This window comes from Spermophilus citellus, assembly GCF_964194105.1.
Source record: "Spermophilus citellus genome assembly, chromosome: 13".
NCBI lineage: Eukaryota > Metazoa > Chordata > Mammalia > Rodentia > Sciuridae > Spermophilus > Spermophilus citellus.
In genome coordinates this window covers 96779795-97049537 of record NC_138193.1, presented here as the reverse complement: position 1 = coordinate 97049537, position 269743 = coordinate 96779795, and the positions used below count along the sequence as shown (strand labels likewise).

Genomic DNA, 269743 nt, shown 5'->3' with positions numbered 1-269743 from the left:
CCCTCCATAACCATCATTCACTGTGCACCTGCATTGGGCCCCCTCCAGGCACTCACCATCCCACCTGCTGGGGCTACTGGAGATGGGTGTCCAAGGCCCTCACTGCCAAAGCTGATTCTACTTTTCTGTTGTCATCATGTAACACCCCCTCACCTACCAACTTTGCCCTTTTTAGTGTTAAGAAAGAGCTAGTTTTGAAGAACACACAACTACTCTTTCATCTAAGAGAGCTAGTTTTCCTTCAGGAAGCCCCCCAAGTGTTTCCAGGTCTCCACCTGCCCCCCACCCCCAACCCCCAGGCCCCAAGACCTGAGACCCAGGCAATTGAATTGCCCTGGTCTTTTTCATGTCACATCCTCTGAAGTGACCACTCCAGGCTACTGATGCTAGGCTCTGCTCTCCATGATCTCCACCAGGCCAGTTCCAGAGACTCATAATGCTCTGTGAGGTTAAGGACCACATCTCTCATCTCTGTAGCCCAGCATCTGATGCATAGTAGGTCCTTAGTATACCTTGGTTGAATGACTATGTGAACTGCAGGTTTCTTTTCTTCATGGCTCTCTATATCCGATTGGGCATCCACATACTACATGGTGCTTCCAACTTGGCTAAAGGGGAGGGCATTTTAGGGAAATGATTGACATGCCTCTGTACTTTGTCAAGGGCTCATATAACAGTGCCCCCAAAGAGTAACAGCCACTTACTGTTTACCAAGTGCCAGCCATCTGACATGGCACTTTCCCCTTAGTCATCACTACCCTTTCAGGTAGTTTGAATTGTCCTCACTCTCCAGTGAAAGAATTGAGCTTGGGGCTGGGGGCTGTGGCTCAGTGGTAGAGCACTTGTCTAACATGTGCAAACCCTAGGTTCAATATCCAGCACAGAAAAGAGAGAGAAGTGGCAGAATCAGGATTCAAAGCAAGGTTCGTCTGACTCTGAAATCACTACACCACAACACAACCACATCTTTAACACATTATAGTTGCTTTTATCAAACTGAAATTCTCAGTACCAAGATGGGCAAATGCTTGTTACTATTATTAGGATTATTTATGATGACATCATTGGGAACCTTAGATGTGTGTGACTTTGGGTGTCTGTGTTGCTGGGGTCCAGGTGGCAAGGTGAGGGAGTTTGTGTCCAATAAGAAGCAAATGTGGCAACAGGTTTGTTCAGACCCTGGCCCTGCTATCTTTAGTCCCAAGAGGAAGCATATCGGTGCCAGCTAGCCCTCCTCACTGCACATCACCCTGAGTTCAGCTCAAATTGGATTAATGTTTAGGCTCCTACACCCCCCACCACTTGTATCTGTCCATCTGTGGACTTGCCAGAATGGTCAGTTCTAGATACTGTGGGGTGAAGGGTAGTGGCAGTCTAGATAGACTAGGTTATCCTGCAGTAAGAACTCCAAATGTTACTGACTTAAAACCCACAAAATTCCTATGGAAAATAGTATAGTGGTTCCTCAGAAAAATTAAACAGAACTGCCATATGACCCAGCAATCTTTGGGGTATTTATCCAAAAGAATTGACAACAGACTCAAACAGATATTTGAGCACCAATGTTCATAGCAACACTGTTCACAATAGCCAATAGAAACAACCTGAATGTCCATCAACAGATGAATGGATAAATAAAATGTAGTGTATACACTGAAATATTATTCAGCCTTAAAAAGAAAGGAGATTCTGACATATGCTACAACCTAAATGAACCTTGAAGATGTGCCAAGTAAAATAATCTACCCTCAGAAGGACAAATGATGTAGGATTTCACATACACGAGGTACCAAGAATAATTAACCTCAGGGAGACACAGTGGAATAATGGTTACCAGGAACTGGAGGGAGACAGGGATGGGGAGTTAGTGTTTAATGGGCACAGAGTTCCATTTTGGAAAGATGAAAAAACTCTGGAAATAGATGACAAAGACATTTGCATGATGATGTGATTTTATTGAATGCCACCAAACTGAAAAATGGTGAAAATGGTAAATTTTGTGTTATGTATATTTTACCAAAATAAAACAAACAGAGCACTGGGCATGGTGGTTCATGCCTGTAATCTCAGCAGCTCAGGAGGCTGAGGCAGGAGGATCACGGGTTCAAAGACAGCCTCAGCAACCCTGTCTCAAAAAAGAGGCTGGGAATGTGGCTCAGTGGTTAGTCACTCTTGAGTTCAATCTCTGGCCCAGTGGTTAAGTGCTGTTGGGTTTAATCTCTGGTACCTAAATAAATAAATAAGAATAAACACACACCAGAGCATAGTGCAACTGTAAATTTATTATGATAATCAGTAGGACCGGCATATGACTCAGTGGGCGAGGGCTTGCCTGCCATGCTTGAGACCCTAGGTTGATTCCTAGCACTAGGAAAAAAAAAATCTATACGTTTCTTGTTCAATTCACATGTATCCTGCATATCTGCAGTGGGGTGGAGGTAGGAGGCTGGGTCCACTGAATATTCAGGGACCTGAGCAGTAGATAAGCTACCTTCTCATGGAGAGATCTGGAGGGTATCACTTAGAAAATAGACATTTGTCACTTGGTGACTAGAACCAGTCATTTGGTTCCATTTAACTCCAAAGATCCAGGAAGTAAATGCCACCATTGGCCTCAAAGATCCAGATATATTTACATCAGTGACCATCAGAGGCATCCTTCCAAACCTCTTGCTGACTTTGCCATCCTCCTCCCTGACTTCCAGACCTGGCTTACCTACCCAACCCTCCTGGTGACATCAATCTCACAGTGACTCACCACTTCAGTCATCTCAATGTCCTCTTCAGGTCCCTCCTGGGACAGCTACATCCATTGTTAGTGCAAGTTCTTCATCTGAACCTACAAATGGTGATACATCTATCTTCCTTCCAGGGAAAATTGTTAAGCTAGTCAAGACTGTTGCAGGAGACAGCGTCCCAGCCTGGGCCATCTTACACAAAGGGACTAAGTTGCTTAGAGTTTAGACAACTGGGATCCCAGGTTGGGTTTTCAAGAGTAGGAAAATCCAGGAGTTTTAATGGCACTTCCAGAGGGTGTGCTCATTTTCAAGATATCTCCCCCACCCTCCACTCATATCTGCTTCCCACTGGGTCCACATCTACATCTACTACTTCAAACAAACCCCACAAAGCTTTGGAAGATGGTGGCAGCCAGCAGGCTCAGGTTCCCCCAGCTCAGGGTTCTGTGGTAACAAACCACTTTCTTTTCCTTCAGGAAGCCCCCTGATGTCTCCAGGACATGAAGCTCCCAGTTCTTTAACATCCTCACAACCCTGAGCTTTAAGGTCTGAAACACACAATGTCCTTATTTTGTTTTTTGTTTCTTAGTCAGTGTTGCCTTCACTCCTGAGGCCATCCCTACCAGAAAAATCCCAAGAATTACTTCAGTTTTTTCTGGCTTTGGTCAAAAGCCCACCCTGAACCAAGTTCTATGGCCAGTGGGATGACATGGATCACATACCCATCCCTGTAAGTGGATAAAAGACATGGCATTGAGATGTACAGAACCAGTCAGCACCCTATGAATTAGGGGTGGAGTTGTTCCCCAAAGTGGCAGCTTATCCTTCTTCAAATGTACTTTCAAAAATGATTCTGCTACTTGACAGTGAGTGGCTGCACAACAATGTGACTGTACTAAATGCTACTGAATTGCACACTTTAAAATGGTTAATGTTATGTGAATTTCATCTCAATAAAAAGATATTATTTGGGCTGGGATTGTGGCTCAGTGGCAAAGTGCTAGTCCAGCAGTATGAGGCCCTGGGTTCAATCCTCAGCATCACATAAAGATAAATAAATAAAATAAAAGTATTGTGTCCAACTACAACTAAAAAATAAATATTAGGGCTGGGGATGTGGCTCATGCGGTAGCGCGCTCGCCTCGCATGCGTGCGGCCCGGGTTCGATCCTCAGCACCACATACCAACAAAGATGTTGTGTCCGCTGAGAACTAAAAAAAAATAAGTATTAAAAATTCTCTCTCTCTCTCTCTCTCTCTCACTCTCTCTCCTCTCTCACTCTCTCTTTTAAAAAAAATAAAATAAAAAAAAATAAATATTAAAAATATGTGATTAGTAATGCTCCTGCTGATATAAAGAACCCACCCCATCTGCAACCTCTTTCCCAGAAAAGGCTAATCCAATCCCGACCGACTCTAAGATCAAGATCTCTTGAGTAATGTGCATTCTTATCCATGAGGTCTCCATGTGGCTTCTTGTCACCCTGTACCCTGTGGTTAAATTATCAATTCAACCACCCCCAAAACACCAAATATACAATGGTGTGAAGGAAATAGATTATCCAAATGAGGACAGACTTTGGAAAAGAGAAGATAGGAAAGAAGGCGCAGGGCTGCTGTCCCCTGGCCGGCACCATACCTGCTGGCACGGTGGGCGGGGCTCCTCTTGGCAGTGGAGCCAGGTCCTGTGTGACTTCCTAGCGGTATCTCTCTGGTTCATGGTCTGTGGCTGCACCTGGGGGCTGACGGGAAGAATTCCCTTTAGGGAGTTCCTGCTCACTCCTCCTGGGGATTCCTTCAGAGGCTGAGTGTCCCTGGGGCTGGAGACCACCACGTCCTTCAAACCCTATCCAAATGCTAGTCAGCCCATTTCCTGGGAAGTTGTGTTAGTCGGCTTTCTATCACTGTGACAAAATATCTAAGATATACAATTTAAAGGAAAAAAAGGTTTATTTCGGCTCACAGTTTCAGAGGTCAGTTCCTGGTTGCTTGACCCTATTGCTTTGGGTCTGTGGCAAAGCAGAATATGAGAGTGGACAGCACATGGTAGAGTGAAGCTGCTCACCTCATGGTGGCCAGGAAGCAGAGAGAGACCAGGAGCTGGGGTCCCAATATACCCTTCCAGGGCATCCCCCAGTGACCTAACTCCTTCCAACTATGTCCCGCCTCCTAAAGTCTCCTCATCCTCCCAATAGCACCACCAGCTGGGGACCAAGGCTTCAACGTTTGGTTCCCAGCTTTTTTGTGGGGTGGGGTGGGGTGGGGTACAGGTACTGGGGATTGAACCCAGGGGCACTCAACCACTGAGCCACACCCCCAGCCCTGTTTTGTATTTTATTTAGAGACAGGGACTCACTGAGTGGCTCAGCTTAATGCCTGGCTTTTGCTGAGGCTGGCTTTGAACTCATGATCCTCCTGCTTCCCGAGACGCTGGGATTACAGGCGTGTGCCACCACACCTGGCTTGGTTCCCAGCTTTGGGGGGACATTTTGACACAAATCATAATAGAAGTCCACAGACTAGTAACTATAGTTTTCCAAAGACTCAAAGACACCAAGTTAATTACTCGGCATGCACCAATGTTGGGAGAATTAAAACAAGGAGTCAGTATGGAAGTGCTTTGTCCCCCATAAAATGCCATATTGTCGTTCACAGAGGAAATCATAAAGACACAAATTCATTCCATATGGTTTTATATGTGAATGTACAAAGTCCTTCTCTTCAATTATTTTTATCCTCTTTATTGCGTTTCTCACAGCAGCTTCAATAAATGTTCCCTCACTTCTAAGCTGTTGGTTCAGCCCCTTGCCCAACAGATACCTCAGCCCCTGCCTCTCAGCCAAGTAGGAGCCTTCATCCTGTAAGAAAAATAGAGGTGGAGCTGGGGGCAGGTCTCAGTGGTAGAGCACTTGGCTAGCTAGATTAGTGAATAGAGGTAAAATGTGATGTGATATATATGCACACACATGCATTTGTGTGTATATCTCTCCACATACATGTATATGTGTATGTGGGTATATGTTCCCTTGTTGTCCCCGAGAAGGCTTGAAATCAATGAAATCTCAATAGCAATGAGCACACCTCTTATCCAGATCTTGGTTTCTAAATACCATTCTTTACTTAAAAAAAAAAAAAAACTGAGTCAGGTAAGGAACAACCTGAGCTCAGAATATGTCACATGTAAAAGTTAAGAAGTAGTCAAACAATGATGGGATACAGAAGGGGCTCCCACTGGTGGAGCACCAAAATAAATAACAAGAATATCAGATTCGAACCCACAGAGCCAGGTGCCATGGCACAGACCTATAATCCCAGCAATTCGGGAGGCTGAGACAGGAGGATTGCAAATTCAAGGCCAACATGGGTAACTTAGCAAGACCCTGTCTCAAAATAAAAAATAAAAAGAACTGGGGATGTAGGTCAGTGGTAGAGCACCCCATGTTCTATCTCCAGTGCATGCACGTGCGCGCGCACACACACACACAGATGCACAGATTCCATACAGACAGCAATAACTGTAGTAGTATGTTGTTTAATGAAAGAGACATGTTCTGAGAAATGCATCATTAGGCATTTTTTTGTGGGGGGCACACTTTTTTATTGATTTCTTTTTATATATGACAGCGGAATGCATGACAATTCATATTACACATATAGAGTACATTTCATTAGGCAATTTTGTTGTTGTGCAAACATTGCCAAGTGCACTTATATAAACTAAGATGGCTATAATATAATCTGGGTGATATAAACTTATGGAACTACTGTCATATATGTGTCATATATGTCATGTGCTATTGACTGATTTGTGGCCTACGACTGTAATGAACAAGACTACAGGTTTAATGAGGAATGCAATATTCATGTAGTCTCAAAGTACTTCCCCACAAAATGCATTTTAATTACAAAGAGGAAGAAAGTAACTTTACAATGGAAAAGATGGGAACATATCACTTTAATCAAGTGATCAAAATCAAAGTTAATGTCATCGGTCAGGTCATCATCAAAGTGGTGCACCAGGGGCTGGAGTTGTAGCTCAGTGGTAAAGCGCTTGCCTTGCACGCAGGAGGTCCTGGGTTCGGTCCCCAGCACCACACAGAAATAAGCAAAAATAAAGATATTGTGTCCCTCTACAACTAAAAAATATATATATTTTTTAAAAATTGTGCACCAGCCAACAGGATACCATAACGACACAGCAGCATTTCTGTGATTTGCCACCACAGGCGTATCTGAATCTGATCTTGAGGAGACATCAGACCAACCTAAGATGAGGGCTATTCTACAAATGAGCTGACTTGCACCTTTCAAAAGCGTCAAGGTCAAGAACATCAAAGAAAGGTTGAGAAACTCTTCAATACTGAAGGAAGCTAAAGACGCATGAAAACAAAAAGTGCAAAAAATAAATGAAAAATAAAAGATAACAAAGTATGATCTTTTTGTTATAAAGGACATTATCTGAACTACTAGAGAACACAAATGGGCTCAAGAGTTAGATAGTAATAATGGACCAATGTTACTTTCCTGATTTTGATGTTTGTACTATAGCTATGAAAGAGAAAGTCCTATTCGCAAGAAAAATATGCTAAAATTTTTTTTTGGGGGGGGATGCTGGAGTATCTGGTTAACAACTTGTTGACAAATGATTCAGAAACAAATAGTACTTTGTACCATATCTGCAACTTTTTTGTAAGTTTGAGATTGTTTTGCCATAAAATATTTTCAAAATAATAGGGATTATAGCATTTTGCCTTTCCACCAGGAATATATATGAGTCTTACTAGCTGAGTATGCTGTCACACTCCTGGAGGTTTGCCCGTGTAACAGGTGAGCAGTGCTCTCTTGCTGTACATTTTCATTTGCATTTTTCTTATTATGAGGCAGTTGAACATGTTTTCATATGGCTAAGGGCCATTTGCATTTATAAACAGAACGATCCGTTTATATCTTTGGACCGTTTTTTCCTATCAGATTGTTGGGCTCCTTCTCCTTGATTTTTCGGATCACTTTATAAACTGAGGCGGCTCTTCCTGGACTGAGACGAGGCCACAATCGTTGTTGCACTTTTGTATTCTGGGCCCAGCATTGTGCCAAGGAAGTTGGTAGGTTGGTCTTTGCCAGGGGGACTGTTAAACTCCATCCAGAGAAATGTTAGCCATTTTCCCTGAGAGCTGAGTCGTGGTGCTCTGGAGAGTGGTCTTGGTTGCACTGAAAGAGGAAACGGATCTGAGCTGGGTCTGAAGCTGCTTGGTTTTGACAGCCGAGGGTATTGAGGATACAGAACAAGGAGGCGGGCGGAGCGAGGGCACGGCAGGGCATGCCTGCGGCCACCCCTTTCCCCTCTCTCCCTCTACTGCCTGCCCCACCCTGGGCTCGGTTGCCCTGTTGGACAGAACTCCCCCTGTCCAACTTGCCCTGTGCCCACCCTCCCACTTCCCACTGCTCCTGCACAGGGAAGGAGGACGCCTGCTGCCTCCGGAACCCCATCTCATTGAATCTGCGCCAAGCAGCAGTGCCAGGGGCTCATGGCTGGCAATCTCACTGTCACCTCACTTTCTCTGGGGTGTGTGTCTTCATGGCAAAATAAAAGATTAGAAAGCTGCCATTGTGCTCCTACTTTTCAGGTATACACAGTGCCTTGGGGGAACGCAGTGGAGTTTTTTCCCCCCATGGTATTCTTCTGGTAGGCAGTGTGTGCCTCCTGCGCTCTAAATTGAGTTTCATGTAATTCAATCAGGGGGGTGTCATTTTTTAAAAAATAAACGTTTTATTTTGAGATAATGTTGTATTCCTGTGCAGTTATAAGAAACACTGCAGAAGCCAGCATGGTGGCACTGAATACCTCTAATCTCAGTGACTCGGGAAGCTGAGGCAGAAAGAGCGCAAGTTCAAGACTAGCATCAGCAATTTAGTGAGGGTCTGTATCAAAAATGGGGGGCTGGGGGGTGGGGCTGTGGCTCAGCGGTAGAGCACCCGCCTCTCAAGTGCAAGGCCCTGGGTTTGATCCTCAGCACCACGTAAAAATAAATAAATGAGATAAAGGTATTGTGTGTAACTACAACTGGGTTGGATCCTCAGCACCACATACAAATAAATAAAATAAAGGTATTGTTTCTACCTACAACTAAAAAAAATTTCTTAAAAGAAAAATAGGGGTGGGGATCAGTGGTAGAGGGCCTCTGGGTTCAACCCCCAGTTTCACAAAGGAAAAGAAAGGAAGGAAAGAAGGAAGGGAGGGAGGGAGGAAATACTACAGGGAGATCCACATACCCTTACCCAATTTCCCCTCGATTATGAGACCTCAAAAAACTTACGTGTAACATCACAACCAAGAGTTGACATTGAAATGAAGATTTACATCAACGCAAGATTCCTGATGTGGCCCTTATAGAGATGCCCTCCTGTGTTTCCCATAACCCTGAGCAACTACTAATCTGTTCTCTGTTTCTGTAATGTCATCATTTCAACAACATTATATAAGTGGAGTCATATAGTGTATGGCCTTTTTGGAATGGAATTTTTCACTCAGCACAATTCTCTGGAGATTCATCCAAATGATTAGTTGTGTCAATAGTTCACCCCCACCCCTTTTGGTGTGTGTGGTCCTAGAGATGGAGCCCAGGGGCATTCTACCACTAAACCCATCCCTCAGCCCTTTTATGTTTTATTTTGAGATAGGGTCCTGCTAAGTTGCTGGGGCTGGCCCTGAACTTGTAATTGCCTGCCTCAACCTCCCAAGTTCTGGAATTACAAGTGTGTGCCATGGTGCCATTCATTTACTAAAGGATATTGGAGTGTTTCCAGGTTTTAGCTGTTTTTCAGTTTTCATGGTTTCTAGGGTTAGAAATCTGAGACCAGGGAAGTGGACCAACTTGCATCAAAGGCCACAGGCCCCAGGCAGGATGGTGCACACCTATAATCCTAGTGGCTTAGGAAAGCACCTTGGCAACTTAGCGAGGCCCTAAGCAACTTAGTGAGACCTGTCTCAGATTTAAAAAGAGCTGGGGATGTGGCTCAGTGGTTCAATCCCTGGTATCAAAAAGAGGGGTGGGGGACAGGGCCACAGGCAGAACTGGCATTCAAAGCCAGGCTCATTTGCTGCAGTCACATGGGGCCCTGGGTGGGAAACAGACCAGGCAGGCTCAGTGGGAAATATGGAGACCTGAGAGTAATTCACAATCTGATGGCTTAGGGCTGGGGTTGTGGCTCAGCAGTAGAGCTCTCACCTCTCAAGTGCAAGGCCCTGGGTTTGATCCTCAGCACCACATAAAAATAAATAAATAAGATAAAGGTATTGTGTAACGACAACTAAAAATTGATTTTTTTTTTAAATCTGATGACTTAAAAGTCATGTAAGAAAGGTGAGTTGGAATAGGAGGGAGGCCAGGAGATCTGTGGCCAGCATTGACCAGGGATTTGGGGAAGTTGTCAATCTCCTTCCAAAGGGAACATCTATTGTTAATGGGAAACAGAAATGAGAAGGAGGGACCTAGTGACTGATTTGGGTTGTTTGGATAACATTCAGATGAAATGTATATTCGGGGGCCAGAGGAGAAATGGAGCCGGATGCAGATAAGCTGATGCAATGGAGGAAACTTCTAGAGAAACGTCACCATAGACATAGCCATCACTGAGCCATGAATGGATGGATGTCTAGGGGAGTGTGGAGACCAGAGATGCTGGGAAGGACCGGAACTCTCTCCCAGCATGGTGGCAAAGAAGAAAGAAGGAGGCTTAGGGAGGCAAAGAGGCAAAGGAAGAGCCAGATGAGTGAACAGAGGCGACAGAGGACAAGGATTGCCAAGGATCGGGGTCCAGGAAGGGGAGCATGTTTGTTGGCAATTGCTGCATGAAAAATTGACCCAAATCTTGGTGGTTTAAGCAACAATTATTGTCTCACTGTTTCTGTGTGTCAGGTATCTGTGGGTAGCTTAGCAGTGTCCTCTGGCTCCGGGTCTCTCACAGGTGGCAGTCAAGGTGTCTGGCTGTCACCCTCTCGGGGTCATCTTTTCGGGTGGGGAAGGGTCTGTTTCCGAGTCATCCACAGAGCAGATGTTGACGGGACTGAGTTCCACAGAGGTTGTTGGTCCAGGGGCTTCAGTTTAACACTGGCTGTTGGCCAGAGGCTGCCCTCAGTCCCTCGTCAGATGGGTCTTTTCACAGCGTGGCTCACAAAATAGCAGCTGGCTTCATCAGAGTGAGGGAGCAGGGCAGAACCAGAGAGAGCGTGGCGAGGCGGGAAGGACAAGTCTTTTATAACAGATCTCAGAAACTTTTGCCCTAATTTTCTCCACTAACAGCAAGTCACTGGGACCAGCCCACACTGGAGGGGAGGGGATTATACAGGAAGCTCCTGGGGAGTGAAGGCAGCCTAGCTGGATGTGACCTAAGACTGTTCCAAGGTGGCCCACGACCAGACAGTGCCAGGAGAGTATGAGGGGACAGAGGACAGGGTGGCATGCAGTGAAGTGGTGATTCCAAGTCCCAGCTGCCCTTAGCACCTCAGAGACCCCACTGGTTCCCAGAAGACCCCAGCTCAGTCACCTGCCTCAGTTCCTTCTCCCCACCCCCTCCTCCGGCTCCACCAGCAGAACCAGGAATAAAAAAATAATAAATAGCCAGGACCAGGCTGTGGCTTGTGGTAGAGCATGTACCTGGCATGCCTGAGGCCCTGGGTGCAATCCCAGCACCATTAAAAATAAATAAATAGCTGCAAAAATGCCCTCCCAGTAGCCACAGGAGCACACACCTGACTTGCCATCTCTGTTCCCCCTTCCACCAGCGAAAACCTCTTGAGGGCACAGGAAGAGGGCACCGACTCCATGGACGTTTCCATGTGCCAGGATTGGCATCCTCTCAGCTGCTCGGCCATCAGTCCCCTGTCCCTTCAGGGCGGGGAGAGTCCCCCTTCCCTGGAAGCTCTCTCTCCACAGAGCCTGGGCATATTTCCTTGTCACCCTGAAGCTGTATGGGTAGGAATGACAGACGACATGGGAGACGCTGAGAAGGTGGCACTGAGGTCCTCCTACGAAGGAGCTAGCACCACCCTTGTCTGGGATGCTCAGGGGGCAGGAATGAGGGGGAACCCTCAAGGGCTGAGATGAGGCTGGACAGAGACTTTTTGAGGAGGTCACAGAAGAGAGTAGCAGGTACAAAGTCCCATCTGCAGGTCAGGTGCAAGATGTAACCATTTGCAGAAGTCCCCTTGTGACAAGGGGCACAGGGAGGAAGACCCTCCAAGTCCTCCACGTCCTAATTGCTGGACCCTGTGAACATGTTAGGTCACATGTCAAGGGGAATTAAGGTTGCAGCTGAGTGAAGGTCACTCCTCAGTGACCCAGAGATGGGGTGACGGCCCTCAATTATCTGAGTGGGTCCTCACCAAGAGAAGAGGAGGCAGAGAAGTTGGGTCAGAGCCACACTGGGCAAGAAGGACTCCACCCGCTGTGGCTGGCTGGGAAGACACAGGACGGGGCCAGGGCGGAGGAGTGTGGGCAGCCCCTCAAAGCTGGCCACAGAGGGGCTGCCCACAGCCAGGAAATGCATCCCCAGCAGAGCTGTGAGGAAGGCTCCCACACGCCCTCCCTTTTCTCCAGCTCCAAGCCGGGGCCTGAGCCCAGGGAGCTGGGCTAAAAGTTGGGAGACCTGGATTCCAACCCTGGCCCTCCTTCTAACTTGCTCTTTGACCCTGAGAAGTCATTTTTCTTCCTCTGGCTCAAGTTTTTCTGAAACATGACCTTGGTGACCACCCCCTGCCACCCTCCTGCGGCACCCCATGCTGGGGGAGGCTCCCAGCCTGGGTGAAAATCCCAACACCCACTTTCAGGGCCAGGTCCTCCCACTCCGGGTCTGACTCCCCATTTGCATTTTTATTCCTCCTCTAACTCAGCACAGGATTGGAACCAGGGATAATAAAAATGGCTCCCAGTGGATGAATGGATAAAGAAACCGTGGTATAGACACACCATAGGATGTTACTCGGCATTGAAAGAAAATAAAATCAAGGCATTTGCAGGTAAATGGATGGAGCTGAAGAATATCATGCTAAGTGAAGTAAGCCAATCCCCCAAAACCAAAAACCAATGTCTTCTCTGATCAGTGGATTCATAATGGGAGTGGGGGGAGCATGGGAGGAAGGGAGGAACTTTGGATAAGGCAAAGGGGAGGGAGGGGAAAGGAGGGGGTAGGGGGGAAGGAAGAATGTGGAATGAGATGGCCATCATTACCCTAGGTTCATGTATGAAGACAGAAATGGTGTGACTCTACTTTGTGTGCAACCAGAGACATGAAAAATTGTGCTCCCTTTGTGTGCTATGAATCGAAATACATTCTGCTGTCATGTATAACAAATTAGAACAAATGAACAAATTAATTAATTAAAAGAAAACAATGGAATAACACCTTTAATATGCTGTAAATAACTACAGGTCCATAATATTACACACAGCAAAGATATCCTCAAGGAGTGAAGGCAAAAATGAAGATGTTTTCAGACAAATAAAAATAAAAAATAAAAATGAATCCCGGAGGACAAACTCCTTGTTCAAAGAGGACATGGAAGACCAGAGAAGTCAAGTAAATTTTCCAAGTCCACACAGCAAATTGGGGCAGTAGTAAACTCAGGTCAGACTTCCAACTAGGTTATTTTCCCCACACTAGGGTGTCTCCTTCAGGGAAACTTTTGTCCCAGAACAGTGTTGGGGTCAAGGGCAGGGGCTTGCTGAAGGCAGTTGTGGATTTGCATGCTGGGCCTTCACCACCAGAGGTTGTAAGCTTATGTTGATTTGGAAGCCATGGACATGTCTAATTCACAGGGTTATTTGGAAAATTAAATGAAATAGTGCTCAATGGCATGTAGCAAGCACTCCACACACGTCAGCTAACAGTACCGTTACTGACTGCCAGTGACTCAGGAAGCTGAGACAGGAGGATCTCAAGTTTGAGCCAGCCTGGACAACTTAGTGAGACTCTGTCTCAAAAATTAAAAAAGTAAAAAGGGGTGGGGATGTAGCTCAGTGGTAAAGTGTCCCCAGGTCCAAGGTTTATCCCTCAGCAGGTGTGTGCGTACACACACACACACACACACACACACACACACACACAAAATGAGCTCTTATTAAATCCTAAAAATCCCAACCACAAACCTGAAAGTGAACAAACTTGTGATTGTTATGTCCATTTTAATAATGAGGCCACTGAGGCCCAGAGAGGTCTCTTGGAGGCAAGTCTGCAGCAGAGTGAGGATTTGCACCCTGCCTGTTGCCCACACAGATTTTTCCAGAGGGGCCAGTGTTCTTTTGTGCATACGAGAATGGCTGAGAAGCAGCCAGCTCTCTGCCCACCTGCTGCTGCAGGTACTGCGTGTGGAGTTTGGGGCTTGCTTCTCTGTCCCTAAGCAATCTAACCCGGCCTCCCCTTGCAGTATGCACCTGTCCCCATGGTGTGCCAGGTCCCTGTATTCAACAAACACCTGGAAAACCTGCCTGTCCCCAGACATCTGGTGTCTCTCCTGGAGACCAAGCCTTTCATTCCACGTTGAAGGACTCGCAGGAGCTAATGAGCCCTGCAGCCCTGGGGAGATGGGGAACCATGAGCAGGGCAGGAGAGCTGTGGAGATGGGAAGAGAGGCTGTGGAGAGGAGGGAACCCGGGTCATGGGCACTCATGTTCTTGAGCAAAATGGTTTAGTGTGTGCCTGGGGTCAGGGAACTGGATGGGAGACGGAGGCCAGGTGTTAAGGCTACACTGGAACAGGGAAGGAAAGGGTGGCCTCCGGTACTTCTCAGTGGCAGCCTCAGTGTCTCCCTAGCACAGGCCACAGTGAGCCAGGGTTGGGCCTTCTGGCCCAGGAAGTGGCAGGGAAGGCCTGTCTTACGTCCAGGGTGCCTGCCTTCTCTGCCAGGGCTAACTTGGATGCCCAGGAAGTCCTCTCTGCAAGCCCCAAGGCCATCTGCAGGGGTTTTGCAGTGTATGACTCCCCACTGTCCTCTTGAGCCCCAACTCAGCAGATTTCCTAGCTAACATGGATCCTCTGTTCCCAAAAGCCAGCCCTGAGCGAGGCCCATGGGTTGCCCTGTGCATTGCCCCCTTGGCAAGGCAAATCACCCTGGAATTTCCACAGCAAGGTTTTTCCTTGCCCACCAGGGTGCTGCTCTCATAATCCCCCTGGTGCTACTCAGATCAGACTTCCTCCCACACCTCAGCCTTTCGGTCCTCCACATCCTGGTCGCCATTCCCCTCCACCGTTTCTTTTTCTGGTCATAAAATAGGGAAGCAGAGTCAAGTAATTTTGTACTGGGGATTGAATCCAGGGGTGCTTTATCACTGAGCTAATTCCCCAGACCTTTTTATTTTATTTTATTTTTTGTTTTGAGACAGGGTCTCACTAAACTGCTTAGGTCTTGCTAAGTTGCTGAAGGGAGTCTTGAACTTGTAATCCTCCTGTCTCAGCCTCCTGAGTCGCTGGGATTACAGATGTGTGCCACTCTGCTGGGGGATACATTAATATATTTTTAAAACCAGATTTCTTGAAACTTTGTGAGGAGGATCCTGTCCATGTCAGAGATCTGTGACAGTGGCGTACAGTGGGTGCTCACCCCCACTCCTACTGGGGAGGAAGTCCCCAGACTTCCTATACTTTCCAAAGTACAGGGGCCTGAGGCTAGGGGACAGAGACAGTCTACCCTCCTGAGAGCTCTCAGACTTTATTAAAAAAGAAAAAAAAATGAAATTAGGATTGTTGTTAAAGACTCAACACACCCAGGAACATGCCAGAAAAAAATGTATCAGGACACATACACACACACACATGCAAGGAGCCTGAGATGAGCAATGGTTAATTTTAGTAGCACCCTGTGCAGGTGAAGAGGTGCGGGCCATTTGCCACCCCACTCAGTCAGAGCCTGAGGTCTGGGTGCAGCTCGGGAGGTCAGAGGCATCTCTGGGCCACTAGCTGGGGGGCTGGGAGTGAGAGCAGCCCTGCCTCATGGATTGGGAGCCAAGAGAAAAGGTGCCAGCCCCACCTTGGGCATCTGCTGTGTTTGATGGGCAACGTCCCCCAAAATGCTACAACATTTAAAACCTCTGTTGTGCCACTTTTCTGAGCCGTTTTTCCTTATCAAATCCATTCTTTTGGCCAAGTAGGGCTAATATGCCTCACAGACGGGGAAAGCGATTTGGGCCCAGAGGTTAAAATGGGTGTTGGCAGCTCCCGGAGGCCCCCCCGCCAAAGCCCTGGGTCCGGCTGCGGCGGGGGCGACCTCTCCGCCCGCACCGCACCTGCGCTCTTCAACCTCCAGATGGCGCTGGAGAGGCCGCTCACTGTCACTCATGGGGGGGGGTGGGAGCTCAGAAATACTGACTTCTGATTGGCTGAGTACAGTCTTGGTTTCTTTTCGCGTTCCAGCGGGTCTCGGGGAGGGCACCGGGGCACCCGAGGCTGAGCTGCGCGGTGCAAGTGTGTGTGTGTGTGTGTGTGTGTGTGTGTGTGCGCGCGTGCGCGCGCGCGAGCACGCTGTACCTTTTTTTCTGGCATGTCCTCTGGGTGTATTCAGTCCTTAAGGGCAATCCTAATTTTATTTTTTTCTTTTTTTAAAGACATTTTGCTAAGTGTCTAATTAATTGATTTCCCCATTTTCATACACTTACAAGACATTTCATAAACTTACCCACCAGGGAAAATCCTTGGTGGGACCTGTTGATAATAAGGACATGGTTTCTTCATCAGGCAGCTGAGGTTCAGGGTCTCCCAGGCCTTCCCTCTTCACCTTTCCCTTAGTCTTTGACTGTACGTGCATTACCAATAGAATTGTATTTGTGGTTGTGTTTTGTTTGCACGTTGGACAGTGTTTGTCAAGCTTCCACTATTTGGTGACACTGGGTAAGGCTGCTTAGGGTCAGGAATGGAGCAGATATGGGCCCTGCCTGGCCTGGAGGAGCTTACAGACCACAGCACAATGGACACACACACACACATTAAATACTTTAGAACCCTGCTAAAAGGAGGGGTGTGGTGGTGCATCCTGGGATCCCAGCAACTGGGAGGCTGAGGCAGGAGGATCCTACATTTTTAAGTCCAGCCTCAGCAACTTAGTGAGATCCTGTCTCAAAAGGACCGGAGATATATGGTTCAGTGGTAGAGCACCCCTGGGTTCAATCTCCAGTATGGAGAAAAAAATAATAACCCCCCTGCTGAGGGCCCTAAAGGAGAAGTGGTGCGAGAGCAGCAGGGTTCTGAGGAAGGGCTGTGGTAAGTGCCGCCACAGGTGGAGAGCAGCTCTGCAGTTAGACTGACCTTAGAGCAGAGGGCCCAGGGGCTTCTTTGGGGAGTTCCAGGCTGTGGGGCAGACCAAGGGAGAGGCTGTCGGGGGTGCCCATGGCAGCTGCGGGGGGGCTACTTGCCTTGTGCCTGGTCAGTACAGAGAAAAGCATTGGACCCTGTGTAACTTCCAGAATATTCCTTTCTTCCTCCTGATAGAAAGCCATGTTTGGGACTGGATGTGATTGGGGACTGAAAACCGGAAAGGTTGTCAAAGGAGGACTGGCAAGACTACCAAAGACTCCAGGTGAAACAAAGGCCTGGAATCCAGAACATGGTGGAGTCCAGAGGGCAGGAGAGAGGCAGGATGGTATTGGCCGGAGAGTGGATTAGCCGCTTGGAGAGTCTGGTGCAAGTGGCTGGCGGGGGTGGACCAAGGCCCGGAGAGTCATACACTGTCCTGGATTGGAGACCTACCAGAAGAATTTCCTGCCAAGTAAAATTGTGTGTTTCTCTTTGCTCACCTAAAAAAGTTGCCAGTTACTACAGAGGAGGGGCAGAGACCATGACCATCAAGAGCTCACACACCGTTGCCCCCTCCACTGCCCCCCACTCCAGGCCCATGACTCAACTCTCAAACTTCCACATGCTTTTCCCCAGAGCCCTTCCCACCTCCTAGCTTTACACAACTGCTTATTGTCTATCTCTTGTATGGGAACGAAAGCTTCCTGAGGGCAGATGCCTGTCATTATTCTTTGCTGTTTTCCTAGGGCCTAGAATATGGCCGGCACATAGTAGCTGCTCAAGGAAATACTCTTGAATGACTGAATGAAGCAGATGCTTCCTGGTCTGCAGCGAAGACCTAGTGTAGGGTGCACAGAGCACATGATCCCTGGCAAAGACAGGGCTGTCCTTAGTTTGGGGGAAACTAGCCCATTTGTCACAAACTAGCGAAAAAGATTAAGATAGGACTTGTGCTTCAGAGTCTGGAAATAGTAGACCCCAACCCCCAGTGAGGAGCAGCCAGGCCAGGGAGAGCTACATGTGTACGTGGTGATGGGGCTGAGTTCTGGAAGGTGGCCCTCCTGGCCCTAACCTGGTACTCCTGGACCAGCCCCAGGGGTGTTTTTTCCGTTGTCTGAAGACGGTAGCTGGGGCAGAAGTGTGGCTCAGTGCTCTGGGCCCCTCCGTCCCCTGAAGGTGGTCCTTCTGTGTCTGTAGGGGAGATGAAGTGGTGCCTGAGCCTGAGCACCCTCACCAGTCTGGGGAGACCCCACTGGGGTGGCTGAGCCACTTGGGACTGGGCCCGGGGCTCAGTCCCCAGCAGCACCAGGAGCCTGCATGACATCAGTGCAGCGTGGCCTTTGAGTCATGAGGCCTGGCCAGTGTGGCTTGGCGTGGCCTGACCTGAACTGCAAGCCGGAGGGGGAGGCAGACACGAGTCAGAGGAAGGAACTGGAGTAGCAGGGACAGAGCTGAGCATTTGCTGTGTGCCCAGCCTGGTGCCTAACAACTGTCTAGAGTGGAATGATCTTTGTTTTATAGATGCAGAGAGGAAGGCTGTGCCCTGAGGTCACACTCTTGAGAGGAGCAGCAGCGTCAGGATTTAAAGGCAGGCCTGACTGTCCCCAGAGCCCAAGCTGGTCCACTGAAACCCACAGCTGGGTAGGAAGCTCAGGGAAGTCCCCAGCTCCCGATAAGGAGGCCGCCGGCCTCTGAGAGAGCAGAGGCAGAGGCACAGCCATCCTGGCGAGGCAGAGAGGGCAGTCTTAGCAGGGGCCCTGCAGCTGCAGGCTCACAGGAAGAGGAGCAGAGAAGGTCCAAAAGGATGAACCAAGGCGTGAGGTGGCAAAGATTGGCCAGGCTCAAGGTGGCCTGAGGTGGATGACTTGGGGACCAAAGCTGGAGCAGGGTCACACAAGAGTAAATACCCCCAGGAGTTGGACAGGTCACATCCCAGGGCAGGTGAGGAGGGGGGCAGGAGCAGACAGAGGGACAAGCAGGAGGCTGGAACCGAGAGGCTGAGCAGGGCCCGGAGCCCACAAGCCCAGGCCCAGGGCACGCTGCCAGGACCCTATCTTTCTAGGCAGCTGGGGAGGGGTGTGTTGGGGACACCAGACGGTCATAGGCCCTGGGCTCAGGCACTGGCTCCCGTGTGGATACCATGTGATCTTTTGCCTCCTCAGCCTCTTGGAGCTCCTCCTGCAGATGGGCATCCCTCTGCACCATCCTAAACCACACACCATTAGCCGCACTGGAAAGCAGCTTGGACCAGTCCGTATGGTCATTAGGTTCTGCGTCTCATTTCCAGGCCAGCGCACCCCCTGGCGTTGGCTCACTCAGGATTGTCCAACACGACCTTCCAGTTCCTTCCTCCATGTTTCACTCCGTGGGCACATCTGGGCACAGGTATAGCTCTTTGGGGTGTTCCCAAGTGAGAAGATCCTCCATGGTCACAGCCACAGAATGTAAAATTTCTTCTGGGGACCACGGTGATTGGCCCACCTCCCGCCCACCCAGCCAGGGCCTCACGGAGCCTGAGGTGATGGCTCCTTGCTCGGGTGTACAGCTCCAGTGCCTCAGCACTGGGCAGAGTGAGTGGGGTGTCACTCAGGAAACCAGGTGTTGGCAGGTGGATTCTTCTCTTTTAAAAAAGCAGTGAAATACTATTATTATTTGTAAACTTTGTTCAGACACTATGGTAGCTTTCACAAGTGTTAACAGACAGAAATTTAATCTACTCTATGTGTATCTATATTTAATGAACGATTTTGCTTATAAGCACTCATTTTAGTCCCCAGGGAGCTTAGAGAACATAGTATTCCATGTTGTGAGGACACCTGAAGACTGTCACGACCCCTGCCCTGGGGAGCTTGCAGGAAGCTCAGGGAGCGAGAGGAACACCAGGGCCTAGCTCAGTGGGGATGAAGCTCAATGGCAGGACACAGGCCTACCACACTCGAGGTCCTTCATTCCATCCAGAACCAAAACCCAAAAAACAACTCCAGGGCCCAAGTCCTACGTGAGGGAGTGCTCAGTGACATGAATGGAGAATAGTGTTTCAAGGAGGTGACAGGTGGGGCTGTGTACAGGCTAAACTCACAACTGTGACCATGCAGAGGGTGTCTTCACCTCATGCTCTTCCTCGATTGCCCGTTTCTCTAAAACCACCTCTCCTTTCTTGCTTTGAACACAGGGTCACCCTGGACAGTCATTACGAAGCCTGCTGTCACTATGGGGTAGCCCAAGGACACATCTTCCAGGAACACCATCCTTCGGCATTTACCTATGCAAATGTTACATTGAGCAAAGTAGCACAGTCCGCATGTAGATTGGGGTGTGGGGCTTTTGCCTCTGGAGTTCCCCCGGTTTGAGTGATGGCAGCAGAAGGATCCAGTGAGCAGGTGCCAGGAGCAGCTGACGGGGACCAGAGGAGCTCTGACTCAACAGCGAGGCTCTCCTGGTCGCATGCAGAAGCAGCACAGTAAGGGGGGTGGGGGGCAGAACAGTAAGGGTGTGGAGGTTCCCCCAGAAGTTTGGTTGTCTCAGCTGAGTTCTCCTCAGAGCCCGAGGGCGGCTGCCTGGGAAAGGCCAGGGGTTTTCTCAGGTGTGGCCTAGAAAGATGCAGTGAGGGCCACAGGGAGGCAGCCCTAGAACACAGGGCGGCAGGCAGCAAGGCAGGTGGGCATCTGAGGGACTGCAGAGGGCTCCCAGCTGACCTGTGGGAACTGTGGGAGCAACAGAGCTAACTTTTCCAGGGATCCTGTAGGGCTGGATCTTGCTGTGAAATTTTCTGCTGTCTCACCATTTCCAACCATTAAATTGTTTATAAAACCCCTTTGAGGCCAACAAGTTAAGACTTCGGACCACACTCCAACGGACGCCCCAGGCAGCAAGCAGCACCTGCTTCCCTAGCCTGCTCACAACCCAGCTCCCAGGGTGGCGGACCCTAGGCACTCCCTCCCCAGAGGGCAAAGCTGGCAAATGACTTGGGACAGAAGCCAGTGCATGGGGTCACCTGCATACCCTCAACCCCGGGAGATTTCAGCTTTACCCTTCCCAGCCTTTGCCACCAACTTCTTTTGTGGCTAGACACCCTTCCCAGCCTGGTGTCCACGGTGGCCAGGATGAGGGGCAGGCGAAGTAATCCCTTTGCATTAGGCCACCCCAATCCTGGGCCCACATTGCCACAGGAAGGAGCCCAGTCTTAAGCCTCCCAAGGCCTGGCTCTGGTTTGGAGAGTTGAAATAGAGCCCTGTCCTTCTCCCCCAGTGAGACTGTGGGCTGCGTCCTGAGCAGCCCTCTGCGTCTTGCTTTGCCTTTGTCATTTTTAAGGTAAATCCACGAAGAGATGTATTTATTTGCTTTGCGTGTGCTGTGGTTGAGTTGATTTTGTTTTGACACATTGGTTCAAAATAAGACTGACCCTTTGGAAAATCAACTTGTTAAAGCCATTTACTCAGCTTCAGCTCGAGGGGCTTAATTGAAAACAGCTGAGGCACACTGACATCACCACAGGCCTCCAGACTGAAAGGGACCTCAGAGTTGTGTGGGCTTGAGAGTGACAGCGCAGCTTCAAAGGCAAGAGCCAGCAAGGCGAAGTTGTATCCCGGGAGGAAGGTTTCCCTTCAAAAATAGTTCCTTTGGTGTATTTTTTTTTTTAATAAAGATACTAAAGGAGCTGACAAGGCATATTTAAGACCATGCAAGAAGAGCAGGAAACAGGAAAAGAACTCACTGGAACTAACAGCAGCCTTGGCAGGGCTGTGGGTGAGTTCATATAACTGGACAGCATGGTTTCTGCTATTTCATATTTTGCTACAATTTGATTTGCTTCCACTTGGATTCTTCCTCCCTTGGCACTTTTCTGTGCCCTGTGCTTGGTAATTAGCAAGCATCACTTGCATGATTGCCTTTTACACCCACACCACTGCAGGCTGCAGGCCCCAGAGGGCGTGGCAGCCACCACTGACTGGGGTCCAGGATCTAGTGCTCTTGGTGTGGAGGCCAAGAACACTCTCATTTCAGTGCAAGTGCCTGCTTACCCCACCAACTTTGCAGAGGTTCCCCTCTGTTTGGCCAGATTAGTCCAGACCAGTCACTGGATGGCACACTTCTGGGAGGTTGAATGCCACGTGTATGGGGGGCATGTGACATGAACGTCACAGTCAGGTATGGGGAAAGTCAGGTAAGTAGAAGCAGCACCACTATCAGTTAATGAGGATGATGGGAGTGGAGGGGAGTGGGCAAATGCTCATTTAGCTGGAGGCCAGGATACAGTGTGCCATCTAGCATTTTCTCCTGAACCTGTGAAGGTTCAGGGTGATCCCAAGTAGCAGGACCGGTTCCCTAGATACACGTTGGCAACAGGAAGCCTGGGAAGCCTGAAGGAGCTCCTCTGCCCCTCCCTGGTGGCCTTGGCCCCTCCGACTGCCTTGGAGTCAGCTCCCTGGGCTGTCCAGATGGTTCCTTCACCCTCTCACATCCTACGACTCCGCTTGTTCTAACCCTGGAGAGGCTGGGGAAATGTCACAGCCTCTCTGGGGCTAATGATTACATTCCTATTCTCCCCTCACAGGTGTGGGGTGGGGTGTTGGTAGAGCCAGCAAGTGTGAAGCCTTGATTAGGGCTGAGAGATCCCTCAGAGGGTAAGGAACCCCAAGACCTTCCATTCCTGCAAAGCAGTTGAGGACCCTGGACGTTAGCATTGGTCCCTGTGAGTGGCTTCCTGAGGCACAGTGGGCCTGGTGAAAGACCACCTTGCTGAGTGGGAGGCTGACAACCTCCCCACCTTCCCCCTTCCTACTGAAGGGAGTTAATATGCAGAAAGAACTAAGGACAGTGCCAGGCCCAGAAATCCTGCTCAATCAATGTCTACTGGCCATGGAGACGCACTGTGGTTTAAATATGGAAACTCACGTTGAAATGTGGTCCCCAGTGTAACATGTTGAGAGATGGTGGGATCTTTAAGGTGATTAGACTGCTAAGAGGGATTAATGCCGCTTTCATAGGGCTGGATTAGGTGCAGCAGGAGCAGGCTAGCAGACAGCAGGGCTGCCCCAATGAGTGTTTATACATACTCCTGGCCCTTCTGTTCTTCCCCCATATTAGGCTGCAGCAGGAGGCCCTTGCTAGATGTGGCTGTCTGATCTTGGACTTCCAGCCTTCAGGACCATGGGATAAATCTTTCCTTTATGAATTACCCAGTCTAGGTATTCTGTTATAGCAACTGAAAATGCACTAAGATAAGGCAGTATTTCCCAGTGGTCAGACACCTGTGGTGACAGCCTGTCTGGATTCAAACCAATTCCTGAGTCCCTCATTTCAGTTGCCTAATCTGGTCATAGGGGACTCAGGCGAGGTCGAAACAGTGTTGGCATATGTAAGTGCCACCTGGGTCCTCCGGGGCTATCATTTCTACCTTCTCATAGCATTTGTTTTCCTAGAACCCATATTTTGGGAAAAACAAAGTCAAAATAAAGTCAATTGGCTGACATGTACAGGTTGGGTTGCACAGAAGAAGGGTAGGCCTGAAGGTGGAGGTGGTGTTGGGAATTAGAGACATTATCTTGGTTAAGATTTAAGAAGTACATCAGTGGTGTTCCTCCACCATTGTGGCCTTCAAGATGGAAAACCAGGCTCCACTAAACCAACTGGCTGCACACTGCACTCTTTACCTAAGCCGTCTCCCTGCTCTTCCCCCAAATTGGAATATTCTTTTTCCTTGAAATTTTGCAGAAATTCGACTACATTAGCAGTTGGAGGTCGTGAGACATGGGAACATCAGAGTCAAGCAGACAGGTGCAGCTGTGTCATCTTAGGGAAGGCACCTATCTCTCAGAGTCTTGTTCCCTTGGGAATTGATAAGCCTACATCTAGCTTTGTGAAGCAGATGACATTAAATGACACCTGGCACACAGCAGGCACTTAGCATATGCTCATTTCCTTCCCGTTGCAGCAAAAGCCTTTGAAGAAGCCCTCTTGTTCTGGTCAGCTAGCAATACTCAGCAAACCCGAGGCACACATATCTCACAGGACAATTGTGTGAGAGTCTCTCTCTCTCTCTTTTTTTTCCCCCCTTTGGCACTGGGAGATTGAATCCAGGGGTGCTTTACTATTGAGCTACATGCCCAGCCCTTTTTATTTTTAAATTCTGAGAAGGGGTTTTCTGAGTTGCTGAGACTGGACAGTGCTCTCTGGCTTGGGGCCTTGGTACTGGTGGTAGTTTCTGAGCCTCTAAGTTCCCGTCCAGGGTGTGCCCAGGTGTGCTGGGAGGGAAAGCCTTTTCTGATGGGAGTGTGTGCACAATGTGGCTAGAATGACCTTGTCCCAGGGAGCTATCACCCCTCCACAGGACAAGCAGGGGAATAAAGATCCAAGCTGCATCATAAAATGTGAAGAGGAAAAGGCCAGTGAGGAGCCAGGCGGGGGCCATGGGCAGGTTAGGGTGGGGGCTTCGGTAAATAGGAACGTTAAACAAGGGCCCCTCGCAGCTCCACCTTAGCTTATCCTGCACGGTGTGCTGTGCAAAGTTTGGCTCCAGAGGCCTCTCAGTGACCCCAATCTAATTCTCCCCACTCTCCCGCAATGGCTGAAGGCAGCAAGATAAGCGGCCTCCTTGAACGAGGCAACCTGCAGGAAATCCCGTCAGCCCCCTGAGGGTGCAGCTGAGTGCGGACGGCTGAGCGAGGGTGGGTGTGGCGAGGAGGGAGGGGCCGGGCAGATAAGAGCCTTCAGGGGGAGGAGGCGTGGGGGGCAGGCCTGCCCTAGGAGTCCGAGAAGGGGTACCCAGGCCTAGATAATGAAGCCCCTGGTGGAAAGCAAGTGGGGATATAATTAGGGTAAAATCCAGAGCTAATGAGCTGTGGCAGCAACAGGACAAAGGAATTAATTGTGCCGAGCCCAGGGTGCAGCATGACGGAATGTGCCCGACCCTGCCTCCCCTCGCGGGTCCTCCCGGTGCAGGCCGGCGGACACCCTTCTTCTGTCTTCAGCTCATCCCTTTGCCTTCTCTCCTTCCTGCTCCCCTGTTTTGCCCGTGTCCCTCCTTTCACCCTGCTGTTCCCTTCCTCCCAGCTGGACTCTGGGCTCCCAGGGTGGGCTGGGTGGTGAAGGGTGAAACTAGGATGGTTGCCTAGGCAATGAGAAAAATAGGGCAAACACCAAGCAGAGACCAGCGGGAAAAGAGGGACCAGAGGAGGGCAGGCGTCCCACCAGCTCCCTCCCAGCCAACACCGGCCGGCTCCTGCTCCTGGGCCCAGAGCCGTCCTCCTCCTTCTCGGTGCACCCTCCTCCTCCCTTGGTGCATGGCCTCCTCCTCAGCAGATCCAGAGCGTTTTTTCTTTTAGGAGACCACCCTGGCACGGAGTCCTGAGGCGGCAACACTTAGCAAGGCCAGCGACCACGGAGGTCGCTTGTCCCCTAGGCGCAGCTCTCCGACTTCACAACTAATTGTTGCCAGGTTTTGTGGAGAAGGGACAGCTGTAGGGCCTACTCTGGGGGGTGGGGAGCACACCAGGTCTGGGTGTGGAGGCTGCAGACCCAGGACCCAGACAGGATGTGCTCTCTGTTAGGGGGTGGGTGCCTGGTATGCAGGATGCCTTTTTTGGAGGGGAGGGCAAGAGACTAATAAGGTCTTGGGACCAGGTCATGGTGGTGGGGACAGTGATTCATGAGCCTGTCGGGCTAGATACTCTGTTCAATTCCAAGGGTCAGGTCCTGGGTCTAAAGCTTTGCTCACCTCAGACAAAACTGCAACTGCCGGCCTACGCCGGCCTACACTGCCCAAGCCAGAGGGCCTTATGGGCCTCACCCAAACTGGGTGGGCCGTAACTGCCCTGCCATCCCCATAGGCCCACAAGCTCTGAGAGCTTGGCAACGGCTGGAAGGCCGGCTTGCTTTTGGGCAGGTTTTTCTGTTACCTAGTTAAGGACTCTGGTTGGGCTGAAGCAGATCCAGGCTATCATTGGTTATGAATGGTAATTAACTCGCTACTAGTGAGCAGCAAGCAGAGGTCCGGGGGCCACGGAGTCTCTGTCAGCCATGACTCCTAAACTCTCAGGACCTCACTCTGCCCAGGCTCCCCTCCTTTCATAAGCCCAAAGACCAACACTTGTAAGTGACTGGAACAGACTTAGTAGTGACCGTGTTCACCTCCTCCTTTGAGTGGCCTCATTTTGCCCCTACTGTCCTGAGTCTGAGGTCAGGGCGCAGTCCCAGCTCCTCCAAGTTCACCCCTCATCTCAGTTACATATTCAGACAGGGCTTCAACCTTAATCTCCAATACCCTGGACTCGGTGAGGCCTGAAGACTTGAGGAAAGGCTTTGCACTGAGCACACAGTTTGTGCTCATTAGTATCCTTGTGGGCAGATGCCAGCCCTGCTTCCTCTTTTAGTAGTGACAGGCCTCATTCACTATGAAGACAGCTATCTGGTGTTGGCCTCTTCAAAGGCTCCAGGACCCTGGCAAGTCTTGGCTCCCTGAATTTCAAAATGAAAGAACCCATCATCCATCCAAACTTTCAAACTGGTAAACTAATTCTGCTTTCTAGAGCTGGTACCCACTCCTTGTATGCCTCAGTCCTACCCTGGTTGGCTGTCCCCTTCGAGTAGGTGGAAGAGAGATGGCGCCAGTAAACTCCCCGTTTGCAGATATGCCCATGCAGGGGACACTCCAAGCCCACCACCCACAAAGACTTGCTTTCCCAGGCTTGGCTTAGTATGCAGAAAAGGCATCAGATCCCTGGGCCTGCTGCTATTCCTAAGTGGGCGGATTTGTAGCATATAGCTTAGCTTCTCTAGAAATCATTCTCTCCCAGCTCATGACCAGGGGAGATGGAGTCCAAATGATTTTTTTTTTAGTGTGAAAGATAGTATTTTATTCTGGGGAAGGCATTGTGGGGTAGAAGCTCTAATTGTGAGGGGTAGGCACCTACACACCCTCTCTGTTATCCCTCCTATGCCAGGCATCCATTAACATGCCCCATGCTGAGACTGCAGACTCACAAATGACCTGCCTGTCACTGGACATCTGTGATGGCGTTCTCTGCAACTTAAAGGCTTTGCCTTCATGCTGCCCCCATCCTCTTTCATGACTGAGAAGGTATTATTGATTATTGGAGACCAATAACAGAGTCTGAGGGCCACCAGGATCAGAACACATTCCCCCAGGGCCCTAAGCCAAGAAATGGGACTTACTCTTTTTCTTCTTCTAGAATAGACAACTGACCCTGGCCTTCTGCTTGACTGGCGATGGCTTCTGCACAAATGTGATCTTTTTATTTATTTATTTTGTCCTCCTAAAAATGTCGTGCAGTGGTCCTCTCACTGTGCTCTTTTAGATCAACAACACAACATCACTTGGTAACTTGCTAGAACTGAAAATTCTTTGGTTTCAGCCCAGAGATACAGAATCAGAAATTCTGGAGGCATGACCAAACTGTCTCTGTTTCAGCCCCCCCCCCCCCCCAGGGGATTCTGATGCATGCTCAAGTTTTAGCACATTGCCTAAGAGCTCCAGGTAGAAAAACTTATTTCATTTCTGATCCACACAGAGACCTTGTCCAGGGCTGTGTGGTTTGTAGCCACGGTGTCTTCCCAAGTCAGGCAGGCCACCTACCAAGCTTCTGACCCCTTAGAGTGCAGAGACCATAAGCCAGACATGAAGAGTGACTCTTCACGAGCCCTTGTCTTCCAGGAGGTGCAGCTGAAGTCAGATGTCTCTAGGCATTGCCATGGCAACTTCACCTTTCTGAAACTGTGGGCACCAGGAACAGGAATTAAGCAGTGTGGGAGAAGAGAGTCTGCCATTGGATAAAGCATAATCAGCAGATGAGGTGTGACAATAAATAGAAGCTCAGGATGGCTGGGACTTATGGTCCAGGGTTTGCCAGGGGGTCGTGCTTCCTCAAGGGCCAGGATCCATCTGGTTCCTCTCCAGGGTCTTCACAGTCACAAAACAGCACCAACCCCCAGTGCTGCAGGACAGCCTGACTCCCCCAGGGTTCATGGAGATGCTGACAGTAAATGCCTCTCAAAAGATATCAACCTGGGTTAAATTGGGCTCCTAAATGGCCATGGAGCAATTAAGAAGAAAAGTGCTGCTACATCAGAATGACCACCTGTGTTCCGAGTCAGGGCTGAGGAAAGGAAAGCAGCTTCAAACTTCCAATGTGGATCTTGGCCTGAAAGCAGATGCCAAGAAGCCATGAGGCACCTCAGGGGCGTTAGACAATAGTGGATATTCTAACTAAAAGAAATCAACTGTGACGGAGAATTTATACAACAATGGCATGTTCAATATCCAAAATACTGGCATCAAGGTATCCTCAACCCCATCATTATCCTCTCATTACCCTCCAGGGCTGGTCAGCAGTAAGTGCTTAGGAGATCTGAGCTTCTCCTACAGGCAAACACTGCTCCTTCCCAGAGACAGGAAGAGAGCAAGAGAACCTGCAGACTGGTCATTGGCCCGGAGGGGCCCAGGGGATGCTGCCTATGCACCACACACACCTCAGCTGGCCTGAGCACTCAGCTGCTCTGGAGACACTAGTGTTTTGAGTCTGAGTGTTCCTTTTAACTCTTTCTGCTCTGGAAGAAGGAAGCAGCTCACATGAGGAATCAGGAGATGGGATTCAACCCTGTTCTCAGGGGAAAGGTATATAGTGTGAGATGTCAGGATCATAGGGGGGAAGCAGTCCCTCAAGAGTGTCCTCTCAGAGACTGTCATATCTTCATGCATAACCTCACACTGGTGGGCACTGAGTGTCCCCAGAACTTTCCATGTGTTTGTGTTCACCCTTCCCCCCTGTGGCCTTCCAGGCAAGTTAGGATGCCTTTCCCCTTTTTCCTGAAAGTGTGGAAACCTTTTTACCTTTTTCCTTTTCTTTACCCAAGCCCCTGCCGGCTCTTCAGGCCCTCAGTTTGGCTTGCCCACCCAGTGTGGGTGAGGCAGGCTTCCTACTGGGGCTTGGAGGAAAGGTGTCTTTTTCACAGATGAGCAGGAGCCATCTCCTGTCTCCTTTTCCTCTATGCCCTCAAATAGCTGCAGCACCCATGCCCCTCATACCTAGTAGTAGGACACCAAGAACCTGGGCCCAGCAAGGCACCCCACTTCCACATCTCCAGCCTCGACCTCTGTTGGAAATGGGAATAACTGAGGCAAAGACAGGTGAGAGGCTGCGAGTTAACATCCACCCTTTGTTCTATCCCAACGGGTCCTTTACGCGGTGCTCTTGGGACTCTATCCATGTGTGGTCACAAGTCCAGCCCAGTGGCTCTGCACATACCTCAAAGCCAGGGCAGGGGTCTGCAGAGGTGGTGGTGGGGGCAGCCAGTTGTAGGGCCTCTCGCTCCATTCCAGTCACTGCCCTTTATAAATATTTATAGCAACTCCTCTATTAAAAATAACATTCTGGAGCCCAGGGAGCAGAAAAATATAAATGAAAATCACCGGGAATTGGACTTGATCACGTGTGCCTGAGCCGCACGGAGCCCCAGGGAGAGGCTGCGCCTCTGGCAGCGCGCCCCCTGGCGGCCGACCCCCGCGCTGGGCTCTCCGCCCCGCCTCCTGGCTGCAGAGCCCCAGCATCTCGCTCGGCGGGGCGGAAGCCTCAGCAGTGCGAGAAAGGAAGGCGGCTATTTATAGCACTACCATTGCGGCCAGGGTGTGCACGTCTACAGCGCTGAGCAAGGCCTGCAGCTTTCTTTTGCAAAGACGGAAGAGAACCTGTTGGTTTTTAAAGGTCAAAGGTAAGGAGGAAACTTGTGCCTCCACTCTAGGGCGCGTACCACGTGTTGGCCAGACGCCAGATCCATCAGGTCACACACACACACACACAAGGGCTTAGAGCTTTTCTTTTCTCTTTTCAACCTCCGGGAAAATTCCTGATGCAGAGATGAGACCATGCCCGGAGGGGAGTAATGAAGATGCTAGTACATGCAGGGCTGCGCAGGGGAAGGCCCACCAGCTGCGGCTTTGCTCCAGGCAGGCCCTCCCCACTTCCCACCGGTTTGGCTCCCCTCTCCCTGGCGATGGAGTGACGTCTGACAGCCTGCAAGCCGGGTCCAGGTGTGCAGCAGAAAGATGGATAGGAATGTGCCTCTGGGGGAAGACCGTGCCTTGGTAGTGTTGGTGCCAGCTTGCCACGTCCTCTGTGCCTGTGCAAGACAGACTCACCATTAGTCACCCGCACCACTTTGGCCTGGGGCAAACACTGCTAACAGCTGCTCTGAACAAGCTCATCTGCAGAGAGGGGCTGTGGGGCTCTAGGGGTGAAGTGGATTCTCTGAGATGGGGCCTAGGGTCTTCTGCAATCATTGCTTATGTCACAGGGTCAGGCAACGTTTCCATGGAAGAACTGGGTTCGCAATGACAGGTTTGGAGTGCGGTTGATTCTTGGGAAGAATTATGGCTGAGCAAAGTAGAGAGGATGCCAAAGCACCTATTAATACTGACAGGAGGGAAGGCTTAGCCTCGGTCCAGTAGAGAGCAGAACTGGTAGCCTTTTCATCTCACTCTAAGTCGGTTTTTCAAAACTCCTGATGTGGGGTCAAAGAGGACAGTGGCACTGAGCTCCTTGGTGTAGGCCTTGGTTTCCTCTTCTGTATCAAGAGAGGGTAGGCCAGGCGTCGAGAGCACACGTCCCTTCTACTCCAGTTCCTCTGCCCCAGGGAGAGGGGCTCTGGCAGGCTCCTGCAGGCCAGTCAGTTCCTGACTTCCCCAGGGAGCTGTGGTGCCCGGGCTTGTTTTGGAAGGGCCTCACCTGCATGTGCATGGCAAGTTCAGGGAGAAGCTGCTCTGCTCTCCAAGACCCTGTGGCTGCAGATGCTTGGGGGACTGGCACGTGCAGCATGCACCAGCTGACCCACGCAGGCTGAAACTGCAGGGAGGTGTGTGTGCTGAACGCAGCCCTTGGGGACCTGGTCTGGGTGGGAGGGAGAGGTTGGGTCTGGCCTGGAGGCAGTTCCAGGGTGATACTACTTGGAAAGGTCTTAAGGAAAACTTCTGGATCCTGGGACTGAGGCCCTGGCTTTTTTGCCCTGAAGACATGTAACTGAAGATGATGTCTAATTTAAAAAAAAAGGGGGGGGGGAGAGAGGGCAGAAAAGAGCTCAACAGTAGACAGCAGTTTCATGGCTGCTCCACTTGAATCGATTCTTCTCCTGAACTGATGGCTGGCCTTCCTTTCGATCCCCCTGCCTTTCTTTGGGTGGGGTGGTGTGGTGGTGGTGGTTCTGGGGATTGAACCAGGGGTGCTCTACCACTGAACTACATCCCCAGCCCTTCTTATTATTTGAGTCAGGGTCTCACTAGGTTGCTGAGGTTGGCACTGACCTTCATAAGCCTCCTGGATGGCTCTTCCCCTCCTTTTAGAGAACAAACCCAGAAGCAGCAATATCTTGGAGTTGGGACCACAGTGAGTTGTGGTCTCAAGATGGAAAAATGGGAGACTCATTCCTTAAGGCAGTGGGTGTACTTTGATTCATTTGTTCTTTGGGGAAGTGGGAAGGTACAGCTTGGCCAGGCTGCATGGGAAGTCGGTTGGTCTGCTCTGTAGTCAGTGTGATCTGCATGGCTCCAACATGTGCCTGGGGTCAGGGCTAGGCCAGGGGATAGTGCAGGGTGATAGGATCCCAGGGGTGCTCTGGCTGTCGTGTGGTATCTGTGGGAAACAGGAGCACTGGAGGCAGCCCAGGTGAGTGCCTGCTTCAGCCAGCAGCATTGGTGACACCAGACCTGTCTGGGGGCCAGGCCACACGGAAAACACGGCCTGGGCAAAACAGGGAAAAGTGGGCTCACTGGCAGGGCTGGGGGAAGAGGGAAAGGTACACCTGGGCTCTTTCAAGAAAATCCTGATTGTAGCTTGGCTTGTTAAGATTGCTTTGGCTTGGGACCCACAACTGAAGAAAGAGGAAATGAAGTTGCTAAACAAGGAGGGGGAGGGGCTGCGGGAAGGTGGAGGCTGCGCTGGCTGCAGGCTCCCTACTCACCTGAGCGTCCTCTGTGCCTGGCTCCTTGGCTAACCTGGGGAAGCATGGGCAGAAACAACATCAAGGTCACACCCAGACTCTTCTCAGCCCCTGGATCCTCCCCAGGGGGCTTTCCTGACCCATCCTTCCCAGGGGCTTCTGGATTGCCTCTCCCATGTTACCTTTTCCTGACCAGGGCCTGATAATGGAGAGACTGACCATCTAGAGTCAGCAACCACATCTGACACAAGACCGAGTGAGGACAAATATTTCACAGAAGGAAAACAGTAATATGGAGGCCACCTTAAACCTAGGGGCAGATACACTGCGGGGCAAAGCCCATCTGGTTCTGGAAGTGAGCAAGGTGGAAATTAACACCTTTGATCGGGGCAGTATTTCCCTCTTGCAGATGCCTCTGTGTTAGACTGTCCAATCACGCTCCTGCTCCTACTGGGAAGGAAAACACGACCAGGGCCCTAAAGGGCCTGTGTCTAACCTCATAGAGGGCCACTGCTGTCCAGACATTCACCAGGGTTCCTTTGGTGTGCAAATTGGATTGATAGCCACCAACCCTGGGAAGGCAGTTCCCGGGAGAGGGGATTCTGAAGGACACAGGAGCATAAAATGAGGCTCTGGAGTGGCTGAGATGAAGTAGGCTACTGACATAATAGGGGAGAAGCGACGTCAGTCTATGCCTCATCTATGTGGTCTTGGTTATACAGAGTGAGGGGACCCACAATAGGAAGGGCACCCCAGCAGAGCAGAAGCATTCTCCAGAGCGTCACCAGAGAGCCAGGCAGAAACATGAACTAGGAGTCGATGTGGCTGGAAGTCTGGCTTGGTCTGAATTCTTCACAGGTGCCCATTTGGCTCTCACGGCTTTTGTATGCCTCACAGGGTGCTGACCAAATTGGACTTAGATTATCAGTATGATTTCAACCCAAAGAAAGGAAATAATTCTCCCTCTTCCCTTTATGGTGGGTACTGACCTTTAATAGCCTGATGACTACAGTTGGTGCTGTCAGCCTACAATAAAACCCCAGGCCTTAATCATGGCAGAGAATGGGAGGTCCACCCAGAAAAACCCACAGAAAAGCTACTTGTAGCTACAGGGACATATCCTAGGGCCAATGCAAGATTAAGAATCAAACATTTTAAAAAACTCTACCCATCTTTCACCCCAACTCTTAACACTCTTGCTGTCAGGGATGACATGTAAAAACCACAGAAATAGAAACGCAGGCATTTTCATGAGAAGAGCTCACAGACGTACAGAAACTCTAGTATGAGCATCGAAAGAGACTGTGAACAAGAGGCAAAGAAAAAGAGGTGTTGACAGGGTAAGTCAGGTGCAAAGACAGAAAGTCCCCGAGTCAGGAAGTCCGGGCTCATGAAGCTGTCCCCAATTCCTATGGGAGATGTGGCCCACATTCAGGCCTGAACCAGAACTCTGGGCTGGGGTCACAGTCAGCGCAAGGCCTCAGTGGCTGGGGCATAGCTCTGGGTTTACTTTAGGGAATTGGAGGAAAGCTAGGGAGAGGCCTGGACAAAGTTCCTGGGGCAGGCCAAGGTCACAGCTGTTATGCCTTCAGCCAAGAACATTCCAGAGGAATGCTGGGATTTGATTGGTGTGTGTGTGTCTGGGATCGGGAGTGGAAATTTCCCTCTGTAGCTCCCCTTCTCTCCTGCCTGGTTCCTCTTAGCAGGGGACGTAGGTCTCATCTGGACGTCTGAATTGCGGCTATCCTGCTGACCACGGTGCGGCCCCATGCCATTGGCACCAACTCATCCTGCTAACATCCCTTGCTCCCAGGCCTGCCCTGGCTCCTGGATGGTTTCAGCACCTGTACTCTATTTCTCCCAGTTGCTCCCATGGCAATTTCAGTTTCTTCAGTGGCAAATTCCTTGCTCTGAGTCTTCCAAGACCTCTTCTCTCATCATGCTCACCCCCATGGGCGCATGCTCCCAACCCACTGTCCAGGAGCTGCCCTCCAGCCATGGCTTCCTTAGTGTGGCTCCCACTTCACTGCTGCTTGCCCTTCCTGCAACTTCCCAACTTCAATACCTGTTCTGCTCAGGTAAAAGCCTGGAGGTTGGAGGTGGAGATTCCTGGGATCAATCCAGCTCTGCCACCCTCTACCTGTCCAGTTACTGCACCCCTCTGAACCTTGTCTAGAATTCCTCCTTGTGGGACTGTGAAGCCGGGTGAGAAGGAGGAGTTATAATGGGCGCAGCACCTAGTAGGCACCTGGGAGTCAGTGCTGGCCCTTTCTCATCTTCCCTTCCCCACTATCTTGGTCTCCTAAGGGCGGCTGACCACTTTTGTTCTCTCCCCTGATCAGGTCCTCTCTATTACATCCTATTTACTGCTACAGACTGATCATTTACTGACATCCTGCTAAGTGCCAGGTGCTGTTCTAGGCACAGGGAAAATAATACCAACAAAGTCTGTGCTTCAGGGGGCTTGTGTTTTGGAGGAATCCAGCAATAGACAGGTTACTATAGGACATAAATAAAAGGTAACCCTCATATGTCCCAAGAGAATTTTGTTTTCTGATTAGCATAACATTGAAGGATGAAGAGTAAGTTTGGAATTAGAAGGACCCAATTCAAGCCCAGTGCTGCCATTCCATGGCTATGTGAACAAAATCTCCAGAGCCCATTTCCTCACTACTAAAATGGGGCTGTTATTATATACATATTTCACATGTTAAGGATTAAATGAGATTATATATGAAAATCATTTAGCACAGCTCTTTTCCCAGATAACAAGTTATCAAATAAGTTTTATGGATAACAAAATTAGGAAGGCATTACTGTCCTTTACTGACACTGTTTGTTCCTGGCTTCTATTTTTTCCAATAAGCCCCAAAACTTTTCGCTATTCCAGCCTACAATGATCTCTTCCTTTCCAGAAATGCTTATTGTATGTTCAAATTTTGTGATGAACTTTCTGTTGCTTGTCTGGTCTCCTATTTAGTCTCCATATCTTAGGACTTGCTTTACTAACCTGATTACCAACTCCTCAGGGCAAGGGATCATGCTCTCTGTATTGCTGTATCTATTTCCTGTATCCCACCCATCTACCACAGTAGCAGGAAACCATGAAGCTCTGTCAGTCAGTTCACATGACTACCTGTAGGTAAAGCCTGACTGTCAGGTGGGAAGCAGTAAGAGGAACTGTGGGGCTGGAGGCTTTGGGAAAGGAGGGCAGAAACAGAGGGGAGATGCTGACGTTCATCAGTGCTACATCTCAGGTGCCCTGTTAAGCCAGGGCTCCTGCAGAGCTGCCGTTACCTCTGTCTTTCCCATTCTGCATCTTCTCTTCCTCTTCCTCTGCACCTTCCTCTGCTGTGAAAACAAGTCCAAGGAGGCCAGTGACCCTTCCGCACAGCACAAGCACGGAAAGGCAGGTGAGCAGAATAACTTAGGAGTCTTGGGAAGAACTCTGGCTAAAGGCTCACAGTGTAGACCTCCAAGTCTGATGTCACCCACCCTGCTGCTGGCTTCTTTGGGATGGGGAGTGCCTGTTTTTCCTAAGGTGATAACATCTGCCAGAGATACACCTAATATCTCGCGTTTGGGTTCAGGTTTAAGAAAGCGACAATGTAAGTGCATAGTGGAGGAACACCTAGGTTAACACGGGCTTCTATAAAACAAAATCAATGAACAACTAGAAGTTTTAACTAACAGCAAACTTACAATGACTTCACAGTGTAAACTGACCCCGTGGAACAAAGCTAATGTCACCTAATGTTGCTCTCCCAGGTGCCCCCTGTAGAATAGTCACAGATCCCCTATGCTTTGTAGGGACAGTCCCCCTATGATATGGAGCAGTGTGCTCAGCCCTGGGTGTTCACTTGAATTGGGGCTTTGGAAAACTGAACCACAGGACAGTAAAGTGAAGATCATGTTACATTCAGGTAGGTGAGGGAACGGGGTAGAGTTGTTTAGAGAAGAGAAAGCAAGGGAGAAGCCACGTTATCTGCCACCAGACACGTGGGAGGTGACCTGCAAAGGAGGGACTGAACTGATTCTGGGTACCATTAGAGAGAGAACAAGCATAAATCAGCTACAGAAAGGCATATTCTGGTTCCCCAATAAGAACTCTCCAGTGACTAGAGTTGATCATGAAAAAGTTCACTGGGAACCTGCAAATAGAGGACTTTTATATTGGGCAGAAGTTGGATTAAATATCCTCTCAGAACCCTTTGAATTCTAGCATTCCACTATTTATTAAACTGTTCTTAAAAGATGAGGAGGACAAGCTATGGATATCTGCAGAACAGATATGTGCACTGTATACAGTATGTGAAAAAGATAATCTGAATATCTACTGTGATCCTAATAAACCCCTGTGAAATCAAGATCAAGGAGAGGTAAAAAATGTGATGGTGCTGGGCAAGCCTCTTCATTCATTGAGAAACTGTCACCTTTGCATGTAAAGGGAGTTTACTTCTGCATTTTTAAGGGACACACTGTGCCACATGAATTTAGTCCACATCTACAGGCTTAAGTGCTGGGGAGAAAAATGGGTATTCGGGGAACCCTGAGTTTGATGCCTGGCTTTGGGTGAGGCAAGAACACTGGCTTCATATTCTACAGACCTGAGTTCTTGGACCAGCTTTGTCCCTTCAAGCTCCACAACTTTAGGCAAACCACTTCTCTTTTTCTTTTTTGCAGTAATTGGGATTGAAACCAAGAGTGCTCTAGCACTGAGCTATATCCTCAGCCTTTTTTATTTTATTCTGATACAGGGTCTCCTTGGGTTTCCCAGGCTGACCTGGAACTAGTGATCCTCCTGCCTGCCGAGTCACTGGAATTATAGGCTTGTGCCACCGTGCCTGGCAGCAAATCACTTCTTTTGATAATCACTCACCACATTTCTAAAATAAGGGTACTGAACTATATGATCTCTGAGGTACCTTCTAAATGACACTGCATAATCATGTTGAAATCATCCTTTGCTATTATAAGAGATGAATAACTATCCCTGTAAACACCTCATCTCTGTGACACTATTTGGTCTCTGGGTGCTTTATGTTTACTGATGTCCAATTACCCTCAGTTAATCGCACTCTCATCCTAGTGGATGAGTGCAAGAGCAACTTATTTTGCATAAATCTTAACAAGAAGCCCCAAGGAACAAATATAGTTCATCTCCATGGCTGAAATTCCCTCTATAAGTGGGATTTCTGGCCACTGTTGGAACTATATTAAGGAAGGGATCTTCTAATCAGCTCTGAAGTCATCTCTGAAGGCCACCACCTCCCCTGCTTATGAGTGTGTGTGCAGGGGGTTTTGTTTCACTAGGCATGAGAGACAGGACTAGATGGGGACAGGGGCACCATAAAGTTCCCTTGCCAAGGCCTGGGAAACACCCTGGGCTTGCCTCCCCTACAGGGTCTGAATAGTCCATGGAGGAACTCCTTCCTATTTTTATTTAATAACGCTGCTAAATTACTGCTAGGTACTTACAAGCACTACGTTAGATGAAAAGGGACAGAGGAAGGCCCTCGTCGTGAGGGACCCCCAGCCCTCAGGAAGGGAGCCCACTTGCTTAACATGACACATAGGGATCCCACCGCTGGAAAATTCACAAGTGTCGGGCGGCTACGTCACTGATGGAGTCGAGGGGACACTTGGAGGTATGATGATACGTGAGAAGCCTTTTATTTTCTCTTTCTTTCCTGGGTTTTATGTAAGGGGAAAGCCATGAGGCAGAGGTCTCTGGAAAGTCACCGCAGTGGCCGGGTGATGAAGAGACGGAGAAAGAAGTCAGAAAAGACCAAACATGAGGAGCAGAGGAAGCAGCAGGTCTCGAACTTTAGGTGAAATCACAGCCTGGTCACGGACGAAAGGAGAGGAAAGGGTTTCAAAATCAAGTAAGAGAGCAGAAAGGCAGCTGGAGGGCCCAGCGCTAGTGGCTGCCTTGGCTGCCGACATCAGGACAGGTTCAGGAGGAGCTGGCGACAGGGCCTAGGGAAAGAGCTGCTGTGGACAAAGGTGCACGTAGGAGAGCGGTGGGGTGGGGTGGGGGGCTGGCTGCACTAAGAGCTGAATTTCTTTAAATTGAGAACTACATTTGCTTCACCAGGTATCTTAGGATAAACCTAAACGTGTAACTGTCCCACTGTGACCACGTGTGGGAGGGAGGTGCGCTGGGTGAAGATTCTGCACGTTCCTAGAAGGCAAAACCAAGTGGTGAAACCAGGGGGGTGTGAGTGGTGACCTTCTGTGGCGAGGCAGTGTGGGGGGGCAGAGGGTGGGAGTGGCGGGAGCTCTGGGTTTCACCTGAATGGAGCTCCTTCACCAGGGATGACATGGTGTTGGTGATGGAGTCAGCAGCCACCAGCAGGTCATTGCGGAGGTTTCTCCTCGTACCTGAGGAGAGTCAGAGCAGATGGCAATGCCAGGGTGGTGGGCATGGAGATGCCTGAGTCTGCAGGCCCTAGGACACAGGTACAGAATAGCTAAGGGGAGATGGGGCCACAGCCGCTCCACTTCCTCCCAGTGCGTCGGGAGTCTGCTGTTCCCACTCCCTGTCCTCTCTACCTGGAAGTCAGGATCTGGTCAAGTCCATGCTTCAGACACCATACAGTGAGAAAAGTCAGGTTCCCAACAAGGTGCTCAGCCTCAGAGGCGGCTCTACTCCACAACAACCCCCTCCCAACTCCTAGCCCCAGCTCCCTCAAGACTTCCTTCTCAACCACTGGAAACTGTGGGTCCCTGGATCCTCAGATGGTTGTGGCAATTCCATGCTCACTGTGCCGTTAACCAGGTTCCCTTTAGAGAACTACACTTCCCGTGTTTGCCAGTCCTAATGACCTTCTGGGCCAACCGTATGACTGTGGATTATTCCATCTAATTCCTCTGAAGAAGGCACAGCCCGGAGAGTGCAGTACCTTCTCAACCCAGAACAAGAACACAGAACCCAAGGGGCCTGTTCTGCACACACCTGAAGGCAGACAGGGCTCCCGCAGAAGACTGGCTCATCTCCTAAGAAGGGGCCAGCATGCACCTGATTATTTATACTGTCAATCTGATATCTACAGCTAAGACAGCAAGAGCACAAAAGGAAAGTAACTGGAAAAATCTCAGCAGGAATCTTATACATGCTCCCAACCCCTTCAGCTCCCCATTACACTTGGGCCTGGAAACTCACCTTGGGCGAAGGCCTCCTGCACGTCTCCCCCAACCCCGCTCAGAGAGTCCTGTGGGCCATGGGTGGGGGTGGACCCGGCAGATGCAGAACGGACAGGCATGGGCATGGGACGGCTGCCTGCGTGAGTGGGCGATGTATGTGGCGATCCTGTGGCCTGAGCCTGGGAGATCAGAGATAAAATATGTCATCTCAAGGGTCCAACTTCTTTGAGGAAGGGGGAAGCACTCAGTCTGAGCCAGCCAACAGTCTGCTGGGGCATGATCCTATTTGAATGGATGGAGTCACGCTGCCTCCGTGACGAGGGAGACGAGGGAAAGGAAAGGCAACAAGGAAGAAAGGGAGATTGCAGTAAGAACGGACTGAGAATGTTGGGGGAAAGGCCAGCAGGGACAGACAGGAGCCTTCAGGTGGACAGGCTGGGCAGGGCAGCGGGGTCAAGGATCTGGGAGGGGTTGACAACACCAGGAAGAAACAACACACAGATATCCTCTTGTTTGCAAACACATCCATATACTCGTTCTCGCCGGATTCTCCAACAACTCATGGGTAGAATGACATCTGTTTATATCAACTTTTAGATGCAAAGAGTGTGAGGCTGCACAGCTGGGCAGAGGCAGAAGTCAGAATAAGCTCCTGGACTCCAGGGGCCCCAACCCCACACCCCAGGTCTGAAAGAATGGACACATAATGCAGAGAACAGATGCATGTTAAGCAGGTGGGCTTTATGTGTCATAGTTTTAGAGGGAGCTTGGAGCAATGGGGTAAAACAAATGAAAAGAGCAAAGGACGAATTCAAATCAGCTCAATGACCCTTGGGAGCCAGGAGACTGGGTGTGGCAGGTCGACTGTAGAAGCAGGACTGGGAAAATACAAGCTGAATGTGAGAATGAGTTCAAATAGAGACCACTGTCCTGGGAGTCCAGCTCAGAAGCCCCATATCACCACAGATCACTGAGGCTGACCGGCTGCCAGGACGGCACCTCCCAGCACAGCAGAGAGTGGGCACTGAACTGAAGCCATGTCTTATTCTCTACTGTTCTTAATTTGAATCATTTGTGTGTGTGTGTGTGTGTTTTATTTTGAGAAATACAAATGAATAATTGTTAATGTTGTGTCAAATTTGTTTCAACCTAAAAATAGTTCAGATAAATCTCAAGACTCCTTTTACTATCATTTTTTTCCAAGCCTAGTTCCTTCCTCTTATCCCTACAGAGGTGACTATTTTTTCCCCCAGAAGTGACTATTACCAGAAATTCTGCTGTGAAATTTTTACCTATGTGCACACATGTAACTATGAAGAATATACAATATCTTCATGATTTAAAATTTTTATGAATGGTATTGTACTGAAAATATCACTTTGAAAGTTGCTTTTATCACTTAGTTTACTCTGAGATCTACCCATGATATAAATAAATAAACTTAGACCCAACCTCAGGCCAGATTAAAAAAAAAATAAAACAGAACACAGTATCTGTAAGAGTGAAAAGTACAAAATTTCTCAAACACAATATAAGAAAAATCTTATGACCTAGGGTTAAGGCAAAGATTTCTTAGATATGATACCAAAACCATGATATGTAAAAGAATAAATAGATAGGAGCTGGGCAGGCAGCAAGTGGTAGAGCACTTGCCAAACATGCAAGAAGTGCTGGGTTCAATCCCTAGCACTGGGTGGTGGGTCCAGGGGAGGTGTTTATCAAGAATCCAAAACTATTTTCTTTTTTGATGGAGCTGAGGATTAAAACCAGGGCCTCATGCACACTAGGCAAGCGCTATAATCACTGCGCTTCATCCTCAGCTCAAAAATCTATTTTTTTTTCCTGCCAAAATAGCAGGAAGAGAGGATTTTAAATGTTATCTTTACAAAGAAATGAAAAATGTTTTTGATGATGGATATCCTGAGTTGATCAACACACAATGTATAAATGTACCCAAATATCACACTGTGCCTCATAAAAATGTTACAATTATGATCTTTTAATAATTTAAAAAGTATTTTATTCTTTAAAAAACATCATGAAGTACCATATGGACAAGTCAACTCAAAAATGGATCAACAACCTATATGTGAGATGCAAGAGCTAAAACTAAAACTTAGAAGATAACGTGGGTGAAAACTTTATGACGCTGGATTAGGCAATGACTTTTTATATATGACAGTAAAAGCACAGCCACAAAAAAACAAAACAAAACAAAAAAAATTATCAACACTGAACATCATAACATTACTTTTGTGCTTCAAAGGATCATCAAGAAAATGAAAGGACAATTCACAAAAAGAGAAGAAAAGTTTTGCAAATTATATATCTGATAATGGACTTCTATCTATCATATATAAAGAACACTTACAACTAAATAATAGAGAAAAATAGTCTAATTTAAAAATGGTCAAAGCAGGGGCTGGGGATATAGCTCAGTTGGTAGAGTGCTTGCCTCACATGCACAAAGCCATGGGTTCAATCCCCAGCACCAAAAATAAAATAAAATAAAATAAATATGGTCAAAGCATCTAAACTGGTATCTCCATAGAAGATACATAAATGTCCAATAGGCATGCAAAAAGATGCTCAACATTATTAGACATTAGGGAAATGTCTGATAATTATAATAATTATAGCCACCGACTAAGATGACTATATTAAAATGACAGATAATAACAAGTATTGGCAAAGATATGGAGAAATTGGACTCCTCATACAATGACAGTAGAAATGTAAAACTGTGCAGTTCCTCAAGAGGTTAATCACTGAATACCACCTGACCCAGTAAGTCTACTCCCAGGTATATACCCAAGATAAATGAAAACATGTTTGCATAAAAATCTTCGTCCAAAGGTTCACACCAGCATTATTCAGGGTAGTCAAAAAAAGTAGAAACAACTCAAATATTCATGAACTGATGAATGATTTCAATAAAATGTGCTACATCCATACAAAGGAACATTATTTAATAATAAAAATGATTGAAGTACTGATACATGCTGCAACATGGATGAACCTTGAAAGCATTTTGCTAAGTGGAAGAAACCAGTCATAAAAGGCTATATATGGTGTGATTCTATTTATGTGCAATAGGTAATCCATAGGGATAGAAAGCAGATTAGTGGTCATCTAGGCTGGGGTTGGGGATTTGGAAAGGATGAGGAATGATTGCTAATGGGCATGAGGTTTCTCTTTGGAATTGATGGCGTGTGTTGATAATGATGGTGGCTGCATACATCTGTGAATGTATTATAAAATGCTGAATTTTATACTTTAAAACAGTGAATCAGGGCTGGGGTTGTGGCTCAGTGGTAGAGCCCTCACCTAGCATGGGCGAGGCCCTGGGTTTGATCCTTAGCACCACATAAAAATAAATAAATTAAAATAACGGTACTGTGTCCAACTATAACAAAAAATAAATATTAAAAAAACCTAGTGAATTTTATGGAATGTGAATTATATTTCAATGAAATAATAAAAAAAGGACACCATTAAGAAAAATAAAAAGACACAGATTGTGGAAATATTTGTAAATTATATCAAAAAACAAAACAAAACAAAACCCTTCTATCCAGAACATATAAAGAACTCCTACAACTCATTAAGAAGACAAACTACCCATGTTACAAAAGAGGCAAAAATTCAAACGGATATTTCACCAAAGAAGATGTGCAAACAGGCTGATGATCACATGAGAAATGTGCAGCCAAGAGAAATCATGAGGGAAATAGAAATTTAAGTCACAATGCAACACCACTTAATGCCCACCAAAATAGCTACAACCCAAAAGAGTGACAGGGAGGCTGACACCCTGGACCCTGTCAATGAGACTGTAAAGGGTGTGTCTACTGTGGAAAACTTCTCAGCAGTTTCCTAACCCAGCAAATTCTGCTCCTGAGTATTCCCCAAGAGAAATGAGAATGGGTCCACTGAAAATAGAACCAAATATTTATTTGCAACAATTTAATAGCCAAAAAGGAGAAACAACTCCAATGTCCATTAACTCATGAATGGATTAACAATGCCATGGGATATTATGGAATCTCTTTTTTTTGCTATGTCAAGTATTTTACTATTAACTTTTATAATCATTTTCCACTGACAATTATTCTCTTCTATTTTTATCAGTGGTTCTAAAACATTTTTACGACTTTATCAGGTTATGTTATCTTTTCTTAAAAAGTGGTTCACAAATCCTGTTTAGCCAGTTAATATTATCATATACTAATCACTTCCTCTACCTTTTATCCTATGATCACCATCACCCCCTATTTTGGGGCTATTTTTATAGGAGATGGGGCAAATAATAACAAAATTCATGACTCTAAGATTTAAAGGTGCTGCCCTCTGGGCATAAGACAGAGCTGGGAAGTGCATACAGCCAGACCTGGCAGGTTCAGCCCCAGTCCGCACTGAGTGAGGGAGGGCGGGAAGAGCATCTGTACAGAAGGCAACCAAGTTTGACGTAGAGAGTTGTGAGCTGGCAGTTGGGGATGGGAGAGAATGGGTGGACACTGGCAGAGCTCCACTCCAGGGTCCCAGGCTCCCTAGCTCTGGTGGTTTTCCCACAGGCTAACAAAAAGTTGGTGGTAACTGTGTAGATGGTGAGCCTAGTGATCTCTTACCTCAGAGAAGGATTAGACCCTTGAAGTGGCCACTTGTGGACTGTGGGAGCCGGGGAGCCTGGGAGTTCAAATGTATTGTCACAGAGCTCCTAGTACTGCCTGAGAGAATTAGACCTCCCTGCAACCAAGGACATGACCCAACCACCCATGGTCCAGGTCTTAGCACCCATCAAGTTGAAAACGCTGACGTCTCTCCGCTGAGGTCACAGCACCACAGTTTAAGTCCCTGAGGCTCAGCATCACTCTTAGGTGCAGGGGTGGGGGATGAGCATCTCTGAGGGACTGGCTTCATGAAGAGCTAGCCTGGAAATGCCTGGATTAAGTGTCCAGTTCAGACAGAACGAGAACTTGAGATGGAAATTAGACCCAGTTAAAGAAAAAATTGGTCTGTGAAATTCAAACTCACTTTGCTATATGACAGTTATATGTGGTCCCCTCAGAGGGCTAACCCAGCATGAAGCATATGGTAAGTCCTTATAAATCTCCCCCATATGTTTTGGGCCAGACGTTGGACCTGAGGCCCCAGTGTCAGAGTCACAAGCCCCAAGATGGACATACTGCTTCTTTTTGGTAACATGAAACTCAACCTCTGCAAATATTTTCATATGAGAGTGATGACAGGGAATGGGACAAGAGGTGGGCAGCAACATGTGGTTAGGACTCTTGGTCCAGGAAGTAACATCTACTGTCTCTTTTCAGTGTGAACATCATCAGACCTTTTTCTGGGATTACTGCCTAGCATGTGCCTTCTGAAGCCGAGAAAAACCAGACCCTTGAAGTTGTCTTTGTTCAGAGCAGTTGACAGAGCAAAGCTAAGGATACTGAAAAACATTTCCCGTAGGTCTCGCAACCCCAGCCACTGGCTTTAGGATCTTACTGGAATAAAACATTGCCAGGACAGAGCTGCTAGGGGACCATGCAGATGATGGTTTAGGCAGAGTAAAGCCACTTCAGTATCCTGGGGGAGTCAAAGAGACAAGGTCCCGTCCACCAATATGTACCTGTTCTGGCCAGGTCCAAAGCTGAGGGTCAGGAAGCCTAGAGGCGAAGTTGGTCCTGGATGAGGAATACATAGGTGCAGGGGTGCCAATGGACTCTGTTACTAGCTGATTTTGATAAAAAAGCTAGACACTTCTTTCAACCTGTTGAAAGGGCTGTGCCCTTTCTCTTGCTCTCAGGCCCTTACTTGAGTTCTCTGCCAGGAGCACTATTCAGCTTGGCACTGACCTGCTCCAGATGGTCCTCCAAGAGGCAGTGAGGCTGCCCCCTCCTCTAGGAGGAGGTTGCATCTGTCTGAGGTGCTCCTACTGCGCCCTGCGCTTCTGTCCCAGCCCTATCTCGCTTCTTAAATTTCATTCTTGGCATCATTGTTCTCAGCACAAGTAAACGCTTAATAAATACTTGTTAAGTGACAATGAGGAGCATCAAGTTTCTGACCCTTTTTCTTCTGTAATGGAAAGTGGGAAAGTAGCCAGAGTAGGCAATAATCTCCAGGAAGTAATAAATCTATAGCCACCAGTAAATCCTTATATGAAATACTAACTAGATAACGAAATGTGGTAGCCAGACATCTGATGGCCCCAAATGATCCCCTCCATTCACATCCTGATCTAATTCCCTCTCCTGGAGTGTGGGCTGGACTTAGTGACTTGCTTCTAATGAATCAGACAAAGGGGATGCCACTTCTGAGATGAGGTTATAAATGAATGTGACTGTATTGCTCACTTTCTCCTGCTTGCTTGCTCTGGTGAGGTCAGCTGCCATCCTGTGAGTGACCCCATGGAGAAGCACTGAGGGTGGCTTCTGTCCATCAGCCATTACTGAATGGAGGCCTTCACTTCAACAAACCATGACAAACTGAACCTGCCAGCAACCACATGAGCTGTTGAGCCTTGAACTGACTACAGCCTTGGCCCACACGCTAACTGCAGCCTTGTGAGAGGGTCTGAGCTGAAGGACCAGGAAATTGCACCTGGGTTCCTGGCCCACAGAAGCTGTGCCATAAACAGCATTTGTTTTTCGAAGACTCTAGGTTTTGGGGTAATTTTTTATGTAGCAATAGATAATGTATACACTAGCTGGGAGTTATGGCAGATGTCTAGAATCCCAGCCACTTGGGAGGTTGACGCAGGAGGACTACAAGTTCAAAGCCAGTCTCAGGGACTTAGCAACATCCTGTGTCAAAAATAAAAATAAAAAATAAAAAAAAAGAGGGGCTGGGGATGTGGCTCAAGCGGTAGTGGGCTCGCCTGGCATATGTGCAGCCCAGGTTCGATCCTCAGCACCACATACAAACAAAGATGTTGTGTCTGCTGAGAACTAAAAAATAAATATTAAAAAAAAATTCTCCCTCCCTCCCTCCCTCCCTCTCTTTAAAATAAATAAACAAGCAAACAAACAAATAAATAAATAAAATAAAAAAAGAGTGGGGATGTAGCTCAGTGGTAAACTGCCGTTGGATTGAAACCCCAGTACCAAAAGAAAAAAAAGAAAAAACAAGGTAATACATGCACTAGGGTTGATTAGAAAAAAACATCAGCAGATCAGTCGTATGTGATGGACATTTGATTGATAGCAAGAGAAAGGAGAGATGCAGGGATGTGAGACCAGGACCAGAGGCCCTCATGACAGGCCAAAGACCCCAAGAAAGATGCCTACAGATGAGGAGAGAGGCAGAGATTGATAATCAGGAAAACATTTTCCTAATGAGAATAAGCTAGGGATCTGAATATGTTAGTCTGTCCTGACACTGAAGGTCTCAACCTCTTTACTTTGTCAATAATTACCAGGACCTAGGGGCATTTCTCTGCTTTCCAAAGAAGAGGGGGAATTGCAGGCTCTAAGGGACAAGCCTAGATGTTCCCACTGCCTTAGATGAATGTTGAGGGAGGAAGAACGCTTCAACAACAAAGGCATGGACCAGAACCCTGGCTTCTTTTCTTTACTGTGTAGCAAATATACCTTACCATTCCTGGGGCTCAATCTGCTGGTTTGTAAACTGAGGGAGATCAGCTAACTGACTCTTGAGGTCTTTTTCAGACAGAACATTCCTTGACCTATCATCTTCACCAAGTTATATCATCTCAGAAATGCCAAAGGAGCTCTGCTTTTGGCTTCAGCTGGAATCACTCTGTAAGTGAAGGACATGCTTTTGAGTGCTCCACAGCCATTTCATGGTCACATGATGACATATTCTACTTGCAACCTATACCTTCCTCATGAAAGGAATCAATACCAGAGATGCTACTCACTGAGGCCTCTTGCAAATGCAGTGGATAAGAAGGTGCAGGGAGCAGGCATTATGCAGAAAAGGGACCATCTCTCTCCACAAGACAGTATGAGACAGGTCCTTCTAATTACATAAGTACAAGCTGGAGCGTATGGCACACAGTTTGACACAGCGCCTGCAGTGCAGAGCAGCCCCCGCAACATGCTGACCCTCACCCAGGAATCTGGTAGGTCTGTTAACTCTCTGCCCACCCAAAAGGCATGGGCCAGACACTAAAACACAAACCACAATGTGCAACTGCACCTTTGCCTCAGAAGCACAAACGGGTTTTTAGCTAGAGAGGCAGGCCTTCTCCATGGAGACTGCCAAGCGCTCAGCTCAAGGCAAAGGAACCCAGAATAAGTGGCAGAGTGGGAGGCCGGGTTGTGCACTCCACCGTAGGCACTGAGATTATGGGAAACCTGAAAATCACACAGAAATCTGTATGGTGGAGGAATGAGTCAGGTGGCTCAAGGGAATGGTAGGCATGAAAGCACTGAGTGATTCTGGGTTGCAGCTGTCAAGAGGGGGCATCAGCCTGGTGAAGCAGGGAAGCGCTGCAGCACGCCACTCAGGGTTTTAAGATTTCCTGACACAGGACACTGGAATCTTGTTGTAATGCTATCTATAACTAAGGCCTGAGTACACACAGGGTAGTTCTTCAGAGAACTTGAGTTACAGGACGCTATTGTGTTTAGTTCTAAGACTAAACACAATACACGTCCTGTAACTCAGGTTCTCTGAATACAGAGGTCCCTTAGAGTGGAAAATAACTGCTGGGAAAGTAGAGCCAGAGATGCACTGCAATCTCTATAACTCCCTGAGCTGCTGGCTCTTCACTTTTCAAATCAGCAAAGACTCTGAGAACCTGAGAAAGGTGTGGATCACATTCCAAAACCAGTACTTAGAAATTATGCTTTCAATTTTAGAGGTTCATGACCACAGGAAAATAGCCTGTCTTAGGTAGATGTTCATTTTTTATTTGAGGAGACTGAGACTTAGAGAGTGACAAGGTCACAAACAAATCAGTAGAAAGACTAAGTGGGTGCACAGATCTTCTAATGACCTCAACTGCTAGGAGAAACCTAAGCACACAGGTCACAGTCCCACCTTCCTTCCCACCCCCCTCTCAGTACTGGGGATGGAAACCAGGGTGTTTTACTTCTGAGCTACATATTCAGCCCTTTTGATTTTGAGACAGAGTCTTACTATGATGCTGGGATTATAGGCCTGGGCCACCATGCCAGACACAGCACCAGGTTTCTCAGGCCAGAAGGAATATGAACCAACCAAGACTTCTTACTGCTGAAGCCAACTATGATTTTCTTTCTTTTTTGTGGGGGATGCTGGGGGAGGGTACCGGGGATTTAACTCAGTGGTATCTAATCACTAAGCCAGATCCCCAGCCCTGTTTTGTAATTTATTTAGAGACAGGGTGTCACTGAGTTGCTTAGCACCTCATTTTTGCTGGCTTTGAACTCTCGATCCTCTGCCTTAGCCTCCTGGGCTGCTAGGATTACAGGTGTGTGCCACAGTGCCCAGCTGAAGCTGGCCATGATTTTATAAGTCAATTTCATTTCTAGAGCTGAGCTTGGTAGCACACGCCTATAATTCTAGTGACATGAGAGGCTGAGGCAGGAGAATCCTAAGTACAAGGCCAGCCTCAGCACCTTAGCAAGGCTTTAATCAACTTAGCGAAACCCTTTCTCAAAATAAAAAATAAAAAAATGGCTGGGGACTTAGCTCAGTGGCAAAGCACCCCTGAGTTTAATTCCTAGTACAATAAACAAACAAACAAACAAACAAATTCCCAGTAAGAGCAAGACATGTGAAAGGAGAATATAGGGACTATGACTTACACCTTTATCTAGAACACAGATCTAACAGTGGAGCCAAAACAGGTACAAAGAATGCCAGAGAAGGTGAGCTGAGGACACAGTGTTGCCTCCCTAGCCCTCATCTGAGCACAAAGAGGGACTCACCTGCTGAGGCAGAAAGAGTTGGCCAGAAGGCCAGATGCACGCAGAGAAGGTGCTATCTTTAGCAGGAAAATGATATGGCACAGCTCTTGGCCTGGCACATAGTAGGGGCCCCATAAATAGAACTTCCTTTCCTTCTTCTCCCTCATAGAACAGGTAAGAATTTTGTCTCCTTGGTACACATTATACTCAAGTGACCAATCCCAGACAAGAGGCTGTGGCAAAAGCCTGCCGTTGAGAGTTAAGTTCTCTGTGGGGCAGCATCAAAAACTCTCAGCCTGGCTGTTATCGTGGCAACAGGACGGAGGACATGTCAGTCTCCATCTCTCTCTCTGACACATGGATACCTGCCAGGGAGCAGATGGCCTGTGTGGACAATTACCTCCATTTTGCTGCAGTGTATTTAAATTAAACAAACTGGCTTCTGTATCACCTATTTTTAGAGGTCCTCTCAGAAAAGCAAAAAATGATGTTGGGAGAAAGAAGTCGCAAGTCTGAAGTTTAGGCAAAGCAACCACGACCCTACGAAGAACTGAGATGGATAAGGAACAGACTTTGAACAGGAAGAGGTGAGAGCACCACACACTGTTGCCAGCCATGCTGGCGGTGAGCTGTATCTTGGGGGATCCAGCTGCCTCGTCAGCTGTGGGAGGAACAGGAGCAAGGGGACAGGTTATCTGCTGCCGCACTGTATGTCCTGCTGCAAGATGAGAAATAATTGCCTCACCTGACAAGAGTTCAGACTGCTGGGAGTAAGGGCTGGAGACAGGAGCCACAGACAATAGGAGGCAACAAGAAAGACAGCCATGGGCAGCAAGTGAAGTGTAGGCTGTGGTTCCCTCTGGGCTGGATCAGATGCAGGGAAAGAAGGCACCTGCAGAGCTGTCTTAGCAAGGCGTCACCTGTGAGCTTGTGTCAGCAGAGTCTGTGGAAGATGAACCTGGCTCCTAAACATCCCAGATGGGGCTGAAGAGAGCCTCACGTCTCTGAGCTCTCACCACTGTCAATGCACAGGTGTCTGTTAGAAGGGTGAGGTCCCTCTGCAGAGGGCTGCTGCCGGCTTTTCCTGTATCACATCAGGAAACTCAGAGCTCACACATGACCTCACTCTCTGTGGTGGCTTGCTGGTGTCCCAGGACTGACAGTGTTGGCAATGACAGAAGGTGATGGTTCTTAACCCACGACTGTTATCTGCTGAAGCCACACCAAATTATATAGAAGAGTGAGCCTACTCTGGGATCAGTTCTTGGCCAAATGATCAGGGACTTCACCAAGAGAAAAATCTCTATAAAAGGAATATCAAACACTAAGATTCCATATTATAAAAGGGGTGGGAGGTAAGGTGTTCACTTAACTTTCTTAGTGAAGAGAGATGGCATACTGAATTTCTGGGACAAAGAACAACCTATTAAAATTTGCCGTAAGCCCAAAGATCAAAAGGAAGTTTAAATTTGAACTTTCAGCTAGGGAAGCTCATAAATCCCAACGCTAGCATTACTCTTTCTACTTGTTTCTCTGGGATGCCCAGTACTATTTGGATTTGGTCTCCCTATTAGTCCTTACTGCAGTATTTCAAAGCCAGTTCTCAGCCAAATGATCAGGGACTTCACCAAGAGAAAAATCTCTAAAAATGAATATCAAACACGAAGACTCCATATTATAAACAAATACTAACATAGGCTCCAGGAATGTGTGGTCCTCATTCAACGCTAATCAGTTACCAGACCAGCAGCTGTGGTGTTTTAAAATTCGGTGAGTTAGTGGTGGGTCCTTCTAGGGGGTGACATTCAGCAGGTCTTTTGGGGCAATGGACCTTCTGCCCTAGGACCATGGCCCAGTTTGTGTGTAACCACTCAGAGAAGTCCCTCGCACTGGTGAATGCTGGCGTGACTTACTCAAACCCTCAACTGGCTGTATTTTGGCATTTTGCCAAGGTTGAGCTCTTCCTCCAACCCCTGCTGAGATCCCTAAGACTACTCAAGAGCCTGAAAAAACAAAAACCACCACCACCACCACCAACAAAAAAAACTCAGACAACAGTGCTCAAACTGGTAGCTTCAAACAGCTCACAGTTAAGGAAGCTGTGCTGGATGGTTTGGTGGCTACTGAAGTGTGGATGTGGTTTTATATTGGAGAGAGCACAGCCAAGCATGACATCATTGGCTATAAGGTTTGAAGACTAATCCGTAACATCTGATTTTATTTGATTTATTGTTTGGGTTTTCTTGGACCATGTATGATTAGACTGCTATCTGAATAAAATCAGATGTGTCAGAAAAAAAAATTCAGTGAGTCAAATTTAACTGTGTCTTACAAAACCTATGTGGTGGAGTATGGCATCTTCTCCAACAACACTCCACTCTTTGTTGAGTGCCTGTTTATATAATGTGGTGGTTGCCATCCAGGCTTTGCCATTAGGTGGACCTAGTCTGGATTCCAATTACTAGCTGTGTGCCCTTGGGTAACTGACTTAACCTCTCAGCACCCCAGATGCTTCATCTCACAATGGGGATGATATCTACTTCACAGGCTGATGAGGATGATTATGAAATACCCCACACAAATGGACAGTGGAGTGACCTGTGGGGAAGGAGACCAAAAATCTCTTCATATTCATGCCAAACCCAAATATCAGAATGGGGATTCTGAGTGTGTCAGAGGCTCATGGGAGGATCACAGAGAGATGCTCTGAGTTCAGTGCAGGGCTTCTTAACTGGGGCAGTTTAACCAGCTGAGGGCCTGAGGTGGGGGCATTTAGTGGGTGAGTTTAAGGTTGCTGCTAAACATCCTGCCATGCCCAGGACAGCTCCTCACAAAAGAGTTATCTGGCCCCAGAGTTATGGTCAGCCATGCCAAGGAGAAAAACCTGCCTGGAGATGACTCAGAGTCATGCCGTCCGTCCACCAGAAGCTGATCCAAACAGTTGTTGTGCTGTGTTGTTGTTGTGTTGCCCAGGATCAGGCCCAGGCCTTGCCCATGCCAGGCCCTGAATTACACCCCCAGCCCTGTCCTGGGCTTTCCTTCTAGGCAGTGAGCTGCTGTGGAAGGAAGGGAAACTACCAGTAGTCTCAGATTTAGTTAGAACCTTCAAGGCCAAGGATAGACTCCTGCACATTTGTCAGATGTGGCCACAGGTCTGAGAGAATTCTAGATTCTCTCTTAGTTTCCTGTTAAACTAGGAGATAAAGTTAATAGTTTCCTGGCTAAAGGCATGAGCTAAATTTTGAAGTGAGGAGGCAATTAATAAATAGCAAATTTTCTATCATTTTAAGTTACTAATAATATATAATGATAAAGGTACTGACGGACTCAGCCATCTCTACAGAGCAGGAGTGCACAGCGTGCACTCTTACTAAGGGCACCACTTCAGCGGCAACTAACTGCCTCTCTGCACTGTCTGACATCCTTCTACTTTTTCTTTTTTTAAACATAGGTCATTTATATTGCAGTCCCAAATGAGAGTTAATTTATTTGCCAAATGATAATTAGCAGTAAATACAGAATAGTAGAAAAGAGTCTCCTGCATCCTTTGTGAAATGCTTCTTTTAGTGGAATTGAGCAGATATTCTTTTGGCTATGGACTCTAGGCCAGGAAGTACTACACCTTGGCATTATTGCTGCATGAACATCAGAACAGCCTGAGGTTCAACCATAAAACCTGCTACCCTAGAGATTGACACAGCCCCCTGAATTGAGGAAATTCCTATAGAAGCTCTCAGAGTGAAAGGTTATAGTTGGGCATGTGGCAAATGCCTGAAATCCCAGAGACTTGGGAGGGTCAGGCAGGAGGATTGCAAGTTAGAGGACGTCCTCAGAAACTTAGCAAGATCCTAAGCAATTTAGCAAGACCCTGCCTCAAAATAAAAAATAAAAAGGGCTAGGGATATGACTCAGTGGTAAAGTGCTGCTGGGTTCAGCTTTGGCCCACTGCCGAGAGAGAGAAAGGGGGGGGGGGAGAGGGAGAGAGAGAAAGTAAGAAAGTAAGTAAGTTACAGAAACAACCCATACTGAGAGAAGATGTGGTCAAACAGAGAAGAAGAAGGCTAGGGAATCCTAGGGAATCCTGTTCTATTGGAGACATGGCCAAGTAGCACAGAGATGAGCCAAGGGAGAAGGGTGCCAGCACCTTTCTTAGGGTGCTTCCTTTTGTCTGGAAAAGTTGGAAGTAGGAGGTTGACATGAATAAACCCCAGGGAAGGTGTTGGTTATTCAAAGAAAGCCCAGTTAATGAAGTGAAGCCAGGCAGTTTCAAAGTCACAAGAGGAAAAACCAGTAAAATGAACTCAGATGGATTTCTATAGACCCTCCTTGATTTATAACCATTCCTTAATATACTGATTGGTGTCAGTCACAAAAAATCAAAGTACTGTGGAGCTGGACATTTACAGATAAGGAAACTGAGGTTTGCAAAAGTTATGTACTTATCAAATGAGAAAGAAATTAGATCTTATTTATTTATTTATTTAGGTACGGGGATTGAACTCAGGGGCACTGAACCACTGAGCCACACCCCAGCCCTATTTTGTATTTTATTTAGAGACAGCATCTTACTGAGTTGCTTTGTGCCTTGTGTTGCTGAGGCTGGCTTTGAACTCACGATCCTCCTGTCTCAGCCTCCCAAGCTGCTGGGATTATAGGCATGCACCACTGTACCCAGCAAGAAATGATATTTTGCTAACAAGGTTCCATTAGTCAGAAAGGCTACCTATTCACAGGTGATGCAACAAGCGGATGTGAGCTTTCCAGGGGCAGGGTAGTAGCAGTGAGACAAAGCCTGTTTTTCAAAGCTCTTTGTATTCTACTACTCTACTGAAGTTTTCTTTTTAGTTGCTGACAAGTCCAATATTGTCAAATCCAAGGGCTCCCCAATCTTATTTACCATCTCCTTCTTGAAGTGCTCTGGAATTCCAAGAGAACCCCTGATCCTTTATGTCCCACCTCCTCTCACTGCTTCCTCTTTCTTTTTGTCTACTCTGGGTTCTCCCAAAGGCGCATGTTTATGGTTTGCATGTTTAATGTCCCCCTGAAAAGCTCATGTTAGGCAACACGTGAAATGTACTGAGGAGAAATGATTAGATTATCACAGCTATAACCTCATCAGTGGATTAATAATTTGAATAGTACTAGGGGTAACTGCAGATAGGTGAGTTGTGGCCAGAGGAAGTTGGTTGCTGGGGATATGTGGCCTTGGACTATATCTTGTTCCTGGCTCCTTTTCTATTTCCTGGCTGCTATGAGCTTTATACCACTATAATGTTCTGCCATGATGTTTCTGCCTCACCTTAAGTCCAGAAAAATGGAGTTGGCACACCATGAACTGAACCACTCAAACTGAGTCCGAAATAAACTTTTCCTCCTCTAAATTGTTCTTGTCACAGAAATGATTTCAAATCTGATTTTATGTCAAAAGATTCCAAATCTATATGGTCAGCCCTATTTTCCCATTAGAGTTTCAGTTGCACATCTCCAAGAATCTAGCAGACCTTTCTGTTCGACCGCCTGTCTATTCTACATAACCTAATATGCCTCAAGTCAGATCAACCTCTCCTTCCTAATCCGGATCATATCCCTCCCCCTTTTCTAATGGACACAATACCTCTATTTTTATTTGGTGCCAGACAGGAAACACTGCCTTGGCACTCTACCACTGAGCCAGCCCCTGTCCTCCTATCCCCCCTTTACTTCTTCAGCCAATGGTACCCTTCATTTTTCCAGGTTCTCAGGCTCCAAACAGAGATGGCATCTTTCACTCATCTTTTTCTGTTAACCCTTAGGTGAGATTCAGACTGAGGGAGTTTGTGTGTTCTAGAAGTTCAATATTCTTCCATGGAAAGAGAATTTCTCTAGCTGGGTGTGGATAGAATTTTCCTGGAGACCTTGGAGCACAATTTTCATATTTTGTGTGCATTCTGGTTAAGGGAGGGAAAGTTAGGAATGTAATACAGAAGGGAAATAAAAAGTAGGTGCGAGGGGCAGGAGGGGAAGCTCAGAGGTAAATCACTTGCCTAGAGTATGTGAGGCCCTGGGGTTCCATCCTTAACACTGGGGGAAAAAAGTAAATGAGAAACCTTTTAGGGCTGGGGTTAAGGCTCAGCGGTAGAACACTTGCCTAGCAAGTACAAGGCCCTGGGTTTGATCCTCAGCACCACATAAAAATAAATAAAATAAAGATATTGTGTCCAACTGTAACTAAAAAAAAAAAAAAAAAAAAAAGAAACCTTTTAGCTCGTCTTTGATGAGAGTGATGATAAACACCGTACAGATGCCAAGTACATTTCCCCTTGTATCTTCATACTGCAAACTCCTCATAGATATTCAGGAAGTTTTGGGGGTGAGATAGACATGGTAGTGCACACCTGTAATCCCAGCACTTGGGAGGCTGAGGAAGGGGGATTGCAAGTTTGAGGCCAGCCTCAGCAATTTAGTGAGACCCTGCCTTAAAGTGATAAGGCCTGGGACTATAACTCAGTGGTGGAGTGCACCTGGGTTCAATCCCTAGTTCCCCACAAAAAAAAGTTGAGGGAAAAAGTTGGGGGAGTGACATACAGATACCTATTTTTGATATTGTAAATAGTATTTCCTTTTTTTGGAAAACAAAAACAAACAACAAAAAAAAAAAAAAACAAAAAGGAACTGAAGATGCCTACAGTAAGCACAGGTGCCAAAGAATGAACACACATGGCAGACAGAAGCCTCGGTGGGCAATTGGTCTTCTGGACATATGTACATATCCTGGGACTGGGACCCAGACTAAAGGTTTGTGGGACAGTCATGTAAGACAGTACACTTACCAAAGAACATCCATGCACTGCAAACACAGGAGGGCAGCAGTGGTGCAGAAGGCTCAGGAAAACATGAGCAGGCTTGAGTTACTACATTTAGGGCACCGTGTCAGCTGCAAAATTACTTTCATACTATTTGAGGGTGATATTATCCTTTCATCCTCTGAAAGCCCAAGCTTGTTGCCTTGAGCACATGTGGTAAAACACTGCTGGATAAACAAAGGAATGGTAACTCTTTACCTCTCAGGAAGAAACAGAGCCTCTTAGCAGCCCACAAAGGTTCCGCTAATTACATCATTTTCAGGGTGACAGCTACATTACCCCACTACTAACCTGGGTTACGGTCACTTCTGTGGCAGCCTCCTCTATCCTTAAATAACTTCTACTATCTAAAGTTGCCATCTTTGAGCCTCGTGTTCCCATGGATATGCCATGCAGAATGATCTGTCTAAGGAAACACAAACTTCATGAATGAGCTCAATCCCTTGCCTTGTACAGCTCATTTCATTGGCTGCAAGAGATCCAGAAATGAAGTTTGATGATGTACTGAGTTACTGGGAAAAATGGAGCCCTGAGACATTCCTAGAGTGAATATGAACAAATTAAATTGGGAAGTTGTTTGATCTAGACTCAGGAGAGCCAGGATTCCAGTGCACACACCAACAGTCATGTACATCACTGCCAGTAGGGTCCTCTTCAGCATGCTGTTGCATTAGTGTGTCCTTTGTAACATGCTGGCATTGAGCAATGATTAGAATATTCCCAAATGACACAAATGACTATAGATATCCTGCTCTTTATAGATTATCTGTGTTGGGAAAAAAGAGGGCAATTTTATTCTACATAATCATTATCTGTTCTTTAGGCAATAATAATAGAGCTAATAATACTAATATTTTACCTTGATGTTCCTATTTGTTTAGTAACACTGAATTTTGTTTTCCTAATTCCTTTATATATTTCTGAACTATAGTTTAGTTTCCTGAAAGGATCTACCTATCATGTGAGAGTATCTTGAGCAAAATCATAGTTATAGGTACTTAAAACCAGTTTTGTTCCTTACAATTAATACAATTATTAATTCATACAGCTTTTGGTTATTACTGGTTATCATTTAACAAATATTTATTGAGTATCTACTATGGGACAGGATGGGCTAGTGACTGGGGATACAACAGCAAAGAAAGCAAAGTCCTTTAATTGTATCCTATGATGATCTTGAGCCTGACTGACCCTATCCCATCTGACACAGTCTAATCCCCAGCCTCTTAAACCACAGAGTGGGCTGGATACTCAGTGGAGTCTTATCTGACATAGGCCATTCTGCCCTTCATCATGACCCTTAGATCTAAGAAGGGAAAGGGAAGGAAAAAGGCAAGAGAATCACCAGTCCTGATGACACTCAGAGCACTTGGCTGAGGCTGAATGTAAAACTCTAGCAACAAAGCTTTCTTAAATTTGATTTATTTTTTAAAATTTGTTTTTGAGTGCTGGAAATTGAAGCCAAGGCTCTATGCTGAGCTATGCCCCGACCATTGGCCTCAAAGTTCTTAAAGTAACAGTCATTCCCAATATTCTCAAGTTCCCCAAAGCCAAAGCAATCTGTGATTCTGTGAGACAGTAAGTATGCATTTGATCTTCTATTAGGACTTAGATTTGAAGGAGGTATCCCCAAAAAGCTCATGTGTGAGACAATGCAAGAAAGTTGAGAGATGAAATGATTAGGTTATTAAGGCCTTAACCTAATCAGCGTATTAATCTGCTGATAGTTGTTGTTGTTGTTTGCCAGGGTACCAGGGATTGAACTCAGGGCATTCAACCACTGAGCCACATCCCAGCCCTATTTTTATTCTACTTACAGACAGGGTCTCACTGAGTTGCTCAGCTCTTCGCTTTTGCTGAGGTTGGCTCCCGTCTCAGCCACCCGAGCCGCTGGGGTTACAAGAATGCACCACTGTGCCTGGCTGCTGATAGCTATTAACTGGGTGGTGACTGTAGGCAGGTAGGGTGTGGCTGCAGGAGGTAGACCACTGTGAGCATGACTTTGGGGTTTATATTTGACTAAATATAAACTCTAGTGAGCAGAGTCTCTCTGCTTCCTGACTGTCATGTCCTGAGCTGCTTTCTCTGCCATGCCCCTCTGCCATGATATTCTGCCTCATCTTGGGCTCAGGGCAACCAATTTGGTCATCTATGGACTGAGACCTCTGAAACGGTGAGCACCACATAAATTTTTCCTCTTTTACATTGTTGCTTTCAGATGTTTTTGTCACAGCAATGAAAAAGCGGACTAAAACATCTCTCCTCTCAGATTCTTAGCAGAAGAGCTTCTAAAAAACCCTTGAAATCTCCAGGGTAAAGGGGGGTCCTTTACATTCTAATCAGATGGCTGGTGGTCAGGGCCCCTTAGACAGCTCAACATGGGAGTTGGCTGCCAGAAAGACCACAGCATGATTAGAAAGCTGGAACCTTCAAACCTCACCAGACTTCTGAGGAGGGGAGAAGGGGCTGGAGATGGAGTTGGTCACCAAGAGCCAATGACTTACTCAATCCTGCTCATCTAACAGAACCTCCATAAACCCTCAACAAAGAGGCTCTGGGATTAGTGAAGGCATTCACAGCCCAGGAGGCAGAGAACTACAACACCACTGGGATAGAAGCCCCCGTGCTTCTGGACCCTTCTGGACCTTGCCCTCTTCATCTGGCTGTTTATCTGTATAATATCCTTTATAATAAATCTGTTAATAGCAAGTGAAGTGTTCCCCAAGTTCCAGGAGCCATTAGAGCAAATTATTGAACTTGAGGAAGGGGTCATGATTTTCAGTTAAATCAGACATAAGTGTGTGCTACTTATAGTTGGTGACGGAAGTAGGGGTCAATCTTGTGAGATGAGTCCTTAACCTATGGGTTCTGGGTAAACTCCAGGTAGTGTCAGAATTGAATTAAATTGCAGGACTAACAGTTGGTGTCTGCAGTGAACTAGAGATTGTGTGGCATGAAACCCCCATAAAATATATGTTGGAAATGTTCTGTAAACAGGATCATGGTAGTAATAGTAAATCTCTGGGAAGAGGAGAAGAAGGTGGGCTATCTTAAAAGTTCACTATAATGTATTTATAGAGCCTGTTTTTGGAAGCATGTCTAGAAAATTCATTTAAAAAGTCTTTTATAGCTAAGCGTGGTGGTATGCACCTATAATTTTCAGGAGGCTGAGGCAGGAGGATCTCAAGTTCAAGGCCAGTCTGGATACCTTAGTGAGACCTGTCTCAGAAAATAAAAAGAACTGGGGATGTAGTTCCTTGGTAGAATGCCTCTGGGTTCAATACCCAGTCCTGAAAAAAACAGGTTTTCTACAATTGCTTTATTACCTATTTAAGATAATATATTTTGATAGAAAAAAAATCAAACTATGCTAGCCAGAGTCTGGGATAGAATGGGTTACATCTTAGCCCTGTGTTTAATACTCTTACTTTTTTCTTCTCTCACTCTACAATGATGTGGGTTAAAACAAAATAGCAAGGATATCTTCCCCCCGTAGTGGGGAGTGAACTCAGGGGTACTCTACCACTGACCTACATCTCAGCCCTTTTTATTTTTATTTTTGAGACAGGGTCTTGCTAAGTTGCTGAGGTTGGCCTCAAACCTGTGATTCTCCTTCCTCAGCCTACTGAGAAGCTGGGATTACAGGTAGGAGCTTCCATGCCTGGCTTATTCTAAAGCTTTATAGTCTTTTCAGCCATACAAGTGAAAAACTGCACTAAATTATGTAAAATTAGTCATTTAGTCCAAATTAGAGCCTCAGGGCTGAGCCTTAGGTGGGTCCAGTTTAAGCCTGTGAGGTGGACAGACAGGGATTTCTGCCTAGATCAACAGTGCAGCATCCCCTACCTCATACCATGGTGGCGAAAGCCATCTATAGTGAGGACAAAACTATCTGTATCCATTGGTGTTACGAACAGACTTAGGAGACTGGGATGACTATGACATGGCTCAGGAACCTGTCTGTGGAGAATTCATAAGACCACACACAAGAGGCTTATGAGTGGCAGTCTGCAGCAATCCGTTTCCCATTTTGCCAACTTTAAGAGAATGATGATCTCATGCAGAATGAAAGGTCACTGAAATGAGTGTGCTTAATTTAATTCTCTCTCTGCTCAAGGTTACTGTTGTTGTTATTATTAATGTGGGGCTGGGGATTGAATCCAGGGCTTTATACATGCTAGGCAAGTACCCTTTCACTGAACTATGACCCCAGCCCTCAGTGTTAGCTTTAACTTGGCCTAAGAAACACCCACAATGATGCATTCTTAGATTACATGTTATTCCATAAAATTTGAAAAAAACATACTGTAGGGAAGCTCTACTACTACTGTTAAAATAAATATTCATGATGTCTACCCTCTTTGAAAGAGAGGTCTCAGATAATGGAAGAGCATTTCCAATTCTTTCACAGAGTGAAATCAGGAGATGCTAGTCTGGAAGACTGTTGGAAGTAGATTCCTAGCAAGTAGCTTTAGCTGTAAAGTGCATCTCTGGTGCAACTGTTGGGGGAGTGACACTTCAGGATCAGCAGGAAGACCATACTGCACAAGTGGGGATGAGACTACTAGGAAAATGGGAGGGGAAAAGGAGAGGAAGGATCAGTGGCCTGCTTCCTTCCCTCCACCCAGCTCAAGTCATTCTCCTACTTGGGAGGGAGAGGGGCTTTAAACTTCTGCTCTCTCCTATTTTTAAGCACACTTGAAAACTATACCTCCCTGCCCCCTTCCATGAAGGTAAGTGTGGTCATGTGACTTGCTCTGAACAAGGAAATGGAGGGGAAGTGATGCATACCACTTCCTGGTAGAAGCACAGGAAGCCTGGGATTGAGCCTCTGCTTTGTAAATGTATATTTGTAAATGGAAGTGCCAAAAGATGGAAGAGATAAAACTTTGTGTGAATCAGGGAAACAGCAAAACCAATTCCAGGCAAGAACAAAACCAAACCAGTTTTTGTTACATTAAAGCTGTTGGGTTGGTGGCTCCCCGGCTCCAGCCAGGGCCTCCTTCTTCTCCCTGACTTGCTGTCCGTTTTCACCCCCCTTTCCTGCCCCTCCCTCATCACCTGGCTCTTCCTTTCCTTTCCTCTACTCTGTGCTGATTCCACTGCTCTCCTAACTGGAAAAAAATGAGCATGTTTTATATTCTCATTCTTAATCTAAAACAAGGACAAGTTTGTGTTTTTATTAAAAAAGTGGGTGGTTTTTAAAGTAAACATTTATATTTCTTGAGTTTTAGTTTTCCTGAGGTAAACTGAGCTTTAGCTTATGTAAAAACGTATGCATTGAAAACTTGACTATTTTATATAAACAAATTAAGTTACTCCTGTGTATAGACCCTCCGTTGGTTTTCTTGTGTGGCTATCAGGAAAAAGAAGAACATCCACCCTCCCTGAACATCATGCAGTGACAGCCACATAACTCAGAAACCCCAAGGTCCCCCTGCAGCTGCTCTGAGCGGCAAACCACTTTCTGTGCAGTTGTCCTCAGTAATTTTGTTAAAAGGGCTGGAGGAGCAGGAGTGTCCAGCAGCTTATTCAAGATTGTCAGACACCTTGGGTTACCTGAAGAACTAATCATTTCCATGCACATTCATTCATGCCATAGCACTTAGACCCGAGGTCACCCCCACCACCCGGAAAGTTGGTTCAAGCAATTAAAGTCCCTCTAGACATAAAAGAGCAGAACAGGAAAGGGCAGGAAAATGCAATGATAGCCTGGCTAATCATGCATATTTAAATAAACACAGCAGATGTGCACTTAAAAAAATTTAAACGAGCTCTGGTTTCAAGTAAGAACATGCTCTACTAGGTAAACAACACCAGGACTTTTAGGCCATTTTAGACACCATGGAGGAAACTACTGAGGGTTTTACACATGACCAATTCCTCAGAGATGATGTGGTGCAGGAAGGGGAGAGGGAAGGAGGCAACATTTATATTAGGAACAGAAGAACATGCACAGGAGCGAGAGTCCTGAGGAGAATTCTGAAGTGCACTTACTGCCTGCTTTTGCTCTTCTTCCTAGAAGTGATGAACAAAAACAAGGCAGAGGAGAAAAGGAGAGAAATTAATGCCATCACCACAATGTTGGGAAGAAATGAGGCAAACCAAGCCAGATCCTGGGTTCTGAGATCAAAGGGCCTGTCCAGTAGAAGAGCATCAATGGGACAGAGCGAATGGCAGGCCTCTGCCCAACCAGTTAATTCAATGCTAACTTATAGAACTGAAAGGAAAGAATCTTAGAAACCATCTAGTCCAACTTCCTAATTTACAGATATCAGAGGCCAAGAGAGCCTCACTTTCTAAGGTCACATAACCATTTAGGGTAAACTGATAGAAGAAATTCACTCATGGCTTAAGATCCTAACCATCATTCTATGTCACCATTCATAATTTACAAGTGATTTGCTACACTTATCTAGTTCCAAGGTGTGGAATACAAGCCAACAGCATCAGCATCCCCTGGTAACTTACCAGAGATACAAATTTGGCCAGACCCACTGAATGAAAGCTCTAGAATGGGGCACAGCAGTGTGTTCCAAGAGTCTTTCATTCGAGTTTGAGAACCATTGCTCTCTAAGTTTCCAGTGAGCAGTTCCATCCATTCTTGGTCTGCTTCTTTTCTAGTTCCCTCTCCCCAATAAACATGTTGGAACTGCACCCGCTTCCATTTTTTTTTTTTTTCAGGGAAGCACATGCCCACTTCTCCCAATAAACCGCAGATTGCTTCAGAAGGCCTTTCAAAACAGAATTCTCAGTCTGACTCAGGTCTGACTTTTAGAACCTTTTAGTGATGGCCCTTGCTAACCCCAGCTGACTGACAAAATGAATGCACCATCAGACACTGCAGAGGAAGTTCAAAGATGAGATAAACACTTTCGAGTTTCTTTCTCCTCGGTCCTTTGCTCTTTGGCTACCCTATTCTGTCTTTTAGTGGATTTCTTCTTCCTCTTTCTGTGCCTCATGGTGGGTGTCTGTGGTCAGGGTGCATCTGCTTTTTGCTCCAGTATGTAAATATTAAAGTGGCTGCAATGGCTCTACTTAAGTTGGATCCACATGTGCAGGCCATCTCCACTGAACACAAGTCTGGGAGTCTTAGCAATGGATATGTATTCCTGCTGTCACAAAGTGTGCAGGTCTAGGTGTGACAGCAGAGTGATTTTAGTTAAGCAAAGGAATTGCGAAAGGGAGAGAGGGTAAGTAAAAACTTGGGAGACAATATTTTTTACTTGTGCAACGGCCAGACACGAACTAGAAATTAAATGAACAGCAAGAAATTCCTTGAGGCAGTTCTGGTTCTGCCCAGGGAGGTGTTTTTCTTATTAGAAGTCAGCTGCCAGGTACTGACCAAATCTAACACCCAGGGAACCCAGACAGGTGGCCCTGAGCACCAGCTCATTCACCTTAAGAAGGCGGAGGCTTCCTGCCTGTGCATGTGCACATAGGGCTCTAGTCCCAGGGGAGTTTTTCATTTGGGAAGTTATCTCCCTTTGCAGCCAGGCTTCCCGATGGTGCTGGACAATGCTTACATTCAGCAGGCAAGGCAAACAGCCATACAAGAGTTATTAAACAATCTTAAAACATGTTTTTTTATTGCTGCTACCAAGTATTGAAATGGAAATTGGGATGGTAGGGGAGAAATGGGGCAATTCTCACAGCCTGAAATCCTTTCTCAGGTCAAAAGACCAGTTTGTAATTTCTTAGAACTACTTCTCAGATACCTCCCAATTGTCACTGTTTTTCCAGCAATGTTTTATGCTTGCCCATGTGGTGACTCTGCTATATATGTTTGTTCAAAGACATGAAACCATTATGACTGGCAGTACACACATGTGTCACATTAGGACGGGGTTGGTGGACAGGCTATCATCCTCAGGACTTCAAGGTCCCCATGTGGACTTGTGGACTTTGGCAAACTGTTACCTAGGATGGAGCTGTATAACTTAAAACACACACAGTTATTCAGATAAAGTCTTTAAGGCTCTGTCAACACTGAAAAAAGTCTAGATATAAGGTCTTAGAACTTTTTGTTATCAATTAATCAGCAGGAATCAGTAAACATTGACTGATGACAACGGACAGAGCCCAATCTTGATTTAAAGGGGTCATAATACCTTAATTTTAAAGTGCAAATCCTAGAACTGCTTATGATATCTAAAAATTTGAATTTCTTCCACATGGGGTAAGGTCTGGCCCGGTGGCAAAAGTAATGGCATAGTTTCTGGGATCATCTATACAAAAATATACATTCTAGCTAGATAAACATTTGCAAATGAGGTTGAAATTCAAAACATCAGTATTTATTTGTATATATATTTATTTATCTGCATATTATATATTTATCTGTATATAAGTGTATTTCAAAAGCAATATTGGAACTATGAGCTGGCACAGTGGTGCACACCTTGCAACTCCATCTACTCAAGAGACTGAAGCAGGGGCTGGGGTTGTGGCTCAGCGGTAGAGCCCTTACCTAGCACGCGTGAGACAATGGGTTCGATCCTCAGCACTACATAAAAATAAGTAAATAAAATAAAGGCATTCTGTCCATCTACTACTACTAGAGAGAGAGAGAGAGAGAGAGAGAGAGAGAGAGAGAGAGAGAGAGAGAGAGTGTGTGTGTGTGTGTGTGTGTGTGTGTGTGTGTGAGGGAGGGACGGGGGCAATCTGAAGCAGGGCAATCTCAAGTTTGAGTCCAGCCTGGCCCCTTGCAAGACCCTGTCTCAAAATAAAATATATAAAGAGTTTGGGATGTAGCTCAGTGGTAGGGTAACTCTGGGTTCAATCCTCAGTAACACACACCCACACACATACAGAAAAACAAGAAAGCATGCATTAGAAACAGAAATACCAGCACACTTTCTAGATTAAATAAGAAATTTGAGCACAGGTTATTGATATACTCACTAATCAAGAAAAAATGTAGGGAAAAGATATGTAGAGAAACATGGGTATTTGAAAATCAGTGTATATTATATCATCAAAAGAAAAAACAACTGAGAAGAAAGTCCTTGATACTCCTTGGTGATGGGGATTGAGTCTCTTCACCATTACTTACCAAATACCTAGCATGACATTTAGGAACTCAACACATTTTTGTAAAATAAACATGTAGTTAGTTTTTACCCTGCCTTGTTCCCCAAAAAGAATATTTGAGAAAAATTTTTATTGACTGAATTAATAAACAATGGTGCAACTTTTTATATATACTTACTTACATGATCACTTTTTCAGATAAAAAAATGAAGTACAAAATATTTTACTGACGCTATGGAGTGAAAGAACTGCCTGTGAAATGGAAATTCACTGTGTGATATATGTATGTTAATTTATGAGCCTCCCAGACCATGTGGTTTAACTGTCCATTTGACTAACTGCTTACAGCTGTTTTATGATCGAATTAAATACTAACAGACTGAACATCAATGAAAGGAGGACAGTCATTTGAAATTAAAATTAGGAGTCCAAAGGGTGTTTTTATTATGGGTTGGTATAATTTTTTTAATAGTAGGAAAACATCTTTGAGATTTTAATAGAAGCCACTAACTTCTATATATGACCTTTTGGGAATGTATATAATACACAAATTAAGATTGTGCTGTAATTCCTTCAGGAATCTGGACATTACTAAAGACATCAGATTTTCAACTGTGAATTGTGTTCCATGGATAAAAAGAGAACGTTTCTAGGCTTGTGTTTACAAATTCATCTAGTCTGAGTGGCCTCAGCCCTGTCAGGTGGGTAAATGATAAGGCATTTAAATCTGGTAGGGGATCCTATAAGATGGGGTGGCAGGGTCCTGTTTGTTTTGCTGAAATTATAAGACAAAAGTTAGAAAGAAATTTGGGATTTGGGGTTAGGGAAAAAAAAAAAGAGGAAAGGCAAACTTGCTCTCTCTTCTGGAATTGGGGCATTCATCTCTTCCTGCCCTTGGACACAGGAGCTCCTCTGACTCTCAGGCCTTAGGACACCAGGACTTACGCCAGTGATCTAATACCCACTCCTCCAACACACTCTCTAGTCTGGGGGCTACACCATCATATCCCCGGGTTCTTAGGCCTTGGGACCCATGCTGGATTATACCACTGTGTACACAGAGAGCATACCATGGGACTTCTTTGCCTCCATAATTGACTGAGCCAATTCCTATAATAAACCCCCTCTTCTATAAGTCTTTATTTCCTGTTGGTTTTGTTTCTCTAAAATCACTCTGATACAGTTTGCTTCCATACTACTTATACTACTTATTAAAATGGACATGACATTCATTAAGTATTTAGGTGGAATATCTGAAAAAATATCTTAAAAGAAACTTCAGTTGAGAAATATTCCTTTATACATAGCTAATATCCTATTTATAAACATCCTTATTTGTTTGTAAAAGCAACTATTCAAGAACATTACCCTATTTCCAGTTACTAAATTTTTTTCATTATTTTTTCATTGTTGATGAACCTTTATTTTATTCATTTATTTATATGTAGTGCTGAGAATCAAACCCAGTGCCTCACAGATGCAAGGAAGTGCTCTACCACTGAGCCACAACCCCAGCCTTTTTTCTTTTTCTTTTATAGTGCTGGGGATTAAACCCGGGGCCTCATGCATGCTCTGCAAGAGCTCCACCACTGAATCACACCTTCAGACTTTTTATTTATTTTTTATTTTGAGAAAGGTTGAATTTGAGACTTAGTAAGTTGTCCAGGCTGGCCTCCCACTTGAGATGCTCATCTCAGCCTCCCAAGCAGCTAGGATTATAATTTCTGATTTCTCCACCGGGAACAAAACTCTGTTGTATTAACCTAGCTGAGAATTGGCAGTTCCTGGATTTATATACATTGATCAAAATGCCCGGCCGCTCCAGTTATTAACATTTTATAATCAGGCTTTGTACCAATTTTGATAACTTTTATACCTAATTTGTGGAGATTTGCCTGAACACTGGTTCCAGGTCTAGCAGCCAAGCCTTTCAGCCTCCATGCTATTCTGACACCAAGGGCGGTCGCAGCTGAGACTGTGGTGGGAGGTGAAGCCGAAGACTGGTAGGAGGAGAAGCCCAGAGAGGCCCCTCTACTTACCTTCAGCAGCTTCATCAACCCCTCCAGCTGGACCATGAGCTCCCGCCTGCTTTCCTGTAGTGCCGACATCCTCTGCTCCAGCTCGTCTTTCCTTTGCCTGCATTAAGAGGAAGAATCCACCGGGAACAAAACTGTTGTATTAGCCTAGCTGAGAATTGGCAGTTCCTGGATTTATATACATTGATCAGAATCCAAAGGATGTCAAATATTAACAAATTAAAACTGCCCTTTATGTGTCTTCCAGTAAATTAAAGTTCTCAATATTATTGTTGATGAATTTACCAATTTCATGGTTAGTAATTCTGAGAGATTATTTTCTATACCAAAATCCTAAAGAAATTCCAAGTGTTCTGGTGGTTTCAAAGTTGTGCCTTTGTGTTCACTCTGTTGGTGTTGGTTTCTGTGTCCGGTGGAGGCCCAGTGTCTTCTGAACACTACCCAAGTGTCCTCCCTTCTTCATGATACAGAAGCACCTTTCAAAGTCAAACATTCCTGATTTCTCAAGCTTGAAAATCCCTTTGGACTTACATAAATTCCTGCTTCTTGCTGCCTTATGGACACTCCTGGACTCAGCCAACCAAATGCACATTTTTCAGATCCTTCCAGCTTAGCACTGAACACTTTAATAATAATAATCCCATTTCCAGCAACAGTTAGATGCCAGGAGGACAGTTTTTGCTTTTCTATATATAGAAATAGTTACTTGTGCCTGAACTGAACTAGGGAAGGAAAAAGATGTATTTTACATATTATATAATTCTCTGCTGGAGTCAACATTCATCTCCCCATCCTTCCCAGTATCACTCAAATCTCATTAATATCCCAAATATGGCACAGTGAACACAGAGCAACCAAAATTTCTACCCGACTACATTTAGAAACAAAAATGAATTTTTACCAGATGGAACTCTATATACCTCTAATGATTTTCACCTGCATAGTTTCAATTCTATATTACTAATTATTGAGGGAACAAATTTTAACAATAGGATACCTATGGAAAAACAATAATCTCTATTCTCTAGGAGAAGAAATCATGGTTAAGAGGCTAAGTGACCAAAACCAAAGGAAGAATTAAAAAAAAAAAAAAAAAGGTATTCAGCTACACAGAATCCTAGATGACGAAACATTAGAAATTGATTGTGGAATGTCAATGCTACAACCTAACAGAAAAGAACTGCTATTTGGGAATTGAGAGTTCGAGTGGGAATCAATGGTTCCTCTAAAGTCTCTACTCACAGGAGGGTACACACTGTTTCTAAGGTAGAAAGGAAACAAGATCCTAGGTCACGTTCTTCTGAGAAGATTCTTCATTCCCTCCAAAAGAGCATCAAACTCGAAGCTGACCTTGCTCTCTGCTCCCATGCTGATCCTATGTCTAGCTTCTTAATCTTAAGAGACACTGTACATTTTTGTAGAAGTGAGAAGGTACCATACATAGTCAAGGTAGAAGGGAGGCTCCTGTGGTTTCACATCTCCGCTGAGGTGCATTGGAAGCATCCTTTTCCTGCTCTATGAAGAGCCAGGAGAATTACTCACAGGAAAGCGGGATGCCCAGCCAGAGTCTCTAAAGCCAGACAACTCAGCAAGAAAAGAGGAGGATGGCAGTATAACTGTCATTTTAAAATAATCCCAAAGGACAGACACTGCCCAGCTTGTCCTGGGAATTTAAGGAGATAAACTGGTATTTACCAGTTCTGTATTGATGGCTGAATTCTCAGCATGATTAATAATGGACCTCCTGAGCAGGTTTTTCTAACGGGACTGCCTACCTACATGGCAAGAGATTCTAATTCACTAGTTTGTTTCCACTGTAGATTATAGTGTGGGGACAAAAGAGCAGTCTCACTACCTACCTCAGCAACCGCAGCTCAGCCAGCAACGTGGGGTTCTGCTGGGCCTTCTCAGGAGTGGGCTGTGAAGCCTGCTCGTGCTCCAGACGGAGACGCTGGATCTCTTGCAGGATCTCTCTAGAGAGGAGGATGAAAGAAAGACAGCTGCCTGGTGCTTCTCAGCTCTCCTTCACTTTTTCCTGTTAGAACTTTTAACCCTTACAGTGTCTTATTCTGATTGCTTCCACATGACCAAAATGTGAAACAGACTCCTCCTCAATGCTCTTTCACCTGACAATTCCTCAATGAAACAATCCTTTGTGACGGAAAGGTCAGAAAAACACTTCTTCCCAATAACTTGCAAAATCTCCAGGGAAGGGAAATGACAACCAGAATGCTTTATTTACCCTGCTCCTCCCTGGGGGAAGGAAAAAGACTCCTTGTAACCTCTCATGCAGGTCCCTATGCAGGTTTTCAGGTCTCCAGCCCCTGACCCTTCTCTCCTGAAGCCATGCATGGGACTCTAGGTCCAGTCTCTGCCCTGGTTTCTACCAGTCAGTGCACAGCAGCCTGCTGTCAGGTCTTTATGCCTTTGAAGCGTTTTTCCTAACCCAGAGACCAGTCACATGCAGTGCAATGGGCCAGGACAAGATGACCACACAGAGCAAAATGCTGAAGGGAAGCAGAGTGGAGAAAGGAATCCAGGAAGGGGTCACACTGGTGCTGGAGGGGATCCGGAGAAAGAATTCAGGGAGCACAGGAGAGAAGCACTTTGTACAGCCAGAATCAACAGCATGCAGATGCACACCAGGGCCCAGGGCACTCCTTGGGCTTCAGCCAGCCTCTGTGCACTGGGGTAGGACCTTCCTGTGTGGTCGGAAGCCATCTAATCTGTGAGGAAGATGAGAACCAGATACACATGTGCTAATCCTGGACTTGAGAAATGGGCTTGATTTACGCATCTTACCTGTTCTTGTTTTCCAGTTCTGCAATAAGTTGTCTCTGCTGTTTGTTGGCATCAAAGTTAAAGCTCACATCAGCAGGAGGACGAGTCTAGAGGAGGTAGAGAGTTGTTTTTTCCTGATTCAAATGTACCTAGGGTCTGAGACTGACTTGATTTCTTAGAAACTGTTTTTTTTTTTTTTAATTATTTTTTAGTTGTAGTTGGACATAATACCTTTATTTTAACGTGGTGCTGAGGATAGAACCCAGTCTTGCACATGCTAGGCAAACACTCTACCACAATTTACATACCATAAAATCCACCCATTTTAAGTATACAATTCAATGAATCTTAGTAAATTCAAATGGTTTTGCAGCCAACAACCACAGTCCAGTTTTAGAACATTTTCCATCACCACAAAATATTCCTTCATGGTAGTCTTCAACCACCACTCCCACCCCAACCACAGGCAGCCACTGATGAGCTTTCTGGCTGGTTTTGCCTTTTCTAGAAAATTCATATAAATGGAACCATACAACATGTAGGTTTTAATTCTAGTTTTCACTTAACATGAGCTTTTTTTTCCCTATACCTTTATTTATTTTTATGTGGTGCTGAGGATTGAACCCCAGTGCCTCATATGTGCTATGCAAACACTCTACCACAGAGCTACAACCCCAGCCCCAACATGAGTTTTTTAAAATGATTAAATTATTGCTTATTTTCTTAGGTGTGTCAATGACATTTTGAATACACAGGAAAATATTTCTATTCTTAGGCAATGTATGCTGAAGTATTCAGGACATATAATTAGGACATACGCAACTTATATTGAAGTGGTCAAGTAAAAAACATGGTAAAATACTAACAATCATGTAATTTAGGCTGAAAGTATGAAAAAATTCACCATACTACTCTTTGAGCCTTTTTGAATGTTTTAAAACTTTTATAATAAAAGTAAGAAAAATGAGAAGGGCAAGCAACCTGGTAGAAAAATGGGTAAAAGATATACTCAGACATTTCACAGATGAGAAACTATTCTCAGCCATTGTTCATAATCAGGAAAATGTAAATTAAAACCACAAATGGCATTTCACATCTATTAGAGTAGTTAAAAAGAATGAAAATATCAACTGTTACTAAAGACAAAGAATAATGGGGTATATGCTGCTGGTACGAGATGAACTGGCTTAAAGACACCATAACTTCCATGCAACGGTAATGCCTGTTCTGTGGAAATACCTTGGAAAAACTGTGAGCATCAGTTACTGGTACATAGATTTATGTAATCCTTGAAGTTTTCTACCCATTTTTTGGAGGGTAGGGGATGCTAGGGATTGAACCCAGGGATTTGTGTATGAAAGGCAAGCACTCTGTCAATTGAGCTATATCACCAGCCCTATCCTTTAAGTTTTATTGTAGCAGCACGTTTACCAGGGGGCTGCATTTTCCTATCTAAAAGATACCATATTTTAGCAAAAGTGGCCTATAGCTGGGGTGCCCTAGAGGAACTAGATGTTTCCCCACTGGCAGCGCCAGCCATCCTTCTTTAACCAATAACATGTTTGTTTCTTTTTTTTTAATTATTGGTTGTTCACAACATTACAAAGCTCTTGACATATCATATTTCATACATTAGATTGAAGTGGGTTATGAACTCCCAATTTTACCCCAAATGCAGATTGCAGAATCACGTCGGTTACACATCCACAATTTTACATAATGCCCTATTAGTAACTGTTGTATTCTGCTACCTTTCCTATCCCCTACTATCCCCCCTCCCCTTCCCTCACATCTTCTCTCTCTACCCCACCTACTGTAATTCATTTCTCTCCTTGTTAATTTTCCCATTCCCCTCACAACCTCTTATATGTAATTTTGTATAGCAATGAGGGTCTCCCTTCATTTCCATGCAATTTCCCTTTTCTCTCTCTTTCCCTCCCATCTCATGTCTCTGTTTAAAGTTAATCTTTTCTTCCTGCTCTTCCTCCCTACTCTGTTCATAGTTGCTCTCATTATATCAAGGAAGACATTTGATATTTGTTTTTTAGGGATTGGCTAGCTTCACTAAGCATAATCTGCTCTAGTGCCATCCATTTCCCTGCAAATTCCATGATTTTTGTCATTTTTTATTGCTGCATAGTACTCCATAGTATATAGATGCCACATTTTTTTTATCCATTCATCTATTGAAGGGCATCTGGGTTGGTTCCACAGTCTAGCTATTGTGAATTGTGCTGCTATGAACATCGATGTGGCAGTATCCCTGTAGCATGCTCTTTTAAGGTATTCAGGGAATAGTCCGAGAAGGGCAATAGCAGGGTCAAATGGTGGTTCCATTCCCAGCTTTCCCAGGAATCTCCAAACTGCTTTCCAAATTGGCCACATGTTTGTTTCTTTCCTTTTTTATTTGGTGGAGGAGGGTGGTGGGCAGGGTTTGAACCCAGGGTTGCTTTACCACTGAGCCACCTCCTCAGCCCTTTTTATTTTTGTTTTGAGACAGGGTGTCAGCTAAGTTGCTGAGACTGGTCTTGAAGTTGGGGTCCTCCTGCCTCAGCCTCCCAAGTTGTTGGGATCACAAGCATGTGCCACTGTGTCTAGCTAACATGGGGTTTTTGAAGTTCATCTGTATTGCTTCATGAACCAGTAGTTCCTTCTTTATTATTCTTTTTGTTTCTGAATAGTATTCCACTGTTTCCAGCTTTGGCTATTACAAAGGAAGCTATATGAGCTTTCATTTACAACTCTATATCAATGTTTCCATTTCTCTTGAATAAATGCGAATAAATGCATTGTTGTGAATTGCTGAGGTATATGTCTCTCTCTTTTTTTTTTTTTTTTTTTTTTTTTTTGTGGTGCTGGGGATTGAACCTAGGGCCTTGTGCATGCGAGGCAAGCACTCTACCAACTGAGCTATATCACCAGCCCCACTGAGTTATAAGGTAAAGGTATACTTCAAAATATTTGAGAACCGTCAACTGTTTTCCAAAGTGGATGCATTATGGTACAGTCCCAATGATAATGATTGGGGGTTCCAATTTCTCTCACCTGTACCAACACTTGGTATTGTCCTTTTGATTTTAATCATCCTAGTGGATGTGAAATTCCCAATTGTGAGTTTTTGTTTTTTTTTTAAACTGAGATACAATTTACATTCTACAAAATCTACTCTTTTAAAGTGTACAATGCAGCGGTTTTTAGTGAATTTATGACTTGTGTAAAACCGTTTCACAAACCTAAGTCCCCAAAAGAAACTCTGTGCTCGTTAGTAGCCATTCCCTATTCCTCCCGTTCCCAACAGACACCATTCTGCTTTCTGTCTCTTTGGATTTATTTATTCTAATTATTTCGTATATATCTGGCTTCTTTCATTTAACAGAAATTTTCAAGGTTCATCCATGTTCTACCATGTATCAGTACTCTATTCCTTTTCTTCTTTTTTTTTTTTTTAAATATTTTTTTAGTTGAAGATGGACACAATACCTTTATTTATTTGTTTTTAGTGTGGTGCTAGGGATAGAACCCAGTGCCACACACATCTAGGCATGTGCTACCACTGAGCCACACTCCCAGTTTCACTTCATTACTTTCCATGGCTGAAAAATATAAGTAACTTATAGATGTTTTATCTATTCAACAGCTGATGAACTTTTGAGTTGTTTCCTCTTTTTGGCTGTTTTGAACAATGCTGCTATGAATATCTGTGTACAAATTAAGTTTTCTTTCTCTTGAGTAATATAGAGGAGTGGAATTGCGGGTCATATGGTAATTGCCTTTTGGGAAACTGCCAAACTGTTTTCCAAACTGGCCACATTGTTTATTCGCACCAGCAGTGTATGACATTTCCATTTTTTTCAAAATCCTTGCCAACAGGGGGTACTGTCTACCGTTTTGACTAGTCACCCTATGGGTGTGGAGTAGGTCTATGGAGTCGCTCTGCATTTCCTTAATGACTATAGCCTGAGCATACTTTTTTGGTGTGTGCTTATTAGCCATCTGTGTATCTGCTTTGGAGAACTCATGTGGGTTTAATTTGCATGTCGACTGATGTTTCTGACCCTTGTTACGGTCTTGGAGAATACAGTAGCCAATTATCAAGAAAGGGGAAAAGGGACAAGGACGTGAGGTTTCCCTTTTACTGAGCAGATGCCCTCACTGAGAGCCCTGTGGTGGCCAGGCCTCACTCCCACTCTTTTTTTTTTTTTTTTTTTTTTTAGAGAGAGAGAGAGAGAGAGAGAGAGAGAGAGAATTTTTAATTCACTCCCACTCTTGACTCTGCCTGAAACATGGCCTACAGCAGCAGAAACCTTGTTACTTTGTTCCTACCTAGAGTTAAAGGATTTAATAAGTAACTCTTTTCATACTGTGTTTTCTAAATACACACCAAAACAGTAGAGCAAATCTGGGTGGGAGAATTTTGACCAAATTACAAAAGAATTTTCTTTTTTAAAAGATGATCCTTCTTCTTCCAAAGAAACATGGACCAGCAGCCAGCTGAGTAAATTTTCCATATTGTAATCAATCTTGTGACAGCCCAAGCTGACCCTCAGAAAAATGCCTTGTTTTGAGACTGAATCTAGCAATAAATAATAGGATTGCAATTTCCTTCCTTCCTTCCTTCCTTTCTTCCTTCCTTCCTTCCTCCCTCTCTCCCTTGCTCCCTTCCTTCTCTTCCTTCTTTCTTTCTAATTATAATTTCTGAAAACAAGAGTTACAGGGTACATATAGTTGAGGAAGTCAGCGCTAAAGGAATTTGCTTCTTATGAAGACAACAACAAATTACTAAAGAACCCTTCCAGTTCTGAGTGTCCGACAGTGAAGCTGAGGCGTCTTCCACAATGGAGGGTTAGCATGGGAATCTAGTCATTATCTATAGAGATTGCTAATTAGGTACATTCTTTGCCTCCAGAAAGTACTACTACTAAAAAATATGAAGAAACAGGGTGTAGGGCTGGGCTCCTCCATCTGAGTGCACCAATAGGGAGAAATCCCTCACCCCATTTTCAGAATCTAACAAGGGCTTATTTTAATCAGTGAAAATGTAAACAAGCCAGGCTGCCATGGTGTGAACATCCCCACGCTTCCTAAGTTGAAATTTCATCCCCACACTGAGGTGCTGAAGGGGTGGAAACTGTTCATGGGACCTTTGGGAGGTGACTAGGACTAGGTATGGTCCTTGTGGTAGAGCCCCTGTAACCTGGTGATCTGGCAAGTTGTAATCCAGTGGTGTGCATTTCTGCAGACTCCTAAAAGTGACAAAGGCTCTCATCTTTATGAAACTGTCAGGATGAGTCCTAAAGAAACCTTTTAGATTGTCTTTACACTGCACGGCAGTCTGCCCACCATTCCAAACTCACAGAGACTAACTGAAGGGCTGCAGATTATTAATAGCTCTCAAAAACCCAATAATGTTGTTTAAGACAGTGGTTACAGCTAACTGTTAATCAGAAGACTGGAACTTGACTCTTCTTCCTTCTTTTCGATAAAGATCGATGAGCCCTAATCCTAGAGGTTCTCATTCAGTAAGTGTGAGGCAAAGCCAAGGATCTCTATATTTATTAAATGTTTCATATACAAATGTAATATGTAGCCACGGTTGACAATGCCTATTTTTAAAATGTGTGCAAAACACTGCATGGATACTGTTAATCTCTAATTCTAAGAAGCCATGAGGATGTTCCCAAGATGGTATGTGCCTGCAGCAGCTCAGATAGTGGGGCTATGAAGGCTGGGATACCGGAAAAGCCTAGCACAGATGTTTTAAATGAGCAGGGTGTGGTAGTGCATGCCTGTAATCCGAGTAGTTTGGGAGGCTAAAGCAGGAGGATCACAAGTTCTAGGCCAGTCTCAACATTTAGCAAGGCTCTAAGCAATTTAGCAAGAACCTGTATCAAAAAATTAAAAAAATAAAAAATAAAAAAATAGGGCTGGTAGAGTCCCTGCCTTGCATGCACAAGGGCCTGTGTTTAATCCCCAGCACCACAAAATCATAAATAAATGAAATAAAATGGGCTGGGGATGTAGCTCAGTGGTAAAGTGCCCCTGGGTTCAATCTTTAGTACCAAAAATAAATGAATGAATGAATGAATGAAAGAAGAATAAATAAAAGTTTTAAATGTGAGGGAGTATGACAATGGGTGATGGTTTATCCTTCCTGTCAATTTCCTCCTAAATTTCCCACAGTGAGTTTTAATTAACACTTTCCAAAAAGGGGGTTGTAATCCAGTGGTGCTGGGGATTGAACTCAGGGCCTTATGCATGCAAGGCAAGCACTCTACCAACTGAGCTATATCCCCAGCCCCAAGGTAAACAAAATATATGATTTAAATCTAACTCTGGTGACCTTTGTGAGGAAACTTGGAGAATCTGCTGTTATTACTATGATTTATTGCACATTACAGTTTTTTTTTAAAGATGGACACAATATCTTTATTTTATTTATTTTTATGTGGTGATGGGGATTGAACACAGTGCCTCACATGTGTGAGGCAAGTGCTCTTCTGCTAAGCTGTAACCCCAGTCGCCACATTACAGTTTTTTGTTTTGTTTTCCAACTTTGTTAAAAAGGAATTTAATATTTGAGAAAAAAGAAAAATGAGCTCTCCTGGTTCATCTAAGCAGCCTAAAATGTCTTTCTTCAAGGGTCGGTCAGCCTGAGTGGGCCTGTTGGGCGTTTGGGGAGAAGTCCCTGGGCTGATAGGGAGGCACTCCACAGGGTGCTTTGCTGGCTGCTCAAATGATCTAACTGGCTCTCTTTGTAGAAGAAGGTCTTTGAAAAAAATCAATACAAAGCTTATCTGGCAGGCTATAAATAAATTCTTTTGAGCAGTACACCCACTTTATGCAAAGCACTTGTATAGTTGTTGAGATTAGAGGATTAGGAGTCTTCTGTTTAACAGAAATCCAGTCAGGAGGAATCCTTCCTGAGAGGTCCAATACTTGTGAGATCACTCACTGCACATGGCAAAACAAACACAGGGAAAGGCACCAGAGGCAGTACTCACCCTCCCCATCCTAACAACCATTTCACAAGAATTAGAGAACTGGTATCAGGAACTACCAGGTGTAAACAGCCTTATCTTGGTTCAAAGTTAAGGAGTACAGGGATCTCAGGGTCAAACGGCTTTGCAGTTTTTATTTACCAACACTTTAAAAGCACTATGTGAGGTCAACAAGGCTATTTAACAGCATTACAGATACTAAATTATTAAAATTCAATCGGTGCAGCCCATATCAACAAATTTATCTATATATTTTTAATTTCCAAACTAGTGGTTGGGAATGATTGAAGACAGGTGTAAGGTTTAACTTACCTCACTGTACTTTTCTTTTTCCCCAGACTTTTTTCTATTTAGTTCTGTTTCACTAACCTTTCATGTTTAGAGTCAGACATGCAACATGTTTCTAGCTTCTTGGGAAGAGGATTTGGAAATCTTTGGAAGAGGAAATTTGAAAGATTTGGAAGAGGAAATTTTGAAATTACTTCCTTGGGGAGAAACAAATCAAGAATTTCCATCTGCAGCTTTTGCAACTCTATTTTCCTATGAAAGCATAAAGTGGCACACCTTGCTATACCTGATAGACTGTGTTTGTATGACCTGCTCCTGGGTGAGCTGTCCTGCCTGGCTTCATTCCAGTGCTGTTCCTGCACTCTGGTCCTGCAGCCTCAAACTTCAGGACTTAACATTCGTTTAAACACTCCACTGGGCCATATTCCATCCCCTTCACCTGGTTAACACTTAGAAAGTCTGTGGTTTGGGTTTCAGATCGTCCCTCCTATCATCTCCTTCTTTGCTTCTAGGTTTAATTCCCTTCCTCCTGGATTACCATTTCAACTATGCAACATGGGTAGTTTCTTTATCTCTCTCAGGCTTAGTTTCCTCACAAGATTATTCTGAATAATAAATTAGCTAAGACATATGCAAAACACTGAGAATAATAACTGGCACATAATAAATATTCAATAAGTGTTAACTATTTGTACTATTCTTTTAGCATGTTACGGTGACCTTTCCAGTCCTTGACAGAAAGCATCTATTTCTCATGTTGACAGCTAAGCTTGTTTCTTTCAGTGTGTTCAAGATATTCAATGGTCTTTTATTCGTGGAGAAAATTCGTAAAAGTTTTATCACAAACATCTTGCAGCAGCACTGGATGTAATCAGATATTTTATTTGAAAATAAGGGTTTTTGGCCAGTTGTGGTGGTGCAGGCCTATAATCCAGCATCTTGGGAGGCTAAGGCAGGAGAATTGCAAGTTTGAGGCCAGCCTCAGGAACTTAGTGAAGCCCTAAGCAACTCAGTAAGACTCTGTCTCAAGATAAAAAATAAAAAAGGGCTGGGGATGTGGCTCAGTGGTTAGGTGCCCCTGGGTTCAATCCTCAGTACCAAAACAAACAAACAAAAAAATAAGTCTTCTTTTCTTTTATAAAGAAATTGTTCTATTATTGCCGTAGAAAAACTAATTGCCAATACTTTGCAGGAGGAAATTTAGAGATTTTCTCATCTCTGTGCTGGCATAAAGCTATCTTTTATACCATTCCTTCTCCGAGGAAACGGTGCTTCAGTGGGCCAGGCTCAATATAAATTTGCATTCCCAGGGTGGATCTCACTTGATCATGGAGTATTATCCTTTATACATCTTCCTGGATTCAATTTGCTAATATTTTGTTAATGATTTTTTGCACTGTGTTTATGAGAGAATTTAGTCAGCAGTTTTCTTTTCTTGTAATGGCCTTACATTGTTTTGGTATCAGTGGCCTGACAGAATGACCTGGAAAGTCTTCCTTCCTGCCTTCAGACAGAGGATGCACTAAGCTAATCTTATTTCTTCTTTTAGCATGATAGCAGTGCACAGTTAAGCCATCAGGGCTGGGGATTTTCTTGGTGGAAAGTTAATTATAAATTCAATTTCTTGGGCTGGGGATGTGGCTCAAGCGGTAGCGTGCTCACTTGGCATGCATGCGGCCCGGTTCGATCCTCAGCACCACATACAAACAAAGATGTTGTGTCCGACGAAAACTAAAAAATAAATATTAAAAAAAAAATTCTCTCTCTCTCTAAAAAAAAAAAAAAAAAAAAAACTCTAAATAAATAAATAAATTTAATTTCTTTAACAGAGCTATTTGGTTTTGTCTGTCTTTTAAGAAGTTTGTCTATTTCACATAAATTGTCGATTTTATTGGCAAAAGTTGTTCATAATTTTCTTTATCACCATTTTAGTGTAAGATCTGTAGTGATAATCCTTCTTTCATTCCTGAGACTGGTCATTTGTGTTTTTGCTTAATCAGTATTGTTGAGTTTATTGATTTTATTGATCTTTTTAAAGAACTCAACTTTGATTTTCTCTTCGTGGTTCCTTTTTATTTTTTTAAAGAAAGAGAACACTGTAGATGATATTATAGGTTTCTTCAATCTCCCCCCAAACATCCTCCCTGCTTCTGTCCCTGGGGTAATTTCTCTCTTGTTTCACATTTACATTCCCCTACACAATGTGTACATTAATCAATGCTAATTTCTACCACACTGCTGGGTGGTAGAAATTACTCACCGTGTTTCCTGCTTCTGCAGCCAGTCGGGCAGCATAGCGGGCTATGAGTCGGTGCTCCTCATCCAGCCGGCTAGGACTTTCCAGGACACTGCCAAGGAGATAAAAATTCAACAGGTGTCTATTAAGCACCCCCAACTGTTGTTCCATCCTTAAAAAGAAGACACAGGAGAAAAGCTTATAATTCAGAATAATAACAAAAGAAATGCAGGCCTGGATCAAAGGCAATAATGGTCTCCTGAGACAAAAGGGGACTCAGAGATGTGAAGCTGCATGTGTCATTCTTCCCCAGCATACAAAGCACTCTCCCGCACCAGCAAAGGGGCACTTCATTTTGAATGAAGGGCTAAAACAGGGTACTCACAAGTTCTGAGTTAGGGATTTCTAACCAAATGTTGGGAAAGATCCATGACTTCTTAGACCTAGATCTTGAATTCAAAAAGACCAAGAGAAAACTAGAATATTATGAAAAAAGAAAGAACTGAGAAAAAGTATACTTGACATGGCTGAGCAAAAGTGGGGAACCCTGGCTGGAGCCAACCAAACTACTATAAAGCAGGAGAAGAATCCATGGTATTCAACATTCCCTTTTAATACCTCTCTCTTATTTTACTATGCTTATTCTACAACTTTACCCCTTAGTTTAGGCAACTAAATGAAAGAAGGGTTCTTGAGTAGGTTAGTCCTATGTAAATGGTTGACTTTTTTATTTTAGTAAGCTGTTGTTTACTCATACCAGCACAGTCCTAGATTAACAGGGACTCTGTCAGGCATGGTGGTACACACCTGTAAAGCCAGCAACTTGGGAGGTTGAGGCAGGAGGATTGAAAGTACAAGGCCAGCCTCAGCAATTTAACAAAACCCCATCTCCAAATAAAAAAATAAAAATAAACAAACAGGAACTGTATCCACATAATTATCTTTAAGACTGGAAGAAGCTTTAGGACAAAAGTGACAATGATGACTGACCAGTGAAGGTTGCTGTGGCTTGTCTCTACTTTGGCCCTAGTTTCATGAAGTTTCCAAACCTTTTGATCAGAATTTGGTGGCATGAAAAGTAATATTTAAGAATTTAAAGATATGAGTTCAACACTCCCCCAACCTTGTTACAATGACTGTGGGGATGCTGGGAAGGTCCAGGTTAAATCAATAAAGAAAGCCCTGACTTTTTCTTGCATAGAAGCAACTGCATTTTTTCTATTTAAAAAAAAAAAAAAACTTCCTATGTTTCTATTTCTGTGGCCAATTTAACCTTAACTTAGTCTTTCCTCTAGGATAGATTTTTTTTTTTTTTTTATAAAAACATGCTTTAAGTCTTCTGGCTATAACCCCTATCAATGTTTTATAAAGTTTTAGGTGCGTGAATGTTCATGTTACTCAGTTGGCTGTAATATTTCAGGGTCAAGACCCCATAGTCTGAGTTGAACTACCATATTTGTGCCTTAAAGGTGTTTTGTCAGAAACAAGAGAGCTGTGTGTTTTATTTATTGATTTATTGCAATATTGTGGAATGAACTCAGCAGTGCTCTCCCACTGAGCTACATCCTCAGCCCTCACTTTTTCAAAAAATATTTTATTTTGAAAAAGGGTCTTACTAAGTTGCCAAGGCTGGCCTTGAACTTGGGATCCTATAGCCTCAGCCTCCTGAGTGGCTGGGATTATGGGTTTACATCACCATGCCCAGCAAAAACTGTATCTTTTAATTAAAAAACAAAAATGAATGATTAACAAAACAAGTGAAATGACATTACAGAGGGAATAGCAGCCTAAGAGTGGGACCTCTGTAATATGGCAAGGCTCTCTGGCACAGAAGCTCCTTTTCCTCTATCACACTCCATCTCTGTAGTAATCTTACGTGCCATTTACACACAAGCATGGATGATAAGACTGCTTTAATTGGCTATGTTTTCTAGACAGAAACTAGAACTGTGTGTTAATGAGAATATTTTAGTGTTGTTGTTACTGGGAATTGAACCGAGAGGTGGTCCCCAACCCCCTTTTTAAAAGTCTGTCTTTATCCCCAGCCCTTTTTATTTTTTATTTTGAGACAGCATCTCACTAAGTTACTGAGGGCCTTGCTAATTTGCTGAGACTGGCCTTGAACTTATGATCCTCCTGTCTTAGCCTCCCATGTTGCTGGGATTACGGGTATGTACCATTCAGCTAATGAGAAGTTTTAAGGTCAATGAAAATTATTTGATGGTAATTACAAAGGTTCTTTACTCTTCTGTTTGACTTACATTTTCAGAATTAGCCAGGAAATGCCTGACTTCTTCAATGAACTATGAGGCTCAGTTCCTCAGACTATAAATCAAGAAGAGATGCAGCATTCACTACTCATCATGTTCTCCCAGGACCACAAGCCACCATTTCTTGCTCAGGGAGTCTAGGACCTAAGCCATGGGACTTGAACACTTTGGCAAAACCTACCACAAACCTTTGTGGGCTGAAATATCAGGCAGCAGTCTCTGCCAACATCCTGTTGCCATTTTACTGTGGCATCTTTAAGCATCCTGGACAACTGCCCTTACTGATAAAAAGTAATTTTTCCTGCCTGGGGTAAAACATCTCAATTTCCAGAAACCAAGAGGCTGGAATGAGTGCACAGAAATCAGGTGTTGGACAAGAAGATGTTCTCTGTGACTCAACGTACAATTATCAGCCTTACTTCCCCTTCCCCAGAATGAGCCCCTTTGGACCCACCTGGGACTCCAGAGGATCCTAGATCTTCTATGGCTTTTGAGAGAGGAAAATGCCCCCAAATCACAATGCTTCTTAGTCACACAAAAAAAACTCATGGGAAATAGTGTGGCACACCATAGTAAAAACAGTCCTTTTCAAGTGTACGTTTCCCCCACTGACTACTAATTAGAATGGGGGATGATGAGTGAGGTCAAAGGACCTTCCCAAGGAGCCATGCATGCTATGTGAAAAACTTGGATCAAATTTAATGTTCTACCTGTTATATGTATAGTTTATATATTATGATTTTCTCTTATAATAGGCTTCTCAAAGCAAGGCTTTACAAGTTCTTTGGCATCATACTCCTCTTTGCTGCTATGTAGAGGGAAGGGGTGGCTTTAGGTTATCATCCTTGGAGAATGGTGTCGGCATGGAGTAGACAGGAGGCTGTGGTTCTACCTGAATGAAAAGTGCTTTGTTTGGTATTAACTTTTTTTTTAAGGGATTAACTTTGCCATAGTTAGTGGTTACCTAATATTTTTCCATCTCAACCCACTGAGGGATCAGTCACATTCCCATAGTAACAGTAAGTCAGAACTCTAGATAGGGAAGAGGGGTTAAAGGCAAGGGGGGTGGGACATGGGGTTAGAAATGATGGCGGAATGTGATGATCATTATTATCCAAACTACATGTATGAAGACATGAATTGGTGTGAGTATACTTTGTATACATCCAGAGATATGAAAAATGGTGGTTTATATGTATAATAAGAATTGCAATGCATTCCGCTGCCATATATAAATTAAAAAATAGTAGCTTTTATTTATTTATTTGTTTTGCCACAGTAGTTTTTAGGGTAAGGGGCATGGAGGATTATAGTACATGTAACTATTATAATATGAGGAGGTATATATAGAGTTCTTAAGAAGCCTCTTAGGTGACAATGATCCAATACCACTGTTGAACACCAGTGGTTTAAAGAATCTAAAATGACAGATTTATGCCAACATACTAAAGATGAAATAGGGTGATGGCATCAAAGCACCCATATTAGACAAAGTGAGACTGATTGGCCTTCACCTTCGAGTATCAATAGGAAGATTTCATTATTTAGAAGGAGAGAATGCATGAAACACTTCTGTGAACGATATCTGGAACTGTAGATCTCTAGGAGGTTTTATGCACTCTTCAAGTGCAATCTGAAGGGGTTAAACCCTACTTCTGGGGAGACTTTATAACTCCACGTTTAGGTAAATGCTGGGCTTGGCAAGGCTCCTTCTCTTGTGGAAGCCAATGCATCAGCAATTGTTTTAACTCTGCCAACCACAGCTGGCAAGTTTTCAAGAGCACCCCACATGCTGAGCTTTTCCGGCTGGCAACCCCAGGTAACCCAGCTCTCACTCCCTCCAATCAGCCCTGGCTACCCGCCTGGTGCTGTTGCTCTACCACTAACCGTGCACAGTGCTGCAGACGGGCCACATAGGAGGCTATCAGCGCATGCTCATCGGCCAGCGAGCTGGGCATATCCTGGCTATACTGAAACCTGGGAACGATGCAGGCAAGGACAGCAAGTGTGACAAACACAGAAGGAAAAATGAACATGGATTAAAATGAGCAAACTTAAAAATAGGAAAAATAAATCATGATAAGGAAAATAATAAAAAACCACAATGCATAATGTGATAAGGTATTAGGCGATCTGGACTCCATCCCAGTCCTTTAACACAAGCAACCTTTTAGGAGATAATGTTGGCCAACTGACAACACAGTCCTTGAGGAACTGTGCTCTCAGCTCTGTCAAGGTTCTGGGCTTTGCAATGGGTGTATGTTTTAGGGAGGCCCTCTGGCAGAACTATTGAGCAGAATGAATCTATTTCGTATTACTAAGTGATTTCTGAACATTTTGCTTTTATAGCTTTTGTCTACCCTTAAGAATTTTCAATGTTAATGCACACTGCTATCTAAATATTATTTGTCAGAATACCTCCTTTAGCTTCAGTCTATTTTCTCCCATAAAACTTGTACTTGAACCAAACTCAGTGGAATTGTATCCAATTATAAGACATCTCTGTGAGACTCTCTCTTAGAGATATGGGAAAGGTTCTTAAGCACATGCTCTTTTTTAAAAAATTTTTTATTCTAATTTGTTATATATGACAGCAGAATGCGTTACAATTCATATTACACATATAGAGGCCATTTTTCATATCTCTAGTTGTATACAAAGTATATTCATATCATTTGTGTCTTCATATATATACTTTGGATAATGATGTCCATCTCATTCCACCATCATTTCTAACCCATGCCTCTTCCCTTCCCCTCCAACCCCTTTTCCCTAACTAGAGTTAGTCTATTCCTCCCACGCTCCCCCTCCCAACTCCAATATAAGTCAGCCTCCTTATATCAGAGAAAAACTCGGCATTTGTTTTTTGGAATTGGCTAACTTCACTCAGCATTATATTCTCCAGCTCCATCCATTTACCTGCAAATGCCATGATTCTATTATCTTTTAATGCTGAGTAATATTCCATTATGTATTTTTACCACATTTTTTTTATCCATTCGTCTACTGAAGAACACTTAGGTTGGTTCCACAATTTAGCTATTGTGAATTGTGCTGCTATATGGCATGTTTTTTAAAAAATTTATTATACAAATGCTAAAATTTGCATAAAATACAATAATCTAAGGACTGCCTCTCAGGTACCCATCAACAAACATGAACAAATATCAACATTTCATCAATCTTGTGTAATCTATTCTTTCTTCTTTTAACTTTGGTGCAGGAAAGGTGGCTATAGTAAATCCAAGGCAATTATTTCACTTAGGAATCCTTGAGCTTATATATCTATCAGTGAAAACATTTTACATGACCAACATTATCATCACACTTATGAAATTTGGCAAAAGTGTTTTAATATATCAGCTATTTTGAAAAATCTCTTCAAATCCTAAAAGTGTCCCTTTCCTGTTAAAATCAAGATCCAAACAAGGTTCCCACTTTGCATTTGGTTGATAAGCTTACATTTGATGGATATATTTCTGTCTTTAGTCCATAATGGTTCCATCTTTTCCTCGTTTATTTTATGACATCTGTTGTGAAGAAACCAGAATACCTCGTAGAATACACTATATTCTGGATTTGACTGTTTCCTGTGCAAGTTATAAGACATTGTAACTTATTTCTCTATCCCGTGTTTAGATCTAGATACTTGATTACATTTTTTGCTTGTTTTGTTCATGAGAAGTGGCTTGAGTCTGTGTATGTTGTACTCATAAACCAAAAAGAAGGCATATAATGGAATGGAATACAGACACTGATGAGTGGACTCAGATGTTATTGGTCGTCTCTCTCCATTATGAAGTCCTTCTTTTAATTTTTAACCTAACGGTACTTTAACATATACTAATGATTCTTACCTAGATTCACCATTTTTTTAGGGGGGCGGTGTGGCAAAATGTTGATTTTTCTAATATTATCATCCTTTCTGCAATTATTATTTTCCTATTTTTTAATCTTAAGAAAGACTGTAAAACAAAGGCTGATTTTTCCATTATTTAATAAAATTCAGAATAATGAGTTAGTGCCATAGCAACCTCTAATGGCTACCCAGGAATTTTCTTAGTATCATTATGAATTCATATAGGTGTTCCAATCAATTTCAATTGTTATTATGGTTATTTTTTTAGATGACGTCTTGCTACATTGCCCAGACCAAACTTGAATTCACGGACCCCAGTGATAAGTTCAACTCAAGTGATCCTCTTACTTTAGCCTCCCAAGTGGCTGAGATTACAGACACATAACAGTGTGCCTGGCTCAGTTATGTTTTCGATACTCAGACTGTCCTACTTTTGACAAGTGGGGCAGAAGCTTCTGAGTTCTCTGACACACCAATTAGAACTTATTCGTTTCCTTGCTTTTTGTAATAAGATACACCCATTTTGTCTTGTATATATCCTGTCCCAGACTTGAAATAAACCACTTTTCCAAGGGCTTGTGGTTTCCTTTACTGGGAACGAGTATTTAGAGACCATATTAGGGTGCTCAGTATTTCTGGTTTGTCACTACTTTTAGGCCCTTTCAGTGGATAAAGCTAGGAAATGTGTATTTAGAAAGAAGAAAAATAAATGATTTATCTTAGGACTTTCAAAGTACCATTCCATTTTCTTCTGGCCTGCGTTGTTTTTAGTGAGTTGTCATCAATATTCTTGTTTTTTTTTTTTTTTTTTTCTGTATACAACATGTCTTTTTTTCCCTCTAGCTGCCTTTAATATGTTCTCTTTCTCATTACTTACTGTTCAGCAATTTTATTCTGACGTGTCTTGGTTGGTATGATTGTTGTCTCTATTTAGCCTGCTTAAATTTATTGAGCTTTTCTGTTGTTGTTGAGCCTATAAATCTGTAGATTTATAGTTTTTTTGCTTGACATTGTCCCACAGGTAACTGAGCCTCTGTTCATTTTTCAGGAATTCTCTTCTTTGTGCTTCATTTTGGATAGTTGTATCTCTCTGTCTTTAACTTCAGTGAACTATTCTCCTATGATTTCTGATCTTCTGTTAAGTCCAGCCAGCCACTGACTTTTTCAACTCAAGCATTGCCCTTTCAACCCTAGGCATTCCATTATTCTTTTTTTTTTCTTTTTTAGAATTTTTAATATTTATTTTTTAGTTCTCGGTGGACACAACATCTTTGTTTGTATGTGGTGCTGAGGATCGAACCCGGGCAGCACGCATGCCAGGCGAGCGCGCTACCGCTTGAGCCACATCCCCAGCCCCGTTTCCATTATTCTTGTTTAAATTTTTTTTGAATCAAAGTAGAAAATATATTCAGAAAGTTTTAATTACATTTGGTTCTTTCTTATTTCTTCCATTTTGCTCATTATATCCATATTTTTCTTTATATTCCTGATATTTACCATTACTGTTTGAAAATCCATGCATGCTAATTGCACCATAGATTATTTCTCTGTTTCTCTTGACTGATTTTTCTCCTGGATAGAGCTCATATTTTCCTGCCTTTTCCTGTGTCTTCTAAACTTTTTTTTTTTCCTTACTGAATCATGGAAATGATAAATTTATATTATAAATGTCTGGATTTTGTTGCCTTCCTCTAAAGAATCTGGCAGGTTTTTTTTTTTTTTTTTTTTTTGTTTTTTTTTTTTTTTTTTTTTTGGTACTGGGGACTGAACTCAGGGGCACTTGGCTACTGAGCCACATCCCCAGCCCTAATTTATATTTTATTTAAGAGACAGGGTCTCACAGAGTTGCTTAGCACCTTGCTGTTGTTGAGGCTAGCTTTGAACTCAGGATTCTCCTTTCAGCCTCTCCAGCCACTGGGATTACAGGCATCTGCTACCACACCTCACCAGGCAGTTAATTTTGAGGCTTGTTTTAAGCTTCATCAGCACAGATCTAGAGTGGCCTTTATCAAGGACAATTTTCACCCTGCTCCTAAGGAGTGGCCTTCCTGATGGTTTTTACAGAGTAATGTTCAGTTTTTAATGTCGTCTCTCTTCTCTACTTTGACTGGTCGGAACTCAAATATTTGTGTGTCTCAGGTAATTACCTGTTCCATTTTCAGATTTTCAGGATTTGTTCTTTCCAAGGTATTAGAAAGTCTCATTCTATACAAATACAGCTTAGTTTTCAGAAAGATGGCTTCCTCCCCTCTGGTATTCTGCCTGGGAAATTCCAGCTTTCTTGAAGTCTGACTTCTATCTCCACATCTCAGAAGAGTGTCCTGCTCTGCTAGTATCCATTGCACTATGGACAAATGCCTCTGGGCAGGATGCCAGAGCAAACACAGGGCTATCTTCACTGCTTCTCTTCCCTCAGGGATCAGTCCTGTAGCACTTATTATCTACTTTCTGAAAACAACTGTTTCTTATATTTAGACTAGTTGTAGTTCATACTGGGAAAGCTATAATTTAATAACAGTTACTTCACCACAACCAGAGTGGAAGTTCCCTAATAACTCATTTTTATCATACCTTTGTAAAGTATTGATCCACCTCAAACTGGAAATGAAAACTTAAATAAAACTGCTTCTTCGTGGTGGACAGGTTGGGAAGTACTGCTATATAACCTTGCAGGCCACTATCTGGACATAAGCTTTTACTTTGATATAAGAAGCTATAGGAGGGTTTTGAAAAGAAGCAAGGAGGGCTGGGGTTGTGGCTCAGTGGTAGAGCACTTGCCTACCATGTGAGGCACCGGGTTCAATTCTCAGCACCACATACAAAACAAAACAAAGCAAATAAATAAAGACCCATCAATAACATAGAAAAATATTTGTTTAAAAAAGAAGTAAGGAATGATAAGATTTACATTTTAGTAGGATAATTTGCTCTGTGGAAAGTAAACTGTAGAGAACAGAAGCACTCAAGTAGATTATTGCAACATTCCTGAGGGCATGGTGGTGCACACTTGTAATCCCAGAGACTCTGGAGGCTGAGGCAGGAGGATCACAAGTTCAGGGTCAGTCTCAGCAACTTAGTGAGGCCCTAAGCAACTGAGTGAGACCTTGTCTCAAAATTAAAAATTACAAGGGCGGGGTAATGGATGTGGTTCAGTGGTTAAGCATCCCTGGGTTCAATCCCCAGTACCACTAAAAAAAAAAAAAATTCTGCAACATTCAAAACATTTCAGATGAGAGACAGGGTGTGTAGAAAAATAGTAATAGCAGAAGTGGCAAGAAATAGTAGGATCTTGGTGTTTTGTTTATTTATTTTTTTGTTAGAGTTGATCTAATAATCAGACAGTTTAGATGGATGTAAGAGAATGACAGGAATCAAGATTTTTACTGAGTAACTAAAAGAATGAAACTGCCAATAACCAGGAGGGGAAGACTGGGAAAAGTAGATTTGGTGGGGGAAGATAGAGAACTCAGTTTGGGACATGCACATTGTAAGACGTGTATTAAACACCCAAGGAAAAGTACTGATCAGGAGGTAGACATAAGCAATTAGAGCTGAGGAAAAGGTCTGGACCAGAAAAATAAGACTAGAAGTCACCAGTATGCAGACAGTCATCATTATTTAATTTTTTTTGGTGGTGCTGGGGATTGAACCCAGGGCCTTGTGCATGTGAGGCAAGCACTCTACCAACTAAGCTGTATCCCCAGCCCTAAGACAGTAATAAAATCTATGAATACAGATGAGACTACCTATAGTAAGAGAATGAAGATAGAAAAAAAAGTGGTGTCTACTGCCATACCACCCTGAATGTACCTGATCTTGTCTGATCTCAGAAAAGAAAAGCCATCCAGGCATACTACCATTCACAGTTCAAAAAGGTATGAAGCACTAGCAAAGGAAGCCAGGAAGGAATGAAGGAAAACGAGTACGACACCTGTAAGCCAAGCATTACAGTGTTCCAAGAAAGCAGGAGAGATGATCCGTGCCAGACGCCACTCAGAGACCAAGCAAGGCCCTGAGCAGTGACCACTAAAGTCAGTGCCCTGGAATCCAGGAAGTTTCCATGACAGCGCTAGTTCTAGCAGAGTAGTGGGAGGTGAACATCTGACTGGTGTACATGGCAGAACAAAAACCGAAGATGCATACTACAGATAACTTTCAAGAAGTTCTCCTAAAATGGTAGACAGAGAGAGAGAGAGACACAGGGATCACTGGAGGGGAAACTGAGGCCAAGATAGGACTCCCCCCCCCCAAAAAAAAAAAAGAAGAAATGAGATGTATAGATTGACAGAAAAGATCCAGTTGAGATGAGGGCAAAGGATGACAGAGGAGAACTGCTTTACCAGAAGTCCTTAACTGACCAGTGACGATGAGGCCCAGTGCACAGGAGGGCCCTCTAGCCAGGCACATGGGTAGACACAGGCGGAGGAGTACTTAAGGTGGGAGCTTAGTGGATTTTTTCTTTCTAATTGTTTCTTTTTTCTCAATGATATGGATGTGACAATCTGCCAAATTCCATTTTAAGTTTATAGAAAGACTGTTGTTTAGAACTAGTGTTATTTGTATTTGCCAGATAATTAAGCTCCTCCTCCTCTTCTCTCTCTTTTTTTTTTTTTTTTTAAACAGTACTGGGGATTGACTCATGGGTACTCTACCACGAAGCTACATCCCTAGACATTTTTTTTTTTTTTAAAGACAGTCTCACAAAGCTGCCAGGCAAGGCTCGGGGCTTCAAACTTGCTATCATTCAGACCAGACTCAGCCTCCCCAGTCACTGAGATTACAGAACGTGCCACTGTGTTGACTCCTAACTAAGGATCTAGATCGAAATGAAAAGCATTATCAGTAGCTGCCTGCAGTAGAAAAGGAACTGAAGTGTCCATGCATTTTCTGATCATTTTGCTTGATAGGATGCTCACCTTGAAAGTTGCACCTGTTTGAACAGATTTTTAACTCTTCTTTTTGACAAAATACAAATATACATATGACACTAACTGAAAAATAGGTTAGAAAACTGTTTTTCTAGAGCCAAGTCAATAGTTTACAATTCAGTATGTATTTTCCTATAAATAATTGTTCTAAGACGTCAAATATCAACTCAATCTATAAAAGTAGATGATTTTCATGCCTAAATATATAATAAGTCTAACAGCATTTCTGATGGAAACTGGACATTTGAAACAGTGTGTGGAGCACCTAAGAGGTATCAGGCAGAGGTGGGGACACCACAGGAGCAAAACCCGGGCATGGCTACCGTCCTGCTGGTGCTACAGTCTATGGGAAAAGACATGACCACAAAAATAGGTGCAAAATTGCAAATATAGCTGTTGAGAGGGATATTCTCTAAGAGGACCTAACAGAACTTTAACCAGTCAGGGAGATTAGCAAAAGCAAGGCCAGGGAATGAGCCCTGAAGTTCAACTGGAGCCACGATGGGATGAGCGTACCCTCCTAGGATATGCACACAGCAGACTTTCACCCAAGGCTCCCCTAGCGCCAGACCAACAGTAATGAGAACCAGCGCTGGGACAGAGGGCCCTGGTGGGACGTGGTAGGGTCTAAAGTCATTTTTCTAATACTGCGTTTTCCCAGACTACCTCCTCCAGAACATCCTGGCTTTTCTACTAGATCAGACTCTCTGCGAAAGAGGCTTGGGAATCTGCACTGTTTCACGGTTTCAGCAGAACTTCTGTTCCTTTCCTCCCTTTCCCTCTTTCTCTCTGGACTAGGGATTAAACCCAGGGTGCTCTACCACAGAGCTATGTCCCCAACCCTTTTTATTATTTATTTAAAAACCATTTTTAGTTGTAGATGGACACAATACCTTTGTTTACTTATTTCTTATGTGGTGCTGAGGATGAAACCCAGGGCCTCACAATATGAGGCAAGTGCTCTACCACTCGGCCACACCCCCAGCCCTTAATTTTTATTTTGAGACAAGGTTTAGCTAAGTTGTCCAGCCTAGTCTCAAACTAGTGATCCTCCAGAGCTGCTGGGATTACAGGTGTGTGCCACGGAGCCCAGCTCAGCACAGCCAAAAGGCACATTTGTGGGAACAGTTAAAAAGAGGCAGAGATTTGTGTGGGGAAAACAGGGATGAAAGGCAAACAATGTGTGGACAAGGTCAGAAGCAGTAAAGCACGCTGGAGGCTGGGTGTGGAGCAGGGGTGTGGAGCCACCATAAAGGTACTCTGCACCAAGTGGGAGCAGTGTAGAAAAGCACGAGAGAGTGTGGGCTTTTGGTTGTAATCCACACAGATGCTTGTCTGCTATGAGGACTTGGGCAATAACCTTTCCATGCTTCAGTCCCCTCATCTGTAAAACAGGGAAATAGCATAAAGTCTACCTCCTGTAATGTTTACTTTATAGAGTGTTGGGAGGATTAAGTAAAATAATGTTGACAAAGCATCTGGAATACATCTGTAGTCACTGTCAACAAGGTATCTGAGACCTATCAGATGCTTTTATATGTGCTTTTTTTCCTGATCTCAGGACAATCTTACAAGAAATGTATTATTATAACATCTTTTGAGACAGGGTCTCTTAATTTTACATTTTCAGCCCTGACCTCTTCCCTAAGCTTTAGAATCGTATTTTTGATGGCTTCCTCAGCTACCTAATAGTCATCTCAAACCTAACATTCAAAACAGAATTCTCCATTTTCCCATCCTACTTTCTCACCTGCTATTCCCCACATGTACCAGTTTAAATAAGGAGCATCATGTTTACCCAGCCATCAAGCCAAAAATGGAGATTCCCTAATTCTCTCTTCCTCTCACACCACATGCCATCTACCGTAAGTTCTAATGGCTGTTTTCTCACCACCTCCCCTGCCATCATGACACATGGCACAGTTTCTCACCATGCCTTATTTAGCCAAGGTCAACAGCCTCTCTCTCTCTCTTTTTTTTTTTTTTTTTCCAATGCTGAGGATTGAACCCAGGGCCTTGTGCCTGCTAAGCAGGGGCTCTACCTCTCAGCTACACCTCCACCCCTTTTTCTTTTTTAGACAGGGTCTAAGTTGCCCAGATTGGCCTTGAATTTGTGATCCTCCTGTGTCGGCCTTCTGTATAGCTGGCATTATAGGAATGGGCCACCATGCCTGGTTCCAACAGCTTCTTGTCTGGTCTTTCTTTTGCTACTCTCTTCCTCGGCAGCTGATTTTTTGCACTGCACTGAGTGATCTTTTAGTAATAATTCAGTTCCGGGTGATGAAAATTTTTCTAAAATTGACTGTGATGATGATTGTACAACTGCATATACTAAAACCACCGAACTGTATATTCTGAATGGATGAATTATACAGTATATGAATTACATCTCAATAAATCTGTTTAAGAAATTGAGGAACCTAACTAATAATTCTGAAACTGCTACACATGCTTCTGGGACTGGAAATGGCTGTTGGATGAAAGGAATCAGGTTTCTCACCACTGGAGAGGAAAACTGCACATAATCAAGGGAGAAAAGCTAGAGGGAAACATGCAAAACAGAACTAGCAACAGACTCATCAGTTTAACTCCTGGATGGCGTGATGTAGACACAAGTGGATAAAGGACTTTGGATGCGTATGTATACAGACACTGATTTCTAATGTCATTCTCTAATAAAAGGAACCAGGTTCTGTAGAGAAATGTCTCATTCTAAGGTGGGGGTAGGACTGTATAAGAAAAGCAAGAGCATGTTGTATGCCGGAAAGTGAGGAGGTACTAAAGAAAAGAAAAGAAGGTATGTCAAAGGGACACAGGATCTGGCTTGAAGAAGTCCCAGTGGCCAAAGCCCCGGAACAATTTCAGCAATAAAATGATGGCATTGGATTATAATCCAAAGTAGAAAATAAGTTTCCAAGAGTTCAAACTGAAATAAATAAAAGACCGAATAAACACATGAATGGGAGATACAGAGGACGTAGACACTTCCCCCAACCCCTGACCTTGTGTGGGTCTGTGCTGGGTGACCTGCTTCCAAGGAACAAAGTAGGAAAGGAATTAAAAAATATATAGACACCTACTTGGGCAGGTAAACGGACGACCACCACTGGTGGAGTCTGTCGATGGTATGGCCCTCTAACAAGACAAGGGCACCTCATTCCTGTGATACTCTTCCCTGAAACACAACCCCAAACTAACCATGAGAAAACCATGAAAAACCTTCTACAAAATATCTGACCAGGACTCCTCAAAACTGTCAAGATCCTCTGCACCTCCTAGAGGAAAATGTAGGCCCAACTCTCCATCATGTCGGCTTAGGAATCGACTTCTTCAACAGGACTCCTAAAGCACCAGTAAAATCAAGAATCAATAAATGGGATGGCATCAAACTAAAAAGCTTCTTCACAGCAAAGGGAACAATCAAGAATGTGAAGAAGGAGCCTGTAGCATGGGAGAACATCTTTGCCACCTGCACCTTAGAGCATTGATCTCCAGAATACATAAAGAACTCAAAAAACTTGATACCAACCCCCCCCACAATAACCCAACCAATAAATGGGCAAAGGAACTGCACCTGCACTTCACAGAAGAAATATGAATGGTCAGCAAATATTTGAAAAAATGATGTTCAACATCTCTAGAAATTAGAGAAATGCAAATTAAAACTATGCTGAGATTTCACTTCACTCCAGCCAGAATGGCAATTATCAAGAATACTAGTAACAATAAGTGTTAGTGAGAAAGCGAGGGAAAAAGTACAGTCATAGATTGCTGTTGAGACTGCAAACTGGTACAACCACTCTGGAAAGCAGTATGGAGGTTCATCAGAAAACTTGGAATGGAACCACCATTTGACCCAGTTATCCCACTCCTTGGTATATACCCAAAGAAGTTAAAATCAGCTCAATTCACAATAGCTAAGTTATGGAACCAACCTGGGTGCACTTCAACAGATAATTGGATAAATAAAATGTAATATGTTTTATGACTAATATTCCATTGTGTATATATGATATGGATAAAGTATATATACACAATGAAATATTACTCAGTCATGAAAAAAGAATGGCTTTATGACATTTGCTGGTAAATGGGTGGTCTACAGATTATCGTGTTAAGTGAAATAAGCTAATCCCCCAAACACCAAAGATCAAATGTTCTCTCTTTTGCAGATGCTAACATACATCAAGTAGGGGTGGGTGACAGAAGTTAAGTGGATTAGCCAGGCACGGTGGTATATACCTATAATCCCAGTGGCTCAGGAGGCTGAGACAGGAGGACAGTGAGTTCAAAGCCAGCCTCAGCAGTTTAGCGAGGTCCTAAGCAACTCAGTGAGACCCTGTATCTAAATAAAATACAAAATAGGACTGGGTATGTTGGTCAGTGGTCAAGTGTTCCTGAGTACAATATCTGGTACTCCCCCCACCCCAAAAGAAGTTCAGTGGATTAGACAAAGAGGAATAAAGGGAAGGGAGGGAGACAGGAATAGGAAAGACAGTAGAATGAACCGGGAAAACCTTTCCTATGTACATACATGAATACACCACAGTGAAACTCTACATCATGTACAACCACAAGACTGGGATACTAATTAGAATAAGTTATACTCCATGTATGTATAACATGTCAAAATACACTGTATTGTCATGTATCTCTAAAAAGAACTAAAAAATACTTTTAAAAAACTGTCAAGGTCATAAAAAACAAAGACTAAAAAATTGTTACAGATCAGAGGAGAGACACCAAGAAGACATGATGACTGAACACAATGTGGTACCCTGGGACAGAAAAAGGACATAAGCGAAAAAACTAGTGAACTATGACTAAAGTCTGGAGTTTCTGTTAATACTAATGTACCAATGTTGCTTTCTTAGAAGTGACTTGGGCCAAGCTGTCAATATTAAACAGAGTGATGGGCATATGGTAACTTGCAACTTTTCTTGAAATCTAAAACTATTCCAAAATAAGGTTTATTAAAAATATTTTTAAAAAATCAGATCACGTCTCCTTCATGGTCTGGCCCCTAGCCACCTCAGGGAACTGGCTTCCGACTGTTGATCCCTCTTGGTCACAGAGCCCTTCTGCTACCCCACGAAAAGGCCAGGCTCGCTCTCCATGGGCCTTCACTCCTCCTGCTCCCTCAGTCTGAGCGTGCCTTTTTGGGTCCTTCATGGCTCTCCTTTTCCTCACAACATTAGTTTCCTGGTCGAATGCCACCTCTTCAGACTCCTTTCCTGGACATCAAACTTGAAATCTAAAACTCTCTAACCCATTTATGCCCCATTTTTCTGCAAAGTATTTATCACTACCCTTTATTATATTATGAATTTATTATTTTTGTCTTCTACTCTAGAATGGAAGATACATGAAAGCAGGGACTTATCTTTGTACAGACGGATCATCACCTCCTAAAATAGTGCCTGGCCCATACGAGGTGCTCATCATAAATCTGCTGAATTAATAAATTGCTACTTTGTCATTACTACTAATGGCAAAGTAGTAATTTATTAATTAACTACTACCCTGAAGGAGGTGATTACATATATGAAGCTCACATAACAGGTAAGTGACAAAGCTCGACCCTGAAACCTAGGCCTACTTGACCTTTGAGCCCATGATCATTCATGCTGCACCAGGTTTTCTTTATCAAAGGTGAAAATGGAATGGACAATGAATCAAGAGATGCAGGCGGGCACAGAGAGCAGGAGATCTCCTAAACCCATCATGCGACAGCTAAGTTGCTGGCTGGGTACCTGTGAGCACGGAGTGCAGAGAGTGCTTCCTGGCTGTGCCTGGTAATAGGCTATTTGAGGCAGAAGTCTGAATTAAATTGACGGGTAAAGGTGAGTGAGATTTTTCTCATGGTACCTTAATTTTTTCATTTGTTACATATTGAAAGTACAGAATGAGGATTATTACAAAGTATTGTTATAAAAGAATTTAAGAAAATAATGTTTTCCAACTCTTTAATTTCTATTCAGTGAGAGTAATTTTAGCAACTACTGTTTCAAAGTGTCAGACATTTAGGGGTCTAACCTCCAAAGAAGGCTAAACAGCATCATCTGAAGGCTCTGGATGCAGAGGCAGGGCCTTGCTTAGACAGTCATTCACTAATGCCATCTTCCTCAGTGGAAGCGGTTCTTCCCTCAATTACTAGTTACCAGCTGCTCTGTGTTCTCCTCTTAAGTTTCTCAGGAACTCCCTCGGCCACACCCATACTCCCTATTACCAGGCCCCTGGGCATGCTGAAGTGAAGTGATGCGGACTCATCTCCATATCTGATATTACACTTTTTATAGGACCAGAATTTGTTCCTTTGATTTTTGCTACCACAAAACTCAGAAAGAGATGCTACTACTAATGAAACAGATGCAAAGTCTTACTAAACCTGCTATAATAGATCTCATTCTTTTCTGTGTTGAGGCCAATAATGAACTACAACATTCTGATTTCTAAAATATCATTTATGGGCTGTGAAAATCTATGAGTCTATTGAGAACAATTGAGAGCTACATCTCATCTTTCTAATATCCTATTCTAAATCCAAGAAGAGGCAAAAATGCTTGTTTTTCTTAAAGAGCCAGGGAGCAAATATTTAAGGCTTTGTAGGTCATAGGATTTTTGTTGCAAATATTCAACTGCCATTGTAGGGAAAACACCTATAAGCAGTATGTAAACAAGTGAACATAGTTTTATTCCAATAAAACTTTATTTACAAAAATAGGCTGCCACCTGTAGGCTGCAGTTTGCCAACTACTTCTGTAGTGCAGACCACAGGGTAGCTGGAAAGTATTCTGAGGCCAGGCAATCACGCCAATATCTGGGTAGAATTCAGAAATCTTTGTCATATAATCCTGAATTTGGGACAAGGCCCCAAGCCATATCAGTGTTGACTTTGATTCCCAATTGGTTCTAGAGTCCTTCAATATCTTGGATGAGTTTTACTTGGTACCAGGGACTCATCATAATGTTGGTGAGGAAATGGTGACAGCTATACTCTTCCAAGGTGATGTAATCCAGAGAAGAAAAGCTCTAGATTTGGCACACCCTTCTCCCTAGTAAACCCAGCCCAGGACCGACTCTGTGGTACTCCTAACCTAACAAGACTGCTCTAGGCTACAACACCAGAGGCCCCTGAGTGTAAGCAGGTGACACGCTGGGACACTGCTGTTGAAGAATGACTCTCTGAGTGTAAAAAGCAGACTGGAGCAAGGTGAAAGAAAAGACAGGAAGTTCGGTGAGTAGACTGCAGTGTCTAGGTGTGAGGTGGCTCTTGGTGGCTTGTACCACATCAGAGACAGAAATGGTTGAATTAAAGAGATTCAGGAAGAAAAGGCCATAGTGACTGAATGAATTATAGGCCTTGGTCAAAACTCATCAAGTTGTATTCTTAATTGGTGAATTTTTATTGCATACAAATTATAACTCAAAAAAGATGAAAAAAAAGTCTGTAGTGTCCGGCTGGTTGTGGTGGAAGCAGAGGTGAGGTGAGGAGACAGAAGGATTCCCAAATTTCTGGCTTCAGTGTGAAGGGGATGGTGCTGCCACTTCCTGAGTTGGAAGAATGGAGGAGGACTAGGTACTGTAGGCCCAGGTTTACACGTATTGAGTTGTTGATGTCTGTGAAACATCTACCTGGAAATGTCAGGCAGCAATTTGATAAATAGTTCTCCAACCAGAATTTGAGACTGGACTGAACTGAGAATGAATTGATTTGGGTTGGAGATAAAATGCAAGACCACTAAAATGGGAGTCCAAGATGGCCCAAGACAGAGTCCTGAGAACATCAGCATTCCATAGATGGTAGAGCTACAGGAATTAATTATGGAGCCTGAGGTCCTAAACCAAGGAAGAAGGGGACCAAAAATTCACAACACACTGGAATTTAGGGTATAACAAAAAAGTTTAGTTCTTCCAATCTAGAATTCAATTGGAGTGTCATTGTTTTCCTTTCCTGCTAAAATGTAAGCTAGGAGGATACACGACCATTTGGTTAAACACCTTCAAGAAGAGACCTCCTAGAAGTCTATCAGAAATGGTATATGATGAACTCAGAGTCTTTCAGAGTCCTCCATGATCAAAGTGGAAAGCCCACTGAATCCAACAGTAAATCACAAGATAATTCTCTGGCTCTGGAAAAGCCCTGGTATTTTGAGAAATGTCAGTACTGTTGTTACACTGGGAGAAACTTGTGGTGGGGTTCACCAAAGGAATGGAAAGACATCCAGAAAAATTCTAGTTAAAATCTCAATACCCATGACTTACTGATGTCAACAAAAGAGCCCTTCTAGAAGTGAGTATAGGGTAGGGATGCACAGGGTAGGAGTTCTTGTAGAAGATGACAGCTTTGGATCACTGTGCCAAGCTACGTGCTGTTAAATCAATATAGTAATATGCATAAGCACAATTATTAATATGCAGTAAGCATAGTAACTGGCTTCCAATGTCTGAAGACTCTCAGATCTATAAGGCAAAAATGTCATTCTTCTCTACATGTCATCATGCAGCACACCATAAATAATTCTGGGAGCAAATCAGTTACTTTCCTTCTCTGTCACTAAAATGAACAAAATATCAAGGCATTAGTGTGGAGAGATGGATTTACAAGATGCAAGGTTGTTCCTTTTCTAGATTATCTGTTCTCAAAGGACCGCAACCTAGAGAGAGGACAAAGGAGTGGGGGAAAGACATCCAACTAACAGCTCACTGCCTCTGGGCCCTTTGCTGTATTACAAGCTCAAGAGAAAAAAATGCTGTGTCCAGTGAGAACCGTAAAAGAAATAAGCTCAACTATGCGCACAATTCTCTGGTTCCACCAGATTATAGAGAGGAGGGAGTGGTTGTTGGAGCTGAGACTTGTTCAACACTGTTTATTTTTACCCATGGAATGCTGAAGTGATGATGTTAGCTGAATTTGTCAGATTACCTCTTTTCCAATACTAAATGCATCAAAAACCTTTATTAAGTAAAAATCATAATAAAAGAAAAAATATCTGATTCTTTCTCCCTCCACATCCCGTTTTTCTGCATTGCCACCAGCCACATGCAGCTGCTTAAATTCCACTTAATTCCAATTAAACAAAATTAAGGGGCTGGAGTTGTGGCTCAGTGGCAGAGTACTTGCCTAGCATGTGTGAGGCACAGGGTTTGATTCTCAGCACTGCATACAAATAAATAAAAAATAAAGGACCATCAACAACTAAAAAATTATAAATAAATAAATAAAATTAAATACATTTCCTCCATCACACTGGTCACATTTCAAGTGCTCAACAGCCACATATGGCTAGTATCTGCTGTACTAGGAATGCATAAAATATGGAGAAACATGGGTAGCATGGAGATGCCATGACAAAGTGCTACAGAAAAGAAGAGCCACCAAGAAGATTCAATTAAGAATATCACCAAACTTGCATTTCAGAAAAGTCCCTCGGGTTGCAAAGAAATGTGGGGACAGGGAACATGGGATCCATGTGAAATAAAGAACTGTACCACTGGGCTGATTTGCATTGCGTGTTTGCTTCACTAGCTAGAGCAAGCTGTAATATTTTAATGGTTTGATACTAAAAGAAGTGAAAAATGTCTCTGGTTGAACATAGTAGGTTTAAGTGGGATCACCACAGGGATTTCAGCTCTGTGACAGAGATGTTCTTAATATGCATCAGGCCATGGCACACCACTACCACCTGGAAGTGGCACTGAGCCAGCTCCTTAAGAGGAAATTAATTAAAAGCCTCTGTAGCATATGAGAAACTGCAAAAAGCAAATGTGTGTTCACGGATGTATTAGAGAAACAGAGACAGGGAATGTGGATATGAGAGGAAGAGAGTGTGCTGGAGGGGGTAGGAGAAAATCTGTGAGTGTTTGTGTAGGGGAAGTTCTATTGGTCATTTGTCAGATCTAAGTCTGGATGCTCCCATGTCACCACCAATTCACTCAATTCTTTGCAACCAGAGGGACTTTTCTGAAATGCCATCTGCTGATGTTATTATTCTGATGAAAACTTTCCAGTGGCTCTTCTTTTCTGTAGAACTTTGAAACAGCATCTCCATGCTACCCATGTTTCCATATTTTGTGCTAAAACCAGTACAGTTGCCACTGGCCCCATGTGGCTACTGAACACTTGAAGTATGACTAATGTGACAGAGGAAATGAGTTTTTAATTCTATTTAACTGGTTCTGCCAGATTAGAAGAGGTGAGACTGTGAGGAAGCTGGAAGAATCAGAATGATAAGAACTTGTGCTCTGGTCTTCCACAGCATCTCTAGCTCCACATACCCTGGCTGTCTTCCTGCCCAAATCTTCCTCCTGTGCATGACCAAAGGTACCTCAACCCAAGCCAGGAAGGAACCCAGAACATTATCTCTCCCCTTCCTCAGCCCCCTGGGCCAGAATCTCCACAGCCTGCCTTCACTCCCACCACCCCACAGCCTCTGCAGTGAACATGGCAACACCATGGAGTGATTTCTCCCAGATCTGTTGCTTCCACCCTGCTCTACTGGAGTCCCTATAGATGCGACCTGCTCTCGCTCAGGACCCCAAACTCTACTCAGTGCAATGAGGAGGAAACTCTCTGTTTCTATGCTTCTATCAACTTCAGTTTTTCAAACTTGGATTTTTAAGTATGGGCTTGGAAATATTCAAGTGTTCTGTTTGTACTAACTGGAGTTTGAATTGGTGGAAAGTTTACCTTAAATGCTTGAGTGGAGGTGAACTCTAATCCAAACCCCAAAACACATGAAAACTGGCAGTCTGCCCAAGCCCAGACGGGCCTTGGGAATCTGCCAACAGTGAGGACCCTGCCATTCCATAGATGATGTGTTAATTTTCAACTACTCCACTTTTCTGTCTTAAAAAAAACAAACAAACAAGAACAACAAAAAAGAGAAACAACAATTCCTATACTGACTTGGAGAGATTCTCAAAAATTCAAACAAGCCATTTTTTCCTGAAACCCTCATTAATTCCTGCTTTTCAACCAAATTCTATTTCTCCCACTTCACAGGTAAGAAGATCAGTGGCTGAGTTCACGGATGGTTAGTTTTTGACTAAAACAGTCTCATTTGCCTCATTTCTCAGTTTCTCTAATATCTCTGTTCCTCTCTATCTAAAAAGCCAGCAGATAGCAGTTTTTATCATTCTACTTATTTTTTAGATAAACTGATAACACTACCACAACTCCCAGTCAGAAGGCCATTAATACCATCACAGTATAATCGTCTCTTTGCTCGGTCACATACACAGTTCAGGAACTGCATTCACACTGTGGCATCTTCTTGCCTTTAAAAATGGCTTTTTCATGAGAAGTACATATTGAAGAAAAAAAGTTCAAATGATAACATCTGCCCTAACCTAAAATTTCTAGCAACTGGTGACTACCCGGAATTGATGTTCTGATATTTACCTGTTACCCTTCTAGGATAATATATGTCAAAACAAAACATCTCCACACGCTGAACAAACAGAATGGAAAGCATTTTTTAACCCTTGACAGAAATAAAAATGAGGTGGTGGGCAGGTAGTGGGAGTGGTCTGACTGCTCTGTATTCTTCCACACGTTTCCTGTTCCTCCTTGGGGGGGCATCATCCATATGACATTCTCATCTTCTACTTGCTGGTTCTTTCCTTTCAGTTTATTTCCAATAAAGACAATATATTAACTCTTTACAAGAATCCACAAGTAGAAATAAATATTTCAGGGAGAGCCAAGGAATACAGAGGATAAACTCTTATAGATAAAGAGTACCCCCATGTCACAGATTTAGAAAAATTGAAGCTAAAAAACATGTTCACGTCAGGAGAGAGCTAGGATCCAAACTCAGGCAGTCTGGCTCCAAAGTCTGGGACCCAGTGCACAGCACCACGTGGCTCTGCAGAAGGGGAGACTGGCTGCTGCCCTGCTAGGAATGTCCCAGTGGGGCTGTAGGCAGGGACTCTTACCTGGTCAGGGTCCTGAGTCTCTACAAAGATATAGCTATATCAAAGTTCCTCTGATTTATTCAGTCCCAAAATCCTCTCTTCCAGGGTAGCCTACACATTGGTCTCTTGCTTCCTTCTAAGGTCATTTCCCTAACCTGCTTGATGGAGAGAAACACCTGGAATGTTTGTTAAAAATGAAACTGCTCAGGATGCTGTCCTTTGAGGTTCTGATCTATGGGGTCTGATGTAGTCCCAGAAATGCATATTTTAAACAAGTGCCCTGGGGAAAGTCTTCTCATCAGCTGGGTTTCAGAAATGTTGCTCTAGAAGTTTTAGCCAATAGGAACAAACACCACTGGCTTTAAGTATTATAAATTAAGTCAAAATATTATTAATTAGTGACATTTCTGCAGCTGAATTAATCCAAAGCAAATGGCGCATATGACACAAATTGTTTTCTTCCAGGAAAGACATGCTAGGTGGGCTGGGATGTCTTTGTGGCTTTTTCTTATTGAGTGATAACTATTAGAGAGAATTCTTTAATGGTGTGCCCTTGAGGGAGTTTCTGCATTGCTCTGGTCATAGAAAAGCTTAATTTAAGTAGAAAGCATGCTGTTTTATACAGTTCTTTTAGGTTCTACGAGAATTTCAGAGAAGAGGAAATTTTAAAAGGGAGAAAAGAGTACAGAGTTCTTGTTCCTTGAAGGACTCTAAAGTGAATTCTTTAGAGAATTGTATAACTGAGAGAGAAGGATTTAGGCTTTTCAACTTAAATGTTTATGAATCATATACAGAATGACTTATGAAAACATTTTATAAGGTTGTAGTTCAATTTACATAGTCTATCAGAAGCAGGAATGATCTTTGACACTTATATCAAATGCAAAATTTTGAAACTTGTGATTATTAAAATACTGTTCAGTGTTAATAAAAGATCTCAAATGTGCCTGATTTGCTCTGACACAGTGTTTGCTGCTTGTCACAATGAAGTTTCCACCTGAGGCACTACTTCAATTGCTGTGTGTATGAGTCACTAGGGGAAAAAGAGGAAGATGAAAGCAGAAATAATACTAAATAAAAGACACTCAAAGGGGGAGATAGAAAGCTGTCCTCTCTGCCCTGTGGAATGCCTTGTTTCCAAGGGGGCCGTTGCAAATCAGTGGCAGGGGACTGTTCCCAACTCTTGGGCACAAGACACACATACCTCTTGGTGGGGGTGGGCACTCCAGAGGACATGTGGCTAACCATGGTGTCATTCATATTGGTCAGAGGGCGAGGAGGGCTGAAAGAAAACACATTTAGGTTTATGTTAATAGTTACCAACACAACTAGAGAAACAAGAACGACAAGGTTAAAGGAACCAATTATCCCTGCTGACAGGCACAGTGGCACCATGGAAAGAGAGACCTCCAGCCTACATAAATCCATCAAGAAGGGGTTCTCTCTTGCAAGGCCATAGGGCTGCAGGGCTACAAAGTACCAGGGGAACAACAAATTATACCACCACCACAACCAGTGGAACCTCAGTGGTTTTTGCTTGTGGTTTTAGTGCACAAGGATGTAAAGTCTGCTACTTAATTTTGATTAATTTCTCCACATGTTATGTAGAGGACTGCCAAGTGTTTGGCAAGTGTATCACAAAGTTCTTGACATCGAGGCATGCACTTTTCTTGAGATTTGTTTACAACTCACTGTTCTCCCTCACACTTAGTTTGCAAACTCTATTACGTAAACAATTAAGTGGTTAAACACAAAATTTAAAAATAAGACTCTGAAGCAAAGTTTTATTAATCCTGTACTAGAATCTTAATAATCCAAATTTTATACCTATACTTCAATTAGAACGCTGTCTTTTGTAACCTACTCAAATTTAAATGTAAAAGCAAGCATTTTTATAATTTGTCTTCTGGGGTTGGATTTCTATACTCAAATCCCATTCCTTCCTCTTGTGTAAGTGCAGAGTGAATAAATCCAGACTTATCAAAAAGAGTTTGTCATCGAAAACTTCAGGCCACTCCAATGCTTCTCCCTCTCTAGGGGCACAGCTACAAAAGGTTTCTGTCTTGCATCTGGAACATGACAACTACTTTCTTCTTGGGAAATCTGTCAGTTTCACTCCTAAACTGAAAGAAGTACTTTTCAGAAAGACTAGTCCCTCAAAAGCAGGAAAGTGAAGCCAAAAAGTCCTCTTATGTAGGTGCTGATTTCTCCTTACTTTTGAGAGACATGCTGATTAGTATACTGCTCTTGGAGGCTATACTTAGCAATGGCTAGTGAGTGTTAAAGGATGTCACCTGGGGCTGGGGTGGTGGCTCAGTGGTAGTGCGCTCGCCTAGCATGCATGGAGCACTGGGTTCAATCCTCAGCACCACATAAAAGCAAACTAATGTATCCACCTTAAACTAAAGATACATAGTAAATAAATATTTTAAATAAAATAAAATAAAGGACGTAACCTATTGTTTTGCATGTTTTCTACTACATTCAAATAAAGACTCAGGGAAATACTTCAGGGAGAGCCAAGGAACCCAGGGTATAAAGAGGAGTTTCTCTCTCTCCATCTACCATGCACTCCTATTTTCTAAAAAAAAAAATTCATTTCTGGGTAGGGAGACTTTTAAAAAAATGACATCCCATTTAACAGAGAGGATCCAAAATGGAAAGCAATTTGCAGAGAACAGATTGAGGTCTCTTGATTTTTAAGCCACAGTACCATGCTTATTGTTCTACATTGCTTCCCTTGGGTTACAAGTCCCTAAGTAAGACGTTCAGAACAGAAATATGCCTTCCTGGCTAGAGTTCAATTCCCAACTATTTGACTACACGTCATTCAGACAGATACCCAAACTTTCAAGCCTATTTATGTTGTGAGTTATAATCAACACATCAATTGTTTTAGGTTGACTAGCGATGGAAGAGAAAACAAGATTAGCTTACTTTTAGTTCTAAATTTCTAATTTTGCCTCTGGTTCTTTTAAATCAATTGTCCAGCTGAATCAAGGAGAAAATTCCTATGAAGTAACAAATTCAGCAGAACAGCTTTTCACGCTTAAGGGCACTAGAAATTTTCTGGTCTTGAAATAGAATGGCTTTGCTTCTTTAGTAGATTATTAGCAATGCATTTCCAAAATAAGATAAGAACACTCTCATGTTGCTTTCAGAACTAACACAGTTACCCAGATCATCTCAATATTATGGACACTACTGTATTCAATTTCTTTTCTGATATCCTCAGAGAAATATGACAATAGAATTTTTTTAAATTCCTTTAACATGGATCCACATGATAAAATTTTATGATTTGTAGCATTCTGTTTCATCTGATGTTACAAGTCTTTATAATCACCTCCATCTCAGCAAATATAATGTTTGACTATCATTTTAACACACAGAGAAGCCTCTTCTCTAGTATTCAATACTAGGCAGTAATGATTACATTGTATTCTGTAAACTCAGCAGAACTTCCTCCAAGCGGCATAACCTTTCTTGACTTCTAATATGTTTTGCTAGAGATAAGTTTGTGTTTGCAAACCAAAATGGAAGTGGCCTTTGCAAACATCAAGGTCTTTAGTATAGTATCTTCTCCAGAGCCACAGTTTACAGGGAAAACCAACAGCTCCAATGCATTCTTAGAAGATGCAATACACTGAAAAGGATTTCAGGCTTAAAAGAAAAAAATCTTCATGAAGACATATTTGAAAACATCTTCATGTCCAATGAGCTGGGCACGTGCATGCCTGTAATCCCAAATAGCTCAGGAGGCTGAGGCAGAAGGATTGTGAATTCAAAGCCAGCCTCAGTAACTTAGCCAGGCAACTCAGAAAGACCCTGTCTCTAAATAAAATGTAAAATAGGGCTGGGGATGTGGCTCGATGGTTAAGTTCAATCCCTGATACCAAGAAAAAAAAATATATAATGAAATAGCCATTAATAATATAAGTTATGGAAACTTATAAGACAGTAGAATTAGCAAAATCAGATGGATTTTTTGATCTTTAATTCTAAAACCCAGCTAAATACTCCGAACACATCACTAGCTGGTCCATGTCCTCCTTTAGTGAAGATCTAACAGGATACTTTTAGACAGTAACAAGTTCCATCTATGAATTCCACGCTACAAAAAGGCTACCATAGTTTGGGAGGCTCCTTCTTTGTTAAAAATATATGTTTTGTTTTTAAAAAATGAGGCATAAAAGCAGATGGGTGAATAGGTAGAAGGTGGTAAGTACCTCACTAGTCACAAGAGGTGGCTTTTAAAAGGCTTGGAGAGGGGCTGGGGATATAGCTCAGTTGGTAAAGTGTTTGCTTCTTAATCAAAGGATAAGAAACATACTTCCTGAAAGCCTGTGCAAGATAAGAAAGACCTTTATCTCAGTGACTTAACTATACAGATATGGAGACAGATCTGCAAACAAATAATCACAATACCCAAGAGTGAGTGCAGCAGAGCAAGCACAGGCAGAATCCTGAAGAGCCACAGTTTACAGGGAAAGCCAGTAGCTCCAATGCATTCTTAGAATACGTAATACACCAAAAACGATTTCAGGCTTAAAAGAAAAGAAATCTTCATGAAGACATAGTTGAAACGTTTTCATGTTCAATGAGCCGGGCACATGCTGCCTGGAGAAATGAGGGGGAGTCAGGGAAGGTCCCCAGAGGTGAAGTAATGGGGAGTTTTCCAGATGCAGAAAAAAGCTAAGTGACCCAAGATGGAAATGGTATGTAAAAAGGCACAGAAATGCAAAAGTGCACACTGGATCTAACTCACTTGATAAGACTCAAAGGGCCTGAAGGGGGTAAGTGAAAATGTACCTGGAAAGGTGGTGATAGCCAGGCTTGTTCTCTCATAACCTAAGACAGCTAGACTTTATATTAGAGGGAGAGGGGGAAGAATTGAATGTTTTTAATCTAAAGAATGATATGATTATAGTTGAGTTTTTTAAAAAGATAATTATAGGAGTTGTGGGATACTGGTTTTTATCAGGGTTATGCACAAAAATCATCTGGGAAGCGTTTCATAAAGCAAGATGCCCAAACTCTACCCTCAATTTAGCAGGTCTAAAGCTTTAGAGGCAAGGGCAGTCTTTCTAAAGCACTTCCAACTAAAAATCATTAATGTAGGGTGGATTTGGAAGGAGGAGGGAATGGAAGCTATGAGACCAGGTAAGGTTTTATGGCAATTGTCCAGACTAGGGCTTATGAGGGTGGACAGTGGTAGTGAAATGGGGTAGAGACAAAAGGAAAGAGATTGCTGGAGTCAGACAGACATAAGACATGGTGACTGCCTAAGAATACAGGGTTAGGGAGTGAAGAATAATGGAATTTTTACCTGGCTGACGGGAGGTAGAGGTATCAATATCTGAACTAGGTAGTGGACACAGAATAAGCAGGAAGGTAAGGGTGAACAGGATTTTAGCTGTGAAACTGTAGACTCTCTAGTGCCACTGACAAACACAGGTAACTGGATGTCTAGAAGGCAGATGGAAATAGGAGAATGAAAACTAGGTGAAATGTCAATTTGAAAATTATATTAGAGTATCTTAAATGGTACCAATTCTTTGAGTATCATGAACACTAGAGAGGCACATCTTTATTTGTTGTTTCTAGCTGGGACAGGATAGGTTTGGGAAGGTGACTTAGATAACAGATACAAAGCTTCCGGTTATTGAGAAGACACCTCTCTCCTATAAAGTGAAAATTTAGTTTACTGGCACAAACCATTTTCATGTAGTTCTCTGCTACGTTTAAGTCTCCTCTGAAATTCATGTTAAAATTTAACTGCCATCAAGGTGTTTGAAGAGGAGGTCCCCTCAAGCAGTGACTAATGCCATCACGGCAGGAGTGGGTTAGCATGGTGGGAGTGGGCTGACAAGAGGGCGGGCCCCACTCTTGCTCTGGTGCTTGCACCTTCCACCAGGGGATGACACTCGAGGGCCTTTGCCAGAGGCTGGCACTGTGCTCTGACTTCCCAGCCTCCAGAACCTAAAACAAACACACTTTTATTTCTGATGCATTACACAGTCTCAGATATTCTGTTATATAACAACATCAAAGAGACGAAGGCACTCTCTTAGGACCACACTATTCAAATTCATTCGGGTGGATGTTCTGGAATATACAATATTTTTAAATAAAATTTTCCACAAAATCTCTCTTAAGGTTTTAAAATTAGATTCTAAGACTAGATGATAAATAACTTGTGCCTTTAAAGATCTTCCAAAACAAAGGGTTGGGAATGTAGCTCAGTGGTAGAGCACTTGCTGAGTACGTGTGAGGCCCTGAGTTCAGTCCCCAATACTGGGGTTTAAAAAAAAAGAGGTAGCTAAAAATCTTCCAGGACAGATTATATGCAAGTGTATATTTGATTCATTTTTTAATTGCTGTGTTTCCATGAAGTGGTTGGTACTGTGCTAATTTCTGGGGATCAAAATTTAAAAAATGAAAACTTGGAGAAGAAAAATTCAGAAAAGAAATAATCATGATATAGTAAGGAATTCACATAGATTTATAAGAAAACAATTAGTATTTTAATCAAACAAATATATAAAATGGATATATATCTTTAAAAAGAAGTAACACAAATAACTCAAAAGAGATTCATATTAAAAATTACCAAACATTTTCCCTCATAGAAATAATGATTTTTTTTAAATTTATTTTTTTAGTTTTCAGCAGACACAACATCTTTGTTTGTATGTGGTGCTGACGATCGAACCCAGGTGAGTGCGCTACTGCTTGAGCCACATCCCCAGCCCCGAAATAATGATTTTTTACAAAGGAAATCTTTAGCACTGGAGAGGATTTTGACTTAGGTCCTTCATTTACTTTACTAGTAGTCCAGAGTGAAAATAAAACATCGAGCCAATTTGGCAATACATCCATCAAGACCTTAAATAGTGTTGAAACACTTTTGAATCAGGAATTCTTCTAGGAATTTATTCCAAGGAATTAATCAGAAATATAAATAGATTTACTTTAACAAATAATCAGAGAAGTAGTATTTATGATAATTTGGAAGCAGACAAAATATTCACTATGGGGAAAAGAAAACAATGGTATGTCCATAATCATAGGGTATTTTGCTGTTATTGAAAAATAATGCTGTGAAGAGTTTTTTTTTTTTTTTTTGGAAACAGATATTTATTACAGAATATTTAAAAAAAATTAAATGCCTTAAACAAAAAACAATACCATAAAGTAATAGACCTAGTAGCATGCAAATACTTCAGGTTGGAGAGGCATGTTTGCTCTTGATGAATGTACATATAATAAATTCCTGACATTTGACTCCAAAATGAATGTATGAATCGGCTGGACATGATTATATGACTAATAATTTAAAGTAAAATATAATCTTAAAGGCAATTTAAACACTGGCATTAATCTATAGGAGTCCATTCAAGGTCAGTGACTGGAGAGCTATATAAAAAGAACTGAGGTTAAATCTTTAGGAAGCAATGCTGTGCCTATGAACATCTGTAAGATTCAGGCTCAACTTCTGCTTCTGACGAACCTGATTCGGAAAAGGATGTATAACATCCATTACACATCTGTTTCAAACACAGTCTATTTCTAAAATTACACATCTCTTTACAAATAAATATCAAGTATTAATAGCTGAAAGATGCCACTGGGATGGGCTCCAAAGTCTGCTGTTCTCATGGCCACCCCAAGACATATTTTAAGGCATCATTTTTATCTTGGGGCTTTAAGAACATCTTCTTTGCTTTAATTGGTTTTATGTTTCCATTTTCATCTTCTTCGTAATTGGCACGGTCTCTTTTCTTGGCAAACTTTTTTCCAATTGTCCCCACCAAGGTCTCATATCTTCTAGCCATTTCCTCATCTGACACATCAAGCTCTACTATCTCATCTTCATCTTCATCTTCTGCTTTGTTCTTAGCATTCATCTGAAGCATCAATTTCTCAACTTCAGGATTAAATCCTCTGAATGACATTCTTCCATACAGAAGATCTTCACATAACAAGAAGCTCTGCTCCTCTATTATGACACTCTCTTTTTCTTTAAGCTCTGGCAAATCCAAGTACCAGTGCTCTTCACTGATGATCTTCTTTTCTTCTTCCTCTAGCTGTTTTTTGGTTTCTGAGTCCAGTTCCCTTTGCATGAACTTCATGCACAGCAGGTTCTTGGACAACTTGGTCTTGCGCTCGGTAGCCATGCTGGCTCCAGCTGCCAGCCTCGCACACCAGCCCTCTGCCAAGAGTTCTTAATTTCTTGGAAAAGTGCTTAGCCTGAAGCTGAAGGAGGTTAAAAAAAAAAAAAGGAGGCCAAGGGCTGAGGGTGTAGTTCAGTGGTGGAGCTTTGCAGCATGTATGAGAAACAAGGGCAAGATAATTAGGGAACAGCTAACAATTATTGAATATTGGTATCTACCTTTCAGACACTCTTTAGAGCTGTAAGTACACCATGTGTCTTCACAGCAGCCCTATAACATAAGACACAACTATTCATACATACACACAGCATGGTCTCAGCTGAGTAATATAAGAAGCATAAACCAAGGGAATAGGCCAAAATGTTAAGTGGAACTGTGAGCAATTTCTCCTGCTTGCTTATACTTTTCCTATACTTGCCTGATTTTCCAGTTTTTTTTTTTTTTTTTTTTTCCAGAGAGAAAGGTGCTTAACGTAAGAAAAAGAATTTAGAAAGTACAGGGGAAAACAGAAAAAAAAAAAAACCTATAACGACACTGAGTCAAGTTTTGTAAAGTGAACCTATATTATAGTTTTTGTTATTAAGAAAGCAAACTGAAAGTGTAATACAAAACACAGACATGCATGCACACTCACACATGTGAGATGGTGCTGTACGACTTTAATACCTGAAGAAGCCCAGTAAAACAGTCTGAGTAGATCCCAAGGTGTACAACCTCCCAGCATCCTCCCACCACCGTCCCTCAGGAAAGGAGGATTATCTATTCTCTTAGACTGTAGACATTTATGTGATTTTTTAAAAAACTGTTATATATTAAGTACACAGCATTCATGGTATGAGTCATGGTGTAGGTACTCAGTAATATTTGTTGATCATGAGTCACACCATGTGTGGAATATACAGTAGTGTAGAGAGTACAGAGTATCATTTTTCTGTTATATTTCACTTTGGTGAGACTGTTCTCCATGAATGGAACCCTGACATTATTAGCTGTTGTATTTGGTAGATGTGTCCACAGTGTTCCCAGCTAGAGTAGGCCTCCCCCAGCCCTCAAATTGCAGACAGTGGTATATTCCTCTCTATTTAACTCTGAGTGTCAACTACTTGATATATGTCATTTTTTTTCTTCTATTCTACCATCTGTGACTTAGTAATAGAATCAGCAGTGGACTGTGTCTTTAATAACAACAGCAATATTTACTGAACATTTAATGTGTGTCAGACTCAGTGTGACTGTTTTCCAGGGATTCACTCATTTAACAACCCCAAAAGGTAGAAACCATTATTCTTATTTTACAGACGGAGAAACTGAGGCATGGAGAGAAGTAATGTTCTTGTGGTCACAAGGCCAAATTATGGAATAACTAGTATTGAACCAAGGCAGTGAGGCTCCAGAGTGTGTTGTCAGTCATGATAATAGAGTCATTTCGGGAAAAACCTTAAGGCTGTTTACTTAAGTTTATACATTAAAATTGGCAGCTCAATAATAATTCTTGTAACCTTTCCACAGAAAGGTAAAACATTAACAGTCACAGAGTATAGTTTTTGGTGATTTATTTTTTCCCCATCACACCATTAAAATACTGTATTATAAATGCCTATTCACATTCAAATCAACTTGTTTGAGCTCTCATTTTTAATTATTGCCAGACTGCCCCAAGGAAAACTAGATAAGCCAGAATAAATTGTTTCCTTCAAAAACATGTTTCCAGTTTATTAGAATGACTTTAAAATCTAATCATAACGTCAAAGATTTTCCAGGTTCTTAATCTCAGTCTAACAGCATATATTCATTTAATGAACAAGTTAACTACTATGTCAGTCAGACTGCTGACTTAAAAAGAAATGCAAGCTTAACACTGGGCACAGGACCAATAGTAAGTGTTGTGACTTGCTTTGGCTTTCTGAGTTGATTTAGATCCAGGGGCAAGCACTGTCTGGATAAGACTCTAACCAAGAATGTGAATGTATGTTATCAATGTTGTTTAACCAAGACTTCTACATGAAAATGGTCAAGGGAATAAATGCACAAAGCCCACTCTGAAGCCTGGGGTTGGGGCGAGATCTTGGGCACCTGTCAGAGCTAACCCTTCTCCTGAGGCCCGAGGACAGAACCTATTCTGTAGGAGGCCATGAGATTTCAGCTGTTACCCCTGCCCTTCACATTTTAAATGATTTGCACATTAGCTTGCTTTTTCCACCAGAGCATATTTGTAGTTGTAGAGATGGGTTACTGTCCTGCAATGCACTCTCACCTGGACAGCTGTCTGCCAGCCGTGTACTTGGGCATTCTTAGCAGATTTTTGGTCTGTTTATTACTGTTAGTGTAACATAGAAACAGATTTTATTATGCCCCAATGCTTTCATTTTTGTGATTACTTCTTTTTTGTACTCCCCAAAATAATGCTTTTCATAGGGGGTAACCATGTAGTTAATACATTTAATCTCATTACATTTTTTTTTATACCCAGCTATTTTGACTAGAATCTAGATACCTATGATACTTTTTTAAAATTTTATTTATTTATATATATTTTTAGTTGTTGATGGACCTTTATTTTACTCATTTATATGCGGTGCTAAGAATCGAACCCAGTGCCTCACACATGCTAGGGAAGTGTGCTACCATTAAGCTACAATCCCAGCCCCCGTTACCTTTTTTTTTTTTTTAAATACTTATTTTTTTAGTTGTAGTTGGACACAATACCTTTTATTTTATTTTATTTATTCATTTTCATATGGTGCTGAGGATTGAACCCAGGGCCTCACACATGCTAGGCAAGTACTCTACTGCTGAGCCACAACCCCAGCCCCCCCAATGTTACTGTTTTTTTTTTTTTTTTAGTTGTAGATGAACACAATCTCTTTATTTATTTTTATGTGGTGCTGAGGATCGAACCCAGTGGCTCACATGTGCAAGGCAAATGCTTTACCACTGAGACACAACTCTAGCCCCCCATGTTAAGACTGTCTTCCTGACTCACTTGGATCACACTTTTAGGTCATGTGGCAGATTTTATCATACTTTAAAATAAAATAAATGCAAAGCCCACAATTATAGACTTCCTCATTCTTTTACCCAGTGAACAGCTCCAGCCCATCTCTCCAGCAAACTGTTCTTGCTTCATTTGAGCCCCTGCCTTGAACTCTTCTCCCAGGTCCCCTTCCTGGAATGTCCTTCTTCACAGACTTGCCAAAATTCTCACATATCTTATCAGAAAAACAGCTCCTGAAACTTCAGCATCTCCAGGAAACTCCTCTGATTATAAGCTCCATTTAAATAAATATGAGCCTCAAACACAAACAAAAATCTATGCTTATCACACCTAGCACTGCTAGCTTTGGGGAAAACACAAAATAAAACAAGTTGAAGACTGTCATTGCCCTCAAGAAGTTTACAGTCCTGAAGCTGGGGCTGGGGCTCAGTGGTAGAGCATTTGCCTAGGATGCATGAGGCACTGGGTTCAATCCTCAACATCACATAAAAATAAACAAATAAAATAAAGGTATTCTGTCCATCTACAACTACAAAAAAAATAAAATAAAAATTAAAAAAGAAGTTTTTGTCCAATCATTTTCATAATTGTCACAGCAACAATAGATACTTAAGCTCAGTGTAATATATGGTGATTTTCAGATCAAATCATGCTTGACAATAATTTATAATCAAAACCATGTAAAACATTTAAAAACATTATGACAGTCTAGTTATTTCATTTGATATAATCAAAGATGAATACAATAAAAGAATATGAAAAATCCTATGAAGTTAACAGTAAAGAGAGTTGTGTGATCTGCATACATTTCTTCACTTGGAGAACCCTGGGGAGAGCTGGGAGTAATGTCTGCATCTGTGGAGCCTGAGCAGTGCATCTGTGCTCAGTCAGGCCCTTCAGACACACATCTGAATTCTTGCTGCTACTCATGGTGGGATTTCTATTTCACAAATAAGGAAATGAAAATGAAAGAGGATGATCAATGTGTTCAAGATTATATGGTAGGATCAGTATTGGAACCAATTTTTATCTGGTTCTAAAGCCATAGAAGGGATCTAATCCACAGATCCACCCCCCTAATTCAGGCATCTCTGTATTAACCAAATTTTTCAGATCAGAGTTCTCAGGGAACAATACATTCTCAAGTTGAGAAAAACTGCCCTAATTTAGGATGACTGGCTTCAAATCTAACTTGAAGTCACTAACGAAAAAAAAAAAAGAGGAAGAACTAAGTATCATAACTGTTAACTAAATCCATAAAAAATTTCACCTAGGGTAGGGGTTGGGTGGCTTCCAGGATACTGGAATCTCATTAGGACACTTGCTGTTACCTTTGCCAAGCTCTTGTTTTGGGTCAGAGTCTAATAGAGCTCACAGCTGTTCATGCTTAACAAGAATGTTTCTGCCCAATATCCCACAGCTCCACCATCAGCCCCAGCAATTACTCTGAACTGTCCGAGTTATCTGCCCTCTGTGGCAGATGCTGAAATGTCACCATCTACAGGAAACTCCTCTGATTATAAGCTCCCTTTAAATAAATAAGAGCCTCAAAACACAAACAAACAAAAATCCATGCTTATCACACCTAGCACTGCTAGCTTTGGGGAAAACAAAATTAAACAAGTTGAAGACTGTCCTTGCTCTCAAAAAGTTTATAATCCAATCATTTCATAATTGTCACAGCAACAATAGATATTTAAGCTCAGCACAATATATGACGATTTGGGGCCTTGGTGGGTTAAAGAACAACACGTTGGGATTGGGAGAGGATCAAGTCTCCAGAGAGACCTGTGAACCTCTCCAGCAAACTGTTCTTGCTTCATTTGAGCCCGACTTGAGCTCTTCTCCCCGAGAAAAGGAAAGCTGCAGACCAAATCAACAAAAAATGTTCACTTAGATTAACTTTCCTCAAAAGATGGCAGCATTCAGGACACAGATATTTCTGCTGCACAAGGCTTTGGGATGTGTTTGTTTTTCTTCAAAATTTAATAGACCTATTCATGGACCCCAAATGTAACCAAAATATATTTGAAAACAACATATATTTGACTCAACAAGCCAGCTTATTGATTATGATTAAGAGGATACATAGGATTTATAGTGATTTATAATGTTGATTTTATTGGTGAAATATTAAGGAGGGCAGATTCTAAATTCCTTTTATTGCTACGATTCATCCTTCCCTCAAAGAGCACTCTGACTGCAGCAACAGTTAGGTCAAGTGCAGAGCACTTCTTCTTCCTGGACTAGAATGAAGTTTTGTTCTGTGCAATGGCAAATCACCTCCTATTGTCAAGGCAGGTTCCACGTTTACCTACTGAAGCAAGAAGTTAAACAAATAAGACAAACCATCTTTTGGGAAAGTAGCATAAATATCACGCTACATATTTACAATGAGGTTTCTCTGACTTCTAGCAAGTACATTTTACTCTATTGGTCTTTCATAATAATTAACAGAGAAAAATGCAAAATTTCCAAAATGAACTAGTAGTCTGAACAGGTTACAATTAACTTGTTAATAGAAAGAAACAAAAATCAAACAAACAAACAAAAAAAAAAACCTTTCACCAGATACGTTTATAGCAATTTGACATAGCTATTTGTGGTACGGGCCTTATTTAATGAGATTTTTTTTTTTTTTTTTAGGAAGAAAAGGTTTACCACAAATGAATTCTTAAACTTTCACCACTAAACAGGGTCTCAATATTTGCAGAGGAACCCAGGTATCTAGCTCTAGAAAAGGACAGAATTGTAAGATGACACAACGATCAGTAAATTAACTATTTAATAGTATTGCTCAGATTAATATGAGTTCAATATGTTGAAAAATCAGACAAGGGTCTTACAAAACAGATATCCAAATCAACAGAAATGTACTATTTTATTTTCAAAACCTTTCAACAATGAATCTCCTCTTCCTTATTCTCCTTGTTCATTAAACTTAGAGAGGCAGGCCATACTACTTTATATAGATGTCTACTTCTGTATTTAAGAAAACTTAAATGCTTCCACAAGTTGCTGCTCCCAGAGAAGTTAGAGACACCTGTCATGCAATGTCATTTCCAGACCTATTTACATAGTCACTACTGAAATCTGTTTTCAAAAATAGAAACAAATACATTGCTACAGAAAACAGGCTGACTCTTAAGTATTTTTTCCTAGACAGGGAGGATAGAATGGGCTGTCCCTTATACAGTGACTCCCTGGAAAGTTCCAGGGGCTTTAGCACCTTATCAAAAATGAACATGAGTATCTTCAACACAGCAGCTAAGGAGCAAAAACATAAAATGGCAAGAAAAAGGAAAAGCTGGCAACCTCTGTGTTCTGTGGCAAATGCTGCTTCCTTCTGCATGCACCTGGCATTTACCTCACGACACTGCTACTGTCCCTGAGGAAACGGCAATCACACGCTGAGGGCTCTTCTCCACAAGGTGTTTACTTCACAGAGCACCTTGGGAGAACAGGTCTGAAATACAGGTCTGCACTGTGCTAGCAAGCCCATGCAGGAGGCAAATGCAGCCGACAAACAGGAAGGCAGTGCAGTGCACAGGTGCTACTCAATGGAGTTTAAAAAGGGAACACTCACCGGCAACAGAACCCAAGTCTTGCCATTCAGTGACTCAGTGAACCCAGTCAGCGAATGTATCCTGATGGGACCTCCCCAAGGTCCTTTCTTCTTTGCCAACTGGAGGATAAGAAGTCGTGTGCAGGGGCTGGGGTTGTAGCTCAGTGGTAGAGCACTTGCCTCACAAGAGTGAGGCACTGGGTTCAATCCTCAGCACCATATTAAAAATTTTTAAAAAATTAAAATAAAGAAAATAAAGGTATTGTGTCCATCTACAACTAAAAAAAAAAAAAAAATTTTTTTTAAAAGTAGCAGTAGTAGTCACCTGCAGACTGCATCTGCCAATCCACCTAGGGAGGTAGCTACTGGCAGAAGAGCAAGGCTTAATTTTTTATTGTTTGGCTGAAGAGAAGTTAACAGGAACACAAGCAGGATGAAAAAATAGGACAGCAGTGTCTATCTAACCCTTTGAAGCAAAGAGCTCCCTAATTCATAAAGGCAGCTCGTCAAGAGGGCAGCTGAAACACAAGAGCCCAACAGCAACACAAGAGCCCAACAGCATGAGCTGCTGAGCAAGCTTCAGGAGGCACTTCTAGCAGGACGATCTGATGAGACCGTCCCTGCCACTCAGACTTATCCTGTGGTCTCTTGTTCTTTCATCTCATCCACAGCTCTTAAAACCCCTGTGCCTAGTTTCTGCCTCCTTCACATTTCAGCTCTCACTTGTCTCGAGTCACCTGAGTATTGTCACATCTTTCTATTGGTTTGCTGGTGTCCAGAGAAGAATTCTGTTGTTATTAATGTGCATCTTACTCTTCAGGGCTGGCACGTCTTTCTGCCCCAAGCTGTCCACCCTCCTCTGTGCTCATCTTGATTTTCACCACATCCTTAGCTTTCGAAGTGTCCCAGGTAAAAACTCTATTCAAACACAGGACTTATATTCTGGACGTTTCCACCACAATAAAACAAAATAATAAAGTATATAAAAGCACTTCCACTGAAAACAGAGCTAATCAAGACAAATCCCACACTAACCACCTAAATACCTGGGCAAGAATTCTATTATTTCCTTAGATAAACAAAGAAGTGAGAAAAATCAGAGGACTAATACTGATTTTAATTTAAACACTCTGATGTAAAAAAAATGCCTAAAAGATAAAGTGAATACACATACTAGAATGAAAGAGTTGATTTATTATTTCAGAAATATAAAACAAATAGTGAATAATATCTTTCAAGACTTCAAGTTCTAAGAATATACAAGAGGGACATAGTTCAGAATATGAAGGGCATTTGAACAATAGGTAAAATTAACTTCATGGGGAAAAAAAAGAACTAAAGAACATCTATTATTGAAATACCATAATTTAACAAAAATAAATTTTTTAGTGGTAACTGGGCACAATATCTTTATTTTATTTATTTATTTTTATGTGGTGCTGAGGATCAAACCCAGGGCCCTGCACGTGTTAGGCAATCGCTCTACCGCTGAGCAATCCCAGCCCCTGAAGTACCATAATTTTATACTAAAAGTGCATCAAGAGAGAAAAAGGAGCAGCAAAGAGATGAAAGAACACAAGCTTTGGAGAAAAAGGTTCACATTCCGACTCTGGTACTAAGCGGATGATGAGACCTGTGTGACGTGGGACAATGCATCTTTTGTGCCTAAATTGTTTTTCGGTGAGGTGATTCTAAAGATTAAGTATTTCTCCTAGACAGGGAGGATAGAGTGGGCTGTCCCTTATACAGGGGCTGGTTCTAAAGCAAGGATCTTCACATGTTGCCCCTGAGATGGCGGGGGGCGACTCAGTAACCAGGGTGGACAGAAAGGGACAGAACAATGCCATGAGGCACCACCTTGATTCAATAAGAATCTCTACCTCAGATTTCAGATGAATAAAATATTTCATTGCTTATTTAAAACTATGTGAAGTCCTTTCCTGACTATGAAATTTAAATGAGAATCTCCTGCTATGTTCTTAGTATCCTGTTACCTTCTTTTATAGTACTTCTCAAATTTGCAATTACATAGAACTAATGTTGTTTGTTGACTGATTTCACTCAAGAGCTTGCAAACTTCAAGGGCAGGAGCCACAGGGTTTGTTCTAGCTCTGTGTTCACTGTGTTCACACTGTGTATTTAAGACCATGACTGGAACACAGTGGGTGCTCAAGAACTATCCATTCAACAGCGAGTAAGTCCCTTTCACATCTGAGATTTTTCTGATGTTACTTACTGCTCTCTTCTACTTTGAACAACACATCAGCTGAAACCCCCAAAGTGCCAATGGGGAAGGGCTCACCTAAACTGAATTTTATTTTTTTAATCTTTTTAATATCTTTATTTTATTTTTATGTGGTTCTGAGAATCGAACCCAGTGCCTCATGCATATTAGGCGAGTGCTCTACCACTAGAGCCACATCCCCAGCTCCTAAACTGAATTTTAAATGGGACAAATGCCCAGACAGGGAATCCAAAGGCGAGCAGACAGACAGGACATTCAGAATGGCAAATATTCTTGAGTGAGAGGAGTCTTGTAGACTAAATGATCCTCCAGTAGAACACAACACCTGAACACCGGGAGCGGCAGAACTGCTCACATGTACTGACTCAGGCCGAAAGTGCCTGTTAAGTCAGCCTTGGTATTTAATTTCTGAGCCAAAAGAATTTAAAAGCAATTTTAAACATCATCATATATTAGGGAATTTGCCAGAGGGGGAAGAACCACCCTGCATTTCATTAAAACATGTGTCAAAGCTGGGTGTGGTGGCACAGGCCTGTAATCCCAGACACTCAGGAGGCTGAGGAAAATCAAAAGGCCAGTCTTAGCCACATAGTGAGGCCCTGTCACACAATCAGAAGTAGAAAGGTTTGGGGATGTAGTTCAGCAATAGAGCACCCCTGGGGTTCAAGTCCCAGGTACTATAAACAAACAAACAAACAAACAAAATCCAAAGCCTCAGAGCCATTGGGAGACAATGGTATCCATGAGAGTAAACTATAAATCAGCTGCAGAAGTATTCTAGGAACTCCTGGTTCAAGGTGAGAGGCTGTGCACATGCTGGGAATTCAGCCTCCTCTACCAAAGAAAACTGATTTAAACATATAAAAATGAATGGATGCATGCATAAGTAGAATACAAACAAAAATAAACTCTCTTTAAGAGAAAAAAAGGGGGGTTGGGGCTTTAGCTCAGTGGCAAAGTGCTTACTTAGCATATGTGAGGCACTGGTTCGATTCTCAGCACCACATAATAAATAAATTAATAAACAAAGATATTGTGTGTCCCTCAACAACTAAAAAAAAAAGAAAAAGAAAAAAGAAAGGTATGTCTGGGCTGGGGATGTGGCTCAAGCACTAGCGCGCTCGCCTGGCATGCTTGCGGCCTGGGTTCGATCCTCAGCACCACATACAAAGATGTGGTGTCCGCCGAAAACTAAAAAATAAATATTAACAAAATTCTCTCTCTCTCTCTTTAAAAAAAGAAAGAAAAGAAAAGAAAAGAAAGGTATGTCTACCATGAAAGAAGATAGAAAGGAAGCCATGGTGCTGGGCAAGGCTGCCCCTAGCTGGCATCAGCCACACACAGGAGAGCAGGCCACCATGGGGATGGAAGATCTTAAATCTTGCCCCTCCCCGCTTCCAAAAAGAGCATCTGAAAGGGTCTTTAAAATGAGTATATTAACTATCCTGTGGACCTTAGATATTAGAATAAGAGCATAAAGTGTTTTGGAAAATAACCAATTAGAGACTTTAAAAGTGAAAGTCACATTTATTGAGTTTTTAAAAAGTCCACAAATGGACTTTAAAAAAAAAACTGAACCACCTAAAGACTGACAGAGGATTAAACTACCAAAAAAAAAAAAAAAAAGTTAGGAAATGTGAGAGACAGATTCAATAATTTTAAAGTCTACATCTAGGAATTTCGAAGAGTCCAAAGAGAGGCAAAAGTGTTACTAGAACAGACAATGGCTGAGAACTCCTCACAACTGGTGAAAGACACGAGATCCCAGAGACTAAGAAACTTGGATATTAAAACAAGTCAAAAATTCAATTACATAAAAGCTTAAACAGCTTATATCCAGATAGAGTATGGTAAAACCCCAGATTACCAATTCTATAAGGATGATCCTAAAAAAGTTACCAGCAAATTATGAAACATTCAACAGAAAGGAAGAAGAATCAGACTGTCTTCAGCAAAACAGTCTGCGAGTTAACAGAAGAGTGAGATCCTCAAAGGACGAAGGGAAACAACTTTTGGCTGGATTCTAAATCCAGTCAAATGATCATTCAAGAGTGAGGATGCACCACAATAATTAGACAAGAAAAATAAAGATATCCATATTGTAAAGGAAGAGATAAAATATCTCTACTAGTAGATAACATGATTTCACGTGGAAAATCCTGAAGATTCCACACAAAAAGAATTATTAGAGGTAAGCAGGATGTTAAGATCAATACACAAAAAAATAAGTTGTATTTCTACATATTAGTAATGAAAAAGCTGAAAATAAAATGTAAGAAAACAATGTCATTTACAATAGCATGAAAAGGAATAAAATACCTAGAAATGAATTTACTCAAAATGTTAAAAAGTATAAAACATTATGAAAGACAAAAAGTGTAAGTAAATGGAAAGACACCTCATGTCCTGTCCAGAGACTCAAAAACTTAAAATTAAGATGGCAATATTCTTCAGAGTGACCCTTGGATTCCACTTCAGAACTACAGGTTTCAGTTTCATGACTCAATTTCCTAAGGTCCTTGAGGTTCTGAGTCAGCACATGATTATTCACGCAGCCTCTTCCATCACATCAGGCCAGCTGGCACTTTCACCTATCATCGTTTAAAGTAGTTTTATTTTTAACAAATAGTTAATAATTTCAATGCAACGTGAATGTGGAGAAACACACACTCAGCAATTTGATACTATATTTAAACACACAGGGGATATTTAGAAAAACTATTCAGATACTTGGCCCTGAAAGAAATCACAACTCTACTGAAGAATCATTATCTTACAGAGTACCACCCCGACCAACATTCAATAGTATCAGAGAGCATCAAAGAATACTAAAAAAGTCTCATGTGTTTGGAAATTTTGAAAATTGCCTTAACTATGTGTATTACAAAATTTTTTCAAAAATCAATTAAATAAATAATCATCTAAAGAATAAGAAACACGGGATTTGATCCCTAAGTACTTTCTCTTCTCTACCTAAAAATCTATAAGTTGCCAATTCCTAAATTTATACTTTCAAGCACACACACTCCAGGTTCATCCCCCCCACCCACACACACAGACTTACATCAACTGCCTACTTGATATTTCTCGTTGCGTGTCAAAAATAATTCAACATGTCCATAGAGGAGCTCTTCTGATACAATTCAAATTGGCTGTACCTATAATAATCCTCTTTTCTGTCCTTTCCCACTGTTCATACTGCTCTTTCCCTAACTTCATGTCCAACCTGTCAGCAAACCTGTTGGAACAAATACATCCAGTGATCATGTATTTGGTCACTTCTTGTTACCTCTATTGCTATCCTGGCATGCACTCATGTTCACCCCCTCAGCTGGATTTCTTCAAAACTGTCTAACTAGTTTCCTTCCTTCCATCCTGACACTAGGTCTTTCAAAACTGTCTAATTAATTTCCTTCCTTCCGGCCTATCCCTCCTCTGTCAATTCCATAAAGACCCTCCTTTTAAATGGAAGTGAGAACAGTGAAAACTGTCCAAATGCTGCCCCTTCTCAGTTCTTACAATGGGCTATAAGAACTTATGATGCCGATCTCTTATAACATCTTTGATTTTATGTCCCCTTTGCTTCTTTAATTTCCTCTACACCAGATTTCTTGGTGTTCCTTGAACATGCCAGGTATTCCTCCACAGCAGGGCTTTGTAAAATCTGTTTCGTCTGCAAGAATGTTCTTCCTCAGTTTAGCTATTGTGAATTCTGCTGCTGTAAACATTGATGTGGCTGTGTCCCTGTAGTATGCTGTTTTAAGTCCTTTGGGTATAGACCGAGGAGAGGGATAGCTGGGTTAAATGGTGGTTCCATTCCAAGTTTTCCAAGAAATCTCCATACTGCTTTCCATATTGGCTGCACCAATCTGCAGTCCCACCACCAATGTATAAATGTGTCTTTTCTCCCACATCCTCGTCAACACTTATTATTGTTGGTCTTCATAATAGCTATCATTCTGACTAGAGTGAGATGGTATCTTAGTAGTTTTGATTTGCATTTCTCTAATTGCTAGAGATGATGCACATATTTTCATATATTTGTTGATTGATTGAATATCCACTTCAGCACAATTCACAATACATAAACTGTGGAACCAACCTAGATGTCCTTCAGTAGATGAATGGATTAAAAACATGTGGCATATATACACAATGGAATATTACTCAGCAATAAAAGAGAATAAAATCCTGGCATTTGCAGGTAAACGGATGCAGTTGGAGAAGATAATACAAAGTGAAGTTAGCCAATTTCCAAAAAACAAATGGCAAATGTTTTCTCTGATATAAGGTGAATGACTCATAGTGGGGTAGGGAGAGGGAGCATGGGAGGAATAGACAAATTCTAGATAAGGCAGAGGAGTGGGAGGGGAAGGGAATGGATAGGGGGTTAGCAATAATGGTGGAATGTGATGGACATCATTATCCAAAGTACATGTATAAAGACATGAATTTGTGTGAACGTACTTTATATATATATAAAAATTTATATATTTATAAAATATAATTTTAAATTATATATAAATATATAATTTAAAAATTATATATATAAATTTATAAATTTATATATATAAAACTGTGTACTATGTGTGTAATAAGAATTGTGATGCATTTTGTTCTCATGTATTTCAAAAATAAAAGCAATTTTTAAAAATGCTGTTCCTTCAGATACACTCAAGGGCCATCCCATCATATCCTCACAGCCTGTGCTCAAATATCACCTTTCATTAACATTTAAATGGAAACTATTAAAAACTGGACTCCTCCACCTGCAGTACTTCTCACCCCTCTTTTCCTGTATTAGTCTTCTCAATGGTACTTCGTGACTTTCTGAAGTCCTCTATGCTTTACTTATTATCATTTATGTCTATCTCTCTCCACTAGAAAACAAGATCCATGAAAGCAAAGTTTTTTTGTCTGTTTTTCTCTGAGTGGTGCCTGGAACATAGTAAGTGCTCAATAAATATCTGCTGAATTTCTTAGAAAACTCTAAAAAAATAGAAAAGAATAAAGACAAAAGCAGAAACCAGTAATTATTTTCTCATTTCATAATTACTAAAAAATAATTTTGACACGGAGATGAGAAAGTTGTTAAAGATGATCTGTTCTGGATGTCTGGTATATCACTGGCCTTCTGACTTAAAAACATACTATCTCCTTATTTATTTGTATCTTTTAACTTCTCTTTTAGCAGTGCCTTGTAGTCTTACATGTGTTTCATTATATTTATTCCTATGCTATCTTTGTGCAATTATAAAAGGTATTGATTTTTCTGTTGTCCTCTAGCTTTACTACAGGGATGGCTTTTCCTTTAAAAGTCTTAGTTGGAATTCATTCTCATCGGCCACCAATTTGGGATAATTCACACTCACTATCTTTTTGCCCTGCCTCTAATTTTTAAATTTTGTCTTTCTGGAATTCCAATGACCTATGTGTTACAACTTTCCTTTGTACACCATAATTTTTATCTCTTTTGTCTCTGTGTATTGCATTCTGAATAACTTGTTTGGATTTATCTTTCAGTTCAGTAATTTTCTCTCTATGTTTATTTTAATATTTACCTTATACTACTGAGGTCTGTGATTCCCCCCATCCCCACCCAATTCCTAAAAATTTGATTTGTTTCCTCTTCAAATTTTGGGGGGAATTTTTATTGTCTTGTTTCTTCATAATAGTTTACATTTTAAAATATTCCTATTCTTTTTTAAAAAGATACATAATATATACATAAGTTCTGTATTTGATAATTCAAACTCTTTATGCAACTTTTTTATATTACTTCTCTTAATTCTTACTCATGCCATCATGCTTTTTCTGTATTTTGGGGAGTCTTGAGTTCCTTGGAACTTTATCTGTGGACACTACTTGAAGCTCGGGCTTTTAAAGGCCCTTCTTCCTAGAAGATTTGTGTTTGCTTCCAACAGGCTTCTGGGAATAATACCCAAAAAGAAGAGCTTTAAACTTGATTTGAGCTGGGATTTGGTGATTAAAAGTTTCAAATCCATGTTATGATGGGCTTGTGGTTAGGAAGCTCTCTTTTAGGCCTTTGCTATTTAGAGTTAATTATGGTATGTTCGGATTGCTGATTTCCTCAAAGGGTCAAGAATAAAATATTTATGTTTCTTACCCAACAACTTGGCAAATGTGATAGGGAATTTGAGATAATCAGCCTATAAATCAGGATGCCCTTACAATCAGATAAACAGGACATATTAATATCCTAAATCTTATGGAAACATGAAGGATGCTTAAAATGTATTATTTTATGCAGCACCACACCATTCATTTGTATTTATTCATTTTTTTTTAATATTTATTTTTTAGTTCTCGGAGGACACAACATCTTTGTTGGTATGTGGTGCTGAGGATCGAACCCAGGCCGCATGCATGCCAGGCGAGCGCGCTACCACTTGAGCCACATCCCCAGCCCTGTATTTATTCATTTTATGTGCAAAATGAATGTTATAACGTTAGTATAAATAGGTTTTATGCATTAAATTCATGTTGGCTCAATTTTGAGGGTACATTTTTTGGGAGGTATCAGGGATTGAATTCAGGGTCACTCAACCACTGAGCCACATCCCCAGCCCTATTTTGTATTTTATTTAGAGACAGGGTCTCACTGAATTGCTTAGCACCTCGCTTTTGCTAAGGCTGGCTTTGAACTTTCGATCCTCCTGCCTCAGCCTCCCGAGATGCTGAGATTAGAGGTGTGCACCATCACACCTGGCTTGAGGGTACCTTTTTTATCCTCCTATATATCAATTTTAGATTTTTAAGTTTTTTGAAGGGCTAAAGTCACAAAGATAAATCAAGAGCAGTTTAACAAATTTTTCAAGATTAATATGTTAAATATCACAATGAACTCTACAGAAAAATATTCTTAAGAAGAATATTTTTCTTGTGATAATCTGGACATAGAAAATGAACGGAAAGTAACAGCTGGATTTACACGAAATTAAACATGAGGTGGTGGCAGCTTGGAAGAAATGACTAATGAGAAAAAAGAAGTCCCTTAAATTCCAAAAAGCATTTTCCTAAAAAAGTGAAAAACCAAGGAGGAAGATTATTCAATATAATTTAACAAAATATTTCCTTAAATTCATGATTAAAATTAATGCTTCTAATTTACTCTTACACTTATTTCACTAATGCTATCCAAAAGGAAAAAGACAAATGAGAAGAGCCACTTTATACCAAAGGAGAAGATGCCTTATGTGACTTCCAGGATTATTTCAAGAAGTTAAAGAAGGCTTCCCTCCAGAAGATCATTAAAAAAAAAAAAAAAAAGACTTTTATAATATAGTAACCTCTATTTGGTTGCCTTCCAAGGCTTCAGGAAGATGAGTAAAGGCATACTGAATAAACAAGCAAGGTCCTCTAATGTGGCCTTCAGCTAGAATTTACAATTATTCTCTTACTCCAGAGCACAAGTGAGTAGAGGCCCATAAACTGCTGGGATTTTCCAGGCACTAAGGGTATACAATCCCACCTGCTTAAGAAGCTGATGGTTAATGTTAACAGTGGATACCAAAGCCCAAGGTGAGAATAAACCAGGAAAACAAAAGGGCACGGAGCTCAGCAGTAAAGTGGTAGGAAATGAAGTCAGAGAGGTTGCCAGGAGCCAGCCCTTATTAGGCCTCATAGATCATAGAAGATTTTAGCTTTTAAGTGTAAGGGAAGTCATTGAAGGGATAAGAACAATGAATGAGTGAAAACTGGATTATGCAATAGGACAGATATAATGCTAAATCAATGTGTAAAAACCTAATTAATAATTCTAAATATTCTTTGCATATATCTAACATATGCTTTTTAATATTTATTTTTCAGTTTTTAGGTGAACACAATATCTTTATTTTATCTTTATGTGGTATTAAGGATCAAACCCAGCGCCTCGTGCATGCCAGGTGAGTGCGATACCACTTGAGCCACATCCCTAGCCTATCTAACATGCTTTTAGAAACAGTTAACTTGTATATTAAGTTCATACAAAGAGGCACATCTTTGAAAGACCTCAAAAAGATTTTAAATTAACATTATTATCTTTAAAGCAGAATATAAAAAGCAGACTGAATCACAGGGAATATATTCAGGGTTGTAGTTAAGATGACTGTGTCTAAGACAGGATTAGCTACTCAAAAGCAAACACAGAAGACAATAAGACAAAACAAAGAACAAACAAGTACCCAAATAATGAGGGAAAAGGAAGTTGGAGTATGAGGAGAAAGAAGACTGATTAGTAGGCTCAGTGGAAATCCCTGTCAAAATTCCAGCAGAGGGGCTGGGGTTGTAGCTCAGCGGTAGAGCACTCACTTAGCACGTGCGAGGCCCTGGGTTCAATCCTCAGCACCACATAAAAATAACTAAACAAACTAAAGTTGTTGTGTACAACTAAAAAATAAACATTTAAAAAAAAATTCGAGCAGACTTCATTACAATAGATAGGCATACCCTAAAATTTACATGGAAATAAAAAAAGGGGTTGAGGTTGGGGAATAAAACTAAGAATTTTGAAACCGAAGAAAATTTATACAGCTTGGGAGGTTGAGGCAGGAGGATTGCAAGTTCAAAGACAGCCTTAGCAACAGTGAGGCACTAAGTAACTCAGTGAGACCCTGTCTCTAAATAAAATAGAAAGTAGGGCTGGGATGTGGCTCAGTGGTTGAGTGCCCCTGAGTTCAATCCCCAGCACAAAAAAAAAAAAAGAACTTACATGAAATTTCAAGACTTACTATTAAGTTATAGTAATGAAGACCATGTGGTGCTGGCATGAAAACAGAGAGACACAGAGATTTAAAAAAAAAAAAAAAAAAAAAGAGGACTGGGAGCCCAGAAATAAAACCATACATTTGCAGTCAATTGTTTTGACAAGGCTATTCAACAGAGCAAAGGACAGTCTTTTCAACAAATGGTGCCTAGACAACTAGATAGTCACATATCAAAAAGGAAACCTGGACACTTACCTCAAACAAAAAATTATCTTAAAACTAACCCAAGAGCTGAGTATGGTAGCACATTCCTGTAATCCCAGAAACTCAGGAGGCTGAGGCCAGAGAATCTCAAGTTTGGGGTCAGCCTCAGCAACTTATCAAGGCACTAAGCAAGACGCTTAGTAAGGTGATGGGGAAGTTCGGGATGTAGCTCAGTGGTTAAATGACTCTGGGTTCAATTCCCAGTATGTAAAATAAAAAACAAACAAAAAAATTGATTCAAGACTGAAATGTAAGAGTTAAAAATATAAAACTTCTATGAGAAAACCTTTTTTATTTTGGGTTAGGCAAAGATTTCTTAACAAAAATACATTCCATAAGAGAAAATATTCATAATTTTACTCCCTCAAAACTAATTAATTTTTACTCCTCATAAGATCACTAAGGGGTGGGCTGGGGATGTGGCTCAAGTGGTAGCGCGCTTGCCTGGCATGCGTGCGGCCCGGGTTCGATCCTCAACACCACATACAAAGAGTTGTGTCCGCCGAGAACTAAAAAATAAATATTAAAAAAAAAAATTCTATCTTTCTCTCTCTTTAAAAAAAAAAAAAGTTTAAAAAAAAAAAAGATCACTAAGGGGGCTGGGGTTGTGGCTCAGCAGTAGAGCGCTCGCCTAGCACGTTCGAGGCATGGGTTTGATCCTCAGCACCACATAAAAATAAATAAATAAAATAAAGGTATTGTGTCCAACTACAAATAAAAAATAAACATTAAAAAAAAGATGTCTAAGAACCAGGTGTGATCCCCGCTATTCAGAAAGCCTTCTGAGGTTTCAGTTACCTGTGGTCTGAAAATATTAAATGAAGACTTCTAGAAATAAGTAAATTATACATTTTAAACAACTTTTATCACAATATTTTGTTATAATCTATTTTACTGTTAGTTGTTGTTAATCTCTTACTTGCCTCAATTATAAATTAAAATCTATCAGGTTTGTACATACAGGTTTGTACAGTACAGAGTTTGATACTATCCAGTTTCAGGCATCAATCAAGGGACACCTCCCCCACAGATGGGGGACTACTGTTTAATGTTGTCTGTGTTGGGCTGGAGATGGGAGCTGGGATTCATTACAAAGGGTAGGAGCCTCTTTTGAATGATGGAAATATTCTAAAACTAGATGACAGTAAATAATACAAAACTGTATGAATTTAGTAAAAATAATTTAATTGTCACAATGGGTAAATATAATGGAACATAAATTGGACCTCAATAAAACTGATGGGGAAAAAAGACAAACCAAAATTGTAATATTACTTCAAACCCATTACAATGGTTACTATAAAAATAAATACAACTACATAAAATGTGTTGGTGAGCATGTGGAGAAAATGAAGGCTTGTGCACTGCTAGAAGAATTATAAAATGGTGCAACATGTGTGAAAAAAGAATTCAGAGGTTTCTCAGAAAATTAAGAATAGAACTACCATATGATCCAGCAATCCCGGTTCTCAATACATAATCTAAAAGAATTAAAAGCAGGGTACTTGCCCACCCATTTTCATAGCAGCACTATCTACAAGATCTAAAACACAAAAGCAACACAAGCCAAGCACCCATTGACAGATGAGTGGATACGCAGAATATATAATAAACATTCAATGGGATATTATTTGGCCTTAAAAAGAAAGGGAATCCTGTCATGTGCTAAACATGTTTAATGCTTAAGAGGACATTCTGCTAAATGACAAAAAAAGACAAATACCATATGATTTCATTCATATGAGGTACCTGAAGTAGTCAAATTTATAGAAACAGAAATTAGAAAGGTAGTTACCTGGGCTGGGGGAGAGGAAAAAGGGCATTGTTATTTAATAGGGATATAGTTTTAGAATTGGAAAAATAAAAAGTTCTAGAAGTCTGTTTCATAACAATGTGGATACACTTAGCACTCCTGAACTATTCACTTACAGTGGACAAAAACTTTATATTGTACTTTCTAATCCAATTTTTTAAAAAAGGAAAACCAAGCGATGATGACTTTAGGCCATGTGAGAGTAAGAGTTTAAAGTAGGTGGTAAACAGGGTGAGAAAGTCCCAAGGGCATGGTGAAACTCAGCATAGCAGAGTCACAGACACTTGTAAACAATTACTCTCCTAGGATTGGGCTTTGAGAGGTCTGAGTCAATTTGATTGGGCTTCAAATTTAAGATAGCAAAATACAATAGAGTTAATAACAGATGAGCTAAAATCGTCAGAAACAGTTCAAAATTATAATCTTCCAAATAGGTTCAGTCTCAAGAAACCAAGACACCCAGAATGAATGTGATACTCTTCTTAAGTGACTGGAACATCAGATTCATCTGGTGACCTAATAGAAGGATCATCTTATCAGTGTCCTCAGAGGAGACTCTGTCCCCACACCATACATACAGCCTGCTCACAACACCTTCAATAAGTACTTGCAGAAGACTGATCATTATTACAGGTTCCATAACATCTGTCAATTTTTCTTTTAATTTTTTTTTGTGATACATGGACACAATATCTGTATTTTGTTGTTTTTATGAGGTGCTAAGGATCGAACTTAGTGCCTCACGTGTTCGAGGCAAGTGCTCTACCACTGAGCCAGAACCCCAACCCACATCTGTCAATTTTTAACAGATTTTTATCTACTTATTTTACATGTGACAATTTGTTCGTGAATACAGTTGAACTCAGTTAATAACTTTGAAAAAATCTGACTTTTAAAAAAAAGTTGCCAAGAAGCATTTGGTTTGATACATTACAATTGGCTAGAAGTGTCCTTGTCACAAAAGGTACTTCCAAACACCAAACTCAGTCATCATCTTAAAACAAGTGACACAAAAATGTGCTTTATTAACTCAACACAACATAAACAAGAAGTAAGCCCAATTCATAGGGTTACAAATTGTTCTACATGCTTCCTGCTCTAGTAAATTTCACTGATCTACTTAAAGTCATGAAAGACAAGTATAAAATAGGCAAATTTTTAATTGTGCTATCCTAACCAGTTCACAAACACTGAAAGTACAAGTGTTTAAAACATAATTGTCTAAAGTTTAAAAAGAAAATCCATGAGGTTGGTGTAGGGGAAAAAAAAGATATTTTTTAGATCAAATCAAAGCAATGCACATATATAGAGTTCAAGTCAGTGTTAAGCAGAAGAGTAGTTAATAAGAGCAACATTAAAGTATGGCTTTAGTTATAATTTTATAATTGTAGTATAATTTAAATAACATTAGTTTTCAACTGTCTAGGTTAATTAAGTTTTGATGCAAGGTATAGAAAAAAGTGGCTTCGCTGTGCAAATATTCTATATATTTATGAATGCAAAGGTAGTGAGAAACAAATGAAGGAGCTCTCTCAATAAGAGGCAGTCTGGTTCTAGTAAGAAACCTAAGAGATTATCAATTATCCTTCACCCTTGAGTGGAAAAAATCTGGACCATCCAACCAAATATAATACCATTTGGAAAAAAGAACATCAAGAAGCACAAAGTACAGTTTTTATCCACTCTTTCTTAAGAGCAGAGGTCAGCAAACTTGTCCTGTAAAGAGCCAGACAGTAAATATTTAGGCTTGGGCAGGCATGCGGTCTCAGCTGCAGCAAATCTGTTCTGCCAAGTTAGTACCAAAGTGCCACAAACAAGACATAAATGGGTAAATGTGGCTGTGGCCCAATCAAGCTTTGGATATGAACAGGGACATTTCAATTTAATACAATTTTCACTTCACAAAATATTAGCATTCTTTTATTTATCCTGAACCATTTAAAAATATAAAAGTCACTCCTAGATCATGGGCCATACAATAACAGATGACAGGCTGGGTTTACCCTAAGGGCTAGAGTTTGGCAACCCTGTCAAGAAATTAGATGAATCCCAGGTGTATGTGGCAGGACACGGTCATGCTCTTTCTCTCTGGAATTTAAGAATATAGACACTAAGCCAACACCAGCAAGTTTTGCTTTCTCTCAGTAATAAATAACCACAAACTGAAATGTAGTGGTGACTAACCCCTAATTAAAGAAATTAGGTTTAAGAACTACATGGTTAAATAATTAGATCCTAAGCAACAACAAATTGCAAGAATTGGAACAGAAGAGAGTCTATCAGAGATGTCAAGAACCAGAAATTGTATAAAAATATTCTGGCCAAAAGAAGCAACTAATTTTTCTCTTAGAGACTTGGACTTAGTTACTAGTATGCTGGTAGGAGAATCTTCAAATCTTTGTTTTGAAGATAAGGCTTGAGATTTATTTGACAAACCTCATTTACTCAATATTGTCAACTCCCCCAAAGATCAACAGGAGGAATTGTGCCTGACATCTAGTGGAGGCTTCAGGAAACTGAAGGGACATGTGAGACTCTCTGAAGGGGAAAACAAAATGGAGAAACACACAAAGGGGCAGGGCATAGTCACCTGTCCACAGCAACCAGGCTTGCTACCCTGACTTCACTTCATGCTGTATAAGAAGCTAACACGCATTGGGCAGCATTGAAGGCACTAGGGATTTGGTGGAGATATTTATAACATAAACGTTGCTGGATATGAAGAAGTGAGCAAAGGGCCTAGAGTACTGTGAGTCCCAAATAAATATCAACAACATTTCAATCTCAAACATGTGAGGGTCTGAATAAATGTCTAGCCTATGTCAACAATGAAACATTAATGTATATTTTATCTCATAGTTTCAATTTCTGTCCCCAATTTCTATTGGGGTTTTAATTTTATTTCTTGGTATGCAATAATGGTACCACATAAGGTTTCTTACATGTTTATAAACTTCTCTCTCTATGGCCACCATGACAGTTCAAAGCACCATGGTCCCTAACCTGGTCTTTGAAGATTCTCTAGCTGGCCTCTTCCCTTTCAAGGGTCTGAGCAGTGGTTTTCTTTTTTGTTTTTGTACTGGGGATTGAACCTGGAACATTTTACCACTGAGCTACATCCACAGCCTTTTTTAATTTTGAGACAGGTCTCACTAAGTTGCCCAGGTTAGCCTCAAATTTGGAATCCTTCTCCCTCAATCTCCCAAAATGCTAGGATTATAAACCTGCACACTGCACCTGGCCAGGCAGGGGTTTTCTAAAGTGGCAAGTCTATCATAGCCCTCCCCTCCCCACACCTAGCAGCTGTCCTTCTCCTTTACAGCCAGCCCTGGCTCCACATGGCTCTGGTCCCTGCTCTTTCTGCCAGAGTGTCCCATCCACCACCTTCCGCAGGTTACACTCTGGCTTCACTGTAAATGCTGTTCTTCACAAAAGACTTCCCTGGCCATCCAAGAAGGTAAACACATCTTGTTAGAGAATTATTTTGTGTAAACAGGAAAAATATAGGATAGTTCTTTGAGATACAACAGTACAATCTTGAAACTGGTCAGAGAGCATAGGAAGAAATTATAAAGAACTTTAAAGAAATCCCAAATGTTAAAGTTTTTAGAAGAAAACACAACTGAGGATTATTTAAACTCAATAATGCTATTCTTTCAAGTAAAACTACTATTTCAGACCTTTTTTGAAGACATTTATTGCTCCAGTTATCTGGTACAAAATAAAACTTAATGTTGAAGTGACATATGCCCCAGGAGGCAACTTCAAGTTGCACCGTCCAAGCTGTTACTGTAGAAAGTTTTAAGTAAACCTTCCAATGATCTGGAGAGAATCTCTGTAACTGGAAAATATCTAATTTTAGAGCATCTAAGAAGACTGCAGATTCCAGATAGATGTTAAAACTCATGGAGATTAGTATGCATGTTTGTTTTTGTACTGGGGATTGAACCTGGAACATTTTACCACTCAGCTACATCCATAGGTCTATTGCTAGAAGAAATAAAATATCATATTTACATACCACATTTATATAATTTACATTATAGGAAAATCACTTTCCTATACCTGAAAAGGTTTAAGAAACAATTATTCAGAACACCCACTCTTTTCTAAGGGGAAGATAACACCCCATTTTTTCGGAGGAAGAATGTGATCTCAGTGGTTCAGGATCCATAAGTACTGACGGGGTGTGGGGAGGGGGACCGGGGATTGAAGTCAGGGGCACTTGACCACTGAGCCACATCCCTAGCCTTATTTTGTATTTTATTAGTGAGACGGTCTCCCTGAGTTGCTTAGTGCCTCGATAAATTGCTGAAGCTGGCTCTAAACTCACGATCCTCCTGCCTCAGCCTCCCAAGTTGCTGGGATTAGAGGCATGTGCCACCGCAACTGGCCTCACTAAGGAACTTTTAGGGGTAGACTCTCAGGCCACCCCAGAATAATAATTAAATTGACCCAGAATGGAAGTAATGTGTACTCTGTAAATCTCTCTGAGTTTTAAAATCAGCTGAGATGGGAAACCACTGACATGTAGGAAAACAAAAATCTATAAGACATACAAAATCAAAGTTGAAAGGAATTTTAAAATTTATCTAGCAAATCCAATTAGGAGTAACTGTTCTGAAATTCATTAGAATCTAAAAGAGAACCTATCACTGCTTTTTTTTTTTTTTTTTTTTTTTTGGTGGGGGGGAGACCTGCTAACCATATTCTTGGTTTGGGAACAAATCAGATTACCAAATTCTTGAAAATTTAGTCTAACTGAGACCAGGTAGAGTTGAAGACACTTACACAACACACTCCTGAGCTGACCATCTCTGGCTCTCCTCCCCAGGAACCCAGAAGACTATACACTGTTGAATCTAGTGGGGGCAGAAGAGCTCAGTGAGCTCAAATTCTCTCAATTTGAATCTGATTGTAATGAGTGATGTTAACCATAAACATTGTTACTGGATTCTCAACTTTTTTTTTTAACTATTTTTTTTTAAAGAGAGAGAGAGAGAGAGAGAGAGAGGAGAGAGAGAATTTTTAATATTTATTTTTTAGTTTTCGGAGGACACAACATCTTTGTTTGTATGTGGTGCTGAGGATCGAACTCGGGCCGCACGCATGCCAGGCAAGCGCGCTACCACTTGAGCCACATCCCCAGCCCTGGATTCTCAACTTTTATGTTTATAAATCTTGGAACACTTTGTTATAGACCAGAACGATTATCAATATTGGCAAAGTGAAAATCAGGAGGCAAAAAGAGAAATAAAACACACTGATTTTCTCAGTTTATGCAGTAGAAGTTGAAGGGAGTTCTAAGAAATTGAGTTTTAAGAATATTATTTAAAATCAATAAGGAAGCCAACTTAAAAATGGTGATACAATTATGAAAAACTGGGATGAGTTAGGGTTAGGATTAGGATGGCATCTATTTATAAATGAGGTTGATTTCTTACACCCTTGATGAAGTTCAATAATATCTAAAACTGGTAGGTCAAGAAAAATGGTCTTATACATATAAGACAGAGCAATAGAGAGGTAACTACTGGTAGACCTAAAACCCAGGCAAAGAAGGGTCAAGTGTTGGAGGGTGTGTTGTGTTAAAACAAGCAGTTCTGTATTACTGAATTTTTAATCCACATGCATATATTATTTTAATAAATACCAAAGTTTTTAAGATATTTAAAATTATTTTAAAAATTATTTGATATCCCCAACAGCTCATTTGGTCAAACCATCTTCCATCAGGTAGGTAAAAGATAATGAGTGCTCACTATAGCAGAGAAACTTCCACACTCATGATGAAGACTAAAGATCCCAAACCTGCCAACTTTATTGAGCAAAGTATACTTACTATCACCATTTAATTCAGAATGAAGAAATCATTTTAGAGACTGAATCCTATCCTTCTCTGTCTCTCTTCCTCCTTACCTCTGGTCTTTATTTCTCAAACTTTTTGTTCCCCAGTAGCTTTGCATTATTTATCGCGCGCCTCTCGTGTGTGTGTGTGTGTGTGTGTGTGTGTGTGTAACAGCACATACAGTGCCTAATTTTCTCTCAATTTAAAAAGCAAAAAGTAAGTTGGTTTTTATTTCCATGTCATGTAAACTGACTCAAGTCCCTGTGGGCACTACGCTGAGGAGAAGAGGTGACTTCTATCACTAATTTAAGGGCAGGACATAAAAACAACAAAAGGCAACTCAGCTCAACAGCACAAACACTCCTCTTCAAGGTATTCCTATTCTGAAAATGCTGTTTCTTAGGCTTCAGGAATCAGGAAGCTAGGCTTCCATGTAGATGTTTATGGTGATTTAAAGAAATTGGAGCTTAGCGTCTAGAAAGGGCAATGTTCATGTTAGGTGATTCTTGGTTTTGATTCAAAGGAATTTCACAAGACCTCCATTTCAGAAGGGTCCACATTCAGGTGCATACTTACACTATATGTGCAAGGTCAAGTGGTTTCTCTGGTTGCTCAGGAAAAACAGGATGTGGGGGTTCTCTGGAGGGCACACACCCCAAAGATTTACTAATTGCATGGCTCAGCTTCTTTGCAGGGGATTTCTGTGTCAAAGTAAAAAATAAAACAAAAATAAGGAATTAACTCTTCAAAATAATGATAAAGAACTTGGTGACAACAGCATAGAAAGTATCTTTTCAAGTACAAATCAAGTTTCATTGTAGTCAACATTATTGGGCCTTGCAGGAAGGAACCTGCAGTGGTCCCAAGGTCACTGGGGTTCCTTCATTTCTGTGGCCTCCCTCATTTCTATTCTAAGGTCACACTATCAAGTTAACATTAACTTCCCTCTTGGCCATCACTACATGCCCTTGGAATGAATTTGCTCTTTTGAAGCTTCTGGATTATTTTTGGAGAAATGTTAAAAAGTTAATTCCTCATCAAAGTCAGAACTTTTTGATGGCTGCAATACTCAAAGTTTAAAATAATGCTAAGACCGCGTGGCTTTATGGATGTTAGCAAATGAGCTAACTGAGACACATCCCAAAATGTCAGAATACTTCCAAATAAATGTGAGACAGAAAATTTGGTATTAAGGGTTTGGCTATACAGGCAGATACAAACTCACATACACAGGTCAGCATCAAACCTATGATATACTAAAGGTACAAAAATAAGTTGGTATACCAACCATTTCTCTGAAAGACAGAAACAAGAAATCCCAAGATTATTAAATCTAAGACTTAACAGTAAATAGTCGTAGAAGCAACAAAATTAAGTTACATAAAACACTTCTAAAGCCTCTGTTTGTCTTTTTTGAATTCTTTATACTTTACTTTTGGTGCTGGGGGTCAAATCCAGGACCTCCTGCTACCGAGTTACAACCCCAGGCCTTTTAAAACTCATAAAGGAGGCTATTCACATAAGATTTTGTTGTCTACTCAAACCCCTTTAAATAACACCATTATCTGAGATTTTGGCAGGTTATTACCTGCAAAAAAGAAAAAAAAAGTTTAAAGATTTCTTTCTACTGTCTCTGCAATTTATTACAGAATGTGCCACTTAAATTCCTCATCAATACCACATCTCCACTTGACTTTATATGCTGCTTCCTATAGTAAAATAATACAAAATAAGGGCCAGGGTTGTAGCTCAGTGGTAGAGCACTTGCTTAGCGTGTGTGAAGCACTGGATTCAATTCTCAGCACCAAATATAAATTTTTTTTAAAAAAGGCCCAATAATGTTGACTACAATGAAACTAAAAAATAATGTAAAAACATAAAATAAATAAAAATCTCTTTGCTCTTAATATAAGGTAAAGTTAATTAATACTTGTTTATAATAGACTGAATAATACCAATGTCTTCAGAAACTTCGTATGTTGGCTCCAAATCACCTACCACTATCTCCTTCGATGAATTAAGTTCTAAGAAAAGTCTAGATGTAATCTAGCTTCCTGCATATCCTGAAAAGTGAAACAAAGCAGAATCTTTCCCCAACTGCTTCCCACTTCCCTTTGCCTAACAACCAGCCATCTTCTGCACTGCCCCAGAGAACATAACATGACCCTCTTCTGCTTAAGAGCTCTCACAGGGTGATAAGCTGTAGAGGATAAGATCTAAGAAAAGACCATCACACTCCACATGGACACCCTCAAGACACCCTCATATCAGGTCCTCAACCCTCTCCTCCAATGACAAGCTGCTTGCTCACAGTTAACCCAATACGCCTCGTCCTTTTAGGTTTCTGTACCTTGGCATGTGCCTTTTCCAGGTGTCCCTTTCCCAGTCTGTCTTACTGTAAACTTTCTGCTCATCTTTTAAACCTGCCTCCAAGTGCCACTTCCTCAGTGAAGAGTCCCTTGCTCTCCAAGGTCAGTATCACCTTCCCAAGCTACCTATCAACTTACACATGCTCCTCTAAAACACATACCATGCTGTGTCAGGTTTTATTTTACTTGCCTATTCTTATTAGGCTGGTGCTTCTGAGGGAAGGACCCACATCTTATCCATCTTTGCATTACTAGAGTGGTTTCTACAACAGAATATGATATCCAAACAGGATTTTCTAGATTGATTTTTCCTAACAATACCACATCAGAGTTTTGGTTTTTTTTTTTTTTTTTTTTTTGAGAATTACAAGTAAGAGACAACCAAAGGGAATCAAATGAATGCTTTAATTCACCTTTATAACTAAATATTACATGTATAAACCACACAATTTCATGATTTGTTGCTGTATCTGAGAACCATTTGGGCCATGAATTCATGCAGTCTATGTGTGACTTACATTGCCTTCATCTAAGAAATAAGTCATGCAATCACAGGCTTCATGAGCGTATTTTATAAGAAAGATTAAAATAACTAGGTGACTATTAAAAATTATTTGCCTTTGTGGGGCTGGGGTTGTGGCTCAGCGGTTTAGCACTCGCCTAGCTCATGCAAGCCCTGGGTTCGATCCTCAGCACCACATAAAAATGAATAAAACAAGGTATTGTGTCCAACTAAAAAATAAATATTTTTTTAAAAAGTATTTGCCTTTGTATTCCCTGATATTCTTAGCAGTATGCTTGTGATGATCTTGGAAATACTGCTTTAAGTCAAAGTTTAAGATGAGATCCAATTTCAAGCCTCAAAAGCATAGATATAAAAGTAAAAATCAATATATTGGGTTCAACTGATACATATGTGAAGGATAACTTAAAAAATTGGAATGCATCAGACATAGTGGCACATGCTTGTAATCCCAATTACTCAGAAGGCTGAGGCAGGAAGATCAAAATTTGGGCAACTTAGCAAAACGCTGTTTCAAAATAAAATTTTAAAGAAAGGTCTGATAAAGGATACCTGGGTTCAATCTCCAGTACCAAAAACAAACAAACAACAACAACAACAACAACAAAAAAAAAACCAACACTGGAATAACTATATGTAAGAATTAGGCTGTTATCTAAGATACAGATCCAGATTAAAAAGGATGTTATCCTGAAAAAATTTAAAGCCGTGCATTTCATTAGGTTTGTCTAAACATATAAATAGGGATTTATCTAAAAAGATCTCAAAGAGTGATTATAATATGTACCTGAAGTGAATTTTGATGAGTTAGTTTAGGAAGATAATATTATCAGTCTCTAAGCAAGAGTTTAAAAAATGTTGTAAGTGTCAAGACAGGTACATTCCCTGATTTGTCTATTCAGCTCCTAGGACAGGTTTGGTAATTAAAGAACTAAATATTTAAGGGAGTGAGAAAGGGAGTGGTAGAGAAAGAAAACCAATCCAGGTCCAGGACGTGTGTCTCCAACACTTCCCTTACACTACCACACCAGAGATGTTCTCTTAGGTCTCTACACTCTCCCTGAATTTGCACTCTTAAAACTGCTAGAATAGAGAGGCCTTAACTTAGAAAATTAAATCAATCTTTTTGCATTTTAACACCTTAATTCATTTTACCTAATTTAAAAACATCTCCTATTATCTCTAAAATTACTACAGGTTACATTTCTCTTAAATGTATCAAAAAAGGCATAAAATGTGCCATGCAGGGGCTGGGGATATAGCTCAGTTGGTAAAGTGCTTGCCTCACATGTACAAGGCCCTGGGTTCAACCTCCATCACCACCACCACAAAAAAAAAAAAAAAAAAAAAAAAAGTGCCCATTGAGTTTTAAAAGTCATAAACCCCATCAAAGTCATAATATTCACCTTGCACTATTCTGCCTGAGAAACAGAACCATGACAGTCACTTTAAGCTTCCTTGTGCACCCTTATGCCAATATACCTGACTCCCACACCTTCTCCTCTCCTGGCAATCACTGCTGGGATTTTGTGTTAATTATTTCCTGAATTTTACTAGTTCTGCAATTATGTATAAATAATATATCTTTAGACTGTTTAAAACCTACACATATACATATATTCTTCTATAACTTGCTTTTTTCAACAAAAATTGTTACAATTCACATACGTGGATAAATATAACTTTAATCCACTTGCTTTACTGCTTGATGTATTTCATTGCTTAATGACTCATAATTTATGTATGTATTCCACGGCTGGTGAACATTTGGGTTGTTCCCACTTTTTTCCCTATCATTCATAACACGTCTATAAACGTCCTAGTCTGTCTCTCTTGGTGTCCATGTGTCAGAATTTCTTAGAGTGAAATTACTGGATCAAACGGTTACTCACTTTCAATTTAACAAAGTATTGCCAACTTGTTTTTACAAATTGGTCACACTTTCCCCTCCCATCTGAGGTGTGAGAGAGTTCTTGAAACTCCACATTCTGGCCAACCCTTATTATTTGTGTTTCTTCTGTGAAAGGCCTGTTCCTGTCTTTGCCATAGTATTGCACAGATTGTCTTTCTCTGGTAGATTTGTAAAAACTCTTTATTTTAACCCTAAAAAAGTTATGTTGTACAAACAATTCTTGCTTTAGGACTATTTCTCAAACAATTATGTTTTTGGTGAACAGTCATCTTTAAATATGGGCAGTCCCAAACCAGTAACTTTTCTTTAATTTTTTTTTTTTTTGCTTTTTTTGTACCTTAACGGTTTCCTTCTTGAGATTATAAAGAGTCTCTCCCACATTGTTTTCTAAAGTTTTGTAGTTTTTACTTTCATATGTAAGTTTGATTCTACTTAGAACTGATTTTTTAACATATAAGGAGAGATCCATTTTTATCCTATGTGCATAAGGAACTGCCTTAATGCCATTAAATAAAATTCTGTTCTTTCCTGCTAGATATTCTATTTCAACCCTGTACTAGTTCCACAGTGATTTAATTACTATAGCTTCTTCTTATCTTTTCAGAGGCCAATGCCCCACATTTTTCTTCAAGAGTATCATTATTCTTGATTCTTTGCACTAAATTTTAGAAGTCAGTTTGTCATTTACCATTAAAAAAAAAAAAAACCCTTGTGGGATTTTGATGGGAACTGATCAAATCTATAAATTTTGCAGAGAATTGACATCTTTGTGAACTAAACTTTGTCTGAGCCTTCTTTAAACATGAAGTTTTACATTCCTCTATGCATTCATTATTTACTCCTATTTTATAAATAGTTTTTATCCAGCAAACCTGCTTTTATTTGTTTGCTTATGGTGAGATACATATAACACAAAATTTACCATCTCAATCATTTTTAAATGAGCAGTTTAGCTGTTAAGCACGTTTATTACACTGTTGTGCAATCCATTTCCAAACCTCTCCAACCTACAGAACTGAAAGTATACACTCATTAAACAACACCTGCCCTTTGCCTCATCTCCCCAGTCCCTGACCACCACTGATGGAAACCTAGTTGCTTCCACCTCTAGGTTACTGTGAATAGTGCTGCCAGGAACATGAGTGTACAAATTCCTCTTTGAGACCCTGCTTCCAATTCTTTGGGATACATACACAGATGCAGAATTGCTAGATCATATGGTAATTCTATTTTTAAGTTTTTAAGGAAATGCTATACTGCTTTCCATAAAGGTTGTACCATTTTACAATCCAGTAACAGTTCCCCAAAATTCCAACTTCTCCACATCCCTGCCAATGTTTATTATTATTACTATTATTATTGTATGTGTGTTTTAATAGTAGCCATCATAATGAGTGTAGGTGATAGCTAACTGTGGTGATTTCCATTTTCCTACTGATCACTGATTTTGAGCATCTTTTCATCTACCTGTTGGCATCTATATCGTCTTTGGAGAAATGTCTGTTCAATTGTTTTGCTCATTTTTCAGCTGGACTATCTGTGAGATTTTTGTTCAGCTGTAGTTCTTGACATATTCTGAATATTAAACCTTGTCAGATATATGATTTCCACACATTTTCTTCCACTCCACGGGTTGCCTTTTCACTTGCTGTGTATTTAATGCACATAAGCTTTCAATTTTGATGCAGTTTATCTATTTTAACTTTTGTTTTATCTGACCCCTTTTCATTTTAATGGTTAATCCAGACATTCTGCACTGAGAGTCATCATCAAATAATAATTTTCTTTTCTTTCCTTTCAATTCAAACGCCTTTCTTTTTCTTGTTGTCTATGTGGTTTAGGATTACCAACAGATTGTTGAATAAAAGTGGTGATAGTAAGCCTCGTGTTATTTTCAATCTTTAAACAAAGAGTTTTGACATCTCACCCATAAATATAATGGATACTATTAGTTTTTATAAATATACTCTATTAGGTTAAGGAAGTTTCTTCTACTTCTAAATTAAGATTTTGCTGGTGGTTTTGTGTGTGTGTGTGTGTGTGTGTGTGTGTGTTCAAATTACCAATGGATGCCAATGGATGTTGTCTTTTATGAAAAGTCATTCGGTCTTGTTTGTTTCCTTTGTGTTACCAAGTCAGTTTCTTTAATGATTCTGCTTCTATTTGGGTTTTCTATTCCATCTTGTATAAGTCTTGGTAAGCAATGTTCTTTTAGGAATATTTCACAGCTAATTTATTTTTTTGCATACAACTAAACATTCAATAACCAATGTATGGTTATTTTTTATTGTTGGATTTCTCAGAGAATACAGTCTATTGCAACTAATTCTTTTTTGAGACTTCCTTTATGTAGCGAATTTTTATATTTGAAAAGAATGTGCAATCAATAATTATTATTGAGTACAAATTTTTTAATTCTTCATTTTTGCATAATGGTTCAAACAGTTGTTGTAAAAGATGTGTTAAAATTACATATTTCAATAATGTATTTCTCAATTTCTTATGGTGCTCCAACTAATTTTTAATTTATAAATTTTTATACTTACATTGCTAGGTATATACATTAATAAGTGTATATTAGTATAGAAGTGTTCGTTTCCTCTTTTAGCTTTGGTAAATTTTTATCTCTGGAAGAACTTTTAAAAATTGTGATAAAAATATATGTATCACAAACTTCCCTGGTAAAGTTTTTTATTTTATTTTAACCAGAAATCCTTTAGAAATCCTTTTGCAATTAATATAGTGTCGGCAAATTTTTTTTTATTAGATTTTGCCTGGTATGTTTTTTTTTAATCCTTAACTTTCATTTGTCCTTACCTTTCATAGGTCCTTACCTTTTAGCTCTCTTGTAAACAGCCTAGAGCCAGATTTTTTTTTAACAGTCACTAGTCAAGTAGAAAATTCTGTTGATTTGTTCATTATTAACATTTTTATCCATCTCTGTAACTTATTGTGCCATTATTTGTCCTTTTTAGGTTTTATTTTTCTCATTTTGTCTTCCACTTTTGGTAATTTTCTGAGTTGATTCTTCTAGCAACTGCCCCTTTTTTCTTTAAATGAAAGTAATATTTTTTGAGAACCTACTAGTGTCAGGGACTCAACAAGTACTTTTTGCACATACATAGGCTCATTTAACCCTCAAAGTAGTCTTATGAATTAGATGTTAACAGTGTCGGTCTTATAGATGCAGAAATTAAAGTTTGGTGCAATAACTAAAGCTCATATAAGAGGCCTATCTTAATTCTTTTCAGGGTCATTTTCCCCTTGACAGGTAAAATTACTTAGGAAAGTTCACATAGAGATTTCAAGAGACAGCCCAAAGCAATGGGACATTGAGGAGGAGCTACAGGCATAGACACCCACGGCTCAGGGTGGGAACACATGAAGGTGATGGTGGGGGGACACAGAGCTTCCACTGGATGGGCAGACACCAACTGGGGGAGCGGGAGGTGACTTGGGCTGCAACTGTTGCATGGTGTGTTCTTATGCCAGGGCTGGGACTTGTTTTCCTCACATAACCACGGACCAGGCACTAAGACACACTGAAATAATTTTTTTCTTGAGCTCAGATCACTGTATTTTCCATCAGCCTCAAGCTAATTCCTTGCGCAGCACACTCCTTAGCTAGGGTACATGCTGACAGGCCCTGACACCCGTGAGCACAACAACTGAATAGAAAAAACTCAGGACTCCTGCCTTCGAGGCCATTCCTGTCATCTTCACTCCCATTACTCTAAGTGCATCACCCTACACTCCAAGCCACAACATCTGTAGGGATTCATGTAAAAAATTACCCCTCAGTGGAGGGCTTTCAATTCCAAAGCTTACTGAATCCTCACAAAAGGAAGGAACCTTCTCTATTTTAACATGAACACTTAACTACAATCTTAATCAGCATTTCTATCCTCAACCAGGAACTTCAAATCCTTTACATCTAATCATACCTCCACCAATTCCAAGTCACAGTCGCTGAGTGCTTTAGCTGTACCTTGTCTTAAGTCCATCAAAATCAGTCATTATTAGGCAATGACCATTATTATTATTTACATTTGGTGCTTATTATACTTACCCACATTTATCAATTCCACTATATACCGTCTCTTCTTGCATCCCAATTTTTCCTTCTTGCTTCAGTTTATTTTTTCCTCTAAGTATCTTTAATTTGTTTCTCCAGCAATGTTTTTTTTTGGTGACAAACTTGTTGAGATTTCTTCTGAAAATATCTTTGTTTTTTGCTCTTGAATAGATTAGATATAGAATTCTAGCCTGATCTTCTCATTCTATTCTTTGAATCCTTTAAATGCCTTTCATATCTTCTATCTCCTTATATATGTTCACAGTATTCTGCATCCTGACTAATTTCTTCAGATCTATTTCACATTCCGTAATTTTTATTATCTCTAATTGGCTATTTAACCCCTTTAGTGAGTTTAATCTTTTTTTTTTTTATTTCCAGAAGCTCAAATTGGTCTTTTTCCATATCAGCTTTAATTCCTAACTATACTTAACATTACTTTAACTTTTTTTAAATGGACCATTTTTTCAGAGTTCTTTTTTGTATGTTTGCTGACTTTCCCTCAGAATGTTTAGTGACTGGGTTTGCATGTTTTTATAATGAGCTCACCTTCAGGAGGGATTGTTTTCTGCATAGGAGCCCCATTTGACCAGAGCATAGAAATTGGATTGCTGTGGAGGTATTTTTGTCTGCTACTAGTAGGTACCATAGAGCACTGGTATCCAATAGAACTTTACTGAACTGTTTCTGCATTGGCCAGTATGGTAGCCACTAGACACATAATTATTGAGCACTGGCAGTGTTGCTTCTATGACTCAGGAAGTTCATTTTAAATTTCATTTAATTTTAAAATTAAATACCCACATGTGGCTAATGGCTACCATATTGGACAACACAGCTGAGGCTTCTCTTCCCTTGAATGTTTTTTGGTTTGGGAATTTCCATGCAATTTCTCTGGTAGAAATCTGGATTGAATACTTCTGGTTAGTAAACATCATGGCCTCAGTTTTTCAAAGTTGACTTTGTTTTTTTCTCTCACAGCCTGGCAGTTACATATTTCTTTGTACCTTCTTTAAGCCAGTGGATTTTTCCCTCTAGTTCCTCTTTCTTAAGGAGACAGCTCTTTTAAAGTCCTAGCCTTTATAATATTATTAGTTCTACTTATGTTGAGTAAACCAAAGACAGATTTCCTGTGTCATTAGACAATAACCCTCAATCTTGGGAACCTAAATCTAGTATCCAGTCTGACAAACCCCTAGAACACCAGTCTGGGGTTTAATTCTGATTGCCAGGGATTTCTCTGACTTGTATTCAAGTTCAACTCTGCAATTCAATCTTGTTGTATTTAATCTGGCACGCATGTCTCTGTTACTGGGGAAAGAAGGTATAAATGCCTCAATTTAACAAGTTGCTGGAGTTAGCAGTTAGGTTGCTGCAATGAATAGAACTTCTATTCAATTATCTTCAAAGCAACTTGAACTATTCTTGCATATCCAGAGTAAGTGCTAATTGATCATGCTTAAGTTAATTCTCCATTTTTAAATGTAGAATTTTTGCATCTATATTCTTAAGTGAGAACAGCTTACAGTTTTATTTTTTGGTGCTGTACTTGCCTGTTGGAGATGGAAGTTATACTAGCTTAGTAAAATTGGTTGGGGCATTCTTGCGCTCTGGAGAGGTATACATAAAATGAAAATTATCAGTTCCCCTTGAAGGTCTGAGAGAATTCCACCTGTTAAACAGTCTAAGCTTCCTTTGGAGTGCAGACCTGTGATTCTCATTCCAATATTTTTAACCTACTTGTGTATCATTAAGATTCTTTTTATTCTTCTTGAACCAAATTTGGTAATATCTATTTTCCTGGAAAATACTCCATTTCACTTAAATCTTCCAGTTCATTAGCATAAAGTCATTGACAGGACTCTCTAATAATCACAAAAAAAGCAAGATTGCTCTGTATCCAAATTCCTATTTTCATTTATGACATTTTTAAAAATATTTTTTAGTTGTCAATGTACATTTATTATTATTTTTTAAACTTATATTTGGTGCTGAGAATTGAACCCAGTGCCTCACACATGCTAGTCAAGCACTCTACCACTGAGCTACAACCCTAGCCCCATTTATGACATTATTTTTGTACTTTTCAAAAACTACTCGTTAATAGATCTATTTCACCATTTTTTCAAACGACAATTTTTTTTTATTGAATTGAGTTAATTTCTTATTTCTATTTCAATAAGGGGTAATTTTATTATTCCCTTCTCCTTCAGATTTATCAGTAGTTCTTTTCAGTTTAGAGAGTTAAAATCTAGTTTCATTTCTTTTTAATCTTTTTTCTCTAGACTACATATAGTTACCATTTTTCTTTTGAATATTATGTGAAATGTAAGCATAGGTTTAGACATGTTATATACTTTTCCAGTTAATTTTGTTAAATCTGATTATGAATTTTCCTTATTCCATAAAGTTAGAAGTTGTTGTGGTTTCTTAATTCTAAATGTGTGTTAAGGTTATTTTTTTCTTTCTGTTGATGACATCTAATTTTACTGCACTGTGGTCAGGGCAGCTTCCTTCAGAGTAAAGGCCGGAAGGAGGTGAGGCAGTGAGGCATGTACACATCTGGGGAATGAGCTTTCCAGGCAGAATGAAGAGCAAGTGCAGCTCTAAAAATGCAAGCCTGCCTGATGTGGAGTGAGGGGGAGAAGGCAGGAGATGAGGTGAGAGGTAAGGGAACGGGGAAGGCGGGGAAGCAAGGCCCTTTAGGCCACCGTGAGGACTGTGGTTTTTACCCTGAAGATGGGCAGCCCTTGCAGTGTACTGAGCAGTCTAGGGTCTGATATGCTTAAGAGAATCATCTGGTTGCACTATCTATTTACTTAATTACTTATTATGGTACTGTGAATTGAACCCAGGGGCTCTCTACCACTAAGCTACATCCCCACCCATTTTATTTTTTATTTTGAGACAGTGTCACTAAGTTGTTCAGGCTGAGCTGCAATGTGATGCTCTCCTGCCTTGGCCTCCCAAGTTACCAGGAATACAGGTGTACGTCACAGGGCCCAGCTGGCTGCATTATTTAGAAAAGACTGAAGAAATGAAGGAATAATTAGGACCATCATTTAGGAAGCCTCTAATAATTACACACACACATATACATACATATATACACAAATATGCAATACTGTTGAGAACAAACAGACTTGCACTGATTCTTGGTAAATTCTTTTTTTTATCATTTGGAACTCTCCCCCTTGTCCTTCCAATGCTGACTGCCTTGAATTGTCACCTCATATTAATATTTTAGAATATTTATAATATTTGTAATAAAATTTATCAGTTGTTTCTGTCCTTCTCTAAAGCAGCATGTATATGGGGTTTTGTCATTTTTTTAAATGTTTTCTTCTAACAGTTTTAAGTTTTCTATTTTATTTCTTCCTATTGGACTATTGTTAGCCTTAAATTTTGAATGCATACTTAAAATCATATTTTTACAAGATATGTTTTATATTCCTTTCCTGATAGTTTGAGTATGTTTTCATTCTCTCTTTTAAAATTTTTAATTTGTTACATATGACAGCAGAATGCATTACAATTCATAATACACATATAGAGCACAACTTTTCATGTCTCCGGTTGTACACAAATTAGAGTCACACCTTTGTGTCTTCATACATGTACTTAGAGTAATGATGTCCATCTCATTCCACCATCTTCATTCCCTTTTTTTTTAAAATATATTTTTGTTTATTTTTTCATATGACACTTTCCTTTCCCCACCCTGAGCCATTATCTTTACATTAAGAACGGAAACTGAGGGGCTGGAGTTATAGCTTAGCCTTAGAGCGCTTGCCTCATCTGTGTGAAGGACTGGGTTCAATTCCTAGCACCACATATAAATAAGCAAATAAAATAAAGGTCCATCAACAATTAGAAAATATTAAAAATAAAAAAAGAATGGAAACTGAAATATATTTCTATATCCACAGTGCCAAGCTCAAATCTGACATGTCCTGGAACTTAACCACAAATTCCACGTTGCTAGCTATGTTGATTTAAATTACAACTTATTTAAAATCAGTTTACATTTTACAAACAATATTTACTTAGATGAAATGCTGTTGCTTTCCTGATTTCTCTGCCTCTCCCTTTTTCTTTGTATCCCCTTACTACCTTCTGGGCTGATTTTTTCCTTATTGCAGTACATCCTTAAATAGTTTTCAGTAAAGAACTTTCAAGGTCACTGAGATCTGAAAAGGCTACTATGGCATACTTGCTGTTAAAAGACAGAGTGGAATATAACTTGATTTTCTCTCAGCACCTAGAAGATATTGCATATTGTTTGTTTGTTTTTAAAATCAGTAACTGTCAATTGAATTTTCATTCTTTTGAAGACCACCAGCCTTTCTCTCTAGTGTTTCGTAGGAATTCCTCTTTACTACTATCACTATGATGCATACTCCGTCTGAGGGCTCAGAGTTTTTCAGTTCCGGAAAAACTTAGAATGTTATTTTTTCTTTTTTTTTTTTTTAATATTTACTTCTTTAGTTTTTATGTGGACACAGTATCTTTATTTCACATTTCTGTGGTGCTGAGAACCGAACCCAGTGCCTCACATACTCTAGGCGAGCGAGCTACCAATTGAGCCACATCCCCAGCCCCAGAATGTTATTTTTTCAAACATTGTCTCTTGTCAATTTTCTTCACTTATAACTCCTATTAAACACTGGAACTTCTGTGCATCCTAAATGCCTAACTTTTCTCTCATACTCTATTTCTTGGCTCTTGATGCCGAGTTTTGGGAGAACTTCTCGTCTTGATCTTTTTTTGTTGCTTATTAAAATATTTTTGGGGGTTGTAGATGGACACAATACCTTCATCTTATTTATTTATTTTAATATGGTGCTGAGGATCGAACCCAGTGTCTCACACGTTCCAGGCAAGTGCTCTACTACTGAACCACAGCCCCAGCCCCTCTCACCTTGATTAGCTCATTCTCACTTGTTCCTCAACTTGTTGCTCTGCAGCAAATCCAATGAGTTTATCTCAACAACTGTATTTTTTATTTTCACAACTACCTGTTTTTGTACCTTCTAGTTCTAGTATTAATCATGAAAGCCTCTCTCTCCTCCTTGAAGGCCATTAAACTTTCCCTTAAAGTTTCCTTTTGATTGCTCTACAGTTCGTGTTTTGTAAGTTCATACTACACATGGTGGTGCTAGGCTGCTTCCCCCAGATTTTCATGGTCCTGGCCAAGCAGACATCCCATAGGACTGTTCGCTTGCAGCCCAGGTCAACAGGGGCCCCTGATGAATTTGTTCTAAAAGAGCTGGCAGCGTAGCTCCAGGGTCCCAGAGGTAGTACAGGCAGCTACTTCTGCAGTGTCTCCTTCACTGGAAGATATCTGATACATTTAGGTCTGGAACATTCTTTTTCTTCTTTTCAATCTTGAAAGGAGATTTATTAACCTACGTTGGTGTTTTCTCTCTTGTTAGATGGAACTCCTCAGTCTTTCTTTCATGCTTTAATATCATTTCTATTTTACTTTATCCTTATGTGACGTGCTTAGGAACAATGCTCTTCAGCTATAAACACTGTTAATCCAGCCCCAAAGTTAAACTTCTTATTGTGACTATCAAATTTTTCATTTCCAGGGTTTATAATTAATTATTTTTAGTAGGGAAAAAATTGTTCTTATCTTTCCAAGGACTGAACTAGATTTACTGTAAAATCCAGTTCTGCATATTCTATGAATTCTATTTCTGAGACAAATTCTTTTGCTACCATCTCTGCATCACTGTGTTTCTCTATTCAGGGTAATTTTTAATTTTTCTTGGGGGGGGGTACTGGGGATTGGACTCAGGGGCACTCAATCACTAGCCACATCCCAGCCCTATTTTGTATTTTATTTAGAGACAGAGTCTTACTGAGTTGCTTAGCACCTCACTTTGAACTCATGATCCTCCTGAGCTGCTGGGTTAAAGGCGTGCACTGCTCCCAGCTTCAGGGTGATTTTTAACTAAGAGCTTATCTCTGCAGTCAGGACTTCCTGCTCAGGCCTTCCACCCTCTCAGTTTGCAATGCCTCCTTGGAGGGGAGGTGTGGGAGCTGTTCTTAGTGAGGTGGAGGGAAGACAGAAAGTGCCACCTCATGGAAGAGCTCTGTAGTCTCAGCAAGGGAACTCTGCCCTATCTCTTCAGCACAAGCTTCTCCACTCATCATACCTGCCTGATACCCTCTACCCCTGGATGGCCATCAGACCCATCTTCAGCAGCATTGCTTTCCTACCTTGCTTTGGACCTAGGTCTTCTTCTGCACACAAATATCATATGCTTTTCAGAGATTCTTCACAACCTGCAGCTTAGTAAGGGCTTCCCTTCCTTTTTCACCCCCTTGAGTATATTTTCAGATAATTTTTAAATTTCTTTTTTTTTCTTTTTTTTGCGTGTGATGGTGGAGATTGAACTCAGGACCTTGTGCATATAAAGCAAGCACACTACCAACTGAGCTATATCCCCAGTGCCACATTATTTTTAAAATTCTAATCTATTATTTCTAAGTATCTATGACATGATGAAAAGGCTAGACAGCGTGTCCTCATCCAACCACCTGGAAACGGAATTACTATCTTTTTTAAATTAGAGCTAACAAAAATTTATTTTGAAAAATTTGTAATATCTCTTGGGATATATTATTTTAAAAACACTTCAGAATAACTGCTTTAAAAAGTGAAAATTTAGAGAATTGATAAACTCTTGGTTAACTTAACTGGTAAAGCTATTCTTGATTGATTGATATATGAGTAAAAATAATTCATGTAATTTGTTAACCTTCCAAAATTAAAAAGTATTAGCTCTCTGACATAAAAGTATAACTAGGAACAATAAAATGTAATTGGTTCACACATGGCTTCTGAAACACGCCTATAAATTACAAAACCCCTTAATGCACACAAAAAAGAAGCCACTACTATTCCAACTGGTTCAACTACAGCCAAAGCAGGCGCTATAATAAAGAGAGGACTGATATCTTATACTGAATAGCAAACAGCTTCAGTTTCCCTTTCAGGAAAAAGAAGAAGAAAAGATTTGTTGGAATTCAGCCTCAACAGACTGACATTCCTATGCCATGAGAGCCAAAATAACATTTATGATTCTACACACACCAACCCTGGGGACAAGGGACACCCCTGAAGTAGGAACAATTGGTACATTACATGCTGGTAATTTAGACTGAAAGAGTTGTGAACACACACAGGTTAAAAAAAAAAAAAGTTTGAGGCCAAACTTTGCTCCTAATTGAGTTGTCACATCAATCTGGCCTACGTTAGAAGCATTCAGTCAAGAAGGTGGGGTGGCAATCTTCACAGCATGTACAATAGGGAAATAAAACAGTTCATTTTCTCATTTTCTTCAAGCAATTTGTTTAGAGACTTATTGCTTTATATGAGAATTAAAAGTAACATATTACTTACAAGTGAGAAGTGAACAAATAATAAATTTCCTACAAGGAGGGAGTGTGAAGTAATAAAGTAACCTTGAAGAGCATTTTAGCAACATCTAGGAAAATTAAAAACACACATTCCTGTTGTCCCAGGGATCCCATTCCTAAAACCATGCCCTAGGAAAACTCCCCATTCTGCACAAAAAGACCTGTCTCCAAAAATCTACCAAAGTTATATTTGGAAAAACAGAAAACTAAACCCAAGCTGAATGTATATCACCAGGAGAATAAATAACCTTTAGGACATTCATAGAAATAAATTCCATATGGCATTTAAAATAACTATATCAACATGGGAGATCATTCTAAAACAAAGTAGGTAAAAGCAGAGAAGTTATAATAGGACACATGCACTATGACACTATTCTAATGAAGTTTAAAATTGTGAGACACAGCATTGTAGACTGCTAATGGTCACATACACATAATAAATAAAAAGTACAAAAATATGAACGAAATTCACCAAATTCAAAACACAGGTTTAGGGCTGGGGTTGTGGCTCAGTGGTAGAATGCTTGCCTAGCATACGTGAGGCACTGGGTTCAATCCTCAGGACCACATAAAAAAGTGAATAAATAAAATAAAGTTATTATAAAAAGAAGAAAACCTTTTTAAAAAAAGAGGTTTATCTCTGAAAGGAGAGGAAAGTGGGTTTGCAGGATATATATGGAATTCAACTTTTTCTGTTTTATTCCTTTAAAAAATATACAGCCAGGTGTGGTTGCATATGCCTGTAATCCCAGAAACATGGGAGGCTGAGGCCAGAGGATCACAAGTTTGAGGCCAGCCTCAGCATCTAGTGAGACACTGTATTAAAAAAAAAAAAAAAAAAAAAAGACTTGGGGGTTGGGTTTGTAGCTCAGTGGTTGAGCACTTGCCTCACATGTGTGAGGCACTGGGTTCAAGCCTCACTACCACATTAAAAACAATAAATAAATAAAATAAAGATATTATGTCCACCTACAACTAAAAAAAATAATTAAAAAAAGACTGAGGATGTAACTCTGTGATAACAAACTGTTAAATCCAATATAACCTTTTCTCTATGCTTAAAATATTTAATTGTAAGATATTACCTATTACTTGCTAGTTCAGAAAAGAACAACTTAAACATTTGGGGGAAAGAAATAGCCAAATTATAGAACCAGCCTAGGTGTCCATCAACTTATGAAAGGATAAAGAAAATGCAATATAAATATATTACACAATAGATTTTTATCCAACCATAAAGAAAAATGAAATTGTGTCATTTGCAAGAAAACAGATGAAACTAGGACTAGAATGTTAGGTGAAATAAGTCCAACTCAGAAGGTTAAGGGTGGTATATTTTCTCTCATATGTGGAAGCTAGAGAGGAAAAAGGAAAACAAAGGTAAAGTAGATCTCCTAAAAATCAAAGGGAGATCAGAAGAGAAAAAAGGGACCAAGGGATGAGAGGTGGGGAGGGAGGGGGAAAGTGCTAGGGAGCGATACCGGCCAAATTATATTGTTATATACCGTGAACTGTGTGGATAAACAAGTATGTAACAACACATACCATCATTATGTACAACTGTAACGCACCAATTAAAAAATGTATGGGCAGGGGGAGTCTTCTTCTCTATACCCTTGCCCAAACTGAATATTATCAATCACTTACATTTTTTGCAAGTGGGGTGGACATAAAATGAATATTTTCATGATCACAAGTAATTTAAAACTGAACAAATGAGAAATGGCAACTTTCATTAAAGTTCTTTAATAAAGATGTGCACATCAAATAAGTAATATATTAAGGCTAATGGCATACAAAGGACTAATGATCTAATGGTATATACATGATAGGAAAGGAGAGGAGATAGAGGCAGCTAGAATAGCAGATTCAAAAACATAAAAGTAGAAAATACAATATGTCAGGTAACTACAAATAGTCTCATAATGTTTAGTGTTGCCTGTGAGTGGAAGACATAAACAAAAGTTCCAGACCAAATACATGACTGTAAAAGCTTTCAAAACATTCCTCTGCAAGATAAAACTTCAGTGTGCTATAAGCCATCTCTGTTCTGGAAGGTGCTTCTAGCATATGCTGAGTGGACAGTGTTCTGGCACTCACAGATGCACTCACAGATTACATGGCAGGAGAGAACCAGGCAGCAGCGTGACCAGTACTGCAGGTCTGGCAAAGGTACAGCCAGTTAAAACAAAAGGGAGCTGAGTACACAAGAACCATGGAAGTGGCCACAGGCAGGCACTGTCTCAAGAAAACAAGGCTGGAGGGAGCCTGGAGAGCTGAGGGTGCCCAGGTGCATCTGCAGAACCCAGACTCCAGTTTACTGAACAGATAACAGTAAAGAAAACTTGTCTGGCTCAGGCTGTCCACTGTATGACCACATCTGGGCACACAGTCTCTCCAAAGCTGTCACAAATACTGCCACAAGAAAAGCTGAAGAAAGGGACTGAGCTAGCAGTCTAGTGACATCAACATGGTACACCAAAGTCAGCAATAGAACAGAGACTCCTCTGACAAAGTCTCCCAGTCCAGTCTGAATATAATAAATTTTTGGACACTTGTTTAAAAACAAAACAAAACAGACTTCTTTGCCTCAACCTGAGCCTACCAGGTTAAGATCCCTGGGGATGGACCTGGTGCTCTACATATTTCACATGCAGTCTGCGGAAGATTCTTTTCAAGAACTGTTGGAAGCATTGCTTTAAAGTTCTTGTCAATATAAAGAAGTAAAAACAAGAGATAAAACTATCAGAGAGTGATTCAGTTATTGTTTCCTAGAAGTGGCACACTTATCTACTGAGAAGTCCAAGGAAATGAACTGGAAAATTCCTGGAACTCTGTTGATAGAAAGCAAGCGAGATTTCAAGATGGAAGAGTCCAGCAAGTCAGTGAACGAGACAAGCACGGACTGGAATTAAGAACTGGAGACACTTGTCAGTGCCTGGGGCAGGGTGGGGGCATCTAAAATCCGGAAGTGTGTGCAGCAGGGATGTGCTGCAAGAGAAGACAGCTCAGGAGAGGGAAGACAGGGGAGCACAGCAGCCGGTTGACCAAAGGTGGTGGAAAGGTCCCATGGGTAAGTAACCTGTGAAGTTTCATAATTGGAAACTTTGTAGTCACTAAATGGAGATAAAGTGTAATTAACATATAATGCACATTTATTAAATTTATTTAGGGAAAGAACTCTGCCCTAAATCTGTATCTACAGAATTCAGAAAGCTCTAGGCAAGAATCACTGATGTATTTGAGAAAATGCAGAGACAAAGCAATTCAAATGACTGGGTCACATTAAGACCCCCTGATCATCCCTACACATGGAAGGAGGGTATAGGCCCTCCAGTTCAGCTCTGGTGACCACCTGTGAGAATACAAAAAGATCTAACATTGAAAAATGGGTTGTGGGTGAGTGCTGACAGCAAGAGAAAATTGCTCATTTGAAGAACTGTTTGATTTCAGCCACACTTCCCTGCAATGGCTAAACCTCCCTGTCACCTCTCTGCTCTAAGAATAATCAGGCTACAATTGAAAAAAAAAAAAACTTATTATTTCATAAAGAATACACCAATTCTTTCTTTGATAAGCATTCATCTTTTGAAACAGCTGGGTCCACTTAAAATATTCTGTTTTCAAAATCAGCACTTTTGCAGCTATAAATGGGTTTAACAATAAACAGTAAAGCCAAATACCACAGGAGAATTGGGCAATGTTCAGATGGTTGAAGGGGCAACATCTAAAACACTTCAAGCTATAAATGTTGTCAGGAGACTTCTAGCCTATTCCCTCAGACAATGCTAGAAAGCCAAACATTTCAGAGGAAGGCCTTTGGTCCACAAAATGGTCTCATCCCATAAGATTTGTACATCCTCTCACATGACCCATCTCCTACTAATGCTCAAGTTTCAAAACACTCCTGCTGGTGTGTGGACATATATATTTTAATTCTAGAGGGTATCTATTTAGAAACTAAACTGCTGGATCACATGGTAACCCCACTCTTAACATGTTGAGAGCTTGCTAAGCATTTTCCAATGTGGCTGCACAATTTTACACCAGCAATAATGTATGAGGTTCCAATCTCTCCACATCCTTACCAACATTTGTCATTGTCAGTCTTCATTATTTCAGTCACCTTGTGTGAAATGGCATCATCTCATGTGGTTTTGAGTTGCATTTCCCTAATGACTAATTGGTCATTTTATATCTTCTTTGGAGAAATGTGTATTCAGATCCTATGCCCATCATTTCCCCTGAGCTTATCTGCATTTTTAAAATTGGGGTAAAAGAACATATAACAAGAAATTTACCAATGAACCCATTATTAAGTACACAGTTTGGTAGTGTTAGGTGTATTAACACTGTTGTGAAACAGATCTCTGGAACTTTTCCATCTTGCAAATCTGAAACTTTGTACCCATTAAGCAACAACTCCCTCTCCTCCTCCCTATAGCCAGTGGTGATCTCATAATCGCCATGCTACTTCCCCTTTGCCCAGTTTCATATAGGATCATTTGGGGGTTTTCATAGTTGCTGCTGGATTTCAGGAGATCCTTATAATTTTGGATAAAAGTCCCTTTAATATGCAAATATAACTTACAAATATTTTCACCTATTCAGTGTTTTTTTCTTGGAGGGGGTAGTTACTGGAGAATAAACCCAGAAATGCTTTATCACTGAGTTACCCAGGCTAGTCCCAAACTTTTGATCCTCCTGCCTCAGGCTCTGAGGACCTAGGATTAGAGGTGTGCTACACTCTTGGCTCTTTTTCACTTCCTTAATGGTATCCTTTGAAGCATTGAAATTTTTATGTTTTTTTTTAATACTTTTTTAGTTGATGATGGAGCTTTATTTTTTATTTATTTATATATAGTGCTGAGAATCAAACCAATGCCTCACACATGGCTAGGCAGGTGCTCTACCACTGAGCTACAATCCCAGCCCTTTTATGTTTTTTTTTTTTTTTTTTTTTTTTGTATTGAGGATTGAACCCAGGGATGCTTTACCACTGAGCAAATCCCAAGTCCTTTTTTAATTTGGTGACAGGAGCTCACTAAATTGTTGGTTGAGTCTGGTCTTAACCTTGTGATCCTCCTGCCTCAGCCCCCTATTCGCTAGAATTACAAGCATGCACCACCATGTCTCGCTATAAAGTTTTTAATTTTGATAAGGTCCAAAAATGTCCATTTCCTTCTGTTGCTTGAGCTCTTGGTATCCTACCTAAGATGTCACTGTACAACCCAAGGTCTTGAGGACTTACAACTGTTTTCTTCCAAGGGTTATATAGTTTGAGCTTTTTTGTACTTGGGGGTCTGTGACCCATTTTGAGTTCATGTTTCACGTTGTATATGGAAGAAGTCCAAATTCATTCTTTTGCCTGCGAATATCCAGTTGTCTCAGCACCATATGTTAAGAAGACTATTCTTAGCTTGGCATGGTGGTGTACACCTGTAATCCCAGTGGCTTGGGAGGCTAAGGCAGGAGGATTACAAGTTTAAGGACAACCTTAGCAAGACCCTGTCTGAAAAGAAAAGAAAAGAAAAGAAAAGAAAAGAAAAGAAAAGAAAAGAAAAGAAAAGAAAAGAAAAGAAGAGAAAATCAATTGACAATAAACTTAAGAACTTGTTTCTGGATTCCCCATCCACTCCATTACTCTATACTTCTATCTTCATGATAATACCACACTACTTTGATTACTGTTTCTCTGAGTAAGTTTTGAAATCTGGAAGAGTGAGTCCCCCAACTTTGTTCTTCTTTGTCAAGTTTGTTTTAGCAATATAGGGTCCCTTATGCTTCCACATGAATTTTTTTTTCAGCTGTAGATGAACACAATATCTATCATTCATTCATTCATTCATTCATTCATTCATTCAGTGCTGAGGATCAAACCCAGGGCCTCACACTTGCTAGGCAAGTGCTCTACCACTGAGCTACAACCCAGCCCCTTCCACATGAATTTTAAGAGCAGTGCACATGGTCATACAAAAAAAGCAGCTAAGATTTTCATAGGGATTACAATGAACCTGTAGGTCAATTTAAGGAGTACTGACATTTTAACAGTATTAAGACTTCCAACTCATGATCACAGAATGTCTTTCCATTTCCTTAGGTCTTCTTTAATTTCTTACAGTTTTGGTAGTTTTCAGTGTCTAATACTTCTTCGGTTAACTTTATTTCTATTTTGTACTTCTTGATGCTGCTAATAAATGAAAATTTCTTCTTAGTTTCATTTCCAAATTATTTATTGCTAGTGTATAAAAACAATTGCTTCTTTCTTTCTTTCTTTTTCTTTCTTTCTTTCTTTCTTTTTTGTAGTTGTAGATGGACAGAATGCCTTTATTTTATTTGTTTATTTTTTAAAATATATTTATTTATTTATTGTAGTTATACACAATCACTTTATCTTATTTATTATATTTTTATGTGGTGCTGAGGATCGAACCCAGGACTTTGCACGTGCAAGGCGAGCGCTCTACCACTGAGCCACATTCCCAGCCCTTATTTGTTTATTTTTATGTGGTGCTAAGGATCAAACCCAGTGCCTCACACATGCCAGGCAAGCATTCTGCCACTGAGCCCCAGCCCCAACCTGAAAAAATTGTTTTTTTTACATTGATTTTATATCCTGCAATCTTTCTAAACTTACTATTTCTAACAGTTTTTTTGTATGTGTTCCTTATGATTTTCTTTCTTTTTTTTTTAAGAGACAGAGAGAGAGAATTTTTTTTAATATTTATTTTTTAGTTTTCAGCGGATACAACATCTTTGTTTGTATGTGGTGCTGAGGATCGAACCCGGGCCACATGCATGCCAGGAGAACGTGCCACCGCTTAAGCCACATCCCAGCCCCCTTATGATTTCCTATATAAGACACCATGCCATTCACAAACAGAGAAAGTTTTATTTCTTTGTTTCTAACATGGATGCATTCTATTTCCTTTTCTTGCTCAATTCCCCTGGCTATGACCTCCTGCATAATGTTGAAAAACGTGATGAGAGCAAACATTGTCTTATTTTGATCTTAGAGGGAGAGCTTTTAGTCTCTGATCATTAATTATGATGTTCACTGTGGGGTTTTTATGGGTATTCTTTGTTAAGTTGAGGAAGTTCCTTCCTTCCTATCTGTCCATCTATCAATCATCTAACTACACAGGTATTCATTAGGTTGCCCAGGCTGGACTTGAACTTGTGTTCCTCCTGCCTTAGCATCCTGAGTAACTGGGATTATAGTCACATACCACCCACCATGCCTGGCTGAGAAACTCCTTTCTATTCCTAGTTTGTTGCCTTTTTTTTTTTTTTTTTCAAATCACAAAAGGGTACTGAGTTGTTCCCAACTCCTTTTCCACATTTATTGAGATGATCATGTGTTTTTTGTCCTTTGTTCTATGAATAGTGTATTATATTGATTTTTGCCAACTGAAAAAACTTGCATTCCTGCGACACTTCCTACTTGGTTATGTTGTATGAGACTTTTTATATGTGGATGAATTTAATTTGCTAATATTTTGTTGAAGGTGTTCCCACTTAAATTCATAAAAATAAATATTAATTTGTAGTTTTCTTCACGTACCCTTTTTTCAGTTTGGGTAACACTGCCCCTATAGAATGAGTTGGAAAGTTCTGTTCCCATCTATTTGGGGAAATTTGTGAAGGACTGATATTAATTATTTAAGTGTTCGATAGAATTCACCAACAAAGCCACATAGGTCTGGCCTTTTTTTCAGAGATGATTTTTGATTACTAACTCCATCTCTTTACTAGTTATAGATCTATTCAGATTTTCTATTTTCCTGATTCAGTAAAAGCAATTTGTTGATTATTGTATCTTTGGTAGCTAGTCATCTTTCTGTCATATCACTACATTTTACTGTTATCCACAGAACTTATCATCACTTGGTATCTTTTTAGTTCACTTTTTTAGAACTTTTTTTAAAAAATGTTTTTAATCCAACTATTCTCTTTTCAATGTGAGCTCTATGAAGGACAGGCTTTGTTCCAGTTTATTCTAGGTAACCTAGAACAGTGCCTGCCACATGGCAGGTACCTAGTAAGAATTTATTAAATAAGCATATGTACCTATGAGTAACCCTGGAAGAAGAAAGTCAAGGGAGCTCCTGTCTAATGGCTGTTTGCTCTGTAATAAGAAAGGAAGTCATCTGCTTAAAGAGGAAGAGGAGTTGGGCAGATACTTAAACAGAATGGTTATGCTTAAAAGAATGGTTACTTTAATTAATCAGTGCAAAGAAAAGGAAAGCAAGGTTATTAGACAACTGTAAAAGGATCATAATACTGCAGCTAGTTGAAGCAAGCAATCATGAATGTATGTTAACATTAATCTGCCCTATTAATCATTTTCTTCATAAATACTTAAAAGAAAGCAGACCAGTTCATCTATGAATTTGTTTGATTAAAAAAAAAACTGGCTGTATAAGAACAAATGGTCATATCTAAAATGGATAAGGAGAGAAGTATCAGCATACACCTGTAATCCCAGCAACTTGGGAGGCTGAATCAGGAAGATCACAAGTTTGAGGAAAGCCTCAGCAACTTACCAAGACTCTGTCTCAAAACAAAAAATAAATAAATAAAAGGGCTGGGGATGTATCTCAGTGGTAGAGCACCCCTGGGTTTCATCTCCCAGTACCACAAAAAAAGAAAAAGAAGAGGGGGGGGGGGGAAGGATGCTGAACAGAGACAAAGCAGCTAATGGGTTCAAAATTGGAAGAAGATTAAAAGATAAAGTGAAAGAAGTTGAACAAATCAGATCAAATGATAACAGGTTATCAATAGAAAACAAGATGTCTAAATCACAGTGTGGTAACAGAGCAGTCAGAGGTGGTGAAAATGTCCAGGGTGTAAGTAGGAGCAAAGGTGTGAGGTTCAGTGGAGGAGATCATCAGAACTGAGGAAGTCAAGAAATTGCATGGCCACAGTGTTAAGACTGCAGACCCTGAAATCACCCATGAGATAACCAATAAGTCTAGTACCAAACCATCTGACCCATGGAGAGAATAGTCATGACCAGGAAGTTAAGACATAGCTGCCATTAGGAAAGGAGGGTAACAGAATTAATGACATAAGCCTTAGAGTTAAGTATCTTGCTTGCTTTTTCTTTTTAACTTTTATTTTAACCAAGAGATTCATGATATAAAATTGTAGAAGTAGCAAGTTGGAAAACAAGAAGTAAAATAACCAGGGTGACTAGCGTAGGCAGATTTCTAAATTAACCCTCAGTAACTCTCATCCTTGTATAATGGCTTCCCCTCTCAGTGTGGGTGGAGCTTGTAAACATGATAAGCTATTCAAAGCCCTCTGAGTATGTTACATTACATAAGGTGAAAAGGAGACTACACTGAGTGGACCTGGTCTGGCCAGGCATTTCGCTGGGGGCTGGGGATGTGACTCATGTGGTAGCGCGCTCGCCTGGCGTGCGTGCGGCCCGGGTTCGATCCTCAGCACCACATACAAACAAAGATGTCGTGTCTGCCGAAAACTAAAAAATAATTATTAAAATTTCTCTCTCTCTCTCTCAAAAAAAAAAAAAAAAAAAAAAGAGCATTTCGCTGATGGGCTGCAGAAGAGGAAATCTGAGAGACGCACTCCAGACTGGAAGAAAGTGAATGTTCATACTATAAACTGCCTATGGAAGCCACATGGCAAAGGAGGCCTCTGAGAGCTGAGAGTCATTCTCTCAGCACCACAGCTGCAGGGAAAGTAATTCCCTCAGCAATCAGTGGAGCCAGCTAGAAGATCTGCAAGCCCCAGACAGTAAACCACAGCCTCAGGGGCACCCTGATTGCAGCTCAGCGAGACCTGGTACTGAGAGAGAATTGAGTCATGCCACACCTGGCATTCTGACCTACTGAAATCAAGATGGTAAATTTTCTTTGTTTTAAGCCACTAAATCTGTAGGAACGTGTTATGCAGCAATAGAACATTCAAGCAGTGAGCCCAGTCCCAGCTGACCGCAGATAATCCTGGGCCACGCATGTGGTCCCTCCGTAATTAGCAGTACTCCTTTCCACTCTCAACAGGGTCCAATTCACATGGTAAGTTACCTGGTTCTCTTAATGATTTCACATCCCAACCCTTCAATATGCATGTGGGCAGAAGAGCATTAACAGCCACAACTGCAAGGGGACAGAGGAGTGGAGCTCTTAGAGGGGGCCAAAGTTCAACTCATCCCAAGGAGCTTGAGATGAGGAGGATGACTGGAGGAAGCTCAGACCAAGCTTGGAACTGGGAACACTGGTGCCCACAGGACAGAGAAGCCAGGCAGCTGCCCCAACATGGCCTGACGAGGCAGAACAGGAACCCAACCTTAGCAGTTTCTGTGAGGAGAGATGAGTAGTGGGCAAAAGGACCAGAGTGCCATCAATGACTTTAAAAAAAAGGACCGACTTCGCAGATTTTAGGTTTAATTTGTATTTGTGTGTGTGTGTGTGTGTGTGTGTGCGCTCTTTCTATCCTACCTCCTGCTTGCTACAAGTGGAGACACTGTCTTATCTTTAAAAAAAAGAATCCTCCTTCCCAGTTTTGTGCTATGTTCAAAGTAGTTATTTAATTGTGACACATGACAATTTAAACTGGACAGAAGTGCAGTGACAGCACACCTTTTTCTTACTGAATATATATTTTCTTTTATAATTTGAGAGATGCGAGGAGACAGATGCTAGTTACAGGAAAGTTAAACATCCCCTCTAAAAAGAGAAGTCAACAATCTTAGCTATGCCATGCCGGTAACAATATGATTTTGCACTCTCACTCATTAAATGATTTAAGTTATGTCATCACCAAGTCTCCCCAAAACTACACTGGACATAAATGAGATGCTCGTTAACATTTATTTTAAAAATTAAACATTAATATTTGTTTAACAGAGCACTTCCTCATTTACAGTGGATTCTGAAGAATGGGATAAGTACCATAGTTCAGAGGTGGAGTCTGCCATCTGCTGGGAGGAAAGGTAAAATTTTTCTGTCATCAACCAGTCAATTATGTAACTACCTCCACCAAAGCACTATGCTAACAGACTACCTGTGTTACAAGTGTCTTTTTATAAATATACACGCACACATACACACTTCCTAAAGGGAACAACTAAACGGAATCAGACTTATCTTGGTAGAGAGGTCTGATGGAAGACAGGGTCAGGGAATGAGTAGCAGCTATGTCTCAGGCCTTCCTTAAGAATTTCAGTTTGGGGGGCTGAGCTCGCCTAGCACCTGTGAGGCCCTGGGTTCAAACCTCAGCACCACATAAAAATAAAATAAAGGTATTGTGTCCAACTACAACTAAAAAATAAATATTAAAAACAAAAACCTGTAAGATTTAAAAACAAGAAGAATCATGTCAGTTTGGGAAGAGGAAGAAGGCTGCAGATGGACAATGGCAATGACTGTGCCAACGGCGAGGGCTTAATATGTCTCAACTATACACCTACAAAAGGTCAAAGGGTAAAGGTTGTGTTATATATATTTCACCACAATGAAAACAAAGAAAGAACCATCGAGAATGAGCGAGAAGAGAGGAGGGAAGAAAGAAAGACTGGTTGAAAGGGAATCAGCAAAGTATTTCCAGACCAAGGAAAATGAAGAGTAGGGTTAAAGATCAATTAACAGTAATTTAAAGCAAAAACAAAAACAAAACTGTATCCAAAATATTTTACTTGAAAAATCTTTCCCCAAATCAAAATCACTTAAAGAAATAAAAATCCTAGAGAATACCAGGATTAGTTGTTCTAATAAAGGTCTTTTTTAAAAGTATAATTAGTATAAAAAATGAAAACCTCTGTGGCTAAATTAACCACTGACATGGGAACCCTGGGCTCAGATGACAGGGTCTCTCTTCCTGTGTGTCGCAGGCTGTGTTTCCCAAACATACTGTGGTAGGAAGTAACTCCACCAGTTTCTGGCACCACACAGGCGCCCCTACAATATGAGTGCCTCATGGGATGAGGTCCAGGCCTCCTCCCCTGCTTTGGGCTGGCCCTTGACACCCCTGGAAACCAGAGGGCACAGCGGGAATGGCACTAAACACCTTCTGGGGAGGCAAGAAAGGCTTGGCAGCTCTGCCCAGGGCTCGGGCACCACTTGCTCTCTAGATGCCTCTGCTATGACACTCTCCCCTAAAACACAGCCACCAGGCTATGAGAAGCACACACCAGGTGAAGAGGCCACACATGGCCGGCTCCAGGCCACCCCTCCAGTTGACCTTGGCCTTCTCACCATGCCATGGCAGGCAGTCAGTGGACAGGGCAGTGAAGAAACCTCTGGTCCCTCGAGTCACTCCCACCCCACCCACCCCATGTTTTAGTGATCCCAACTGAGGCCCCGGACAGCATGCACAGTCACACCAACCCCTCTATCCTGTCCGAATTTCTGATACCACATCCAGGGGTGTAATCAAAAGTTGGTATATTATGTCACTAATTTCGGGTGGCTTATGTTGCAGCAAGAGAACCCACAACCTGTCATCTGCCTAATTCCTGGCTGCAGTCTTGGGTGCAGAAAAGTGAAATGGGATTAAAAACCCAAGATGAACTGCTATTAGAAATGGTGTTAGAAATAGACGTTCGCTGGACAAACCCTCTGGACTTGCTGTCTTCATCTCCTTTCCTTCTTTAACCCACTTTAGTCAGGTTTTTGTCTTGACTGGTCCGTGAAAGCTGTTCTGAAGGCAACAAACCCCACAATGTTGAACAAAGTGCCAGTTCTGTCTTCTTAGGTACTATCAGCAACACGTGACACGGCTAATGGCTTTCTCCTCAAAACACTTCCTTCACATGTTTTCCAAACTCTATACTTTCCTGGTCTTCACCCCCTATCCCTGGGCCCCAGGTTCTCTTTCAGATCTCATCATGTTGGAGAACTTAGCTCTTAGTCCTCTCCTCTTTTTTCTTCACTCATTCACTTATCATCCAGTCTCCTGGCTTTAAATATATGCCAATGACCCCCAAATTTATATTTCTATCTCAGACTTTTCTCTTGAACTCTAGACTCATACACAATGGCCTACTCAACAACTCCCTACAGACATCTACTAGCAACTTAAATTCAACATGGTCAAAACTGAACCCTTGATCTTTAAGAACTAAGCACACTCTAAGCACACAGCCCTTCCCATCTCAGCCAATGGCAATTCCACACTTCTAGCTGTTTAAATCTTAAGTGTCTCCCTTGACTCCTCTCATACTCCAGCCATATCCTACTCATTATGCTGATTTATAAAACACATCCTAAGTCAACCCTTTTTACAACCTCTATTGCCTCTACCCTATGCTGTTTTAATTGCAATAGTCATTTCTCCTAAATGATGTCTCTTCTTCTGTTTACTCGTTTTTTAAAATTTTTAGTTGCAGATGAACCTTTTTTTTTAATTTTTTTTATTGGTTATTCACAACATTACAAAGCTCTTGACATATCATATTTCATACATTAGATTGAAGTGGGTTATGAACCCACAATTTTACCCCAAATGCAGATTGCAGAATCACATCGGTTACACATCCACAATTTTACATAATGCCCTATTAGTAATTGTTGTATTCTGCTACCTTTCCTATCCCCTACTATCCCCCCTCCCCTCCCCTCCCAACTTCTCTCTCTACCCCATCTACTGTAATTCATTTCTCTCCTTGTTTATTTCCCATTCCCCTCACAACCTCTTATATGTAATTTTGTATAGCAATGAGGGTCTCCCTTCATTTACATGCAATTTCCCTTTTCTCTCCCTTTCCCTCCCATCTCATGTCTCTGTTTAATGTTAATCTTTTCTTCCTGCTCTTCCTCCCTGCTCTGTTCATAGTTGCTCTCATTATATCAAGGAAGACATTTGGTATTTGTTTTTTAGGGATTGACTAGCTTCACTAAGCATAATCTGCTCTAGTGCCATCCATTTCCCTGCAAATTCTATGATTTTGTCATTTTTTATTGCTGCATAGTACTCCATTGTGTATACATGCCACATTTTTTTTATCCATTCATCTATTGAAGGGCATCTGGGTTGGTTCCACAGTCTAGCTATTGTGAATTGTGCTGCTATGAACATCAATGTGGCAGTATCCCTGTAGCATGCTCTTTTAAGGTCTTCAGGGAACCTTTATGATATTTATTTATGTGGTGCTGAGGCTGAAACTTAGTGCCCCATGCATGCTAGGCAACCGCTCTGCCACTGAGCCACAATCCCAGCCCTGCTGTTTACTCTTTATGTGGCATCAAATTGATAATTTTAAAACATAAGTCAATCGTGTTACTTTTTTACTCAAAATGTTATGAAGACTCCACATTTTTTGAGCAGAAGTCTCTTTACAATGGCCAACAAGGCCTTCTTAACATTCTGACCTCCGCTCCCACAATCCTCCCCTGTCTAGTCCACTCAGGCCTTATTGGATTCCTTTTTTTTTTTTTTTAGTTGCAATTGGACATAATACCTTTATTTTTATTTTTTTATTTTATTTTATTTTTTTTAATGTGATGCTGAGGATCGAACCCAGCACCTTGCACATGCTAGGAGAGCGCTCTACCACTGAGCCACATCCTCAGCCCCTTAATGGATTCTTCACCTGGCCCAGACCCTGATGCTGAACACTCCTGCTCTTTTCCAATGTCTCCTGGCAGACATCTACATCTTTGCTCAAGCATCACTTTCCCAACAAGGCCTATATGACTTCTGTACTGAATTTATAATCTCCTCACTATGTACTCCTGATTTTTCTTCCCCGTTTCTTATTCATATCAGAGTCTGAAGTAGATTGGCAGAGGAACACCACTCCATTCATTAGGTATCCAGCCTCATTTCATTAAGGGTTCCTGTCTCAACTAGTTCTTTGGAGACCTTTCCATTGGGCCAACAGATACCAACAGCAGGAGGATAAAGACAGAGAGGATAGAGAAGGTGCAGCTGCTTGGCTGAGAAGAAATATGTATGTCACTTCCAAATAAATTCCTCTTGTGAGACCCAGTCACGTGGTCCCTATCTGGCTGTAAGAAAGATAGATTATATAATCTGGCATATATCCAGAAAGAAAAGGAAATATGGATCTTAGTGAGCCCTTCAATCACCAAGTATCTTTTTGCTCCCATTTTTATGCTTAAAGCACATTCAACACCTCCCACCACACCATACATGCTCCAAAAGAATACCTGTGGTCATTCAGTTGGCGTATCCAGACTATCTGGACACAGCAGTCTCTTCATCAGGATCGCATGCCAATACCTTACATGTAACCCATGAACTGCAAGAGTTAAGTGATTTGCACTTCTTTTCTCACTCTCTATACACGATGGTAGAACAGGAGTTTCTCCCTCACCCAGGATCTTCCTTGGCCCAGTGGACTCTGGCACACCCTCCTTTGGGGTGATATGACCTCCTCAACACATCAATGCACCTGCCACAGAAAGTTCTGGGTTTTCTCACAGCTGTTGTACAGTTCAAAAGTCAAATCAAGTCAGTCCAGGCACATGGATTCTGTGCTAATATAATTCCCTCAGTCGCTTAATAGGCCTTTGATCTATTTGTTTCCCATCAGTTCCATGTGCCAGTAACCACACAGTTCTTTCCTGGACACAATTCTCAAGCCTGATTTATTTCTTTGCCTCCACGCCTCTTGCTTTCAACTGACAGAAGCCACCTGGAGGCCATATGAAACAGGTCCCAACTTTGGCTGCACAACAGAATCACTTGGGGAACTTTGAAAAACCAACTGTCTAGGTTTCCTGGACCTCAGACCAATAACTCAAAAGCTGAAAAGGTGAGATCAAGAACCCACACCCTCAATCTGATCTCTGCCACAGAACTAGCAGAACACAGAACAGCCTTTCGCAACTCCATCTCTTACTCCTTAGAGTCTAGAAGTAGCATGTTCTTCCTCTCACTGCCCAAGTGTCAGAACTTTCTCTATTCCCTTTCATTTTTCGCTGGCATACTAGTCAATCTTTCCTAAGCTATCTCTTTCTCTTGAGACCTTACTTAACATTAATAGACTCTGATCCTTTCCAACATCTAACCTCGGCTCAGAGGGTGCAGTTACGGTCCATGTTATCACAGATGACAACTTTACCAAATTGGTTATCACAGTATAATATGGGTTTCTGTCTTTCTCCTCTCCATATCAATTTTTTCATCAATGTGCCACCTGATTGCTAAGCCAATGCAATGAATTTTAAGGTTTTAACAGAACTCCATTTCTAATATTATTGTAGAAACAACTAAAACTTAGTGACTTAACACCAAAGATTTTATCATTCCCCCTCCCAGTCAAGCAAGTTGGCAGATATTCTTCCCTACCAGTAATTCAAGGACCCAGTTTGCTTTTGTTTCATGCCTTCAATCTCCCCTGGGTCCCAATGGAATTCTCCCATCTAAAGTATCAAAGAGGGTAGAAAAGAAACCTGGTAGTAACTGTCTAATTCTGAAAAGACACATATCACCCTTTTTGCATTTCACTAGTGAGAACTATTCACATGGCCCTACTTAGATAAGGGGGGTGGGCTGAGAAAAGTAGCCTAGATGCCCAGAAAGTATAGGAAATAGTAGTGTTAGCAAGCCATAGTGGTCTCCTTCATATTCTTTAAAACTTAAGCTCCCAAATGGAAGAATCTTTGAGGGGTTCGTTCACAGATGTATCCCTGTTCCTATTACCTTGCCTGGCACACAGAAGGTCAAAAAAAATACCTTTTAAATGAATGCAAGGATGGATGGATAAACAGAATGAATCTCAAACTCAGTGCCAGATGCCACTTTTGGAATAAAAGCAAACTAACTGAATTGAGGATTAAAAGAATATTAAAAATTATACACCATAGTTACTTACATAAAACATTAAACAGAACCTTTTGGAAAAATCACAATAAATTCCCAGGTACCAAAAACTACAAAGATCACATCCACAATGTAAATTCATACACAAGTTGGTTAAACACACCGAATTCATCTGTTGTGAACACAAGTCACAGTCACTCAAAATATTAGTACAGACAACACAATGGACAACCTTCAAAGAAATTACCATTAAACTGACCACTCATCTTTTTGTTAGATGGAAATTTCTTCACCCAGACTCAAATTCACCCACATCTTCCTCAAAGGACTGTACTGTATACACACAGTCTTAATTTTAAAAACAGTTACATAAAGACACACATACTACCAGTACACACCCACCATACACAATGTACACATCCACTGAAATTCAGAACTGATACGTATCTGGTATCAGCTTCAAAACTATGCCTGATGATAAGAGTAGATTTTTCATAGAGTAGTACTCAGTCGCTTACCTTTAAACAGACGTAAAATATCCACTTTTGAAAGGGTTATATATTGGCTAAAAGAGCAAGTTCAAACTAAGAAGAACAAGAAATTCCTCATTCTCCTCACCCCAACATCAGAATGGGAACTGTCAGCAGAAACACACCAGTGAACCCAATCACTGTGAAACTTAATAGAGCAAAAAGCTACGTTAGCATCAAAGAATTAGACTCTAAACAAATAAACAGTGAGAAAACATGCATACATCACTTAACACTGTGAGTACTTCTACTTCACAAAAGGAAAAAGAAAAAAGTTGAAAATCTGAGTCTTCTTACTCAATGAATAAGAAAAATACTGGAGTTCCCCTTCCCTTTATTTTTTTAAAGACTTAAAAAATGACCCTTCAACCAAAAAGAAAAAAAAAAAAAACAGTGTTAGATTTCATAATACAAACAAGACCCAGGGCAGGATGTTCAGTTTAACAACATTTTATAGTTAATTATTATGAAAAACCTATCTAATAAAAAAAAAAAAACCTCACTAACACTTTGTCAGAGATGCAAGAAACAGACTTAAGTATACAAGTGGATTGAAGTTTATTTAACTTTTTTTCTTTAGCTAATCCCTGTTATGAGCTTATTTGCTTTTTCTTCGTTGAGTTTTAAGAACACTAAAGTGGGAATAGGGGGTGATTATTAAGGCTTTTTAATACCTGAAACTCAAATATTAAAGTAAGATGACCAGGGTTAACAACCGAGATCCAGAATTTTATTTCTGACCTACTATTTTCTCTTAGCAAACCAACAAACCAACCAACAAAAACTAAAGAAAAGGTTTTAAAACAAAAACTTGAGCAACTTTATGGAAAGATAAGGATGACATTTTCAAAACCCCCGAAACAAATTGACAATACACACGTTACATGATTTATGAACACCTCAGGGAAAAAAAGATATCAACCTCCACCCAAATACTGCTATTTTAAAAATACTTTTGAAAATAAAGGCACATGTGGCATTGATTATAAAACACAGTATTTCCCCAACACAGGAAATCCCAAATGTTACTTCTTTATTTACGTCACTTGCTTTATAACATGGAAACCCTTCCAAAGTGAAGAAAATTTGCTTGAAAAGAGAACTTTAAGCCTACTAAAAGCTCAAATGAATAAACACTGGGGAAACACCCTATGTTTAATTCTAAATGCAGAAGAAACTTTTTCACTTTGGAAAGGGAGCATTGTAACATTTAATTTTACTGAATAAAAAGGACCATTTCAAATGTAATAATATCTCCACCTCCTGGAACGCTTTAAATTTCTGCTTTTAAAATCAAGTGAGGGAGCACAACACTTCTGCAACCCAGTATCACTGTGGAGCTACTTCATTATGCCATCCCCTCATCCAGTAGGGCATCCTTTAGGATGCTGGCCCAGGTATCACTACAAGTGACAAGATTCCTGGTCTGGGGCACAGACTGAAAGACAAAGCAGTTACCCAAGAGGAATGCTCCTTCATCTGGTGCTGGTTGCTGTGTGGGCCACTGGCATGGCCACGCCAAAAGCAGTTCTGGCAGAGCTGGTAGTTGTGGCACTGCTGGCATCGGTAGCGGAAGCCCATCATGCTCTCGCAGCGGCAGTAGGAGCACTCCACAGGATGGAAGACTTGTGGCCGGTCAGACAGGGAGCAGGGAAGGGAGAACAAGGACAAAGACACAGTTCACCTGGAGAACAGTCGATACAGAGGAAAAGCAAACCTAATAGAAAAGCCAAGCTCAAACCAAACTTAGAACCAAAAAATCTCAACTGTCTGCTTTTTGTCAACATAGTTCGAAGGAATGACAAAGTGTCCATAAGAGTTAATACTGGGGCTGGGGATGTGGCTCAAGTGGTAGCGCGCTCGCCTGGCATGCATGCGGCCCGGGTTTGATCCTCAGCACCACATACCAACAAGGATGTTGTGTCCGCCGAGAACTAAAAAATAAATATTAAAAAAATTCTCTCTCTCTCTCGTTCTCTCTCTCTCTCTCTCTCTCTCTCTCTCTTTAAAAAAAAAAAAAGAGTTAATACTGAAAATTAAAAGCACACAATGTAGTATAGTACCTCCAGACAGTATCAGTGTAGCCAATATATATAATTCTAAGTAAAAATTTGGGTTAATATGAAGTGTATTTATAATTCTAAGTAATAATTTGGGTTAATATGAAATATATAGGTATATTAGTATTAATGAATGCATTCTGATAATTTTGGTTGAACATATATATGTTTCTGTGATGTTCTTCTAAGCCAGTCAAGAGCCAGTGCTCACTTATACTGGTAGAATAGGTGGGCAGGGAGGAAAGTGAGAACCAGGGAGGAAGATCGAGTACACTGATTAGTTACTGATAAGTTAATGACTGTTCATGACAATACCTGATGAAAGTATTATTTTGCTAAAGTGCGCCACATAATAGTTATCTTCTTGTATACTATATACTTGGATTCAGAACCCAGTATAAAAACTGCACCTTTAGGTTAAGCTAATAAATATTTATCCTTTTGAATAGTTAATTTCAATACACAGCAAGCAAAGGGCCCCCCGCAAAAAAAAAAAAATATACTAGAAATACCATACATTTGTAATTTGCTTGCCACCATAAAAATTAATGGCAACCCTAGGTACATGTATGATTGCACGAATGGTGTGACCCTACTTTGTGTACAATCAGAGAAGTGAGAAATTGTGCTCTATTTGTGTACAATGAATCAAAGAACATTCTGCAGTCACGTACAGCTGATTAGAATAAATTTAAAAATTTTTAAAAACTTAATGACATATTGAAAATGTTAATGTAACGGGAAGGATGATTTATTCCTAGATATTTCAGTGGTTTCATAATATTTCTCTGTCTCCAAAGAAAAGTAATATCACTAACCACATAAGAATACAATCAGGGGCTGGGGCTGGGGCTGGGGCTGGGGCTCAGTGGTAGAAAGCGTGCCTCGAATATGTGAGGAACTGTGTTCGATCCTCAGTACCACATAAAAATATTTTAAACAAAATAAAGACATTGTGTCCATGTATAACTAAAAAAAAAATTTTGAAAAAAAAGGAATGCAATCAATACATAATATACCACACAAAATCATAACAGAATATTCAATATGGATAATAACACATCTTGACAAAAAAGGTTCCTTCTACTTCTCATAGCAAACACAAAATGATGTTTATGAAAATGAACTGGATATGAAATTGCTAAAACACTTAAGGCAAAAGCAAGCATTGCTCCTCAAAAAAACAATAATACTCTGGCAATTTAACAATTTATATCTCTATTCGAAATCCTATTAAAGAGGTTAGCTGTTTTCATCTAGTCAAGAGATTCTGGTCACTGGGCACGGTGGCACACACCTGTAATCCCAGAAGCTCCGGAGGCTTAGGCAGGAGGATCGCAAATCCAAAGCCAGCATAACTACTTAGCAAGACCCTATATCTAAATAAAATATTAAAAAAGGCTGGGAATGTGGCTCAGTGGTTAAGTGCCCCTGGGTTCAATCCCCGGTACCAAAAAAACAAAACAAAAAAAAAAAAAACGATTCTGGTACTTTAAGAAAATACTCCTGAATCTGAGACACAAGTGAACTAAATCTATTGTTGAGCAAAAACCATGAAGATAGGGAAAAAAGTATGCATACAAGGGACAGGTATGGATAGACAGGTATGGATAGAAGGGACAGAGTATGAGAAGGTGGTGGCAAGGGGAGGGGGCTGTTTTTTAGTGGCTTCTCAGCTCCTCCTCAGTCTTTTTTGTGAAATGGAGAGAGCCAGACAAGAGCCTGAAGAGAAGGGAGGTTGCACAGAAAGCTTCAGCCTTCCCTTTAATAAATCCCAACAACCTAAATGTAAACTGATGGTGATATCAGAAAACATTAAGAATTTGTAAGAAATTAGTATCATTTCAATACAAAAGCAAAGATTCAAGTCACATGACTGAGAAGAACACTGAGGGGACACTCGGGTAGATGGTGAGGAACAACGGCAGCTGTGCCACCTAGTGCAACATTGCATCTTATCGATTTTCTTCAAATTATTCAAAAGTAATTACAGTTTTAGTGGTTGATAATGCAAAAATCCATCTCTTTAGAGCTATGATTTTGCTAAATTAAAGAGGAAACAAAAAGGAAGTCACGGCAAAATCAGGCCAGCTCAAGGGTCAACCATCCTCTGTGATCTTGGGATGAAAAGGCCCAGTCTAAAGCACCAAGTCTCAGGACCTGGTACTATTACTTCTTGAAATCCAAGCTGAGTACTGAGTCTCTCCCTCAGAAAACTATTCCTCTTCTGAATGTTAAAACCACAAATTCAAACGATGGTGTGCCAGCAAATGTCAATTATGATTTTCAATAACAGCCAAGGATATTGTACATAATCAGTTCCTTATTCCCTACAGCACAAAAAAAAAAAAACTGAACAATAAATTTTCCACTCACCATTCTCAACATGGGCAAGCCTGTGCATGAGAGGTAGCCAAACAAGGCACTGTGGGGGAGGGTCTGCCATCATTGTGTCTAAAAACATATTTAGCATTATCTTTTTCTGTAAAGAGAAGAAAAACAAATATACTTCATATCTTTCAAATATCTCTAAACTCCAAGATTAAGTTAACAGGATTCTCCTAAATAACCATTAGTAATTTGCATGTGACACTGTTTAACAAAGTAATATTCTGCACGACTAAAGTCACATTACCACTATACTACACATGACTACTATATAAAATGTATTTCCACATGCAGTATTTGAGTCTTATAACAACTATATCAGATAAACAGATTAGGTGTTACTATCTTCCTTTGACAGAGGAGAAAATAAAGAAGCAAAGCATTTAAATGACTGGTAATGGTCCTACCCAAATCAGACACAGAGCTAAGACTAGAACTGCAAGTCCTTCCAATCACTATTTTTGCTGTCCAGTGGGGGAGACAGACATCCCACACCCAACATGAATGTCTGGTTGTCTCCATAACTCCAGCATTCCTAACAGTGCCTGGCACTCAACAGGCACTTGATAAGTAATTGTTGGATAAATAAATAATAAAGTGAGAAGCAAATACTCTTACATATCATTTAACAACTTTCTCATTTACAGGTGAAAAACAGAAGCTCAGTGCAGTTACATAACTTGACAGTCACAGAGACAGTTATAAGAGGGATGAGACCAGAACCTAAATACCACATGCCCATCACAGCACTCCCGCCAGCTCCCTCGAAAGGCTGCACTTTTCTTTCTAACTTTATTTCTCTCCAACGGTAATCTTCCATTGTATGTGCAACACTAACATAATTATGTCCCACATAGAAAAAGAAAATCAGAAAACAGTCCAGAAGGACATGATAGAATTATATGATATAGACAGAACAAATTCTCAACAATATTTCAAGTTCATGAATTTTCTTTTTTTCTTGGTTTTTTTTTTTTTGTTTTGTTTTTTTGTTTTTCCTTCAAGCCACAAATTTTCCAGCTCCAAAGGAAAAGGAAAAAGGAGCTGAGATCAGTGCCATGTGCTCAACACAGGGTTTGTTCTGATAACCTGAACACACAGCCCCACTCCAAACTCTACTCTGAGAAGAGCACAGACAAAAGGCAACACAGTAGATGCTGCACAGCCTAAAGCCCTGTCCATGCCCTGGCCCACCACATTGGGCCAAAAGGACCCCAGAATTTCATCTGACACTTACTTCCTAGTAATTGTGTTCTCAGCCCTACCAACAGGCTGTTAAAAATGGATGTGCAGCAATAAAAGCTTAAAATAATTTCCTCTAGAGGGGAAAAAAAAAAAACAGAAAAGATAAAGTTGGTTTGAGCCAGTTCATTGCAAAATAACTTGGATATTTATCTCTAATATATTTAACACACACTGAAAGGAAGGAATGAAGGCACCAGGGGGCTTAGGACAGAGAATACTAGGACTGCAGCTGGGCCCACCATGATACCCTGCCCACAATGGTCCCTTATCAAGCCAAATGCAAGGCCACACATACTCACTCCCATATCGTTTGGCAACTGTGAGAATCCCGACTCCAGAACTTACTGGAAGCTAGGAAGTAGGGCTTGGGAAAGGGAGGCAAAGCAGAAAGCAGAGCAGGAAAGAAGTGCTGCTAGAAACCTAGAAAAGATTTAGCAAGTTGAGGGTAAGTCAGATCCAGGGAGGAGTGGAGCTGATGGGTGGGGACTGAGATGCATGTAGACTGAGAGGGCAGTGGGGAGCCACATTCCCAGGACCTCTCAATACCAGTGTGCGCCTTGTTGAGAGCCACAGCCAAGGGGCCCCAGCAAACTTCCAGCTGCCAGCAAACTTCCAGTTGCCAGCAAACTTCCAGTTGCCAGCTGATAAATTGGCTCACAGTGACCCCAGCAAACTTCCAGCTGCCAACTGATTGGCTCCTCTGCGGTGATGCTCATTGGGTTTCAGACAACCGAGCTGCTCATTGGGGGACTTTTCTTGGCTCCGCCCATATGACCCAGCCAATCAGTCTCAAGAGCAGAAGGAGTAGGGGAGGTTGAGAGGCTTGTGGGAAGCCGGTGGTGGCAGTTGGGCTCTGAGGGAATTCCTGAAGAGCTGTGTGGTGCGGTGTGTGTGTTCTACAAATCGTTTCTTTTGACAAGTGGCTCCTGAATTGTGCCCAGCCAGACTGCAGCAGCGCCCAATGCCAGGTGAGAGAAAGGCCCACCCAACCAGGCCTCAAAATGGTGTCCCGAGTGTTTTCCATATCAGTATCCAAATTTCTACTTTTTCTTTATTTGAGGTGGGTGGGGGGCAGTGCTTCAAAACTGGTACATTTTAGCTCTATCTACTACTGAGCTACAACCCTGCCCCCAAGTTTCTGCTGTTTCTGAGACTCTGGTGGAATATAGGAATGATGAGATCAACACCAGAATGCCACCCGACATCTGAATGGAGGACCAGATAGGGAAAATACCCCAAACCACAGACACGGGGAAAACCAACAAACCAAAATGAAACCAAAGTGTCTCTTTGAAATAACTGAGAAAAAGATACTACCAAGGATTATTTTTTCAGCTAGTAAGAGGCAGAAGGCTAAAATTAAACTGGATCTTACCCTTTATTATAAATCTAGTTTAATATTTCTCTTTATGTTTGTTAAAATTACATTTTTTTACAAACCCACTTATAATTTTAATGCTACTTTCTCTAAAAAGTAGTTTAATTTTTTGAACAGTTTATAAACCACAGAGTTCTTGGGACTGGGATTGTAGCTCAGGGGCAGAGCACTTGCCTAGCTCGTCTGAGGCCTGGGTTCAAACCTTAGCACAACATAAAAATAAATGAAATAAAATAAAGGTATTATGTCCATCTACAACTTAAAAAAAAAATAAAAACAGAACTGTTAAAAAAAAAAAAAAACTTCAATCTGTGTGTGTTGTTGCATGCCTATAATCCCAGTGATTCAGGAGGCTGAGAAAAGAGGATTACAAATTCAAGGACAGTCTCAGTAACTCAGCGAGGCCCTCAACAATATAGCGAGACCCTGTCTCAAAGTAAAAAAAAAAAAAAAAGCTGGGGATGTAGCTCAGTGGTAAAGTGCCCCTAGGTAAAATCCCTAGCACTGAAAATAAAAAATAAATAAAACCTTCAAAATGAAAATCTCATCTTGTCTACATCCCTCTGGATACATATTTCTACATAATTATGAACATAGAGTAGATATAAAGATATCAACTGGTTTTCACTCAGCAATTTATTAAGTATCTTGTTTTGTATAAGGTCTTCATTTCTAATCAATTTAATAGTTGCCTGATGCACCGAGCAAAAACACCATGATTAATTTATGCTTTCCTCTGTAAAACATTGAGGCTGTTTCTATCCTTCTACCTGGTCTCATGTTTTTTCATAGAAATGTATGTTTTTATGTGTTGTATCTTGTTATTCTGATCCTTGATGCTGGCAATTATTATTCTATATTCCATTCCCATTTCCCTTCCTCCAACTCCCACTATCTCTTCCTTTTCAAAAATGGGGGCGGAACCATCCCTTTAAAAATTATAAATCTAGTATCACTAAAATAACATTAAGAGCTAAATTAAGGGGCTGAGGCTGTAGCTCAGTGGTAAAGTGTTTGCCTCACATGTGTGAGGCACTGGGTACAATCTTTAGCACCACATAAAAATAAATAAAGACACTGTGTTCATCTACAACGAAATAAGTATTTTTTTAAAAAGAATTAAGTTAAATAACTTAGCAACAGCTTATCATTGCTGTAATCGCCAAATTCATTTTCAATAAAAATTTCTATTTCCTGATATACAACATGTAAATATTTTCTATTCACTGCCCTATCACTTAAGCATATATGACATTTAGTTTGCCTCAGAAATGGCATTTTTGAAAGTTTTCAAATTAAAACATTCTTATTCAAACTTCTGTGTGGAGTTGTAGTACGACTTTTTCCTGGCAAGGAAAAACCTACACTAGAGTTATAGAACTGGTGTTGTGGGCCGCCTTTCAGTTACTATTGGACATTGAATTTGCCCATATCACGGATTTATTTTGGACTTTGAAAATATAAGTATTTTTTTTCAAATATTTATTTTTTAGTGGTAGTTGGACACAATACCTTTATTTTATTTATTTATTTTTATGTGGTGCTGAGGATCGAACCCAGGACCTCACACGTGCGAGATGAGTGCTGTACCGCTGAGCCACAACCCCAGACCCAATACAAGTGATTTTTTAATGACACAACAATATGATGGTGCTGTGCTTTTTTTTTTTTTTGGGGGGGGGGTGAACTCTGGGGTACGTGACCTCTGAGCCATATCCCAGCCCTATTTTGTATTTTATTTAGAGACAGGGTCTCACTGAGTTACTTAGTGCTTCACTTTTTGCTGAGGCTGGCTTTGAACTTGCCATCCTCCTTGTCACTGGGATTATAGGTGTGCGCCACCACACTGCTGAGCTTTTTTATAAGAGATTTTTTATTAATTATAGCTGGAAGAAATATTGTAAAAGCTCTTTTAAGAATTCTGAAATACTGTATTTCCTTATTTGCAATGACTATTACATCTGAGAACGCCATGGCATAATATGGATAAAAATAAGGTTGCATGTACTTTAAACTTTCAGTTAGAATTCAAGCCAAAACTACTAATTAAAAAATACTAATCTTGTTTTATACATGATTTAAAATCATTATTCAACTAATCCAGCAAATATTTAGTAAGCACTGTTCATTTTATAAGCATTCTGTCATCACTGGGATGTAAAGTTGGAGCCAGGTCTCTCCCTCAGGACATCCCTAAACATTCCTCCAAGTGCAGAAGGGGCACAAGTCATCCCACACTGAAAGACTCAGAGCACTAAGGGAGGGGATATCTTAGCTTGGATCTGAAACATGAGGCCTTGATGAAGGGGAGAGAGGTCAGGGGTTTGTAGGCCTTTCATTTTCCTTGAGCACTAACAGCATAAACAAAGACAAGAAGTGTCTGATCAAAATGCAGGCTACTCAAAACAAGACAAATGAAAAATCACTGAGATAACATTTCTCACCTATCAGATTGGCCACCATTCACAAGTGTAAGAACATGAGTGCTGGCAGGTACCTGTGGAGTGGCAAGCAGCACAGCAGTGGAGGAACCTGTGGTCTGAAGAGGGGTAAGAACAGTTCAGGGCTGGGGCAGGGGCACCAGGAATGAAGGCTGGGGTAGGGTGACAAGAACTACAATGTCACACCAGGAACCTTATCCAGCAGGCAATAAGAACTTAATAAATTTTTTAAAGAAAAAAGAGACAACAACAGAGCTATATTGTATTAAAATAGTGATTTAAACTCAAATTTGCTTATGATCAAAAGAAATAATAAGACAAAAGCAGTACCCGAGCAGCAGAGTCCTCTTCTTTAGAATGCCACTGAGCCACATAGGGATCAGGAGCCCAAGTCCTTTAGCTCTTTTTTTTTTTTTTTTTTTTTTTTTTTTTTTTTTTTTTTTTGGTAGTGCTAGGGATCCCTTGGCTTTTTGAGTAACAAGGTTTTCTGCTTTCCCTGAAGACTAGAGAACCACAAGGCAGAAGGGCAGAAAGGACTCCAGAAGGGGAGTATCTGCTGGGTTGTGCCACCAGCAAAAATACCAGAGAAGGCCAACAGCTTCCACCACTTCAAGCCTGGCAGCCTCCCTCCCTGCCCATGGCCTTTAGGCAGGGACACATGACCAAATACATCAGGGCTTGCATTCGTCTCATAAGCAGTATCTGAAAGGGGCCTTTCCTACAGCATGCAGATAGCAAGCACTGCTAACAAAAATGCTTCTCAAAAAAGAAAATTAGCCAGGATGGCGGCACATGCCTGTAATCCCAGCAAATTGAGAGGCTGAGGCAGGAGGATCACAAGTTCGAGTCTAGCATTGCCAATTTAGTGAGGCGTTAAGCAACTCAGCAAGACCCTGTCTCAAAATTAAAAATGAAAAGGACAGGGGATGTGGTTCAATTGCTTCTGTGGGATCAATCCTTGGTACCAAAAAAAGGAAAAAGAAATCAGAGTCACCTGTCATTTCTAAGGATTTATTGAGTAAGACATTCCTCACCACAGATCAAATTAAAACAAAACCCAATTCTGTTCAATCTAATTAATGCCAGTGAGAAAGTCCTCATTATAGTAGATCTGACCATAATAAAACCCATTCTGTATACTGCATTCCATCCAACCTAAGATGCACTTGTAGGATCACTTATAAGATACATTATATTTTTTCAACCATTAGTAAAGAAAAACACTCAATTAAACTTAATGGCTTAATTAACTGTGCTACTTCATGTGATGTGAATCCATCACACATCCTCTGGATGAACTGAATTTCTTTCATCTATTCAGAGGGATTAGGCAGTTTTGTCTACCTTCAGATGCACTGATTTGACAAGAAATTATTTAGGTCATATCTCAGTAATTAAAATTATATAGTTTCATCAATTTGGTGAAATCCTTCTTTTAAAAAAGATCTGGAAACACCTGCTGCTGCTTTGCAAGAAAATATGAAATTCCTCTAATGACGAATATCTGTTTGACCAACACCAAATATATTCCCCTCTGTTCCATGTTCATTCCTTTCTGTGTTTACACAAACTATTTTTTATTGCCAGATCACAGTATATTCTTAAGAACATGTGAAATGACAACACATATCAAAAATGGACCTGACTCAGATGAAGTGACAATCTGATTGGCTATGATCAACTTCACACATATGCAGGAAATGACAACCTGTCAGACCACTGCCTACCAAGTGCCACTTATGATGCCACTGGCTACATGGGGTATCTCAAACCTGCCTCTGAATCACTGAAACCAGTGGGACTAGTCCACATCAGTTTACTGGAAAATGAAGGGTCACTAATGAATGCTTAAAAAAGCTCCTTAATTAGAATACCTGTGAAATAACACAGATACCCACATATTCATGCCAGAGAATTCCTACCAAACTTTCTTCAATGTCCAGAGAAGCAAAGTGAGGACATCCAGAAAATGTCTCAAAGTGAGAACAAAAGTTATTTTGGCACATAGCCAAAGAGAACAGGTTGGTCAAAGTGTAATCAGAAGATATTTCCAGATATAAAATAGTCTTGTTTTTCTGAAAATCAACCAGCAATTATATAATCCCATCTCTACCTCTTCCCACTTCCTCTGTGAATCAAGAAGAGTGTGGCACAGCGTCCAATACAGTGTCACCCTGCAAGACTGCACCTACTTCCCTGTCACTCTACCCGCTCCACTCCGCTCACTCAGGTTTCTCCTTCAAGCAGAGAGCAGTGAACCTAAAACCCCTGGAGGGCAGGTGGAACTCTTCAAATTAAAGTCAGATGAAGAACTAGAAAACAAGTAATAAAACAAATGGTAAAACAGCCTTCAAAGGAGAAATACAATCCTTCCCTAAAATTCTGAAGTTTGGGGGAAATATGGGAGAAATTTAAATATATTGACTGTTTATTTTAAAAAAATTTTTTTTAGTTGTCAAATGGATCTTTATTTTATTTATTTATATGTGGTACTGAGAAGCAAACCCAGTGCCTCACACATACTAGGCAAGCATTCGACCACTGAGCTAGGAACCCAGCCCATACTGTTTATTTTTGATAACTTTTAAACCTTTAAAGTCCATCTTTTAACTCAAAGACACTGAAAAAAATCTTAATATATTTGATCTATTTACCCAAGAATTAGGCTTGGAGTGCTACATTAATATTGCAATGTTCAGACAATAAGCACCATATGAATGTGCAAATGGAATTAATTTTCTATTATTAAATTTTTTAAATCTACCATAGTAAAGAGAATGGTATAGTATGGCTATTATCCAGCTTCAACAATTCTCAACATACAACTAATTCTGTTTTATCTATGCTTTCAAACTCCTTCTACCTCCATTATCTTAAAATTAATTCCAGTCACATTATCTCATAAACATTTTATCATGATAGATACCGAGGATGGCTCCAATTTGGGGGTATTATGGATAAGGTTGGTAAGAGTATTCTTGTAAAAATCCTTTTGAGGACATGTTTTCATTTCACTTGGCAAAAACCTTGGAGTAGAAGGTCTAGGTCATGGGTAGGTTCTGTTTGGGTTTATGAGAAATCACCAGGGCTTCTCCCAAAGTGGTCTATATGCAAGGTCTGGTTGCTCCAAATCTTCATCAACATTTGGTGTCAGTCACTAATTTTTATCTATTCTAATGGGTGGGTTCTGTTGAGCTAACATAAATACTTTAACTTTTCTTATTTTAAAAACTACTAATTTTCCAGAAAACTTGGTCCCAGTATCTGAGGACCAGCCCCAAGGCGCTGTGAGACCAAAGGAAGAGAGGCAGACAGATGCAGGACTGCAGAGTGCAATTTACTGGGGACCTTACTGAAGTTTAGTCCTGGGTGGCAACTGAGCCAGCCAATCCCCACATTTTGGGTCAGAAGGAGGGGCATATTTATGGATTAGGAAAAAAGTTATTTTACCCATCTAGAATGTACCTGGTTTATCTTAATACTGATGAGTCAAGTACATCTCTGGAGCCATGGTCCCATTATAAAGTCCTTCAGATGGCTCTAGTGGCTTTATCTACTTTTGATTTGTTGGGAAACTATGCAGGGTTTCTAGGTCAGTCGTGGTGGTTATGACTCAAGATGGGTGCAGTCATGTCAAGCTTTATCCTTAAAACTAAACCACATAACTCCATAATCTTCTATTGGGTATAAAAAACAGGAACAAATGTGTTTTTTGTTTTGGTACTGTGAATTGAACACAGGGGTGCTTTATCACTGAGTCACATCCCCAGCCCCTTTGCATTTTTTACTTTTGAGACAGGGTCTCACTAAATTTCTAAGGCTAGTCCTGAACTCACGATCCTCCTGCCTCACCTTCCTGAATCACTGAGATTACAGGCATGTTCCACAGCACCCAACTACAAATATTTTAAAAATGAATTAAACTGATACATGGAACTAGGAATATGGTTCAGTGGTATAGTGCTTGCCTAGCATGCATGATGCCCTGGTTTCAATCCCCAGCACTACAAAAATAAACAAGAAAATACACCAAAACCAAAAATCTATTAAAATAAGCCAATATGTAATTCTCTTCATTTCATTTAAAAAAAAAAATTCTACAGCAATGCAACACACATATTCCTGGAAACAGAGACCAAACAATAATAATGCACTAATGATACCAGCCAATTAGACCTCCGCAGGTACTTTAACTAGGAGTCACCCTCAGGTATCACCTTTCAGCCTTAAATCCTGATATTTTCCTGCTTCATAATAAGGGCAATACAATTTCCAACACAGATCAGTCTTACAAAAACTACACACTGGATCCCAGGGACAGCTGGTTTCATCAGTTATTTTAGCATGGCAGGGGTACCTTCACATATTATTTATCACTTGCACTGCAGCTTCGTTGTTACAAAGCTGTGGAAAGAGAAGCAGTTCATGAATCCTCTAAACCTATCACTTCTTTCTCTACAGGATTTCCAGTTCTTTCTTAAAATATTTATTTTTTCTCTTTAATTGTAGTCACTTCTCTGTTCATCACAGAACATCAGCATGCTGAGGAAAACTGTGTAAGAACCAGCAAAGCAACTTCCACTTTGTCTTGGTTCGGCTCTGTCTGGCAACAATAAGATCCAGCTCACATGAAAGAAGCACTGCAGGAAACAAACTGTGCAGGAAAGGCCCACTTTCAAAAAGAAACCCAATATTCCGTGAATTTATTCTTGTTGCATCAAACTTTATTCAGTCTCATTTTTTGGTCATTCTGTCCACAGTTTATATTTCTTCAGAAGCTTTGTTTAAACATCTTCAAGAAGTTAGGAAAACTCAAGCTTCTCTAAACGGAGAAGAGCTTCTTAGACTTCTCCAAATTTGCCATATTTCCTTTTTTTAAAAAATATATTTTTTTAGTCAAACATGGGCACAATATCTTTATTTTGTTTGTTTTTATGTGGTGCTGAGGATCTAACCCAGGATCTCACACATGCAAGGCGAGTACTCTACCACTGAGCCACAACCCCAGCCCCAAATTTGCCATATTTCAAAATGTAGATTGCTTTTTTACAGGAATCTGAAGCAAGTGGAAAGCACAATCAGGCTGTGAGTTGGAAGGGCTCACAATCATACCCTTTGTGAGGTAACTTGCAGAATCTGGAACAGCACTCTCAGAATTAACAATTACAATTTTTTAAATGTCTTTAACATTTTAAACTGTTATTCCATGGATTAACATGGATTCTCCTCATGGCACTCAGATTACAATTTACACTGAAGGGCACTTTAGAGTTACCACCCCATAACTGTCACCCACTTGTCAGACACTGTCCCTCACTGTGTGTGAACAACCTTCTCCATTCTGATGTCATTTCACTCAAGAGCAGCTTCCCAGGATTTGATCAACATGCAGCCTCCAGGAAGCACCCTGAGAGGAGAGCCATGTGCACATGACCCACAAGTTCACCCCAGGGGCCTGGTGGACAAAAACGCAAGGTGCTGGGCCCACTTCAGGCTATGTTTTCGGTTGAACTTCGTAAAGATCCTGAAAGCAGTTTATCTCTTCACTGGTGATAAGCATTCTGATCACTTGGTTAAAGTGATGTCTGACAGGCTTATCCACCTGTAAAATCACTGTTTCTCTAGGTAATTAGCAAGTATCTTAATACTTTCACACTATGTCAATATCCTATTTCCATTAACTTTTTTTACCATTAGTTTTAACATGTATTTTTTTTATTAATTTCCCACTTTCCAGAACTGTCTAAGGTAGTTTTAAGCTTCTTTTATCTAATCTGCGCCTTCACTAGTGTCTATTCTAACCCCAGTCCTTTGAGGCACTCACCCCAACGTCTAGGCAAAGGCCTCAGGAGGAAGTCAAATCCATTTTCCTGTCATGAGAAATTGCAGCACACTTGAGGGGCGGGTGCTGGCAGCTGAGAGCTGCATGGCTCTCCCATCTCTGGCCCTGCTACAGTTTTATGTCAAAACCCTGCATTTCACAGTTTAAAGAACCCACATGGAAAAGAACAAATGTCCAGTGGCAATAATATAAACATTTTTTTTAAACTTTTTTTTTTTAATATTACAAATGTGATCCTTTTTTCAGAAAAGACCCCCTTCCCCACAGGAGTTCTCAGGTGGTTTTGCCCCTGCTCTACTCACCCCACCCCTGCCCCTGCCCCCACAAAGATGCTCCTCTTCCCCTACACAAGAGATGACATCCTAGGCTGGAAGGATCTGGTAGAACCTGCTAAGTGGTAGGATGGAAGAGAGTTCTGCTAGCCCTAGAGTCTATCCATCTGTCCTTACCTGCTGTGGAAAACAGGTGCGGACTGAGTGTTCTGTATACCCAAAAGATGGCCCTTCAAAGACAGCTGTTGGGAGCTTCAGAACTTCCTTCAGAAACTGGTCAAACTTGCTAAATATCATTAAGCCATTGGAATCTGACATCTGGGAGAAAATATCTATGAGAACAAAACCAAATAAAGTCAAACTACAAGAAAATATTAAGTTTTTTCACTCTACTGTCATGTATATCTAAAAAGAACAAATTAAAAAGAAAATATTAGATTTTTTAAATAAATGGTGCTATGTTATCTCTATACCAGTAAAAAAAAAAAAATCATTAAAAAGTACCATAAAGTCATGATTCTTAGTTAATATTAAAACTATTCTCATTCTTATTCACACTGTGTGGTTACTTTGCAGACAGGTCCCCTCAATCCCACTCACTTAATACTCCACCTACCATTGTATACAATAACATTCAGGTGTATCTACCTACATACTCTTTTTGAATATGAAAACTGAATGATATATAAACTTAAATTCAATTTATGACTCACTTTATTTCAAGAAAGATTCACAACAGACTGTCTTTATCCCTCAGTGACTGTGTTTATATAGAACACATACATGTTAGGTTACATGAACACAGTAGTGTAGTAGTGATAAGACATGACATGGTACTGTCTTTACACATTCATGTATAAATTAGGGAACCGTATACCTGTGAGGGAATCAATTTGACAAAGCATGGAAAATGTTTAAAATATTCTATTTAGTGAATTCTAAAGTACAATAAAAAGGACCCATATAAACTCTTCTATCCCAAAATACTTTAATAATATAAACCTTATTTTTACATAAAGTCCAGCTAAGCAAAGTAAAAAGAAATTTCCAGTAATATTACTCTTTCTTTACTTTTATGCAGAGTTCGTGTCTCTAGTTATCCCTCTCTTTTCATCCACGGTTGGAGAGAAAAAGACAAATAATCAGGAGATCAAAACAACACAATGAATGAAGAAACATAACCTAAACTGTTTTTCAAGTTACTGGGCTTCCTTACCCCCCCAAAAAAAAAATTAAAATAATTAGTGAATTAAATATGCAGAGAAAATCATTGCCTTAGGATTTTTCAAACAAAGCATTTTGAAAATTTATGTCTATCTATTCATAGTGAACAGGTATATGAGAAACCTACATATATATATGAAATATGCATTACTATTTAGGTTCAATTTGGGGAAGTTATCTCAAAGCACAAGGTAAAGAAAAAAAATTTTTAAATACATATATCAAAAAGAGACAAAATGCTAGATTGTCACTTCATAAGATAATTTTTTAAGATATAAGAAACTGAGAAATTATCAAAGGAATGAAAATCTACCCTGTCACAGGCCCCCCAAAAAAGGTTTAAGCCACACCATGTGGCAGGCACCACACTGAGTCAGCCAGCAGCCACTCAATATTTATTATTTTTCTCTTCATTAGTGACAGAACAGATTAAATTTCCCAGCCTCCATTTGCAAGGTGTGATCATGTGACTAAGCACTGGCCAATGAAACTGTAATCAGAAAGATGATGAGACTTCCAGGAAGGCTAAATAAAATTAACTGACTGGAAATCATGCCTTTTTTCCCCTATTCCTTTCTTCCTTCTGCTGATAGCTGGAGCTCTAGCAGCCACCCTGGCTATGTGGTCATCTTAATATAGGAATCATGCATCAGACTGTAGAAAAGAAAGACAAAGAAAGCATGCATCCTAGAAAAACATAAAGCTTCCAAAGTAGCCCTGGACTCCTTTTATGTTAAAGAAAAATAAACTTTAAGACACCATTATATTGAGTTTCTGCTTTCATACAACACACCCTAATCCTAAATGCTACTATATTTTACCAAACATTGCCTTGTTGTACTTTTATAAAAGGTTTATGTATGAGCATACACATGGGTACACACACACACACAATTACTTAAATTTTATGGATGAAGAAATTGTAGCTTAGAAAGGTTAACTTGTTCAAAAAGTTAGTAGGTGGCCAAATCAAGTTTTAAACCTACACTTGATTCCAAAGTAAATTTCATTATGCCATGTTCCTTCAAGATATAATTTAGGGGGCTGAGGCTATGGCTCAGTAGTAAAGAGCCTGTGTCGCATGTGTGAGGCACTGGGTTCGATCCTCAGCATCACATAAAAATAAATAAAGATGCTGTGTGTTCATCTACAACTTTAAAAAAAAAGGTAAACAAAGTGTTCTTTAAATATTAAACAAAAGGTATAATTTAGACTAGATATGAAAATATATAGGCACAGGAATATAGCTACCTTGAAAGATCAACAAACAGGACAGCATATATAGATTTTGGCAACATATATACTAGAACAAATGGGATAAGAACTAAGCATAATAAACATATTAAAAGGAACATTATCTATATGAAACAGAAAACAAATCATAAAAAAGAATGAATCAGAATAGAATAGACATTATGATTGCTGTATGTACATAGATGACTGTATGACCAATGTGATTCTGCAATCTGTACAATCAGAAAAATGAGAAATTATACCCCAATTGATTCAAATGTATGAATTGCCAAGATCATTGTAATGTCATGTGTAGCTAATGAAAAAAAAAGAATGAATCAGATATATCATACAACAGCTACAAAGCAAAATGACAGATGGGGCTCTTATGTTCATTCTACATAATAAACAGCAGCCTGGCTCCAGACGAAGGGCAATTAACAAAGAGAAAAGCAGACAGAAAAATGCTCCTAAAGGGAAGTAGAGAAATGTAAAGAAATTGAACCATATGTGAGAAACACCAATAGATAAACAGAATAGATACGTCAGCAATCCAAAAGAAAGGAATTTGAAGCTATGCCCTGAAAGATGAGGTCTGAAATGATGAGGTAAAAAGAGGCTGATGTGGGATGAGGACTCTCAGTAAAGAAGAGCAGGACCAGAGTCTCTGACAGGAGAGTGCAGGGTGAGTCTTCACTGCGAGGAGGAAGCAGGGCACAGAGAGCACATTCTCTCTCTGACATTCGATTTATGTGGAGAAATAAAGACTGAATAAGAAGAATACTTCTGTTAATGAAAGAAAATTCCTAAAAGATGAAAGCAATTTGGATTTGGTATTCAAGTGGGATGAAATGTTTCGGAAACAGGTGTCAGGAAGGTTAGAGTGGCTAGGTGCAAAGGCACCTGTAATCCTAGCAATGCAGGAGGTAGAGGCAGGAGAATGGCAAGTTCAAAGCCAGCCTCAGCAACTCAGCGAGGCACTACGCAACTTAGCAAGAACCAGTCTCAAAATTAAAAATAAAAATAACTGGAGGTGTGGCTCAGCGGTAAAATCCCCCTGGGGTAAGTCCTCAAGAGGAGGAAGAAGTGTGGGGGGGAGATGATGATTAGAGTGTAAATTACTATGACTAAAATAGGAAGAATGGAATTGGAGGGCGGGGGGGGGGGGCCTAAGCCAACACGTCTCAATGCTAGGAATTGCAGTTGGTGGGAAAATGGATTAAGATATAAAGGAATTTTAAAAGTTAGGATTATTCTTTAAATTTCTACCTTGCGGAAATGCTGACAACCCTTACTAAATCAACAAGTCAAAACAAAGATACCACACTTAGCTTTGAATTCAACTATATTTGGACCAATCAGCACATTTTCAAGTGGAACCATCCTAGAGAGGAAAAGTATACTGGGCCACAGTTCAAGATGGACAGCAGATAGACAGGTCTGAAATGTTAACACTGAGGTGAGCACTCGATGCTCTTCAAATGAGGGAAGAGCGTAAGTGATCCAATCTTTGGACAGCTGGTTACTGGTCTTATGATGAGGAAAATGATCCTCCACTCAATCTGAGTGAAAACCATGGAACACAGCAGACACTTAAAGGCGTCCCCTCAATACCTGTAGTCCCTCTTGCTCACTAAGGAACGCTGAGTTCAGGATGCCAGTGTGCCTGCCTGAAAAATGACTTCCCAGCCTCCTATGCACATTGTAACAGAACAGATTTCTGAAAAACCTTCAGCTTTCCTAATAGAAATACCTTTCTTCTTTCTTCCCAGAATGAGTATATGACGCCTATGACAGAGTCATCTTAATCCTAAGGAAGAAAGCAGAGCAGGAAGAGGGAGGAAGAGGTCTTTGACAATATCCTTGGGTCATTGTCCCAATTTGGAATTTACCAGCCCTTGGACGTATTACATGACAAAAATAAATCTCAATATATATAAATCTCTCTGTTAAGTTTTCTGTTCCTATTTAATGTATTCATAACTGATAAGCAAGTAATTAACTTATAGGCACTAATGGTAGAAATATTCAACAGAGAGTTTAGCTATCAAGTATATTAATACACATATGTACAGCTTCATAGTAACAAAAGCCCATATGTATAGACCCACATCAATGAGTCTACACTCAGAGTAACACATTCAGAGTAATAAAAGGGAGTGACTGGATATAACATGACTAACCACACACAGTAAAAAGTATTATTTTCAATTACACTTAGTTGCTATGTCATATGAAGAGATCAAAAATAAATTTTCTAATTCATGAAAAAAAAACTATAATTTAAAAGGCCATGTTGGAAGAGAACAAACAAAAACATCTATATTTGTTTTAATTTTTTAAAAATTGCTAGATCCAAAAATTAAAGGCAATAAAAGAAGAAAATGTAGGCTCAAATCTTCATCATGTTGGCTTAAGACCTGACTTCCTTAACACAACGCGTAAAGCATAAAAAATAAAATCAAGAATCGGGTTGGGGTTATGGCTCAGTGGTAGACCACTTGCCTAGCATGTTTGAGATACTGGGTTCAATTCTCAGCACCACATATAAATAAATAAAATAAAGGTCCATCAACAACTAAAAAATATTTTTTAAAAAATTAAGAATCAATAAATGGGATGGATTCAAACTAAAAAACTCCTTCTAAACAAAAACAATCACGCAAAGACAGAGCCTACAGAATAGGAGAAAATCTTTACCACATACACATCAGATAGAGCACTAATTTCCAGAATATATAAAGAACGCAAGGGCTGGAGTTGTGGCTCAGTGGTAGAGCACTTGTCTTGAATGTATGAGGCACTGGGTTCGATTCCCAGCACCACATATAAATTAAAAATAAAGGCCCATCAACAACTAAAATGAATAAAATAAAAATTTAAAAAAATAACTCAAAAAACTTAACACCAAAAAACAAAAAATAACCCAATCAATAAATGGGCTAAAAAACTGAACAAGCACTTCACAGAAGATACACAATCAATTAACAAATACATGAAAAAATGTTCAATATCTCTAGCAATTAGAGAAATGCAAATCAAAACTATTCTAAGATTTTATCTCACTCCAGTTGGAATGGCAATTCAAATAGCAATAAGTGTTGGTGAGGATGTGGGAGAAAAGGCACACTCAAATTTGGTGGTGGGACTGCATTGATGCAACCACTTGGAGAACTTTAAATGGAACCACCATTTGACCCAGCTATCCCTGGGTTTATATACCTAAAGGACTTAAAATCAGCATACTACAGTGCCGCAGCCATATCAATGTTTATAGCAGCTCAATTAACAATAGAATCAACCTACATGCCCTTCAACAGATGAATAAAGAAAATGTGATATATATACACACAATATAATTACTCAGCTTTAAAGAAGAATGAAATTATGGTATTTGCTGGTTAATGGATGGAGTTGGAGAATATCATGCTGAGTGAAATAAGCCAACCCCAAAAAAACAAAGGCCAAATGTTTTCTCTGATATGCAGATGCTCATCAATAATGAGAGTAGGGGGGGTAAGGAAGAATGGAGGAACTTTGGATTGGGCAGAGGGGAGTGAGGAAAGGGGAGGGCATGTCGGATGGGAGGCATGGTGGAATGAGACAGGTAATATTACCCTATGTACAGGCATGACTGCATGAATGGATATGACTGCATCATGTACAGCCGGAGAAATGAGAAGCTGTGCTCCACTTGTGTACAATGAGTTGAAATGCATTCTGTTGTCATGTACAACTAATTAGAACGAATTTTTTAAAAACTTAAAGGCAAAATGAAGTAATCTGTTATTTCTAATTACTGGTTAAACTTTTTTTTTTTTTTTTTAGAGTAGCCTTATCTATAAGAAAAACAGTACAAAATTATTTGCAAATTTTTAATTTTTTTTTTTTTTTTGTACTGGGGATTGAACCCAGGGGTGCTTAACCACTGAGCACATTCCAAGCCCCCCCTTTTTTTTTTAAAGATACAGGGTCCCACTAAGTTGCTAAGTACCTCGCTAAGTTGCTGAGACTGGCTTTGAACTCTCCATCCTCCTGCCTCAGCCTCCCAAACTGCTGGGATTATAAGCATGCTCCACCATACTGGGACAATTCTTAATCTGAAGCATAACAAATAATGCATCTAACAGTGTAATTTACTACATGCATATAAGATCTAAACAAAGATGTAAATGAGGCAATAAAATTTAATTAAAAAAAAATTTTTTTTTGTACCAGAGATTGAACCCTTAGGCTTAACCACTGACCCACATCCTGGACACTTTTTTGTATTTTTATTTAGAGACAGGGTCTCCTGAGTTGATTAAGGCCTCTCTGAGTTACTGAGGCTGGCTTTGAACTTGAGATCCTCCTGTCTCAGCTTCCCAAGCCCCTGGTATTACAGGCTTGCCCCACAACACCCAGATAAATAAAAATATTTTTTTAATGTTTTAATTTTAACTAGAACTGGGGATAGCTTTGTGGTAAGAGCATATGCTTAACATGCTCTAAAAAAAATAATTTTTACTTTTTAAATAGTCCTCTAATTAAAGCCCCACACTCTTCTGGTATTAAGGGACTAAGTCATTTCCTAGATCATCCTTAATTCGCCCTTTAATTCTTTTTCTACTAATATACCTCTGAAAGAAAGAATGCCAGCTCCCTACAGCTGTTTGCAGTTAAAAACAAAGTTAGGCTTTCTCCCTGGTGAAAACCCAACAGCTGAGCCCTTATGTACACACATGCATACAATCATTAAACTATTCTATCCTTTGTGAAATAAGCAAATAATACCATCATCACATGTCTCTTTTTTTCCCACTGATAATGACCCTCGTTTTCCTGGTTACATCAACCCTCCTACTTCTTCCCCTTTCACCCCAACGGACCAACCCTATACTTCTGCAAGGTGATAAGGCTCTTCAGACTGAGTCAAATCTATAAATAGAACCCATTTTCTTTTATGTTAGCTTTCCCTAGCAAATGACTCTCACTCATCATCCTCCAACCAACTGAGCAACTTAACCCAGAAAAACATGTACACATATCTGCATGTTTGTGGATACCCATACACATCTAACTCCAAGCTCATAATGCCTTCTCAAATGCATTAAAATTCTATATCACTCATTAGGTCAGAATGAAGCGGCAGGGGAGCCTATCAAGATTATTCCTTAGGGAAAGCTGCAGAAGCAGACTGAACAAAGGGATCTGAATATTTTTACAGCCTTCCCTGCGCTCTTCAAAACGGTAACACTAGTTTTTTAATGAATTTAAAATAACTTTACAAATCACCCAGTCCTATTGTTTAGTGCAACTAGATGGGATTTGCATAAGAGGTGATTAAATTAAATTTCTTATAAAAAATAGAATTGTCAGGTAACTGACAATTAAGTGTTGCTTAATAATAGACTTTACATTCTGAAAGTTTTGTTCTCATTAGTTATATTTTGGAATTCTGATATTACTGTTTAAAGTTTATATTCTGATTATAAATCACTGCTATTTATAATCCTGATGTAAGTTAACTTTCACTCTAAGATACAGTCCCTAATAGTACCAACACGGAACCATTTGTGCAAATGAATGACACCCATGGACAGAAATACTTTTTGGGGGGGGAAGTGGAGGTTAGAATCAAGGGTTGCTTAACCACTGAGCCACATCCAGGCTTTTTTTTATTTTTTAATTTGAGACAGGGTCTTGCTAAGTTGCTGAGGCTGGCTTTGAACTTACCATCCTCCTGTGTGTCACTGGGATTACAGGTATAAGCCACAAAACCTAGCTCAGGGAACAAAATGCTTTTAAGAGGAATCTTAAAATCCAATCAGAAAATGTTTCAGACTAAAGGCACAAGTCATTTCAAATGCTACCTTGACACTAAAACAAACGTTAAGAAGTCAAATGAAAAAGATGGGGGGGAAATTCAAAGTTTTTAAATTCTAAGAGGTAAAAACTAAAAGATCAAGGTAAAAAGAAAAAAAACTACACATGCTAAGGTGTATTCCATGTACTAGAAAACCTAACGTATTGAAAACATGAATAGAGATAGCAGTAAAAAAGCAGTGAGAAGGAGGAGGGTGGAGTAGAAGAGAGTGAATAAATGATGAGTGTTTCTGTGATGTTACCAGAATGGAGAAATCACTCTGAATCTTTAGCTTAAACAGATACTAAGAAATTTCATTATGATTTTCTTTTTCAGTAGTATATGAAAAGTAGTAAATCAGAAGCAAAAAGACTTCTAGAGACTAGTATACTGTTAACATCACATTAACCAGTGATAAAGGACACACGCATTCTACCTCCAACAACAATCAGGAATTTACAAGGCACAGTACAGCTGACCCTGGAACAACACTGGTTTCAACTGCTCAGGTCCACTTACTTATTTATATACAGATGAACCTCATAACTTAGAAATACTGAAAAAAATATGAAAAATGTATAAAATATATGTAGATAAGTCTATTTTGTCATTTATACTCTATACAAATCAACTATGAAAAGTTAAAATTTATCAAAGCTTTCATACAGACTACACATGGCACCACTTGCAGTGGAGAGAAATGTAAACAAATGCAAAGACACAGTATTGAAACACACTGCATAAAATCAACTGTAGTACATAGTGTACTACCACCATGTTTTGTAGCTACCTCCTAGTGCTATCAGAGTGGGCAGGTGAGCCCATCTTGCATCACATGAACACGTGTGATACTAATCATCTCCGCAGGAGCAGTCCACTTCTCCAGAAAACTGCATATTTTAGTGAACCATCTCTCACCATTCTGGCCTATTTCCTACCATACAAAACACATACAGCATACAAAGTGTTAATCAATCATTTATGTTATTAGTAAGGCCTTTAGCCAACAGCAGGCTACTAGCAGTTAAGAACTGAGGAGTTAAAAGCATTTTGTGGATTTTCTACTGGGGGGGGGGGCGGTCAGCACCCTTAACCCCATGGGTCAACTACAGTCTCAAGAGAAGGGACTAAACAACCCTAAACTTTACTTATCCCTAAATACATTAAAGAATGACATCACTAACAAATGAAAGATGTTTAAATTATGATCAGTGAGTTCTGGTAAAGAGAAGAAACTGGCCACATTTTAAAGTGGTTTACACCCTGGGTGGTTGAAATTTAAAACTGGAGACAGGCTTTCAGCACCCAAAATGTCCACTTACATTGAACATCTAATTCCCAAGCCAAGATAATTACAGTACAATAAAAATTAAATAGAGCTACATTGGTAGAAAAACCATAATTATGAGCATAAAGAAAATGTATCTTTATGTATCTGAATAAGATAAACATGGTGCTTAAGAGATCAGTAATCAAGTACAACTTGTATCATCTCAATCTTTATTCTAAGTGTAAAGAAAGCATTTGGAGCACACCAACACATCCCATTTGCGGTAGCATGCATGTTCTTCTGCCCACTGAATCTTGGTCAATTTGTGTTTTTCCAAGAAGTTCAAAGCCACACCAAAAAACCTGCTGTCAAGTGCTTGCCTAGCTAGGATGCTTGTGGCTATAGGTTGGACCATCAGCATAGAAAACACAAACTGCCACCACATGGGTCCTTCCATACTTTATATACTAGAGGAATTTGCACTTTTTCACTAAACAGTTAACAACAAAAAATTGTAGTGATTTTAGTATTCGATCAGTAATTTATATTTGGCAAATTTCTAAGTACTCACAATGTGCCAGGGGAGCCGACTACATGTAAATGTAGCAAATTTAATCACAGAAATGTAAAGACTCTAGGATCATCTAGAATATGCTGTTAGGGGCTGGGGCTGTATTGCCTAGAATGTATGAGGCACTGGGTTTGAGCCTCAGCACCACATAAAAATAAATAAAATAGAATATGCAGCTAAATAAAATCCATCAACCTACTACTATTTTCCAACCAGCCTCTTCATCTGGTAACATCATCAATTTAAAACTCAAACAAGATTCCAACTTTCTTGTGTATGTCAATGAAATATAAATTCATCTATATATTATCTTCCTCAGAAAAACACCATTCCATATTAAGAAAATATGAAAGATTTCAGTCCCAAAGAGTAATATTTTGAGATATCATGTTTTTTTTTAAAAAAAAAAAAACCTTAGAAAAGTATCTAAATAAAAAAATAATTTTTATGACCACTTTACGACATTGCAGCCAATTTTGAAATGAAGATAAACAGGACAAGAGTTGATCAAATACATGATCTAAGATCGTTCTTTAGAATATCTAAATCTGATCTTGTGGGCCATCTAACTTTCCAACTTTCAATGTCAATGTGTCACATAAAAAAAAGCAGAGAGAACAAATGTGCCTATGAGGCAATCTCGTCCAAAGCTCACACTCAAATCTGAGATGATCAAGCCTCTGTTTTTCAATTAAAAAAAAAAAAAAAAAAAAGCAGAACCCAAAGGAATATCCCAAGGATGCAATCATCAAGACCCAGTTTATGAGACATGCTACAGCACAGCTGAATTCAGAGAGTATCTCAACACTTGGTTAAAACACACAGATTCAACTTCATCTCCCTGAAACCTTAGGCAAGCTCCTTTGTCTCTGGTGCTTGTATGGAAGCACTTGAACATGGTTCTGTAACATGTGCGCCTCACATTACAGTACTGGCGTGGGGGAAAACGACACAGTAGCCTAGACCAGTGCTCTGAATTCAGATGAAATCCCAGCTTTCCCCCATAAAATTAAAAAAAAAAAAGTCACCTTCTACTTGAAGGAATTTTTAAGGATTTCATGGGAAACTATATGAAGAACACTTAGCACAATGCTTGGCACAGTCCAGAAGCAAGTCGCCTAATGATCGAATAAATACAAACCACAATCAGAAAAATTAAATAGCTGTAGTTCTTGTCTTCACTGATTTCATCTAGTCACATTCTTATAATATCTACTGAATAATAAAATGCCAAACTGGTCAACAGAAAACCAAAACAACAACAAAGAAAAGATAACTTGCAGGAGGGAAGGCTATCAATTTCCAAATAGCTGAGCCTGACTATAAGTACTGAGAATAGTTTAACCACAGCAAATACCACCTGACCAAATGTTGTCATCAAGAAAAGGCTGGAGGGCAGGGGATGTGGCTCAAGGGTAGCGTGCTCGCCTGGCACGCCTGCCGCCCGGGTTCGATCCTCAGCACCACATACAAACAAAGATGTTGTGTCCACCGAAAACTAAAAAATAAATATTAAAGTTCTCTCTCTCTCTCTCTCTCTCTCTCTCTCTCTATCGCTCTATCTCTCTCGCTCTCTCTTAAAAAAAAAAAAGAAAGAAAGAAAAAGAAAAAGGCTGGGCTTGACCAGACCCCTCAAAGGCAATCAAATTTATTTTCTAATTAGGTAAAAGTTCTCAATATAATCATCTTCAAATACATTTTAGTAACATGGAAAACAGTTTTTGAAGGATTTTTAAAATGTCAACATTATTATTCTGAACCTCTTTGGTTTTTTCACTTTAAAAAACAATTAAATCAACCAACTTCTCCATTTGAACAGTAGGTGGCGTAACTCACATACTGAGCCAGTTGCTGCAAAGAGAGGAGGTAAAATAAAATACAAAACACAGGGAATAAAAGCTCAATAATGCATCTTCCAAAACATTCATCAAAACTGTTTAAAGCTCCTAATTTGAAAAGAAAAGTTTTCAAATAATATGAAAATACTTACATCTCAATTTGTCCAGCATTTTTCCACCACACATGGTTGCTAACATAGCTTTAACTGAAAATACGGTCAACTTGCCTCGGCCCTCACTGAAAAATAAATATTAGAAATAATTGCTATCTGGAACCACAAAAGCAATCAAATGTATAACTAAATATTGAGCAACCAATAAACTGATTCGGCAACATTTGAAAGCCTTTTTTCCTTTGTATAATTTCCTTTGTATAATTAAGACTTCATCTATACTAAGTGAAGAATGCTAAAGCTAACCTGAATAATCTGGAAATGAGTTTTAGAAACTACATAAAAAGTAACTTCTATTGGTTCTGTAGGCAGAGGCCAGATGGATGAACCTAAAATTGTTTCCTATCCCCTAAACCCATTAAATCCACAGCTGAGGTGTTTTAAAGTAGTCAAAACTGAGGGACCATCTGGTTTGAAAATAACTCAGAAATGTGTCCTTATTTCAGGATAACAAGCTTATTATTATGCCCTAAACAACAGGGTGCACACTGCTTTAAAGATTTTATAGTACATTCATCTTTGTTTTTACTGTAACAACCTTTGTCACCACAGAAATGTTTATTCTAAAAATCTTAATCCTGCCTCTCTCAGATCTTCCGATATACCACTGTGAAAAAAGGGGAGAGGATGGTAATATTAATTCTTTTTTAGGAACTGGAAAAATGAATTCCTAAAGAAATGGTGCACACCACCAGCAGAACCAAGTAGCCCTGAGGCTCCCTGTCCATGGCCACATTCCACGCTGTCCACTATGCCCTGGTCTCATTCAGGTAAAAATGTCAAACTGATTGCTAAATTTGGCATACGTAAGTTAAAGATGGGTCTTTGTGTTAATTTTATAAAGCTTACGCTCATAGAGTTTCACAGTGACTTAAATAAAATATTTTTACAATAAAGAGAGCTATATAACCTTGGTCTTGAAAAGCAAATATCATTCATTTATATTCACTAAAAGAAGCCCTAACACAGTATTTCCCCTTTCCAAACCACCTTTGTATATAGAAAGATCACATCTGAGAAAAACAAATGGTCTATAAAACAGAAGATTCTCAGTGAAAACACTGCCAGGAAATACAAATTTTTGTTACACTCAGATTTTTCTTGTGGCTGAGTTTATTCTTCAGATAAAAACATAACTCTTCAGAAATAAAAACACTGTTCCACATAAAGACAATACAGCATCTGGAAATGATGAAGAATACCTCATGGTACAAGAAAGGCAAAACCCAAAGGATTACTATGTTAGGAGGAGTGGAATTTTAGGAACCTAAAAGAGCTATCAGTGAGTCAAAGTCAAACCAGTAGCCTAAGATCTGGCAAGATGCTAAAGACTACACGCCTGGAATGCCAGGAGTCTGAGATAACTGTAAGGGAAAAGCAGGCACCTAGGAAATGCCTTTGCAAGGAAAAGCCTTCCTTCCTACTGACTTCCAAGGTGATTATCACTGATGGCTCTGATACTACAGGAAAGAAATTATGACAAATGTGAATTATGTTAATGATAGGTGAGGGAATCGCCTCACACCTAGACTAAGCACAAGAGCTGGTGTGGAAACGCAACAATTTTATTCTCTCTGTGGTAACTGAGCCCTTAACAAAAGACAGCATATTATCTAGACACAGTTAAAGCAGGGAAAGGGGGGGGGGGGACGGGACGGGACAGGACAGGACACTGTTCCCCTCCCAAATAATTTACAAACTCAAGAAGTCTAAAATGATGGCTTCAAATGTGCATATTCATAGTCATTTACTTAAGTATTTTCTAAAGGCAAAAGACTGGAAATTCCCAAATGTTCAATAACAAAAGACCGACTATGCTGTCAAAAAAGAATGAGAACAGGTTGTGGCTCAGAGATAGAGTGGTGCCCAGCACGTGTGAGGCACTGGGTTAGATCCTCAGCACCATATAAAGTAAAAATAAAGACATGTGTCCACCTATAACTGAAAAATAAGTATTTTTTTAAAAAGATTGAGAATAATATATGAAAGCTAAAGAATAATATATAATACTGTTAAATTTTTTAAAAAGCAAGCAAGAATGTATACAGGTAGAGAACAAAATAATAGTTAGAATATTGTCTAGCAATCATGTTTAAAAGGAAAAAGAAAAATATATCCTCACATACTATTTGTATATGTATAAACCATCTGTGAAATAGTAAGAAAGCAAGAGCCCTGGCTGCCTCCAGGGTATGAGGAGGCACTTAACAAAGAAGAATTAAATTCAGCCTCAATTCCTAATACTTTCAGAAAAGTAGAAAAGAAATTTTCTCTATCAGGCATCTTTAAGAATAGTAATAACAGCACCTAACACCAAACTTACTTTTGAAAAACTGATTGCTTTTGCCCTAAGATCAAGTCAAGAATGACTGCTCCTTTTAAACATGACACTGGGGAACCTAGCTGGTGAGAGAGGACAAAAAAAGGGAAAGGGTACAAAAGCATTCAGATTGGAAGAATAAAACTTGTCTATTCCAGAAAATATGACCAGGTATTTATAAAATCCCAGCAAACCTACCAAAAGGGGGAAAAAAAACTATAAAACTTGGTAAAAACACTATAACACATGAGTTTAGCAAGGTTGCAGAATACAAGCTCAAAGCACAAATTCAATTTTATTTGTAAACTAAAAGAAACTAAAACATACTAGCACATAAAATATAAAATACTTTGATAAAAAGCCTTTTAGGGGCTGGGGCTGTAGCTCAATGGTAAAGTGCTTGCCCTGCATATGTGAGGCACTGTGTTGGATCCTCAGCACCACATAAAAATAAATAAAGATACTGTGTGTTTATCTACAACTAAAAAAATATTTTTAAAAAGCCTTTTAAAAATATTTTCAAGATCCATATGCTGAAAACTACAAAATACTGGCAAAAGAAATCAAAGAAGACTTAAAGATATACCTAAAATATTCAAGTTCATGAAACAGAAAATTCAATATTGTTAACATGTTAGTTCTCCTTAACTCAATTAGAATCCTGTTGTTATTCAATGCAATCCTCAGAGGTGAGGAGGAGAGATACTATTTTTCCTGCCTTTTACACAGCACTTAATTTAGCACATCACTCTGACACCAGATATGTGGGGATATCTTCCCATACACCAAGCAATTCTGCAGCAGACACTAGCTCTTCCAAGTCAATTCAATTCTGCTACTCTCTACTTGGAGATAGATCAGATCTTGAAGTAAGATACAAGAAAGAAGAAATGAGTACAAAGGAGTCATAAAGAAGAAGAACAGGAAAAAAAATATTTTATTTCATAAGTTCCACATACTTTTCCAGGCCCATCACACCCAAGCCAGTCTCTTTTTCAGATGTGCTACTTCCCAAATTTCTGGGAAATCTGTAATACCTAGGCACTGTTAAATTAACCCCGTCCCCTGAAAAACAGATTAAGTAAAGAGACATGATATTTCAAGAAACCTATAATTTAGGAGACTTTCCAATGCTATCTCTTGATCAAATAATGAACACCACATCAGCCTAGGAACCCTGAGACTGACCACACCACCAGGAACTATCGTGAGATCACCAGAATGATATCATTTCTACATACCTGTCCATATCCCCGCCCCCGCCAACTTTCCTTTACAAAAATTGGGAACCCCCAAAATGCATCTCTCACTCTCAAGACAGCTCTCGTTCTCCCTTGAATATGTACTCCTTGCTTTACCCCAAAAGACTTCTCTGGAGATTGCCCTCATTCTCACTTGAATGTGTATCTACTTTCCTAAATTAACCTCTGTTTCTACCTTTGATGAGCACATTGAAATTCTTTTCTGTCACGTATGCCAAGAACACTGCTGGTCCTGAGTCCATTTCCCCTTCTCTCCAGGAAATCCTTGGACCCTTCTTCAGAGACCCCTCATCTCCCATGATATCCCACAACACTGCCCTTACTTCCAAAGCCAGCTGAAGTTGTAGGTGGTCATTTACACTTCTGACCATCCAGCTATACATCAAGGATCCCCACAACCCGTTCCTTGCATTCAATTAATTTGCTAGAGTGCTTACAAAATTCAGGGAAATATGTCTACTGTTTATTCACAAAGGACACTACCAAGCACACTGATGAAAGAGCTGCATAAGGGTGAGGTATGTGGGAAGATGTGCAGAGCTTCCATGCCATTCCTGGACATTTGGGGTTTTTTATAAAGCTTCATTGCGTGGGCATGAATGATGAAATCACTGATTAACTTAATTTTCAGTCCCTCTCCACTCCCCAAAGCTGGGAGATGGGGCTAAAAGTTCCAACCCTCTTATCACACAGGTCAGTTCTCTTGGCAACCAACCTCCATCCTGAGGCTATTCAGGGAGCCCACCTAAAATCACCTCATTAGAACAAAAGATGTTCCTAACACCCAGGAAATTCCAAGGGATTTAGGAGAGTTGTCAGACATTCCTATCATCAGGAAATTACCTAGGTCTCAGGAGTGCCCTGCCAGGAGGCAGGGTCAAAGATCAAGATTCCCCTATTGACACTATTTACCCAGTATTAAAAGCTCAGTCTCGGGGCTGGGGATGTGGCTCAAGTGGTAGCGCGCTTGCCTCGCATGCGTGCAGCCCGGGTTCGATCCTCAGCACCACATACCAACAAAGATGTTGTGTCCGCCGAGAACTAAAAAATAAATGTTTAAAAAAAAAAATTCTCTCTCTCTCTCTCTCTCTCTTAAAAAAAAAAAAAAAAAAAAGCTCAGTCTCAAGAACCAGGGCAGAGACCAAACTTTAAAGCTGAAGCTTCTCCTAGTATCTCTTCTCTGAGAAATGACAAAGGTTTCAGAAGCTCTGTGCCAAGAACTGGGGACAGAAACCAATATGTATATTTCTCTAGTTTTTTTGGAAGGGCGGGGGGTACTTTCCAACTTGAGCTACATCTCCAGTCCTTTTTATTTTTCATTTTGAGATGGGGTCTCACTAAGTTGCCAAGGTTGACCTCAAACTTGTGATGCTCCTGACTTGACCTCCCTAGTAGATGGGACTAGAGAAATGTGTTACTGTGCCCAACTTATATTTCTTATTATTTCACAAATCTTAATAAAACTCACAAAAAGGGAGCTGGGCATGGTGGCACACGCCTGTAATCTCAGAAGCTCAGGAGGCTAAGGCACAAGGATCACGAGTTCAAAGCCAGCCCCAGCAACTCAGTGAGGCTCTCAGCGACTCAGTGAGACTCAGTGAGCCCCTGTCTCTAAATAAAATATTAAAAGGGATGGGGGTGTGGCTTAGTGGTAAAGTGCCTCTGGGTTTAATCCTCATGTTTAAAAAATTCCCCATGTAATTTTAAAATGGTCCAGAGCTGAGAACCGCCAACACAGAGCTTTGAATGTGATACTAAGACTTAGTTCTTATTTTGTTGTCAATAAAAAAACTGAAGATTTATCATAATGAAAGATTTAAGAAAATTAACATATGTTTGTATAAATCTTTCTGGTTCCAAATCTCACTTTCTTCCTTCAAAGAGACCAAATAATATCTGTTCCTTGCTACAGAGAAGAAACTAATGACACCTGTACAAACAGGAGAGTGTAACAGAGCCCAATACACTAACAAGGGAGCCAGGCTGACTTTAAGCTCCTCAGTAAAAAAGGTGGTGTGACCCAGGAATGGGTATCTGTAAACTCCTTACAACAACAGGTCTTACTGGGTACTATGATATTTTACTTCTAAAAATTATTATGATAATTAGCACTTACCCAACATTTTTCCTAATCTTCATAATATTTTAGACACTAACATTTTATACTTCCCAGTCTTTATTCAAAACATTCTCTACTTGGACTCTGTTGTTACATATAATAGTCCTAAGATTTGGTCTTATATTCAAATATAGAATAATGGATATAATTTTCAATTAACCTGAAGCAGAAAAAAACACTTTTATTCTCTTCCATTCATTAATATTATTACTAGTCTCCATGGCTGGTCTTCAATCAAGGAGTCTGTTCATTTACATAATAAGCTAGATCAGGATGTTTACAGTAAGAGGACTCATCAACCCCTCAATTATTACCAGCAATGTACGGTCCTTTAACAAGTTCATCTCTCATACCCATGTTTACAACCATTTCTCTTGTCCACAACAGCTAAATGTCAATCTCCACATAAACCTCCACCCAACAAACCACAGATCTCCTCTCCTCTCTGCCAGTGTTTAATGTAAAATGCTTTATTGAGGGTGAAGGGATATGCATCAAAGTGTCAGTGTGTACTTCCATGAGACAAAGAGAGTGCATATATATATAGCTGAAGGAGTTTTAGGTGTCAGAAAAGTAGAGGTATTTGAAATTAAAGGTGAATTTACAACAGAAGAGATTTGGGGAAATACTTAGTGAGTGCTTAAGTTTAAGAATCTGTTCAGCTGGCATGGTGGCACTCACGTGTAATCCGAGCAACTTGGAAGGCTGAGGCAGGAGGTTCACAAGTTCAAGACCAACCTTGGCAACCTAATGAGGCCTTAAGCAACTTAGCAAGACCCTGTCTCAAAATAAAATAGGGCTGGGGGTATGGCTCAGTGGTAAAGAGCCCCTGAGTTCAATCCCTAGTACCAAAAAATAAAAACAAAAGGCCTGGCTTCAACACTGAGCCCTTTGCCATGAATATTTTTCTTGTCAGTCTACCTTAAACCTAACTGCAACTTCCTATACAGACACGGTCCCCAAACAAAGCAAAGTCAGAATGTCACTTTTACATTTCTAACACTTTTCACAACTCCTGCATCCTTCCTCTGCAATTAGGAGCATGCAGAGAGAAACTGCAGTCATCCAGCAGACCAGTGCCCCATGATGATGCTCTTGAGCTAACTGATTCTTCCTGGAAGAACTTATACTTGATCCTTCCCACCAGACATCTGACATTATTCTTCATACACTGGTCAAATTGCACTTAAAATTGAATAGTCAGTTGCCTCTGGTCAAGGCATTTACAACCACACAAATGCCTATGTTTTCACCACTTCCTATGTAAATAAGAGCCTGTACAGAATTAATTCAAATCAAACAAGGTTAGGGAAAGACACTTAACCTGATTTCATCAAAAATAATATAACTCACTTAACATGTGACCTACAATAGCCTGCGTAGTTGATTAGTAAGTCAATATTTAAAATGCAACGCAACTAACAGGGAATATTAACTAACCCCTATCCAAAGACAACAAAATCAAAGGAGAAAAAGGTACTATCTGACTAATTAAAACATAAAATACATAAATAATTTTTAAGAAGGTACTGTCTGTCGAGGAAGGCTATACACAGGAAACTTGCTATGTTAATATTTCAACCCCACCCAGAGGGAAGCCTTCCAGGGACACCCTCCCCCAAGGAATACACAGATTCCCAGACTTCTCTGCATGGTTCATTTCCATAGACCTATCATTTTACACACATAACCACTCACATGACTTCTAAAAAGATTTCTTATTATCCAACACAGAAAACACCATCAGCTCTGCGCCAAGTAAAGCAAATAGTGAGTCACTCTGAATAAACACTGTGTATCTGAACACACAGGTATCATCAGAAGCCTCTGCAATCCTCACCTGTGCCCTGTGACTGGGAAATTGTTCATTTCAGTTTAATAAAGTCCCAAATTCTGCCTTTTGGTATTTAAACTAACCTCATCTGAACGATTTGTTTCTTGGCTGTGCAGTGCCAAATATGGGCTTGCGATTCAAATTAATACTTTTGAAAACAAGGCTATGGGGAATGTCTTTTTACTTAAGAACACAAGCTATTTCAACATCTTTAGCAAACAGTTGTGGATGCTGCCAAGCATAAATTAGTAATTCTTGTATGAAAATAGACTTCTACTTTAGAAACACTATTACCAGTCCAATTATCACACGTTGCTAAGAGGAATAAGCATTTCTCTTTGATTTTCAAAAACTCATATTTTTCCAATTAATCTTAATTTATAACATTCCACAGTGAATAGATTATGCGATAATCAACTGGAAATCAAGAACCCACTTGGCAAAAAAAAAAAGTCAAACAGCTTAATCAAGTAAAATCAACTTGGAATATTATTCAATTTTGCCACAATCAGAACGCCTGCTGCTTTTCATTTCTACCTCAGACATTTATGAAAAACCCAGCACTGTACTAACTGAAGAATCAAATAAATATAAAAGAGTCTGTACTCTCAAAAACTTTCAATCTCATCTGTACACTTTGGATGTAGTTCAGAATATCATATAATTAAAAACTAAAAATGATACAGACAACTATAGGTCATCAGAGGGGTGAAAATGAGGCTGGTGATAATAAGGAAGGCAATGCCATAGATAAAAACTTGAAGCGAATCCTGAAAAGGACAAAAGATTTGGATGACAGATGAAAAGGAGATGGTACTCTGGGCAGAGTGGGCAGGGGTGAGGTTGGGAGCAGCCCCATGCAAAGGAGCCAGAGATGAGCATGTCCACTGGAAAATCACAGAAGCACCTCAGGGAATTTAACTAAAGCCTGGCGAGCAGGAAGGTGAGGACCAGTGCAGTCAGACCCACAGACAGTGGCTTAATGCAAAACCACGAGAGCCTTAAAGGCTTCTGAAGGGTGAGTTACATGATAAGAGTAGTGTCTTCATCAGATTATCTGGAGGTGATGCACCGAGTGGCCTGGAGAACAAAACAATGGCAAGGAAAAGGCAATACCTCAGAAAAAGTATCCTCTGCCTTTTTTGAAAAAAAAAATACATATATATATATATATATAATACACACTATAAAAAGGCAGGATGAAATAAGCACAAAAAAAATAAACATAAAGAAATCTGAAATATTAACAAATAGTCAAACTCTCCCAAAGGTCTGCCTATCTTGAAACCAAAAGATTCTTGTTTGGAAATTGGCACAAACAATGACTTCTTTGACGAGAAGCTACAAACCACAGAGTAAGGTGAAGAGTGCTCCCCTCTTTCCTCTCTGTCCCCTGATTCCACCGATGGGCACTCCAGAGGAGCTGCAGGCACACATCCCACCACATCCTACAGTAGTACACAGTCACCAACCCCAAGGAGAGATGCAGGCCCCAGGCTCCACTCCTGTCCTCCTCAGAGCAGCAGTTTTTCTCCATTTTTACTAAATCCCCCCACTTAGGATTTCACTATTTTAAACATTCAAGACCCCTAGCCCATTCCCTATTATTTCTTGGAAAATGTCCTAAAACAGTTGTGATCAGAACCTAAAGAGTGAAACCTGCTGCGGGGGTGGGCGATTTCCCATTCAGCACAACACCCTAATTTTATTTGGCTGATATTTTTCTTGTCATCTTGAACACTTCTAAGAACAAGTAGGGACATAAGTACATACTGTAACCAAACACATAAAATGTTTGTGCCGCCCAGGAAATTATAGTTTTGTTTGGAAATCACTGAGGCAGACTGTAACCTGATATTATCATTTTTTCAGCCATGTCCACTCTGTACTCCACTAGTCGGGCAGATTCAGAATTCAATTTGCTTCAATTTTAAATGGACTAGTTTGTTTCTGCTTTGCGTGTGTGCGCATGTGTGTGTGTGTGTGTGTCTGTGTGTGTGTTGCTAGAAATTGAACCCAGGGCCTCACACAGACGAAGCACACACTGTTTTATACTATTTTGTTTTAAATGTCTACTATTAAAAGGCAACTATAAAATCATTTAAAGATATTCAAGGGGCTGGGTTTATGGCTCAGTGGTAGAGCTCTCGTCTAGCATGTGCAAGGCCCTGGGTTCGATCCTCAACACCACATAAAAATAAAATAAAGATATTGTGTCCAACTACAACTAAAAATATACATATTTTTTAAAAAGTATTCAAATTAAACTGCTAAAAGAAGACTATAAAATTATTGCTAACCATATTTTCAAACAACAGGAAATATTTCATATAACTCTATCATAAATTTTAAAACAAAATAGATGGTCCCCAACTTATATCGGTTTGACTTAAATATTTCTTGACTTTGTGATGGTGTGAAAAGCAATACACAATGAGTAAAAATCATACTTCAAATTTTGAACTTTTTAAAAATTTAAATACTGGGGACCAAACCTAGGGGCACTCTACCACTGAGCTACATCCTAGTCTTTTTTATTTTGAGACCTCACTAAGTTGCAAGGTTGGCCTCAAACTGGCAATATTGTTGCCTCAGCCTCCTAAGGATCCAGTGTTATAGGAGTGCACCACTGTAGCCAGCTCAAATTTTCAATCTGGATTGAAATTAGCAAAATGCAGTAGGTCATGCTCTCTTCATTGCAGGACAGAGTCTCCAGCTACATCTCCCAGTCACGTGATCAGCTCCTGGTGGGCCATGTGGTCATAAGAGTAAACAGCAGGTACTCTAGGTGCACTGTGTTGCTCAGCTAGGATGTTTAGTAGTTTAGATGTATTAAATGCATTTTCTCTTTTTTTTTTAATATTTATTTTTTAGTTCTCGGCGGACACAACATCTTTGTTGGTATATGGTGCTGAGGATCAAACCCGGGCCGCACGCATGCCAGGCGAGCGCGCTACTGCTTGAGCCACATCCCCAGCCCTTAAATGCATTTTCAACTTATGATGTGCTCGTTGGGAAATAACCCACAGTAAGTTAAGGAACATCTTTATGTATAAGTTATTACCCTAAAGGAATCTTTAGGTTGTTCAAATTAGCAAAGATGTTTTCTATTAAGTATTATTTTAAATGACAAACACTAAGCCTGGACTGTTCAACGATAAGTTCAATATTCACTGTTTATAGATTTTATCCAAACCTAGTTTCAATAAGTATATTATTTTCTTATAGGTTTGTTTCATTTTTAAGGTGGAATTTCATCATACCTCTGAACTAACACTTTTGGCAAAGGCCACAGATTCATTTATAAGGCAGAAATTGATGAAAAAACACAAGAGGAGGGCTGGGGTTGTAGTTCAGTAGTAGAGTGCTTGCCTCGCATGCGTGAGGCCCTGGGTTCGATCCTCAGCACCACATAAAAATAAATTAAATATATTGTGTACATGTACAACTAAAAAAAATGCTTAAAAAACACAAGAGGAAAAAGATATTCAATTGTCAGAAATAAAGTATAAAATAAATTTCTCAGGAACTCATTATGAAATATTATCCTCTCCTACACAGGAGCAAAAAAGAGAAAACAGTAGCTATCAAAGAAGAAAGCCCTCTCAGAATTAGTATATGAAAATTTTACAACAATAACTCACAATAATCAAGCTGAGTGTTGTGCTTTGGATATGATGTATCCTCCAAAAGCTCAAGTGTGAGACAATGCAAGAAAATTTAAAGGTGAAATGATTGGGTTATGAAAGTCTTAACCTACTCAGTTCATTAATCCACGGACATGGATTAACTGGGTGGTAACTGAAGGCAGGTAGGGTGTGGCTGGAGGAGACAGGTCACTGTGGGTATGCCTTTGGGGTTTATATTTTGTGCTTGATGAACAGAGCTCTCTCTGCTTCCTGATTGCAACGTCCTGAGTTGCGTTCCTCCTCACCACCCTTCCACCATGATGTTCTGCATCATCTCTGGCCCAGAGCAATGGAGTCAACCATCTACGGACTGAGACTTCTAAAACCAGGAGCCAAATAAACTTTTCCTCCTCCAAAATCATTCTTATCAGGTCTTTTGGTAACAGCGAAGAAAAGCTAAATAAAACACTGAGGATGTAACTCAGCAATAGAGCATTTGCCTAGATGTGTGAGACCCTGGGTTCAATCCCCAGTACTGCAACAAAACAGAACACTCACTAAACAATACTTTATCCCTATATATGTGACGAACTGTATTTCAGAAGCAACAAAAGGGTAACACAAATCAGGATAGTGTTAAACTGAACTAGGTTCAGACAGTGGGACGGGACAAGACAGCATAGAGATAAATAGAAGTTACTGCCAATAGTAGTATTTCTGGATTAGATGGCGGGTGCATGGATGTTTATTATCCCTAAAACCGAATAAATGAGGGAGAGAAGAAAGTACTACAAAAAGATCAGTGAGCAACCAGGGCAATAGTCCAGGGGAAGGTGAAGACACACTGGAGAAAAGCATCACACCTGAGATATCAGGAAGTAGAAATGACAGGACTGGGTAATTGGTTGGATGTGGGGACTAGAGGAGAAGGAAGACTTATAAATGATTCTCAGATTTCAGGTTTAAGAAACTGAGTGGACAGTGGGATCATTTCATGAGAAAGGGTTCCACAAGTTTATCATGTACTGCATGAAGCTTAGGGTGACCACTGCAGTTGTCTCCCTCATATCTAATCTACCCATTCCTACCACAGAGTAGCATGTGGTCAAAGTGAGCTTAAACCATTCCCTGCTCCAGAGACACACACCCTGATGTGTTTGAGCTATGAGACACAACACCTCCACATATCTGACCTAAGGGCACAGTTCCAGGGGGAAGTTCAGCTACTTCTGTTTGATGCCGAGAAAAGGTGGCTCTCTCCCTCTACCTATACCTAAAAAAGGATGTATTTAGTGGCTGCTAGCAAGCATTTCTTGAAGTCAGCCTAAGGGTGAACCTGATAGGAAGGCATAGCTGGAAGCAGAGTAAGGAAATGAAGCCAGGGCTTAATGCAACCAAGATCCAAGGCGGGCCTCCCTCTGGCCCCAGTTACTGTAAAAGCCCATGTAAGCAGCTTTCTCTTCCTCACATCTAAAGACACTGAACTAATACCAAGAGCTGAAACAGAAAGGGGTCTGTAAGTAAAAAGCACTAGAATGTGAAAGTGTCTCAATGCAGAACAGGAAGGCAGATCTCTCCCTCCTGCTGGGAATGTAGATAGTCAACTTCTGCCCCGTGGTTGGACCAGACCACAGGATAACCTGCACTGCAGTGGTGGGGGACCCAAGAGGTGGGAAGAATGAGGCTATCCATGTTTTTGCTAGTTTTTGTGGCTTTCGCCAAGGTTGTACACACAGGTGTTTGTAATGGAACTCTGTATTTTTCAACGTTTTAAAATGTGAAGTGCGTTAAATGTAACATTACATAAAGTATGTGATGTTAAAATGTAAAGTATTTAAAACTCAAGCATTTAACAAATTAAATCCTCAGAAAATACTATTTCTGGAAGGAAGTCTCAGACCCCATTTGTTCCTGTTGTTTTAGGGTCTTTTTTTTTTTAAAGAGAGAGTGAGAGAGAGAGAGTGAGAGAGAATTTTTAATATTTATTTTTTAGTTCTCGGCAGACACAACATCTTTGTTGGTATGTGGTGCTGAGGATCGAAGCCGGGCCGCACGCATGCCAGGGGAGCCCGCTACCGCTTGAGCCACATCCCCAGCCCCCAGGGTCTTATAATCTATTATAATAATCAGAAACCATTTGGCAAAAAAAAAAAAAAAAAAAAGAATATAAATTTGAAAGTGAGGAAAGTTAAGATTAAATAATATTTGCCTTCAATTTTAACCTTGAGGAATTATGAAATACAAAACCTGACTCAGTTGAAATAACTAGGTAATCTGCACAAAGGGACTCTCCAGCCTAAATAAATTGACCATTCAATAAAAAGACTAATACTTGAAGTATTTAACAACATAATGCTCTGATTTTCTAAAAATTCTGATAAACAGATCCTTTCTTTTTTCCAGTATAAGAAGGTCAATTTTAGCTGGACATGGTGGCACACACCTGTAATCCCAGGGGCTTGGAAGGCTGAGGCAGGAGGATCACAAGTTCAAAGCCAGCCTCAGCAACCTGGCAGCGCCCTAAGCAACTTAGTGAGACCCTCTCTCAAAATAAAAAATGAAAAGGGCCAGGAAGGTGGCTCAGTGGTTGTGTGCCCCTCGATTAAATCCCTAATACCCCCGCTCCCCAAAAAAAGAAAGCAAGCCAATTTGGTTTTTTTTCCTAATATTTTTAGTTGTAGATGGACACAATGCCTTTATTTTATTTATTTGTTTTTATGTGGTGCTGAGGATCGAACCCAGTGGTTTACACGTGCCAGGCAAGTGCTCTACCACTGAGCCACAGCCACAGCCCCAGAAAGCCAATTTTAAATGTCTAGAGAGTTAAATAAGTTCTTATCATATGCAGATGTCAAGGTTAGTGAAGACAGGATAACAGATTCTAATACCCATGGTCAAAGTGTTAAACATATGGACTTGAATATCACCAAACTCACCCTCCTACTCGTCACTCACTCATCTTTCTGGATTTGCTAGTGTTTTCAGCGTGCTCATCTACCCATCTGTCTTCATCTGGTTGACTGTCCAGTTATTCTTTTTGTCTTTTTCTGCACGTGTCCAGTTCTCTCTGAATCCATCCCAGGATATCTGTGTGCCTTCTGCTCCTATGTTTCTATCTTTTTACTCTTCCTTTCCTCCATTCTTTAGCCATTTGCTATGGTCTGAATGTCTCTGTCACATGAGAGCATGAGAAGGTGGGGTATTTGGGGGGGGGGGGGTGATTAGGTCTTGGGAGTGAAGCCCTCATGAATGGGATTAGTCCCCATATAAGAGGCCAGGCTGGGGAACATAGCTTAGTTGGTAGAGTATTTGCCTCCCATGCACAAAGGCCCTGAGTTTGAGCTCCAGCACCAAAAAAAAAAAAAAAAAGAGGCCCCAGAGAGATCCCTTGCCCCTTTCACCATGTGAAGATACAGCAAGTTGTCATCTGAGAGCCAGAAAGCAGGACCTTACAACATACAATCTCTCCCATGTTCTTGGACTTCCAGCCTCCACAACTGTCAGAAATATATTTCTGTTGTTTATAAGCAACTGTGTTTATGGTGCTTTTTTTTCTATTTTTTATTGGTGCATTACAGTTGTGTATAATAGTGGAATTTGTTATTACATACTCATACATACACACAATGTAACACTATAATTTGGCCAATATCATTCCCAGGTACTTCCTTTTCTCTCCCCTCGGCCCTCCCCTTGGTCCCTTTCCTCTACTCTACTGATCTCCCTTCAATTTTCATGAGATACCCCACCCCCACCTTTCCTTTCCTTTACCTAACTTCCACATATGTGAGAAAAAATATACAACCCTTGACTTTCTGAGTATGGCTTATTTCATAATAATTTCATAATTATTTCATAATTTTCCTGCACATGACATAATTTCATTCTTCTTTATGGCTGAATAAAACTCCACTTTGTATTTGTACCATATTTTCTTTATTCATTCATCCAATGATGGACACCTAGGCTGATCAGTTTAACATATTTTCTTACAGCAGCTCAGACACCATAGTATTTAACTTGATGTGACTATTGAATAAAAGTTTTTAATCCCTGCTTATCATTTTTAGATAGTAGATTCTTTTTTAATATTTATGTTTTAGCGGTGGTTGGACACAATACCTTATTTTATTTTTATAAGGTGCTGAGGATCGAACCCAGGACCTCACACACGCTAGGTGAGCACTCTATCGCTAAGCCACAATCCCAGCCCAGGGAGTAGATATTTTTATTTCTGACTTTTTATAAAAGTGCTTCTTAAATTGATTTGTGTTGTGACCCCTTGAACTGACATACTCAGTGGGTCAGTGTTATGATAAGGTGCTGCTTACTCATCACAGAATAACAATTTTCACTAAGGGTTCTTATCCTCAGATAGTGTAAAATTAAGCTTATGGATTCACTGATCTACTAAAAAGTGACATTAGGATTCTGGGACTCATGTCTCTAGGATATTCTGATTTTAATAATACAAATTTCCTTTAAATAATTTTCTATTAAATATCTATAATATATAATCAGGTAACATCTTATAAACATGTTGTACATTTAGTAACTATCTAATTGTGACCTAACTTTGATATAAAGTTTTACTTTGATACAATTAGTTTCATCACTAACTCACAGAATTTTCACTGTTTAAAGTATAATTAATAACATTTTACAAAGGTATGAACTCAAAGTAAGCCTATAGAGAAAAAAAAAATGAAGCAGATAGAATTAATCTATCCAAACCAAACAGCCAACAGAGTAACAGAAAGCAGACATATGAGCTCTCAGCTCCTGGAATGTAACTGCTAGCTTCTGCTTCCATCCTGCATGATTGGTTTAGTTTTCTTTTTCATAACATCAACTTAATTCTCTAAGAATACAAGTGTTTCAATCATTTACATTTTAATTTGGGATACATTTAAATAATTTTCTTCTCTTGATGTAAGTTTACCAATGTGCTGCACTGAAAAAAAAAATTTTTTAATAGGTTCCTAGATATTTATAAAGACAAAACAAGATACTTTAGTCCAAAGGCACTTAATGTTACAGATTAAAGAAACGATATCTTAAAAGTCAACTAGAAAGCCTCATAATCACACTCACAACCTAGATATATGTCACTAGAGAGGGAACAACTAGGTTAAGATATCTGCAATTGAACTCAACAACATGTCAAGCATTGTGATTCTCCTTGATACTAGAGAGCTTAACATGAGGTGCTCCAGGACAGTTAAGTCACTCTTGACTGGATACAAGGGACTTATACTGACGAACTTCCCTTTTAACTGTGATTCTAAGTGGACTAGCCTAAGGCAGTGTAGAAACAGAGCAATGAAGTGACAGGTGTTCCTAGAGTGAAGCAAGTGTGGAAGGTACTACCTGTCATAAGCGGCAATCATAAAGTTGAGGAGGAGGCTGATGGACTGTTCCACACTGATTTGGTGAGTAGAAGGAAGGCGCTTATTCAACTGATAGTAGATGGATGAGATGACGGTTTCCAGGCGGGACACACTGATCTCGGTGCTATGGTCCAGTGTATTAAGGCCATTGTCTCGAAAGGCTTCGATCATGTTCCAGATATCAACCAGATGAACTAAAACATGAAGAAAATAAGCTGTCAACAATTTTAAAATATGGTGCTCCATTCACAACTGGACACTTACATTTATCAACTAGTTTTTTAAGTTTAAAATATATAATCTCAGGCTGGGGCTCAGCAGTAACGCACTTGCCTGGCATGTGTGAGGCACTGGGTTCAATTCTCAGCACCACTTACAAATAAATAAATAAAAATAAAAAATTTCATCAACAATAAAAAATATTTTTTAAAAAATATACACTCTTTAGTCAACAAAGAGAAACACATTCTATGGAATGATAGTCTCAGAAGTCATCAAGAATCCACTATAAACTGGGTGCAATGGCACTTATCCCAGCGACTCAGGAAGCTAAAGTAGGAGAATCCCAAGTTCAAGATCAGACTCAGAATTCAGAGAGAACTTCAGCAACTTAGCAAACTTTGTCTCAAAACTAAAAACTTTAAAAAAACTGAGGATGTAGCTCAGTGGGAAAACACCCATGGGTTCAATACCCAGTACAAAAAAGAAGCCACTGTGGACCATGATGGACCATCTGCACTTTTATATTTGAATAACTGGTGAATTTGAATAACATGCTTGCCTAGCATGTGTGATGCACTGGGTTCGATTCTCAGCACCACATAAAATAAAAAATAAATAAAAATAAAGGTCCATCAACAACCAAAAAATATTTTTAAAAAAATTTAATGGAGGGATCAAGAAATATTCATAATGGGGCTGGGGCTGGGGCTGGGGCTCAGTGGTAGAGCACTTGCCTGGCATGTGTGAGGCACTGGGTTTGATCCATAGCACCACATAAAAATAGAAAACAAATAAAATAAAGGTGTCCACCTATGACTTAAGGAAAACAAATTATATATATTTTTGTAAGAACTTTCGCTCTTTTTAGTAACTTGCTACATTATCTCAAGTCACCTTATTTTAATACTTTAGCCTAGAAACTCTGAGAATATTTTACAACTAAAACTTTACTCTCGGGCTGGGGATGTGGCTCAAGCGGTAGCGCGCTAGCCTGGGATGCGTGGGGCCTGGGTTCGATCCTCAGCACCACATACCAACAAAGATGTTGTGTCCGCCGAGAACTATAAAATAAATATTAAAAATTTTCTCTCTCTCTCTCTCCTCTCTCACTCTCTCTTTAAAAAAATAAAATAAAATAAAAAAACTTTACTCTCTATAACCCTAAGAAGAGAGAAAATACAATAGTAAAACACTAAATGCCTCATGGACCACTCACAGCTCTGAACAATGGTAAGCAGAAAATAAATTTATCTTTTGTCTCTTTTCTCCATGACTTAAGAAGCTGATTTATTTTAAATTTTATTTCCAATAACAAAGCAGCCTTGTACCTGGATCTACTCTCCCCTTGAAAATAACTAAAAAATAACTAAAAACACAGAAACACCATCTTCAGTGCACTGGTGACTCAGGAAGAAAGTACTTGTACTCAACGAGACAGAAGAGACATTTCCTTGATAGTTAGAATGAAACTTGACTTCACTCAGGAGACTGAAACTTCTACCCAAAAGAAAGTTGATATAACTACAACAGAAAAAAGAGGGGATCGAAAACCACATGATCACCTAGATGGACACAGAAAAAGCATTTGGCAAAATCTATCACCCTTTCATAATACACACACAAGTTAGGAACAAAAGGAAAATTCCTCAGCTTGATAAAGGACATCTACCAAAAAAACCACAGTTAATGCTCTCCTTAACTGGGAAAGACAGACGCTCTCCCCTCAAGATCGGGAGCAACACATCTGAAGAATGAGCAACCAAGAAAACAGATACACTGGGTATTATTCAAATTTAAATTTGTGTTTCAAAAGATAACAGCAATAAAATGAGAAGGCAAGGGATGGAAGAAAATATTTGCAAGTCATAATTAAGAAAGATCTATGTCCAGAATACATAAATACTCTTAGAACTCAACCAAAAAAGACAAACAATTTAAATATGGGAAACAGCAAAGACACTTATCCAAAGAAGATATTCAGATGGCCAACAGCACATGAACAGATGCTATACATCATTAGTCTTAGGGAAATACAAAACAAAAGCTCAACGATATACCACTTCACACCACTAGGATAACGATAAATTTTTAATAGAAAACATCAACTGTTGGTAAGGATTTGGAGAAACTGGAACTTTTGTACATTCCTGCATTATTTAGCTGCATTATTCACAAGTCAAAAAGGAGAAATAACCTGAGCTGGGACTGTACTTCAGTGGTAGAGCACTTGCCTGGCATGTGTGAGGCACTGGGTTCCATTCTCAGCACCACATACAATTAATAAACTAATTAATTAATTATTAATTAATTAATTAATTAATAGAGGCATGCTGTCCATCTACAACTACAAAAAAAAAAATTTAAACATATAAACAACCCAAATGACTACCAACTGATAAATAAACAAAATCTAGTATATGTACAGAATATTATTTGGCCATAAAAAGAACGAAGTACTGATACACGCAGATGAAACTTGAAACCTGCATGCTAAGATTTTAGACAGTAAAGAACACATATCACATGATTTTACTTATATTTATAGTACAGAAATGGAAAATCCATAGAAGAAGTAAATTATTTGTAGCCAAGGAATAGGAGGATGAGGGAACCAAGATAACTACAAATACAACAGGGAGACGAAGACGTCCTGGAATTAGACACTGAGGAGGACTGCACAACTAACTCTCTGAATGCACTAAAACCCACTGAACTGCACACAAGAGTGAATTTTAGTATGAGAATTATATATACCACAATTTTAAAAAATGGTGGAACAAAACATTCCCAGAGATAAGAGTTATCGCATAATGATAAAAGTTTAAATTCAACAGAAACATGTAAGAACTTTTTGTTTACTCCTAACAGAATAGCCTCAAATTATACAGAGCAAAAATGAACACACGCTAAAGAGACACCAAACTCATTCACAATCTTAACAGCAGATACTAATACACCTCTCTTATTTCTAGTACAATCATAGAAAACCAACTCTGGACACAGTGGTTAACCTCCATGTCTAACAAAGTAGGCATAAGGACAACATATGAATCAATGCCCTCAGTGATTAGGATAATACGCAGCTCACAACTCTAACCCCAGCTGCTCAGGAGGCTGGGGCAAGAGGATTCTAAGTGACCAAGCAAGATTCTGTCTCAAAATAAAAATCTTTAAAAGGGCTGAGCTTGTGGCTCAGTGGTGGAGTGCTTGCCCAGTATGCACAAGCCTGTGTTCCTTAGTAGTAGAAAATATTTAAAAGATAATTTTTTTAAATTAACCTTTAAAAATTAAGAAACACCCTACTAGGGAATATTCTTAACCTAATGAAGGCTATCTATCTACAAGGAACCTGCAGTAAATGAACTACTTAATAGGAAATGTGGAAAGCCTGTTCTAATGCTGATAATAAGATGTGGAGGGCTGGGGATGTGGCTCAAGCGGTAGCGCGCTCGCCTGGCATGCGTGTGGCCCGGGTTCGATCCCCAGCACCACATACAAAACAAAGATGTTGTGTCCGCCGATAACTAAAAAATAAATATTAAAATTCTCTCTCTCTCTCATTCTCTCTTTAAAAAAAAAAAAAAAAAAGATGTGGATGTCCACCATCACCAACTTCACTAGACTTGAGGCCTAACCAATAGAAATATGCAGGATAAAGTAGGAAGCAGTAAGAAAGACAAATAAATACAATGGCCATCTACTAGATATGACAAAACTATGCATGCATAAAATCATAAATATCTAAGAAATAAGTTATTAAAATTAATATATGGATCTAAAACAACTGATAGAGGGTAAAAATATATAAGTCACTGTACTTCCATATATCACTAACATACAATGAAATTTTAAAGTGCTATTTATAGTAGTACATAAGTCAGAAAGACTATTGACAAATTCAATGAATGTGCTACATTACTACAAAGAAATCTATAAATATAATTGGCAGAAATTAAAGACCTAAATAAATAAAGGATGGATTTACCATGTTCATAGAGAAAATGTCAATATTGAAAATATGTCAATTCTACCGAACTTGATCTATTTATTCATTCAGTCACAATTAAAATCCCAAGAAGACTATATATTAAAGAAGTGAATTATATGTAAATTATACCTAAAAAAAAAAAGAAAAAATCTCAGCAGTTCTTTGTTTTACTTGAGTTCTAGTAGAAACTGTGAGATTCAAAAATCTGTATGAAAATGAAAAAAAGGCTACAAATGTCCCAGAGAATCTTAAAGAAAAACAGAATGAAGTAGGAAGACTTGCTTTACCTATAAGAAGGCTTATTAAAAGCTATCATGATGGTTACTGTACGGTATTGGTACAAGGACAAAAAAACCCACAAACACAAGAGGTCTCAGTAGATCTTCTCACATACAGACACCACTATGAACATTCTTGCATATTTCTCCTAAGGTGTATGAGAGGATTATTTGGCAATGAAAAAAAAAAGGATAGCTTTCAAAAAACAGGGAGGGGCAATGGAACGTGGATATGGACAAACATAAGGCTAACCCTACTTGTACTGTATACCCACACAAAGTTAAGGGAGAGTGTAGGACCATAAATAAAAGGTAGAACAATGTATCTTCTATTCTGCATTTCCAACTTCACTACCCGAGTTCAGGTTCTCAAAGCTGCACACACAGGATACTATTTCCCAAAAATAACTACGGGAGGAATGACAGAAAACAAGAATTGCTCAAAGTCAGTGGTTTTCAAATACTTTGACTACAACCCACAGAAATATATTTAAACCAATACACACACACACACACACACACACACACACACACACATTCACAAACACTTTTTTTTTACCATAAAAACTACATTCTGATACTTTTCTCTTTCTTTTGTATAACATGTTTTAAGTTGTGACAATAAAACAAGATTTCATGAAGCATCAATGCATGGGTCACAACACATGATTTGAAAAATCATGCTTTGGGAAATCAATGAAGAGAGAAACACAACTTTGATGTAGTATAGCATAAAAAACTTCTTGGAAAGAATTTTAAGCTAGGCTTTGTAAGGCTGAAAGTCTGGTAGACGTTATCAGATGTAATATAACTTGCCCAAGTTGTTTGTTTCAATAAATGGCAAACTAAGTCTAAAACCTAGGTTAAAGAGCTGGCGTTGTGAAGGCATCGATAAATTCCTTAAGGCATATGAGCTACCCAGATTGAGTCAGGATGATATAAACAACCTAAACAGACCAATATCAAGTGAGGAAATAGAAGAAGCCATCAAAAGACTACCAACCAAGAAAAGCCCAGGACCGGACAGATACACAGCAGAGTTTTACAAGAACTTTAAAGAAGAACTAATACCAATACTCTTCAATCTATTTCAGGAGATAGAAAAAGAGGGAGTACTTCCAAATTCATTCTATGAGGCCAACATCACCCCGGTTCCAAAACCAGATAAAGACACTTCAAAGAAATAAAAACTTCAGACCAATATCCCTAATGAATATAGATGCAAAAATCCTCAATAAAATTCAGGCAAACTGGATACAAAAACATATCAAAAAGATCGTGCACCATGACTAAGTGGGATTCATCCCTGGGATGCAAGGCTGGTTCAATATACGGAAATCAATAATGTAATTCACCAAATCAATAGACTTAAAGAACCATATGATCATCTCGATAGATGCTGAAAAAGCATTCGACAAAATACAGCATCACTTTATGTTCAAAACGCTAGAAAAATTAGGGATAACAGGAAATTACCTCAACATGGTAAAAGCTATATACGATAAGCCTCAGGCCAGCATCATTCTTTTTTTTTTTTTTTTAAAGAGAGAGTGAGATTTGAACAACCAACAATAAAAAAAAAAAAGAATGCTGTGAACTGCAAAAGAAAAAAAAAGGTAGAGAGTGAGAGAGGAGAGAGAGAGAGAGAGAGAGAGAGAGAGAGAGAGAGAGAGAGAGAGAGAATTTTTTAATATTTATTATTTTTTAGTTCTCGACGGACACAACATCTTTGTTTGTATGTGGTGCTGAGGATCGAACCCAGGCCGCACGCATGCCAGGCGAGCGCGCTACCGCTTGAGCCACATCCCCGCCCCCCAGCATCATTCTAAATGGAGAAAAATTGAAGGCATTCCCTTTAAAATCTGGAACAAGACAGGGATGCCCTCTCTCACCACTTCTATTCAACATAGTTCTTGAAACACTAGCCAGAGCAATTAGACAGACAAAAGAAATTAAAGGCATAAAAATATAGGAAAAGAAGAACTTAAATTAGCACTATTTGCCGATGACATGATCCTATACCTAGCAGACCCAAAAAGTTCAACAAGAAACTTGTAGAACTAGTAAATGAATTCAGCAAAGTGGCAGGATATAAAATCAATACCAATAAATCAAAGGCATTCCTGTATATCAGTGACAAATTCTCTAAAATGGAAATGAGGACAACTACTCCATTCACAATATCCTCAAAATAAATAAAATACCTGGGATTCAACCTAACAAAAGAGGTGAAAGATCTATACAGTGAAAACTACAGAACCCTGAAGAAAGAAATAGAAGAAGACCTTAGAAGATAGAAGGATTTACCTTGCTCATGGATTGGTAGAATTAATATTATTAAGATGGCCATATTACCAAAAGCACTTTACAGATTCAATGCAATTCCCATCAAAATCCCAATGACATTCCTTGCAGAAATAGAAAAAGCAATCATGAAACTCATCTGGAAAAATAAGAGACCCAGAATAGCTAAAGTAATTCTAAGCAGGAAGAGTGAAATTGGTGGTATCATGATTCCAGATTTCAAACTATATTACAGAGCAATAGTAACAAAAACAGCATGGTACTGGCACCAAAACAGGCTGGTAGACCAATGGTACAGAATAGAGGACACAGAGACAAATCCACAAAATTACAACTACCTTATATTAGACAAAGGTGCTAAAAATATGCAATGGAGAAAGGATAGCATCTTCAACAAATGGTGCTGGGAGAACTGGAAATCCATATGAAACAAAATGAAATTGAATCCCTTTCTCTCACCATGCACAAAAGTCAACTCAAAATGGATCAAGGAGCTAGGAATCAGACAAGAGACTCTGCGTCTAACAGAAGATAAAGTTGGCCTAATCTTCATCACATGGGGGCAGGCCCCAAATTTCTTAATAAGACACCTATAGCACAAGAGTTAAAACCAAGAATCAACAAATGGGATGAATTCAAACTAAAAAGTTTTTTCTTAGCAAGAGAAATAATATGTGAGGTGAATAGGGAGCCTACATCCTGGGAACAAATTTTTACCCCTCAAACATCAGATAGAGCTCTAATCTCTAGAGTATACAAAGAACTCAAAAAATTAAACAACAAAAAAGCAAATAACCCAATCAACAAATGGGCCAAGGACTTGAACAGAAACTTCTCAGAAGAGGATATACAATCAATCAACAAATACATGCAAAAATGCTCACCATCTCTAGCAATCAGAGAAATGCAAATTAAAACTACTCTAAGATACCATCTCACTCCAATAAGAATGGCAGCCATTATGAAGTCAAACAACAATAAGTGCTGGAGAGGATGGGGCGGGTGGAAGTACACTCATACATTGCTGGTGGGACTGTAAATTTGCAAATTGGTACAGCCAATTTGGAAAGAAGTATGGAGATTCCTTGGAAAGCTGGGAATGGAACCACCATTTGACTCAGCTATTCCCCTTCTCAGACTATACCCAAAAGACCTAAAAAGAGCATACTACAGGGACACAGCCATATCAATGTTTATAGCAGCACAATTCACAATAGCCAGAATGTGGAACCAAACTAGATGCCCTTCAATAGATGAATGGATTAAAAAATGTGGCATTTATACACAATGGAATATTACTCAGCATTAAAAAATAACAAGATCATGGCATTTGCAAGCAAATGGATGGCATTAGAGCAGATTATGCTAAGTGAAGTTAGCCAATCCCTAAAAAAACAAATGCCGAATGTCTTCTCTGATATAAGGGGGTGACTCAAAACGGGATAGGGAGGAAGAGCATGAGAAGAAGACTACCACTAAATAGGGAAGAGAGGTGGGAGGGAAAAAGAGGGAGAAGGGGAGTTGCACGGAAGATGGAAGGAGAACCTCATTGTTATACAGAATACATATATGATGTTGTGATGAGAAAAAGAAAAAAAAAGTGTGTCACATTAGATTGGATAGAGAGAAAGGACGGGAGAGGAGGGGAGGAGTAGGGGGGATAGGAAGGGCAGCAGAATAGAATAGACATTATGATTGATGTATGTACATTCCATGTATGTATTATATGTCAAAATACATTCTGCTGTCATGTATGACTAAAAAAATAAAATAAAAATAAATCGTATGGTTAAAAAAAAAAAGAGCTGGGGTTGTAGCTCAGTGGTGCAGCGCTTGCCAAGCACGTGTGAGGCACTAGGTTCGATCCTCAGCACCACATAAAAATAAATAAAATAAAGGTATTGTGTCCATCTACAACTAAAAAAATACAGAATAAAAAATAAATAAAGTCTAGGTTAATGTTCTTTTCATTATATATTATTATTTTTCATTAATAGTCCCTCTCTCCCACCACCATATACATAAGAAAAATATAATAATTCATACAACAGTTCATCTTCACGGAAATTAAGAGACTACATACATATATACACACATATATCCACCTATACTTTATAGTGCACATGAAAGCAATTACTTATCAAAAGGTTAATTTTTTATATTAACCTTAATCAAGAAAATTCCTACTACATATTTACCAAAACATCGATGTTTTTCTTTTTCCCCAGAAGCTGATAAATCGTATTAAAGTTTGTTTAACACATTTCTTTAACATTAGCAACAAGGAGAATTCAATTTTCATGCTTAAAGAACATTCACCATCATGCCAACCTCAAAACATTCTGTTCAACATTCTGGGGACACAGGAGTAAAATGACAAGTTCTTTCCATTATAAAGCTTATATTCTGATAAATACTTGCAACAAAAAGAATTCAATTAACATCACAATGTGTCCAAAAGATATTAAAATATTTTACAACATTGATAGCCCCATCTGCCCATCAGAGAAATGAGAAGAATGACTTACGGTTGCATCGTTTCTGTACAAAGCGTAATTTGCAAGCTGTTCTGTAAGTTGATAATCGTATGACATCAAAATTCTGTGCACCTGAAAAAAGGGCAAAAAAAATGTTCAACTGGATTTACCACTGAATTTCTTACACTAGGAAGTGGGGCTCCACCGCGTGACCACAGCACCCAGCGGTCAGCCAGGCCTTCTGAGAAAGCCAATGTGCAGGGAGAGTGGGAGACACTTCCTCCCCTTCCCACTACAGGCAGGACTCTGCCAGCAGCCTTGCCAACATCACCCTTAGGTTGGGCTAAGTAAGCTGAGGAAGGCTGGCTCACAACTTGAGGGACCCATGCAATCAGAGAGGGGAGCAGGTGGCGTTGCAGGTGGAAGAGCAGGAAGACGCAAGCCTCAATTCAAGAAAGCTAAATTCCAGCCCCAAAAAATCGAATGTGACGCAGCCACACTGCATATTTCTTCTCAGCCTTGGTGTCCTCATCAGCAAATCAAGGGGACTGGACCAGCTGACCAGTAAGCCTCGTTTCCAGGACTGTGGGAACCTGTACTTTCCTAAATATGGCCACAGGGGTATTCCCAGAGCTGTGCTTTATGTACTTCTAGTACAACATCCCTCCCCTGCACTTGAACAGGAGACTGTAACTGATCAGAATTCAACAGAAGTGGAGGTAGGTGATAAGACACAGCTCAGCTTGCCCCTGCTCCGGCAGGATGCCTGCCCTGGGAACCCAGCTGTCATGTTGTGTGGAAATAGAGACCGAATGGCCAGTAGACAGGGGCCACAGAGCACAGTTCAGACGTAGAGGAATGGAGTCCATGCACCAAGACACTCTCAACTGCCAAACCTGTGAGTGAGTGAGTGAGTGAGTGAGTGAGCCTTAAAAATGACTCAGCCCTGAGCTTTTACCTTCTAACCAAGACCTGGGACATTCAGAACAAAGTCAACAAGTCAGAACTGGATGTCTATACCCACAAAACTAGAAACAAAATAAATGATCATTTAGGGTGACACAGTCATAGTAACTAGAATGCCACCTAAAATTATATGTCTACAAATTAAACTTTATTCTCACTATATAATTTGCTGTAAATAAAGTCTCCTTTGATTTTAAGGTCATTTCAGATAGGTTTGGTCTCCAATTTGAGTTCCTTATTTCATCTATGCTGCCTTTATAATTCTTGACTCACTAAGGAGAAACTGAACTGGAATAAATTATCTTCTACAGTATTCATAGGCATCGCTCATTTCCACTCCACAGTATAGAAGGAGAAACAGGATTCTCCAGGTTCTTGGGGAAAGTAATTGACCAAAAGTAAAATATTTCTTTTAATCTCACTTCTATCAACCTTTACCTTAATGCCATGATTAAAATTATTTCTTCTACACCTGGTTCTCACAAAAATTTCTATACTTCTATACCATTATTATGTAGTCCTACTTTTTTTGAGATACAAAAACTTCTTGTTTGGTAGTGCTGGGGATTGAACCCAGGGCCTTGTGCATGCAAGGCAAACACTCTACCAATTGAGCTATATCCCCAACGTGAGATACAAAAGCTTTATTTAAGCGGGGCACAGTGATGCATGTCTGTAATCCCAGCACTTGGGAGGCTGAGGAAGGAGGATCATGAATTCAAAGCCAGCCTCAGCAAAAGCAAGGTGCTAAGTTGAGGATCTGGCTCAGTGGTCAAGTGCCCCTGGATTCAATCCCCAGTACCCACTCACCCCCAAAAAAAATACTTTATTTAAATATGATTTAGGCCAGGCACAGTGGTGCATGCCTATAATCCCAGCAACTTGGGAGGCTGAGGCAGAAGGATTGCAAGTTTGAGGCTAGCCTTAGCAATTTAGCAATGCCCTAAACAACATAGTGAGACCCTGTCTCAAAATAATAAATAAAAAGGTATTGAGATATGGCCCAGGTTTAATCCCTGGTGCCCAAAAAAAAAAGGAGAAAAAAATTCATATACCATACAAATTATTCATAAAGTATACCATTCAATGGTTATTATTACATACACAAAATTGTGCAATTATCATTATAATTGGTTTACAAAATTTTCATCATCCAAAAGAGATCTCTTCCGTTAGCCGTCACTTTGCCTACTACTTAATTGGGTTATCTTACAACCAACTAGAGAGAAGTCACAAGACATATGATTTGCAAATATTCTCTCCCGTTCTGTAGGTGATCCTTTCACTCTCTTGAAGTACAAATGTTTATCATTTAAGTCCAATTTATCTATTTATTCTTTCATCATCTGTGCTTCTGATGTCATATCCAAGAAGATTTACACCTGTGTTTTTTTTTTAAGTTTTTTTCTCTTGTACTTAGGTCTATGATTTTTAGTTAATCCGATATATAGTGTGAGGTAAGGACCCAAATGCATTGTTTCACATGTAGTTACCAAGTTTCTCCAACACCCTTTGTTCAAAAGACTATTCTTTCCTCATTGAATGATCTTGAAATCCTTGCCAAAAATCAATTAACCAGGGGCTGGGGTGGTGGCTCAGTGGCACAGTGCTTGCCCAGCATGTGTGAGGCACTGGGTTTGATTCTCAGCACCACATATAAATAAATGAATAAAATAAAGGTCCATCAACATCTAAAAAAAGAAAAAGCAATTAACCACCACTGACTCTGGTGACATAAGCTTGTAATTCCTGCAACTCAGTAGGCTGAAGCAGAAGGATCACAACTTCAAGGCCAGCCTCAGTAACTTAGGGAGGTCCTAAGTAACTCAGTGAGATCCTGTCTCAAAAAATAAAATATGAAGGACTAGGGATGTAGCTCAATGGTAAAACGCCCCTGGGTTTAATCCCCAGCACCAAAAAAGAAAAAAATAATAATCAACTGACCATAAATATATGAGTTTAATTCCAGACTTTCAATTCTACCCTCTTAAACGTCTCCCAAAGGCCCATGTGTTAAAGGTCAAAGTCTTTGAGATGTCACTGTGGTATAGTCATTAAGAGGTGAACCCTACAGGCCAGGACATAGCTCAGTTGGCAGAGTGGTTGCCTTGCATGCACAAAGCCCTGGGTTCAATCCCCAGCACCAAAAAAAAAAAAAAAAAAAAAAAGAGGTGGGAAGTCTTCAACTCATGGGGATATGTCCTCAAAGGGGCCGATGGACCTTGGTCTCTTCTGTCTTTCATTTCTGACCATATGAATGGCTTCCTCTGCTGTCTGCTTCTACTATGATGCACCATTTCACCAAAGACTCAAAAATAATGAGGCCAAGAGATCATGGACAGAAACCTTCAAAACTATGTGCTGGGGCACTAAGCCACATCCCCGGCCCTTTTTACTTATTTATTTATTTATAAGACAAGATTTTGCTGCTACATTTGCTCCTTTTTTTCCTCCACAGTTGCTCTTTTTAAAATTGATTGTTCCAGGTATTCTGTTACAACGATGGAAAGCTATGTGTCTATTCTTATGGAGGAGCACATGACCTAGATTAATATAACTTTGCAGTAAGTTCTAAAGGCAGAACATGTGAGTCCTCCAACTTTTTTCTCCTCTTCCAAGATCATTTTGGTTCTTCTAGGTCCTTCAAGTTCTCATATGAATTTTATAATCAGCCTACCTATTCTGCAAAAAAGCCAGTAAGGATTTTTTGATCCTGAAATTGAATCTATGAATCAATTTAGGAAATATTGCCACATTAACAGTATTAAATTTTCCAGTTGATTAACACAGAGCATCTTTCCATTTATGAGGTCTTTCTTAACTTCTTTCAACAATGCATTGCAGTTTTTAGCACACAGATTTTATAACTCTTTTGTTAAATTTATTTCTATTTTCTTTTACTCATTTAGCTTCTAAATATATTACCATCTCAACCTAAATATTTTAAATAGGGACCACTAAATATTAATTAATCAAAAGCAAACCAATGGTTTAAAGAAACAATGTTGACAAATGTAAAAGTCCATTTAATAAATAAGGTGTCATTAGATCACTACGTTAATTTTAATCTCTATTTTTATGAAAGATTTTAATGAGAAATATTGACAAAACAAATGAAAATAACTAGGAGAAGAAAGTTCTCATTCCCAGTTCAAAAAGAGAAAGATTACCAGTCTGGTCAGACTGCAGGGCATTCATTAGGCCATGTTTGCCTATGAGGCCATGTTTGGAGGAGAAAGTCAGTGAACTTGGTATAACTTGTTCCCTTCAGACTCTGGGGCAATCAGAGTCAGATTTGGGTACTTCAAAAAAATGAAATACAGCAAATATTACGTAAGTCCAAAGCTAAGTAGTTTTGGAAAATGAGAAAGCTATATGCTCTAGCCAAATGTGTCAGAGATCTCTACCCTAAAGTTCCAGGTACTGGTGAAGAATCAAGTGTCAGTCTCCTTTCCTTTGCCACTGTTCTTGTGAAAACGCCCCACTCTAAAACCCAGTAGAAGAAGGTTCAGACAGTGAGATAGCCCAGGATTCTGCAACTGTAGGGAGTCCTGGTCACGATACCACTTTTAAAGATCTAATAGCAGTCACATGCCAAAATAATTTCTGAAAGTAAGATATAATCAATACCTTAGAAGTTCATCAAAACTTTGTTGTGCCAACATTCCACCCACCAGGTTCCAAAACTTCCCACATGTCTACCTGCTTCTGGATTTTTTTAAAAAATATTTAGTTTTTTAATTGTAGTTGGACACAATACCTTCATTTTATTTACTTATATGTGGTGCTGAGGATCGAGCCCAGGGCCTTGCCGCTGAGTCAAAGCCCAGCCCCTGCTTCTGGATTTTATAAGAATCCTCATCCACTGCCTCTAGGATAGCCTTCACTTTTTTTTTCCCTGGGGATGTGGTTACTGGAGATCTAACTCAGGGATGCTTAATCATGAGCCACATCTCCCATTTTTATTTTTTATATTGAAACAGGGTCTCACCAATTTGCTTAGGTCCTCATTAAATTGCTGAAGCTGTCCTCGAATTTGAGATCCTCCTGCCTCAACCTCCTGAGTTGCTAAGATTACAGGTATGCACCATCACACCCGAACAGCCTTCCCTTTTTTTTTTTTTTTTTTAATACAGGCTGAATATCCCTTATCCAAAACTCTGGGGACCAAAAGTATTTCAGATTTTTGAGCTTTTCAGATTTTATCAGTTGTGCATCTCTAATGCAAAACTTTTTTTTTAATCTTTTCGTTTTGTATTTTTAATTATACACAACAGTAGAATGAATTTTGACATACATATATACATGGAGTATAACTTACCATTTTTGTGGTTGTACATAAAGTGGAGTTACACTGGTTGTGTATTCATATATGAACATAGGAATCATTCTGCTGTCTTTCCCATTCCCATCCTCTCTCCCTTCCCCCCATTCTCCCCATCTAATCCACTGAACCTCCACTCCCACCCCCACCCTATCCCCCGCCTATTGTGAGTCAGCATCCACACTTTCAGTCTTTGGTTTTGGGGGATTGGCTTATTTCACTTAGCATGATAGTCTTCACTTCCATCCATTTACCAGCAAAGGCCATAATTTCATTCTTTTTTTTTTTTTTAGAGAGAGAGAATTTTTTAATATTTATTTTTTAGTTCTCGGTGGACACAACATCTTTGTTTGTATGTGGTGCTGAGGATCGAACCCGGCCGCATGCATGCCAGGCGAGCGCGCTATTGTTTGAGCCACATCCCCAGCCCCATAATTTCATTATTCTTTAAGGCTGAGTAATATTCCATTGTATATATGTACCATATTTTCATTATCCATGTATCTGTGGAAGGGCACCCAGGTTGGTTCCATAGCTTAGCTATTATGAATTGAGCTGTTATAAACATTGATAGGAAGGGCAGCAGAATAAAATAGACACTAGTATTGCTGTATGTATATACGTTGCCGTATAACCAATGTGATTCTGCTACCTGTACACTTGGAAAAATGAGAAATTATACCCCATTTGATTCAAATGTATGATATGTCAAGATGATTGTATTGTCATGAGCAACTAAAAAAAAAAACAAAACAAAACAAAAAAACATTGATGTGGCCGTGTCACTGTAATATGCTTATTTGAAGTCCTTTGGGTATATGCAAAGGAGTGGGATAGCTGGGTTAGATGGTGATTCCATTCCAAGTTTTCTGAGGAATTTCCAAACTGCTTTCCAGAGTGGCTGCACCAATTTGCAGTCCCACAAGCAATGTTTGAGTGTGCCTTTTCCCCCATATCCTCGCCCACATTTATTGTTACTTGTACTCTTGATAACTGCCATTTACTGGAATGAAATTAAAATCTCAGTGTAGTTTTAATTTGCATTTCTCTAATTTCTAATAATGTTGAACATTTTTTTTCATATGTCTGTTGACGTATCATATTTCTTCTTCTGTGAAGTGCCTATTCAGTTCCTTAGTCCATTTATTGACTAGGTTATTTGTTTTTGTGGTGCTAAGTTTTTTGAGTACTTTATATATCTTGGAGACTCATACTCTGAGGTGCCATTGGCAAATATTTTCTCCCATTCTGTAGGCTCTCTTGATTGTTTCCTTTGCTGTGAAGAAGCTTTTTAGTTTGATACCATCCCATTTATCAATTCTTCATCTTACTTCTGTGCTTTAGGAGTGTTGTTGAAGAATTTGGATCCTAAGCCAATATGATGGAGACTTGGGTCTACTTTTTCTTCTAGCAGGCGCAGGTTCTCTGGTCTAATGCCTAGGTCCTTGATCCACTTGAGTTTTGGGCAGGATCTGAAATAGGGATCTAATTTTATTTTATCACAAATGGATTTCCAGTTTCCCAGAACCATTTGTTGACGACACTACCTTTTCTCCAATGTATGTTTGTGGTGCTTTTATCTAGTATAACTATATGTATGGATTTGTCTCTGTGTCTTCTATTCTGTACCATTTGTTTTCATTCTGTTTTTGTGCTAATACCATGCCATTTTTGTTAATATAGCTCTGCAATATAATTTAAGGTCTGGTATTGTAAGGGTCTCCTGATTCACTTTTCTCGCTGAAGATTACTTTGGCTATTCTGGGCCTCTTATTTTTCCAAATAAATTTCATACTGCTTTTTCTATTTCTATGAAGAACATCACTGGTACCTTAATAGAAATTGCTTAAATCTGTATAGCACTTTGGGTAGTATGGCCATTTTGACAATATTAATTCTGCCTATTCAAGAACATGGGAGATCCTTCCATCTTCTAGGGTATTCTTCAATTTCTTCCTTCAGTGTTCTGTAGTTGTAAAACTTTTTTTTCTTTTTTTTTTTTTTTTTTTAGAAATTTTCCAGATATCCAACATTTTCTTTTTTTTTAAGAGAGAGTGAGAGGAGAGAGAGAGAGAGAGAGAGAGAATTTTTTTAATATTTATTTTTTAGTTCTCAGCGGACACAACATCTTTGTTTGTATGTGGTGCTGAGGATCGAACCCAGGCCGCATGCATGTCAGGCGAGCGCGCTACCGCTTGAGCCACATCCCCAGTCCCCAAGTAAGCTCTTCACCAAACAGGAGCAATATGAGAGCCCTGGGAATCCCAGGAGTACAAGAGAAAGATGGAAAAAGGACAGGAAGGAACTAACCCTTCCTTCTACATTACAGTTCTCCTCATTCATGGCATGGGCTGTACGTTGTATAGGATAACAAACCCCAAGAAGAGCATAGTGACAAATGGAAGAATTTTATTAAATCTACTTGTATCCAAAACTTAAACTCCTATGGGAAACGACAGTCTAGCAACAAAGGAAAACAGCATTGAACTACTTGTAAAACCCTCTCCTTAGAAAAGTCTTAATTGGGCTCGGGATGTGGCTCAAGTGGTAGCGTGCTCACCTGGCATGCGTGAGGCACTGGGTTCGATCCTCAGCACCACATACAAGAAAATAAAGATATTGTGTCCACCTAAAACTGAAAAATAAATTTTTTTTTTAAAAAAAGTCTACAATATACTAAGATGTTATTTGAGATACCAGCCTGAAGCTTATTCTCTTGACGCTTCCTATATTTCCTGTAACTATATTTCCACTAAAAAAAAAAAAATGTAGTTCTATTCCATTAAAATGTTGAAGAAATATACACCCCAAAATGCTATTTTAGTGCACTACAATTGCCTCCTTTGATTTCAGGGCAGAGAGAGTTCTTAGGGAATAACAAATGTGGAAACCAGATCAACTTTAAAGCCTTTTTATCAGTAAGGAGACAAAAAACAAATAATAGTGAGCCAACATGAGTGTGTGGTAGCAGAAGGCAAAAGAATGAAACACAATATGGTAACTGTGATCACAACAGAAGATAATGAGTCTAAGGGTTAATTAATATCACCTGACCATAAACATTCCCCAGAAAAACAAAGAGAGATTCCAGGCCCCACTCTAGGTTACTTACTGAATCAAAATCTGGAGGGAGGCAACTAAAACCTTCATTTTTAGCAAGTGCCCAAGAAAATCTTACAATTAAGCCAAGTTCAGAAAACAGTTTTAGCCCAACTAAAAGGCCCAGTTCATGCATTCATTTCAAATTGCACCTCATACCCACTCCAACCAGGCTGGACTACATGCAATCACCCAGCGGTGCCACGGCCTCTCGTCTTTGGGCCTTTGCAAGTGCTACTGCCTTAGCCCTTTCTTCACCTCATCAACAGGCTATCAGCCTGGACATCGTTTTTCCCAGGTCCTTCCTGGGCCCCCATGATTCTCCCATCATAGTCTCTAAAAATGGTATGGTTACCTACCTAAGGAGAACTATACCAACTAACCTAATAAGACTAATAAAAGAGTACAGAAAGATCAATAAGTTAAAATTGACATACTAAAATCAACCCAACACCTAGATGATACACCCAAGTGACTATCAGGCAAGTGACTGGCACCCACAGAAGGTAATTACACTGGAGTGTCAATTGATATTACTGGGAATGAGGAAATGGGGCTTCCAACAATGGGTACAGTGGCCACCAATGCACCCCTTCCTGCGAAGAAAAAGGGGAGGCTCACAAAGCCACACTTAGCAAACAACTCCCAGGCTGACTGAATCCTTGAGTTTGTTACAGAGAATAACTAATATAAGGAGCTGGAGTGATAACATTCACTAAGCAGTAGAACCAATTCTTTGCAGAACTACTTCACAAATCCTCACATTCATTCATTCATATCTGTCTCCCTCCACCCCCCTGTGCTCATGTTTATTTATATAAGGCACCTGGGCACTATTTAGTATCAGGAGTCACTGTATCTATTTATTTGGTTTCCTTCATTGTCTGCTTCCCTTTGCAAAATAAAACACGAGCCTCACAACTGAAGTCAGGAATTGTGTTTTATTCTCCCCTGTCACCTTAGCACCCAGAACAGTACCTGGAACACAGTGCATTCTCAATAAATGGGCCAAAATTGACTGGGAAAAACCCCTTGCAGGGCAAGCAGGAGATGATTGCCAGATGAAGTTCAGGCAACAGTATTAACAAAGGCACAAAGGCATGAAGCAGCATGATCCAGCCACAGAAAAGTCAGTAAGCATTGCTGGGAAACGATGTGATGTGCAGTGCTCAAGTCTGGATCTCAAATGTGTCCCAAAGGTCCATGTGCTAAAATCATGGTCCCCAGCTTGACACTCCTGGGAGGCCATGGAACTAGAGGCCATGGAACTAGGGGAAGGTCTTCCAGTTGCTACAGGTATGCCCTCAAGGGGAGAGTGGGGCCTCAGCCTCTTCCTGTTTCTCTTTTGAATCCCAGTCCTGGATAAGCAGCTTTTCTCCACCATAGGGTCCCCACTATAATGTGCTGCCTTGCCCCAGACCCAAAAGGAATGAGCAATAGACTAAAGCCTCTAAAACTGAAAACCAAAATAAATATTTTCTCTTTAAAAACTGATTATTCTGGGGTATGTATTACAGTAATGAAAAGCTGACTAACACATAAGGCATGTGAAAGAAACTGGGAACTTGTGAACTAAGCAAAAGAGAGAACTAAGACATGTTTTGGAGCTAGGACTTTCTCATAAAGGTAATAAAAAGTAACCAAAGGGATTGAAGCAAAGATGTGGCACAAACTTATACAGTTCAACCTTGCACACATAAATAGCAAACTTGAGAGTCAAGTCTGGAAGAAGGTATAAGAAACACATTGCTTCTATTCAGAAAAGCAATAATGACAAAAAATAAATGTAGTAAACACATTCACTGTTTACTACTCACTATTGCTCGGGCACTGTGAAAAGTGCTTTATCCTCATTGTCCCACTTAATCTTCAAAATTCTATAGAGTCAGTACTATTCCATTTCATGGATAAGGAAACTGAGACAGAGACAGATTAAATAACTTGCCTAAGGTTATATAGTAGGTAAGAAAGACAATACCCTAGCCAAGCAGCCTAACTGCAGAGCCTGGACTCAAAGCTTCTGTGGTTTGAGCAACAGACAGATTCAAGACTCAGTTATAACCAGGCACAGTGGCACACACCTGTGATTCCGGCTACTTGGAAATCTAAAGCAGAGGACTGCAAGTTGGAGACCACCCTCCACAGCTTAGCAAGACCTGCCTCAAAATAAAAAAGGGCTGGGATGTAGCTCAGTGATAAAGCACCAGTGGTTCAATCCCCAGTACAAACACACACACACACACACACACACACACACACACACAAAGACTAACTTATAAGGTAAAATTCAGCTGTACTCTATGATTCCTTTGGAGGCAGAAGATGAGGTGACAAAAAATACCTGGCTTGAATGACAAACAATTAGACTCAAACTATAAAAGTCCTTGAAGACCACCCAGGCACAGCAAATGGTAAAAATTTCTTCTCCACCATATCTAACAAGAATCACCTAGCCTGCGGTTGACAGGACAACATGGATATAGGTTGAGCCCAGCTTTACCTCCTGCAACCATATTTCCACTGAACTAAAATATGTACAGTTGAAAGATCTTCTGGGACCTTATCCATTGATTTTATACTGTGATACACAGAATTCTAGAATTCTCCCAAGTGCTTCAGGGCTATTCTAGGCTGGGATTCTGCCTCCCCTCTCCTGCTTTAACCATGCAGTACCAATTTTGTAATATGTTGATAGTCCTTTTAAGATTTCATTTGAAAAAAAGTAAAAAATATTTTTAGGGCTTCATACTCACTGGTCCAGACCAATAATCCCATATCATGGCAAAGGAATCTGAGTTGGTCACGGTCACAAAGACAAGTCGTCACACAGCAAAATAATCTTTCAAATACTAAGAACAGTCCCTTGCTCTCTGAAATCTTTCATTTTTGTTGTTTTTTATATAAAAATATACTTTTTTCACAGATTTTGAATTGGAAAGTACAGTTCATTCATTTCAGTTTTCCCATCAGCTCTAGCTACTAATCTAACACTATTACCCTAACTCTCTACCTTAGGGTTGATATCTAGTGGAAGATAATTTATATAATGTATTAATCATTAACTACTTACCACCATCTACAAGCTCATGGTAACAACAAAGTTACAGCAAGAGGTCTAAACTAACTGGTGCGACTTAAGATCACAGGTATTCCAGGTGACATTATTATTTATGACGGTACTTACGAAAGCAACTCAAATCAATTTAATTAAAATGTAAGTTCTGGCTTGGAGTCCTCCAACTCCCATTCTTCCATTTCTACAGTTGTGATATAAATCTTCTGATTAAAGCTATGACTGATCATGAGAGGAAAAAAAAAGACTCAACACTTAGGAGGACTGGAGACTCACGCATTTCTATGAACAGCTGCCTCTTCTCTGCCCCGGTCTTCCGCTTGTTCCCACCTTCCTCAATCATCCTAGAAACAAAGAAAGACACAATAAGCTACTGTATAATTGAACAATTAGAACAAGTGCACATCATTCTGTTGTGAAGAGTTACAGGAAACCAGGCTGAATGTGTACATTTTAAGACTGAATCAATAAAAATAAAGTGGGAGCCTGATGTATGAAAAGATAAACCATTGTCACTTTATTTGAGAACTTCTAAAATATTAAACAGCCAATACTTAAATCAGTTTATAAACATGATGAAAATATGGGGTTATGCCTTATTTCTAACTTAACTATTTTCTCTGTAGAGTCCTGCATCAGCTGAGACATTGTGTCCCATATCACCACTGTTTTGCATAAACATATTACTAAATATAATTTAGAAAATAATATAATGAAAGGCTATAATAAAGAACATAACAGTCCATCTATACTTAAAAGACATAGATAAAAACATTGTTTGTATGTTAAACAATATTAAACAAAAAAGGTATTCATTCCCAAACCCAAAGAGCTCCTAAATATAACTTTTCTATTACATAATAATAGCAGTTTATGTTGACAGATTCAGGCTATGCCAGACACTTGTTAAAACTCTTTACATGCATTGAGCTACGCAAGTTGGTGCATGACTGTGGTCCCAGCTACTCAGGAGGCTGAGATGGGAGGATCACTTGAGCCCAAGAATTGGAGGTTAACCTAGGCAACACAGTGAGACTCAACCTCAAAACAAACAACAACAACAAAAAAACCTCTGTGACATTTACTCCAGTATGTGGTTGACTGAGCTACATCCCCATCCCTTTTAATTCTTTATTTTGAGACACAGCCTAAGTTGTCCAGGATGGTCTTGTGATCCTCCTGCCTCCGACTCCTGAGTAGCTGGGATTATAGGCATGCACTACTGCACTCAGCTGCAAATGAAAGTTTTATTGGAACACAGTCACAATAATCCATTTCTATATGGTCTAAGGCTGCTTTCATGATGCAACAGCAGACTGGAGTAAATGTCACAGAGAGCATTTGTGTCACAGAGAACATTTGGCCTTCCAAGTCTAAAATACCATTGTCTGTCCTTTTACCAAAAAAAAAAAAAAAAAAAAAAAGTTTGCCAACCTGACCTACAGCAATAATAATTAACACCGAATTACTGCACATCTGGCTATAATTAAGATACTATATCTCCACTGTCACAATGACAACAATCATCCCACAATGCTCCACAAAGTAAGATTCACTCCTCACTGCTAAAATAGCATTCGAACTATTCAAACTCCACTAACCATTCACTGGACAAATATTTATTGAGTAGTTCTTATGTGGCATTTGTATGAATGAAAGACAAAGTCCTCACCTGCATGGAGTTTGCATTCATGTGAGAGGATTAAATAAAGTAATTCATTAGACAGCACCTGGCCTAAACAGGCACAGGTCGAAGGCTAGCTGCTATTATTATTACAATTATTATTACCACTACACAGGTAATTTATAAATCTAGTGTGGGAGCATCTCATTTGTAATTAATGAGAAATGAAATTTGATTATTTTAAGAAAGTTTTTGGCTTCTAAAACCAATAAAGCAGAAAATAGACACTTCTGAAATTTACTTATCTGAATTGACAAAATATATCTTTAAGTCCCACAGACAATTATCACAAACCTGAATCAAATAACACATAAAAATATCCATCAAAGGGATACCATATGAAATGGTCATATCACATCTATAAGGAACAAATATTGTTAAAAACACCTGTTCTATTGCCTAGTGTGCTTGAGGCCCTAGGTTTGATCCCAAGCATGCAAAAACAAACAAACATACATCTGTTACATAAACTGGGCTTTAATTTTGTTACTGTTTTGAAACTACCTAGTCGAAAAATTACAAATTCAACTAAGTATATGCTCTCAGCTGAGGCAGGCAGGAAGAAGACACACAGGGAAGAGTAGGGGGAGGGGAAAGGAAGAGGGAACACTCCTTCAAGATGGGCAATTACACCCCTGTCCCTTCTGCAGGAGAAGAAAGCAAACTGCACTTCACCACTGAGTCGAAGTTCCCTCTGGCCTCCAAAGGTAAACACCCCCAGGCTGTGTAATGATAAGTGCTTTTCTTTCTTCAAAAAGAGGCCCTGAACAAAAGCCAACTGCTGGGCCTGATGATCAACTTCAGAAGTAACCATTTCCAACAGGAAGAAAAAAACCTGGCCATGCTGGACTTACGGACAGAATTCTAGGTTAACCTTTGTTAAGAAAATTTCAAAAAAGTATTTTCATGCATATTAGATTTTCCTCTTACTGATTTCAGAAAAAAATAACTCCAAGTAAGAGTTGACTCTATGAAAAATAATTAAACACTATTCAACTACAGAGATACTCCTGATACTCCCACTTCAGAAACAAGGTATCAAATGTTTTAATTACTTTAGGAAATTATACTCTTGTGATGATTTTCTGTATGGTATGTAAAACTATTCATAGTATTTAAAAATCCTCAGGCTGGGGTTGTGACTCAGCTCCTCTAGATAGAGTGCTCTTCTAACTCCTGTGAGGCTCTGGGTTCAATCCTCAACACCACATAAAAATAAATAAATAAATAAAGGTTTTGTGTCCAACAACTAAAAATAAATATTTTTTTTAAAAATCCACTAAATTTGGCCTATAACGTAAAACTACAATTAGTTCTTTTAAAAATAATTATTAAGGGCTGCAGCTGTAGCTCAGCGGTAGAGCGCTTGCCTAGCATGTCAAGGCCCTGGGTTTGATCCTCAGCACCACATAAAAATAAATAAATAAAATAAAGGTACTGTGTCCAACTACAACTAAAAAATAAATATAAATAATAATTATTAGTAGTAGTATTATTAGTATTATTACTATTACTATTATTATTATTAAACTGGGTAGTCCCAGCTCTTGGGAGGCTGAGGGAAAATCATTTGAGTTCAGAAGTTCCAGATCAGCCTAGGCAACATGGTGAGACCCCATCTCAAAAAAGGAGGGAGGGAGGAGGGAGGAGGGAAAAAACAAACCAACCAAACTGCTTATGATGTATCATGTGGCAGAATTAGAACACCAAATTTTACTTATAGTTCAATTACTTAACAGTTACATGTGTATATAAACAAAGATGAGAAGTAAATTTCAAAATAAAACCACATTTGTAGCTGAGTGCTGTGTGCACACCAGTAATTCCAGCAACCCTGGATGCTGAGGCAGGAGGATTGCCAAATTCAAGGTCAGCCTCAGCAATTTAGCGAGGCCCTAAGCAACTTAGCAAGACCCTGTCTTAAAATTTAAAAAGGGCTGGGGATATGGCTCAGTGGTAAGAGCCCTGGATTCAATTCCTAACACACACACACACACACACACACAATTTGTAGCCCACAGTGGTGGTAGACACCACCACTAAGGCTGAGGCAGAAGAATCACAAGTTTGGGCTGGGGATGTGGCTCAAGCGGTAGCGCGCTCGCCTGGCATGCGTGCGGCCCGGGTTCGATCCTCAGCACCACATACCAACAAAGATGTTGTGTCCGCCGAGAACTAAAAAAATAAATATTAAAAATTCCCTCTCTCTTTCTCTCCTCTCTCACTCTCTCTTTAAAAAAAAAAAAAGAAAGATGAAAGTAGAAAACAATAAAATTTAAAAAAAAAAAAAAGATTTAATTTGGTGCTGTGTTGCTTGGCAATCTTTAGAAAATTAAGTATATTTTATGTTTGTATTTACATTAGGTTTTTTTTTTTAAAGAGAGAGAGAGAGAGACAGAGAGACAGAGAGACAGAGAGAGAATTTATTAACATTTATTTTTTAGTTCTTGGCGGACACAACATCTTTGTATGTGGTGCTGAGGATCGAACCCGGGCCGCACGCATGCCAGGCGAGCGCGCTACCGCTTGAGCCACATCCCCAGCCCCTACATTAGTTTTTTTTTTTTTTAAGCATTTTTTTTTATATTTATTTTTTAGTTCTCGGCGGACACAACATCTTTGTTGGTATGTGGTGCTGAGGATCCAACCCGGGCCGCACGCATGCCAGGCGAGCACGCTACTGCTTGAGCCACATCCCCAGCCCTACCTACATTAGTTTTTAAATGTTTAAATGAATGCTTGGAGGCAATAAGAAAACAGACACTCAAACTGTCAGTGCATGTATACTGACACAGCATTTTGAAAAGTAATAGCTACTAAATTTTTAAATGTATACTAACTTTATCCCAGTAAAAATGTGTAAAGATATGTTTATTTGCTTAAAAAAAAAAAAGGAAAGATAAAGAGAGGAGGAAAAGGAAGAAGAAGAGAAAAGGGAAGGAAAAGGTCGAAAAGGAGGAAAGGAAAAAAGGAAAATTCCTTATGAAGCTGTTTAAGTAACTCAGGATATACAATGAAATCACATAGAATGCAAAAGGCAAGGTGAGCAAATCCCACTTGTGAATCTTGAAACAGCTCAGTCAAGGCAGAATGAAGGGCTAGGGCTGGGGTTTTGGCTCAGCAGTAGAGCACTTGCCTGGCATGTGTGAGACACTGAGCTGGATTCTCAACACCGAATATAAATAAATAAAATAAAGGTCCATCAACAACTAAAAAAAATTATAAATAAATAAATTAAAGGGCAGAAGAACACAGTACGACAACACAGCAGATGCTGCCCTACCAGTCCAGGTTCCCTTTCACTGTTCTGACCTGAACCAGACCCCAGTGGCTGAGGTGCTATCTTCCCACAGCTGCTGCTTCTCTAGAAAACTGCCCTCCACTGACTGAATGTTCCTTAACAAAGAAAGGCCTGGAAAGCTAACCCCTCCCATGGGGGGGCAACAGGCAGCTGCAGCAGATCTGAGGCTGATCTGAGGCAGAAGCACTCATCTCCAGCAAGTTTGGATCCTGGTAAAATGGGGTGAACACATACAATCTTATCCACTAAATATAACTATAGGAGCTGGGGATGTGGCTCAAGTGGTAGCGCGCTAGCCTGGCATGTGTGCGGCCCGGGTTCGATCCTCAGCACCACATACAAACAAAGATGTTGTGTCCGCCGAAAACTAAAAAATAAATATTAAAAATTCTCTCTCTCTCTTTAAGGAAGGAAGAAAGAAAAGAGATTAAAAAAATAAATAAATAAATATAACTATAAAATCTGCATAGAATACATGATGGAGTTAATCAAGATCTACTAATTTGCCTTTTTTCTCTCTTGAATCCCCAGACCTAAAGTCAATACAGCCAGGACCCCCAAACAGTATTGTGGTACAAACAGAAAAAGTCCAGGAGAAAACCCTTTGGTTCTGCTCAAAGGGAAGAAAAGAGATATAAAGCACTGAAAGAGTGGGAGAAATTCCCCCAGGTTTTTTCCTCTCCATTCTCTCCCACAACAGTCCACAGATAATCTCAGAGAAGGCAACATGGTAGGAAAAGCTGCTGGCACTAGAAAACTACAGGGGTCAAAAATGTGGGAAAAGAAAATTAAAGGCACACAAATTGGCAGGGAAGACATAAAACTGTCTTTGTTTCATAGGTGATATGATTATCTATGCAAAAAGTCGAAGACAAAAAACTCCTGGAACTAGTAAGCAATCACAGCAATGTTGCAGGATACAAGGTACATATACAAAAGTCTATCACCTTCCTATATACTAATGAACAAGTAGAATTAAAAGGACAATAGCACAATAAAAATAATAAAGTGAAAATAAAACACAATCCACTTACATTAGCACCCCAAAAAATGAATACTTGGGGGTATAAATTTAGCAAAACATGTAAAAATTAGTATGAGAAAAACTATAAGACTCCAATGAAAGAAATCAAAGTAGAATTGACTAAATTAAAATTAATTCCATGTTCATAAATAGGAAAATTAAGTATTATCAAGATGCCAGTTCCTCCTAACTTGATTCCAGTTTTAATACAATACAAATCAAACTCCCAGCAATTTATTTTGTGGATGTTGACAATCTGATTCTAAAGTTTATACAGAAAGACAAAGACTGTGAACAATCAATGCAATATTGAAGAAAAGGGTGGAGAAATGAGACTACATGGCTTCATGACTTACTATAAAGTTACAGTGTGGTATTGGTTTAAAAAAATAGAAGAAGAAGGGGGGAAAATCTTATCAAGAGAACTGAAAAGAGTCCCCAGAAATAGATTCACATAAATACTATTAAAAAGGAAATTCAGCGGAGGAAAGATGGTCTTTTCAACAAATGTTACTGGAAGGACTGGACATCCACATGCAAAAATATGAATCTAGACAGAGACCTTATACCCTTCACAAAAATTAACTCAAAATGGATCACAGGCATAATTTTAGAACATGAAACTACACCAACTCCTCAAAACAACGCAGGAGAAAATCTAGATGACCTTGGGTGTGCTGCTGATTTTATAGTGATAACATGACTGGAATGATCCATGAAAGAAGTGATAAACTGGACTTCATTAAATTTAAAAAGTGCCAGCTGGGCATGGTGGCACACACCTGTAGACCAACCTGGGCAACTTATCGAGACCCTGTCTCAAAAATTAAATTTAAAAGGGTAGTGGGTGTAGCTCAATAGTAGATGTACAAGGCCCCAGGTTAAATCACTAGTACTGCAAAAAATATATATATTTTTTTCCAATTATTCTTAGAAGTTCTGCTTTGCAAAAGATACTGTTAAGAGAATGGAAAGACAAGCCACAGAGTAGGACAGAAAATTTGTTAAAAAACATATCTGATAAAGAACTGTTGTCCAAAATATAGAATTATTAAAATTCAATATAAGAAAACAATCTGATGAAAAAAATGGGCAAAAGATCTAAAAAGACACCCCACTAAACGAAACATACATGGATGGCAAGTGTGCATCTAAAAAGCACTCAGATTCAATGTGTCATTAGAGAAATGAAAATTAAAACAAGGAGACATCACTATACACTTGTTAAAAATGGCCAAAACTGAGAACCAGTGTTCTCAGTAAACATCAAATGCTGAGAAGGATGCAGAACAACAAGAACTCAATTCATTGCTGGTGGGAATGCAAAACGATATATACTCACTTTGAAAATATCATAGTTTCTTAAATAACTAAACATGACTATTACCATGCAATCCAGCAATCAAGACTCCTTGATATTTACCCAAAGGAGCTGAAACATATTCATTCAAAAACCTGCACACAGATATTTAAAACAGCATTATTTGGAACCAAGATTTCCTTTAGCAGGTAAGTAGATAAATTATGGAATGTTATTCAGCATTAAAAAGAAATGAGCTATCAAGCCATTCAAAGACAGGAAGAAGTAGGGCTTGGGGGCACACACCTGTAACCCCAGCAACTGGGGAGGCTAAGGCAGGAGGGTCTAAAATTCAAAGTTCATGGCCAGCCTCAGCCACTTAGCAAGACCCTCTCTCAAAATAAAAAGGGTTGCTGATATAGCTCAGTGATAGAGCATCCCCAGTACTGCAAAAAATAAAAGATATGAAGGAACTATACAAATATATGACAGTGCTTTGCCCCCATCCCCCACACCCCCCCACACACACACACACACTACAAAGCATTCTGAAAAGGGCAAAACTATATATAATCAGTGGTTGCTGAGATTTGGGGGAAGGCTATGAATCAGCAGAGCACAGAGGATTTGTGGGGCTGTTGAAACTACTCTATATGATACTACAATGGTGCATACATGTCTTTATACAATTGGAGCAAATTCACAGAATGTACAACAAAAGTAAACCCCAAAATAAACCATGGCCTTTGAGTGATTATGATATGTCGATATAGGTTCACTGACTATAACAAAAGTACCTCTCTGATGAGAAATATTGATAATTGGGGAGGCTGTGTGTGAGGTGGGGCAGAAAATTTATAGGAAATCTGTGCAATACAAGAAATTGTTAGGGCTGGGGTTGTGGCTCAGCTGTAGAGCACTCACCGAGCATGCAAGAGGCACTGGGTTCAATCCTCAGCACCACATAAAGTAAAATAAAGACATTGTGTCCATCTATAACTAAAAAATAAATATTAAAAGAAAAAAAGAAATTGTTAGCTGAGTTCTCTTCCTCTTGCTACAAAATGGCAGTCTCTCCTACTCAAGGACTATGTAAAGACTTCCTCTGAGATGCAAATTCTCAAAACATAATGTGCCTCCCTGATCCTACCCTGCCTCCTTTACCGCTTCTAGACTAATAACTAGGGGCCAGTCTTGGCATTTTGAAATAAGGAGATAACTAACTATCCCTGCTTCTGGTAGAAAGGACTGATTTACCAAAAGAGCTGCTGAACCTGATATGAACTGGCAGGAACTGGGAGAACATACCTGAAAAGGGATCTTGAGAGTGCTGAACTTGGGGGCCAAGTATAAGACTGGTAAAGAAGCTGAGCATGGTGATCCACACCTATAATCCCAGTGATTAGGGCCAAGTTCAAGGCCAAAATTTTAAAAAAGACCTGGAGATGTAACTCAGTGGTAATGCACCCCTGGGGTATAATCTCCAGAACTGCAATAAGAAATAAGACTGGTGGGGGCTGGGGATGTGGCTCAAGCGGTAGCACGCTCGCCTGGCATGCGTGCGGCCCGGGTTCCATCCTCAGCACCACATACCAACAAAGATGTTGTGTCCCCCGAGAACTAAAAAATAAATATTAAAAATTCTCTCTCTCTCTCTCCTCTTTCACTCTCTCTTTAAAAAAAAAAAAAAGAAAAGAAAAGAAAGAAATAAGACTGGTAAGGAAATGTTGGTTGACATGGGGGGGACTCTCGCAGAACTCAGACTTTAATGTTCCAAAAAGGGCACCTGGAGTCAGTCTGTATGTGCTACTGTGATCACTCATTTAAACCTGAAATAAAGTTTTTAAAAGATGGTCTGTAGAAAATGAGTTGGACCAAAAAAAAAAAAAAAAAAAAGAAAGAAAGAAAAGAAAATGAGTTGAAGATGCTGGAACTGACAGAGTACTAAGGAAAGAGTCAGAAAGAAGGATGCTCTCTCCCCCAAGACCCCTACCTTTTACCAATTCCATGTCCACTGGACTAACTGCAGCTGCCCTCTCCTTTTTTTTTAATTAAACCTAAGACTTTCTCTAATCTCTGGAATTCACCTTGTTTCCTGTATGGCTAGGCCTAAAATACAAATAAATATATATTTACATATATATTATTATAACATATATTTATATATTATATATTTAATATATATTTATAAGTGCATATAAAAATAAATATATAGCTCTACCACCCCATAAAACAATCTTAGCCAGTGACTGATGGAGGTGGTGTATAAATACTACAGCTACCTCACCCTCTCTGAGACACGTTTTACACTGACTCTTGGTGTTCCAGTGGGAATAGGCCTGTCATTACTAAGGCAATGTGCTTTATAACAAACCCCTTATTTGCTATCTTCCCTTTCCTATCTCACTTCACACTCCTCTATTGGTTTTTCCTCCAAAATAAAATACTTGCACTGAAATCCTTATCTGAGTCAGCTACTGGGGGGATTAAGACATCAAGTCTTTTCATTTAACCAAGCTCATAATTCGATTACATAAAATCCAAGTTTATGGGGAACACATAAAAGATTAGTATAATTGATGTCCCTAGATCAGTGCTTTATGTATACTAATATCTGTATCTTTGTAATTCTGCTTTTAACAGTTTCATATCCAGCAAGGAACCAACCAATCCTACTACCATAGCTATTATACGCCCTTGTCATTCTGACATGACCTTTGTAAACTAACACTAACACTTTCACAAACGTAAGCACATCTCTCTACTTCCTTCCACTTGGACTCCTGGCACTCAGCCTTTTCTTAGCCTTACAACTCACAGATGACCAATGGTTCCCTATCATTCCTTTCACACGCCAACTCTAATTTCAAACCCTGACATTTCCTTCCTCATAATCACTCTCATATCCACCCTTTTTTTCCCATTTCAATTGCCAAAATCTTCATGCACATTAATGAACAAATAAAATTCTATGACCTCATGATCTCAGAACTCTCCACTCCCTTTTCCCTGTAGTTTATCCTGCAGCCATACAAAAGTGTATCTACACTAGGTGTATTTACTTAAACTTGTCTAACCTTCAGTGAGTCCTAATAACCCTAGTCAGGCAGGAGCTTCTTTCCACCTAAAGACTCTGAACACAGGCTTAGTCTACAAAGCGACAAGACCAGAGAACAAGCTCTGAGAACGTAAGTAAATCTGAGAGAAGCTAAAATTGGAAGTTGTAGAGGCTATTTGATGTTCTAAACCCAAAACTAAACTGAATTAACAAGTTTTTAAATGTACCACAAAAGCAGCAATCCATGAAATTAAAAAATTGATAAGTTGAATTTTATCAAAATTAACTGCTCTAAGTCTGAGTGTAGTGGTGCACAGCTATAATCCCAGTTATTCAGAAGGTGGGGACAGGAGATCTCAAGTTCAAGGCCAGTCTGCAACTTAGCAAGACCCTATCTAAAAATAAAAAAATTTAAAAGGAATTTAAAAGGGTCGGAAATGTAGCTCAGTGGTAGTGTGTTGCTGGATTCAACCCCTATTACAAAAAAAAAAAAAAAAAAAAAAAATCAACTGATCACAAAAGATACTGCTAGGAAAATGAGAGGACAGACCACAGAGAGAAAATATTTTCAAAACTAATATTTTACCTGAGGAAAGACTTGTATCCAAATAATATTAAAAAAAAAAAAAAAAAAAAAAACTCTAGGGCTGGGGATGTGGCTCAAGCGGTAGCACGCTCATCTGGCATGCGTGCGGCCCGGGTTCGATCCTCAGCACCACATGCAAACAACGATGTTGTGTCCGCCGATAACTAAAAAATAAATATTAAGAAATTATCTCTCTCTCTCCCTCTCTTTAAAAAAATAAATTAAAATTAAAATTAAAATTAAAAATAAAAAAAAACTCTGAAAACTCAAAAATAAGAAAACAGCCCAATTAAAAAATGATCAAAAGATCTGATCAAGAATCACAGCCTTAGGGGTGGGACTGTGGCTCAGGGGTAGAGCACTCACCTAGCCCGTGCGAGGCCCTAGATTTGATCCTCTGCACCACATAAAAATAAATAAAAAAAGGTATTGTGTCCAACTACAACTAAAAAATCAAAATTTAAAAAAAAAGGATCACAGCCTTGGGGCTGGGGTTGTGGCTCAGCAGTAGAGCGCTCACCTAGCATGTGCAAGGCCCTGGGTTCGATTCTCAGCGTCACTTTAAAATAAAAGTATTGTGTCCAACTGCAACTAAAAAATAAATTTAAAAAAAAAAAAAAAGAAGAATCACAGCCTTACCAAGTGCAGTGGCACATGCCTGTAATCCCAGAGGCTCAGGAGACTGAGACAGTTTAAAGCCAGCCTTGGCAAAAGGAAGGCACTAAGCAACTCAGTGAGAGCCCATCTCTAAATAAAATATAAAACAGGGCTGGAGATGTGGCTCAGTGGTTGAGTGCCCTGAATTCAATCCCAGATACTAAAAAAAAAAAAAGAAAAGAAAAGAAAAGAATCACAGCCTTTGGAACAGGAGTCCCCTGTGATTTTCCTTTGCTAGCAATGCAATAAACCTTCTTTTTCCTTTTTCTCAAAAAAGAAAAAAAATCAGATCAAACACCTCACCAAAGAAGATATAGAGATGGCAAACAAGAGAAAAGATGTTCAACAGCATTTGTTATTAGGAAATTACAAATTATAACAATAAAGAGATAACACTATATATCAATATTAGAAGAACTATAATTCAAAAATCCAACAATATCAAATGTTGAGAAGGATGAAGAACACAAGGAACTCTGGTCTACTGCTGGTGAGACTGCGCAGTCACATTGAAAGACAGTAGGCGATTTCTCACAAAGTTAAATGTGGTCCTACCTACGATCCAGTGATTACACTACTAGCATTTACCCAGCTAAACTGAAAATTTACATCCACATAAAAACTGCATCAAATGTTTATCTAACTTAATTCTTTATTGCCTAAAACTGGAAAAAACAAAAAATGCCCCTAAACAGATGAATGTATAAATAATCTGCAGTATTTCCATAAACAGAATATTGTTCATCAATAAAAAGTATGACATATCAAGCCATGAAACAATATAAAAAAGCTTAAATGCATATTACTAAGTGAAAAAAGCCAGACTAAGAGGGCTAATACTGCATGATCTGAATTGTAACACCAACTAAAGAAAACAAAACATTATCAGTGGCTGGTGAGCTTTAGGGGTAATGAAAACTGAGCAGATGAAGCACAGAGAAATTTTTAGGGCAATGAAACTATTGTCTAAGATACTACAATGGTGGATATATGATATTATGCATTTGTCAACACTTACTGAACTCTACAACACAAACAGTGACCCAAATTTATGCAAATCTATATCATATCAAAAAGATTCCAGGATAAAATGCAGACTACAACAAAACAATCCAACTGTATTAGTGTATAAAACAACCTCACTGAAGAGTGGGGAAAAGGTAGTGAGGAAGACATGGAAAGAGCAATTCATCAGCCAACTAGATGCTTGTTCTCTGTAGGACACTGTACCCAACAATGACAAAATGCACATTTTCTCCAAATGCATATGCATCAAGAAAGATCATATCTTGAACCATAAAACAAACATTAGCAAATTCAAAAGAACTGAAATCATAGAAGGTATTTTATCATAATGGATTTAAACTAAAACTCACTAAGAAAAAGACAAATCAATGAAACCAAAACCTGATTCTTTGAAAAGATCAATAAAACTGATACAACAAGACAAAATACAAAAATAAAAGCATACATTACCAACATCACTAATGAAAGAGGGGGTATTACCACAGAATCCATGAACATTAAAACAAATACCAGGGCTGGGGATGTGGCTCAAGCAGTAGCGCGCTCACCTGGCATGCATGCGGCCCGGGTTCCATCCTCAGCACCACATACCAACAAGGATGTTGTGTCCGCCGAGAACTAAAAAATAAATATTAAAAACTCTCTCTCTCTCTCTCTCTCTCTCTCTCTCTCTCTCTCTCTCTCCTCTCTCACTCTCTCTTTAAAAAAATAAAAAATAAAACAAATACCAAACAGAGACATGAGATGGGAGGGAAAGAGAGAGAAAAGGGAAATTGCATGGAAATGAAGGGAGACCTCATTGCTATACAAAATTACATATAAGAGGTTGTGAGGGGAATGGGAAAATAAACAAGGAGAGAAATGAATTACAGTAGATGGGGTAGAGAGAGAAGATGGGAGGGGAGGGGAGGGGGGATAGTAGGGGATAGGAAAGGTAGCAGAATACAACAGTCACTAATATGGCAGTATGTAAAAATGTGGATGTGTAACCCACATGATTCTGCAATCTGCATTTGGGGTAAAATTGGGAGTTCATAACCCACTTCAATCTAATGTATGAAATATGATATGTCAAGAGCTTTGTAATGTTGTGAACAACCAATAAAAAAATAAATAAATTTTTAAAAAAGGAAAAAAAAAAACAAATACCATGAGAATACCATTAACAATTCTGTTCAATAAACAGAAATATGACAACTTAGGTAAAACTAATTGATTACTCAAAAGCTACAAATTACCAAAATTCACCCAAACTTAACCAGATAACTAGAATGATCCTATAACTATTAAAGAGATGAATTTGTGTTTAAGAATAAACTTTTATAAATGGAATATACATACTCAATTCTATAAGATCTCTTCCATAACACAAAAGACAAGGAAATACTTTCCAATTCATTTTGTGGCCAGTGCTACCCAAATACAACACCAAAGGAAGGAAGTACAAAAAAGAAAACTACCAATCAGTGTTTGTGAACACAGGTGCAGAAGACTCAACAAAATATTAGCAAATCAGACTGAGGGTATACAGCTCAGTGATAAAGCACATGCTAGCATGTGTGATGTCCTAGGTTAAATCCCCAGCACCACAGAAAACAGCATCACACACATATACACACAAATACACAAATGCAAATTAAATCCAGCAATGTATTAAAACTTCCTACGGAGACATTAGTCATAAAGAGGGCATAGTATTGGCACATGGATAGCAATACAAATTAATAGAACAAATTGGTCAACTGATTTTCAACAAACATGACAAATTAATTCAGTGGAGAAAGGACAGTCTTTTCAACAAATGATGCTGGAATCAAATTATGATATATTCATACAAATTGTGGAATATCCATAAAATGGAATACTATTCGGCCATAAAAATAATATATTGATGGGGCTGGGATTGTGGCTCAGTGGTAGAGCACTTGCCTAGCGCGGGTAGGACCCAGGTTCGATCCTCAGCACCACATAAAAATAAAGGCATTGTGCTGTGTCCATCTACACCTAAAAAAATAAATAAATAAATATTTAAAAAATAATAATATATTGAGAGCTGGAGTTGTGGCTCAGTAGTAAAGCACTTGCCTAGCATGTGTGAGGAATTGGGTTAGATTCTCAGCACCACATATAAATAAATAAAGTCCACTGACAACTAAAAAAAAATTTTTTTTAAAGAGACAGAGAGGAGAGAGAGAGAGAAAGGAGAGAGAGAGAGAGAGAGAGAGAGAGAGAGAGAGAGAGAGAGAGAGAATCTTTTTTAATATTTATTTATTTTTTTAGTTCTCGGCAGACATAACATCTTTGTTTGTATGTGGTGCTGAGGATGGAACCCGGGCCGCACGCATGCCAGGCGAGCGCGCTACCGCTTGAGCTACATACCCAGCCCTAAAAAAAATTTTTTTTAAATAAAAATAAAAAAGTATTGATGCATGCTACAACATGGATGAACCATGAAAATGTAACAAATTAAAGAAGTCAGTCACAAAAGGCCACATATCACAAGATTCTGTTTATACGAAATTTCCAGAATAGGTAAATCTAAAACAAAGAAATAAATAATTGGTTTCCAAGGATTGGTGGGGAGGAAAATAGGAAGTTACTGCTAATGGGTACAGAGTTCCTGTTTTGGGGTGATGAAAATGTTCTGAAATTAGACACTAATGATAGTTGTACAACTCTATGAATGTTCTAAAAAACAGTAAATTATAGAGTGAATTATACAAATAAACAGAAAAGGGACCTTAGTATAGATAAGCCTTTGGGATTGATCCTAGGTTGTGTGTTGCTGTTGCTCATTCATTCTGACTGTTACATAAGCCTATAAACTACATTTTAATCATCTACTCCCCTGCTGATGGAAATCTGGGTTATTTCCAGTAAGTTTTTTTTTTTTTTTTTTCCCATATTACAGGCCATGTTTACACATTCTTGAACCTGTCTCTTATTGCACAAGGGTAGAGTTTATCTTGGGTGTACACCTAGAAGAGGAACTGCCAATCTGTTTTGAAAGTTCACCTGAGTACATTCCTGTCATCGATGTATTAGAGAGCGTGTGGATTCACATCTCCAATGCTTAGCCCACTGGGTTTAGCAAATCTGGCAAATAGTATGGGTATATGTCAACTCATTGTAGTCTTGATGTGCATTTCTTCAAGTACTTATGATGATGTGCATCTCTTCATGTTTGTTGGCCATGTGTTTCCTTTTTTGTGAAGTGCCTATTTGTCTTTAGCAATAAGTTTTTATTACAGTAGTCATTTAAATGTGTGTGGGGGGGGTTATTTTGTTTTCTTTTTAGTGTAGGGGATATAACCTAAGGCCCAGTAAGCTAGGCAAGCACTCTACTACTGATCCACACCCCTACCTCCCTGCAATTATGTGTGTGCATGCATGTGCGCACAAAGGTACATGTGTGCATACTTTAAAAAAAAAAAAAAAACTGGGGACTGAACTCAGACTCATTCTACTTCTGAGCTATATCCCCAACCCTTTTTATTTTGAGACAGAACTTCTCTAGGTTGGCCTCAAACTTGCAATCCTTCCTGCTTCAACCTCGTAGGAAGCTGGGATTACAGGCATGCCCCACCATGCCCAGCTCCTAAAAAAACATTTTTTTTAATATTTATTCTTAAGTTTTAGGTGGCCACAATATCTTTATTTTACATTTATGTGGTGCTGAGGATCAAACCAAGTGCCTCGTGCATGCTAGGCAAGCAAGCACTCTACCACAATCCCAGCCCCCTAAAAAATATTTTTAAGAACAGATTTTCTAAGTAAAAAAAAAAAGCACAAACAAAAATAAGACTGATAAATTAACCTACATGAGCAATCTATGTATCAAAAGACTCATGAGAAAGATGGTAAGACAAGTCACAGACTAGGAAAGGAGATCTGCAATCAGCATAACTAAATGAGTGGTAATGGCACATATAGCCTCTATGGACTGATAAGAGTCTACTTTTCACCTAGGTGATGAGTATTAGGTGTTTACTATATAATAATTCACTAAGCTATAAATATTTTTAGTATCTGTTTTATTCTATAATTAAAAGCTATGAAAATATAAATTTACCCTATTACACTCATCAAATGAGAAAAAGTTAAGTCTGAAAACTATTATTTATGTAACAAAAATATAAAGCCGTATGAACTCTCACATACTGCTGTTGAGTGAATAACAGCCATTTCAAGCAGCAAAGGCAGTATCTAATAAATGTTTAAAATGTACAAAACTGATCACCTAGAAATGCCCCTTCCATGATTATGTCCTAAAGAGACACATTCAAGAATATTTAGAACTGTATTTTAATAAACACAAAAGAGAAACAACCTAAATGCCCATCATCAGAAAAATAGGAAAATAAAATCCTTGCATAGTTAATCACACAAAAGAATACTCTATAGCAAAGCTACATAGTGGTAAAATGGATCAGTTTCACAATCTGAAGTAAAAAATGTTGCAAGAGAATACATACAAAAATGTACTATTTGGGCTGGGGTTGTGGCTCAGTGGTAGAGTGAGCACACGTGAGGCCCTGGGTTCAATCCTCAGCACGACATAAAAGAAATAAAGATATTGTATACAACTACAATAAAAAAATGAATTTTACAAAATGTACTATTTATACAAAGCTTAAAAGCATGTGCATTAATATAAGCAAGACTGGGACTATGGTGAAACAAGCTAAGTACTTCAGGTACAAGATTTCAGGAAGCATCAATCTCAGAATCACACAAGACCAGGAATGAAGGCCTCCTATGTTGGGGGCCTAGGTGCCTCCTTCATTTCACCCTTAGCCCTGGCTGTACATACATGATATTATATATGAATTATTTATGAATTTATGAATTCATACATATATAGCAAAATATGAAAAAGCACCCAGGAATAATAATCACTAAATTCTACAAAGTGAAGACTGCTAGAGATGAAAGTAAAATCACACGACTATAAAAGGCACTCTACTGGCTATTCTTCATTCATTAGGCTGGATTCTAAGTACACTGTGTTTATACTTGACACTTTTGTATGTCCTATTTCGTTATAAAATTTTAAATCATGGGAGAAAGGGAGTATTTTATTATTGAGCCAGAGTATACCAAATACCATAAACTCTGTGCTTCTATACAAACACACAAGGACTCTCACAAACTCTCTAACTTAACATATTAGTCATCACTTCAAGACTTATGATCAGAGCCTCATTTTTATACTTTGCATTTCACTGACAACAAACTCATAAATAGAAGTATCACTCTGCTTTCTTCTTGCTCTTCAAGTGTGTTTGAATTACTATTTCAATCTTTAGTTGACTCTAAAGCTTCACTCTGTAGTTTCTTTGTAGAATCTTGTTAAGCCATTCATCTATTTGGCAAGGTTCACTTCATTTAAATCAGATAACATAATCTGAAAGATCACTAAGCTATGTGCTGCACTATGTTCTAATACAGTGGAAGCAAACAAAACAGGAAGATCACGTTACAGATGCCCCAGGTTGAGCTGTTCCCACCACCCTCTCAGGCTCCTAGCCTATGCAGGCACTGAGGTGTTTCATCAAACATACAGATGGAGTAAAGTGACAGCCTTCAGGTTAAATATCAGTAAAACTTAACTGCTCGTACTTTCTTGTTACACCCTGCCTAGAGGATCATTTTGCCTGCTTCCTACTTTGGAGACCACTGCTTCTTTAAAAAAAAAAAAAAAAAAAAAAAAGGAGAAAATAGGATTGTGCTAGGCTTAAGGAGCAAATCAGGACTGTGGCTGTTAGAATAAGATAAGGAAATTGAGAGCCTATGTGGTTAGGCAACTTGGCCTGAGGTTACAAAGCTAGTAGTTTGTGCAGTTAGCCAATGATCAAAGCCCATTCTCTTCCCATTGACACATCATCTCCTCCAGGGCAGGCACGTGAAGCCAAGAAATAAGGAAAGAAATCAGGTCCCAAAACTATGTGAGTTAACTGGATCTGGAGGAGAGCACAACAAGAAGTCCTTATACCCTGATCTCTAAGAACACAATGTGTTCCCGAGTTGGACAAAGTCTGCAGGCAGAGGTTAAGTAATTGCTTCAGTTAAGACTACAGGAAGGGGAGATAAAGCTTTGGAAATGTTTTCTGAACATCTCTGCACTGAACCTAAATGTTGAATACCCTTCATTCTGTTGGTTTCTCAACCCTTCCCAGCTCTCAGTTATATCAAAGCATCTAGGTATCAAAAGTTCTTATGTAAGTCAGGCACTATGGTGCATGCTTGCAATCCCAGCTACTCAGGAGGCTGCAGCAGAAGGACTGAAAGTTCAAGACCAGTCTGGTCAAATTGGTGAGACTCTGTACCAAAACAAAAAATAAAAAGGGTTAGGGACATAGCTCAGTGGTAGAGCACCCCTGGGTTCAATCCCCAGTACCACCAAAAAAAAGAAAGAAAAAAAAAAGTTCTCATGTAAATTCACAATCTCCCAGCAAGCCTCCACCAGTTTGTCTCTGGATGTCCACTGATACAGAAGTCAGTGGGGGATGGGACTGGGGTTGTGGCTAAGTGGCAGAGTGCTTGCCTTGCATGTGTGAGGCACTGGGTTCAATTCTCAGCACTGCACATAGATAAATTAATAAAATAAAAGTTTATCAACAACTAAAAAAAAAAAAAAGAAGTCAGTGAAGGCTGAGAATGTCCCTAACAAATACTTCCTTACAACTAGCCAAACTTTTTTGAAAAAAAGTTCACTAACTTCCTTGCTTATCTCAGGAAAATTATCAAGTATCCTTCCTCTAATACTTCTCTTTCAGATTAAAAGAAATGCCACAGGGGCTGGGGATGTGGCTCAAGCGGTAGTGCGCTTGCCTAGCATGCATGTGGCCCGGGTTCGATCCTCAGCACCACATACAAACAAAGATGTTGTGTCCGCCGAAAACTAAAAAATAAATAAATATTAAAAATTCTCTCTCTCTCTCTCTCTCTCTCAAAAAAAAATGCCAGAGAAAATAAGTAGAGATTTTCTCTTGAAATCTGACTAGCATTCTCTAGGTTCCTAATAAAAAATATTCAATAATTGCTCTCCACTACTACACAGAGCTCTGAATAGCTAAATATAACCTCACAGCGCTGTGATAACTATTAAATCTCAGATAAAACATTTAGCACAATACTTGGCACAAAATAAAAACCTAGTATACATCAGCTGTCATTATTGATATTATCAGAACTATTTGATTATGCTAGAGTAAAGAGCATATATTTTATGTATAGATTATAGATTATTTAGTCCAAACCTGAATATCACATTTCAGTCCTGCTTTAACTTATATACAGTGCATTAGTACACAGAAATTCAAAATCAAAATGCATTTTCTTTAAAGACTATGTTTGTTAAAAACGAAATAACAAGTAAATCATATACAACATACCTGTTTCTCTCAGTTAACTATAATGCAGAAAGTTCTGTCCTACTTCTGATATATTTTAAAATATAATAATTTCAACAAATTCCCTCCCCAAAAAAGACCTCGATAAAATTCGACACCCAACATAAACACAAACCAGGAAGAGAGAAAACTTCCTTAAATTGACAAACGACATCTACCAGAAACCTTCAGAAAACATGCTATCAAATAGTGAAACACTGGAAGTTTTCCCATTCAGGAATACAATTAAAATGCCCATTATCATCCTTGCTATTCAACGTTTATACTGGAAGGCCCAGGCAATGCAATATTGAGGAGGGAAAAAAACAACAGGTATACAATTAAGTCTTCTAGTCAAAGTAGTCAGTAAGTAGATACTTTGATGTATCCTCTCTGCTCAAATACATAGTAATAGAAAAAAAATTACATAAAAATCAAAAGACATAAGGTTCAAAAACAAGAAAAGCTTTCACTTGGATCAGAAACAGAACAGATACACGAAGTTGTGAATAGGATGAATCTGTAAGCTTGGGGGACTGAAGAACAGACCAGGCACATACAGTATACAGAGCCATCATGGCACAAAGCAGGGGAGAGTGGAGAACAGGAGACATCTGAGCCAGACTCACTACTGAAAGCCAGGGATGAGGCTAAAGCTGAAAGGAAGCTAAAAAATCTGCTGCAAGTCACTGCCTAGAAATGGCAGTTTAGATAATGTTCTATGCTTAGGAAAGTAATAGGGTAGAAACCCAGATTCATGGCCAAGAAACTGAATCAAAAACAATCTATGAGTGGATCTAAAATAACCCAGTTACCTCCAAGGGGAAAACCTTTGACCCAACATTATCATATCTGTTCTAGACTGGGATCTCAAAGGCCAGCTCAACGTTCTGAAATACTACCACGCAGAGAAGAATGAGCACAGAGATTGGAAACAAAATCAAAAGCACTCAAGCTCACGATGAGTCTGTGAATCAAAACTTCAAAACACATTAAGAAATAGAATGCAGGGCTGGGGATGTGGCTCAAGCGGTAGCGCGCTCGCCTGGCATGCGTGCGGCCCGGGTTCGATCCTCTGCACCACATACCAACAAAGATGTTGTGTCCGCCGAAAACTAAAAAATAAATATTAAAAATTCTCTCTCTCTCTCTCTCTCTCTCTCTCACTCTCTCTTTGAAAAAAAAAAAAAAAAAAAGAAATAGAATGCAGGGGCTGGGGATGTGGCTCAAGCGGTAGCGCGCTCGCCTGGCATGCGTGCGGCCTGGGTTCGATCCTCAGCACCACATACAAACAAAGATGTTGTGTCCGCCGATAACTAAAAAAAAAATAAATATTAAAAAAAAAAAAAAAGAAATAGAATGATAAGAAAAACAACAGTACCAGAAATTTAATATGACTTCATTATGAATGAAGCTTAACTTTACAGAACAGCCTGACGAAGGCTTATTTTATAGTCAATTTAGGGTACCTGGACATAAACGTTTTACATTATTGGGAATGCAAAATGCTACTGTCATTTTGAAAGCCAGTTCACAAGTTTTCTACACAGCTAAACATACTCTTACCATATGATCTAGCATCATTCAAAGTATTTACTCAGGCAAGTTAATAATTTGTGTCCACACCAAAACCTTCACACAGATGTTTATAGTAGTTGTATTCAGAATTGCCAAAAACTGGAAGCAACCAAAATGTCCTTCAGTAGGTGAATGAACAAACTGGTACTTTCATACAATGGCGTATTATTCAGTGCTAAAAAGAAATGAGGTAAACAGATATAGAAGAACCTTCAGTGAACATTACTAAGTGAAAGAAGACAATCTAAGAAAGCTACATACTTATGTGACATTCTGGAAAAGGTAAAACTATACAGATAGTAAAACAATCAGAGGTTGCCAGGGGCTTAGGGTGGGACAGAAAAGAAATGGAACAGGAGGGGCTGGGGTTGTGGCTCAGCTGTAGAGTACTTGCCTAGGATGGGTTCAATCCTCAACACCACATGAAAATAAATAAATTAAATAAAGGTATTTTATGTAACTATAACTAAAAATAAATTTGAAAAAGAAAGAAAGAAATGAACAGGAGGATATTCAAGCAGTAAAATTATTCTTTATGATTCTATAATCACAGTATACATAATGTCATGTAATGATATTAATGATATATGCCATTATGCATTTGTCAAAATCCAGGGAACTGTATAACATGAAGAGTGAAGTAATATGAAGTTCATACATACAAGTTCTAATATGAACTCTAATACATCAGTTAATAATAAATGTATCAATAATGTTCATCAACTGTAACAAATGTACCACACTAACACAAAATGCAGACAACAGGGGAAACTGTACAGGAAAGAGATGGTACACAGGAACCCTTTGCATTATCCAGCCATTTTAGTTAAAGTTGTATTGATCTATTTTTATTCAGTTATGTACACTGTTTTAAAAACACCACTACTGGGTATGATGGTGCATGCCTGATATCCCACAGTTTGGGAGGCTGTGGATCCTAAGTTTGAGGCCAGCCTCAGCAATTTAATGAGACCCTAAGCAACTTAGTGAGACCCTGTATCAAAACAAAAAAAAGGGGCTGGGGATGTGGCTCAAGTGGTAGCGCGCTCACCTGGCATGCATGCGGCCCGGGTTGGATTCTCAGCACCACATACAAAGATGTTGTGTCCTCCAATAACTAAAAAATAAATATTAAAAATATTCTCTCTCTCCCTCTCTCACTCTCAAAAAAAAAATAAATAAAAATAAAAGTCTGGGGAAATGGCCCAGTGGTAAAGTGCCCCCAGTTCAATCCCCCAGTCCATATATATGTACATATATATATGTATGTATGTATGTATGTATATATACACACACATATAATTATATTTATAAATATATATTTATATATTTTATACGTAAAATGGTCAGTTATATATGTATATGTGTGTATGTATGTATGTGTGTATGTGTGTGTGTGTGTATATGTGTATATATCCGGAGATGAAATCTCTGTGCTCTTTCTTCTCTGTGTGGTGGAATGTGTGTGTGTGTGTGTGTGTGTGTGTGTGTGTTACACACATTCCACCACACAGAGAAGAACGAGCACAGAGATTTCATCTCCGGGAATACACAAAAGAATTAAAAATACAAACTTTAACAAACAACATATATATCTTCATAGCATTATTCAAAATTGCCAAAAAGTAAAAATAACCCAAATGTCAATCAACGGATTAATGAATAAATAAAATGTACAAGTACACACACACACACAATGGAATATCATTCAGCCCTAAAAAAGAAATTTTGCTGAGCACAGCAGCACACTCTTGCAGTCCCAGCTCTTAGGAGGCTGAGGTTAAAAAAAAAAAAAAATCGCTTGAGCTCAGTAGTTTGCAGCTAGCCTGAGCAATACAGCAAGCCCCCATCTCAAAAAATTAAAAAAGGGAAATTTTGACATAATATGGATGAAGAAGACATTTTGCTAAGTGAAATAAACCAGATACAAAGGACAAATATTTAGGATTCCACTTAAATGAGGTCCCTAGTACATTCGGATTCATATAGACTGAAAGTAGAACAACAGTTGCCAGGGAATGATGATAGGGGAAGATTTGGGAGTTATTCTTTTGGGGGTAATGAGAAAGTTCTGAAAAATGAATGATGGTTTGGTCGCTAACAATGTGAATGTACTCAATGGTCATAGATATGTACACTTAAAAATGGCAGAAGTGGCCAGGTGTGTTAGCAGGTACCTACAATCCCAGCCACTCAAAAGGCAGAGGCATGAGGATCACAAGTTCAAGGCCAGCTTGTGCAACTTAGTAAGACCCTGTCTCAAAAATAAAATAAAAGGGCTGGAGGTGTAGCTCAGTGGTGGAGTATCTGCCAAGCATGTGGGAAGCCCTGGGTTCAACCCCTAGCACAAAAGAAAAAGAAAAGAAAAAAAATAGTACATTTTATGCTATGTATATTTTACCAAAATTATTTAAAAAGTGCTAGAAAACTAGTTATATGTGTATGCACACAAACACTCGCACACACACTGCAAATTCCATATGGACAGCAAAACTTCTTTTAAACTTTTGGGGAAAAAATTGAGGAATATATAATTCATACCCTGAGGTAAAGAAATTTTTCTTGACCCCCCCCAACACAAAGACAAGCCACTTGAGGAAATTTTTCATAAATATAACATTAAAACTTAAAACTTATTTATAACTAAAGACATTCTCTTTTTTTTTAATTACCACTTGGTCGTGGTATATAATCCTTTTTATTTGATTTATATTTTTTTTAAGAGAGAGAGAGAATTTTAATATTTATTTTTTAGTTTTCGGCGGACACAACATCTTTGTTTGTATGTGGTGCTGAGGATTGAACCTGGGCTGCATGCATGCCAGGCAAGCACGCTACCACTTGAGCCACATCCCCAGCCCTTCTAAAGACATTCTTTTTTTTTTTTTTAAAGAGAGAGTGAGAGAGGAGAGAGAGAGAGAGAGAGAGAGAGAGAGAGAGAGAGAATTTTTTTTTTAATATTTATTTTTTAGTTTTTGGCGGACACAACATCTTTGTTGGTATGTGGTGCTGAGGATCGAACCCAGGCCGCACGCATGCCAGGCGAGCGCGCTACCACTTGAGCCACATCCCCAGCCCGAGAGAGAGAATTTTTAATATTTATTTTTTAGTTCTCGGCAGACACAACATCTTTGTTGGTATGTGGTGCTGAGGATCGAACCCGGGCTGCAAGCATGCCAAGCGAGCGCCTACCGCTTGAGCCACATCCCAGCCCCTAAAGACATTCTTAACAAAAGGAATGGAAAGTCTCAAACTGATAAGATGCATTTGGAACACAAAAATCCATCATAGAATTAGTAGCCAAAGAAACAACTATTCTTCAGAAGTTAAAAGATGCAGAAACTGTGATTTAAGTCTACAAGTGAATATGCTCTGCAGTTAAAAACGGACCATATCTATAAGTAGCAACAAGGTTAAATCACCATCAATTATAATTCAAAAATGTGCACCCCTGTGATCCAGCAATTCCACTTTTCATCCACTGGACAATGGCCATTAATAAGGAGAGGACTGATAACTACAATATAGGACAACATATACTAACATAAGAGATTGTTAAGAAGACTCAGATCCCTATGTTCAACACAAAAATATCTCAACAAAAAAATCTTTTAGGAAAAAGAGTTGCAAAATGAGGTGGACAGTATGATGTCATTCATATAGATAATGTTTTCATATTATCTATATACTCATGAAAATGCATGGAGAAAGATCTGGAGGAAGTACAATAAACTGCCAATTACAGTTCCTATAGAAGACTAAGTAGATCAAGGGGGCTTTTACTCTGTCTGTACCATTCACAAGCAAGGGTGCATCCTGAGCCACTTGAAGAATCACAGCACACAACCACACAGACAGTGATGTAACTCTAGGAGCCACCAGACACAGGGACTCCAATTCAAATGGCATCCCTAAGGCTGGGCAATACACAGCCTGCACAACTACACATCACAGATCTAATATTTGTATAGTAAGAAATATATAAAATGGGAGGCTGACTGCAAACTAGCATGAGGAACTTTCTATACTTTGACTAGAATAGTGGTTACAAAGTACATATACTTTTCAAAACATTCAACTCTAAACATGAAGTCTACATTTTATCATATGTATACTGTACATCAAAAAAGTTCATTTTAAAATAAATACAAATTGCCAGGCACAGTGGCACATGCCTGTGATCCCAGCAACTTGGAAGTCTGAAGACAGAGAATTGTAAATTTGAGACCCGCTTGGACAATTTAGTGACACCCTATGTCAAAAAAAAAAAAAAAAAAAATATGTATATATATATATATATATATATATATATATATATACATATATTTTTTTTAAAGGGTTGGAGATGTACATTAGTGGTAGAGTGCTCCTGGGTTCTATTCCCAGTACCAAAATAATAAAATTAAATAAATATAAATTAAATATTTAAATAAAATACTGGAAGAGCCAGTATTTTATTTAGATATTTATGCTTAAGGAAAGCATTGTATAACATAGGCACCCCAAAGCAAGAACTAGTACACACATGCTGGTACCCTGAATTACACAGTACTAAAATGAAAATTAACTTACTACTTCAAGGCTTACCACACAATGCCAAGTTTCCATAAATAGTACCTCTATTTTTTGCACAAGGAAACTGAGGCCCTGAGAAATTAATAAAAAGACATAAACAGGGCTGGAGATGTGGCTCAAGCGGTAGCGCGCTCGCCTGGCATGTGTGCGGCCCGGGTTCGATCCTCAGCACCACATACAAACAAAGATATTGTGTCCGCCAATAACTAAAAAAAATAAATATTAAAAAATTCTCTCTCTCTCTCTCTCTCTCTCTCTCAAAAAAAATTTTTAAAAATTAAAAAAAAAAAAGACAAACAGCAAGTTGAAATTTTAGGTTCTAAGTCTAATTTCCTAACTGTAAGTGGAAAAGTTGTCTCTCAGGCCAAATTTAGTGGAACCTAAAAATCTTGTCAGCACTATCTTGACTACACAACCCCCTTCAAAGGCAATTCCACTTAAGTCTGATAAAAATCCTCAGAGAACTCATAAAAGGTCAAGTTTTAATTTGGCAGACAAAGTAACCCAACAGGCACTGCAACCCAGGGAACCAAAATAGCAGCTTGGAGCTGGAGAGTCCAATCAAGGCAGAGGACAGGTAAAATTCTGGCCTTGATTTCAGAGCAAGAACACTTTTTTTTTTTTTTTCCTAAGGATCTGACATCCAAATCCAAGAATCGGGATAAAAATGACAAAGTATTCTAGGCAAAAGCGCTCTCTTTCCTCCTCAAAGGACAAAAAAAAAAAAAAAGCCAATGCTAGAAGGATCAGAATAGGATGATCTCAGCAACTATCCCAGGAGCAAGCTTCTCACAGCCAACCTACAAGGAACAAAGTGGTAGCATGGTCACAGGGATGATTCCATCGCCTTTGCCATTACTGTAACATGCCCAGCTCTAAGAACCTACCTTACCTCACAAGGCAAAAGACAAGAGTGTGCGCTTGAGACCATGGTAAGTCCATCAACCATTCCTAACACTAGAATAATTGTTACTGCTCTGTATAAAATGTAGGGAAATCTTGCTTCGTTCATTCATTCACGGCAATGGGCATTTATTGCGCAACTGTTGTGCGCCAGGCCACATTCTGAGGATTTAGCAGCGAACAGTAATGGATCTTAATTCCAGTTGGGAAGGAAGGGAACTTCCTTTCTTTCCAAATTTATTTTCTCCCTCTCCTTTAAATGTCACCCAGAAGAGCCTTCAAAACTTTCCCAAATTCCTCCCACAAGCTTTTCTTGACCTTCCTACTTTATCCCAAAACCAAGCAATTTACAGATCCAATTTTCCAATACTGAGAAAATACGAAAGAGACCTAAAGTGAGTAAGTCATGAAACATAAAATTCAATGCTACTTGGTTATTTTACATGCATACCTTCCCGGCTAAATTGTTAACACCTCGACAGCAAATTATGGTTGTGTTTTATACTATTTCGTGGCCCAGTGCTGATCACGGTTTTCTACGCACAGTAGCGAATCAATAAACGTTTGCTAAGAATGCTAAAAGGTCTCCCTAATCCCAAGGCCTGGCACTGGAATTTAATAGCGAGCATTCGTTAGCTGCATCCTTCCTCCTCTCAGGACACTTTCCAGGTTGGCTATTAGGCGCCTCGGGAAACAGCGTTTGGGGAATAAATTCCTTTCTCTCTGCCAGGGCCTGCCTGCCTCACCTGCCCTCTGCCAGGACCTGCCTCATTCGCCCCCTTCCACACCTAACGCACAGCCTCCTCCTAGCGAGTCTGGCTCAGCAGCATCTGCCCGGCGTCCGCACCCGGCTCCGCCGCCGGGAGCCCACGGCGCGCTTGGGACCCGAGAGACCCCTCCCCAGGGGGGACTCTGTGCCCCGCCGCGCGGCCGGGACTCCGCAGCATCCCCTCGGCTCGCCCCTCCTGGGCCGAGCGCTCCGCGCGCGATGCAGCGGCCCCGGCTCCCAGCGCGCCGTCCCCGCCTCCTCCGCCCCGCACCCAGCAGGCTCCCGCGGTCCGGACGCTGCGCGGGTTCCCTTCCCGTTCTTCGCGGGCGCGAGGCTCCAACCCCGCTCTCCGCTCCCGCAAGCCGCGGCGGCCGCCACGGACTCCGTACCTGGCTCGCTTCCCGGCGAGAGCTGGGGGCGTGGGGAAGGTCTCCAGTGGCCGCAGCCTCCTCCGCCTCGTTCGGCCCGGCCCCCTCAACTGAGGCGGCTGCGGCGCCCGCTCAGGCCCCGGAGCCGCCCCCGCGACGAACGTTCCCAGCGCCCGGCTCGCGCCGTTCCCCGCCCGGCACGCGCAGCGAGCCCGCCCCCGGCGCGAGGGCGCGAGGGCGCGAGGGCGGAGGGCAGGGGGGGTGCGGGCGCGCGCCGCCAGCGCGAGCGCGCGGTCGGGGCGGGGCTTCCGCCGCGCCGGGGAGGGGGCGGGGAGGTGGGCCGCGTTCCCCTCGAGCCCCGCCCCCGCCACCAAGCGAGACCCGCCCCCGGCTCTCCAGCGGGTGTGGGGCGCAGACTGACCTTGCCCCCTCCTGGCCTCTGCAGGTCTGGCGGCGGCGGAGTGGCGCTTCAACTCCACAGGTATCTGCCCCGCCAGGTGAATGCTCTGCTTGATGTGACTACAAGGTAAAGAATGCAAAGAACCATCCCCGTGAATCATTCCTCCGCCCCTCTCTGGGTAATCCTGTCCCGGTGACTTTCCAAATTAACTCAGCAAGCTTACTGAACACCGACTCTGCGCCTAGTGCTGCACCAGGTGCCGTGTGGGTACAAGGTCATGGTCACGGCCCCTGATCTAAGGAGCGCATAACTTAGAGGGAAAAGCAGTCGTGTATAAACAACCAGGTCTAGTGACCCGTGCAAAGGCAAGCCACAGTCAGATGCTGTGCTAGGATGAGGAAGAGATTACTTCCGCTTGACGTGCAGAGGCGTTCCTGGAAGAGGGGCATTTATGTTCAGCCTAGAAGAAAAAAAAAAAAGAAGTCCTAGGAAAAAGCCAGGAGGGCATTAAGTCTCTGTAAAGAACTTGAGCAAAGAAGCACAGGTGACCACGATTTACCAGCTCAGCACCTTTTTAATATTGTGTGTGTGTGTGTGTGTGTGTGTGTGTGTGTGTTCCTTTCCAAACTGTGTGAAATATAGGAGAAGGTGCCAAATTAGGAACAGTCAAACCTTTTTAATGGCCCAAGTGATCATTTTTCTCAACATTTTTTAAGACTCAAAATGGCAACGTCCTAAAGAGTTATTGGTACATCAGTGAGTGAAATGTGGCTGAGCAACCCCAGGTCAATGCGCTTTGAGTTGAGTGGTTTTTACTGCTTTTTGGCACCTTATTTGTAAGGCAGGTCGAGCCACCTCCTGCTGCGGTCTGCCTGCCCGCCTTTAGAACACCCTCTTCCTTCTCCTCTCATCTGCCTATTTTTAAACTCCTATAATGAAGAAAATGCTTATAACCAACTTTAAGTAAGAGTAAACAGTTTCTTCAAAAAAAGAGTATCACCTTTCACACATGGCTTGTGCAAATATTTTGCATACCAGAGAAGACTAAGATACTAAGATACTCAGAATAGAGGTACTAGACATCTAGTTTATTTTTTTAATATTTTTTAGTTGTCAATGGACATTTTATTTATTTATATATGGTGCTGAGACTCGAACCCAGTGTCTCACACATGCTAGCCACTGAGCTACAACCCTAGCCTCTAGTTTATTCTTTGACCCCTTATTGAGCATCCATTACAGAAAAGGCATTGAAAGGGTAACTCACTGATTCTCTTTTTTTTTTTTTTGAGAATTTTAATATTTATTTTTTAGTTATAGGCGGTCACAACATCTTTGTTTGTATGTGTTGCTGAGGATCCAACCCGGGCCGCACGCATGCCAGGCGAGCGCACTACCGCTTGAGCCACATCCCCAGCCCACTGATTCTCTTCTTTAAGAGAAAGGTGTAAGAGATACAAAATGAATATGTAGAGGCTGGAGTTGTGACTCAGCGGTAGAGCACTCGCCTCCTACGTGTGAGACCCTGGGTCCGATCCTCAGCACCACATAAAAAAATAAATAAGTGAAATAAAGGTATTGTGTCCAACTACAACTAAAAATTAAATAATATTTAAAAAATAAATAAACAAATATGTACATATTGCTTGATGTGTTTGCCCAATTGATAGAAACCAAGGTTTCAGTATGTGAGCTAGACTCATAACTCAATTTTGGAATTAACTACTTCAGGTGCACTTGTCCTCACATCTTTCCATCTCTGTTCTGTGTTTTCATTACCTCCACGTCCTCAGAAAACCTTTCAAACATCTTTCACTAATTCTCTCCCTAAGATTCCAAAATTATTGACTTCTCTTGTTTACCTGTTCTTTTTCCTACCTCATCTATATATGTTCAAGCTCTTCCAGTCCTGGGATAGGGGCAGAAGGAAGAAGTTTCCACCATGATTACTATTCCCTCTGTATTTTTCTTCACAAATGTCTTGAAAGCCATCTGAAGTCATTACCTCCTCAGAGGCTTCTCACTCTTCAGTCTGTGGCTCTGCTCCACCACTCCACTGCCTATTCTTAGTCATTAATGCTTCTTTTGATCCTAAATGCTATGGCCCAGTTAAGTCTTCATTTTACTAGAACTTCCAGTGGCACTTGACTATACAAGTGTGCTACTCTTTTTGAAACATGGCTCCATGACATGATCCCTCTTTTAACCCCTTTAGCCACTCAGTTTCCAAAATTCTGTCCTCAGCTCATCACACCCCACACCTTCTCCCTGAGCCATTTCACATACTCCATATCTTCATCTATCACCCATGGCTGCTACTCCAAATTGCATTATCACTAACTTAGGCCACTCCTCTGGGTTCCTCATGCACAAAAGCCTACCAGAATATCCTAGAGACCTCAAGCTCTGCATTTCAAAAAGTGTATGGCACTACTGTCCATCCAGTTGCCCATTCAAACACCTCGAATTATCCTTTATTCCTCGTTTCTCCTTGCTGCTTCCAATAATCAAAGTCCTTTTCTTTTGTTGTTGTTATTGTTTTGTTTGTTTGTTTGTTTGTTTGTTTTTATACCAGGGATTGAACCCAAGGGCACTTAACCACTAAGCCACATCCCCAACCCTTTTTATGTTTTATTTTGAGACAGGGTCTTGCTAAGTTGCTTTTAGCCTTACTAAGTTGCTAATGCTGGCTTCAAACTTCTAATGCTCCTGCCTCAGCCTCCCAGGTAACTGGAATTATAGGCATGCACCACTGCACCCAGCTACAAAGTCCTCTGGATTCTACTTCATTAATACTTCTAGAACCTGTCCCTCTTAGCTCTTCTCAGCTAGGCTAGAGCAAGAGCCTTTATCTGCTTCCCTACCATACCTGTATCTCCAGTTCCTTCTAATCTATGTTCCATATGCGGGTTGTAGAAAACTTTCCAAATGTACCACACATGGTGTCACTGCACAGCGTGGCACACAGACCCTCCATTAATCTAGCCCTTGCCTATCTATCCATTCCATCTTGTGTTGCTGTCTCCACACACACATCACCCAAATTCCTGGAATGTTTCTGCTTTCCCTTACCTCCATACCTTTGTGCTTGTTTTGCTTTCTATTTGGAATTTCATTTGAATATAAGCAAAGGGTGTGCAATGTAAGTGTAGTTGAAGTTCCATGTATTTTTTTCTCTTTCCATATGTTTTATTGGTGCAATGTAGTCATACATAATAATGGGATTTGTTGTTACATATTCATACATACATACAGCTTAACTATAATTTGGCCAACATAACCCCCTAGCACTTCCCGCCTCCCTGCATACTCCTGCCCCCTGGTTCCTTTCCTTCAGTGATCTCCCTTCTATTTTCATAAATCCTCTCTCCTTCTTTTCCTTTTTCCTCTACAGTTTCCATATATGAGAGAAAACATACAACTCTTTTTTTTTTTAAAGAGAGAGAGAGAGAGAGAATTTTAATATTTATTTTTTAGTTTTCGGCGGACACAACATCTTTGTTGGTATGTGGTGCCGAGGATCGAACCCGGGCTGCACGCATGCCAGGCAAGCGCGCTACCGCTTGAGCCACATCCCCAACCCCAACATACAACTCTTGACCTTCTGAATTTGGCTTCTTCCACTTAACATAATGTTCTTAGTTCCATCCATTTTTCTACAAATGACATAATTTCATTTTTCTTTATGGTTGAATAAAACTCCATTGTGTACATATAACATATTTTCTTTATCCATTCATCTGTTGATGGACACCTAGGCTAATTTACAATCCCACCAACAATATAAAAGTGTTCCTTTTTCTTCACGTCCTCTCCAAGCATTTACTGTTACTTGTATTTTTAAAAAATATTTATTGAAGTTGTACACAATATCTTTATTTTATTTATTTATTTTTATATGGTGCTGAGGATCGAACCCCAGGCCTCACATGTGCTAGGTAAGCACTCTACTGCTGAGCCATAACCCCAGCCCTGTTATTTGTATTCTTTTTTTTTTTTTTTTTTTTTTTTTGCTCGGCTCTGTGACCTCATTCTGAGAGAGAGAGAATTTTATTATTTTTTAATTTTCGGCGGACACAACATCTTTGTATGTGGTGCTGAGGATCGAACCCAGGCCGCACGCATGCCAGGCGAGCGCACTACAGCTTGAGCCACATCCCCAGCCCTGTTATTTGTATTCTTGATAACTGCCATTCTGACTGGTATGAGATGAAATCTCAGTATAGTTTTGATGATGTTGAAAAGTTCCATGTATGTTGAAGATATACTCCAAGAAAATTTCTGGAAATAAGAACAGGAATGGCTCACGTGTACCTGAGGAACTTACCAGAGAGTGATCAACTCTGAGAGCTATACTATTAAAATTATTAGACATAATAATAAAAATAATGATAACAGCGTCCAAGGCCTTCAGGCAAAAAAAAAAAAAAATCAAATTGTTTAAAAGGAAAATTAGGCTGCAGATCATTAAAGATGGAGACAAATTCTTTTCACTCCTTTTGATCTAGGCTGGCCTTAGTGAACTACTAGTCAATACAATATGTGATATTCTAGGATTTCCAAGCCCAGGGCACTAGAGCTCTTAAGTGATCCATCTGGTCTTTCTTTTATCCATCTGGGAACACTTTCTTTTAAAGCCCTGAGCTGTTATGGAAAGTATCTCACTTCCTGTGGAAAGGTCCTGAGATCACACTGAGAGAGAGGACATGGTCAATCCTGGCTGATACCAAGTCATCATCATTAGTGCTCTGGCTCAGCCCAGACATCAGCTGAATGCCTCTGAGTGACCTCCGCTGAAGTCATGTGGAACAGAAATATCATCCAATCAAGACCTACCCAAATTCCTGATCCCAAAGCTTTTAAAATTATAACCAAAGTGGTTCTTATGGAGTGGGGGATGTGGCTCAGAGGTAGAGAACTTATCTAGCATGTACAAGGCCCAGGGCTCAATTCCTAGCACCTTAAAAAACTAACAAAAACAAAAGATCTGTATATCAGGTATTTAGTGCATGCCACCAGTGAAATGACTGGAACCCAGCCCCAGATCCCTGCCTCTTTTCCAAGGGATCTTTTTTTTTTTCCTAGAAGTCACCCAGATGCTTCCCTTGGGCAGAAGTAAGGAAGCCCCACAGAAGGCAGGTGGCTTCCTGGGATGGAGAAGATACTCTGAGGATGTGCTTGGGCTAAGTCCTTCCTGTCTGCTTTGTGAGCCTGCCTGTGGCTGCAGGTTGGGCTGTAAGACCCAGAAACCCACCTAAGCTTCTTTAGGGACACAATTAAACCCTTAATAAGTGTCCATCAATAAAATGTAATAGCTCCAGATGTGGTGGCACATGCAGGTAAACTGAGCTACTCAGAAGGCTGAGGCAGGAAGATTGCAAGTTACAGGCCAGCCTAGGCAACTTAGCAACACCCTGTCTCAAAATGAAGAATAAAATGGGCTGGGGTGAAGTTCAGTGGCAGAGCATCCCTGGGTTCAGTCCCCAGTGCTGGAAAAAATTTAAAAAAACTAATGGGAACACAGCCCTGCTCATTCAAGGGCTATGTGTGACAGAGATTGTACACATAGCTTCAAGTGTTTACTGTGTGACCCTTTACAGAAAAAGTTTGTCATTCCCTGCCTTAAAGGATAGGGTGGGGTGGGAGATATAGCTCAGTAGTAGAACACTTGCCAACCATGCACAAGGACTTGGGTTCAATCCCCAGCAACACATACACACACACACACACACACACACACACACACACACAGAGATTCTTACTTTAAGGCTTTCATTCTAGGGTAATTTATTGTGAGTCTGTTAGCCAAAACAGCTGGCATCAGACTTCCCAAGAGCAACATGCCAAGCAAGGCAATAGTGATGCAGTGTCTTCTAGAAACTTGAGGAAAGAAGATGCAGGCAAAGGATTTTATATCTACCCACCCATGCCATTTATCAAGCATCAAGACTATAGAAAAAATGTTTATAAAATGCAAGAAATTAAGGAATAGTGCACATATAAGCTTATCTTAAGTATCCACAAGAACAAAGGCCAGCAAATTTTTCGAAAACATCAGATAGTAAATATTTTAGATTTGGTGACCTGATTACTCTGCCATTATAGCACAAAAGCAATGGTAGATGATATGTAAATAGTAGGTCTGGCTATGTTCCAATAAAATTTTATTTATAAAACAGGCACAGGCATAAAAATTGGGCTGCCTCTTTACTAGAGGAAAAGTTCCTCACAAAGAACCATGAGGCCCATATGGCTCAAGAAAATAATATCCCATGGCCAAGTGGGGTATGTCTTAGTCTTCTAGGGCTACCATAACAAAGTCCACAGGTTGGCTGGCAAGAGAGAGAGAGGGAGGGAGGGGGGAGGGAAGGAGGGAGGGAGGGAAGAAACTAACTTATTTCTTTGCAATTCTAGAGGCTACAAGTCCAAGATCAGGTGTTGCCAGGGTTGATTGCTCATGAGTCTCTTTAACTAGCAGATGGGCCTCTGAATCTGTCTTCAAATGATCTGCCCTCTATACTGTACACCTGTGTCCTAATCTCTTCTTCCAGGCTGGGGATGTGGCTCAAGCGGTAGCGCGCTGGCCTGGCATGCGTGCGGCCCGGGTTCGATCCTCAGCACCACATACCAACAAAGATGTTGTGTCCGCCCAGAACTAAAAAATAAATATTAAAAATTCTCTC

The 269743-nt window shown here is 40.4% G+C and overlaps 2 protein-coding genes, 1 long non-coding RNA gene and 1 pseudogene across 15 annotated transcripts; 2 read left to right on the top strand and 2 right to left on the bottom strand.

The window, feature by feature from the left end:
* Nucleotides 1-26943: 26943 nt before the first annotated feature.
* On the top strand, nucleotides 26944-100712 carry LOC308632744. Its single transcript, XR_014018640.1, has 4 exons — nucleotides 26944-29743; nucleotides 95591-95799; nucleotides 95890-96080; nucleotides 100497-100712. It is a non-coding gene; the product is annotated as an uncharacterized lncRNA (long non-coding RNA).
* Nucleotides 29831-263212, bottom strand: DTNB (dystrobrevin beta). 12 transcript variants are annotated; one of them, XM_081265088.1, is made up of 21 exons: nucleotides 262682-262814; nucleotides 234714-234781; nucleotides 223027-223107; nucleotides 213687-213900; nucleotides 197132-197217; nucleotides 185176-185330; nucleotides 173809-173914; nucleotides 170831-170997; nucleotides 136351-136475; nucleotides 103361-103438; nucleotides 83338-83427; nucleotides 79205-79292; nucleotides 69680-69765; nucleotides 68737-68850; nucleotides 66881-66977; nucleotides 61806-61826; nucleotides 39129-39288; nucleotides 38258-38347; nucleotides 35261-35314; nucleotides 31985-32018; nucleotides 29831-30151 (listed from the first exon to the last, which is right to left on the bottom strand). In XM_081265088.1, the coding sequence occupies exons 2-20, from the start codon at nucleotides 234778-234780 to the stop codon at nucleotides 32014-32016; spliced, it is 1884 nt and encodes a 627-aa protein (XP_081121214.1). In that variant the 5' UTR covers nucleotide 234781; nucleotides 262682-262814; the 3' UTR covers nucleotides 29831-30151; nucleotides 31985-32013. The 12 variants fall into 12 exon arrangements, with proteins under 12 accessions (XP_081121214.1, XP_081121213.1, XP_081121217.1 ...); XM_081265087.1 differs by lacking the exon at nucleotides 61806-61826 and having other exon boundaries at nucleotides 262682-262886; XM_081265091.1 differs by lacking the exon at nucleotides 35261-35314.
* Nucleotides 49715-51224, top strand: LOC308632741 (ATP synthase subunit g, mitochondrial-like; annotated as a pseudogene). The gene has a single exon. The product of its transcript is annotated as an ATP synthase subunit g, mitochondrial-like (transcript).
* Nucleotides 109615-110369, bottom strand: LOC308632740 (M-phase phosphoprotein 6-like). Its single transcript, XM_081265096.1, has one exon. The coding sequence runs from the start codon at nucleotides 110334-110336 to the stop codon at nucleotides 109815-109817; it is 522 nt and encodes a 173-aa protein (XP_081121222.1). The 5' UTR covers nucleotides 110337-110369; the 3' UTR covers nucleotides 109615-109814.
* Nucleotides 263213-269743: the final 6531 nt, after the last annotated feature.

Excerpts from the sequence above, each read along its gene's own strand:
- LOC308632740 (XM_081265096.1), bottom strand. The coding sequence starts at position 110,336 with ATGGCTACCGAGCGCAAGACCAAGTTGTCCAAGAACCTGCTGTGCATG.
- DTNB (XM_081265084.1), bottom strand. The coding sequence starts at position 234,780 with ATGATTGAGGAAGGTGGGAACAAGCGGAAGACCGGGGCAGAGAAGAGG. Across the intron at positions 173,915-185,175 it reads GCACCTGTTTTCCACAGCAG|AAAAAGATAATGCTAAATAT; the intron begins GTAAGGACAGAT and ends TTCTCTTTACAG. Across the intron at positions 38,148-38,257 it reads GGTGAAGGAGCTCCATTCAG|GAACGTGCAGAATCTTCACC; the intron begins GTGAAACCCAGA and ends TTTGCCTTCTAG.